Source organism: Acanthochromis polyacanthus, chromosome 14 (genome assembly GCF_021347895.1).
Source record: "Acanthochromis polyacanthus isolate Apoly-LR-REF ecotype Palm Island chromosome 14, KAUST_Apoly_ChrSc, whole genome shotgun sequence".
Taxonomy (NCBI): domain Eukaryota; kingdom Metazoa; phylum Chordata; class Actinopteri; family Pomacentridae; genus Acanthochromis; species Acanthochromis polyacanthus.
This window is the reverse complement of record NC_067126.1, coordinates 34,150,677-34,403,814: the sequence shown is the minus strand read 5'-3', so window position 1 is coordinate 34,403,814 and position 253,138 is coordinate 34,150,677. Positions and strand designations below refer to the sequence as shown.

At 40.2% G+C, this 253,138-nt stretch overlaps 13 protein-coding genes and 1 long non-coding RNA gene across 22 annotated transcripts; 5 read left to right on the top strand and 9 right to left on the bottom strand.

Annotated features, from left to right (window-relative positions):
• Positions 1-42,017: 42,017 nt before the first annotated feature.
• LOC110954691 (cholecystokinin receptor) lies at positions 42,018-76,322 on the bottom strand. The gene is made up of 5 exons (XM_051959419.1): positions 75,804-76,322; positions 61,315-61,566; positions 57,372-57,633; positions 54,337-54,464; positions 42,018-50,244 (listed from the first exon to the last, which is right to left on the bottom strand). The coding sequence occupies exons 1-5, from the start codon at positions 75,940-75,942 to the stop codon at positions 49,706-49,708; spliced, it is 1,320 nt and encodes a 439-aa protein (XP_051815379.1). The 5' UTR covers positions 75,943-76,322; the 3' UTR covers positions 42,018-49,705.
• Positions 76,323-86,382: 10,060 nt separating this feature from the next.
• On the top strand, positions 86,383-90,080 carry pdzk1 (PDZ domain containing 1). Its single transcript, XM_022199358.2, has 7 exons — positions 86,383-86,592; positions 86,712-86,925; positions 87,791-88,123; positions 88,202-88,398; positions 88,476-88,700; positions 89,017-89,340; positions 89,952-90,080. Exons 1-7 carry the CDS (start codon positions 86,386-86,388, stop codon positions 90,003-90,005), a joined length of 1,554 nt encoding a protein of 517 aa, XP_022055050.1. The 5' UTR covers positions 86,383-86,385; the 3' UTR covers positions 90,006-90,080.
• si:ch73-390b10.2 (Golgi pH regulator) lies at positions 89,715-96,395 on the bottom strand. Its single transcript, XM_051959424.1, is given in 16 exon segments — positions 89,715-91,205; positions 91,299-91,364; positions 91,511-91,599; positions 92,077-92,180; positions 92,272-92,299; positions 92,302-92,334; positions 92,337-92,361; positions 93,059-93,147; positions 93,260-93,369; positions 93,461-93,541; positions 93,670-93,812; positions 93,966-94,069; positions 94,166-94,272; positions 94,357-94,460; positions 94,604-94,663; positions 96,142-96,395. Coding segments are annotated over 16 exon segments (1,392 nt in total). The 5' UTR covers positions 96,184-96,395; the 3' UTR covers positions 89,715-90,998.
• A 692-nt stretch (positions 96,396-97,087) lies between these two features.
• On the top strand, positions 97,088-108,751 carry zgc:113337 (uncharacterized protein LOC503741 homolog). Of its 2 annotated transcripts, none has more exons than XM_022199390.2 (7): positions 97,088-97,293; positions 97,758-97,838; positions 97,938-98,258; positions 99,862-100,191; positions 103,498-103,782; positions 104,681-104,782; positions 107,334-108,751. In XM_022199390.2, exons 2-7 carry the CDS (start codon positions 97,766-97,768, stop codon positions 107,351-107,353), a joined length of 1,131 nt encoding a protein of 376 aa, XP_022055082.2. In that variant the 5' UTR covers positions 97,088-97,293; positions 97,758-97,765; the 3' UTR covers positions 107,354-108,751. The 2 variants fall into 2 exon arrangements, with proteins under 2 accessions (XP_022055082.2, XP_022055091.2); XM_022199399.2 differs by having other exon boundaries at positions 97,090-97,293; positions 107,318-108,751.
• Positions 108,752-111,968: 3,217 nt separating this feature from the next.
• si:ch211-214p13.8 (B- and T-lymphocyte attenuator) lies at positions 111,969-116,279 on the bottom strand. Its single transcript, XM_022199108.2, has 6 exons — positions 115,681-116,279; positions 113,754-114,095; positions 113,617-113,655; positions 113,402-113,530; positions 113,273-113,304; positions 111,969-112,726 (listed from the first exon to the last, which is right to left on the bottom strand). The coding sequence occupies exons 1-6, from the start codon at positions 115,742-115,744 to the stop codon at positions 112,415-112,417; spliced, it is 918 nt and encodes a 305-aa protein (XP_022054800.2). The 5' UTR covers positions 115,745-116,279; the 3' UTR covers positions 111,969-112,414.
• Positions 116,280-119,294: 3,015 nt separating this feature from the next.
• Positions 119,295-122,349, top strand: LOC127537269 (uncharacterized). The gene is made up of 4 exons (XR_007946875.1): positions 119,295-119,411; positions 120,169-120,188; positions 120,296-120,333; positions 120,622-122,349. It is a non-coding gene; the product is annotated as an uncharacterized LOC127537269 (long non-coding RNA).
• A 1,288-nt stretch (positions 122,350-123,637) lies between these two features.
• On the bottom strand, positions 123,638-127,794 carry si:ch211-214p13.9 (cell surface glycoprotein CD200 receptor 1). The gene is given in 8 exon segments (XM_022199411.2): positions 123,638-124,259; positions 124,365-124,407; positions 124,496-124,589; positions 124,724-124,840; positions 124,843-125,001; positions 125,355-125,660; positions 126,245-126,289; positions 127,355-127,794. Coding segments are annotated over 8 exon segments (903 nt in total). The 5' UTR covers positions 127,425-127,794; the 3' UTR covers positions 123,638-124,190.
• A 5,201-nt stretch (positions 127,795-132,995) lies between these two features.
• On the top strand, positions 132,996-137,001 carry cfap91 (cilia and flagella associated protein 91). Its single transcript, XM_051959451.1, is given in 18 exon segments — positions 132,996-133,020; positions 133,365-133,450; positions 133,452-133,524; positions 133,643-133,660; positions 133,663-133,819; positions 134,313-134,453; positions 134,561-134,727; positions 134,845-134,978; positions 135,058-135,162; positions 135,263-135,334; positions 135,452-135,598; positions 135,680-135,787; positions 135,789-135,846; positions 135,849-135,901; positions 136,016-136,164; positions 136,261-136,313; positions 136,316-136,351; positions 136,560-137,001. Coding segments are annotated over 18 exon segments (1,800 nt in total). The 3' UTR covers positions 136,778-137,001.
• Positions 137,002-137,929: 928 nt separating this feature from the next.
• Positions 137,930-146,674, top strand: nr1i2 (nuclear receptor subfamily 1, group I, member 2). 4 transcript variants are annotated; one of them, XR_002595944.2, is made up of 9 exons: positions 137,930-138,256; positions 140,838-141,028; positions 142,127-142,257; positions 143,521-143,690; positions 143,777-144,102; positions 144,197-144,342; positions 145,974-146,052; positions 146,264-146,369; positions 146,457-146,674. XR_002595944.2 is itself a non-coding variant. In XM_051959418.1 (9 exons), the coding sequence occupies exons 2-9, from the start codon at positions 140,844-140,846 to the stop codon at positions 146,611-146,613; spliced, it is 1,338 nt and encodes a 445-aa protein (XP_051815378.1). In that variant the 5' UTR covers positions 137,954-138,197; positions 140,838-140,843; the 3' UTR covers positions 146,614-146,674. The 4 variants fall into 4 exon arrangements, 3 of the variants coding, with proteins under 3 accessions (XP_051815378.1, XP_051815377.1, XP_022055130.2); XM_051959418.1 differs by having other exon boundaries at positions 137,954-138,197; positions 145,974-146,090; XM_051959417.1 differs by having other exon boundaries at positions 137,955-138,193; positions 145,974-146,090.
• A 5,157-nt stretch (positions 146,675-151,831) lies between these two features.
• Positions 151,832-194,049, bottom strand: gsk3ba (glycogen synthase kinase 3 beta, genome duplicate a). Of its 4 annotated transcripts, none has more exons than XM_051959422.1 (11): positions 193,155-194,049; positions 181,105-181,298; positions 171,823-171,906; positions 163,972-164,082; positions 162,184-162,314; positions 160,949-161,055; positions 160,650-160,747; positions 160,433-160,540; positions 156,383-156,569; positions 155,568-155,691; positions 151,832-155,045 (listed from the first exon to the last, which is right to left on the bottom strand). In XM_051959422.1, the coding sequence occupies exons 1-10, from the start codon at positions 193,240-193,242 to the stop codon at positions 155,588-155,590; spliced, it is 1,212 nt and encodes a 403-aa protein (XP_051815382.1). In that variant the 5' UTR covers positions 193,243-194,049; the 3' UTR covers positions 151,832-155,045; positions 155,568-155,587. The 4 variants fall into 4 exon arrangements, with proteins under 4 accessions (XP_051815382.1, XP_051815380.1, XP_051815383.1 ...); XM_051959420.1 differs by having other exon boundaries at positions 155,593-155,691; positions 193,155-194,048; XM_051959423.1 differs by having other exon boundaries at positions 160,445-160,540; positions 193,155-194,048.
• A 1,853-nt stretch (positions 194,050-195,902) lies between these two features.
• gpr156 (G protein-coupled receptor 156) lies at positions 195,903-216,364 on the bottom strand. Of its 2 annotated transcripts, none has more exons than XM_051959248.1 (10): positions 216,120-216,364; positions 208,956-209,108; positions 205,859-205,986; positions 205,634-205,769; positions 205,433-205,543; positions 202,332-202,457; positions 201,957-202,052; positions 201,133-201,369; positions 200,284-200,442; positions 195,903-198,923 (listed from the first exon to the last, which is right to left on the bottom strand). In XM_051959248.1, the coding sequence occupies exons 2-10, from the start codon at positions 209,094-209,096 to the stop codon at positions 197,598-197,600; spliced, it is 2,460 nt and encodes an 819-aa protein (XP_051815208.1). In that variant the 5' UTR covers positions 209,097-209,108; positions 216,120-216,364; the 3' UTR covers positions 195,903-197,597. The 2 variants fall into 2 exon arrangements, with proteins under 2 accessions (XP_051815208.1, XP_022055189.2); XM_022199497.2 differs by lacking the exon at positions 216,120-216,364 and adding an exon at positions 211,512-211,874.
• On the bottom strand, positions 206,132-208,514 carry LOC110954805 (E3 ubiquitin-protein ligase TRIM39-like). The gene is made up of 2 exons (XM_022199510.2): positions 208,344-208,514; positions 206,132-207,915 (listed from the first exon to the last, which is right to left on the bottom strand). Exon 2 carries the CDS (start codon positions 207,911-207,913, stop codon positions 206,234-206,236), a length of 1,680 nt encoding a protein of 559 aa, XP_022055202.2. The 5' UTR covers positions 207,914-207,915; positions 208,344-208,514; the 3' UTR covers positions 206,132-206,233.
• A 602-nt stretch (positions 216,365-216,966) lies between the features above and the next one.
• Positions 216,967-227,874, bottom strand: lrrc58b (leucine rich repeat containing 58b). Its single transcript, XM_022199523.2, has 4 exons — positions 227,152-227,874; positions 219,841-219,969; positions 219,413-219,690; positions 216,967-218,831 (listed from the first exon to the last, which is right to left on the bottom strand). The coding sequence occupies exons 1-4, from the start codon at positions 227,607-227,609 to the stop codon at positions 218,638-218,640; spliced, it is 1,059 nt and encodes a 352-aa protein (XP_022055215.2). The 5' UTR covers positions 227,610-227,874; the 3' UTR covers positions 216,967-218,637.
• Positions 227,875-228,861: 987 nt separating this feature from the next.
• Positions 228,862-252,902, bottom strand: fstl1b (follistatin-like 1b). Its single transcript, XM_022199536.2, has 11 exons — positions 252,717-252,902; positions 252,523-252,579; positions 237,383-237,484; positions 237,162-237,291; positions 235,502-235,534; positions 235,067-235,197; positions 233,335-233,453; positions 232,830-232,942; positions 231,578-231,688; positions 231,377-231,471; positions 228,862-230,340 (listed from the first exon to the last, which is right to left on the bottom strand). The coding sequence occupies exons 2-11, from the start codon at positions 252,577-252,579 to the stop codon at positions 230,299-230,301; spliced, it is 933 nt and encodes a 310-aa protein (XP_022055228.1). The 5' UTR covers positions 252,717-252,902; the 3' UTR covers positions 228,862-230,298.
• Between the last annotated feature and the right edge of the window lie 236 nt (positions 252,903-253,138).

Sequence of the window (253,138 nt, the reverse complement as noted above, 5' to 3'; positions counted from 1 at the left end):
GTTTTAGACGCTGCTCACGACAGTGTGAGTGGCAATATGGCAAATGTCAGTCATAGCGAGAGAAGTCATTCCTCGGTTACTGATGAGGTGTACCCTCTTTGTAGATCTCTTTAGGTTAAAGGAGGGGGAAATCACACCTGACATTAAAAGGGTAGCCCAAGGAGCTACCATGAGAAACCAATCCCTTGTGTGAAATGACATGTATGCATTTTGAAGCACTGGCACCAGAAATGCAATATACACTTTTCTATGACTCCAGACTACAGACATTTACATGCATTTGCATTTCTCATGCATAAAGCTACAGCAACATCACTCAGTAATGTGCAATGTCACCCTGATACTTTTAATCCTCAGTGGAACTGCTGTGTAGAAATAACAGGTAGTGTTTTGGTTGGGTGTCTGGACAGACAATGAGAGACGAGGTACATAAAAATGCAGTTGGAATAAAAACACTTCAAAAACATAATCCAAAGTGTTCAAAACTAGTAGACAGACACAACAATATTAAAAGAGTGAATATGTCTTTGTCTGGCTTTAATCTAGTTTTCACACTGCAGATTACAGGGCATGAATCACACACTGACTTTCAGGCAGAATTATTCACTCCCGCATGCATCCTTCTCTGTCTCTCTAAGTTGAATGCACTCAGATCACTCAGACCTCACATATGCCTGCTGTATTCACACCTCCACTTATCTTACGTCCTTTGGCATATGGCAGGACATAATGAGAGGAACTCATTTAGAGCTGTTTGTGCTTTCTCACCCGTGTTGTTCCATGTCTTTTCCTGTTGATTCTCAGTCCGATTCTTTTTCTTTGTTTGAATTATCTCTTTCTGTCTGACTCCAGGTATCTACAGAATCCATACAGTAGTATGTGAGTCGATCCAACCAGTTATTCACTTATCTAGTGATCAGTGGTAAAATCTTGATAGAGCGTAGTTTACTCCAATCGCAAAGCAATACATTGAGAACAATGAATAAGATCAAAAGTGTCAGTAGATTAGAAAATGGGTTCCTGCAAGATGATGTCTTTCCATCTATTAACTATACACTGCTTAATCCTCACTAGGATCATGGGAAGGCTGGAGTCTATCCCAGCTGACTTGAGGTAAAAGCAGGGGACGCCCTGGCTAGGCCGCCACTCTATCACATGGCCACATACAGAGAAAAAGAAGCATTCCCACATTCACACGTACGGGCAATTTAGAATTATCAGGTAACTTCAGCATGTTTTTGGACTGTGGGAGGAAGCCGGAGTACCTGAAGAAAACCAACGCTGCACAAGGAGAACATGCAAACTCCACACAGAAAGATCCCAGGTGGTTAACCACTGAACGGCTGTGCAGCCCTGCAAGATGATATGCAATCTCGAAATGCAGTTCACACTGTTAAATGAAAAGTATTTGATTGGAAGGAGCAGACAATATACCGGATCTTGTCGTTCAAGTAAATAACACCAGCTTTTTGTAAGAAAACCTGCTCAGTAGTTACATTAAACTACACAGAGCATGAATCATATTTACCTAGTCACTTGCTACGATACAATGTGGTTTTAAAACAGAAGTGCATTTGTCACAAGCTTATATACACCAAAGAGGATGTTTGCATGAATGGTTCTGATGTGTGTTTTCATGTCTGTGTGTACCTGCGTGTGTTGTGAACTGCACTGATGGTCAGACTGAACTTGGATAGAAAATTTACCAACAACAGCATCAGCCTGAAACCTTTTAAACCTCTCCTCCTTCCATTCAAAGCTTGTCCTACAGTAAACATATCATAACAGAATTTGGCAGAACCCGAAATAAATGAAAGCTGCGTCCCAATTCAGGGGCTGCATCCATCAAAGATTGCATCCGAAGACTGAATACATCACAGCGGAGCAACAATGGCTTTCCCATTTCAAAGGCTCCTTCAAATGCATCTTTTCCTGTGAAGGATCTTTAAGCTTCTTTTTCAACACAGGACCCAACTTGGCCCCAAACATATCCCAAGATTCACTGCATGCTGGAGATGGTCCAATTTTCAACAATATGGTGGACTCTGCAAGCTTGAACTTGGAGGTTGAAGATCACACGTTAAAATGTAAGTATTGGTTACATTTAAGTAGCTAACAGTACAAATGTTTAAAGTTCAAGGGACCTGTCGGTCAGTATCATCTGACAGGAGTCCCTTTTTAGCGTCTGTCTTCGTCGAGCCCTGCCCACCCAGGGACGCCATGTCGGTCAGTATAGCCTTCTTTAACCCTTGCCTCAGGTTAAATCAGGACCAGCTCTCCGTTTAAAGGGTTAGATTCTATCTGCCTATTAGTATTCCACCTAACAGGTTTCAGCAGAATAATTAAGCTGGTGTCGAGGAATACTCGCCTAGGTCCTAACTGTCTTCTTCCAAACGTCTTACCCCTCTTACTCCAATAAATACTCTCTTACTAAGCAGCCCACCTAAGTAGTAGAATTGATTTATTGAACACATTTGTTAACGACAGCTTTCCTCTTAAAACTGTGGCACTTGTTGATATTCCTAGGTTCGTTTTAGAGGTTTGGATAACTAACCCCAGGGGCAATGTTTAAATAACTAGTTGGATTAAAGTAACCTTTAAGAACCATTAGATTTAATGCACACAATCAACTTAACTTTTTACCACTATGCAGAATAGGTGAATCATAATCATTTCATTAGACTTCTCTTTAAATGCAATATAGCGTTTTATTAAGCAATTATTAGCAGGGGCACAGCATTAATTCATGATTAAACAATTTAATTATTTCTGATTATTTCAAACTAAACTAAACTAAGCTGAGCGTACCTGAGAATCTTCTCTAATTAGTAAATTTAGGAGAGAGAGCGGACAACCAGGCCTTAGCTGCCACGCCCGGTCTTGACCTGCATCTAGTTGAACTCCTCCGTGGACCAGCAGACTCGGTACGAAGTCTTCTTTGTGGGCAGAGGGTGTTCTTCATAGGCAGGGGGAGTGGAGAGGTCCCGATAGCCAATCGTTGGTCTGGCAGTTATCTTTAGTAGCAGCTGGAACACAAGTGCGGGCGTCTCAGCTGTCTTCTCAGTCGGATGGTGGTGGTGGAAAGCCCCCGTCTCATCAGGCTGTGGTGGGTCACTGGGTCCTCCAGCCCCTGGAGTGGAGCAGCCCTCTGCTGCTTCCTCCTGTGCCTCTCTGGATGTCGTGGGTGCTGTCTTCTCTTCATCTCTGTAGGGTAACTGTAGACCTCTCAGGACTCTCCTTTCAGCAGAGTGTGGTCTTCGCTTGTTGAACAAAGTCAGACAAAGACTTTGCCTCCAACGATGTTCTCAGCGAACTCTGGAGCCTAAGTCCCGCGTTGTCTTCACGTCTCTTGGGCAAAAGGGTCCGGTGAAGATTCTTCAGAACTCTGGCGATGCTCCCCGGCAGCTCCGGCGAGCAGCATCTCTCCCCTCCGGGGGAGAACTCCGAATTCAGTGTCTGTGTCTCTGGGTTTTATACCCTAGCTCGGCTTCAGCTCAGCACATACACATTTCTACACACAATTCTAACTAGTAGGTACGCCCAGGTAATTAATTCATAGGTTTAAGACACAACCTTCTTCCTATCACGCATACATCATTCTTTCCATCTTTTCTGTTAACACATCCACTTGTTACACACACTTCAGTTGTCATGACAATGTAGGCCTGAGCCCATCCTGTCATCCTGTGGAAACTCCAAGTTCCTCATTTCTGAGGAGACTTCTGCTTTTCCCATCCTGTCTGCATACAGCTCAGAACAGCACAGATTACTTCCATTCAAAACTCACTTAGTTACACTGAATCACTTCTTTAAATCATTTTTCTTAGCATGATCAAATAACTTATTTTAAATCATTCTCTTCTATAGCAATCATCATTTCCAGAATATATATCAGCCTATTAAAATCATTCTTGCATCAAGCATAAGCATAATCATGTGGTTAACTTATATAGTTTCTCATTTTAACTTTTCATTGGTTTGCTTAAAGCTTTTATTTAGGTGGTGGTTGCTCCTGGGATCTCAAATAACTAGGCCCCACTTGACAGACCATAAAAATGTAAAATTCAATTGTACCAGTCAGTGAGGTTACATGGCTGCCCACATCCTTTGAAAGTGACACCTTTAATTAAGCCTTCGTTTTTTAAATATTAAGTGTTTCAAGGGTTGCCTGATAGTTTATTGAAACAACAGACATTTTGCAGATTATTTAAACTTTATAATATGTAAATAAACAGACCAATGATAAGAAATGTAGACAGGTTCTAAACTTTGCTTAATTTTTACACAGCTGCATGTCACTTTCCAAGTTGTAACCAGAATTGCACCTTGCAGAATGAAACTTTTTAAATGCAAAATGTGTGTGCTGTAAAAGTAAATCAGAAGAAGCAAAACATTTATTCCATATGATCTTGGAGAGTAACTTTCACTGAAATAAATAAAACAATCTCTATTTTTCTAATAATGAATGCACTTGATGTATAGGCTTGGATGCTTGTGTCCAACCTAAATCCACGGCCACAATCCTTTTAATGAGAAGGTTAACCTGTGACGACTTCATCTCAGTGTGAAAATGTGTGTGTATCATGCTGTTTTTAACCATCACATGCATGCAAGCTGGTGTTTCTAGCAGACAGCTTTATAAAATAAACAGTGTAATCACTCTACCTATGTCAGAAGAGGTAAAGGACGGTTGCCATGATCACTTTTCAGAGTCGTCATATTCTGTCTCACATAAGCTTCTGATAGATTGTCAGATTTCTAAATGCTGTGCTCAAACTAGACTTCCTGTATCGCAGCTCATTGTCTCACCAGTGCCTGAAGCCACGCCACACCAACACATGTTTAATGCAGTATTGCTTTCAGTCCAAATATCTTGTAAGCAACTCATACGTGAGTGTAAATGATTTATAAAATGTCACGGGTCACCTCAATCATTCTAATGCGACAACATAATGCAACTGACCCTGACATCCAGGCAGCTACTTGAGACTTAAACACATTTTTATCGACAATTTCAAGTTGTTGATCTAGTGAGCAAAAAAATAATAATTATTAAGACAGAAACATATTATCAGTTTGAATTGTTCCAGCCTTTCTGTAATGTCCATGCTGGCAACTCTGAGTCATACAAGAACACTTATATAAAAATAATGGTTGAACATATTAAACCACTCAAGCCCTCAAACAGAGGAGGTAGACAGATATTGGCAAATTAATTGAGAAAGACAAAGGAAAAATATTTCTACAATGAAACCATATCAATTATAATAATAAAAAGATGAATAAGTCAAGAAATGACAGTAGCAATTGAAAGTCACAGTGAGCACTTGAATTCAGAAACAATCAGTGGATAATTTAAGTCCAATTTGAATTTTTTCAGATTCTCACCTAATAGGCTGTTTAGGAGAAAACAAACTTTTGTAGATTAAAGTGAGGAGATGCTTGAATGTTTAATGATGCACCTGAATCTGGCCAAATGAGAATTTCGGTTCTGCAATTTGTACATTTTGGATAAAGCAACAAGAAATAAATCACAATAATAAACAACAAGAAAACAACGCATTCCCGTTCCAACTTGGCAGCGCTCAGTCAACAAAGCTCAGCTGGTACATAATGTACTCATAATATCTAACAGAACACTGTGTGACACACAAGCAAACACACAGAAGTTTGCCTTCTGCTTGTTTCTGCATGCTGTTGAAGAGTTCATTATGCACCACTATGGCAAGTTCTGTATTGAAGGAAGGCATGCTGATATTTACAGGCAATTAGATGAATGGAACAATTTTCCATTCACAGTTCGCTTCCTGTGACAACCATTGCTGTGGTTAATAGCAAGCGTAATGAATCACTGCATCATACGAGGGGATATTCTTATTTTCTGTCTTTCTCAGCTTAGTGATTAGCTTTATTTTGTTCATTAGATACAGAAATCCACACGGTGCAAACAAAGCAAACCAACAGACTTGAGGTAGGAGGTAACAGTTATCAAAGTTCCTTTTTTTCTCTTTTCTATTGGTGTGCATCATCTACACTCCTCTGATGGTTCTGCCAGTCTGTCCAGTGTATAAACTCTGTTGTTTTCTTGTCTCTGCATTCCTTTCTTTCTTCCCTTTATCCTTTACTTCAATTGGCTGAGGCAGATGCCTGCCTTTCTGGACCTAGTTCTGCTGGCGATCTCCCCCGAAAAAAAATGGCGTTTTCGTCTCCACTGTGGCATATGCTTCCTCATAGAGAATCTTTTCCATATTTAGGTTTGTAGGTACGTAAATGTACTATTAAATTCACATCATGAATAACATTTTAACAACTAAACATGTAGGTAAGATTGCAATGTCGATCTTATTTTTCTACGGGAAATCACTTTGCCTCAGCAGCTGTTGTTTTAAGTGTGCTATCTTACTAACAGTGACTTGACTTGACATCAAGCAACAACCTGAGAGGTTGAAAAAGTCAGCCAGTGCTAAAGTGCCGTAAACTACACTTTCGTAAATGGCCACTAGAGGCAGGTGCCAAAGGTTAGTCAATCCCTATAGACACCCATGTTAAAATGCTCAGCTTTACAACATAAGTAATCATGTTTACTGTCTAATAGAATAACAGCTTTGGTCTCTATAGCTTGTTTCTCCATTCATGATAATTAGAGGTGAATATCTAAATACCTCTTGTGCTTAAATTGAATTAAAGCTTACGAATATACACAATTAAGGAGGTGGCCACTTTGAATGAGAGGTAGGTGCCATCAAAGGACAGTTCATGGCCAAAACCATTTGCTGGAATTAGCAAGAATTAATCAGGCACTGCCAAGATAGCCAGAAGCACAACAATGAGCTTCAAAACTGCTCTTTAGAAAGCTATGGGTGATGCCAACGCGGATTCATCCATCTTTATATACAATCAGTGGTGCATAATGTAGAAATAAGATCTTTTATTGGGAGAGCAAGCACATAGTCTTCTTTACATCTACAATGGCTAGAAAACCAGCAGGAACCTTCCATTGTAAATGAAAGACCGTGACTTTCTCTGTCATGTACGATCTGGCATCAGCTGGTCTTCAGGATGGAAATCTGTTTCATGTTTAGTTGATTGGATGGGATTATCAGAGGGAAACATATAGACCCAATAAAACTCAGTGGCATTATTAATAAAGCAAGATGCCATTTTTGGAGTGAATTGCCAGGAGATCCATTATACATCTTCCATGTATACAGATCTTATAAAAGAGCGTCCTTGTTAATTCACACAAGTGTAGTGAGGACACGCAGCAGAATTCTTGTGCCCATTGTGTTCTAGATGAGTCAGTGATGGGGTCTGAACGCTTCCTGCGGTACATTACCACAGCACAATCTGGAAGCCATTCCCATCATCTCATCGCCATGGTAGCACATGAAAGAGCTTGTCGGAAGCTCTAATGTGCACTAAGAGCTTCTTAGAATGTCACCTTGAATGCGGGTCACACAAACACTACAGCACTGTGAGCACAGCATTTGCATTCATGTGTCCTTTTTTGAATCTTTCTCAGATTTGACCACTACTTCCTGATGATGCAAAACAAGACAGACAAGAAGAGGTTCTAGACATGCTTGATCTTTTTGTTTCAGAGTTAGCATGGAAGTGAAAGAGCTGAAGAAGGTTCCTGTGGAAAGAAGACATTGGATGAGTTAGCCTTATAGTAAAGCTGGACTCAGTTTCAACCAACTGCTCCAAAACCACACTCTGTCAATAGTTCTTTAAATTACCAATTGCAAGTCTCTTCTCATACCCAAATGTTACCAACACAGACCTGAATATTTATGATGCATTTTGAAATTTCACTTGACAAGCATATTGGACAGTAGGAGGCATATGCCATCAAAGTTTTCTCCCCAATAAGACTGTGTGTCGCCTGAGAGTTTAAATCTTCAAAGCTTGACTCTGTCCAATTACTGAAGTGTTGTGGACCCCTTATTCCAATCTCCTACTCTGTTATTTTGGTTCACAAATGAATGTACAAACATACGGAAAAATCACAGAGTGAGACCACTGAAATCAAAATTTCCTTACTGTTCCTCACTACAGTGCTTGTGTTCACTTTTTAAATATCTTTTTTGTGGCGTTTCTTCATTTTATTGGACCAGAAAAGGGGAGAGAGAAGGCAGGATGTGCAACAGTGCAGGTCCCCTAGTCAAAATGAAAGCGTGGACATCACGGTTACTGTGTGTGGTGTGTGCTGCAACTACTTGGCTTCTGGGGCACTCCAGAGAGCAAGGCACAAACACTGATTTCCAGCTGCAGCTAAGCGGCTACAGGAAGTGAATGCGTTCACTGCATCAGTCACTGAAGAGGGATGAACAGAAGATTTAAAAGTCAGTGGGTAAACGGGTAAAAATATTGTTGTTTGTCTAGCTGTCGGCTTTGCAAGGGCTATTTTGAGCTGACTAATCCCACACACACACAGTATATTAACAGACACATCGCATGCTAATAGCAAGTCAGTGCCCTTACCAGACAACCAATCCTGTTCTCAAATGTCTCTCTCAGTGACACACGTGCATGCATGCATTAATAAAAGCACACACACACGCACACAAACAGACATGGGTCACACAGAGCATCAGTGATTAGACCCAAATGGAGCTGAACCCTGACTGACAGCATCTGTTTCTAATGCTATCTGCCGCAGACATCAGCCACTGGATGATGGCCTTACAGTGTCTGTAATAAAAAGACCAGGAGCAGTGACACTTGTGTGGCATTGTTTTGGTAGAGCAGGAAATGATGATTCCATATTTGTTTTGTTTTCGTTAATTTAAGATACAGAACTGGTAAAGTATGAATCTTGACAACCAACATGCTATTCTAAATGGCTATAAAGACATCTTTAGAGGTGTCTGTTTTCCAGCATCACTGACATTTTTCGTAGACCTGTTGACCTATTCCATCCATCCATTATCTATACACTGTTTAATCTTCACTAGCGTAGCGATGAGGCTGGAGTCTATCCCTGCTGACTTCGAGAAAATTCAGTGGACACCCTGGATAGGTCACCAGTCTATCACAGGGCCACACATAGAGACAAACACAAACACTCACATTTACATCTGTGGACAATGAAGAAGCATCAATTGTCCTCAAGATGTTTTTGGACTGTGGGATGAAGCCAGCGAACCTGGAGAAAAGCATACATGCACAGGGAGAACATGCAAACTCCAAACAGAAAGATCCGAGGCCCACACCGGGACATGACCTGTACAGCCTATGTTGACCTAGAACAAAGTGAAAATAATAATTAAAAAAATAGTAAGTAAAAATCAGTAAATTCTAAAATTAATTCAGTTTAGCTTCTTCAGTTTTAAGGTACTGTCATACTGGGACACTTAGATCAGATGGAGCCGTTGCTGTGAAAAGCTTTAAAGACAGAAGCTAAAAGCCTATTTTGATGAAATTACAAACTGAGAACTGTAATATTTTACAGAGAATACTACTCACATAGTGTTTACTTCTGCTTGTGGTCAACATGTGTGGAAGCAGAGATAAAGACTAACCACAGGTAACTGCTTTACTTAAACAAGGAAGAAAACTTAAAGGGACAAATGTTTTCATAAATGAACACTTAACCAGGAAAAATGCAGTAATTGCAAGACAAGCTCGATTACTCTGTAAACAAGGCAAAATACAAGGAACGTGGACATCAAACTGCAAAGTATTCATAAAGCTGAACGGGTCTCCAGAGCAGGCGAGAGTTTTTTGGATTAAGGAGGAGAATGAACTGGACACATACAAATGAGAGGAACAAATAACAGGTTGGAGACATCATTACAGACTCCCTAATAACCCATGAACACACACAATAACACTAGTACTGGAAAAATATATGAATTGGAAAATGATTTTATACAAAAAATATTGATGCCTGAAGAGACAAAATATTACACATTAGATCAATTTAATTCCACTATAGACAAAGTTTCGAGTCAAGCTTTGTCTATATTCCATCTAAACTGTCAAAGTCTAAACAATAAATTGGAAAATATTAAAGAGCTTCTTAGTAATCTGAAATTAACCTTTAAAGTAATAGCTTTAACAGAAACCTGGATAAAAACATCTGATGTTGAAAAAGTGCAGATTGAAGGCTACACTATGTTTTACAATAACAGAGAAGGGAAAAGGGGGGGTGGAGTTGCCTTGTATGTCGATAAAAACCTAAAGTGTAAAGTAGATGAACAGAAAACTATGCTGACAGAAATATTAGAAATGATTACAGTTGAGATAATGAATGAATCAGGAAAAAATAATTTGATTAGTTGTGTTTATAGACCACCTGGCTCTGGAGTTGATCTGTTTACAGATAAAATCATTGAAATGTTTCAAAATGTCAAAAAATCAGTTACTCTTTGCGGAGACTTTAATATAGACATAGGAAATGATATGGGAACAAATGACTTCAAAAATTACATGGAGATTGTAGGATTGTGTCCCAAAATAACAAAACCAACAAGAATCACTATTCATAGTGCAACCACAATTGATAATATATATACAAATTTACAAGGAGAAATAATAAGTGGTATCTTCATAACTGATTTGAGTGATCATCTCCCTGTATTTATAATTTATGAAAAAATATGTTTAAATAATGTGCAAAAATCTCTAACCATTGTAAGGGACAAATCAAAAAAAGCCATAGATGCCTTGAGGGATGATCTTAAAATGCAAAACTGGGAAGAAGTATATACAAATGACCTTAATAGCGCTTACAATACTTTTTTGTCGATATTTATGAACTTATATGACAAAAACTGTAAAACTACCAAAATTCATGCTCACTGCATAAAAAATGCACATATTAACCCATGGATGACAAATGGTATAAGAAATGCTTGCAAGAAAAAAAATTGTCTATATAGAATATTTTTCAAATTAAGAACTAAAGATGCTGAGGAAAGGTATAAAAAATATAAAAATAAACTTGTGTCAATTATAAAAAGGCAAAAACAAGACTACTATACTAACTTATTGGATGCAAATAAAAATGATACTAAAATCACGTGGGGTGTACTAAATACAGTTATGAAAAAAGGAAAGACCGATTTAAATATACCTAATTGTTTTATAAAAAATAATGTTGACATCTTGGGGGAGGAAGAAATTGTAAATGAATTTAATCGTTATTTTGTGTCCATTGGCCCTAGTTTATCAGAAAATATTTCTAATGTAGATTTTAACACTAGAAACATATCAGACAATTTAAATAGTATTTTTTTAGATAACATTTATCCAGGCGAAATTCTGACTATTGTTCACAATTTTACAAACAAAAAATCAACTGATTATACTGACATGAATATGGTATTAATGAAACAGATCATTGATGTCATCATAGAACCATTTACATATATCTGTAATTTATCATTTACTCAGGGGATATTTCCGGATCAAATGAAAATAGCCAAAGTTATACCACTTTTTAAAAAAGGAAACAAACATGAATTCTCAAATTATAGGCCCATCTCTTTGCTTCCACAGTTCTCTAAAATTTTAGAAAAACTCTTTGTAAAAAGGTTGAATAGATTCATTGAAAAATATAACATTTTAGGCAACTCTCAATATGGGTTTCGTCATGGTCATTCAACAGCTACCGCAATTATGGAACTGGCTGAAGAAGTTGCCACCGTCATGGATAAACAGCATTACCTTATTAGCATTTTTGTCGATCTTCAAAAAGCATTTGATACCCTGAACCATCAAATACTATTGCAAAAACTATATAAGTATGGTATCAGAGGTGTAGCTCACCAATGGGTTACGAGTTACCTAAAAGACAGAAGTCAGTATGTTCAAATCAAAAATGCAAAATCAGAACGCCATAAAATAATTTGCGGGGTTCCGCAAGGATCGGTCCTTGGACCAGTACTTTTCTTACTTTACATAGATGATATTGTTTCTGTTTCTAGTTTACTTAAGTGTATCTTGTTTGCAGATGATACAACTTTATTTTACTCTGGGAACGATTTGAGCAAAGTGTTACAAACAGTACAAAATGAATTTTTGAAAATTATCACATGGTTCAATGCTAACAAATTATCTCTAAATATAAGTAAGACTAAATTTATGATCTTTAGTTGTAAAAAAGTAGATACTGACATGGCATTGTTTATACAAGGATCTAAGATAGAAAGGACACATGAGATTATGTTTTTAGGTATTCTGATAGATGAAAAGTTGACTTGGAAATCCCACATAGAACATCTTAAAACAAAGGTATCACAAACTATTGCAGTGTTACAAAAGGTCAAAGGATGTATAAATAAGAGAGCTTTATTATTATTGTATAATTCACTAATTGTTCCATATTTGACCTACTGCATTGAAGTATGGGGAAACGCATGTAAAACCTATGTTGAATCAATTTTTCTACTACAGAAACGTGCCATTCGTGTCATAAATGGCAATGCATATAGAGACCACACAAATCCAATCTTTAAACAACTACAAACATTAAAATTTAGCGAATTGGTAGATTATAACATCCTTAGGACTATGTACAAAGCACACAAAAAATTACTACCGGTTAATTTGCAAAATCATTTTAAAAAACGTGTACGTACATATGACTTACGAGGAAAGGAAACTTTTGTTAAACCAGAGTTTAGGACAAAATTAAAAGAAAGATGTATTTCTGTGCAAGGAGTCAATTTATGGAACAAACTAGAAGATGAAATTAAATTATCCAAATCCCTTCACATTTTTAAGAAAAGAGTTAAAATGTTATTGTTAAAACGATATGATGCCGTTTTTTGATTTATTTAAATATATACATTTTTTCTTTTTGCTATTTTGTTGTTTTTCTTTTTTTCTCCTTTAAAACTATAAGTGAATAAGTTTTGATTTTGTTTGGTAATATGTATTTGTTTAAAATACATCAGTGTTAAAAATACTATTGTTATCGAAACTATTAAAACATAAATTGCCTATATCACACTTGTTTTGTAAAATGATAGAGTGATTAAGATTTATAAATAATTAATGAAACTGTTATTCCACACAAGAAAAGTTTGCAGCTGAACTTATGCATATTTATATGTGATTCTGCTGCTATCATTGTTATCATTATTATTATTATTTTTGTTTATTGTGTTTGAAAAACTGTCAGATGCTAACAATGAAGAAATGGACAATGAATGCATGGTTAACAGTAATTGTAATGAGGGGTAGGCGCTTATAAGCGATCTCGCTTCGGCCTACTCCTTTTGAGCATATTACCTCAATGTAAGAGAACAGTACTGTGCTAACGAAATGTTAATTGCTCAAATAAAAATGAAATGAAATGAAATGAAACTGCTGCAATTACCTATACAGCTTCCTCAAAAGTTCAGAAAAACTACTCTAAGAGCTTCAGTAGAGGTCAGCTGTTTCTTGAAAACGGATGCTTCCTCGGCTCTGAACTGATGAACTGATGAAGCCTCTTGGATGAGAGATGAAACGGTTTAACCATGATGTGGATGACTGAGAATCAAGACAGACGTCAGAGCAAATATTTTTGAGCAGATTAGCGATCTTTCTATGCAATGGAGCTGAGCTACTTCATCTCATAAATGAGCCTCCATCCTGAGATACACAACAGCTGATCTCAACTCATTTCCTTCTGTTAGCAGCGCTGTGACTCACTGCTTTTTGATTAAACTTACTGTGACAGTCTGTTAAGTTTAGCAGCATAGATAGTGAATTGTTTTCCTCCCAGAGCTGAAAACTCAGATGATGACCTACGAAAAAACTGATACATTAATGTATTGGATGGTGCATATGATTCACTAACAGTAGAGAGCTTGATCGCATGACTGGTGTTCATTAAAAGCAAGCCACAGCTCTCGTACTGTGTCGATTATGCACTGCGTCTGCCCGGCAACACACTTGAGGAACGGCTGCCTCAGAAATAATCAGCCTCTGCAGCCTCAGAGGAACTGATTCTAACAAGGAATCACACACTGTAAATAGCATACCACGCCAGGAGAGAAAATAACCATCATAATAGGAAAGGAAGCCATCAGTGTTTGAGCCAGTGGTTGCTGTGCCAGGAACATTTATGATGAAGTCTTTCATCTGTCGTTCCATTTTCTTTCAACATAAACCTTCTTCCCACTGAACCCTTGCACTTATACTCATGAATTAACGTATGCACCTTTTCAACTTGTAGATTTCACACAGTTCAGAACTGAATATTAGCCTAATCAGAGTGGTGGCATGACTGATCCTGATTAACTCATTAGCAGAGGTTGAACCTTCACCTTACATTAAATCTAGAACAATATGCAGTTTAGACGGAGCAAGGTAGGGAATATCACATATATGGCAATATGTGTAGGAGAACATGAAGCTGGAAATTTTCCGCAACATCTACTCTGGTGGTTTCATTTCTGCACATGATGGCTGTCCGAGGATATGGTGCAATCCACAAGGATCTATCATGTCTGAGCAATATCGCAAGCGTAAAATTTGATGATTTGATCGTGTTTGCAAGAGGTTAAGACTGTGCTAATAAGAATATTTTCTTGTTGGCATTATTATTCTAAAGAATAAAGTAAAAGAATAGTGAACCTGGTTTCTTTGTGCCAGAAGAACAAAATTCTTGCAGACATGGCAATGATTAGGTTGTTGTAATGATGCTGCACCGGAAAACTTTGTTGCAGCCAATATTATTAAACTACCTCCTCAACCACATCAAAAACTAACTTTTTTGTAACAATCACTTGAGTTCTTTGGTTTTCCCTTTCATTGCATTCAGCTTGGCATGTTAGAAATATAGTGTAAGATGTGAGCAATTTTTCTAAGATAAAACAATAAAACTTAATCTTGTAAGTTAATGAACCATCATTTGATCATGTAGTCCTTTTAAGTAAGACTGGACTAAGCCCTGAAATGAGTTTGATGTTTATTTAAGCCATTCAGAGTTGAAGATTGAAGACAAATGTGTTAATAATTGCTTTTCGATGACTTCATTTGAATCAGCTGGTTATGAAATTTTGATAGCTAAACCCCTGCACTCTATCAAGCGGCCAGTTTCAGACCATTAAGCGATTAGAAGTGATAGCGCACTGCTGCTTTTACGCATCCATTATCTGTTTGTTTATTCCATATACCTACAAGTACTAAATCAATCAACATGAGCTGCTTGAACAGTAAACAAAGAATGTTGAGGATTCCTGGTATGATGCAAACCCACGCTGCCATAGGCAGACATAATTTTAACAATCGTTTTCAAGTTTTCTTTGTTGGTTTGTTGATTAAATATCTTCTTCCCTCATGCTCATGTACGTGCACACATTTACAGGTAGCTACACACTATGAGCAAAAGTTTAAGGAGTTGGCCGGATTTTTCCTTTACTTGAGACACTAATGAAATGGGATTGGCTGAAACATAGTGCATCCAAAGTAAAAATGAATTAGTACAGTGACAAAGATGGTCTAAATGTTCTTCCACAGGAATTTTTTGAAGGTCGAAGGACAATTGACAGACCTTCAATTGTCCTTCGACCTTCAAAAAATTCCTGGATCCAGACGGTGATTCGGATCACCTCCAAAATCTAATCAATTCTTACTCTTGCTCTTCCGGACATCCTGTAAAAAATTTGGTGAAAATCCGTCCACAACTTTTTGAGTTATGCTGTTAACAGACAAACAGACAGACAGACAGACACACACACACACACACACACACACACACACACACACACACACACACACACACACAGACGGACAGACAGACAAACAAACTCCAGTGATTACATAACCTCCTGGCGGAGGTAAAAATTGACTACACAAAAATGGAAAGAAAATTGGAATCAATAAGTGCAAAGTTTTTCCAAGTAGATGTTATCCATCCATCCAGATGGTGGTGGTGTCATGGCGGCGGTGGCAGGCAGCAGTTTGGCAGGTGCTGCTGCATCCGTATCTGTATCTCTCTTAAAACAACATGAGAGATCGCCTGACTTTTTTATAAACGGAACTTCTGCATCTTGGAATATACGTCTTAAATACAGTAAAGCAAGGGCACCTTCGTTACATCTTTGGGCTACCTTGTATGTGCTGCTTCTACTACTGACTAAACTGTGGGGAAATTGGTCTGCCATGTGCAGATGCGAGCGCTCCTCGGCCTTCCAGAAACAGGCTTCGGTGTGCTTGGATGTAGTTGAACCAGAACCACTTGTATCATGGTGCCAGTACACGTTATACGCAAATGTTTTAAATGGCGGACGAGCGTGCATTGGCAGTGCGCTACTTCAGCGGCGTGGCCTAAGGCAAACATTGGTGCCAACAAGTTGGACTCGGAAATACTCTATCCTGCTTTGTTCGTTTTTACTTCTATGCGGAGATATCCACTTAAACCCTGGACCTGCGGACCACATGAATCGAGGGGACGCTTCAAAATCAGCTGTTCCCTCTCCTTTGGTGGAAATGTCGCGGCCCCATTTTTACGAGGCCTGTGTGGGAAGACGAGGTAATGCTACAAATTCTACTCCTAATAACATCTCCGGGACAATGTTAACGCCTTTAGCTCACGCAAAATTAGCAAACACTGCAACTATCATCGCTGCAAAAAAACAACAGCATATGAAACTGTTTGAGACTGTAAATCACGCGAGCGTGCTCTGGAACCCGAAAACTAAGCCAAAGGGTATTTTCGGAGGACATTTGAATATCCGTAGCGTTGTCTCAAAGACTGAGCAGATAGAGCATTTGTTGACTGATTCAAATCTCGATTATCTCTGCTTGACAGAAACTTGGTTAACCCCGTCTATTCCTTCATCAGTTGTGAATGTGCCGGGATATACTTTATACAGGCGTGATAGATTGAAGGGTAAAGGCGGTGGTGTGTTGATCTATGTAAAAAATCATATTCAAAGTCAGATACTGGATTTTAACGATTGTAATCTGGAATGTGTTGGTATCATTATTACTTTGTCCCCCCAAATGATTTTTTGTGTTATTGTAATATATCGACCCCCAAAAGCTACTAATGATTTCTTTGTTTCTCTTGGTAGACTGCTTAAACAGTGTGAGGGAAAGGAAGTTATTCTTTTGGGTGATTTTAACTTAAATTGGTCTGAGAGATCGTGCAGGTATAAACTTGAGGAAATAACAAAATCCTTTCAAATGACACAGATGTTAGATAAACCAACGCGAATAACAAAATCTTCACAAACTTTAATAGACCTAATATTTACAAATAAGCCTGAGAGAGTTACTAAAATTTATAATTTAATTACAGGTATGTCTGATCATAATTTAACCTTATTAGCTCGAAAATTGACAAAGGCAAGGTATAAAGAAGAAATTCAAATTAAAGGTAAAACATGTATCACTTTTATTTCAAAGAAAGATCTGAATCAAATTGAAAACGATCTAAAACAAATAAACTGGACAGACATCCTCAAGAATAAATCTTGTGAAGAGGGTTGTCATGATTTAATGTTAACTGTAAATAGTATTTTAACAAAATATACAAAAAATAGGCAAAGAAGGCAAAGTACAAAACAAAATTTGCCGTGGTTCACTAAAGCTATCTGGGAAATGATGAAAAAGCGAGATATGGCATTGAAAGCTTTCCTGAGGTCCGGATTAATAACTGATCGTCTTAATTTTACAAGTCAGAGAAATAAGGTTACAGTAGCACTTCGAAAAGCCAAGGCTGGGTTTTTCCTTGACATTATTAAAAATGCACAAGGAAATAGTAGAATAATATGGAAAACTATTAATAAATTGCTTGGAAAAGAAAAATCTGAAAGTGAGGGTATTCGTCTTAAAATAAATGGAAATATAGTTAATGATTCTTTGGCAATAGCAACAAATTTTAATGATTATTTTATAAATGGTGTCAAAACATTGGCCAAAGACTTTAAATTCGTTGATCCTATTTCTGTCATTAATGACAATTCCAATATGATCCTTTGCCCAATAAATACAGTTAAAGTTAAAAAAATAATTACAACATTGAATAGTAGTAAGGCAAAAGATATCTATGGTATAGATACAACTTTTTTAAAACATTATAGGGATATTTTTTCTGATCCATTAACAAAGATGATTAATCATTCGATCAGGGAGGGTATTTTTCCTGCAGTTTTAAAACCAGCCATTATTACCCCTATTTTTAAATCTGGAGACAAACAAGACATGAGTTGTTATCGTCCGATAAGTATTCTTCCTGCCGTATCAAAGGTGCTTGAGAAAATTGTTGCAGAGCAACTGACCAACCACCTGGACTCACAATTACTCTTAAATCCAATGCAATTTGGTTTTAGGCAAAGATATTCAACAGATTCAGCCTGTTGTTATTTTTGGAAACAGTCAGGGCATTCATAGATCGGGGAGGGGTGGTGGCAGCAGTCTTCCTTGATCTGCGTAAAGCCTTTGATACAGTTAATCATCAGATATTGCATAATAAGTTAAATAAATATCATTTTTCTAATCATACCCAAAAGTGGCTGCAATCTTACCTAAGTGACCGACATCAATGTGTGCGGGTGAATAACGCTAAATCTGAATTTAAATCTGCCTCTATGGGAGTGCCGCAGGGGTCTATTTTAGGACCCTTGCTTTTCAGCATTTATATAAATGACCTCCCTGCAGTGTGTCCTGATGTTGAGATAATAATGTATGCCGACGATACGGTGATTTTTACTTTCGGGAAAGATGAGTTTGAGGTTGTGGAAAAGTTAAATAAGGAGATGCAGAAAGTAGCCAAATGGCTACAGACATCCTGCCTCACTCTAAACTTAGATAAAACAGTCTCAATGTTTTTTTCAAATAAAAGAAAACTATTAAAAATATGTGAAATCGAAGTAAATGGGCAAAAACTTAAAAATGTAGATGAAACAAAATACTTGGGTTTAACAATAGATTCAAATCTTTGTTTTAAAACCCATATTAAAAAAATTGGTAATAAACTAAAATTTAATTTAATGAATTATAAACATATTAGAAATTCTTTAACAACAGAGGCCTCTTATACTTATCTCAATACGATGATTGTCCCGCATCTTTTATATTGTATGTCCAGCTGGTCTCAGGCTTGTGAAACATCAGTGAAACCACTTGAGTCTTTGTATAAGAGAGCCCTAAAAATTCATGATAGAAAGCCTTTTCGATATCATCACTGTAACATCCTTAATAAATACAATTTTTTTAGTTTTGATAATTTAATTAAATTCAATCAAATTTCCTTATTATTTAAAATAATTCATAATCTGACTGCCCCCCCACTGAGAAAGTTTATTACTCTGAGTGCAGAACAAATTTCTCGGTCTACACGGTCGACAGTCAGAGGAGAGTGTATTGTTCCAAGGTGCAGAACTACTTTTGGCCAACAGTCATTTTCTTACAGAGCTGTGAGCCTTTGGAACACTCTTCCCAGTGAAATCATGGCATGCACAGACTTTAGCGTGTTCAAGCGTTTAACTAGAACATGGTTATTGTCGCAGCAAGTTTGTACACATTGAGTGACTGGGGTAAACTGTAACTGTATGTGTTACTGTGTGACTGTTACAATGTACTGTTTTTTTCTTTTTTTTTTTCTTTTAATGGTAACAGCAACCTGCCCAGGGACTACAGGTGGAAATTAGCTCTTTGTGCTATAACCTGGCACATGCATATTTTCCTTATATGGATTAATGTTTATTGTGCATTGTCCCTGATTAAATAAATGAAATAAATAAAATAAAAATAAAATACATTCCTATTGTGTTGCCATGCTTGTCTGTAAACACAATCTGCAATTCATCCCATTTCAACGACAAAATAAAAGCTTTTTTTGTCATAGTACACTTGGTCACTGAGTCACCAACGGTTTTCTGGTTGCACCAAGGAAGGATCTTTGCCAAAATCATGTAGTTCAAGGTTCATCCGAAAACTGGAAATCTGACATCTTTCCCTTTAAAGTTCAGGCTCTGATTGTTCTGGAAATCATTTTTTGAAAGGTAAAACACTTATCAGACTTTGTTGCAGGTGAGGTGACAATGCTAACCACCAAATCATTTTGCAGTTCATAGTCAGTACAGATGTGGCTAAATGTGCCAATTCACAGACCGAAATGGCTCAAATCTACACACGCAAAACCTTGCCTAATCTGGTAATCTTTACTGAGTCAAAGCTGCTAAAGTGTGACAACCTAGCCTTCTGCTAGCTACCTGGCTACCCCATCAACAAATGAACAGTGACATCAAATACTGTATTAGCAACAAATCCGCTACATTTATGTCAAACTGTGTTTCTGTAATTAAAACTGGGACACTTTTATCACACATAAGTTGTTAAATAACAATAAGTCCTCCTTTGTCTGAGCCAACTTTGATCTAATGACACAGAGGCCTATTAGTCCTTTAGATTTCCCTAAGAACACATCTTACAAAATTGTTCTTGCAAAAGTGAACTATGTTTACCACAGAGTTGATAACGTGGAGGACCAAGCCATGCCCAGTGTGGTACACTAGCTACTAGCATGTGTTGTGAACGTTTAACTGGAACCACCAGTGGCAGATTAAGGCAAGGGCAAATAAATAAAATGACATCACACAGACAGACAGATACCATAAATGTAGTTATTCTGCTTCACCTGAGCCTCCGACGTCAAGTGCAATAGTACTGATGTATTGGTGTTTTTCTTAATGCAAACAAAATCTAATATAGAGAAAGCAAAAGATCTCCTCAATTCAGCGGCATAAATAAAGTTTGGTTTAGCCTTGCTTTGGTATTTGTAATTCTTTCCATACATCACTTTGGCAGACCGCAATGGTTGGCATTTCTTCTAATCTTCTCCAATATTGTATTGTTACTAGTATTGCCTGACAGCAGTTACACTGGCAATCAGTAGAGTGATAGATGATTCCACCAGATATGGTGCCATCCAGGTTAGTCTGCCAATGGACTTTATAGATATGAAAAAAAATGCTTTTGTCAATGAGTCTAAATTTAGGCATGCCTTCGATGTGCTTCGTTTCACTGGTTCAACCTTTGTGGATGATTTATTGGTCATTTTCTTGAATGGTCTTTCAATCATGCATTTGTATTTTTAAATTTATGCGTTTGTGTTTTTATATTTCTAATTGTTTAATGTTGCCAGTGGAGACTTTTTTGTGCTGTTAGTCTTTAAAAACTATTAATAATATTAAATTATTAACCCACTATGTGGGTTCAAAACATGCCAGACATTGTATTCATGTATAACTCTGGTAAACAAGCCAAGGATTTTTTTGATTACATGCTGCCTTGTTTCATTTTATTGTACAGGAAACCTGCTCTACACAGGTGCTGTGTAAAATCTTCTAAATGTCAGGCTCCAATTGACAAGAATCCATAGTGTGTGAAGAAAGATGAAATATAGTTGAAGGAACACTACTGAAAGCCAGATTCTGTGTTCACTGAATGCATAAAATGTCAGTTGTGTGCCAACATACAACAGACATCAAAGTGCACCTGCCCGAGCAGCTCATCACTCATCATATAACCCTAATGATAAGAAATTGCTAATGCAATGAACAGTGTTAAATTTAAATTTAAATTAATTCTATAGAGTCTGGTGATAATCCACGACTAATTTCTTAATTGTTTATGACGCCAACTGAAGCATGAAACACACCCACAGGAGTTTACACTTAATTTGCATGACTAGACCTTTTATCAAGACTGTGTGGGGAGATTATTCTGGATGTTCTTCACCCTCTTGTTATGCTACATTACTACTTGTAGTTTTATTGTTCTGATGAGTTTAGTTTGGTGCCATTTGACAATTCCTAGCATAGTTCTGCCCAGTGTGACTCAGATCACTTACATATTTAAATTGCCTAAAATACCAAATTTCCTTTTATCTCCATTTGTTTGTCTGCCACAAGCACTGACTACCAATTAAATCTACTTACCATTTTCTTGTGGTACACTTCTATGATATTGTCCTTCCAAGTACAATAGAAGGATTAATCATTTAAGCAAGTGCTCAAAACTGCCTCCAGTTCATGGACAAGAGTCAAAACCTTCCAGTGGCCATCATACGACTGGAGGTAATTAAGGATTTCAGGTAACATTACTACAGAGTAACAAAGGTTTGAGAGAAGGTCAGGGTGAATGAATGTGTCAACTAAACATCAGATTATAGCATGAGAAACTGCTTGTCATTTCAAGTTCCAAATTAACAGTTAAGACGTAGGCTAGCACTTTCCGGTGACCGCAATCATACTTAAATCTTAACCAACCAGTAACTCCCATTCCTCAATCCCAAATTTCATCTTGTCACCCTAACAAAGTTGGTTTTATGGTTAAATTCACTCAAATGTAAGCCATTGTGAATATCAAAAAGTGTATTTCTAGCTCAGTAGTGGTAAAATGTACTAATTCGTCCACATACTTTTACAAGTTTGAGATGAATCAAGCTTATGCCGATACATGATGTCTCCATAAAAGAGACACATGCACTCTGAGGTCTGACACAAGAAAAGCTTCCCCCTTTCTACATTTACGTTTTACCAAACAAAAAGCCACCTATGTAAATGAAAGCATATACAACTTTATCTAACCACTGGCATCAGCTCCTGAATCAATCTTATGGTGTCCATCCAGTGCAAAGCAGCAACCTCACCAAGTCAAGGGACCCGGATAGTTCCCTTTAACCATCTAATATGTGCTTGTCTATCACTGCACTCCTCTTAGATGTGTGAGTTAGTTCTCGTTTGTACACCATCTGCAAAGACCCAATAAACTGACATATCTGATTTGTTTAAAAGATATGCAGCAGCATTCTATCTTTAAAAGCAAATTATGTTCTTTTTGTAGCTCTTTTTTAATGCAGGTAGCTCCAGTTAATTATAGACAAGGAGGGAAAAGGTGAGTGAAACATTTTAGTAGACAAACATGTGACAGCCAAGATTGCAGTTCATCCTGATTTAGACAGGAGATTGACGTAATTAGAAGAGATGTTTGTTTGGTGGTGTAAAAATATCAACTGATGTTATGAAATATTTCTAAGCGGCTTGCTGAGTAAAAATAGTGACAAGTGGGTTTGCTTGGACCCCTACTGTGCTCAAAGTGCTGTGCTGTCCATCCCAGAACTTCTGAATATCACTGCTGGCAAAACAGTTTGGCTCCATCCTCATTTTTTTTTTAAATTCACAGCCAGAGCTGCAAACATTCAGTTCATTACTACAATGCTGGGTTTGTTTGATTTATAAATCAGTTGCATCACAGGCTACCTGCTGGCTAGAATTATGACAGTGCTGTTCAAAAAGCACCTTTGTTGAAAAACTATTAAATGCCTAATTTATGGCTTTTTGCAATTTACAAGAATTTTTTAACATAAGAATGAAAGAAAGCTGAAAACAAAGAAAACATTTAAGTAGCACATTTTTGCTGCATATCTGTACTAACAAGAACAAATGACATCCACAACCATCAGGAATACAAGTACCATGGTCAAGTCAACCTTGCAGCAGCTGTGCAGATACATTTGTATCTCTCCAGATTCTGAGAATTTCTCTATGATTTTTTAAACTAACTACCATAATCAACTCTCTCATTTTCTCTTTCTGCTTTGTTCTGTTACGCATTCCTCTATGTAAAAGCACTTTCCATCCTCTGTTTTCCTGTTTCAGATTCGCTCCATCTCTCTCAGTCAGTTTGTGGACTTCCACTTTATATGGGTTTGAACATTCACTTGCACACTCAGTGCGTGATATGTACGAGTATAATGCAGAGGGCATGGTGGGTAAAGCCTCCTGGACATGTTCCTGTTTCTTCTACTTGCTGTATTGAGTCACCAGTTAAGCTTCGCCAGATCCGTGTGTCAACAGAGGATTTCAGTCAGTTAAGCTGCTGTGGGTGGACGCCTACCCGTCTAGGCTGAGCATTGTCCACGGCACACGCTTTTCCACTCAGAAGTGGTAATTGTATCAGTTATCCAGTCCTGATCTAAATCTTCCAAGTTACAATCAGTGCTTTCCATCAGAAAGGCCAACGAGGGGCCTCAAGGTCAGGTTGTGTTTATGTGTTGAGAAGCAAATAGAAAGCAGAGACTGTGTTACCCTTCACATCTCCATGGTCGGTTTCTAGAAACATCTCCAAAACTCAGGTCGGCGATAACTTCCATTTTCCATTTATCTTAAAGTCTCGGTCATCCTCAAATCATAAAAAAACCCAAAGCAGAATACAAATCATTCATATTCTTCTTAAAATCAGCTGCATTGACTGTGGGTGATTAGTGCATGATTTTGGATTTTAAAATAACTTTTAAACTAGTGTGTCGAGTGCAGCAAAAATGACATGTCATGTGCATCATTTCTCTTAATTGTTTTTTTCTTTTCTCATGCTGAGCAGTTGAAAGAAGCTCAAGAGGAATTATTTTTGCTCTGAGGCGCCCCCTCACTGACATCCAGATTAAACTGAATGTGTATGCACTGTTGGATCAGTTTTAGTCTGATCTCTGAATGACACTGGCCCAGATGAACGGCTGCATTTGGATCCATCACCGTCCATGATGAATCTTGGCCTGCTGCCTGTCAAAGTAACAAGGACGGATGCCTGAATATTGGGTATGGGGGGAACTATGAGGACAGATGAGGTGAAGGACATAAGACAGAAGGAGGCAGCTGGAGGTATCAGTGGGTTCCTTTTTATAATTGTACTGTAAGAGGATTGTCAGTGATGAACCGGAAAACACAACTGTATTTGGAAGTTAGTCATTAGAATTAGCCAGGATGTCCTTCAATTAAAAAAAAAAAGGCTCCATAGGTCTCCACATTTCACTTTGAAATCAGCCTCTAACCATTACAACAGGTGTAAGGGAGGATGTGAGATTTCTTATAAACATAAGATTTAAATGCTTAACTGCATGTTTCTTATTGTAATCAGGACAATACAGCATACTTCAAAGCAAAACTACAGGCCATTGCATCATGTATTCCAGAGCAGTCACTCACAACAGCCACAGACTTTTTCTCACAGACAGAAATTTGGGTATGGAACTGTTACAGTCCAACCTCTAGGGTCAGCTGGATGTAACAAAATAACCATGTATTATTTGTTCAGGTAAAGGAATTTATTGCTCAGCGGCAAATTAACACAAAAGAACATTGACAATACAAAGAAAGAAAGAGCTGGTGGATGCTGCTAAATCAAAGACCCAAATAAGACCGTACAAAAGCTAACAGGGTTCACAAACTATCTAAACCAACCAACACACTTTAGCTAAAACCAAAACACAGTAGCAACACCCAACACAAGAAACAGAAACTAATAAAGAAATGAATAGTGCACAGAATTAACTAAACAAAACTGGGGCCTCTACACACAGATATTTAGCACACAATACACAGAGATTCAAACAGCAAAGCTTCTCACGGACTACTAACAAGAGTCACAATCTCCACTAAGACTTGAGGCTCCACACCATATAAGCAGCCACCAACAGAAGCTCTAAATGTCCATAGTCAATGATTATGAAGCCAACACACCACACACAAACAATGCACACAGAGGCACCAGGGCAAACTTGTCACAAATACCAACTGTCCCAACTGGGAGTCTTGGTTGCAGCTATATACTCATGTGCAGTGATTGCTGGGATGTTGCGGAGGGAGGAGTTGTGGTGGCGGACCAATCCGAGGTGTGGAGGACCAGGGCTGGGAGGAGGTCTGGAGCTCCAGGCTAATCACTCCTCATGATTGCCAGGTGGGATCTGGAGCTCAGTCTTTGGCCAGGTGTAGTCAATCCACTCCACAAGCCATCTAGGCACAAAGGCCGTACAGAAGTCCATTTCCCAACAAACAAGCCACCACAGGCCGTAACAATGCCAAAATTTATGGCAATTCATCCATCCATCCATCCATTCTCTATACACCGCTTTATCCTCATTAGGGTCGCGGGGGGTGCTGGAGCCTATCCCAGCTGACTCGGGCGAAGGCAGGGGACACCCTGGACAGGTCGCCAGTCTGTCGCAGGGCTATGGCAATTCATCTAACACATATTTTACAGACATACAAAAAATCTGTGGCAAATGGAATCAGCCAGCATAATTATCTTTGCAATTTAAATCTGAACCTGTTTTTATGAAAGTTGTTTCTTACATTTTTCAGTCTAATGTATTTCTGGATTCAGTTACAATGTCCTTCATCAGAATTTCCATAACTTCCGATTTTCAGAGTAGAATAAAACTCCAGATATAGCTAATATGAATGAGAGAAAAATTCATTTCTCTTCTTTGCTTCCACCAATCAATATCCATCCATGGCCACACAACTTTCTCCCTTTATTTTTTTATAATAAATGCTGTGTCTATTCGCATTTTAGACATGTTGGGGAAAGAACATTTCATTTATTTAGTCATTGCAGCTTTTGAATGTAAGATGCAACTGTTTATTTGAAGGCCAGTTTTTACACAATTAACCAGTAACAAAACAACAAATAAAGGAAAAACTACAAGGGAAAGAAACCGAACAGAAACAAATAGGCTAGAAACAAAAAGGTACAAAGGGAAACACAAACATTAAGAAACATCCTTTTCTCTTACTGTTGCCATCATCTTCACTACTTATGCTCTGTTGCTGGCTTCCCCCTCAGTGCCTCTCATAAGGCACTGAGGGGGAAGCCAGCAATTTGTACTGATAGATTTGATTACCTGAGTCGTCAGGCCTCTGGTGCGACTGTAACAACAGCCTCCGGTCATCCACACTTCTAAGCACAAGAGGATGGGCCAGAGGAGATGAAGAGCCACAAGGTTAATTAAAGGTTGATGAGATCTTTCATGCCTGACGCAGGAAGCACATTAATATATAATAAAACAAGACACCTTGGCTCAGTCATCATACCAGTGACATTCATGGCTCATCTTTGATGTAACTACAGTCTGAGTTAATTTATCAGGCCACTGCTGGTTCATAAATCAGTACAAACTGTGTATTTTGGACTGGCATACACTATCGTATATGAAGCTGTAAAGGTTTTATGACAAATCAGAGCTGCAGTCAGCTTTCTTTCAGCAGGAAATAGACAAATCTAAGTGTGTTAGACAGTGTTCTCTGCATTTGGACGCATCTGTTCAAGAGCGCTTGCTTGTGTATTACCTGAGTTTGTTTTCCCGGAAAACATTGGACTTATTTCAACGTTAACTACTCATTTCGCCCTTGTGTCACTGTTTGATTAACATGTTGGAATTCATGTCTTTCACTGCAATTTATAAACATTCTACAGGGCGGCCAGGGGATATCTTGAAGACAGGTTGCTCATTCCTCCCTCTTCCTCAGCTTCCCTGATGTCCTTTCTTATGCACATCAGTCATCACTAAGGTATGAGGTGCAGGTGACATCTATAATTACCTCTAACTATTTCTGATGAGACAGATTCCATGTTAATACTATCATGTTACATTATGCCTGTAATCTTACACAATCCTGCAGCCATTGTTGTTGTGTGTTTGCCCATCTGTGCGCCTCTCTGGACAATAATACATTCAACGTCTATTCATCTAGCTGGTATTTGCTTCATATAATTGAATAATCTAGATTTCAAAGTACAATTTGTCATCTTTCATCTTTTAACTTTGAAGTCGGGCTTCATGAATATGGAAGTAGACGCCATCTTAAGTGGTCAAACGCAGACAGAGGAAATAAAACAGTCAATTCAGTTGCTTTTACCTCAGTTGTGCATCTACTGTTGAGCATCATTTCACTTGCCAGAATATGTTTACTTTCCATGGGAGTTCATGTATAAATGTTTGTGCAATATGAATCCTGTAGCACAAACACTATAATCTGGAAAAGTCATCTAAGTAGCTAACTATACTGCAACTCTCAAGTTAAGTTAAACCATCATCCTTATTTTGGTTTGATCTGTCTGACATGGGAAGTTTATGGACTAGTTTACAGCACTAGTTCATTTAAAATATCAATAATAAGTTTAAAACCACAAACCATGAATTTATTGGTAGAATCTGTAACATTTTTTGGCCTTCGCAACAAGCAACAAGTCTATAATGGTGTAAAATAGACCTTCAAAGCCTTAATCTACACTAGCCAAGAGAGATTAAAGCATAGGCAATTGTTCAAAAACACCTTTACAATGTTGCAGTGAGCAAATTTCCATGGGCGTAATTTATTGAAATAAATCATTAGCATACAAATGAGAAACACTCAGTCTTATAGGAAAGTCACATTCAGTCACATTCAGTCTTATCGGAAAGTCTGTCCCACATACTCCACCCAACAGATGGAAAAAGGTGGGGGTCAGTCTCGGGGTTTTGTCCAACTGTTCCACTTCAAAGACACTCCAAGGCCTCCAGAGAATTAACTGTGTGGGCCTTCAGCAGACAAGATAAGGTTTTCTGTACACTGTAAGGCCTCAGGGTCAAACTCAGCTCCTTAGCACAAACAAGAATCGATAAGAGACAAACCTTCACAAGAGAGAACACATAGTTAGTACAATTATACCAAAGAATAGCATGCCAGCAGCAATAAAACCAGAAAAAACATCGAATTTTTATCTCAAATGGCGTCAGCCATTCACAGTCAATACACTGATCATTAAAAGGGCTGCTGTAGCTCATGTGGTGGACTGGGTTGTTCACTGACTGCAAGGTTGGCAGTTCTGCATGTCAAAGTGCCCTTGAGCAAGACAATGAAATCAAAGTTATTCCCAATGGCAGGCAAGCACTTTGTGTCACAGCTCGTGTCGCCATTGGTGAATGAATGGATGAATGGGAAAGATTGTAGAGCACTTTGAGTGCCAATGTAGAAAAGTGCTTAATAAGTGCAGGCCCTTTACCATTCACGATGTTCTAGCTGTCCATTCTATATGAGGGATAAAAAGAAATGGCTCTGTAAATGGGAAGCACAGTGAATAGTGCCAATCAACCATAAATATTCCATATCTATTTTTTCACTAGCAACTGGTGCACTTCTGTCCAATCTACTCTTCCACAATTGATGTAACACTGATCATTTTTAAAATATCAGAGTGCAACTATTCTAATATTCAAATGTTGCTAATTTTGTTGATAACTCATATTGTAGTGTTAGAGGTGAGCCTGACCATCGTTATGTTAGGACCAAGTGACTTCAAAATGACTGAAGATTATTGTCCTAATTATCAGCTTCTCCATCATTTCACATAGTCAGTGGTGACACCCTTGACTCGAATGCACTTTCCCCTTTCCCCGTGGAGATATCTTGTTAGCATGATGAAATGACCTAAAGGTCACCTGTTTGTCTAGTTGGCAGATTAGTGCAAACTCTCCTCTCCTTGAAGCTTCTTACAACCCGCTCCCCCCCTAAGACAGATGCCAGCACTAAATTGAAGCAATGAGAGCTCATGCCATATGCTTCAGAGCTAGAGTCACACTGTTTTGTTTGAGGCAATTTCACAATTCCATCCGCAATACTGGCATTCAAACATGTAAATTGCTTCATAAATTCAAGTCACTCTCCAGGCATTGATTAAACCCCTGAAAACTCATCTTGGTTGATCAAAACTGCATTTTTTCCCATCAAAATAATCCCTTCCTGCTTTACAGAGGCTTAGATCTAACTCTTCGATGCTGCCTTCCATGGAATATACAGATCTATAAAGTCCTTACATGTTTCACTCCTCATTGCCTTTGGTTGGGTGCAGCACGAACACACCAGCTCACCTCGGACTTTGTTGAAACACTGCACAACATCTCTACATTACAAAAAGTCAAGTTGTAATATTGGAGTAATTCAGCAGTAGAATTACAATCAGTGTCAATGAGACACAGGCTCTGCAGTCCATCAAATCTGCAATTGTATTTTCTTAAGGCAACAAATGCCCCTATTTGAGTTTGATATTTATATTCTGGTGAGCATGTCTCTTCCAAATGAGTTGTTTGGCTGAGTTATCTTTAGGAGCTTGAAATCTAAAAGCTTATTTCATGAATCTTAAAAAGCTAAAGTCTGGATTTCAGTCACTTTGCATTTGTCTCAACAATGTTCGTTTTGCAGGAGAAGTTGTGAAATTCTCCGTTGTAATTTTGCAAATGAACTGAAGCCATTTGAGGACATCTATCTTCGAGACAGGAAATGCAACGGCTCCTTAATGGATTTTAAAGTAGAGGTTTGGAAAATAAGAGAGCTTGGTCTTCTCTGCGGCACGCTTTTAGCCATGTGGTAATAGTATCTACAGTGAGCTCCATCAGGTCTGCGGAATTGCTGTACTCTACATTAAAACTCACTCTTGGCTCAATCTCCATGGCTCTCAAGGCTCTGTCAATTTTTCCATCTCGTCTTTTAATGTGGCAGCTAGGTAAGAGGAGATGGGAGAGTCGCTGACCATTCACGCCTACATGCTCCTTCTTCCTTTTTACAGCGCTGTTCTTCCCTCACTGTGTGCATTAACCCTTTAGTCAAACATTTTAATCTAAAAAAAAAAAAAAGCAAAATCAATTAAAAATGTCAGTCATTTTCAGTTTAAATTGTACAGCTATTTAATTAAATGATCATACCTGCAGTCTCATTTGGTTAATTGTTATTTTTCTACTATACAATGGTCCATTTATTACACTAGCTCAGCTTGAAAATCTCACCTTTCCTGACAGAACTTTTCGAAAATGTTTTTGGTCTTCCTCACATCTGCAGTGTCTTATTGTTACAAGGCATAATTGCGATTTCCTGAATGAGCCACTAAAGCTGCAGAGCTGTGGATCAGCTCTAATTTAAGCAGCAGTCTGTCAGGTGCAGCAACTGGAACTAGTTATGAATAATAATTTTCAAACAGGGCCAAATTTAGAGACTCAAGCCACAGGATACTTTGAACCAATGCCTGCTCAGTATCAGGGTGGGAAACATAAAGAACGCATTAGCTGTGACTGCTGTTGTGTGTGCAGTGTGTGAAAAGCCTCTTTGATTGCCTTTGATTTACTATAATTTTGCATCCGTTGCCCTCTTGATTCATGGTGGTGTGAAGTGGTGCTGATATTTTTATAAATTCTTGTGACACGTGTTCAAAGACAACTGACAGCGCTAGCAAGTTAAAATGACATGCTGAATTCCTGTGGGAAATAGAAGCAGCTGACAATCAACACGCTTAAGGGACAGCACTAATAAATTAGAAGGAGGTTGTAATTTCAAACTCTTCATTTAGTTTAATTTGTAACTTTTCAAAAATGTTCCTGAATGTACACATGTGGACAAAATTGTTGGTACCCCTCAGTTAAAGAAGGAAAAACCCACAATTCTCACTGAAATCACTTGAAACTCACAAAAGTAACAATAAATAAAAATTTATTGAAAATTAAATAATCAAAATCAGCCATCACTTTTGAATTGTTGATTAACATAATTATTTAAAAAAACAAACTAATGAAATAGGGCTGGACAAAAATGATGGTACCCATAACTTAATATTTTGTTGCACAACCTTTTGAGGCAATCACTGCAATTAAACGATTTCTGTATTTGTCAATGAGCGTTCTGCAGCTGTCAACAGGTATTTTGGCCCACTCCTCATGAGCAAACAGCTCCAGTTGTCTCAGGTTTGATGGGTGTCTTCTCCAAATGGCATGTTTCAGCTCCTTCCACATATGTTCAATGGGATTCAGATCTGGGCTCATAGAAGGCCACTTTAGAATAGTCCAACGCTTTTCTCTCAGCCATTCTTGGGTGTTTTTGGCTGTGTGTTTTGGATCGTTGTCCTGTTGGAAGACCCATGACCTGCGACTGAGACCAAGCTTTCTGACACTAGGCAGCACATTTCTCTCCAGAATGCCTTGATAGTCTTCAGATTTCATCGTACCTTGCACACTTTCAAGACACCCTGTGCCAGATGCAGCAAAGCAGCCCCAAAACATTACTGAGCCTCCTCCATGTTTCACCGTAGGGACAGTGTTCTTTTCTTCGTATGCTTGGTTTTTGAGTCTATGAACATAGAGTTGATGTGCCTTACCAAAAAGCTCCAGTTTGGTCTCATCTGTCCAAAGGACATTCTCCCAGAAGCTTTGTGGCTTGTCAACATGCATTTTTGCAAATTCCAGTCTCGCTTTTTTATGAGTTTTTTTCAGCAGTGGTGTCCTCCTTGGTCGTCTCCCATGAAGTCCACTTTGGCTCAAACAACGACGAATGGTGCGATCTGACACTGATGTACCTTGGCCTTGGAGTTCACCTTTAATTCCTTTGGAGGTTGCTCTGGGCTCTTTGGATACAATTCCAACGATCCGTCTCTTCAATTTGTCATCAATTTTCCTCTTGCGGCCACGCCCAGGGAGGTTGGCTACTGTCCCGTGGGTCTTGAACTTCTGAATAATATGAGCCACTGTTGTCACAGGAACTTCAAGCTGTTTAGAGATGGTCTTATAGCCTTTACCTTTAAGATGTTTGTCTATAATGTTTTTTCGGATGTCCTGGGACAATTCTCTCCTTCGCTTTCTGTTGTCCATGTTCAGTGTGGTACACACCTTTTCACCAAACAGCAGGGTGACTACTTGTCTCCCTTTAAATAGGCAGACTGACTGATTATGAGTTTGGAAACACCTGTGATGTCAATTAAATGACACACCTGAGTTAATCATGTCACTCTGGTCAAATAGTTTTCAATCTTTTATAGAGGTACCATCATTTTTGTCCAGGCCTGTTTCATTAGTTTGTTTTTTTAAATAATTACGTTAATCAACAATTCAAAAGTGATGGCTGTTTTTGATTATTTAATTTTCAATAAATTTTTATTTATTGTTACTTTTGTGAGTTTCAAGTGATTTCAGTGAGAATTGTGGGTTTTTCCTTCTTTAACTGAGGGGTACCAACAATTTTGTCCACGTGTGTAATTAAATACATTGCAAGTCTAACTGCTGCATAGGACCTTATGGAGTTGTGCGGATAAACTGTACTCTGTGTTGTGAAAATCACACCCATTGCTGCCTGTACAGGTAATCATCTCAGTAAGCACGCTCCAATAGCTCAAAAAAAGCCCTCAAATGTATGTTTCTACTTAAATCCTGCTGTACATAAAGACACAACTCCAGAAAAGATTTTCAGGAGGTGTTCAAGTTCACATTCATTATTCTGAAATAGCAGCTGTGAAATGCAGAGGAAGTCTCCAGAAGTGGCTGACTATGCCAACCCTGTAGTTTCACAGCACTTAGTCTGTCTCAGAAGCCAATCTCAATCTAAAAACACAATATGCATGGAAGTGGAGACCCGTTTTTTTTTTTAATGAATTGAATATAATGTAGATTGTCCAAAGCACAATCACTTAGAAAGAATGGCAGACATAATACACTTGAGCTATTATTCATCGAAGCTGCCGAACCCCTTTTCAGTGTCTGGTAAGACACTTGCATCCCACCACTGTGACATAAACAAAAGATGTTATTTCCTTTTTTATCACAGAGTTAGTTGCTAAGTTACTGAAATCATCGAATGAAATGTTCCATTGAAAAGTAAACCTGCTGAGAGAAAGACTCCCCAAAATGCTTTGTGTTTCTCTATCTTTTATGTTTTTTTGCCGGGGGTTGGGGGGTTTGTTGTCCTTACATCTGTAAACCGCAGGCTGCTTTGTTAAAGTGATGTGAGTCATGTGTCACGTTGCTGGTCTGTCTTTCTATTCGCCTGTCTGTTGGAACGTTACTCCATCCATGAGTCCGTCAGCATGACAATATCTGCCTGCATTTTCGTAGCTCTCTGACAGATCCTATGGCAGCTCCTCAAACGAGACTGAAATGTTTAACCAACAACATGCTTAACCTGCTGTCTGCACTGCCAAATTTGGTTTCTCGGATAAACAAACCTTGTAAAATAACGAAAGGATGAGCATGACGTGAGAAATGTCCATCATCAATCCTCTAACAATAACACCGATCTAGTATTGCTGCTTTTTATTAAATAAAATCTGATTGTTGTTAGTTGCCCCACATTTTGTGCTGCTGCTGTAAAAAAGCATCCTGTTTTGTTTTTTTGTTTGTTTTTTTCTGAAATGTTAACCATCTCCAACAAAACAAATGCAGCAAGATCAAGCACACTGCCTCAAACATCATCAACGTCTTCACTCTGTCTTTCAGATATGAGGGACATTTTACACTGTTACCATTCCTTTGCTGGTACAAAACTTTAAGATGGAAAAGAGTTTGCTTTGACAGAAATGTTGTCCCATCTGCCATTGCAGCCAGGACAAAAATTTCATAGCACTGATTTTTTGTGTACATGTACATGGGTTGTGGTGTGAGAATTAATGTCATGAAGTGTTTTATGTATGGTTGTGTTGTACCTTGTATAGGGAAACCTATAAACTCAAATCTCTGTCTGTGACAGTGAAGACTATCTATCAACAAGGTTTGAAGAGTCAGAGAACTTTCTGAACTCTGAATTAGTCATCAGACAATTCCTAATGAAAATGTTTGACCCGTTTTACAATCTAATGAGTCAATTAAAGGTCCAATATGGTGAAAACCTATTTTTATTGTGTTTTGTGCTTGCTGTCAATGTAGAGATGTAAAGAAAAAGCTGGTAAGATATGAAAATGTTTACCTCTGTCATACCTTAAGCCTCTTCACGACGAGATGAGCTGTAAACATCCAACAAAGTAAACAGTAGTTCTGTCGCTCAAAGTTGACATGATCCTGCCACCATCATGGTGAGCAATTTAAAACAAACAGATGCCTCATAGTCCACTAAGGTTTATTGACATTCTGGAGCTGCCTGTGAAGTATCTGACATACGAGCAAAACACAGCAAATGTTATGCCGTTGGTTGCAAGAGTGAACATAAGAGTCTTTATGCACTCCCAGCATCTGATTAACTGAAGATATAGTGGATTACTTTTAGTATTGATGGCAATGTTAGAGTTCAGAGCTCTGTGGAAACTGCAATGCTGAAGGATAATCAGAAATGGTGGATACTTTAGGAGTGATTTGAAACCAAGTAATAAGGAGTGAGTGGGTTATTGTTATTGGGTTATTTTCGTATTGCCTGTTGTATTCCAATAAAACCCAGACTCAGCCACTCTTTACATCAGTCTGTTTCTCTCATATATGCTGCATTTTAATTCAGCTGAATGACCAAAAAAGCTGTTCTCACCGTACACGAGTTAAAAATGCAGGCTGTTCTCTGATTTTATAATTCCATTAAAAACGATCCCCTCGGGTAAAGTTGGTAGCAATATAAGGTTCTGGTTTCACATACTCATTTCAGCAAGTGTCAGCTTACAAGGGGTGAAGTGTGTTGCTCCGCACAATCATTTACAGACACAGAGAGAGTCTTCTTCCTGAAGAAAGCAGCAGGTGAGCTACATTTAAAGCTAGTGACACTGCAGCAGGAGTTTAGAATAGAACTAAAACTTAGAGTGATTTATTCTATGCAGTATTTTGAGGTGAAAAATTGAAACACAACTTTATTACTTTGGGGCACAATATATTCCCTTTAAGACCTCTACAAACAGAAGTAGAAGGGTTTCCCAGGCTTTGACGATCAACTGTGCATACTTGCCATTTTTGTTTATCGTATAATTAACATTTTGTTTACCATTGGGCAGTCAGGCAGATCCTAGATAAGTGGCACAAAATAGCTGATTCATTTTTGCACCTCACCCAACACTGCGGTTACTGTCCCCAGGAGACCCGAGTTCCAGCAACTGATCAAAACATTCTGAAAGGTTGCTAACTAATTTTTAAAGCTAAAATGTCACTTCACAGCGAGAGTAACACTGCACGCAGTATTTCCTTCCACTTGTTTGTTTCATTCAATGCAGTTTTACTGGAGCTGTTCGGATGAGATGCAGATTGCAAAGGCTGAGCTGTTTTACCCACAAACACAAGGGAGGAAGAATATTAAAACAGTAGCCATAAATACATTATGTTGAAAACATGATCAGAGCGTAAAAGTTAAAGGGGTTTTTGACAGATTTAATGCATTTGAAATATTGGTAGAATAATAGTAATGTAGAACTGTGTAGAACAGACCAAAATTTCTGCTTCCAGTGAGCTCTGTTTAAAACATTGACTCCCTGGAGGAACAACATCACACATCTTAATTATGTATCACTGCCATCCCCATGTGTATCATATGCGTTATATGTATGTTTCTGCTCAAAGGGTTAACATTATGTATTTCCCTTTAATGCCTCCTGCTTGGAGGGAGTTCACACCCTGCTTTTCACTACTTCACTGACAAACACACTGTGCTATTTTTGTATGAGACTGCACTGTGGTGTGGCAACAAAAACCTTTCAAGCTCAACTGCCTTGCTTGCTTTTCCCAGAATCCTTAACAACTGCCCTGTAACTGTGCTTCAGCAGTGGTTAAATGAATGAGGAGAAATGCATTTTTTAAGTGGAGCGCTGTTTACCCATGTGTGGTCTTAGAACTCGAATGCTGAGTTTGTCTCACAAGTGTCAGATTATGCATTTCACGGTCTTCAGACACAAGACTGCAGGTGCCAGGAACCAAATTCAAAAAGCAAGAATGATAACGAACATTTTCCTGCATGATACAGACAGTCTAAGTGTTCAGAAAAACCTACAAAAGAAAATAAAAATCATCTGTGGACCCATCCACAGGAGAAAACTATGGAATATCTGTCCTTCAGCCTATCTTTGACTCGGCCATATTGGATGCTAAAGAGCTTCGTATTCCCACTGGTCAATGTCAGAGAACATGTTGTAAAAACTGTCACAAAGTGGAATAAAAAGGTAAAACAAAAACTGTGGCATGTTTCTGGCAACTCCGGCTTCCTCCCACACTCCAAAAATATGCTGAGGTTAATTGATTATTCTAACTTGCCCGTAGGTGTGAATGTGAGTGTGATTGTTTGTCTCTATGTAGCCCTGTGACAGACTGGCGACTTGTCCATGGTGTCCCCTGTCTTCGCCCTAAGTCAGCTGGGATAGACTCCAGCACCCCCACGACCCAAATGATGATTAAGCGGTATAGATGCTGGATGGATGGATGTTTTTGGCATTTGAAAAAAGATCATTGTCATTCCCGTTGCTTGTTTTCAGTCTTGAGGAACTGCCCCCCCCCCCCCCCCCCCCCCTTTTTTTTCCAGATATCATGTATTTAAATGCTGCTTGAATGTGCATGGACCAGTGCTATGCTGAAACAATAAATGAGTTAGGACTCATTTACTTAACTTCACAGTTGCAACAAAGAAAGCTTAGAGCTCACTGTTCTGTAAAGCATCATTGTATGTTGTTGCGTGATGATCCCCGTTGGAACTAAAGGGCAGAGACGTGCACATTGTTGCTTTGAATTCTGTTGGTCAAATAAAAACTACTGTAGCATTATGACATTTGGCCTCATCTGGGAAAACATGCTGGATGACCAAACATTTGCTCCCTTTTCTGTGCATAGCAGCATTTTATTTACAAAGCATCAACATTAGCATTCACCAGGTCATAGAATATTTGGCTGCACTTCACTTAGCCTTCACCTATTCCAGAGAAATCCCACGTCACAGACCCGCATTATGGATCTCTTCGTATTGCTTCTACCTTGGTAAAAGCTGACTCTCATGGGAGCTCATTTGGGCATGAAACATGGAGCAATTTAGTGCCAGCCGAAGTCAGATCATTGCTTTCTTTTGATATTTAATTTGGGTGCATTGTTGCTTCAACAGGTCAAGCATAAGACACCGATTATCCAATGACGTGACACAGCAATTCAGGAGTGACATGTGCTTCTCTTTTGTGGTTAATGTGCCTACAGAATTCCCTCAAAGTGATATTTTTGATTCTAACGTTTTTTGCTGATGGATGTAACTGGGATGGGTGAACACAGTGTAATACAGGCACATTTTCAACAGGGTGCTGATGTGTATGTGTGCATGCATATGTTCGTCTTTTTATATACTATATTTGAGACTATGTCATAAGGGACGCTTGTTATTTTGCAATTGGATGTGGAAGCTTTATCACTGGTGGAAAAACACATTACCTCTTTAATGTCGGCACATTGGATGTTAGTCTCTCGAAATACATTTAATATTTGTTTGTTTATTTAGTGCAATGAGATCCAATGCACAAACAACGAAACAAATGACTAAACACCTTGGCAAAATAGGTGAACGGAAGCATGAACAGAATACAATAGGATGAAAAGCACAAAACAAACAAAAAAGAAACAGTGGAACAATAGTGAGGTTGGCAAAATAAAGAATACTGTATCATACTACAGGATCAGAAGGAAAGGTAATTGCAGCCAATCTGGTAACCCAATCAATAAGAGTGGATAGGTGAGAGATTTAGAAACATATGGTCACTCAGTATAAGTGAAAAAATAAAATATTATGAAACATAACACACTGCCCGTCCAAAAAAAAGTCGCACACTCTAATATTCTGTTGGATTGCCTTTAGCTTTGAGTATGACACACATTCACTGTGGCATTATTTCAATAAGCTTCTGCAATGTCACAGCATTTATTTCTGTCCAGAGTTGGATTAATTTCCTGTCAAGATCTTGTACTGACGATCAGAGAGTCAGACCTCAGCGCAAAGTCTTCTCTAGCACATCATGCTCCTTGCACAACTCATTCACAATGTGAGCCCTATGAATCCTGACATTGTCATCTTGGAACATGCTCATGCCATCAGGGAAGAGTAACTCCATTGATGTAAAGACCTGAGTCCTTCAGTGTATTCAGGTAGTCAGCTGACCTCATTCTTTGGGAACATGATGTTGCCTAACCTGACCAACCCCAGATCATAACCCTAACCCCCATAGGCTTGAAGGCACTATCCATGATGAGTGCATCACTTCATCCACCTCTCCTCTTACCCTGATGCACCCATCACTTTGGAACAGGGTAAATCTGGACTCATCAGACCACATGACCTTCTTCCACTGCTCCAGAGTCCAATCTGTATGCTCCATAGCAGATTGAAGCCTTTTATTCTGATTAGCCTCACTGATCAGTGGTTTTCTTAGGGCTACACAGCTGTTCAGTCCCAATCCCTGGAGTTCCCTTCGCATTGTGCGTGGAAATACTCTTACTTTGACTGTTAAACATAGATGTGAGTTCTACTGTTGATTTCTTATGATATGATTTCACCAAATGTTTAAGTGATCTCCAATAATGATCATCCAAGAGTTTGTTCTGACCAGATTTCTTCCTCCTTCCAGGTTTTAATAATGTATTGGACAGTTCTTTACCTGATTTTAGAAGTTTCAGAAATTTTCTTAATTGTTTTCTTTGATTGATGCAGGCCAATACTGTGACCCTTCAGAGACAGATTAACATCCTTTCCACGACCACAGGCTATGTCTTCCAACATGGCATGAGAAGCTCCTCTCTGCATCAGCTGGAGTTAAATAAGTTGTTGCAGCTGAAACATATTCATCACTGCAGTAATTATCCAATGGAAGGTTTTTAATTATTTGTTTACTTAAATCAAGTGACTATTTTTATTTAGGCAGGGTATAATATTCTCCCACAAAACAAGCATCCAGGAAATTCAAGGGGGCTCATTCCAGCATGATGGCCCCAGGCAGCTACACAGACCTATAAGTCCAGTAGTCCCAGTGATGCATAACATTCCCCATGAGACCCCCACCATTCCCACCAGCACCAGGCTCAGGTGCACTCCCCAGGACAGATACAAAGTGATGTTTATTCATACAGCCCCCCAGCCTAAATTTCCTTCTCTCTTTAAATTTTTACTTTTACTAGACGGTGTTGCTTCTACTTTCAAGTTGCTCCCAGGGCCTGGAGAAGTCACCAACCTTTTCACAGTCAACATCTGATGACATCCTATACATGGCCCCCAGGCTCTTTTGGATGGAGCCTGTGCATTTTTGGTTTATTTTTAAAAAAATATTTAGCCTATAATTGTACATCTACTGTATGCTCAGTGGCCACTAGGCATACTTTCACTCTCACCCAGCAATGGAGACACCAAAGCTAGATGGAGGAAGGCATGTGGGCCCGCCCAGGAGGACCCAGAATTGCTCAAAATAAACAACAAGCCTGGGATGGTGTGCAATCACACCTAACTATATGGTATTGTACAGGAGGACAATATTGTGTAAAAACATTTGCAACTGCAATATGGCTCAGAGCCACATGGGATGAACTTGTAAGGAGATAGTGCTGATTGTTCTATTGATGCACACATGTGTATCCATAAATCCCATTTTTTGAGTTTTGTGCTGGGTGAAGGGCATCCTGTGTAATTTTTTTCTACTGAATCAGCCGTATTTTGCTGTTGAGGACAAAATGGATTACACCTTTGGATTTTTATGATTTTGCCCATCAAGCACTTCATAGTTTGGTCCCCAGATTATGTCTGTGTATTATATTTCATTATCAACATGTCCTCGGGCAGGACAAAGGCTGAGAAGGTGTCAGCTGTTCCTGTGTCGAGGTGACAGATTAAAGGGGACTAAGCTTCTGACAAAGGGTCTGACAAATTCTGATGTACAGTGCAACATCACTGTCAGCTGTCAAATAATGTTAGAAGTTATTTTATTTTCTTTTTAAAAAAAATCTTCATCATTAATTTGAATCATTTGTATGGCTGGCATTAGCCTATGTGATATAAAAACCAGATCAAAATGGTCATATTTTACTAACCTTACCTTGTCCTTCTAGTTTTCATTTTATTTTATTTTTCTATTATTATGTGCACTATAAATGCGCAGTGGCAGAGACATTGGTCTCCCGCTGCAATTGAAAATAGAGGTGTGCTGAGGCAGTGCTGTCTTTGACCTTCAATACTTGAACTGCACTAAGGTGGTGATTGAAGGGTGCACAGCAGGAGGTAATGGCAATTGTTGAAAATTGCTTCCTGAAATTCACTGGCATTATGTCCCCTTTTTTGTCTCTTGAAATGGGGACACACTGATTGTGCTTTGTACACAAGGCAAACTGTGTCTCATCAGGAAACACAGGAAGGATGAAATTCCTCAAATGCATTTCTGGGATAAATGGATAAACACTGCTCCTTCATGAAGTAGCCATGCAATGCTTGTCAGAGCTACAGTATTGATAATTACTCCCTTAATCAATAGCCATCCATTAAGCAAAGCCTTACCATTAAGTTATCTTCATTTTTCAGGTAGCCGCTCTTCATGCATTCAGTCATCTATTATAATTGCCCTCAAACTCATACGACCACACAGGTCGTATGTACGTGCCCCTGAATACGACCCATGAGAGCGTATTTAGGTTAGCGCCCCTACGGGGGACAGGAAGGCATTACGGGATTTAATTCTCGAAACGGCTTTTCCCTCACTTTCGCAAGATGGGTTTAGGGTTATGGTTATGGTTATGGTTATGGTTATGGTTATGGTTATGGTTATGGTTAGGGTTAGTGTTAGGTCAAAGTTTGTTCATGGTGACATTTCAGCTGAGACACCTGAGTGTCAATATTTACTCAACCGCTAGAGGTCGCTTAACTTCAAAACGTAACACTCGGTCGTAATAAGGGCGTGTACAAACGACCTATGTGGTCGTTTTTTGAAGGAGGACAGTCTCTACAGTATAATTGACATGTTGTCAAGATTGGACATAACTTGCAGGGCGTTGTGTTTTCAAGGTCAAGATAACAGTTCTTAATCAGTCAGTCTCTCCTTCATTCAAATACATGACATTTTTTTATTACTACATGTGACAGAATACTCTTGCCACATTTTCTGTAAGTTCTATTATACATTACGGACAAGAGGTAGTTTTAAAGTATAGATTCATTAAGGTCTCCTGTGTGCTTTGTGTTTTGAGAGGTTTGATAGGCAAAGCCACCACTAAGTTTCCTTTCGAGTCCATTAAGATCACTCTTAGCAGAGCTACCAAGTAAGCAAGAGAATAAGTCCACGGTAACGCCTGTGCACTTTGTCATCTCAAGTTTCTGCATGGCTTCATACTTAAAACGTAAAGAAAAACACTGCACAGAGGAGCCAAAAATTACTCAGATGAGGCCTGACTGCATGAATTTGTAACTGCTCTGTCCCTGCAAAATGCTCATTAAAGTAGTTTCAGATTCATGGAGAGCATCAAAACAGCAGAAATAAAGTCACATATAATTGCAGTGCAGTGTCAGATTCATACAAAGACTACACACAAAGACGTGGTGTTCTTTTACATAGAGGCTTTATTAGAATTAAATAACATAGCACAAAAAAAATCTAAAGCAACTCACTACCATCTGGAGAACCACCTAGCTGTACATGTAACACTGTGTGTATCTGAGAAACAGAAAGGCATGGAAAAGGACAGGAAACCAGGAAGTGTGAATCTGCCAGACATGAGTTTTCAGTAAGCCACAGCAGCTACAGTAAACACTTTCCATACTTAGAATATACAAATGCTAACCAGATGATCCTCTTGCTGAGAGATAGCATCTGCCACGTCTGCCAAGTTAAAAACAATGAACTGTGGCTTTCATGACAATCATAATAGCAATGAATCTGTGCTGTCATACGGGGAGGTAGACCTGTTGAACCTCCTCCATGTACAGCACGAACCAGAACGGAAAACTACACATTCCAAAACACAAGCGAACACCTAAGGCTTTACAATGTCATAGCAGTACCAACGTACTTGTCAAGACAGCATCAGCCGAGAAAATCACATCAAATATATTTTCTGAGACTGTTTTCTAAAAGTTGCCACTGATTAAGAAAAGACATTACGCACAATAAACTCTGTTCCATTATCATGTATTTGCCCACAGACAGAATATGTCAAGTCAACGCTGAGTTCATCAGTATGAAGGGTGCTTGCCATTACCCATATTATTTTCCATGGATGGAGAAACAACATCTTCAGCTCTCATTTTGCCTCAGATGATAGTGACTCATGTATACACACAGGAGATGCATGAAGGACTCGCACACATGCACACACACAGATGCGCAGCTACTGTACACTCAGAACACACTTAAGGCAATGGTGGCCTGGCAACTGTGACTGTTCGAGTAAATCTAAATGTGCCTTCGTATGCTTCTCTAACCCTTCGCCACATAGACGCCTGCAGCCTGAACAAGCTGCTTAGAAACATGGCACGCTACTATATATATCACCAAAACACAAGGTCAGTGCTTTCCTTTTACAAAGCATCACTAAGGAAACGTACAAGATAATATTTAGTTTCATATTGTTTACATCTGTTTTCAGTACATTCCAGAGTAGTATTTTTATATTAAGTATGCTACAGATGAGCAGGTAATGGGCAGAGGTTTGAAGCGAATATGCTTTTACATTTGCACGTTGCTAACGGAGGCGTTTGTGCCTTCACATATTGTTGCTGACATTCTCAGCAAGACGGGTGCACTAATCCAAAATGTGCCTCAGAGGCAGTAAACATCGACACTAATGAAACAATACCCACATACTTAACTCACAGACAGCACAGCCTTTAATCCTCATCATTATGTTCCACAATATGATTTCTACACTCCACATGGATCACACTGATATGATGGCTGAAATAGCTGCTACATTATTAATACTTTACAACCCTGACGACTATATTAAAACACAAGTCATGCTTGCTACGCATGTGTAAACAACTGTCAATTCCGTTCATCTTCCAAAGAAAAGATGCTTGTGACAGCCTTTAAAAAAAAAAAGCTAGCACTGTGTTAACGGAATGGTGACAGAAATGAGTTTCTAGTTTTATAAGCAAATGTGTGCAAGTAAATAAAGCATCTTAAAGGGTTAAGATTACTGGATTACTGGTTTAGCAAAGGGGTTCCAGACCTCCTGGGGTCCCAAAGCCCCAAATTCACAGCGCTGCTTTGGTAATTTAATTAATTACAGATTTGTTTGGGAATTTGCAATCAAGCACAATCAACAAATGAAGGGTCTTCATTATTAGCTAATGTGACCCTCTTGTTTTAGTGCTTCAGTTATAGTTTACACTGCGGTCATACAACATCATCTTGACAAATTATATTTACAACAGAAAATATGTCAATAAAACTTAATGCTAATGACCCCCACATGGAAAGCTGCACAAATGTTGTTTTTCAATCTAACTGTGAAATGTTCACAGGCAACATATTTGACTTGTTTGATGCCAAAATATTGGATTTTGGCAATAAAATATCTGCTAGTAGTGACTACAGCATTATTCAGCTTTTGCTGGGTTGTGTTGAGACACTTGGTTAAGGCTGCTGTCTGGTTTAATAGAGGGACACAGCATGTTTTTAACATTGCAAATCCACAGTATTTCCCCAAACTTAATCAAACGCCTTTGTTTTTTTAAATGTAAAGTTAACCATACACAGCAGGCTGGATGCAAACCCCGTACCCTGATGTCACAGTCTGGCCATCCGATTGTAGCACGTCTTATGCCTTTATCCACCCCAACCACATTCCTGCACATCTTGCACAGTACATACAGTGCATGTTGCACTTTATCCACCCAAAAAAACACAACGGTGCTGGACATATTAATATAATACAGTACATAGGAAGCATGTGGCACATTAATATTTGTTGCACCACATGGCAACTTGCGCAGGATTGAAGCAAACTTGAAGAACACATAATACAGTACGATCAGTTGAGTGTAAGTACGTTTCCAAAAGCAGTTTCTTTGCCTAATTGATTACTTCAGCTATGTAAAAAGGAAAAATTAAGATTACAATAAGGTGTCATATATGTCAATAATTAAAAACTACTTTAATTATCTAAAATTTCCTCCTTAAATGGAAAACCATAAAATTAGTTCAGTTATAAATCTGGGCTGCATCTTACTATCTTCTATCAAATGCTGTCATTTTAACAAGGTCATAACAAACACAATATTCAAACACTAATACTGCAGATGTATAGGAGTCCCCCCCCCTTAAGAGACCTTCATTAGGAGCCGGGATGAGGGAGGATGTTTAGGTAATAGGACTTTCACATAAGAGGCTGAGGCTCTCATCCAGCACTCTTTTCTAACTTGGTTTTGTTTTATTTTATGACTTAAGTCACATTTCACTTGCTGTTTGGCGTTAAAGTTTAGGCACCTAAATGTCTTGTGTCAGCTTATGACAAGTTGTGGTTTATATTCAACATTGCCACATTGACAACACCAGCAGGACCATTTGGCCATTGGCTCCTGGCATCTATTTCTGACATTCACAGATTTCTCCGGTTTCTCAGGTCCCTCAGCCTACCGGGTGCATTAAAAAATGACACTAAAAGGATTCACTGCATTGTAATGTGGGTCCTGACAAAGCATCGGCATGCAACAGTACGGAGTGAGACCAGGCTCCATTTTGCACAGAAGATCCACACAAGCAGTTTTAGTTGCCATTCAGACAACCTAGCTTTTTTTTTTTTACACATCTCATCTTGAATTTGTCATGAATACACCAGGCTGTACTGCCCAGTCAGGCAAATTTGCTCATCAAATATCAGCTTTGCTCGCATTAAACACTTGCAAACTGTCAACCCCTGTGCCCCAGAGATTCCCTCTACAACACCTGTGGACACTGTCCTTATCGTCCTCCAGCAGCATTCCCCCTGAGCACAGCTGCACCATTTGTCACCTGCACTTATGTCAAAGAATTTAAACTAACAAATGGATAGGCTCATTGGGGTTCTCTGCAATTGGAGCAAAATAGAGAGTTTCAGCACGGAATCCGATATCATTGAGATATGAGCACACATAATGTTTATGGCAAGAGATGCCACTGTCAAACGGTAATAAGAAGCATGAAAGGAGGGAGCTGACAGTGGTAGAAGAGAAATCAATCAAAACAACCAGTAACATGTTTGCGTGATCTTTAAGAAGAGGATGAGGTTGCTAAGCCGGCAGCAGGGGCATAGTAATCATAGAGTGAGTGGGGGTTTGTCACTTGATAAAGGCCACCTCATTGTCTTGACTGAACATGATTGATTACCCAAATCAATGTGAGTGTGTGACAGTGATCAGTCAACAAATGTTCTGATTGTTACAGAGTTTCTTTTACCTCTATTACAGGGTTTTTTTGGTAACACACCAAGGTATACATTTGAACAACAGACATTTACATCAACATATTTCTACTCTTATCGGAGCCTAAAGTGTCTTGTTTATCTCACTTTATCTCTGCAAGATTGACAAACTGAGCATAAGTAGGCAGTGTTTATAAAATGTCTATAAAAATAGACATTTTCTGACTTACTCCATGTGTTACTTATCTATGCAGATAGCTAATTTGTCAGTTCAACAGAATATTTCACGTCTTTGGCATTACAATACGATGGAGATAAATGGAATTAATCTATGCTGAAAAAAAGTGAATTTATCTGAAAAATTCAACATCAGCAGATAATCAGCAGGCTAATTAGCAGGCTACTATGTCATCAATTATACTGTCTCGATAAGTACGTAACAAACTGTTTCGTGCGGAAAACAATGCTGAGGCTTTCTTTTGCCATTTTAACTGCACAAAATCACATTCCATTTTCTATTATCTAAAAGACATGGCCTGTAAGACCCAAACTATCAGTATTGCTTGTAAATTATCTTGGAAATGCATGTTACCAACTAGTACTGGTGACAAAATGTACAAACGGAGTCTCACACATTAGTGGTATTAATGTTTCTGCCACTCCTGTTCATTCTGCACCAAGTCTAATTGCAAATTCTCTCACCACAACAAGCTTGTGCCTGTTTCTGGGGTATTTTGGCTTCATTCTTCTGCAGAAAACTGAAGTGCCGCATAATGTAGGTGTCCCTCTGTCCCTCAGTGTTCCTCGTCAAGTACAATTGCATTAAATCCGATCACGAGTGGGAGCTGGACCATGCAACCCTAACCTTAAAGCAGAAGTAATCAATTTACTGACCTCATAGGGGCCGTTATATAAGATTAAAATCCAATATATTGACATATTATCCCCTTTGAAATCTGGTACAGCTAAGAAATGAGCAAACAGCGGCCAATATATACTTTAGTAGAATAGTTTAATGTTAACATCAATTTAGAAACTTACTGATTTTAATGATGAACCCACTTGTCATTTTCTTTTCAAATTATTTCAGACTACACCAAATATCTGGGAGTCAGTTTCTCTAATGATAAATTCACAGTAACCTGTCATGCGTCTATATACCTTGACATGCATTAATATGGTAATGAAATGTGCTCACTAGATGCCATCACAGCTATTTTTATACTGAGACTTAAATTTTCATGTGCCAGTATTAATTTAGTGATGAGGAGTGGGTGGGAACTAATAATTGGCATTTGTCTGTAATTAGTGCATAATAACCAGCTTAAGCTGAAGTACTCTGTCAGGTGTGTGTTTGCGGCTGGTGGGTCGGAGGAGTAAGACATAACGGCCGCCCCGACACCGCAGTGAAATCAGCCTCTTTCAGCTCACCAGAAAAAAAATTGCTTTCCAAGTGTCACTCATAAACCACGACACAGACGGCTGCACTACAGTATTCCCCATATGTGGGCAATGCTACTACCAGATGCATGAAAACCTCCCGTCTGCTGTTTACTGCAGTAAAACATGATCCACTGAGAGAAATGTCTGCTTTTACAATGTTTAACCATGAGACTTTGAGATCAAATAAGCATTTTAATTTAATCTTTGTTTTGATATTTTAGATCGAGACCATTACCACTGAGTTAATCAGTTCAAATAATAGCTATGAAAGAATGTCTGCCTGCTAAGTTTCAAGACAATGTAGCCTAAGTCTGCACAGTGACACAAAGGGAAAGTCAATAATGCGCTGGCTGTCACTTTGCCCTTCGTGTGACGCCAGGGCTGTCTCAGAGTATTAGATTTATTGGGACTGCAGATAGTAATTGATTTGCACGTAAATAGAAGACTTTACTGACTAATCTAGGCTGTTTCCTGTGATGCAGATCGAGATTCCAGCTGAAAAAATTCTCTGCCTTGCTTTGGGATGCTCTCCCACAGTAAGGCATCGCTCTGATTTCATTTTAAACACAAAGGGTACAGTGCACACAAGAAACTACAAAAGCTGCAGGCCTATGAAACCAAACAATCACGCAAGCAGGCCATACATCTATTAGTCGTGGGGCTGACAGCATTGCGCTTTGGAGCACTTAGTGAAATATGCTCACCGGTTGAGCCTGGCAGGGCTGAGCTTGTAACACAATTAGTGGGAGGTGAGTAGGGGAGCTAAAGTCAGACACGCAAGACAGACCTGACAAAGAGAGACCTCAGAAACCTGCCCTCTGCTCTGTTGCCTGCAGGTGAGTTCAACAGGGACAGAGAGTCGCTGCACTTATCAGCCACACAAAAAAAATGTACTCTTCAAATTTTACTCTGCAATAGAAGCAATATCTGATTCTCTTGGCCTTCAGAGATATAGTGGGTTGGCTGTGTTTTGTGCAGCTCAAAGCTACAATATAATATTCTGACACTAAAACACAAGATTTTATCACAGCAGTAGCATTCCAAAATTTGGTTCAAGGGCAGTCTGCATTAAAACAGGTAAACTGTGCCTACACATATGCACTTAAAGAGTGTAAGGATTGTTATGTGACATGATATTTTAAATATGCTTACATATATACATATATATATATATATATATATATATATATACACACACACACACACACACACACACACACTACCAGGCAAAAGTTTGGAAACACCTTCTTGTTCAAGGGTTTTTATTTAATTATTTTCTACATTGTAGATTAAAACTAAAGACATCAAAAGCATGAAAGAATACAGATGAATTATGTTTTTTAAAAAAGTGTAATTCTTCAGTATAAATCTACAATGTAGAAAATAATACAAATAAATAAGAAGCATTGAATGAGAAGGCATGTCCAATATTTTGACTGGGAGTCAATATATTGTTCTTTAAATATTCGTGTTTCTTTGTCAAAATAAACTTTACTCTGTTTTGTTTCTGGAGCAGTGTGCAGCACTTTCTGTTGGAGTTTTTCTAATATGGTAACAAGGTTGTAAGAATGCAGAGACTGTTAAGTAAATCAGATTCCTATCAAGATGTTCTCCAGGAAGTGCAAACTGAACAACTTCTGTCTTACATTTGCTTCTGTGTTTCGATGCAAGGATGCAAGACTACCAAACTAAGCTAAAAACACGAATGTGACGAGCATTACAGTTTACAATCACAACACAAGGCATCACTACTATGTGTCTTTGTGAGCCAAGTACATTAAAAACCCACTCATTTGCCATTTACCAGTAGAAATTTTCAATTATATTTCCAAACCCTTCCGGTTACAATTTGCCCATGGTTGTTTTGCAAATGATGTATGAAGCCAAATCTAAATTAGACAAAAACAACATAGCATCCAGAAGCAGGCACTTAGTCCAGAAGGCAATTGCATTACCAATTATTAACACAGATAAACATTAACAACTAATGGCAAACTAAAAAACACGGTTTAGAAATGACATTGCAAATGGTTCTTGCTGTTTTGATGGCTACATAATGACTAGTAAGTTATTAAGACTATCTCCCCCAGATATCATGCAGCCCAACGCTGCTAATAACCTCTGCACACGCACATCACCAGAAACATACAAGCAAACAATTTGCTTCGATCTCCTGTGATAGAGAGAACTGTGTACTCTTTTTTTGTGCTTTTTCAAAAAAAAAAAAAAAGCTATGGAAGTATTTACACTGTAAGACTGGGTGTCGACAACTAATCTCCACATAATGTTGAAGATGAAGCTTCTATACTGCTACTTTGTATGGCCTGTTTTTCCACAACACATCATTGTCCCTATGAGCATAGCATTGGCCTAAAAACAAAGGATATGGGGTGTTGTGTTGCCGTAGTAACTGTCTTTCCTGGATTGTGTCTGCATCCATCTCCCTCAGCAGGTTCCCATGGTGCTGACAGTAGTGTAACTGAACTTGGACATGGACGCCCCAGTTGCCATAACATCCTCCTCATTGTCCCGTAGCCCATGACGATGGCGGCGGTGGCAAGGCGCGGCGCAGCACGAGAAAGTGGCGAGCAGGGCTTTGCGAAATCGTGTGTTCATGAAGCAGTAAATAATTGGGTTGACGCAGGCGGAGGTGTAGCACAACAAATGGATAAAAGCGATGGGTGCCCCCGAGAGGGCGTGTGTGGCAGAGATGTCAAAAGCCCGCCAGGTGTTGGCACAGTAAAGTGGCATCCAGCAGAGGAAGAACAGCACAACAATGACCACCAGCATGCGAATGACTCGCTTCTTGGCCTCCAGCTTGGCCTCAGACGTGTTGCTGCGTGGCCTTTCCGCCTTGATCGCCCTGCCTGATGTAGCCATGGCGGACATCTCCATCGAGTGCGGCCGCTGGACCACGTTAACGTAACAACCGTCTCCATCATCCCTGCCACTGGAAACAGAGGAGGTCAGGCCATTCTTCACATCTGCATGGGAGAAACCGGTCAGAGACAAAGTACTCAGTATTCAGCTACTGCATTAAAACTTGATCTCCTAATATGTGAGGGGTATTTCAATTTTGTGATATTTTATACCTTTTCTGTTCTTTGGAGGCAGATTAACAGGCAGAATGTTTTCCAAAATACAGACAAAGACACAAAAGACAAAGCACTGCTACAAAGTCTAGTTTTGAATATTAATTACTTATTATTGACTCAAACCAAAGATAACTCCCATTATGAAAAACAAAACAGAAAACCACCGAATAAACATAATGACTTTTTAATTGACCTCCATCTGTCTCATTTTCTGCATGAATGGTATGTAGTACCTGTCAAACAAGGGCAAGAAGAAAACTTTTAATGGTTGCACACTGATTATCAATGAAAATGCATTCAGAAGTAATACATTTCTCACTTCTAAGTCACATGGACACAAGACTTTTCCCCATGTGACATTATATTCACTGTTTTAAGAAAACTAATTAAAATGAAGCATCTATGGAAGAAAACATAACGACAAATTAATTATAGTTTGTTGTGTGTACTAAACATACTAATAATGTCCACTAAAATCCCTTATCTCAATGCAATATCCACATTTAAACTTTGGTATGGTTGTGTTTGAACACTCACAGCTGTTGGTTGGGAAAGATGGTAGCCTTGGTTTAATACAGAAACGATTGCAGTTACTTGAAAAACAACATGTTTATCATTACTTTATAAAAAACACAATCTTTCCATTACCTTAGCCAAAGTGCTTTTGTTGCCTAAGGTAGGACTTTAGATGCAAACTCTGTTTATGCACCTGATTAGTTATCAGCCCATCAAATGGCCATTATCAGCTGTTGTCACTCTCACAGATATGGTTACTAGGCGCCATCCTCCACCTGCCTGTATGCTCAGTAGGCTGTTATCCCCTCATTATATAATGTTGAGATAAATGATTCAGTGGTGGCATAAGTCAAGAACCAAATATTCACCCAGAACATCGGGGTTTGAGTCCAGTGTGAGACCATTTTAGACAGTTTTTTCTTTTCCTTTTACTATCGTTTGTGACAATACTTTAGACCAAAAACCACATCATTTATTTTGGGAAAAGATTATAGTATAGGACTGGCTTTTGTGAAACAAAGCTGCCTCTTCATGCCTAAAGGACTATCGTGTAGTAAATTTCTCCTTTGTGAGATCAATAAAGTCTATCTTACCTTATCTTATCTTAGTGGGCCATCAGTATGTGCTTTGCTGTGATAGTGGACAGGAGGACAGCAGCAAAGATTTTACATTCACCGATTCACACAACCACAAGAGGTCACCTATGTATTCTGGGTGGCCATCTGTGATCAGAATGGATGATAAATCCAAGGGCTTCAGAAGAAAGCAACTGGACTCATTTTTATATTTTTTTTAATTTTTTTTTTTTTTTTAAAATCTCACATCCTAGCTGCTTCTTTAGTTCTCCTGGACAGTCTTTAAGAACCAAAAATGAGACGTTCACTTGTGTTCTTTTGAAGCTCTTAGCATTATCATGATCTGAATGACCAAAAGTCTGAACAGAAAAAGGAAAATGCACCTTCTGGTTTATTGGTAGGTGCAATTTGCTCAAACTAAACCATAATAATAAGAGTGACAGCCATTTATTGGGCTGATAACATTCACCTTGGGTGGGCTTGAGTCATATGTTTTGAATCTAACATGTCATTTCATTCATTTAAAAAACTCTTTCCAGCCAACGATAAAGTTGAACCTACAATTAGGAAAACAATATAGCCGCAGGAATATAACCTATAAGAGGAGAGGCTCTCTTACTGAGTTTCTTTCCCAGTACATCCCTGGTGGCAGTTTGCCTACATCTACTTTTAGGACAAGAATCTAACAAAAGATTGGACATACTAAGTGGCAGTATGTGAGTGGTAGATAATTTTCAAATCAATTCCCATCTCGTGGAGTACTTTTCGTATATTTGCCCAATATTTCTACCGCTGGATTAAAAATAAATTGACCAGAAGAATCATATTTTCTCCCATAGCCATCTGAGTGAATTCTAAGGATCTGCGATGGCACATGCTCCCATTCACTGGGTTCATTCTGAGTGAATCATAGTTTTTTAAAGAGCAACTGCTATCTCTAAAGGACCAAAGTGGATTCTCGATGGCCCATGGTAATCATCCATCAGGGATATTGCAATTTATTGATAGAAAATGAACAATGTTGCTTTCCTTCCCCGGAACAAAGGGCAATGAAAACAGTAACAAGAGCCCCAAGGCAACCAAACACAAACTGGAGCTGATTGTGTACAGAGAGCATTCAAAAACTGCTAAACCACTCCTGGAATATTACATCAAACACTTTTTTTTTCCACAAACTTATTTCATGATCTGTTTCTTCATGATCACCCTTCCACATTTTTCCTTTCTTTGTCTCTAACAAACTCTTTATTTAATTATTTATTCATTTATTTTGACAGCCTCTTTCTCTCTGAGACCAAACAGATGGTAATGTCCAGGCCTGCAGCTGCTGGCCAATTCCATCCTCTAATGGAGCACAAGCAAGCACACTCCATGCGACTATCATCCCAAACACACTCTCAAATGCCCACAAAAGGTTATGTTTCACTTAACCTGCACACATTACAGTGATTGTACCACTAATGAAATTGTTGTGATTAAAGTGCAGCTTCTCATCATTCACATAAACCATGCAAAAACAAACTGTGAATGGTAACATTAGAGCTCAGTTGGTAAGTGTGGTTTCATTTAATAAGAGGCACGATTTGACTCAGCGGCAAAATGACACTGCAAGTAAAACGATTAAAGTGAGCCAGAGCATACTGCTCGATCACACACATTTATATATAACAGGCCAATATACAAGGTGTAGTTATTACATAATGGGGGCAATGATGGGTTGACTTACGTAAGCTGACTCTCGGTATTTAAAAGCCACACCTCATACAATTTTATTCAACTGGTCAGAAAATGTCAATGCTTTAAAAAGGCACAGGTCAGTCTGCCTTTTCTACAGACACTAAAGTCTTTTGAGGTAAGTAGGAAGCTTTTGAATCTGAGTTTTGCTGCTAGGGCCTTGATTTTCAGGAGCACTAAATACTACACTTCAGAGTAAATTTCATCCCGTTTGGTGCTTTCAGCCGTCTAAAAAGTGTCGAGCGACCAATGACGTAAACTGAGATACTCCCCATAGAGCCCTGTCTCCAAAAAATAGTGTTTCTACACAATTGCATTCCACTTTGCTTTTGGAGGGAAACATGTTATATCTTTGCCCTTTATTTTGTTGCTTTCTCACCTTGGTAAACCAGCAAATAGAGGAAAAGCTGTTGGGAAAGGGATGTATTTTTACCCAAACCATGATATTTTCTCAAATTTAATCATGTAATACTGGCACCTACATCTAACCAAACAACAAGTGAATTCTAAATCTCTTATTTAAAAATAATCACCTCACACAGGACATACAGCCCAGTCTGCTGGGTGGAAGTCCTGATGCTGAGTTTTCCTTCACCTCCAACCTCCTAACACTGATTTTCAGACTGCATGTGTTTCCTACTATGTCATCGTGTTACTTTTTTTCCATGTGTAAATGCAGTTTAGTTGTATTGGAAGGTATTTTTTGTGAAACACGGTTAGACATGACATTTTATGCATTTATAGCCACAGGTCCTTAAACCACCATCCTCAATGACTCACTTACCTTTGTTGCCAGCATTGATTGTTTCTAATGAAAGTGCAACATTTTACATTCACATTTATAATGAATTGTTTTTTATTTTGTCTAGAGAATTATTTCTAAATTGTACTTCTTCTTGTTGGTTTGGTATTGTCAGTTTTAAGGGAAAAAAGTTTTAAAAGCATGACTGTAACGTAATAGTAATCATCACGGTGATGGTGTTCAATTTTTGTGGTTTTCACTTTATTGGCTGTAGCTTTTAGTCACTGCAGTATTTTCTGTATTTTGTATTGTTTTTTATCGTCTGGGACTGGAGTTGCACTGTGGGACATTTATTAAATCTTTACCTTTTACTATATTCCCAGTGTTTTCCATACATACTGTACAATGCCTCACCGGTGGAGTCCTTTTTGTGGCCCATCTCAAATTGGATGCCTCGATAAAGTTCTCTGGAGATCAGTCCATAGGCCACAATCATCACCACTCCTGGAATCGCAAACAGTACAAGCAGAAGCAGAATGTACCTAAAGGAGGAAGATGAGACGTGAACATGCTAGCATTAGTGCATAAAGAGGTGCATTCAAGGACCTGCATTTTCATATCTCTATGTGTAAAGCATTAGAAGCTCTTGAGTCAGAGCAGAGCACTGTACTTTGAGAAAAGAAAAGAAAAACCATGTCATTGAAGAGAACTTACTACGAAAGGCACTCTGTCTAAAAAAAAAAAAATCCCATTCAGCCTATGAAAACAAAAAGAATAGAATTCAAAAAATGGTTGAGTTTGTTGGAAAACAAGTAGAGTATCTTCAGATGGCCAGCTGTAAATTATTCAAGTTATATTATTTTTTAAAAAGAGAAGAATAAAAAATGATGCTTCGTTATGTGAGTTAAGTGTAATTAGAGATCCTGGGGTTAGTAGTATCACAATCAAGTCAGACAGACACAGCGTGCTAAAACACACACACATAAACCATAAATCCTCATTTCTGCACACATGGTTGCCTAACATAACCCCAAAGCCTGTTCCATCTTAAATCTAAAACAAAAGCGCATGAAAACACCGTCTGTTCTTTCATCTGCCCTAATGTTTCCATAAAAACACTACATAGACACCAAGTGTGAGCCGCTGAAAACAGGCTCCAGGTCCAAACATGGAAGTAAATTAGATGTTTCAGCGTGGCGTTCCTTGTTGAAAATACACAGACACACACACACCTTCAGACACAGTTCATCTGAAGTTTATTTGATACAAAACGGCACATTATCCAGACGACCAGCGACAGGAGAGTTTAAAAAAACGCATGACCTGACAGCAAATTTTATGATAAATTGCATTTTATGTGCCGTTGTGAGCCGCACTACACTGAAAAGGTAACTAATGATGTTCAGTAAATTAAAGAAGCACAGTTTTTTAATAGCTCAATTTAAAGTTACAACATTAATTACCCGGCTTATGGAGAACAGACCAACTTTTAAGGAATAGGCTTGAACTGAACAGATTTATTAGTCACAGTATAGGATTTTTATCAGCACAGGATTGGCTGATAAGTATCACACCAAGAGGAAAGAGATGTAGCCGAGCACTGTTTATGTTTATTAGCATATCATTGGTTTGGATGCGCTTACTAATCTCCTTTTGTTCAGTTATTGATTTTGTACATTTCAATCTCTTAATGAGATGTATTAGGCAGCAAATGGGTTTATAGGACTTTTGCAAGGAGGCATGTTGTAGCGCGTTGTGTGATGACTATTCATCGTTATCCAAAAACACTCCTCCACTTTTCAAAATTAATATTTAATTCCATGAAGTGAATCCAATTTCTAACTGAACCAAGAAAAGCTCTGTGTCATGACTGACATGACATTGGCATTGTGCAAAATGTCATGGATGTTTGGAGCTAAACATAAAGGTTCCCTGATTACACGTCAGTCTGTCAACAGCTAAATTAACCTTCATTGTATACAGTCCTCACTGTCTTCCCAGGGTATCAGTGGCATCTAAGATAGATTTTATTTCATGTAGCCCCAACCTCTATACCCCAAAACCCACCAGCAGCTTTAAAAGGCATGTTTTATGAAGTAATTGACAAGATTACAGCGTCGTTTAGAGCCAGGAACTGTTGGATTATCAACATTCCAGTGGTCCTTGAACTACTTATCTGTGATGTACCTTTCCGTTGGAAAACTTTAAATCTAAACTCATGAAGTAGCATCAAAAGTCACATTGGAAAAAAGCAAACGTCTCATTTACAAAACTGCTAAAAAAAACAACACTTTGATGCTCTCAGCAAAACCACGAAGAATAATGACTCAGCTGTGACCAGCCGTCACATGAGTAAAATTCAGGCAATTTGTGACTGAACTATGTTGAACTGCAGGCTGTATTTGTGCAGAGAAAACAGAAGACAAGCCTGGAAATAAATTAAAAATGTAGGCATTAAAGAAAAGATAGTCTTTAGAGTCGTCATTTTGTTGTCCAGTATTGGCAACACCTGTCATCACTTGGAAAAATATTATACATGTTGATTCCTGTTTTTATATACACAAAATATACAGTACATTGCAGTCAAAAATGAGCACACAGTTAGCTAAAATGGGAACAAAAAACAACAAAATTGCTTTGAGTTCAGGAAGGTAATATCGTACAGAACATATGGATACTTAAGACTTATCACCACCTGCTGCATGCTTGAAAATGTTGGAATCTTAGATAAAAAGCCAATAAAATGTGTCTTTGAGTTCTTTTCAGGCTTTACTTTCTCAACTCCTTTGTATGAAAGTTTCTTTTTCTAACAACATGATGCCTTTTATGTTAGAATGAGAACAGCTGTGATACAATAGGCAGAGACTACACTTTCTAAAGAAGAAATTGCACAATTACTGTAGTAGGATGTATTAGAAAAGAGAAAATAAAAAGAATAAAATAAATATGGGAAAAGGCAGATAATTACTAACATGCATTCATGTCTCTACTTAAGAATACACACACACACTTCTATTTACATACTTCCATTTTTGCATGCATACACATATATTAAGAATGAGGATTACGGGGACACAATATAGAAACATAGATCATATAAAAAAGGGGTTGATGGTGTTAGCTGTTATCAAGCATTGGTTAAATGCAGCGTCACTAACATTAAACTAAGATTTCTGGCATTGTGCTTCTTGTATGTCACAGATCCAGGGAAATTAAGGCAAATTCAATGTGCTGTCATCCTTTAAGTACCATTTGCAGCAAAGAGGCTTTTCCTTTTTCCTTTTATTTTGTAATTAGAAAACCAAATTGTTACAATTTTTCCTCATTGTAGCAACAAACCAAGCAGATTTCTTTTCATCATGGTCGCAGTTAAACACTGTAATCCTGCACAATATACTTAAATTGCGTTAAAGTTTACTAGACTACCCGACAGACACTGAAACACTCACCAGGTCTGTTCTGCAGTAGCGATGGGCCACTTGTGTCGACACTGGTGGCCTGTGCTGTTGTCTGGACGCTGAAACGACTCCAGGTGACTGATGATGGGATAGGGGATCATGATGATGAAGGCCAGCACCCAGGTAGCAGCGATCACCCGATAGGCATGGGAACGGGTCTGCCACACCCGTGACTTCAAAGGGTTACAGATGGCACTGTAGCGCTCAATTGCTATGGCAACCAGGCTAAACGTGGAGATGCTCACCGATATGCCTGTAGGAAAACAAAACCGATTATTTGAAAAGCAAGTAAACACGCATTGCATTGTCTGTCCTCAGATATCTTTTACTTTCATGAATGGAAAGTTATTACCGCTCGGTGTTGAGAATAGAGTTGGTTGATGTTCAAGTAATATCTGTAATCATAACAAACCACAGTGTTCTGTGGAGATGGGATTGCAAATGAATATAGTGTGAGGTGGGGACGGTTATCTGAATCTTGTGGTAGAGGAAGTCATATTGTCCTGGGCCTCTGATGTGATCTGCCATCTCCTTACTGACGGGGCAAGACGGGAAATTACTCTTTACCTCTCTTATCCATGGCCTCAGCCAGAATACAGATCATGTGTGCTGTTTCTACCTGAGGGAGAAGCTTTAGAGTGGACCAGAATGAAGCAAATCACAAGCAGCCAACAGCCTCTCCCTGGGGTTTGTCCACATTTCCACGGCGCATCCAGGTGATGGGTTTTCTTCATTCTCAGGTGCTGCACTTTACTTGATCTATCTTCAATTCTCAGTGGTTTCAGCTCAGCCTTCTTCGTTTTATTATTTGCATATATTTGTTTATCGCTGAGAATAGAGGAGGATGAAAACATTTCATCAGCTCTGCTTCTTCCAGGAATCTGACTTGATTTTAAATAATGATTCTATTTTTCCCTAACTTCATCAGTTCACTCTTACCTCTCTCTATATGTTAGTGAGTTGTAAATCAGAGGTGGAAAGTAATAAAGTTCATTAAACCATCACTTAATTTAAGTAATGCACAACTGTACAGACTGAAATAGGAAGTGAAACTTAATGTGGCTCCATCAGTCTAGTTCTGTGAATGTTATTGCCTTAATCACTAATGACACAGTCACAAAATATATCTTATGATATTAACATTTAAAACTTACCATTCTGTATAAGGGATACTTATACTCTTGTGGGTTAAAGGTAAAAATTAATGGAGGACCTTTGTGGGATTTTTACGTTATAGCACCAGATTTTTATTAAAAGAACGAGTTTGAATTTTACAAAATGTGTGTCTTCACTTTTTGCCAAATGTCTGCGTGTCATATATGATGCTATGCGAAGATAATCTAAGCAAATGCTAACTGTTGCTTGATCATCTAGCTGGTGTCAAGAATGGCAAAAAGCATAATTATTTAATGTCAAACTATTCCTTTAATTAAAATGCCTATATAATGACTTCTCTTTAATTTTGGGAAGTAAAAGAAAACAACAACAAAAAAAAACATTTTAAACTGGCCCTGCGTGAAATTGCTACAAAACAAACACAAACTAGAAGTCTACTAACAGCAAACGCTTTGGTTGACAGATGCAGTAGATGAGTCACTTCTTGATATTGATACACGGAGCAACAAGGCGGAGAATTTATTACACAGTCATGAATATCCCCTTGATGTGGTGAACCAGGAAAATTACCACCTAGTCGCTTCACAAAAATACTAAAAGCTCTAACACACAAAGCTCCCACAATTGGGGAAAGATAATGAAAATGCTCTCTGGATGTAAAGCCATTCAATAGTAATCTGTCCCGTTTGTAATGTGATGGATAGGAGGTCAGAGGATTTGTTAAACTGTTAACTAAGTAAAATGAAGCAATGCAGGAGATGCATCTGTACAGTGGAAATAATGGACGGTAAAGTACCATGGTGTAGTTTTCTTTGGATGCAAGTCAATCGATTCTCAAGGCAATATGGGATTAGCCTGATAATCAGCCTGAGATGTAATTGGTTCTCTCTCTTCCATTCAGAATAGCAGGTTGATGCTACATCAGTCTACAAGGTGATAAAAGAGTGCTTTTGTTTTTGAAAATGTTTAAAAATAATACGTCCTAACATGGTAGTTTCCGAATTAAACCCTTCATAGTGACTCACCTAAATTTTAAAAAACAAAAGTAACATCGAGGTGAGGACATTTTATGTATACTAGCAGTTGGCAAATGTCTTCTTTTATGCAAGTTTTGCTTCAATGGGTGCTGAAGGAAACAGAAATGCTGCTTAAAACTCTTTTCTGGAGAAAATGGTCTATCAAGCTACGATATCAATATTTGATAAGTAGCGCTAGTGGTTGTTTTAATTACCGATTAATCATTTCTAACACCAAATGGCAAAAGATGTGAAATATGGCCTTGTCAGTTTCTCAGAGCTCAAGTTGCAAAACAAAAGTCTTTCCATTTTACATAAATGTCATATTAAGGCTCTTAGCAGTAGGCTATATGCTAAATTACCAGTTAGTTGCCTGGCACCTTGCATAGCCTTGCGGTAAAAAATATAACATACAGGGTAGATGTCAGTGTAAATGATAGTATTTCATGAAAGAAGTATTATGCATTTCGATAGAGGATGAGTCACTGCTATATTTATGATAAAATGAGATTTCAATTTCTTTCATAAGCTTCCAAAGGTCTCTGTCAGTCATTTATGTAAAAGATCTGCATCACATTCCCTATAGTTTCAAGGTGCACAAGTGGGGTTTGATCATTTTTCGTCTTCACCGCGAGCTTGAACTTTAGCATTATTCTCTGAAAACTGGATGTCTTCTCATTCAGTATCTTGGCTAAAATTCCCATCAGTAGGTGTCCTTCTAACCTCCATCAAAAGGCAACTGACCTCCCGCCTGCGAGTGCTGACCTCGAAGCATTGAGGGATGGCTGAGCTGCTTAAAATTTAGTTTGATCAGATAAAAATGACATTATACAGCAAAGTTGGCTGAAAGAACTTCTGCTATGAAGTGAAGGTTGCTGGAAAAAGATTATTACTCACAATGTAAAGAAGATACAGTTATAGATGCACTCTATCTAAAGAAGGTTTAACAGCACATTACGACAGGTACGTAGAGCTCAGTATTAAGCTAGATATACACCACCATTCAAAAGTCTGGGTTCACCCAGGCAATTTCATGTTTTCCATGAAAACTCAAACTTATGAGCTAACAGAACTGCGCGAGGGTTTTCTAATCATCAATGAGCTTTTCAACACCATGAGCTAACACAATGTAGCATTAGAACACAGGAGTGATGGTTGCTGGAAATGTTCCTCTGTACCCCTATGGAGATATTCCATTAAAAATCAGCTGTTTTCAGCTAGAATAGTCATTTACCACATTAACAATGTCTAGACTGTATTTCTGATTAATTTAATCTTATCTTCATTGGGGGGAAACCACTTTTTTACAATGCAGATTAATACTGAAGACATCAAAACTAGAAAATAATGCATACGGAATTATATTGTACACAAAAAAAGTGTTTATCTTCAGTATTAATCAACAATATGGAAAATAATACAAATAAATAAAAAGCATTGGATGAGAAGGTGTGTCCAAACTTTTACTGGAAGTGGATATAGAATTATTGAAACTGTGGATATTTATTTTAACCCTTTAACACGTTAGTCGAATATATGGATATTACTGCTATCTTTAATTGATATTAATCCCCTCTTGCCAGTGTGTTGACCAGCAAATACAAACTGTTGACGGCAAATTCAACATTCTTAAATACTTAAAATGTAAAAAAGAAGTGTCCATGTAGATCATTTCTGACCCATATTTACCAATGAATACATAGAAAACCCCTAAATCTTTATTCTAGCCACTATATTTAACCACCAGATTGTATATTTTCTTGTCTTCTCATCACTTTAATCACCACACCATCTTCTCTCACCCATGAGGTAGGACACTATCTTGCACATGGCAGCTCCAAAGATGAAGTCCTTGAGGATGCTTGGGATGAGGGTGAAGGGCATGCAGAAGATGGCCATCATCAGGTCGCTGACGGCCAGCGACAGCAGGAAGGTGTTGGTCACGGTGCGCATCCGCTTGTTGACCGTAAGCACCACGATGATCAGCAGGTTCCCGAAAACGCTCAGGAAGAAGATGAGCGAGTAGAGCAGGATCCGCAGCGTGTGGTCTTCATCTGGTACAGAAAACAAAGGCAGGAATGGAGGGGATATTAGAGAGTGAATGACTTTGAACATATTAATGAGTTTGACATGTTGTTCAGTATGATATTGCTGTTGTTACTGATCCCAGTAGTGGTGTTTGTAGCTTCATGACTCCCCAAAGCTGCATTATTCTGTGCCTGTGTGTTTAGTACCCAAGTTATGCATGTCCTTGCATTGATGAAAAGACTTAAAAAGAAACATTTGTTTATATGCCGCAGCAAAAGCAGGAAAATCAATGCCATGTTGTTGCTCCTGAAAATGACACAAAGCACTTTATTATTCTGATTACCTTAGATTAGCATAAACAGTGATGTTCTGTTGATAAAATGTCAGTTACATCAGCTGCTTATGAAAGACAACATGTCACAGCCGCAATAAAGACGCCAGCAGAGGTGACTCCATGACAGAGTAATTAGAGCCCTGAAAATGCACTGGTGATCAACGACCTTTTGATGGCTGCAGATAAAGGCATGCACTTGTAGTTCTGACCTTATCACAGCTTTTGGCATGATTGATCACATCTTGTTAGACTGACTGAGACATTTTGTGGGGATATAGGCTACGTCTTTCCATCATATTTGTATCTGTTAAACATGAGGTTTATTTGTGTCTTTGCTGACAAATATGTGTCCTCACTTTTGAGCTTTAAGTATGGCGTACCCCAGGGGTCAATTTTGGGACCAATTTTTAGTACTTTAAACATGCTTCTCCTTGGGTATATTATTCAAATACAGGCTGTCTTTTATAGTTTTGCAAATTATGCATATAAACACATATGTGTTATATCCTCTAACCGTGAGGTCTCTTAATGCGTACCTTAGTGATGAACAAAACTGAGAAATGTCTTTATCATCTTATTAAGATCATAAAGAGCATAAATTGAAAACTAAAGTGGACAGTGTTTCAGTCAGGATCCCAAGGCTCTGGAGCAATCTGTCTGAGAAAACCACTAGGCCAATCACCTCTTTAATTCCCTTCTTAAAGCATTATTTTTTAATTGTAAAGCTTTTTCTGATGTTACTTGAGTTGTAACTTTCATTCAACTGTTTATACACTCAAATTTCTTTTGGTTTGTTTGGTGGTTTTGTTTTTTGTTTTGTTTATTAAAGCATCTGTCGTCTTTTGAAATCTAATTATTTTATGGTCTGTCTTTTATTTTGCTGCTCTTAAGAAGCACTTTGGGGGATCAATTTTGAAAAGTGCTCCATATATGAAGATTGTTATTATTATCTTTATTATATCCATGGCTTGATTGCAGGCCAGCCTTTGTCATATGTATTCCAGTGTAACATTCCACCATTTCTTCAGTGTCTGTACTGTACAAATCAAGTAAAGGCAAAAACCAAAAATTGTCTTTTAAAAAATGACGTGTTCCAGTATGAGGTACTGTGAAGTTGTTCTTTATCTATTAAAAACCTTCATAAAATCAGAAAATAAGCAAAAGACTTGTTGATATTTTAAATTTTATGCTCATGTTTGTGCATCTATCCTTGTGAGAGCCTTAACTGAGATAATGCACTCCCTTGTCACTTAGCCTAAGCTTAAACCCTGCACCTCTGCCAAATTTCAATTTTTAACCTAGCCCTAATGCACACATAATCCTAACCTCAACCCTAAAGACAAGTTTTAGTCCTCAGACAACCCTTTGTTTCAGAAAGTGGTTGGCCACAAGTGTCTTCGCTTTCCAAAAATGTTCTTTCTTCCCAGCTTTACGTCTTCAATTGCTCCCCACAAACATAGACATACAAGTATTGGTGCCTCTTCTCGTGTAACTTTCAGTGGATTGTAGATATAACATTACTAAGATAATACTAATGGATTTACAGACACAGACAGATTCCTAACGTGGATTTGTTAAAATCTTCCACTAATTCACCACTGTCTACAACAGCTGCAGACAAACGGCCAACAAATCTCTTCCCTTTTAGCTGGTGAACATCTGGATAGAATACACAGAAATAAAAATGAAATAAAATGCTCTAAAAGCCTGGAGACTTGACAAATAAAATGCCTCCATTATTGTACAGCACACAGAAACACAACAGTAAAACCACTTACAGACAGGTGAAGTCATTAACATTCATTCATGTTCATTTCAGCCCAATGTTCTGCTGGGAATCCTCACATACTCACCTAAACATGGCTGTGTACGATTGCCGAAAGAACACGACAAAGAACCCAAAGTGTTGACCTAGCCTCCCTAAATCCTAATCTGACTGAGTATTTATGAGATGTGCCAGGACAAGCCCAAACCACAGAGGCCCCAACCCACAACACACAGGACCCTAAGGGTGCTTTCACACCTGTTAGTCCGTTAGAGTGGTTCGTTTGGACCCAAAAGTTTTTACAATGTTGCTATTTTCAACTGGTTCAGTTCGCATTCACACCAGTGTTTTCGCAGTTGAACCAACTACGATGAATGTTATATCTCCCCCCAGTCATTTGGCGGCGCTGTTCACAAAATAAGGAGTTTTAGATGACGTAGGTGAACGCTGATTGGCGCAGCATGTGAAGAGGGAAAAATCCCGGAAGAAAACAACAGGCTGTGTTTATTCCATGGATCGAGGTTTATTCGTAAACAATGAACTATGCTCTCCTGTTCGTTCTTGTTGCCATATATTCGTATCATTGCTTTATGCAGCAAGCACAAATACTGCTGTTGTTCCAGCATGAAGCTTGCATTCGGTACGAGAACATTACACAGTCGTTTTTGGCACGGAGAAGATGCATTGCAAGACGTTATCATTATCCCAAAATTCCCTGTGCAGGTTGCTACGGAAGCTCCTGTAGACCAAAAAGTCTGCTGCGCCATCAAGCTGGTCCAAATGGAGACAGGTTTGTGTTCTCACCAGGAGCGAACCGAACTGGAGTTCACATAGAAGCGGACCGAGACAACCTCCCGAAGGTGGTCTCTGTCCGGTTCTTTAGTCCAAACCAAAAAAATCTGGTCTGCTTTCACACCAGCCCAAACGAACCGTACTTGCAGGTGTTGCGGACTCCAGTCCGCTTTAAGCGGACCAAAAGGCGTAGGTATGAAAGCACCCTAACAATCCACTGCCAATGTTTCAGCAGAAGAGGCCTTGTGTCTATGCTCCCAAAGGGTCAGATTTGTTTTGGCAGCATGAGGTTGACCAACACACTCAACAAGAAAGTTTGTTATCCATATGCGGGGTTTTTTTTTTGGGTCACCAGCTATGAATTTAATATTAGATAACAAAGAAACAAGAGTTAATAAGATCACAGGACAGTGTTATTCATTGCAGTATCTCCCAACAATTATATTTTTCAGAATTTGTGGAAGTCAGTTTAATTAAATGATGTATTGAGACTGTGGAGGCTCAGAACACATTTAATTTAGCAATAATAAAGTTATTATCAGTTTCTCATAACTTTTAGCTGCTACAAAGGCAGCTGGTTACAGATAATTACTATTCAGTCCTTCAGTGCCATGTGTACCAGTCCCTCTGCTGTTTATGACATGTTGGTGCCAGTATTTTACATTCTTCAAGTTCCTAAATAAAAATACTATACAGCGAAAACCACTGCAACCTAAAGCATGCCTGTGCTCTCAGCCATTAGCGGCTTCACTGGATCATATCCTGTAAAGTCCATGTTATCTGCTTTCTCTCTTATCTACACCTCAGCCCCCTGCTTAGACACAACACTCTTTTAACAGGCTACCTACTGTGTCTGTATCCTGGGGATTAGAGTATCCAAGTGTGCCACATCTGCAGGACACAAGTCACATCACACACACGAGGCCGAACTTCACTGACACGGTAAAGGCACGAGCAAGCAAACACACCGAAGCTGGAAACCCTTAAAGACATACCACCAATGTTTCCTTAAGGAGAATTATATTAAATAAGATCTACAAATACACAGCAAAAAGATCTGTTCTCTTTAAATCATTGATCACAATTTTTACCTTCTCTCTAGTTATTCTTGTCACTCACTAGGGCTATTTCCACAATGGGTTTTCATTGTCAGACGTTACAATTTTCCATCTCAGGAGTCTTTTGCAGTTTGCCCTCCTTCCTTCATTTCTCCATGCATTTCCTCTCCTCCCGCTCTCAATTACAAGCAGAAAGCTTTTTTTTTTTAAAAAGAAAAAACAATAAGTCAGAGGAGTCAGTCGTCAAGAGCTTCAAGGTTATGAGGCTCATTTCCGTTTTTCTGTGTGCGACTTGAGAAATCAAGAATAACTTGTGTTTGAGCTTTGTCTATCTGAATGCTGTAAAGAATCACTGAGGAAAGCTTGCTAGCTGTTCAATATGCTTTACGGATCACACATCACTGAATCTCAAAATCCATTGATCCATTTTGATCTGCTTATCTGGGGTCGACTCATGGTGGCAGCAGGCTAAGCAGGCTTTTCCCTCTCTATAGTGATGCTTTCCGGTTTCTTCTAAGGGATTCCAAAATCAAAGGAGGTATGCGATCTCTCCAGTGAGTTCGCCAAAGGAAGGCACCCAGGAGGCATCCTAATCAGACACTAAAATGGATTCAGCTGATTTCTTTTGGTCCTGCGGAACAGAGATTCTACTCTGAGCTCCTCTGGATGCCTAAGCCCGGCCACCCTATGAAGAAACCTCTATTTCTGTTGCTTCTATGTATGATCCCCACCACCCAGAAGTCATAGATGAGAACTGCAACATAGGTTAATTAGTTAATTGAGAGCTTTGCCTTCCAGCTCAGCTCCCTTTACCCCAATGACAGTCCAGTACAACGCCACCAATCCATGTGTCCATGTAAGATCCCAAGACGTGTAAACTCCTTTGCTTGGGGCAACAACTCAACCCTAACCAAGAGGAAGCCATCCACCGATTTAAAGTAGAGAGCCATGGCCTCAAACCTGGAGGTGCTGACTCTCATCCTAACTGCTTCATACTGCAAACTTTCCCAATGAAGCTGAAGCTCTGATGAAACCAACAGAAGTCCTCCAGGTAATAAGGTTTGGGAGTCTCAGAGTTTCCTCTTTGCTTTAACTCTCAACATCTTACATGTAATTAAAAATTCAGACCAGTACAGCTTTATTTCCCCCTACTTGTGTCCATAGGCGTCAGTTTAGGGGGGGACAAAAAGTGGGGACGTGTCCCCACCACTTTTTGTCAGGGGTCATTTTGTCTCCAACACATTCAAATTCTTCACATGTAAGCCGTTGTAAACCCAGTTATTTTCAGAAGTATAGAAAATTCCGACGCTCCTGAACGCACCATCCACACTCGGCCGAGAGTTGCACAGACCTGCAGCACACCTTCGTGAGGTTAAAAAAAACGCACAGATGCTAAATTTGCGCCCGTGCCAAGTGGAAGCTCTGACCAGATGCGTGCAGGGGCAAAATTTCGGCCCGGGAGAATTAGTTCTATAGCCGTCCACAGACCCCTCTACCTGCATATATCAATAGCTCAACAGGTTGAGCCTCTGTCTTTGGTGTGGTGGTTGTGAGTTCGAGACCAGCTTGTGGCATTTTGCCGCCGTTCTTCGACATTTTCTCAAAGTGCTGTGGTCTCCATCCCCCCCCCACTTTTAAAAACAAACTGACGCCCTTGCTTGTGTCACAACTACTTAAAGTAATCCTGAACTTAACTCATGTTGAGTTACCAGAATCCACCTGGAACATAAATACTTGTATTCTGGGGCACATAATCCAGCCTTCTATTATCTGCCTGCTTATCAGAATGTGACATTCAGATACATCTGTAAAATCTACTACACAGACGCTGACAGAAAGTTAAAGAGGTACAGTAAAGACATTGTTTGACATTACGAAGTTGATATGGACATATACTACATGTAGTTTACAGACAAAAGTTGATATGCCACCAGATTGACTGATTGCTATTGTGTTCTCTGAGGCACTTTGAAATGTTTTTGTATCACTCGCGGGTTTTAATGGATTTAAGCACAGCACGGTCAGTAAAAGTCAGCAAGTCAGTTAGTCTTTTGCTGTCTCGCGCTCATCTCTCTCTCTCTCTCTCTAAATCACAGACACGTACACATCCAGCGACATGTGGCTTCACCATCTGTCTCACAAACTCTTATGCAAATAAAAAGCAGTAAGCTCTTGCATGGTGGGTGTTCTGCTGACAGAACATCAGGGGTTTTTCCACCAGACCAGGCGTGCAAATGGCAGAGGCTAAAATTGTTTAATTTTGTGTATACGTGCGCATGTGGGTGCAAAGGCATCTGCATAATGAAAATGCGCAGACATATGATTGGCAAAAGAGAGAAAGCAACACTCTCCTTTATTACCGCCTCTCTCTCTCTCCCCCTAATGAAATATGTTACACTGGCTTCTGCCTAATCGAAGCCAATTAGCTTTTCTGCGCGCTCACTGATAACTCCCTCAGCACATTTGGCAGTTCTTCAGGCCAGAATTTCCAATAGTTGTTCCTCTGCTCATCTGTCTAGCATAGAGGCACTTGTATTATTCACCTTTCTCAACAATGCTCCGACTGCACTCATTGCCCAACGTGCAGCACAGACTAATAACTCTGTTATACAAAGAGAGCACTCTAATACGGTGGTTTTCTGCTCCACAGGTTCTCTGGACTGAGTCATTCCTTTGAATGAAACAGCAGAGAGATCATTGTGACCAACGCTGATGTATCACATCTTACTCTATAAACTTTAAGCCAGTTTCACCACCTGTAGGTTTATTCTCTTACTTTGTGCATTATAAGAGCTAATCATAAGTGTTGTGTCTTTTTTCTAGACGATCAGGATCTTCCATCATTGCAAATGCTAATATTTACACATTTTTATATTCATTTTTATATTAAAAATAAATAAATAAAAGTTTTGTATGTTTTAACATGCATCTCATCATAAACGTCCGACAGTAGACTTGATTTTTCATAATTGTGTTATGTAGATTGTCCAGATTCTTGCAATATCAGAATCATCAGGGTGGGGGAATTTAAGAGTTAGAAATTAAAAAAAAAAAAAAAGTTCTTTGTACCAAATGGAAATAAGTGTCATTCTATTAATCACTGAAGTGGCCAAATGCAGTAGTCTCCTTGCAGAGGGAGGAAACCAGGCTAATGTTCGCCTCTGACAAAACAATTTGGCCGAAAATTTTGAGTCACTGCAATGAAAAGAAAATCCATTATATGCTGATTTTTCTTACAAAATCAAATGGAATGTCAGTCTCATGTTGGAGACAGTGCAGACCTTAGCTGCAATTTAAAAACTTTTATCATTATTCTTGGATGCACAGAGAAACAGGTAGTATCATTGGAAAAGGTCCGTCCTACTGTTTGTGAAGTCATCTTCGGCCTACGCTATTAAATGATTGTGACTTAACAACTCATCCAGCTGAGAAGCAGGAGAATAAATTAGTAAATTTAAAAAAACACTCATTTGCAGGAGTTTAAACTGTCTTCATAACTGTATCACTTCAGTATCTGCAAAAACAAGCAAAATTTCAAAGCTTTAGTTCTGCTTTTTCTTGCCATATAACGTTAACATATCAGTGCATAGATGTGTTACCTATGAATGATTGCACTGCATAGATATTACCATATGTAGATATAAGTATAAATATGCAGTGACTCCTTCATGACTAATTCAAACCAGAGTTATGGGTGTGAAGATGGACGCAGACCTGAATGCAGGTTTCAGCCGAATTATGATGAAATTCAATGTAAATTTGAAATTTGTTCTCAGTTTATCTTTTAGCAGAATGCAGCTGAGACAGGCGCGTCTTTGTTTCAGCACTACCATGTCTTCATCAGAGACCTCTGACAGTCTGTTTGCACAATCACAGGCTGTGAATTAAGCAGTATGCTTCAGACCCCCTCTTTCGCACTCTGAAAAGCAACTAGCACTGTTGGAAAGGTCAACTCATGTGGTTTTGTTAGATATGTGCTACTCCTCGCTGCAATAAACATTTCAAAGGCAAATCAGCAAAGAAGGAGGGATGTGAATATGGACACTAGTGCACCCGTCAGGCACCCCTGCATCCTGCACACGGGTCCTTTAATGCATATAGGGTGTTCCATTAGCAAAAATGGAATATAGTACTTATAACTGCACTTTCATTGGCATATAATCCACAACTATAAATCTTTGTGTTTTCCTTAGCTTAACAAATACGTCTAATATATCTGCATAGAGGCTGCACAGTGTCTTGGTGGTTAGCACTTTCGCCTTGCAGCAAGAAGATCCCTGGTTCACGTCCCGGCCTTCGTGGGATCTTTCTGCATAAAGTTTGCATGTTCTCCCTGTGCATGCGTGGCTTTTCTGTGGTTTCTCCGGCTTCCTCCCACAGTCCAAAAACATGCTGAGGTTAACTGGTCATTCTAAACTGTCTGTGGGTATGAATGTGAGTGTGATTGTCTGTATATGCAGCCCTGCGATAGACTGGCGACCTGTCCAGGGTGTCCAATGCCTTGGCCTCTAGTCAGCTGGGATAGGCGAGCCTAATAAGGATTAAGCGGTGTATAGATAATGGATGGATAGATAGATGTCTACATAGGGTGCAGGTCTTCTTCCAAATGTTTTGCCAGTTGCCACTATATCATACACACTGATCCTTCAAATTGACATTGTGAGCTTAAAGTAAACAGTTGCTTATTGACACATCCAACAGTTCCAGATCAACATTATCAATCATTTTAAGTTTTGTTTGTGGGCAACTAGATAAAAACTTTTACTTCTTTTGAACATTTTTTTTTTTTTCTCCACCAACTCCAGAAGGAAATGTCGGTGCTGTTTGTTTACCGGCTTGTCACTAACTCCGTCTGTCTGCTGTTTGGGGTCGAGCAAACAGTGTAACGTGGGTTTTAGAGTTTTTTCATTAAACAGCTGCCTGCTGCTGAGCCACGAGTGTTGAACCAAAACGGCAAAGTTTCAGACTGGACAACTAAACAATGAGTGGAAAGAGCTACAGATTCCAGAAATAGGTTGTTTTATAACTAAAAGCATCTCAGTCACTTCACATGTTGCTATTATAACAATATTGCTAATTGTAGAGGCAAATGTGTGAATTTTACAAAAGCAACTAGTGGCTGCTTTAACAAAACATGGATGAACAGGTAACGAATAGAAATTTCAAATCAGACAAGGTTTACAGCTGCTATGATTAAAATTTTTATATGACAAATGGATGGAATAATTTCATGCAATGTGAAAGAGGTTGTATGTGAGAAAGGACCTACAGAGAATCACCACTTTTCCTCTCACCTCGAAGGTTCAGTTTCCTCATTTGCATCTCTTCTAGAGCCATCAGGAAACAGCTTTTAGTTTAAAACCTCTAATAAACCCTCTGTACACTTCCTGCCCAGCACCAAATGGCAGACAGGCAGAAGTTAAAGAGCAACACTTAACAAAATGATACGTAAAAATCAGCGTAATTACTGAGAAACAAGTGAGGACCAAATTACAAATTACCTGATAGCAAGCAGCTCTGAAGTAATACTAACAGATGGAGAGATATATTTATGAATCATGAGGTGGTGATTAGCCCATAAATATCAGTGAAACGTAATAACGACCACTACATTTGATTAATTTATCACCATCTCTGTCAGACTATCAGGAGACAAATCTTTTATCCGGGTGGGCCACTAGACAAGATGTTCAAACTGGCAGATTTATTAATATTACACTGACGAGATACGAGAAACTATGAAAAAAAAAAAGACTGCTGTGTAGTTAGAACATGTGCTTTTGTATGATAGGATAAAATAAGTCAGAGAAAGACATGAGGTATAAATGCAGTTTCTTTATAATATGACTTCTCATAAGCTGCTGTGGGATTCTTTTGAAAATATTCAAATTATTAACTCACTCTGAAGTAGCTAAACCTCACTGGATATGTTCTAAATCCCTGTATAGATAGCATGGGAATATTTTATGATATGATGAATGACTATAGGGGGCTTGAACTCTGGATTTTTCAAAAACTCACTTGTTGATGACATTCCTAAGCAATATGCTGCATGTTTCAGCAAAGTAAACCAGCAGGTTGGAAAGTCTTTTCTGGTCATTTCCCCTCTACATCTTCTTCAGTTTATTGTGGCCAAAATCTGTGCATCCCTGAAGTCATATCATCACTTATTTTGTGTGCCCTCAGGATTTGTTGTAAACTATTCTTTTAAACTATGATGAGGTTTATCATATCAGTTGCTGAGCAGCTGGCACAGGGGCAGATAATTCTTAATCACCCCTGACTTTTTGGTCTCATATCCTCACTGCTGCTCTGCAAGTGAGTTGTGGAATGAAACCGCAGTTGTTCTGCTGCAGGACACTGAAACCACTACTGTCCATTTGGCAAACATGTGTTTGTACTCAGCTCCAGCTATTGTTTGGAGCACTGTTTTCAGTAGAAAGAGCCAAATGACAGAAGGGAAGCCCTGAAGCACAGCCACAGTCTGACCACTGACTCGGGCACACAGTCCGATCTCTGTGCACAGACACTGCAGAGCATGTTAGCAGGTTGCAGGATAAAATGACATTGCTGCAACTTCTGCAGGGTTTGCAATTCTGTGACATAGGCTTACATGTACTGTTTTCACTACCATGCAGTTTATATCTTATTATCGTTTATTACCTACACATATCTAAGTATTGTAGGGCGTTTGGTTAAATCACAAAATGTTTTGCTATGGACCTTTTTGTGTATGCAGAACAAACACACAAATGCAAATTGCAATAAAACTTTTCCATCTCCTGCATCACATTGAAATTTGACACATAATTAGTCCGCCAAGGAGGTGTATATGACAATCGGCATTACAACAAAAACGGATGAACGGATTTGGATGAAGCTATCAGAGAAGGTCAGAAATGACACAAGGACCACCTCAATTAGATTTTGGCAGTGATGCGGCTTATACTCTGGATCCGCGGATTTGTTAAAGATTTCTGTATCATTGCTAGATAGCAGAACAGAGTCACTGTAACTACGACAATGAGTGAACGCTACATCAGCTGCCTGCTGACGATCAAGATTGCGATCCTACTACAAATCCACTGTTACGGACTTATCCGTCGCAAATGATACAAGGAACAATTGATTAAATTGAGGGGATGTTTTCGAGTCCCATCAATTCCCGCCACTCACAACATATTTAGGTCACGCGATTCGGTATCCGTACATAACGTACACATGCATAACAAACAGCTGTGCTCAGTGCAAGGTCATTTTGTTTGTGGGTACATCTAAATTAAATGGCCACATTCTATGGTGCCGTGATTTCTGCCACAAATTTTTCAAGATTTCAGCCGTCAGAAATGATACAACGTCTGAGCAGCCTTGGCGGAGTACTGCGCTCTGAGTGCTCTTGTTATTATTATGTTTGAAGCAATTTTAGTGCTGGTGAAAGACTGGCAAACAGATTCCACATTAACAATGACATTGTAAGTGAAAGGATAACTCCGGTGACAGAGTCTGCTATTAAATATGACATCAATTTGTGAATGATAAGGGTGCATATTCACAAATGAATATTTAAGATTTCATCTGTCTCATTCAGTGGCTACACAAAACTTTCTAATGATTATGAATGAACCCGACACCCCCCACCGCCCTCTAATACATATGCATTGTGTTCCATCCCAGTTGGTGCCTCCTGTGTTTCTCCACCTATCCGAGCAAAGCCGGCTCTGCTCCTGTAAGACCTAGGTATTGGTAAATGTCACAGCTAGTGGCTAATCCAGCACGGTAAATGTCATCTAAGCTCTGCCACTAAGCCAACAGCACCCCACAACAGTTGATAGAGGCAACGAACGGAACCGCTCTCTGTTGGCTGACAGACTACAACAAGCAATCCGCGCCAGAATACAAAACATGTTTGTCGCTTGGCCCACAGTGCAGGCATGTATTAAACACCTCAACTCCCAACCGGCAGCGTGAGATGAGATGGAGAAATACGCACGATTACAAAAAGGGCTGAGAGGAGTGATGAGAGAGTAATGGGAAATGAAAAGAAGAAATCTCTCTTTTTATTTCTCTATTAGGTGCATTTTGTTAGGAATAAACTGCTTTTTGAAAACAGATTGAAAAAGCTGCTGTGCTCCTGGCAGTGATTGATAAGCCCTGTTATGCTGTTTGTCATCACCGTTCCCTCCAAAGTAGTGACCCCCAGCTGTTGTATGAAGCATTACACCAGAATCAACCAGCAGATGAGATATGAAGCTTTTTATTCACTCTTAATGTTTCTAGTACAGTAACCAAAGCATGACAAGTTCTCTTTAAAACCACCAAAGTTGACAGCAGGGGTGTTAAACTGTGTGACCTGTAGGTTTTCGTTCAAAATCGGAAACAACGCCTGGACTGCAATTAGTGTGAAAACATTTCCTAAGGTGTGGTTGAGCAAGTTGTTTCCTCTCAGAGCTGGGGAAGGTTTTCCTGAACGTTCAGATGCATTTGCTCCCAGTATCCATGGGGAAATTCTCACCAAACAGTGACTGACATATTTACACAGGTATCAGTATCACACTGGGTGCATTTTAAAGCAGTCTACTGCGGTGACTTTGTGTTGCACTTCCATTAAAATTTACATAAAATGACCCAGTGAATGCTACATTCTCTTTTTTCACACACTGTATTGCAGTTTCCACTTTGGCACATGTCTATTTTATCCTCACTTGGCTCCTGTGGTGCTTGCATTCTCTTTTGCTTGCTATTCTTGTTACACCAGGGCAGAATTCTTGTACGCAAAAGGCTTTTTGGCAAACATGAGTCAGAGTTCCTCTCTTCATTAGAAAGAAACGTCATTCAGAGAGAAAGAAGTCATTTGAAAAATCCCTGCAGACTGTACGTGGTAAGTCTGTGGCGCATGCTTTGATGTTCCTGGTTGGCAGAAAAAAAATGAGTGTAGCCCAGTGGGAATTTGTTTGTGACACAACTCAATCTGCCCCATAATCACAGAGACACTGTGATGGACAGAGAGAGGATATGAGGGAACGTGGCGGAGAAGTAATCAATTTTGTGAGTGACGAAGTGAGTAATGATGGTGACAGCGGCTGTACAGAGTCAGATGTCACCGTTTGTGCTCTTTAGATTATGATCTCAAATGGGTGTGAAGACAGGTTAGAGGATTTGGTAAGAACATAGAAGGGAAATGAAAGCCTGATTGGGAATAATTCACACAAAATAACTTGCTGTTCACCCAATTTGAGGCATCGCGGTCTTGTCAGATGTGTTCTCAGTGGGTTTGTAGTTTGCAGTGTGCTGATTTAGCTCAGTATAATCATTATACTTATGCCTAGTTGCTCCATATAACGTCCTACTGACAGGTGTAGAATAAGCCAGGTAATGATGGGAGTAACTGAGGGGAGGGAGCTCAGGATTTATGACAGTGTGTGCAGCAAACTCTTAAAGGTGTTCAATCCCTGCAGTCTTTTACGCACATTAAGCACACGCACCTCATCAACACATGGAAACACTGGCATGAAGTCGGGTAGCAAGTGCTGATTGATAATGTAGCAGGTGGGACTGAGAGGAAATTGCAAAAGCGATGACGCACTTTAATGCCTTATTTACAAGCTCAAGTCAAGTGAAGTTATTAATAATCACTCGAAATCATAAATTACCCTCAAGGGGTTATACAATCTGTATGTGGGAACGTGTTCCATCTGCAAATTTGGATAAAGTGCTTTGAAAATGCTTTGGAAATATGGAAACAGCAGGATGGAGCAGCATTTTTTAATGAATAATTCCTCTGTGTGGCCAGAATTAGTGTGACTCTGTCTCTCTGTGTTCTGATCCGTATTTCACTGTAACTCAGTAGATTTCACATTGAAATAAATCGAAATCCAGAAAAATATTTTAAAAAAGGCTCAGCATATGGTAACAGCTCCATGACATAGGATAGTAAAGCTTCTTATTCCCTCACACAGATCAGGAACCAAATTTAGCTGTTTAACTGTCAGTTTGTCCACAAAATAGTAACTTATTCACATTTATCCCTAAATGCACCTTGAATGTTAAGTTGCAAGCAACAAGTTACACAAATTGATCTCTTATCTGTGGCTATTTCAGAAAAGTGAAAACCAAAAATAACCAGTTTTTCTTCCACTGAACTAAGAATTCCGACATCAGCAACACTTTCAGCCCAAAATATTTGAATAAACCAACGTTACGCTTAATGTGGGCTTTTATTTTTGCACCTATCAAACTCCACGACGCTTCACTGAAAACAGAAATACAGAAATAAAATGTGATTTTGGTTATAAAGTGATTTGTGTGTTCGCTCACCTCTCCGCGGAATGACGACTATGGACTCGTTGCCGCAGGCGACGCTTGAAGTCTCCAAGCTCCCGTTACCGGCTCCATCAGCCTGCGCTCCGACGCACTCAGGGTTCAGAGATGTCTCATTTTGCGCACAGAAATCCATGATTTTTTTTTTTTAACGTAATGTCTGTAATTTGAGCTAATGTGATCCAATGTAGCAAAAAGTTCAAATCAACTTTCTGTCAATTTCTGCCTGAGCCTCTGAAGTAGTGAAATAACTGGACTCTGCATTCACTGTCCATCACACTTGCTGAATGAGGTTGTCGCTTCCCGACTTACAAAACGAGAAAAATAAAAACGCAGTTTACTTTTTTTGTTTGTTTCCCAATTTTAAGTTACTCTAAGTGTTTCACACTTGGCATCATGCGTTAATCAAAGTTTGGTGCGCGCCAGGAGAGAGACAAGGTGCGCTGCGCACTGCTGCGCTTTTCCGAAATAAACCGCATGAAGAGCGCGACTGAGCGCAGAGAGCGGAGGACTAATGTCATATGGGGTGTGTGGTTTCTGTGTGAGAGAGAGAGATAGAGATGGGTGGACTGTTTGTGGTCTTCACCTGTCATACTAATGCGTAAACCATTAATAAAATATAAATATGTTAATACCACACGTATCTTTACGCACAGATTTGCTTCTTCAATTACAATTTCTCACAAGGCAGCTTCATTATTTTTTTTTATCTCGATTTAAAAAATAAGAAGAAGCTAGATAAACACTAAAATGAAAAAAAAAAGATTATTAGTCTTTCAGCATCATAATGAACACTGGCGATTTATTGGTTTTCTGAGAGACAGCCACCACTATCTGCCACATTTTATCACATCTAAGTCCCAGCAATCCTGTCATATCTACAAAAGTGACGAGTCTAGCACGCTTATATATCTCCTCTATTCTACACAACGGGATTTAATATAAAAACTGAGGGGTGGCTTAAAAGACTGAGAGAACACAAGGAAACAAATAGAATCCACAGTGTCCAGGCATTATGATTATGTTGCTGTCATCAGTTCTGTTTGTTTGTAACACTGGTTTGGAGCCTGACTGTGCGGCTTGCCAATTTAATTACAGGCAGGAACGTTTCCAGCTTATTTAAGCACTGAAGATCTGATGCCCCCTAAGTGTGACTAAAAGCCACTGTGGCGGTTTTACAGGCGCACCGCCGCCCTCGTGTGGTGAGTCCACATCCTCAGTACGATGTTACAGAGCTGTGGTGGTGAATCAGAGTCTGGTCTGTACATTTTACAGCATAAACATACAGTGTTAATCACAGCTGGCTTGATAAGGTCCTCCTCCTTTTTTTTTTTTTTTTTAATCTTTCTTGTCTTCATTAAAACCATCATTATTTTCTATCCCCTCTTCCTCTTTAAGAAACTAATTAGATCTCGTGATATTAAAAATGTTTTGCAATGGTTCTTATTCTAAATTTTTCTTGCCATGCTGTCTGCCCCTGTGGCTGTGGTTGTGATTTTATCATTTGATTATTCACTTAACTGCTCATTCAGACAAAAAAAAAAAAAAAAATGCGGATGAGTCAGAGCATCAGTTTTCCAACAGCAGTCCAGCTGGTTGCTTTTAGCCAGTTCAACTGAAGTCTAAATAACCTTAAATGAACTCAACCTTAAGTGGATGTTAAAGAAATCTTGTAACAGTGATTTGCTTTTGGGAAGGAGCAAACACAAATGTCCTACTGTTAGGCTCAGAAAATACTCACATGGGTCATTTTGGAAGGAAATTACCTCTTTCGACCTTCGGGGGACTCTTGAAGTGAAGTATTCTAAAGAGCCTGGTGCTTGTGGTCCACAACCATCAAGATACTTAATCCACTCAGCACTGGTAGTACAACTAATGACTCAGTAAAGCCTGGCTTTCATCCTATGCTGTTACAAATAAATGTAAAATTGCTGTAATCTCTCTAGATTCTTGTATAATCAAAATGAATGCAGCAGTGATAAATGTCATTGTGCTTTGTGTTGCAGGGGTATGCATTAAAACTATCCTAACTGATATACTCTATGTTGAATGACACTGTTTTTGTAGATCTGCTATCAAGGCAGAAGAGTTTAAATTATTCTGATTATAAAAAGTTCCTACATCAAGTCTTTACATATCAGGATAGTTTAAACCAGACTATCCATCTCCGTCATTATGCTGCACTGAGCTGGGGATGAGCTAACAGGCCTGTGTGGTGCCTCAGGTCTGGACAGGTAACATGCTTGTTTTTCCTCTAAGGCAATAGAGAGACCGTCTCCTCTGTGTCACCTGTACATTTGGGAGGTTAAAATGTCACTGCTCTCTGAGGGGTGTTATCGCTGCAGAGAGCCTGAAGCATCTGGCTTCCCTCTGAACACTCAAATGACTGACAGAGGAGGCAAAAAAAAGAGGGGGGGACCATTATTTCAAGCAGCCCATCTCTAATTTTTCTCCAGGTCTAATTAGCTGGCTCGGCAGGTCTTGTGCAGAGCCACTTAGCCCAGATAAACAAGCCATGTGAGGATGCCAATCAAGATGAAGAGAGCGACTGGTGCTCCCCGTTGAGTGTAGTAATCGCAAACTGGCATGACGTGTTGATTACTGATGCTCCACCGCTGATGAAGACAGGTTGGAGATAATCGCTTCAGGGGTGGCACTTTACAGCTCACGTCTGCATCCTCTGCTGCGACAACATGCGCATACTTTGCTGCCGTTTCTGTAAACACCACTGAGACTCTGTCCCAGATCAAATAAACAACTGTAGCGGCAGCGGATTCATCAATACGGGCAGTCAGCATCACGGAAAGACATTAATGTCTTCTTTTTCCCTGTTCTGGCAAACACAAGGTGATGGCTGAAGGTAATGGATAGGGAATGCATCAGTGCTAAGCCGAGCTGAAGAGGATTTCTGTCTCCTTCCACTCATCTCTCCTCTGGCTGTGGTTCCGGGACCCCTGGGATCGATTGTTCAAACATGGCTCCGGGCCATAGTGAGTGTGTGGATGCAGGGTTGGAGATGTGTGTGTGTTTTAATGGGAAAGCACCAACCCATCAGCAGCGATAAGTGCCTGGTCTGGGGGTACATACACCTGTACGGTCTCTGAGTGTTTGGGCCAGTGTGGTACATTTACTGAAGAGTATGCTGTCAAAGTAGAGAGTCAGACACAAATTCTGTCCCTTTGGTGTGTATGTGACACTACTAGTTACTTTACAGATGAAGATTTTACATTAAGATGTTCCGATAAAATTCAGTTCAAAGCAAAATCTGGTGTTCTGTTCATTGAACAGAACACCAGGTAATCAATATGCTCGGGTCAATATATAATTTATGGACTTTTGAAGTCTATGGGATATATCTTGCATACATTTTTATTAAAAGCAAAAAAAACCTCAGATTTTTTTATGTTCATTGTGATCAATGACTGGATATCACTAAAATGTCAACTAAATAATCGTCCCAATTTAATAACAACCACCTAATTATCTAAACAATAATAGTGAGTTTAATGAAAAATTGTTTTGTGTTCTTTTTATTAGGTTGAGATCATCATGACTGATATTTCTTTTTTGCCAATATATCAGATTTTATATGGAAAATAAATTGGATCTGTGTCCGAGAAATAAATTTCAACTAAGTTATCCATTACATGATGTCTCCACATGATGTCATTTCCTCCTGAAGAAAAGACTGGCAAGACTCCAAGGCTTTCTGAGTTATTTAATATAAAGTAGTGTGTGAGTCAAGTGTGGATTCATGACATGTCAACAGGTTTACTACAATATCTTTAGAAATAACTTTTAATTTCAATTTAAACATCCATCCATTCTCTATACACCACTTTATCCTCACTAGGGTTGCAGGGGGTGCTGGAGTCTATCCCAGCTGACTCGGGCGAAGGCAGGGGACACCCTGGACAGGTCACCAGTCTGTCGCAGGGCTACATATACAGACAAACAATCACACTCACATTCACACCTACGGACAATTTAGAGTAATCAATTAACCTCAGCATATTTTTGGACTGTGGGAGGAAGCCGGAGTACCCGGAGAAAACCCACGCATGCACAGGGAGAACATGCAAACTCCATGCAGAAAGATCCCAGGCCCAGACTGGGATTTGAACTGAGATCTTCTTGCTGCAAGGCGAAAGTGCTAACCACTAGGCCACTGTGCAGCCCTCAATTTAAACAATTATATATATAATAATTAGAAGAATCTTTCTCTAAAAATGCCATGTGGTGTTTGGTTATAGGCAGCCATGTTGATTTTAGTCCTGAAAACAGCAAAACGTGTCAACTATGATACCGGTCAAGTATGCTACAAAAAGCCCCACAATAACATATTGACCCATACATTTATCTCAAGGTAAGTGCTGTACACTAATATTTAATGAGATGGATTTTATATCATTTGTGTCACCAATTCTACATCTACAGCAAAAGCTGGGGTTGATGTGATACACTTTTCTGCAAAATGTTGAAGGGCGGTAATGGATGCCTATACATCTTTCCACCAACAGTTATGCATATCTGTCGATATACATTAGTGTTGGTGGCGGTAATGTGCTGTAAAAGGTAGCTGTGTGCCAAAAAAAGGGGAAAAAAATAGCGGGGGCAACTAATGCGAGTTCAAAGCATCGACTAAAAGGATTTGCAAGTGGAGATGGTTGTCAGCTCTCACAGATGATTCAGGGAAGTTGTGAAATGTAAATGGCTAACCATGCATTTAACATACAGGTTCCTTTAAGGACAGTTTGAAGGTGCAACATGGTGAGGTATTTAAATCTGTGTAGAAGCAGCAAAGCCACTTTGGAAAGAAAATCTCAACTATTTGTATTATTATAGTCAGTAAAAGTGTCAGAAAAAATGTGTGAGCATGAAAATATTGAGGCATTGTTCTGTAAACATAATTTTAATGCAGCTTTGCATAGATAGGGCCAAGTCTGGCTGCTTTTTGAGTATTTTTTTTTATCAATATAACTGCATCATATTTATGATTTTATTATATGTTTTTTTAACCAATTTTTTTTACTGTAAATAAGCAGAAAAATATAAAGATAGTAGAATTCTTACATTTTATGACACACAAATATAAAATATTATTTATATAACAGTGGAAATACTGAAGTAAAGTATTTTAAATACACTTTCAAACTGTAAGGATGCAGGTCCCTTAATGTATATGTGCTTTGTTACTAGTCAAACCCTTTTACTACACTGTACATTTCACTGCAAGAGATTTTAATGTTAAATTTCAGTAAATACTAGTAGTACAGAAAAATACTGCCAACCACAATTGCTATTGTTTTACTGTATTTTTACAGCATTAAAATTGCAATTTACCTAAACAATAAAATTCTCTATCGTCTAGAAAGAATTCTACAGCAGAAAATTCTGTTTACGGTTCAATATGGAAACAAAACTTTTCAATAACATATTGCATTCATATCGTGTTGTTGCTGTAAGGGTGAGAAAGAAAAGATAAAATCAGAACTGAAATCAAAGTTCAATTATTAAACCGAGACATTCAGCAGTAAATTCTCCCTCTAGACATAAGCACAGTAATGTATTAACTTTACAGTTTGAAGATTTATTTTTGTTTTCCTTGGGGGTTTTCACCTTTGTCCCATCCTGGGGACACAATGAGCCTGTTATAACCAGTCGACTCTCCCATAGTTACAGACCACAGTAACCATAAACTAATCTACACCCAAGATGAACATGAACTCCGTGAACCTTTTAAATCGAGCTATCAAAAAAAAAAGTATCACCAATTTTGTTGACTTTAGCAGAGAGCTAGACTGTTATTACATTGCACTGTACTGATGGACAATGTATTTTGGAGGAAACTTAAGAAGGCAGCCAGGTAAAACTTTAACCTGCTGGGGACATTAATGTGCAAACTGTGAAGGTGGCTTTGTAGAAAATGAGTTCACTCACCGAACTGTGGTTGTTTTATATCAGCAGGTTTTGACCAAAAGTAACGCTGACACAAGCGAGTTTTTGAATAAAGCATGGACGACTTGGTTACCTTGTGCCAAAGAAATTATTCAGCTCCATGTTTAGGAGAAATTATTTCAGGCAGAGTCGAGTAAAAATCCAAATTTGCATTTTGTTTTTACTGATTTTGTTGCTGAGTTATGTTTTTGCACATATTGTAAAGTGGGGGAGAAAAAGATGTAATGAGTTAACGGAACATAAAGTTAACGGAACATAAAGTATATCAGCACTTGGTCCTGATGATATACCTGTGGAGGTATGGAAGTGTCTCAGAGAGGTAGCAGTAGAGTTTCTGACTGGGTTGTTCAACAGGATCTTCGATAGTGAGAAGATGCCCGAGGAATGGAGGAGAAGTGTGCTGGTTCCCATCTTTAAGAACAAGGGAGATGTGCAGAGGTGTGGTAACTACAGAGGAATAAAGCTGATGAGCCACACGATGAAGCTATGGGAAAGAGTAGTTGAAGCTAGACTAAGGGCAGAGGTGAACATCTGTGAGCAGCAGTATGGTTTCATGCCAGGAAAGTGTACAACAGATGCGATATTTGCTTTGAGGATGTTAATAGAGAAGTACAGAGAAGGTCAGAAGGAGCTGCATTGTGTCTTTGTAGATCTGGAGAAAGCTTATGACAGGGTGCCCAGAGAGGAACTGTGGTTTTGTATGAGGAAGTCTGGAGTGGCAGAGAAGTATGTTAGAGTGGTGCAGGACATGTATGAGGACTGTAAGACAGTGGTGAGGTGTGCTGTAGGAGTAACAGAGGAGTTCAAGGTGGAGGTGGGACTACATCAGGGATCAGCTCTGAGCCCCTTCTTGTTTGCTGTGGTGATGGACAGGATGACAGACGAGGTTAGACAGGAGTCTCCATGGACTATGATGTTTGCAGATGATTTGTGATCTGTAGTGAGAGCAGGGAACAGGTGGAGGAGAAGGTAGAGGCGTGGAGGTTTGCCCTGGAAAGGAGAGGAATGAAGGTTAGCCGCAGCAAGACGGAGTATCTGTGTGTGAATGAGAGGGACCCAAGTGGAAGAGTGAGGTTACAGGGAGAAGAGATCAAGAAGGTGGAGGATTTTAAGTACTTAGGGTCAACAGTCCAGAGCAATGGAGAGTGTGGAAAAGAGGTGAAGAAGCGTGTACAGGCAGGCTGGAACGGCTGGAGAAAAGTGTCAGGTGTGATGTGTGATAGAAGAGTTTCAGCTAAAATGAAAGGAAAGGTTTACAAAACTGCGGTGAGACCAGCCATGTTGTTTGGTCTGGAGACAGTGTCCCTGAGGAAAAGACAGGAGGCAGAGCTGGAGGTAGCAGAACTGAAGATGCTGAGGTTTTCTTTGGGAGTGACCAGGATGGATAGGATCAGGAATGAGTCCATCAGAGGGACAGCACATGTTAGAGGCTTTGGAGATAAAGTCAGAGAGGCCAGACTGAGATGGTTCAGACATGTCCAGAGGAGAGAGAGTGAATATATTGGTAGAAGGATGCTGAGTTTCCCACTGCCAGGCAGGAGGCCTAGAGGAAGACCAAAGAGGAGGTTTACGGATGTGGTTAAAGAGGACATGAAGGCAGTTGGCGTGAGAGAAGAGGATGCAGAAGACAGGGTTAGATGGAGGCAATTGATTCGCTGTGGCGACCCTGAAGGGAAAAGCAGAAAGGAAAAATAGAAGAAGAAGAAAGCATATCAGCACAATTCGGCACTGTAATGACCCTAAAAATTAAACATCACCTCAGTCATTTAAGTAAGATTATTAACATTAAGAATTTCTCCCAGGTAGCTTTTAATTATAGAGCTTTTGCATTAGACTGAACTAGACTGCATAGGTGTCAAAACACATGACATAAAACTCCAGAATGTACTGTATGAATGGGAAAAAATAGGAATGTGATTGTTTTTTCTTGTTTTTAGTCTTTCAGTATATACCGTATTTGATTATTTTTTGTAATTCTACGCTGTGATGACTTTTTATATGTGGTTCATATCATGTACTCCATGTTAAGAAAGCATGTTTGTTTACATGCCAAGAACTGGTTAAATCCATGTGTTCTCCATAAATCAAGGCAAATCAGGTTTGTCTATTATGATTTATGTAAATAAATGTGAACAGAACAAGTTCCCCTTGCAAAAAAAACAAAAACAAAAGATGGAATCTTACAAACTGTGTTGGGAAATAAGATAATTATGTGATCAGATAAATAGATATGCAGCGTCACCAAGTTCTTGGTCAGAGGAGTAGCTGGGGTTCTCTCTGTATAACACTGTAAGATCCTGATCCTAACATGTAAAGTGCACTGAGATGTATTATATTGTGAGAAAACACAGGTGTACTGAATTCAGTTGATTTAAAAGTGTATTTTTACTTCTTTCAGTGAAATTGCACTGTTAGTTCTTTGTCATAAAGGAAAAGCCCATTGGAGCTTCTGTTGTTTCATGTGCTATATAAATATAATATGACTTGACAATTAAATTACGCAATTCAAAAAAGTCAGCCTTCAGCACCTGTGAGCCTACAATATGACTGTATTTTTATAGAGTCTAATTGGTTAAAAAATACTAAAGGAAAATTCATTTTACCATTAAACTTCATGGGAAAAATATGCATGGCTTTCCATTACGCATAGACACTGCTTGTAATTACATAACACCCATGCATATTTACGTAATATTGGATGTGATAGGTAGACTGTTATGACTTTTATTGGCAGCTACATCACGTACCTTCGACCACTAAATAGATGACTGCTTACCTGCTGAGGACAGACTGCACAGGGACACGAGACACTGTTAAATAACTCAGCCTTTAGGCTCACCTTTGGCTGGTGAAAGTCCTTTCAGAGGGAAGGAGAAGGGGAGGGCCGAAGGAAGATGCAAGGACACAATACAATCGGTGACAGGTGAATCCCCTCTTTGGACTGGGACACTGAGTAGAGAGGAGCAGGTGAGTTTATTTTCAAAACACTTCTATACTGTATGTATTTTTCTTCTTGTACGTGTGATCATGAACCGTAGAAATTACCACACAGAGCAAGACATGTACGATTAAAGGTCAGTTTGAGATTGCTTGACTTATCCAACATCACATACAGGAATGGTTCCAAACGCTGGGTTCAGGACCTCCACAAGAAGTTTCAAAATAAATGAGTTGATTTTGTTTTGCAAACTATTGGATTTAAAAGAATAGAAAGCAAGAAAGAAAACTAAATCCTCCTTTTTTCGCATTAATAAGGGGTTTCAAGGTACATCATTTTGTTTAAGGGGTCAAACAATGCAAATATTAATTAAAGTACATATCAAAATTCACTTGCAATAAAAAGTTCATGTTATCTTACATGTTTTCTGATTTGGATACTGGAACTATTAGTATTTTCTGTGAAGTGCCACATTGTTGTGACATTTTTACATACAGTGGTGGAAAAAAGTTTTTGGACATCCTTAAAATTTTACACAATCTCAAATATTATCATAAAATATATTACAATTTTTTATGTGTTTCAAAAGGTGTGACAGCATTAGACAGACAAACAAATACAATGTTTTTTTGTTTATTGTTTACAGGAAAAAACAACAAAACTAAATTTTACCAAAATGACCCAATATTCAAAATTTCTTATTTTTATGGAACCAATTAATTTTAAGTTTTTAATGGCGTCTTTATGATTTGTTTAGTATTATGGTTTTGCAGTTGCCCAGTGCTGTCATGTAAAATCCAATTAATAGTAAATAATGTATTCCAAGATATGAAGGTATTCACAAAAAACGATCATGAGTTTGAATATTGTGTTTTATGTCACCATTAAGTACATACATTTCGCTTTTGGGACAGGCTGATACAGAATTTACGATACTTTACTACTATTCTTTAAGTTATTTACAATTCTTTGGGTTCAGACTTGCTAAAGGGGAAGTTAACTGGAGAAACAATGATTTAAGGTTTCGAGCTTTATTAAAAATAAAAAAGAAACAATCGACGCTCACATTGCCTGAAGGTGCAGAGCTTTTGGAGAACATTATAAAAAAACAACAACTGCACACTGAAATCAAACCACAAATTATTTTCACTGTTAAAATCTATGTTAATGTTTATCAGAGCGCACACCCCTTTCTTTTATGATCTTTCTGCCAGTACTATCAGAGAATTACAGTAACATTTCTTACTTTGCATTCAAAGTCCAAGCCGTATTTTATGGTGGATAATCTTCGCAGTCAGGTGTGCAGGCTGTTAACCAATAAATGGTGCAGCAGAGCTGACACAGAAGATTAGCTCTTTATCTGATGCTATCAGCACCTCTACGGCTTCTTTAGATCTGGGATTATCTGCTATTCTAATTATGTTTAAAGGGTGACAGTAGTGATAATAGAAAGGGAGAAAGAGGCGAGATTTTAAAGGTCTGAGATAAATTCAATGAGTGCTTCTACTTCTTTACTGCCGCAATTTATGAAGAAAAACTCTCATGCGTGTTTTTTTTCTAAGAATCTCTAACAAAGCTATCTTGGAAATATTTAAAGATGTTATGTCTTGCAGTTTATCACAGTTCAAGACATAATTTGTGATTATTGTGTGTGTTGTTCACCTTCTCCTTCTTATTACAGACATGTCCGGGTACAAGCCGAGGGTGATTTCTCTATCCAAGAGGCCTGGTCAGACTTTTGGCTTCTATCTGAGGGTGGAGCATGGTGAGGAGGGTCACCTGATCCGCTGCCTGGAAATGGGAGGTCCAGCAGAATTGGCCGGCATGAAGGATGGTGACCGCGTCCTCCGGGTCAATGGAGCATTCGTAGATGCAGTGCCCCACTCGGCGGTGAGTAGGATGTAGAATCACTGCAGCGCATTAATCAAATCAATACCAGACCGGAGACCGAAGGCGTACTCCTGCGACAAGCATCTTTTTTCAGACCCTTCTTTGTTTCCCCGGGGCAGGTGGTGGAAATGGTGAGAGACAGCGGATCGTCCGTCACATTCCACATTCTGGACGAAGCATCTTACAAGCAGGGTAAAGAGAAGGGAGTGAGCTTTTCCGACCCTCAGACCACAGCAGTTGCCAACGGAGTGGCCAAACAGGATCTCAAAGCCAAACTCTGCTATATGATCAAGCCCAGCTCGAGCTATGGGTTTTCTGTTCGATCAGACAAAGGTGAGCTGAAGATACAGGGCCAGGGAATAACAATCTGAGACAATTGTTAAAATAAACAGAAAGAACCAGAAATTTAAATTATAGATGCTGGAAATTGCTGCTTTAGACATACTGGACTTGAGTCTTGCTTGTCCCCAGAAAAACCTTTCAACCCTATTCTTTTCTGTTCTTTTTGCAACCCGAAGACCCCATTATTGGTATTTTTGACCTCTTACCTTGTGAAAAAGAGCTGCAGGATATCTAGAGTAGAATCTATTATTAAACAATAAACAAGCATCCCAACGTATCTGCTGACCTCTCGTGATTCTTATCATGCTGCAGTAATATGCCGATGTACTCTACAATCACATCAGTGTGCAACAGAGCACAGTTCTGACAACACCCATGAATATTGCCAGGTGTGGTTGGAGGTGAACCAGGCTGAAAATTTCAATCAGTAACTAATGAAACCACATACTCGATATATTGACCTGTTAAGATTTTGTCATTGTAGAAAGAAAACTGCAACAGCAATCCATCAAGCCTGCAGAAGTAAAGTATTTTGTGTTCTGTGTGTCTGCACACATTTTCTGAAAGGCTGGAGGTCAAAGAAAGTGTCAAATCCAAAGAGAATCCAGTCAAAGATATTCTTTTTTTCTTTGTCAAGCATATACCTTGGAATTATTAAAGTTCTGTCTTATCTTAACTTGATAACCTCACAACCAAAACTTAATTTCCATACAGCGTATCTTGCTTACTACTCATCTGTGAATAACTTGTTTATTACAATTTCAATGTTTCTGTGATGCTGTGTCAAAAATATGCTAAAATGTGTGGTTTTATTTACTCATATTTTTTTCATATCTTCTACAACATCCTGTCTTAGCTCAGGAAGGCTTTTTCATGACAGAGGTGATCCCAGGAAGTGTGGCCTACAAAGCAGGGATCAGAGCCAAAGACCGTCTGGTGGAGATCAACGGGGAGAACATAGAAAACTGTACACACGAACAAGTCGTGGAAAAGATCAGGCTGGCAGGCAGCAGCATCATGTTTCTCCTGGTCAATGAGGAAACCGACATCTTCTACCAGAAGAAGCGTGAGAAGATAGGAACGTGGTTGGCCACAACCAAGTACCTTCCTCTGCAGCCGCGCATCATCAACATAACCAAAGGATCTGATGGATACGGCTTCCTGCTTAAAGAGGAGCCCCGAAAAACAGGCAAGGCCATATTCAATACATTGATATTGTATTTCCTATACTGCAGAGCTGTCATAATGTGCTTCTGACTCCATGCAGAACACTTCATCAAGGACATAGAGCGAGGCAGCCCGGCAGATATTGCAGGTCTAAAGGAAATGGACAGACTGGTGGCTTTGGAAGGCAAGGAGGTGGAAGGCTACAGCCACGAAATGGTCGTCGACAGGTTCAGGAAGAGTGGCAACAAATGCTGCCTCGTGGTGGTGGACAAAGATACAGACCAAATGTACAAACTGGTGAGCCAGAGTGCTACAGTCTGTCCTCAATATATCCTACAGATGACTTGGATAATAGCATGTTGTGTCTCTTGTAGGGCACAGTGTCTCCCATGCTTTTCTGGGAGGACATGAAGGACTCCCACTTACCGCCCAGTTACACAGAGGCCATCACTTTACCCACCACTTCCCAACAGTCCACACCAGTTCAAGAAAGGGAAGAGGATCTCAAGCCTAAACTGTGCAAACTGGAAAGGACCTCAGGTACCTATGGCTTTCACCTAAACGCCATCAAGGGGGTGCTTGGTCAGCACATCAAGGAGGTAAGACTAAAGAACGCACATTATTTCATTATTGGGGCGGCATAGCTCAGTGGGTGGAGTGGCTGTCTCGCAACCAGAGGGTTGTGGTTTGATCCCCTGGCCCGTTGAGCTCATGTCGAGGTGTCCCTGAGCAAGACACCGAACCCTTATTTGCTCCTGGTGGGTTGTGGTTAGCGCCTAGCATGGCAGCTCCCCCCATCAGTGTGTGAATGTGACGTATCATGTAAAGCGTTTTGGATAAAAGCGCTATATAAATACAACCATTTACCATTTATTACGATTTCAAACACAAGCGTTAAAACACTGCTTTTTTCAGGTGGTGGAGGGAGGAGCAGCAGACAGAGCAGGTCTGGAGAATTACGACGTAGTGGTGGAGGTAAACGGGGTGAACGTGGAGCAGAGGAGGTATGAAGAGGTGGTAGACATGATCCACAGAAGCGGCAACTCTCTGGAGATGCTTGTGGCTAAAAAGAGCGTCTACGACAAGCTCAAAGCTAAAGGAGTGACCATCACACGCCTGCTGCTCGGGGAAACATCCTACATTCAAGTCCACACGACAGAGTCTCCAAAGACCAGCCAGAGGGCCAGACAGGAGGAGGACGCAAGATCTGATACTTCATCTGAACATGAAAGACAGAGGGTGAGTGGTGCTTTTTAAATTTTTTTACATTTCTAGCAACATGGTTCTAAAGATAGCAATGTCAGGGAGTCAATTAACCACTGATGTAATTTCTTTTGTATGAACTGCTAATTTTGTACAGACATTCATGGTTCCCAGAGCATGACTCCTGGCAGCACAATGAGGCTCATATAGTTTTGAGTAAAGGCCCTGCTAGGGTTGCCACAATACTTTGTTTAGACATTCATGGTCCCCTTATGAACGACCATTCTGCCTTAATGTGAAATCTAGTGACATCATACGATCAGAATTTGAATTTGTCCAGTACCTGCAAAACAAATAACGTTCCCACCAGCCTCAGCTGTACTTTGTGGCTGATGTTAGCATCACCAAGACTGTGGCAAGCGTGATATTTATTTTACCCGAAAATCAAAATTAGCATTTAGCCCAAAGGACTGCTACACATTGCTGCAGACTTTTGGCCTTCTTTACATGTGGTCATGTATTCGCTACATCCTGATTAAAGTCAAACATAACAACACTTATCCTGCCTTTTCCTAATTTATCATTCACCTAAAAGCAGGAAGAAAATGTCAGCTGATTAAACATTATTAATTTTTCCTCTCTTCTAGGCCACATCTGTGACTTCAAATTCATCTGAAGAGAGCATAGATGAGAGATTCTGAGCAGCCATCTGAAGAATCCCTTTCCTGATTTCGACTAATCAGACGTTGATGTTTTTTCTTTAACAATCTGCTCTATGGGCTTCATACATCCAGTTGATATCACAAGTGAAAAAGAGATGAAGAAACCGACAGGACGAGGACTGTAAAGACTTTTGAAATCTACTGCCAAAATCAGATTCACAACAGAATAGCTGCTTCCATTGTATGAAAGGGCTTAGAACAAAGACGCGTTCCCAAATACCAAGATTGTTCAGGAACCTGTGATCATAGATCCTTTGATCTACTTGTGGGCAATACAATGATGAGTATTATCTTTGAAACACCTGAGATTGCTGATGTTATTAAAATGAAAAACACTTCACTGCCAGTAAAAGCACTGTGGCTTTTCAAGTATTTTTCTCAGTGCACAAACTGCTGCTTTTATTTAATGTTCTACAAAAAATTTAATTTTGCTGTTAAAATTTCTAAAATGAAAGTAAATGGATGAGAGTTCTCATGAACACAAATAAATGCACATGTACCATCTGAATAACTTTATGGTTATCTGTTTTTGTTCCCGATGAAAGAACTGAACGTTTTGCTGAAAATTACAGTCACTAAAAAATGCAGCTCATGGGTGGTATCTCATGGTTAGCTCCAGTGTGTTCAGAATGACGAGACTTTTTGACAAAAAGAATTAAACTTTAAGACCAAAGCAAACATAGTATCTGCATTTACAGAAAAAAAAAAACTGAATTCTGGAAATACTTTAATTGTAAAGTTGTTTCCTCGTGTACTCCAACAGTTCCCCACCACTCGCACCCAAAATTCAGCCATTCCTGATTCAGGAACAGGCAGTCCAAATAATTATATCCAATATATATATACATATATATATATATATATATATATATATTTAAAAAAATGTGATTTCCGGATATGTCTAAATCCCAGATTGAAAGTCACCCCATGCGTGAGGAGTCATATCCGAGAGAGGAGCTGCACAGTAAGGGATCAGAGAGCCATGTGTTTTTCTGGTGCCTGCTTGTGAGCGAGATAAAGGAAGAGGATGCTAGACAGGGCGCTGACCAGGAAGATGACATCGAACCAGCGGTGATAGAAGTTGAACTGCAGCTCTCCCAGAACCTCTGTCACGATGGAGCGATACTCCAGGGGCATGCTCATTCGCATCAGCAGCACAGATGACACAAAATACATCCCCTATCGGATTGGGACACACAGACAGACATTTCAGATTCAAATGTAGCTTGTAAGCTTCGGCTGTTTGGTAAAGCAAGAGTCAAACACACTCACCATGATCTGAGCGAGGACTAGCACGATGACATTGGAAGACTTGCTGCTTGATATTGCATAGAAGAACTAAAAATGAAGAAGCAGATAACACCGAGATTCAAAAAACTGCACAATTTGGTGGGGCAAAAAACATCAGTTACAAGCAAGAAACCACACACATTTATTGGCTTCAAGATGAGCTGCTTAAGCAACACATCATGTGACAGTTTTACCTTGGTGAGGGTAATGAGTAAGCCACGTATAGATGTAACGATTATTATTCCCACCAGGATGAAAGAAATGTGTTGGGACCAAATTTTACCTGAAATAATGAGAAAGACAACAGAAGAATAAGATTCATTATTTGCTCAACGCAATGCCGTGCTCTCTGAGGGCGACCTGGAACAGCTCAATCAAACAATTATCGACGTGGAAAAAGATTAGAAGGGAGTATGACCAGGTTTTCTGCAGAGACAGCAGAGGAGAGGTGATAATGAGTGAGCAATCTTTACAAAAGGTCACCGTGTGTGACACGACTTTATTACTGCAGGTGTGTGTACATGTAATATTCATAATGCTGTGAGGACATGTTTACAAAGACACATGACAGGGAAAGGCAACGCTTTTGGGGAAGAAAGTAATCCATAACGTAAATCATTAAATGTGTGTAGAAAAAATTCAGGGTTAGGGTTAAGCAAGTCATGGTTATAGCTGGAGATAGAGTAAATGTACAGGAAATGAATGTAAATCAATATAATATCCTCTAAAGAGATGGAAACAACAGAGTGTGTGTATGAGCGTCTCACATCAAACTGGATGCCCAAGTAGTTCACTGTAATTTCAATACCCCTCGTCACTGGATCTGTCTTTCCAACTCGATCAAACACTATGTTTATAGTTGCCCTATGAATGAAAGAAGAAAGTTTTTCCCATAGGTAACCAACAGTATCTACTTATGAGAGTGAGAGAAACACAATATGTGAATGTTCTCACCATGAAGATTTTCCAGACACAATAGATGGAAAAAAGTAGCCAAGGAAGTTGAAGTATTTCCCTGGAATGTCTTTGAATACTCAATTCGCTCCTGAAGATAAGAAACAGTGGTGTTAAAGAATCAGCAAATCCTTTATCAGATATACACCGAATGGGCGCAAGTGTGTATAGATAAATGTGTTTTGTTGAACAGACACAAGTCACAGTCCTCCCAGTTTTAATGGAAACCATTAAAGTCAAGCAAAAGTTTATAAGGAGACCATTGACTTCATGTCATTTATGACTAGACTCCTGCATAAATCATAAAGGAAACCCAGAGCACACAATATTATTAACATGGTGATTTAGAGCGCTAATAAGCCTTCTTCAAATTACACACAGGAAATTACAGAAATATTTTATATAGATATTGATATTATGTATGATAGAGATTACTTTTATTAAATGGTAGACATCTGGCAAGCTCTTATGACAAACATTTTTCTGAGGCATTGCTGAACCAAACAGAGGCTAAAAGACAACTGAAAAATGCACCTGGACTCTTAGAGACCAGACAACACAACTCTAATGTGATGATTACACCTTTGCTGGAGACAATACAGTACTTACAACTCATGTAATACACTGCATACTAAACTAGAGCCATTTTTCACATTTTTCAACCTCAACTGGCAGCAATTTTGATACATGCAAACAGCCACATTTTTTTTACAGTTGAAAAGTTTGTCCGTAATGAGCCAGAACCTTGTGGATTTGTGTACGTGATTGTTTGTATACATATGCGTTACCTTAGTGGCTTGTAGGTCCACAGTCTCAAGAAAGAGTTGTCGACTCAACTCCTCTAAAGCATCAACCTCTTGCTGGATCAGAGAAAGATCTGGAGGGGCCAAGTCAAGGCTGATATCTACTACAAATACTACAGACAGGTACGGCAGCGGTATTTGGTAGCAGCTTTATTCAGTCATACTCGACGTAAGCTTTGAGGATACTTTCACTTCCTGTCTGTGTGGAGGTGACACTCTTGATCATGCCCCAGAATCCTGTCTGTTTGTTCTGGTCTTCCCCACGTTGGTACATCTGCCTCCGTGTCATGGCAATTCTTCACAGACAGTTTAAACCATTTTTTATAAATGTAAGTGTACTTTGTCTCAGTAGATTAAGGGAGGGAAAAATGCTTGTTTTTTTCTCACCTTTTCTTTTTGCTGACAATCATGTCCATAGTTTGGAGAAGTCTTCTCTCCAGAGCAAGGATGTCACTGTCTGTTACATTCCTGCACAACAACAAATTCAAAAAGCATCAAAGCGATGGTATCATTTGCTGGAGTACTGCCTTTGCACAAGCATACTCAGATTAACACTGTGTACGATGTAACTGCTGCAGAAAATACTTACTGCTTACCTGAGGAAATATGACATGTATGTGTAAGGACAGTTGACAGCACCAAACCCAGACAGCAGAGCCATTAGAGTGACTCCGATCACACCAACACGACTGATTAGCTGCTCAATGGACAGAATCCCTAAACAACAGACAGGAATTGACTGAAAACGGCAACATCACATTAACTTCTGCCTTTCAACACGCTTTGCAGAAAAATTACATTATTAAACAAACAGACATAATTTAGCAATGCACAATGTCCCAAATATGTGGCATAAAGGTGCCTCGTGCCAAGGGAAAACAACTACGCACACTCACATGTTTGGACTCAAGATGGGAAATGGGTCTCCCAGCTTCCAGAAGAAATACATGAAGGTAAACCAAACCATACAGGCAAAAAGAAGCCTTTGTCTATGCACTGCACAGACACACAGCAAACAGTTTAACGTTACATGTGTGAAAGAACATCTCATTTACAATATTTGTGTTCAACAGTCAAAGTGGGTGCACTTACAAAGGCGTATGTTGCTGACAACAAAGTAACCGATATAGAAAGGCACCACAAAGATTAAAACCAGCAGAATCACATACAGGTTCAGCTTCCAGTGGAAATACCTGGAACTGTGGCAGAGACCAAAGGGTTAACAGCTTTTTATGTGCTGTAGCCAATAAAAACACAGTTTGATCTCGCAGAAACGCACTAACCTGCTGCTTAAGGCACCCAGAATCTCAAAGATGATGAGCTCGAACATGGTACAAGAAAAAGCAAAGGTGACAGAGAAAACCACCTGGACAACATACTGTCGCACCTGTCAACAAACAAAACAGAATACAGGTCAAGATTTTTACCTCAACTAATGATGATGAAGCGAATGTGCATCAACTTGTTTGCCTCGTTAGAACCATAATTATGTTGGAGAAAATAGTCAACATACTGGCAGTAACACTGTACCTCATAATCTTTGAACAGCTGCCGCATGAAGAATAACCAGCCAAATCCAAAGAACAGCACCTGTGGTAGATTTAATAGGAATTATTTGGAAGAAGGAGGAAAGACGAAGGGTACAATGTGATTATTTTCCCAGTTAATCACAGAATATTGCAAAAACTCCTTTCCATTTCTTTAGTATCACCAAACAAGCTTGAGCAAAGTGGGAAACCAAATTTTTTCAGTTTCAAAACTCAGTTATCTTTGGCAACTCACAGCACCGCATACGTTCATCCCACCCTCAAAACTAACAACCTACTAAATATAAGTCTCAGTATTAACTCACTCACTCATAACAAAATAATATCTGTCTCTGAACAACAGTATTTTTCAAGCAACATTAGAATATGTACCAGCATTGTGTCTACCATTGTCACCATCTAAATTTATTAACACATTATGAAACAAGAATGGCACAGTTTGCATTGATTCATTCCAAATACATAAAATTCAATTTTTTCAGTTGCATAGCCACGTAAGGCAACAGGTCTTCCTCCTCAGAAGTGTGTCCACTCAAGCAATTCATTAGGAATTACTTTGACTATTCTTTTTTATTATCATGTGGAGCAAATTACTCATTAAAAAAAAAAAAAAAAAAACTTTGGAGAAGTATTTGCAAAGATGACTGTTACTGTTCAGTGTTTCTACTCATTTGTACTGAAATACAAAAAAAAAAAAACATGAAGTTTGTCATTTTGTGTCAGACAGAAGTATCTATATCCACAGTGCAATTGTACCCTTGCTTCTGATTAATGGCTGTAATCATCTTATAAACAGTAACACTTTTACTGTTTTTGACACTTTTCAGATGTTGTGCCAAAAACTACTAGCATGCTTCAACTTAAAACTGCATTGCCTAATTTATGTAGTTCTGCAGCTGCTTTCTGGATCTGGATCAGTCAGAAGCAACAAATGCAAATCATTTTATGTACGTGTGAAAACAAAAGAGTGTCTTTGTGAAACTGTAACATTTCTTAGAGTATTTTTTTCTAAGTTTTAGTCTGTGTGTGTTTGGTATGTTTAATATCTTTGTATATATTTGGGAACTACACTGTATAGAACTTACAGATGGGCTGCATGTGTAAAATAAATAAATAATTTCATGTGCAGTCATCTTACTGATTAAATTTTTCAGATGTAATCCGCAGGAATGAGGTCATGTTAATGCATTCATGACATTTTAGTCCCAACATAGCAGCTGCATTTTTATGGTAAGTGGGGAACCTTAATTATAACAGTTGAACTTCAGCTTAAAATATATTTCAGCCTGTTAAACTGGATTGGTTGTAAACCAGCGTACAGAGCTTTGAAACATATAGCAGAGACACAAGGAGAATTGTTCCCACGGACGGTAATAGACAAAATACATTAAAATGTATGCACCAGAACCCTGCAGTTCAAGATACCCACAGTATTTAATATACGCTAGCTTACAACAGGCATTAGACATTCTTATTCAGTGCCAGAAAGACATTTGGTCGACTTTTCCAACTCATTCTTACCTGTGAGGTGAACATGATGACTGAGTCCACCAGAAACGACATGATGATGTCCGTAAAACACGCTCTCAGTCCGTCGAAAACTCACTGCAGTCGGGTCGAGGACTGTTTCAGGTCACACTGACATGATTTCCCTAAATGCAAATTATTTTTTATGTCGCTAACCTGCTCATTTTAGGAATATTTCTCGTTCAGCTGTCATATTACAACGGTAGCGCACTACGTCACCAACATGAGTCCGGCGAATATACTTCCGTCGCAAAACTGTGACGTACTAAAAACAATAATTCAAAAAAATAGTAAAAGCTTTAGCTAATAAGTTATTATTATGACTAATAATTACTTTTACTGCTAATACTACATGTGGATACATGATTTAAGGACGTAATTTTTTTAAAAGCTCAACGTAATTGACATATTTACGCATAATAATAAAATCTCATTAGAAATAATAAAATAATGGCTTGACTACAATGCTTATCTTAATTTATTAGAGCTGAAAGAGGTTGTACTTAACATGTTAAAACCGCATTAAACTATCATCCGCTTCACGCACTAACGCAATATTTTTAATGTGTTTTGTTGTTCTGTGCTTCTCAGTGGCTTGAAGTTGGAAAAAAAGATAAAATTGTAGCATTGTAACATGCAAGAACAACAGCAAAAAAATCCATAAAATTATGAGTTCTAAAAATAAATAAAGATAAAGATGCGTTGTTGTTGTTGTTGTTGTTGTTGTTGTTGTGTCATTCATATGTAAATTGTATTATACAGAAGCTCTTCAAGTCTTCAGGCGGACTGCTCTGGGTTATGGTGAGGGCATATAAGATTGCTGCGAAAGAAACATCATGCAGATAAATCTCCTTCTGCCTCGTACAAGCAATACACATAATCTGGCACCAGAGAGCAGTGCAACCCCAAATCATGATCCGTGTATGGCCCTCTATCCTCAGGGCTTCATCCCCGTGCGCTGCAGCAGCCGGCTGCTGTTCACTGGGCTGGTGGTGCGCTCAGTAGAAAACATTTGGATGCGTAAAAATAGTTTCTCGCTTGTTCTGGAGAGATGTTACCAAAACCTGCTGGCTCATAAGGATGCCCGAGATGTTGCAGAGGTAGAACATCTTCAGCTGTTGGATTTTTTGTATTAAAACACAAGAGGTAAGTGTCTCCATGCTTTTAGTGTACCGTTTCTATGATAAAGGGAATAGAAAATATGCGAGAGATTGAGTTCTGCTTTGCTCGCTTTTTTAACTACAGATGATCAAATATAATAAAAAATAGTGAAACTTTTATGTAAGCGCTGCATATATTTGCTGTGTAATGTTATTTCTATGCATGTTGTTGTTTTATAATTGAATTCATCCTTCAATTGGTTTTAGTCAGTGAAGTGGCAGAGAAAAATAACCTTGAGGCTCACTGAGCTTACTGATCTGGAAGTCTGTGCACAGAGTGTTGGAAGCCTTAAGGGGAAAACTTCGTTTGTAGAAGTGAAGTAAAATGAGTTTAGACTGTATCACTCTTTGTATAAACTGTTATACTCACTGCAGGAGAGTTTCTGTTAGGTGGAATATGATAATTCATGAAATCTCAGCTCCACTTTTCATTCTCTTCCTCCTGAGCAGTGAAGAAGATGATGATCCAGGCCTCATGTTGGATCTATCTGAAGGTGTGTTTAGTCCTATGGATGGTGGGACAACTACAGGGTGAGTATGCCAAATGGAGCTAATCAGAAAAGGAAGAAACTCTTAGGCTTATTATTTCCTACATAAAGTATGAGATGAACATATTGGTGAATGTTTCAGGCAGAGTAACAGCACCAGAGCGACTGGAAGCTCCGGTGGAGAAGCCCTTCACTCTGACCTGCAGTGTTTCGAGGGAGCGAGGCGAATCCTTGAGGCAGGTGCGTTGGCTGGACGTCCAGAACCAAACCCTGCTGAGCTACCAGCCCGGGAACAGGGACAGCGTGAGCGGACAGCAGCACGTGGAGCTCACCTCCTCCCCAAGGGACACGTCGGCCATCACCATCCGCAGGGTGGGCTTCCGGGATGAAGGGTGCTACACGTGCATCTTTGACCTGCTTCCTACTGGTTCAAAGCAGGGACTGACGTGTCTCACTGTGACCTGTAAGTAAGGCCTTTATTTTTATGTTGATCTTAATGTATGAAAATTCAGTTGATAAAGAGAAAACCCCCAAAATGTTAGAGTTCAGATAAAGACTATGCATGTTTAACCAGAGATTCTACAGGTCACTAACAATATACTTTATCATAGATATCCCAATAGATAATAATCTGAGTGGAGAATAGAAGGGGATACACGCGTTTTGGAGTAAAAACAAATGACTATAGTGAAAGTAGTTTATTATTTAAATGTGAATAAATTATCTTTACCTAAGTGAATTAAAATTGCAACTCCTGTATGTAACTACTGAATAAGTCTGAGGTTATTGTTGCTGTACTTTATTTCAGAAATATTTCAAAAGATGAAGATTTACTGTTTTTTAAAAGACACTAAATGTTCAAAAGACTAATCTGTGGGAAGAGGGGTGAAAATTTTGAGAATTTAATGTACTTTGAATGATTTATGGTATCTTGGAGATGCCCTTTTAGCATTTCGAGCAGTGAGAAGTCTAGATTTCATCCCCTATATCTTTCTCATCAGATTTCCTGTCATTCTTGTACTGCCTGTTACTCCAAATAAACTTAATATAAGGCATTTGCTTTGTAGCCTCATAATTAGAGGGATAAGAAAGAACATATGAATTTAGATCTAAGAGTTTATCCGACGCCTTTCTTTAAACGCATTTTAGAGATTTGAAAATGATTAAAAGTGGAACAAACTTGGGTTCTCTGACTATCAGTGGTACATATGATCAAGAGTAAATATTGACTGGTCAAAGCCATGTGCTGAAAGGAAATGAGCCTATGAGTTACGCAGTGAGGAAGCTTAGAAAAGCAGCTGCAACATCCACAGTAAGCAGAATAAACGAGACAAAACATATAGACTTAGGTATATTCAACTCTAGTGAGGAAGATTCTCTATTTTGACATAAAAAAAAGTCATGAACTGGGTGGGAGAAGCCTCCACTTGAAGCCTGGCTGAGTAATGATCTTGGTGACACAGTGAAGGGAGACAGATCTCAACCTCTGAGAGAAAATGAGGATCTCGGGTATCCAGATGTGGAGGCCTGAATCAAAGGCATGTCCTCTGTTTGATAAAGTATTACTATCATTCACATCTGTTTTGTATTTCACTATAGATTTGTCAGAGTACGTAATTATTCAATGTAAAATATCTCTCACTATAAGTTAGGGCTAACATGGATTTAATATTGATGATGTCACTTGAGAATCAGAAAAGATCTGAGTTCAGTTAACGTCGCTTCTTTCCCTGCTGATGTTTTAATGAATTAACTGATTTTGGATACCTGCCTGTTGCAAAATATGTGGATAGAGTTGTCTTTAACCACTGCTAACCTCTGAACACAGGTCTATGAGCCTGCTGAGGCTCAGCCAGTCATGTTAATAAAGAGCTGTGGAGCAGTGGGAAAAGGAGGGATCATTCTGTTAACCAGAAACAGCTGCAGCAGATTCCAGTGACTGGTTTCTCTTTGGGTGCCTCATATTTCTGAACATTCACGTTGTCCTGTTTGCACATCGTTTTCCTTATCCCTTCCCCTAATCCATGATTCTTTCACTGGACGGTGGCCTCCCTTTCCCCCCACAGCTCAAGTCACTGTTGACAGCAACAAAACAGCAGTGAGTGGCAAGAGAACCTCCCTCTCCTGCTCCTACGGTTTGCCTGAAAAGGTGCAGCAGATTGTATGGAAGCACACTTCTCCTCAAGGAGAGTCCACAGAGGTGGCCTCCTTTGCAAAGCGGAGCGACCCCATGATCGAGCCACCGTACCAGGGAAGAGTCTGGCTCAGTGCCTCCCTGTCCGACAGTCAGCTCACCATCCAGCCTGTCGCCATCCAGGACGAGGGCTGCTACACCTGCCTGTATGACACATTACCTGAAGGGCCGAAGAGCTCCGTGATCTGCCTCTCCACCTATGGTAAGCATCTGTTTTCATCAGTCAGCTAACAGTGTGGCCCATATAGAATAGTTAGTTATCCACGTAAATATGCAAGAAATACGAAACACGGCAACATTAACCCTCTTGCAAAACAAACAAACAAAAAAACAACGAAGCAAGCAAAACAAAACAATAAAAAAAAACAAAAAAGGGCAAACAACCCCATAAGTTGGTGGATGTTAAAGTCAGCCATAAACCATAAGTGGATACTGTAACAACTGGTCTGTACCAGCACAAAATAAGTACCACTCCGAGCCAACAAAGAGGTTTCAGTCTGGGATGGAGGGGAAAGTTGTCTTCCTCATGAATTGAAGGAATGAGCCCCGAATCTTAGGAAATTTTTCAGTAGACCCACTCAGTGAATTTCATTTTTTTAAATCCAAGAAAGTACAGGACAGTGAATGTGAGAGGGAGTCACGGGTGACTTCTACTTTGTCACTGTATGTTGTCTGGTCAGAATATTGATGAAAGCCAATGTTGCTCGCACGAGGTGAAAAGTCAAGGGGACAATAACCCTGACTGTCTGACTGTTCATGTCAAATTTCAAGGCACTCCATCACATTGGCATGGTTTACTTTGGAGCAGCAGATTCACGATTACATCCCTAAGGCCACAAGTCTTTCACTGCTTTGTTTTACAATAGTGCCACTTCTGTGTTAACTTCAGTAGTAGAACTTAAAAAAGTTTTTCAGGTGCACTTTTTTTTGACTGGCCATAGTAGTTACTATGCCTTACGATAGATTATCAGTGAACTATCAATGCATCTTAAATCAAAATCACATTCAGTTAGTGCATTCCAAATGTTGCAGTCCAGGATATATGTTATGCAGCACATCTTAAACTGTCCTGTCAACAGCATTTCATGGCATCCTCCTTGTGTGACGGTCACACTTCAGATGTTGTCTAACATGGTAACGCTCCATCAAGTGTTTTAAATCAATTACACAGAGGATAATGAATCTTTAGCTCAATTTTAAAGAGTGGTATTTCAATTCAATCGTAATATCCGTCAGAAAAATCACAATTAGATATTTTCCTCTAGTTGTTCAGCCCTACAGTGGATGTAAGAGCTGAGAAGACAGGAGGAAAACAAATGAGCCAGACTTTGATGAAAGTGCTGGAGGACTTAGCCTGGACTTTGAGGGCAGGAAAGACAGGTACCCCTGGGATTTAGACAGGAATGTTGATATTTTCTTCTTGATTGTGGCCGCTGAATGTTTCTATGATACAGCCGTGAGGCCAGGCTGTCGGCTGATATGTTAACACACAGAACAAATGTGTTCATGTGAAGAATGGACCATTCGAAAGAATGATGGAGGCAGGGCGTGAGGTCCTGATGCATGACTGTGTCAGTGTTTGCAGCACACAGTGATTCCCTCTGTGCTTTGTCTCTCTCTCTCTTTGTGCTTGTTCGCTTTTCCACTTTTCTGCCGTTCCCTTTCTCTCACAGTTATCTCAAGAAACAGATGTGCTTTTGTTTGAAATTGAACTGTACAGTACAGTAGGTGTTCCTAGCGCTGAGGCACGATTAGCATTAAATTTTTTTCTTCCTGCTCATTGCTGCCAGCAGGCTTCTACACCAAAGCCACTTTAGACATGACATGATTCCACCCTCCTTTGCGCCCACTTTCAAACACACTGTCCATGAATAAAAGTGACGAAAACACTCGGAAGTGGATTTTTCTTGTCATTAATAGGTGACAGCATGACCCCAGATTCTTTGAAATAGTCTCACGACAATTAGAAATTATGATTTTTGAACTAAGGCCTTTGAGTATTTATGCAAATGTATAAATTGTTTTGTAAGCAACGAAAGAAGCCTGTAGAAAAAGACTTTGACTTTGAAAAAGGCTGAAAACTTGCACTTCTTTGTTAAATTATGAGCATTTAAAAAACATCTAACCTATGTAGAAATTGTTCTGTAATATAGTTCTGCAAACATTAGAGTCATCATACCACAGCTGAGAAGGTCAGTGGGTTCACAAGGAACAGCACAGCATGAAGTCACTGAATTAAAGGTTATTTTACACTCTCAGCCAATTTGTCATGCAAACTGTGTGGGGTGGAAGAATCATTCTAATTCTTTACTTACATATGAGTAGCAGCAACAGCAGACGGATAAAAACACTTAATTCTAAGTTTCAAAAATAGAAAGTACTCCCCATAAAGAAGATAAAGTATAAAATATTGAAACACTTTGTGGTGCATTTGTATTAATTTAGTTATTACCATTTCAAATTTGATATAGTTGGTCAAAGTGGAGCTAAAGTTAACTTCCTTTATATGCAGTTGTGTAGTTTTATCAGTACACAAGCTTGAGTTTTTGTCTTGGATTGCATTTTTTCCAGAAATATATTTAATTTTAACCTATGTAAAGCAATACATATGTAAATAAAATTACTTTTTGAGTTGCTAGAAAATGAAAATTGTTATATTGCATGCTAGAATAACAATAAAATTAAATATATCTACACTTGAGCATGTTTGATTTCATATTATCAACATTATGGTAGTACTGAGTTGGTGGATACATGGTATGACAAGATCAGGGAAAAACTGTGGAATTAACTTTTAAATAAAAACCACAAGTTTTCCAAATTTCATGGCAGCTTCACACTCCTTCGGGTATCTTTACGGTTTGGATTATTGTCAGAATTTTTTCCTGTTGTCCTTTGAACCACCCCGAAATCTTAACACAATCCAGAACGATGATGGGTGAGGTTCACCACTCAGAAGTCTGAGAAGATGCTGAAACTATGAGGGCCAAATATCTGTGGCTAAATGCGTCCCTGCCAACAAAAGCGTTCTCGCTTCCAGTGTAGCACATTCCTCGCTGAGCCCGCAGTACAGGGAATTGGAAACAGCCAGACATTTACTTATGGATCTTAAGAGTGCAGGAATTCACATGTCTTAGCTGATCCAAAAGCTTTAAGGTTTTATCTCAGGTATCATCTCAGCAAAGACACTTACAAGATACACAGCCACAAACTAAAGTAAAATATGAATTTTGGCCAATTTGTGGATTGAAATAATTAGTTTCATATGCACGCCCTACTGCAGCATGCTTTCAATATTTCACTTAGTTTTACAGTTTTTTGTTACACTGTGTCATAATATTTTCAGAGATTTTAGATCGAAGCAGAAAAGGTAGCAGTGCAATTCAGTAAATCTGTCATCTGTGCCACATACATCGGACAGTATGAGCTTGTTGGTGTGTAAATGTCCGCCAGTGTGCTGCATTGTGATGCTACTTCTACCTTGCTGTCTCTGTTTATTTTCTCCCAGTGCTGCCTAAACCTCAGGTGAGCTACAAGACCACCACTGCAGGTGTGATCGAGGCCAACTGCACCTCCGTGTCGAGGCCTCCGGCAGAGATTGTGTGGAACGTGGAGAGAGATAACCGCACCATGGGCCCCCCTGTGACCACACAGCTCCCCCAGGGAGACGGGACCACTCTGGTCATCAGCACGCTGACCGTCCAATCAGGGCTGCTCAAAGATGTGTCTGTCAAATGCTTGGTGCACCACAAAGGGCTTGAGTCACCGATAGCTGTATCAATGAACACTAAAAGTGAGTTGGCGTCAGAGAATCTCTGCATTCCTGTAGTTCTCCATCAGAAAATCTTTAATAAGTGACTCCAGGTCACTTATAGTAACTATTACATACCAGTCTTAAAAGAAGCGTACAAGAATTTCACATGTCATTATACCCAATAGATGAAATTCTGATGTGTATCTGTTGTGTAGTAGTGACACATTCTGGCCACTGTAGCAACAATGTACTGTTCTCAGGGCTTAGTCTCACATAGCCAGTGATGATAAAGCACTGTGCAGAAAAGTCTAGCTGCACCTTCTCATCACTCTGACAACAGAAAGGGTAAAGATATCTGGGTTGTTTGTGTTGTCTGAGGTGATGCTAAGCCTATGATACCAAAAATGGTCAAAGGGAAATGTTTTAGAGGAGCATTTGAATGTAGACTCAAACATTGACACTGAAAAAAAATAGCAAGGCTGCCTTCTTACATGATCTGGGCTCAGAGGTTTTTGTTGTTGTTTCTCATAATGAAGAGGATTTTGAAAACAGTCATGGGCAGTCATGGTACTGCAGAGGGCTTGACAAAGATTGGTAAAGCACAGAAACAGCAAGTTTGGCTCTGTCCAATTCACTGATGCACCAACCAGGACCAGATTTGTCTGAGAAGATCTGTTGATTAGCAAGCTTCAATAAAGGGGCTGCCAGATGGTTTTTGGATTCTGTTCTTTGGACAGAGCCAGGGTAACTTACCTCTCTTTCTAGTCCTTGTGCTAAATTAAGCTAACAGGCATGTAATATATATTTATAGCTTCAAATTAAGGCTTTATGTGGTTGCGTTCAAATTAATGAAACCACATAAACACCAGCACCTAATTACACATTTATGGCAGGTCATAAAACTCCTAATGAGGTCTAATCTGTTTTTTCTTTCTAGTTGGGACAGCGCTCACCATCCTGATCTCAGTCACCACTGTAGCAGCTCTGCTGGTTATGTCGCTGTGCTTCTGTCTTTGGAAGTGCTTTTTGCGCAAAGAAGGTAAGTGTGTCAAAAACTGTAGGCAAACTTCAGAGCATGATACTCTGGTATATATGATGTCTTTGCCTGCTCTTGGATGTTTAACTCCAACTGTTTATGTCAAGGATGTTTTTATAAAAAACGTGGGGTGAATTAGTCACCTCAAATAGACTAGACAATCTACAGGAACAGAAAAGAAAGCTAGAAAATACTGGAAATTGTTTTCACGTGAATTTTGCATATAACAAATTAAATCAAATACAGCATTATTTGGGATTTTGTAGCATGTTTAATATCTATGTGTGTAATAATGTAAGTTTCTTGGTGATGATGTTCTGCAGGCTGTTTTATAAAAGTTTTTACAGATTACCACTCGCTCTGCCTTCATCCTCTTAAACTCCAGGAATCATTAAAAGACAACAGACTTTATAATTTAGGGCTCTCTCCCTGTTGTGGATTCTGGTAACCTGCCCAGATGCTCCTGAAGCTATAATGGAAAAGTAGCCCATTTGGATGCAGTGCAACACTGTCATAACTATAAAACACTGGTGTTTAATCCCTGAGATTTATTTTCTTTCAATAAATCAAAGTATGCGCAACACTCAGTGCTGCTGATTCGGTCAAAGGGCTGTCTAGAAACTGCAATATATATAAAAATAATTACTGCAGAAATTGAAAAGCCCTTGCAGTGAGCTCTACTTAGATTTTCAAGCATTTGTCACAATTTATCCATATAAATATTGAGATCTGGACTCTCCACTGATCGCATGATGTCCTGATCATGCTATCCATACATGACAGCATAACAGCTGTGTCAACTTCAGCTTCTTTTTTTGTGCTACCTGCACTCTATCTGCACTTTACCGACACATGTAATCACTATTTTCCATCAGTGCATGAAGGAAGTCAAGTATAGTAGTGCTGAGGAAAGATCTGCATATCAGTCAAAGCAGAGCTTAAAAGGCCTCTACAGACAAGACAATTAAAAAGGATCTGGAGCCTGAAGATCTGCTGCACACAGCTGGATTTACACACTGAACACAATGGAACAATTGATGTTAGGCAAGGAACTCATCCATCTTGGTTTTTGTAATCAATTCATTATGTTTTCGGGGAATGTTTTTTTAATTTGGTAAATATGGACCCAACTGAAATACTAGCACACAAGAGAGGTTTTAAAGAATAATGTATTGTTACAGTCTTAATTGGTGATAAGGATGTCTTGGTGATCCAAGAAGAGAGTTCAGTGTCTAGTTAATGAAATAGAGGACTCGGTGAAGGTCTGTCGGTTGGTTTAAGGAGGTACTGGGCATAATAAGAGAATGAGGCTGGAATGACCGTGTAGAGACTCAAGAGCTGAGTATGGCGGTCTGGTGGATGTCCAGCTGTGTGACCAAAGTGAGGGCTGGCGAAACTGGCAGGACGAGACTTGAACCTGAGACACAAAAGGGTCCCTTGAAGCACAACAGAAACTCTAGAACTTGAGTAGACGTTGGCCAAGGCTCAGAACGGTGGGGCTGCAGCTGTGGAGAACTGAGCTCAAGTTTATGAAGCAAAAAGCTGATTGGGGAATGGAGCTCAGGTTTGTCCAGTGATTGCTGCCAGAAAAAGAAGAGCCGATCCAACAAAGGAAATATACTGAACAAGAATATTAATGCATATTTTATTAAATTCTCTTTAGCTTAGGTGAATCAGCGTTTGTTAGTCCAAGATATTGGCGTCTCTACAACAGAATGGACATCATGAAACAACAAAGTACACACTATACTGGAAAAAATAAAGGGCAGATGGTGAATGGGGCCATTGACAAGTCAGAAACTTATTCATGATTTGGTTGATGCTGGATGGTAGAATGTGGTCCCAGTTTTTTTCTGAAGGTCTTGGCAAAGTTAGCAGATTCTTTGAGGGACAGGATCATGTTGTTAGACACGTCCATCCAGAGCGTCCCACAGATGTTTGACAGGTGACATGTTTGGAGAGTAAGCAAGCCACAGTAGTAGGAATGCACCTGTATCATTTGCTAGAAGAGCAGTGCTTATTCTACAACAAGAGGAGCTGCTGTATTGTGTTGAAGTTTCAAGTGATGGCAACAAATAAACCGGTTACTGTGAGGATTTCATCTTGACGTCACTGGGCACTGAGATTGCCATCAACGAAATCCACTCGTGTTCTTTGTCTGTTGCATATCAGGAAGCAGCATTCATCAATGATCAGGAGTGTCCACCATCTTACTAATGTAGAACAAATGTGGCTGGTTTACCCACTTGAGCCGATTACAGCAGCACTCTGCGGTTAGATCAAGGTCTCAGTAAGCACCACAAAATTGCGAACCAACTTCCTTGAGGTGATAATTCACAGCTTGAGCAGGTTTCCACTGGTTTTGTGCACGAACGACTTCATCAGCAGTCTCGTAGGCGGTTGCATATGGCTTTGCAAATGGACAAATCATATGTGATATTCCTGGAATTGGAATAGAAGAATAGAATAGAAGTCCATGTGATTTGTTCTAAATTTTCTGTAGCATTTGTTGCATTTCTGTCATACATTTCTTTTCAGCTGATTAATCTTTCAGATGAAGAAGCCAGACGCTGAGAGGAAAAGGCCACGCTTCTCCAGAGCCTGCCTTGCAGAATGACTTCCCTGTTGCACCTTCATCATCATTTTCTTCGTACAAAGGGAAGATGCTCCGACACACCCTCTGTAGGATGTCCAGTACAATCCTGTTCATGAGCACCAACTGGACAAACGACATTCAACTCTGCTCTGCTGCCTCTGCGTCTGACTTTTGTATAATCTCCAGGCTGTCCTCACATGGTGTCTATGAAGGACTCTTGAGCGGATCGTTTTGTTTCTCTCCGACTCTGTAATTGATGATGACACATTCCACGAGCAACTGCAAATTTAATACAGTGATTTTGCACCGTATTGCGTGTCCTCAAGATACTCTCCTGTCTTTGCCTCTTTTACTTGCTCCTTAAGGGAAAAGTGTTGTAAAATTCTCCATTTTTTTTATTCAGCAAATGCACCGGTTACATGAACATGGGCTCTGTGGTTTAGTTCAGCCAATTTAAGACATTATTCTTCTGTAAATACTCACTTGCCCACCAAATGTGTATTTACCCACAGCTGAAATAAGACCCTCATAACTCTTTTACTCTTGTACAATGCCCAACTATTTTAAGAAATTCCTTTTTTAACATTAATATATATTTGCACCAGGACTTAATTGGTTAATTTCCCAACCAAACCACTGTGGTAGAGTTGAACTAACACATACCGCCACTGAAGGCCACCGGCACTTTGGTGCATTGTGAAAGCTGGGTGGTTTTACATAAACTGAAGGCTGCATACTTCTATCTTATTTGTGTAATATTTTTTTCTACATGTTCAAAATCTGCGTCGTGTGTTCGAGTGTCTGTTCCAGGTTCAGTTCACGGTCAGCTGGCTTGAATCAATTGCCTGAGGAAGCAACACCGAAACCTTTTCGGTGCCCCTGAAAGGAATGCGTGTCTCATTGCCACAGCCACTCTGCTCCTCCGCACATCCAGCTCTCTTTTCTGTTGCACTGGATCAAAGTGGCACTTACTTAATATTATGCAATGATGCTGAGGTAATATGTTCGCATGTGTACAGGTGCATTTAAAAAAGTCTGCTTCGTGCTGAAATAATAATGCATATCCAAGCATATGATTTGCATCTCTCAGTTATTTGCTTTGACAAGATCGGCATGAAAGTTCCCAAAGTTTAGGCAGCATTCTTCTGTCTGTGAAGTTGCAGTATATGAATATGACACTGATCATGTGCACACACCGTAAAGTAAAATACTTCTGAAAATGGTTTCAGAAGATTTTTTTCCATAAACAAATGTGTTGTAGCATCCAGCCGAGCATCCAAGAAAAAAAAAAAGATGCATTATGGCCAACTATGTATGTGAAGCTGTTGTAATAAATGCAGCAAACAGAACAATTAAAAATGTTTTAAAAAGTTAAACATCTCTGTGTCTTCATCTGCTTTTCAGCTCAGCTTTGTACGTCCTACATTGGATTCAGGAGAACATGAAATTCCTGCTCCAACATGGCTGCCAGATGCTCATTTTTTAGGCCCCTTTTAAAAAAAATAAAAAATCACAAGACAGCCAGGCTACGGTGGATCTTGCAGAGTGAAAAGTCACACACATGTTGTGCACACGGCTTCACACAGAGAGCCGACTGCACATGCGAATTCTTCTTTGATGTATGATGTATTCACAAGCTCTGGGATAACAGAAGATATGTGTTTGTGCATTTACTTCTGCACTTGGAAAAATATGTAGACTGTATATATATCTGAACTAGAAACAACATCAGATGTGTAGCTAAAACAGGGCATTAATTAGGCATTAAAACTTCTATGGTAAAATACTACAATGAAAATATTACTTAAAAAGTCTTTGTTCTAGATTTCTAATTGATTCATGCTCCCTACTCATCTTGCAGACAGCTGTATTTTTAGAATATAAAAACCACATGCTCTGAGCATTCCTGCTTACTCTCTCAGATGGTTTTCATGTTCAGATCACACATGTCTCAGATGTGTTTTGAAGTCTGTTTGCATGCGCATGCTTACTAGATGATCCCACATTCAGAAATGTGTGTTCTCCAAAGTCCGAGGCTGGAGCGTTTTTCATTTCCATGAAAGGAATGTTACTGTATGTTTTGGAGTTCTGTGAGTTTGTGTGTGTAAGGAGTGTGAGTGGACAGGTTGTACTACATGTTGAGATGGGGTGACTGTATTTTTTTTCTTCATTTAAATACTGCATGCCCTTATGGGAAAACAAATAATGAGTAGTAATAATAAGTTTAAGCAGATTAGATGTTTACTTGAGACCCAGAGAACAGCCACTTTTGTCCTCCCAAGTATCACCCTCAAACCTTGCCTCCTCACTTATGTGCTGCTCTGGGTCAATATTTCGTCTACATGCAAAAGTACAATACAAAAAAATGATGTTAAATGAGAATTTCCACTAAGCATTTAAAAATATCTCTTCACTTTCTCAAATTTGAATGTTATGACTGTTTCATAGTGCTCTGTACTATTAGACTAGATCTTTTCAACTGTTTTGAAGCAGAACCAAATTCATTCAGGGCTCGTGTGCACCTTGTCGGAGTTTTTACGCTGCAGTGCTGCTCACTGGTCCACACACTCTCTTAGTGACCTCAGACTCGATCTAATCAGGCCTGTCTCAAGCGCTGCCTTCGCACAAGCCTCCACGCTCTCGATCTCGTTGCCGTCTGAATCAGGGCTTTGTCCAACCGAGAAAAAAATACAATTACCAGTGGGTGTGTGTGTGTGTGTGTGTGTGTGTGTGTGTGTGTGTGTGTGTGTGTGTGTGTGTGTCAGAAAGGGAGGATGTGTGAGAGAGCGAGTACAGGCACAGAACTTGTGTGTGGGCTGCGACTACCAGACATGATGCTGTGATGAAAAATTTCCACCCAGAGACAGTAAAGTAGTTCCTCTACTCATTTCACAGGATTCACACACAGCATGTCGTCTACATTTTAAACTCTTCACCTTCCTCTCCTAGGTTTGCATTCTAGTGAGCAGAACACATAAGCTTTTTGGACATTTTCAACATGCCATTTTTGAAGAGAAAGGCGGATTAGAGCTTCATATGTTTTACATTTGAAGGAACATCCGTAGGAATTTCCCTGGACGTCACCAGAAGAAAAATGAATAATCAACATGCTTGTCTATGTAACAAAGTGTATGTGTGGCGAGATGATGCTTGTGGTCGAATAAGGTGAGAAGAACAATGTCCACGCAGCAATGCCAGAAATTCAGACTCTCTTTGAATTAGAGTTATTCAGACTGATAACAAAACGCAGGTGGTCAGAAAGAAGGGCACAGTTATATCTGCTGAATGTATCTGACCTGTGACCTTCTTAGTATCACAATCCCAGTCTAAAAAAAAGCCACCAACCTGGGAAAAAACTGCTTCTTGGTATTTCAGTGTTATTAGTTGCCAAACAAAAGTAGCCTTTTACTTATGTCATCAGTGAATGCACAGCTTTTTAAATCAAATTATTGTCCTTTGAACATCTAAAGTTGATTACATTATTGTCAGGTAAATAATTTGTACATTTATGCACACTGTAAATATTTGATTACTTAATACTTAAAATTCCTCAGATTAGCTACATTTGCTGTTCATGTAACCTAACATTTGATTCAGATTTGTCTTGTAACACTTACTGTCTATTGACTTGTAAGAGTTTTAAAAAAAAATCCTTTATCCTTCTTTAAAAATTCTGTAATTTTAAGCATTTACTGCAATACATCGTGCAGAACTCCTTGTTTGTTAAAAACCTACTTGGCAATAAAACTGATTGCAATTACAGAAGACAGAAATGTATGGCTTTGTTTTTTTGAGCAGAAAAATGAGGCAAAAGAAAACAGCATTAGCCAGTAAATCACAACTGTAACCAGGATTGAGAACAAGTAAATAAATCTGAATGTATCGCAAGAGAATGAAATGTATAAGGAGCAAAAAACTAATATTTCTGCAGCAAAAATTTCAGTGTACCATTTCTTTATCTCAAACTTTTCTGTAAAACCTGCCGCTTCTTTTAACGGTAAAATGATGTCATCTTGCATTGCCTCATAAAATCATTCTGAGAAATGAGAGTCTGTCTTCAGTCATTACAAGGGGTTGCAAGTGGATACCGGTTTGTTTGAAAAGGCCAAAATCCCAAACAATTACAAACCACTACCTTAAAGTCTACCAACATATCATTCTTTTAAATTATATCTTAAATTGGTTTAGTCAAATCCTTTTTCTCTGCTTGTGGTTTGTTGTACTTTCAAATAGCCAACAAATACCACCCTTGCTTGATTGCTATGGAACTACAGAGTGTGTGACAAGCTAAGAGAAATGAGGCGTCTCCTATACCACACAGTTTGGCAGCTTGAGAAATGTTTTCGTCTCTAACTTCCTGCGCATTTAAGCAAAACCACATTGGTGTGGTCAACAAGCCAGGTGCTGAGGATCATACACGTAAAGACTCAATTTTGTATATAGCACAGAAAATGTGTGAACTAAAAAAAACGCATGAATATGTTTAGAATGCATAAAGTGTATGCATGGACATTTCTTTTAAGTATCCAAATAATGAGCTCAAAGGGAATGCAAAAATGTATAATAAATCTAATAAATCAAGAATCCTCCAAGGATTATAAAATATGCTTTTATTCACAACACAAGATATCTGCTCAAAGTTCCATTTTCATATACCAAAGATGGAAGGAAAATGTACAACATGTGTTCACGTAAATCTGTACATGACACATCTACTTAACCATTTTTTTTAAAGAGCTACCGAAGTCAAAAAAGCCATCCTAGTCATGCAAATGCACACTAAAAGAAACAGAAAGGAATTGGAAAAGGACTGTAATTCACCGATCTGAGTGTGAGAGAATAACTACATTCCTGCTTCTGGTCTATAGTGCTAACTTATGTCACACTGTGTATCTACATGACCACAAGCCTCCTCCGTTCGCCTCGGTCTGCAGCGTGGTTGATGTCTAATCGTCTCCTTGTTCCACGACACCGACACATACTTGTCAACTTTTTTTCCATCATTTCATCTGTGAGAGTCTGTGACAGTTCAAAAACCTTCAGGGAACTTTGACAACAGCATATTGCGGGTTTTTATCTTCCTTTGGCGCTGCATTCTGTTTTCTGTCAGCCATCCCAGGCTGCCTATGATTGATAACAGCGTACACTGGATCAGGTGGCAGCTGGCTTTTATCTGCTGTGTTTGAAACAGTGGTCTGATCTGCAGTGGGTGACAGGTCAGGTGGTGATTTTAGTATTTCTGGAGTAGCTGAAGAGTAGATGTCATTCACAGTAAAGACACAGCTGTGTAGGACAGGAGAGGAAGAATGGGTCCATTTGGGGAGGCTTGGTATCATATGAGTGGGCATCTCCTGTGACACAAAACACCAGAATGAAGATGAATAAGCCAATAAAATACATCAAAGTGTTAAAGTAAACACAAACAGTTCAGTTAGCTCTGTCCAAAACAACCTAAATCTGTCTGCTGGCCTCTTTACAGGTCACTAGTCGCACAAAAAACTGAGTTAAAAACAACATCATTATGGTTTCACAGTTTGTTTTTTCACGATTTTTACATTTGTCATGCTTTAAATCTTCATAGCTAAATTAGACTAACCAGATGCCACCTGTGGCTTTTGTATGCCACAGTCATGATCTAGATCTTTTCCACAGTTGACAGTTTGGTTTGTCACAGCCAGAAAAAGCAGGTATAAATTCTTATATTACAAATTATTGGAGAGTCTTCATCACTGCCATGGCGTAAGAGGAAAAAAATTGACCTATGATAAACAAAACTGTTTGTTTTCTGCTATGGCAAACAAAAATGCCTCGTGCAAAAGAAGTCTATTAATCTTATCTTACAGGAAGAATTTTATTTCCCACTTTGTGCCCAAACTATTCTGTTAAACTCATTTTACCTCTCCTTTTGTGTGGCTGATGGTCAGTATTCCTGTAAAGAACACAAACACCATATTGTTTTAAGTGGTAAAAATCGATGAATATTGTGACAGTAATCCAAAAATGATGAAATATATTATTGTTCTTACGCCTCCAGCCGTAAAATCTCAGCATCGTTATCACTGGCAGAGTGACAATCAGGAGAAGTATGCTCACAGTGATGCAGAAATACGGCAGCCAGGAATAATCATCCTCACCATCAGCGCTCGGTAACTTGGCTATAGAAGAAGAAAAACCAGATCAGCGGTCCTAAACTGCATTCATTAAAATGTGCATGTAATATCTGACAAATACAGGTTCCTACCTCCTTCAAATTTCGACATTTCAACCCCCTGGTATTTGTCTTTGGGGAATCACAAATAGAAGGTGAAATTAACACGTGAAATCAGATGTATTCGTTTCATATTTTGATAGTGAGGGAGAACAAAAAATACTACATACCTGAAACAGAGATGTTGATGAAATGACTGAATATTCCAAGTTTGTCTCCATTTAATTTACATCTGTAGAGGCCGTCATCATAAATGGAAATCTGCTTGAAACTCAAATAAGATTCTAGCTCATCGTTAGCTTGATTGTGATTCTGACTTAGTTCTACGTTCTCTGTTTCATTAAGCTGTTCACAGCGGTTTGACTGGACGTCTTTACACCAGGTGATATTTATTGTTCGTCCACAGTGTTTGACAGGACATCTGACTGTCAGACTTTGTTGTGGGGCGGCTTTCCATGTCGTGTGTCTCCGGACCAAGGCCATAACTTCACATGACGCAGCCAAGTCTGAAACTGAACAAATACAGATCTAATTGATAATGTCTTGTATAATTCATTTCAGATTTCCTTTGTTTAGATCAGAAACTGCTTATCAATTCAGGGGCAGGTAAATGATAGTAGAAAGCTGCTTCTGAATGATACAGCAAAATCACACTTACGGTAAGGTTGACTATTTGCTTATAAATGGTGCTATGTTTTTTAATAAAACTGTCAATTTTCCTGTGGTCGGTATCACAAATCACAAATCCCCCTCTGTGGCTACACTTTCCACTCATTTTAATGGGGAAAACGTATCCGAAAACTCTTAAACTGGGAAAACCTGAACAAACAGGAAGACCAGCTGAGGAAGAACAACTCTTCCAGGATGGACAGACAGGTTGTGTGAACCTGAAATGTTTCACTTGGGTGTGCACAGCCCTCAATGGCATAATGTAGGAAACAGCTTGAAATAAACATGATAGGTTAATTAGACATGAGGGCAGGTGATGGTCACAGTCACAAAGAAGAAAAAAAATTGCATGAAGCTTAAGTATTGACGCCATGGTTGGTTGGTGTCATTTTTGAGCGGATTTGCAGACAAAAAAAAAAAAAAAGCCAACATAGCAGATTCAGAGGACTTTGACATCTAAGTATTACTCAGTATGACATTATTATGTGCACTTTCTGATTTTCACAATATCTTTTCTGGCCAAATATGAGGAAAGAAAGAGTGAATAAACAGCGGAGAGATAGAGAATTAAACTACTTTGTAATTAGAAATAATTACAGGCAACATATTAGGGACCTACAGTTTCTACAGCCTATATATCATTAAAGTGAAGTGACCACTTTATTTAATTTCTTTTAAATTTTAGTGTACTGAGACAACTTTTCTCACATTTTCTCCGTTTTGTACTCGTCATGGTGTACTGACATGAAAAGTAACACCCATCACCTGGCTGTAATTTTTCAAGTATGCCATTTAAAAAGAAGTAGAACAGGGAACAAATTATTTATGTCATTCAGCGAACTTATGAATAGCTCACCATACCGTTCTTTCTATGTATATTTATATATATTATGTTGTCAAATTAACCTCAATAAAGTTTGTTTGCAAGTTAACGTATGCATATGTGGCCTATAAATTGTGTTTGATTTGATCACATGACAGGGCAGAATAGCTCATCTTGGCGCAAACACTGGAACTCAAAACTGCATTAATATGCCCCAATATTTTAACATCATATAAAAAAAACATGTGTAACAGATAAATGTTTGATCGAGTTAAAATCATGCTTCCATATTGTGTTTGCCAGCAAAGACGGCATGGGAAAACACTGTCTTTTCATACCATTAATAATTGAATTGTAAGATCAATTCTCTTTTTCACCATTTTTCTGTCAATTATTAAACAAGTAGCAAATAGGTAATTTCACAACTTTCTGTCTTCTCCCCTTGCACTTATATAATTATTCACTGACTCTTATTATATTTAATAAATTCACTGTAATCTCAATCATCACCATTTTCTTTCAGCCAACAAAGCACTCTAGTATCTTAAAATGTTCCCTAATCGTTCTCATATCATCAGGAAAAGGACATTAAGGTTTAACTTTACCTCTTCCATGACTGCAGACAAATGCAAAGCAGCAAAACATCATGAGATAGCTCAGTCCGTCCATTAGGCTTTACGTGTTCGTCACCTGAAACTATTCAAATAAACTCCTGTAGCTACTGCAGGGGCTCATTTCACTTGTCACAAGTTCACCACTTCCTGACCACCCACATGTTTTCTACGACCATCCAGCACACGCTTCTGTTTTAATATGTTACGAAATACCAAAGTTTCCAGTGCAAGTCTAAGTGTGTTTTACCTTTGCAACATAATACAAACTTACAGAAGAAGTATTTATAGAGACCATCTTCATCGCACAAACTGAGACATACATATTGACATTTTTTGTGGGTGAACTGGGCCTCGCTTTGATTACTTGGTAACTTATCTGAACAAACAAATCTCCCACACTGCCTCCAGAAACTCATGAGGAAGTTCTCACAACTTCTAAATCATACTGTGGCTTTGGGTGAATTTCACTCTAAAGGGTGGTGAAAAGGAGATTAAACCAATTTTAGGCCAAACAGCAACTAAAACAAAGTGTTCTCCACCAAAGTATTGGCAACATGCCTGCTTGTGAACAGCTTATATTTCTGTGCTGTGTGCACTTCAGGCCACAAGAATGTTCTCGTTAGCTTTGTGAAATTGTGAAAAATATATATATATATATTTGCTTTTTTTCTTATTTGTGTAACAACTGCAAACTAACAAGCTGCTACTGTGGCTTGGAAAAAAATATTAAAAACATGCCTATTATAAAAAGAAACTAAATATAGTGTATAAGAGTAAATTCTTTTGATCCCAAATGTGAAAGTAGTTTGACATCTTATGCATTCTTGCTAGAACTGATTGTGACAGTATTGTTTTTTTTAGTTGTTTCCTCCCATGCAACCAGCAGATGGTGTAAAATGACACTCACCTTTTGTATTTCTATTGCATGTCATATTTTTCTTCAGCGTGCTAATCGCTCTCAGATTTTTTTCCAACAGCACCCTCTGGTGTGGGAAAGTAGTACAACGTGCTGTACACAGGCTCATGGTTGCATCATTACACCAGAAATACAAACGCTGTTTTGTTGGCCTTTTAGAAATTATGTGTTACAGTATCAAAATGATAAGAGTTTAACTTTCAACTGAAAGGAAGTTGCTCATAATTCACCCCGACATGCTGTTGTTGAGGCTCTGTACAGGACAAAGATTTCACATCATGAGGATAAGTCAGAACTTCTGTACGTGTGCTTCCACCAACCACCGCAGAGTCCACTGGGTAAATTCAAAGATAACCCTAATAATACACACCACTTTACAAATCCTTCTTCCTATCGAAAATCTCACAGCTTTTCTGTCATCACCCGGTTGACCATCTCTTGATTTTAGTACTATCTGAACTAAAATGGATTCATTCCTTATACAAGAATTAAAGTTACCTTTTCAACATGTACAATTCAATCAAATTAGATTGGTTCTGCCAACAATAACTTATTTTCCATGCATCCATCCATCCATTCTCTATACACCGCTTTAACCTCACTAGGGTCACAAGGGGTGCTGGAGTCTATCCCAGCTGACTCAGGCGAAGGCAGGGGACACCCTGGACAGGTCGCCAGTCTATCACAGTGCTACATATACAGACACACAATCACACTCACACCTCAGCATATTTTTGGACTGTGGGAGGAAGCCGGAGTGCGCGGCATGCACAGGGAGAACATGCAAACTTCATGCAGAAAGATCCCAGGCCCAGACCGGGATTTGAACCGGGGACCTTCTTGCTGCAAGGCGAAAGTGCTAACCACTACAGCACTGTATTTTCCATGCAGCATGATTCAAAACTTTTCAGTGCGTGTTGCAATGATCTAATTTATCCCTCCATGTCTATTGTGCCCACTCGCTCCAGAATCGCTATGACTGGTGAGCATGCCACATTGTAAACTTCACAGTATTTCAAAGACTGTGACCAAGACTGTCAAATAAGCATCAGAAGAAGCAGCAGCCTGCTCTGAAAATTGGATTATATTCAAGTCAAATCTGGAGGGATGAAACCTCCCCCGAAGACCTCATGATGTTGTCCTTAAGATGCCAAATATTTAAATCATAATGTTTTGTTGCTAATAGATTAAGTAAAAGACACAGAGGTCTAATCTAAATGCTCCTTTGCTTTTCACAAAATGAACTTTTCCTCTCAACACTGAAAAACGTGCACATTTTCTTCTTGATGGGATATACAGTGACCACTACTAGAGATTATCATCCCTCGAAAATTTGTGCTCTTATGAAAATGTGGTCAAAATAACAATGCGGGATCTTAAACACATTGAAAGAACACTGTCTGGAATTCAATCTATTTCAGTTTAAAGACAAACTCGCTACATCAAACTTCATAAATACTCTAAACCCAAATTAACTGAGACATACAGCCTCTGGAGTTTGCTGCTCTTTGACATCTTGACTAAAATCCACAATAATGAGAGTCAAAATGTTAGTGTAGGACAAAAACATTGGAACACTCAGAACATTTTCAATGATCTGTGCATCTCTAGGATCAATATTATTTTCTCTATTTGTGACTTTGGCACTGGGAGACTTGTTACAGACGTTTAAAGCTGACAGATGTCATCCACACAAAAAGAAATGAATTAAGCAACTGTTTTTCTACATACTTGTCAAACACAGTCCAACACAGAGACCGAGGGTAATCCAGGAAGGACGCCCTCTAGTATCATGTAGCATTGGCTACTATATATGAATGCAAGATTTCATGCAAAATGTACAATGCAATGTTCTTTTAGATCTATCCAGTCACCAACATTAAATATGTAACAAATAAAATGATCAAGCATCTCACTTCAGTAAATCACTATAATTCTGGGATGCTCTTTCGCTGCATTTTGCATATTATTGCATCCTGACATCTATAAAGGTCAATTTTTGTCTTGTCAAAGACATGACTTTGAACAGCAAACTGGACTTTCCACTGTACAGGGACTTCCTCATACTGCTTGTCAAGAAAAATTTGCACAATCATGCAAATGAGGGTAATCAGCAACAAGGACAAACACAGGGTCAGCTCACCTACATCTTCCTGACCCTTGTTTTATCGAGTGCTACAAACAGTTATAGTGTTGATACAGTAGCAGATATTACTGAGCAAAAATATGCTGAGGTTAACTGGTTACTCTAAATTGTCCGTAGGTGTGAATGCAAGTGTGATTGTTTGTCTGTATATGTAGCCCTGTGACAGACTGGTGTCCCCTGCCTTCGCCCGAGTCAGCTGGGATAGGCTCCAGCACCCCCTATGACCCTAGTGAGGCTAAAGCGCTGTATAGAGGATGGATGGATGATCACAATGAACATAAAAAACGTTACATTTTTTACTTCTAATAAAAATGTGTGCAAGATATATCCCATGGACTGCAAAAGAGCCTCAATTATAAATTGACCCAGGTGGTCTGCCTTATCGCTGAACTGTAGTGAAGGTTTTCCTGTGCGCATTTGTGGTGTGCATGCACAGGAAATCAAAATAGCACACAAGTAGGCCCTTGTTAGTGTGCGCTCTCTCTCTCTCTCTCTCTCTCTCTCTCTCTCTCTCTAAACCTCATTGCTGTGGCCTGTGCGCATTCTGATACAGCGGCAGAGGGATCAGTGACATCAGTGTCTGCTCCAGTGCCAGGCTTCAGGGTTGTTCTCCAGCAACCAGCCGCTCTGTGGGATCATCATGGGAAGCTGCACTTCAGGGTAAGTACCCAGACACGCACAGTTGAAAGACTTTCATACACTGCAAAGTAGTCTTACCTCATGTGGTTTTTACAATCTAAAACTTTATACCTGCTGCAAATACATAACTTTTATTATTTGAGAAAGATCAAACTGAATTAAAATAACTATTTTAAAACCAGTCCTTAAAAATAACATTTATAAGAAGTCTAAATGCACTTGTCTAACTGAAATGATGTTGCTCTTTTTGCCACTGTGGCAATCAGCTTCTGCATTTGGTAGAGCAAAGGAAACAGCAGTCAGTGGATATAAATAGATTTGGTGTTTGCAACTGCCTTTATCAGCATACATTCAAATACAGATAATTACTTTTGCTGTGAGTTACAATGTGTGTTTATAAAAGCATGATCTCACACCTAGATGCATGCAAAGTTCTACGCTGTGTGCCGTTAGCCACTGACAGACATTTGGTTATAGACAGTTGCAGGTCCGCGTGAAGGGTTTCCTGTTGCAGCACCAGCTCTCATCTGTTAAGCTGTCAAGGAAATACTGTTGTGGTCGTAAACCTCCACCTCTGAAAAGCTGTTCCAGACATCACTTTAAGATATTTAATGATGTAAAAGACACAAGAAGCTGAGAAAGTGGGAGTTACATCAACATTTTCAGTCTTTTAAACATATTAATTCCACAGTATTGGGTTTTATTGTTCTGTATGTGATGCTATACTATTTGGATGTCCTTACTGGGGTCTCATCATTTCATTGTGCTTTGTTGTCAGGCTAAAGAAGAAAAGTAAAGGTAAAACTCCCTTTTTTCTTTGAAGATTAAAATCTATAATTATATTACAATTTATTATATTCAATACATATAGTATATAAAAACTATACGCAAAATTGTTCTTTCAGAGGATTTGCCACCAGGTAATGGAAGCAGAGATAATAAGGTAGGCATCCCTGCATCAATGCCTGCCTGTTACCGTTTCCTATTAATCTTCACAGTTATCACATCAAGTGTCTCATGGGACATTCTGTGCTTTTCTGATAACCCAGTCAGAGGTTAGATTTGCATACTGGATCAGCATTATTGTGAGGTCTCCATGGTAAAACAAACTGTTTACTGAAGCACATCCAAAAGTGAGCTGGGTGCTGAAGCACTGCATGGAAATATTCAAACAAATTATGTGAAGCACGTTTTCAGGAAAGATGACTTACCATCTCTTATCTCTTGACAGCCTAACGAGGATGTAACATACGCCTCCATTAACCACAACACCTCCAAAGGATCGAGAAGAGCCAGAATTAACACTGCCGATGATTGTGACTATGCCATAGTTAACGTCCCAGCAGCGCCTCAACCCGACCCTGACTCCGAGTGCTCATCCAAAGAGGAATGTGCAGATGATTACGTTCTGATGGGGTGAAAAGAAACAAGAGGAAAAGTTTATTTGGACTATTGCAAGATGCAGGACTAGTAAATCATATCGCAAGCAGAAAAAGATGCCTAATAGTCTCATGGAAGAACTTGTTTGCAGTTGAACTGTCAAATTAACAGCTGAATCGAGATCTAATCTTGGCCATCACAGCTGAAAGAACATTCACAACCGACTGCAGCTGGTTGCGGAAGTGTCTAGAGATGTTTCTTTCCACTTTTGAGGTAACTTAATCCAGAACACAACTGTGGTGTTCCTACTTCAAGAAACGAACTTGCATTTGATGTCTTCGCATAAGGAGAAGATGAACCTTTTTATTCAAATGTGCCATTATTCCTGAGACATCATAAAATTAGCAAAATATCTGGAAGAAGGCAGTCTAAGGAAGCTGAGCCTGGTGTTCGGACTGGAATAAAAAGGTTTAATCAGTTCTGAACCTCTCCAAGAGCAGCAACATCTTCAAAACCGCATATTCATCGGCTTCTGAGACGCTACAGCTACTATCAACTGAAAGAATGAAAACTCAGTGTGACTTTAAATTCAACATTTTTTGGACTGGTAATTACCCCATATCACCAAAATATGGAGCACAAAGTTTAAGAATTTATACAGTTTGTGCTTTTTTCATCCCTGGATTCATGAAAAAAATGTGACATTTGCACAAAAGTAACATTGAAAATAGTACTTTCAATGCAGCTGATGTTTACACAATGCAGCGTCCCCAAAAATGCAAAAACAGTAGCTTCTGACAAAGTGCTGTTAGTTGCACATTGACCTGAATGTCTGAGAGCCTTAAAGCCACTAAGTGTAGAACTTTTAAATTATTTGAAGGTATCTGCTTTTTCTTCTGAAAAAAAAAATCACCAACATTGATTATTAAGCTCATTTCTTTTTGCTTTCAAAAGGTGTATGTGCTACAAAAGTGGTAAAACGACGAGAAGAAACCCATAAACAGACAGTATGATAAAAAGGAAGCACAGCGACTATATAACTGTTGGCTAATGTCAGTACGTTTCTATGCTTTCCTATTGCAGATGAAGGTTTTGATCTTTATCTAACAGCTTGTTGTCGTTGTTGAAAGAGAGCCAAAGCTTTAAGTTTCACAACCGACCCTCATGCTTGAACTACCAACCTTTTATTACCAATGCCAGTAAACCCAAACCTGAAAGACTGCACAGCTACTTTCACAATAAATGTCAAAATGTCAATAGAATTTCTGCCACTGTTAAATTTATGATATGAATTTACACAACATGTACCTTAAATTGGATTTCAGAGTTCATTTAGCAGCACAGAATTCCTAAGAACTACTGGGCACTTCCTGACTATGCTAGAAACATATGTTCAAGGATAAGGGATTTATGTTTTGTTGGTTTTTGTGTGTATACATTGATGTATCTGACAGAATTATTTATAGGTTTGACTGGATGTATAAGAAAGGGTAGAATAGTGTCATTTACTGTAAGTTGACTTTGTTTCATTGCAGTTTAACTGATGTTTTTTAATTCATTAAAAGTTTACAGCACATTGTTTTTGCTCATTATTCCAATCTCAACCTAATCTCTTAAAATGTTTAAAAGAAGCCATAAAAGTAATGTCCTTGTCACGTTGTCTGCTGCTGTTTTACAGTGGAAAGCTTGTTAATGCGTTCTCTGTATTAAAGAGAATCCAAATGAGTCACGTTGATGTAGACAGAAATACATTTGTGAGGCTAAAACTGTTTCCCCTTTCTGTATATAGAAATGAAAACTACTGAGATGATGCTCAGGCAGATTAGAGTTGCTGCAGCTTCTAATTCAACAGCAGAATTCATACAGAAAGAATTGGTTGACACTTGTAAGTATCAAGGTCTCCTCTCAGGTATCTACTATTCATGATTAACTATTGAAATGAACACCACAGTAGTAAAAACTGAAAGCCTTAGTAAGCAGGTACAGTACACGGTTTTCATCATGTTTCCATTATAAGTAACAAGGTCAAAACAAGGGCACAAACAGTAAAGTTTAGCAGTGGTTAATATGAGGTGTCAACTGCAGTCTTAATCAAATCAAGTGTATATCCTCCAATATTTTTGTTGCAAAATATTGCTCTGAGTAAGATACTTATTTGAATTGTCCAACTCAGACTGCAGCAAACAGTTCAGACACATTTTGCACACAAAGAGGACCGTGGCTTTTATCTTCTATCATTTACATTGGGTATATACAAGAAAAGGACTTCCTCATAACAAACAAAAACAGTAAAACTGTTTAAATGTCACCAGCTTTGTGTTACAGGATAGACGAGAAAGATGGCAGACCTTACAGCATTCCTTCATTCAAGTACACATTAACACTAAAACAATTCATGTAAATATCTAACAGCCTGGCATTCATTACCAGAGTGAGAGACTATGTTGGCATCCACCAGTAGAGGGCAGGATTTCATTTCTCAGAAATGCTTTTACCATCACTGTAAGATTTTGTTCCATACCCCACTCCTTTTTTTGCTTGTTTTTAGAATGGTCCATTGCTGACAATAATCAAACAGGTGTCAAAAATGGGGATTTTCAACAAAATGTTAGTTGTATTTTTGCTGGAAATCAATGAAGATGTAAAAGTCAACTCAACACAATCTTTTGAAATATCAACCACAATGAAAAGCAGTTGAGTGCCATTTAGACTTTGTGTTTCATTCTTGTAACTACTGACACACCAAACGAATAGTGTTTGGGTTCTCTCTATGAGATAGTGTTGAATTGAATCCATGTTTAGTCATTTTTATTTACTCTCATCAGTATTTTTCTTACTTCTTTAGAATCAAGCTAAAGAGATCAAAGTGTTTGAATGGATTTTAATACACAAAATAGCATAATTACAAGTTAAAACATTTTCAATATATCACCAATTCTTTTCCACATTATCTGTTCTCCATTTGGTGTTTGTACCTTCCTGAAAGATGAGTATCTCTTTACAGCACATCTATAAATAAGTGCAACCATACATATTTACAGCCACTGTATTTCATCAGCAACATCAAAAGTCTGTAGTTCAGTGCATGCTGCATCCCGCTCAATATGCGATCCTTTCCATTTCAGCAGCTTGCATTTGTAGTAATAATTATTAATGTTCTCCATGACGCCCACAGATGGAGCAGTGGGCTGCATGTGCATGGCTTCAGGTACATCCCCTGTTCCATCAGTCAAAGGTTTTTTAGGACAGATTCATATCGAGAGGCTTCCCTCTCCTATCGAAAGTTTTTGATCTCGCGCTTCTCATTCTTTACTATTTCTTCAGTTCTCGGTTTCACAGCCTTCAGCTTTCTCACCAAGACCCAAGTGCATTTAGGCATTCGATGCATATGCAGGACTATTACGCGAATCAACCTGCAAATCAGTTGTAGATAGAGTTCACACGTTGGATGTAGCTAGCATAGGGCTCCACCTCCTCCACATCCTCTAACTGAAAAAAGAAAAAGAAAAAAAAAACAGTCAAGTGTCATGAACAAAACTTAAAGTGCAGTAAAACACACAGAACAATAAAATACAAACAGGAAAAATGGCCCACCCGTGGAGTTTTTGATGGTGATCTGTGCGATTGTCTGCATGGCCTGGCAAAAGTGACACAAACTCAATGATTCCGCAAAAACAAGAACAGCTTACAAAGTGGTGACTGTTTTATTAAATCAAATGTCTTACCTTAACAGTAGTTTCTTCTGTGCAAAAAATACTAATCCCACCAAAAATAGAGTGACTACCACGACAATGAGTATGCCCACCCATGGAATATAAGCTGCAATGAGAGATTAAAGGTTTAAATACAACAGAAAACAAAACATCTAATTAACACTGAACAAGTCTAAAAACTTCAACCTTCTGCTTCTGTAATAGTTTTATCTTACGCTATCCAGCCTGCAGAAATCTGACCTTTTTTGGAGTTCAGTTTCAGAATCTCTGCCTTTTCCCATAATGGGTGACTGATAATACAGCTCAGGTGTTGTGTGTCCATGCCTTCAGGGAGCTCGAGATGACTTTCTAATGTAAAAATCCATCGGAGTCATCCCGCTTCTCCACAGGAAATAAGTTTCCTGTGTGACTCCAGCTGATGTTGGCAGCAGGATTTCCTCTTTCAGCTTTGCACACTGCCACCGTCTTGTTGTCTTTATGCTCTAACCAGAAGGATGTTTGAGGAGGAACTGACCGTTCTGGGAAGACAAAACAGGAGAAATAGAGTAAGGCCTCCCAAACACATCACAAGAAATGCATTTGAACATACACCTACAGAATTACAACCTAACCAGACAGATTAAGTCATTTTTACTTCCACACCTAGGTTGTACTTTTCCTTCGTCATAGTTTTCAAGCAACAGAAAACTACTTTTGCCCCATTCATGAGCTCAAAGCAGAAAAATATGAGTTAGCTATCTAAAATTGTAAATATCTGCATCTGTATATGTAACTAGAGGTAACCAAAATGAGTTGCTTCATCAGTTTTTGTAAGCAGGACTTGAGTGTAACACGTCTTCTAAAAACACATTCATCAAAAATAATATCTTACCTATGATAGCTACATGGATCTCATAATTTTCATTTCCTCCTTTGAAAGCCGACTCACATGTGTAGAGCCCTACATCGTTAGGTGAGAAGTTTTGGATGTGCAGGTATGACTGAGCGCTGGATGTGTTTCGAAGAGACTTGCCACCATTGCAGGAGTTTTCGCTTCGACCGTCATCATTTAAGGCAATTTTACATTTTTGGAGTTTCAAGTCTAGATTCCAGATAACATAAAATGTCTCATTCCATGGCTTACTGCTGCATGTAAGGTTACCATTGCTCCCAAGACTGAACGATGCATTTCTTCGCACTGGAAGAAAAAGAGAGCATAGTATTGTTATCTTTGGTTTGCTAAATGGCCTGCGTTTGTTCTGGATTAAAACAATATGGGCAGTACCCAGTAAAATAAACACCAAAAAATAGAACACCGATTTAAATTATCATGAAAAAGAAAAAAAATACATTGCACATAACACAGAATTATCTTTAGGAATAAAACTGAAATATGTGACAGGATAAAACGCATTATAAACTAAATCAGATTTCATCCATGAGAAAACTTTGAAAAATGGTTCTGATTACATTTTAAGCTGTTAGATGTAAAGCTAAATTTTTACTCAGACTAACAAAGTCCAAAAGTATATTTTGTCTTTTCTACAGAAAGACAAAAGCTATAATAAATAAAACCTGATGACATACTTCTTAATCAAAATAACTTGATTCAAAGCATATTTTGATTCAACTAAAAAAGCTAAAAGCTGACTAATCGATACGAAGGCTTCATGCATATTGTCATGTTTCACTCTATGCCTTTACTCGCATTACTTAACAAGTACTTAATATTTTACTCATAATGCAAATTAGCTGGAAAGAAACATGGGAAAAAGAGTTTACCATAAACTTTAGGAGAAGACAGGGTGGAGTTCACAAAACGGCTTTCTGAGGAACAGAGGTGGGTGGATGTAAAGAAAATGTTAGTAAAATACTGTGATTTTCTTCATGCAGTAAGTAGCAATGAATGTTTCATTCTAAAGCATTCAATCAGCAGAGCAGCAATCAGGTGGCGTGTCTGTTAGTAGTTGTTTAGTTAAGGTGTAAAGTGATGTTATTAAAGCCAGTCTGACAGAACTAATCTGCAGCAGGGCTACATAAGAAATATACATGAGAAAAACTGCACCTTTGAGTTTTGTGAAACAAACACACCGTAAGCATTAGCTAAAGCTGTGACATTTCATTGTAAAACTTCACCAACCAAACGTCCCTATACAGTTAGAAGTTATTTGGAATTTAGGATTCACTCTATCATGTTTACGTAGGGGTTTTCTGGGGTCTGACATCTGTTTACTTTTGATATGTGAAGGCGAAACACTGTGAGCGGAGTGAGGTTGTAAAACCACAGCTCTCGAGCAGAGACCCCACATTGGAAAAAAGCTGCATCATACTGCTACCCTGACCTGAAATCATGATTTCCACAACAGGAACAAGTGGCAGCGTGCTACTTGTTCATTCTGAAAACATGAAACAACCTTCATATGCATCTGTAAAGCGACAACTTTTTCCCCTGTCAGCCCTGGCACTGGCCCACCTTCATGTTTGTTCTTTCCACAGACTGTCACACTGAGTCACATCACAACTGTTTCACATAAATCTCAGGTTGGCCAACCACTTACGCATACAGTTTACATCTTATCTAAGCACCATCGATTGCACAGTAATCAACTTTATTATTGTGGCTTCCCTTATTTGATAATACAACACACAATATTTCGTTTAAAGTTCAAATTTACAATACACATTTGTAAAGTCGAATAATGACGCCATTAAATTCTTGCAAATACAGTTTTGCTCGGATATTACTTATGAAGATATTCCTTACAAGATCAATATCTTTCTGGAGGTTTTTGACTTTATGGAACAACTCGTTTTTGTTAAAAACTGTTTCAAATCAAGGCGTGACAAAATATAAAACCATAACAAGCAAGCAAAATGTTAAAATGTTCAAACCTTTATCCAGGCTCCACGCTGCTTCAGCCAAGAAGATAAATACGACATTAATCCACATCACGTCCCTCATCTCTGCTTGTCTTCAGGTTCCTCTGTTAACAAGCTACCTTTCGTACCATAAAACATCAAGTCTAGTGCTTAACTGAACCCTTAAACCAGTTCTGAACGCTGACTAAAGTAACATCAAACCAACATGCATGTTTCCTGTGCTACCATTCACCTGACTTGTACGATTTTACTTTCAATATTTGTCTATGAAGTGTGAGTGCAGCAGCTCCTCCGCTCCATCCAGACAAACAGAAAATCATTGACAGCGTCTCGTGATAAAGAAATATATAAGACATGTGACACACAAATCCCTCCCTTCTTTCTCTTCCCCTTAGTCCAAGCTGCTTTCCACTGAAACATCTGCCTTTTCCTCCCGCACAGACAGGATGATGTCTCATAAGTCAAAGCATCGGTTTCCTTTCTTGCCAGTCACATGATCATCCTGTTTCAAAGTGGCATTTAAGACCACATGAAGCCAGACAACATCATAAAGCACGTACACACTGTGCAGCTGTGGAAGTTACGATATACATTTAACATTTAGTGTTAAATTAAAAACATTTATTCACCGTTTTACAAATTTCATAAAATTCAACATTGATTATCCGACAGTTTCTCTCTGTATAAATGCCTAACAATCAGGAATACATTCACCTTAATGAAATCGAGTGCAATGCTAAAGGCCTCAGTAACACTCACTCCCTTTGTGAGATCATAATGTTCAGTTTTCACTGCAACTCAGATAAGTTCTAGTTCTAGCGTTTAGTCTGTCCTCTTTGAAGCGTGACAGAACTTGAGAATATAAATGGAAATGTCCATACTTCGCTAAAACAGTTCAGCAAAGAAAAAAACATTATCCCTCATAATTGTAAGATTTATTTCAGCTTTGTTGTATTTGACTACATGAATTTTTGCAACATTTTGCTCAGCATTCGTTTTACCTGTGCAGAAAGATTTCAGAGAGGATATTGTTTTGCTGAGTAGGTGTAATGTGGTGTCCTATCTGCTCGTGTAAGAACATCGTGCTAATGAACGCTCACACAATGCACAGCTGCTAACTGCACTGTTACTGTGGGTGCAGACATTGTTACCAACTCCATCCCCGCTTTGCAGATCAGAGATAAACCGTCAACAGCACATCTGTTGTGTCATTTCGGGTCAGTGTGGCTAAGATCTGCGAGCTGAATGCGGAGTTTGTGGTTTATCAGCACATCTCGCAATGAGGCGTGATATTAACTGCCCCATTTTAAAATCAGAAAGGGCGGATGAACAATAAAAACCCAGCTTTTGTTTTTCTCGTTTGAACTTTCAGTCTGATTGTGAATGTCGCAAAAAAAGAAGGGGAAAAAAACATGACCAGAAACACACAATGCATACACATAAACTGCAAAAATGGTCATTAAAATAGTCTGGTTGAACAATCACATAAATGAGCTCCCATCTAAACAAACTTGACGTATTTGTATCCCCTCATAAAATCCTTAAGAGCGGACGGTTTGAGAATTCTTAAAAACATTCGTGAGGAAGTAACATCTGCAAGACACTAGGTTAGAAGCAGGCACAAGTGGCTCTTCTCTTTCTGAATTCTAATATTAGACAGTGTTTATTTTACATATAGGTAGCAGAAGTTCAGCTGACAGTGAGCTGGCATACTTGGGGAGGGAACTAGCTTTTCCACAGACATTGCAAAACCTGCAAGCCATCAAGTAATGCTGCTGCAGTCAGCTGTCTTATCCAAATATCGAAATCCAAAAGAGGGAAGAAAAAAAATAAAAAAGCTGATTAAGGACTTTAAGGAGGAGAAGCATAAGTCTGAGTCGCATTGTGTGCATGTGTGCGTACGTGTGCTTGTATGCAGTGTTTCCCTTTGATAACACCGACTTCCTGTTGATGTCAAAATCAACCTTTTTTAGCGCCTCAAAAATATGCTCTGAAGGGCAGAAAGCAAGAAAAAAAAAACACTTAAATATACACAAACTGAAATGACAAACACACTCCAGACCATGGTTCCACTTTTTGCTCTTTGTTCCTCAAGTTCTTGTCATTTAAATTTGAGTGAGTTTAGATCAGTTTAGACAGAACTGAGTGGAGTTACAGCCTCTTTGACACATGTGGCCCAAAGTTGAGGCTTTCAAACGTTAACACATAATTATTAGATTTGACATTTTGTTGTGGAGCACATTGGACAGTTAAGTAAATTCAACCTCTTTAACCTGAAATATATTTTCAGTTATGCTCAGGATTATTGTCCCCCTGGATTTTGGTCCATCTGGTTGAATTTGAGCACATAGACAGAACATGTATAACTCAGGTTTTATCATTCGGCTTTGAAATCATCAACAAATGGGGCAATATATAATTGAGGGACATTTGAAGTCCATGGGATATATCTTGCATACATTTCGTAAAGTTTAAAAAAACAATAATGTTTTTTTATGTTAATTACGATCATCTCTTTACAAGTTCCATAATTATTTATTATGGAAATGATCACTTATTAATAAAAAAAATGACTGGATATCACAAAAACGTCAACTAAATAACCGTACGAATTCAATAACAACCACCTTCCAATTAGCTAAACAATAATAAAATGAGCTTATTTAAAAATTAAGTATATAGGTAAACAGTACATAGGCTATGCTGTGGGCTATCAGTCCTGAATATTGTGGTTGTAACTACACCGGTCCATGAAATGAACTTTTACATAACCCTCTTTTAAGCAGACACATAGAAAACAAACAAATTAAGGACATACAATCGACGTTTCAAATATATAACGTCCAGTTCGTTATAAGGTTTTTCAATAAAGTGTCTGCAATTAGACGGACCCAAACGATAAGTCCCTCATGTGTCTCCGTTGATAGACAGGTTCACATGTGTTAGCGAGCGACAGACAATGCATCAAACCATCCGTAGAAAGGCATTTCGACAAATATTACAATCAAGTATGACACAAATTAAAGTGACAAATTACCGTGTGCACCTCTCGGACAGTGTAGAATTGTTCTTTTGGGACTGTAGGTTTTCCTCTGTAGCAATATGGACGCTTTTTCCTCAGCGTGAGTGACCCACAATACCGCAGGTGTGCCCCTTAAATAACCTGCGGTCACGTGACAATTTACATCAAATAAACATCATAATAAAGAACATCCGATTTTTAACCAAACATACATTTTAGAGTGGTATATTTTCAAAATTATTTTCTATAACATCTTGTTTATTGCACTTGTAATAACTTCAATGGCCGTATGAATTCAAACATTAATGAAATTATGAGATATTATATATATATATATATATATATATATATATATATAATATATATATATATATATATATATATATATATATGTGTGTGTGTGTGTGTGTGTGTGTGTGGTGTGTGTGTGTGTGTGTGTGTGTGTGTGTGTGTATGTATATATATATATATATATATATATATATATATATATAATATATATATATATATATATATATATATATATATATGTATATAAAAATAACCAGGACTGTAACAGTGGTCTTGTCGTATGGTAATATTTTTAACAATAATATAACATAGCATAATATATATAATATAATATAATATTTGACAGTACCACAGCCTACATCTTAAGAGCTGTAGGGTACATAATATCCAGCACAGTTTATTCAACTATACCTAAAATGTAGTTGTATAAACTATACTCTAATTATACAGGTACCTTATACAAAAGCTACATATGGTAGTTTTGACATGAGAAATGTACAGCATAGTCTGTGATGAAAAAGAAAGTTCAGAGAAGCATCTCGTAGGTTTTGATTAATGTGATTGTTCTTGTAGAATGCCGTTTTGATAATGAAGAAATGGAAAATAAATATAAACTAATAAACATACTGCATTTTATTTTTTAATATTATAAATGGATATACTGCAATTATATAATAATTATTATTATTATTATTATTAACAGTAGTAGTAGTAGTATTGTTATTATTATTATTATTATATTACAACGACATTGTTGTTATTATTATTATTAGCAATAATAATAATAGTAATAATAATAATGACAACGTAGGCTCCAGCACCCCCCTCGACCCTAGTGAGGATAAAGCGGTGTATAGAGAATGGATGGATGGATAATGACAATGAGAAGAAGAAGAAGAAGAAGAAGAAGGATTTTTGATAAACAAATAAACAAATGCGACATATGAAGGGAAAACCTCTGATATAAATACAACAGTACTTTGAAATGTAATTGTTTAAATAAAAATCTACTTATTTAATTATTACGTCTACTGACGTCTGCATTAATTGAACAGACGCCGGAGATGACTCCTCCCACTTCCGTCTGGTTACGGTCTCCATGGACACAACAGTAAATACCCAGAGTCCGTTGCTGTCTCTGTCGTTGGTTAGAGGAGAAAAAAGGTTTTGTTTTGTTTGTTTTTTTACATTTCATTAGGAAAATGAACACATCTGTCACCCGCACAGTGACTAAGAAAAATGACGCTGGTAAAGTTGTCAGACGGGAGCGTGTTTATGACCACCTGTACGGTGAGTAAATGTAGAAAACCAAAGCGAAATGATGGTTGAAAACTTGCTAGCTGACTCAGCGTTAACTGAACTGTTGATCACAGATCCGGTTTACACCTTATCTTCGGAGGCAGACCACGCCAGGGCCAACATCAAAGCCTTCACGTGGAAGAACCAAATAGTGAGTTATACCCACATATGCACTATTGAAAAACATTGCTTCTGTTGGTAATCAGGTAGCAAGGTGATGTAACTTTATAATTTAAGAGTATTTTCTCAAATGTTAACCATTTTAGCAACTCTTAAATAAAAAATGCATACTGTGTTTGGTTAAATTGTATACTATGGTTTTATTTTGTTTAAGTTTTAATGCAGGTGTTGTTTAAGCACGATAAGGTGAATCTTCACAGTGTGTCTACAAAAGCACCAAACATTTAGTTACAGGTGTCTGGAACTGAATGATATAGTATTTTACTTTATGATCAAAACAACTTGTCAAAGTCTAGAAATTATTCAAAATTGACACATTTATAGTTTTACTAATTTTAAAATTTGCAGTTAATAGCTTCTCTGCAATTTTTACACTTTCCAAAAGTCATCCCGTTGGCCGGTTGGCCCCCGGGTCGTATGTTTGGACACCTCTGCTCCAGGCACAAGTCTCCCTGTAGCCAACCTCTGACCTATGACTTTGAATGTTTCCAGGTTGCTGTTAAATTATGAACAAAACAAATATATTTCTCTCTGCCTTACACAGAGGAAAGTGCCTGAGTTTGCATCTATGTTCGGTGACCAGCCACACTACACTCTTAAACTGGATCCTGTACAACCAGTACCAGCCTTTGTTGATATTCAATGGCGAGGCCGCACAGAACAGCGAAAAGAGGCGCTGCTGCAGCTGGCTGGGTAACACAACACGCACAATTTTATAGACAGCAACAGATACTGAACTGAAATAATTCAAGGTTTAATCTTTTACTCATTGAAAACATAAATTATATTCTTTAGCATGTTTAACAGTTTGCGTGAATGATTCATATCTTTTTCTAACAGGCTTAATCCAAATGCTGAGGCATGGCTGAGAAGGAAGGAGTGCCATGTGACCGGAGCTGATTACTGGAAATACTTTAAACGGTTTGATTTGGCAGGATACAAACCGACACTGTGATTCTGGTGGGAATATAGTTTAAAAGTCATCTTTCCTGACATAGATAAAAGCCGTGCTGTACAGATTTCTATAAATTCTGATGTAATCTCTCACATGATTTATTCTGTTCCCACTTTAGGCCCTCTGATTCCTTTGCACAACAGCTTGGCCCAGGATGTAGTTTTTGCATTGCCAACGTAAGTTCAACAGGTTCTTCGAGTTGTTGGTTTTGCTGTGACCTTTTTGGTGGTAGCCACATTCTCTCTTTGTGTCACCCTCAGAGAAGACTTGGTAAGGTGGAAAGAAAGCCACGCAACGTCCTACTCACATCACTGTGGGTGTCCAGACAGACTACAGGGAAAACGAAACACAGACAGATCCATTACAGCCCGGAGTATTGTGGTGCAACCCGGGGCGACTCCCTCTGAACTCTCCAGCTGGCAGCCTTGTCTTGGGGTAAAGATCTTTATCTGTTCTCACTATATTATATTGTTAGAGCCTTCAATCTTCAGCCCTTCCTGCTGTGCAGCTGAAAGATCTACGTTGCACCTTATGTGTGTTATGTCTTCCACAGGCCGTGGTCTCCCTGCAGGCTAGCAGAAGTGGAAATGATCGAGCGGGCGCGTGCCAAACGAGTTTGGGAGGCCAGACTTCCTCCGCTGAGTGACCTGAGCCAGCTCGACAAGAGGAGACGCATGATGGAGGCAATGGAGGCTAAAGAGTGGGCTTTCAGAGAAGGAGAAATCCAGAAGTGGGTAGTGCTGCTATTCAACACATTTTATCATAAATGAAAAAAGGCAGAAACAGTGACTTAAACTACTACTCATGGAAAATTATGCTGGCACAATATTTGGCTTAACTTGAGCAACCTGTTAACCTGTTCATCTAGAGCAAGTCATGTTTAAATAGTAGGGGTTGAATTGTCATTGTCTCAATTCCCATTTGCCACTCTCATCAGATAAATTTATGACAAACTAAATTTCAGTTTTGTGTCAATAGTTTTGTTTCTGCTGCCCCAAGTAGCCGAAAATAGTAAATAACAGAATGCATTCACTTGATTTTAAATTGAGTGAGTGCCTACAGGCATATACTTTATTTGTATAATGTATGCGTAAACTTTGGTATTAGCCCAGACTTGTTGGTTTTGTCCTATTAAGTAATAATGGAAAACCACACTTTGATGCTTCTTCAGTTTTCATCATTCAAAAAAGGTCCTTTTGGAACTTTATGTGGATCATGTCCAGGTTGCAAGAGGCTCGTCTTGCTGTGCTGAAAGACCTGCTGAAGCAGAGAGACGAGGCTCAGAAAGATGTCACAAATGAGAGACTGAAACAGATATATTATAAGCTCCAAAAAGCCAAGGAGACCAAGATGGACAAAACCCAAAATGACTACGCCCGATGTAAGACAACCACTACCCTTGTTTTACCAATACATTTTGATCTGAAGTGTAATATTCTCGTCTTTGTTTCACTCACTTGTCTCTCCTTTTTCATTATTTTAACTGTAGCACTGAGAAATTGGAAGCTAAGCGGAGAAATGTTGAGGGGAAGCTGGAGCGGCGTAGCTTTGATTCTCGGATTTTCGCCCCTCAGACACGTACAAACAAGAACACCAGCAACAATCAGTTAAAAAGCCCCTACTTAGACACATATGAAGGTTAGCATCCAAACCCTTTTGAACAGGTAGAACTAAGCAGCTAATTTCCAAATAGAATCTCAGAGACAGCGGTTTCCTTCTGTTGTTAAGGTCATTTTTTAACTCTGTCAATTATAGGCTTGCTGGAGCTAGAGGCAGGACTCAATGCCTCAGTCTGCAAGTCAGCAGTGAGAAGACCCAAATCCAAAATCATCAAACCTGTGATCAAGCCACCTGTGAACAAAGCCATGGAATTGGTGGAGAAATACAGGGTAAAGTAGAAAAAGTATGTTCAATAATCATGTAAGTTAAGTTTCAAATACAGACGGACAATCAATTCTGGCTCAACAGGCCCTGAGAGAGGAGGTGGACAAGCAAAAGACCTTGCGTTTTCTTGTCGAAAAAGGAGAAACCTGTTCCTCGTCCTGTCACCCCACAGTGGAAAATCCACCAGAGGTCAGCTGGTTCTTAACTGTAACTGATTTGTACCTTGTTAATCTTACATATGTTACACCGTAGGTCCTTTCTGTTAACTAATTTGCATATCTGTCTTTAGGGGGATGAGGAGATCGAGCTTGCAGTAATCCATTTGCAGAAAATACTGAGAGGAAGAAGTATCCAATATGAGGTCTGGACATCCTGGGATTTTTTTTTTTTATTTCCCTGAAGTACTAATGAAAAGTTTGCATGTGCTTCCTATCTTTAGCACTTTGTTATTCACTTCTGTCTGTGTTTCGTATGACAGATGTTTAAGGGTAAGGAGAACCATCTAGATCTCATCCAGAAGCTGCGGTCTGTCTGCGCCCTGCAGGAGGATGGGCAGGAGCAACACAAAGCAGATAAAGCCCTCATAATGAACCTAAAGAAACAGAAAGACAACGAAAGTGACGAGGTAGAACATACAGGCATGGACTCACATCTACAATGTTACGAACTTCAAGCAATCTTATTACACCTCTCTCTTTCTTGCCAGATTTCTCGAGTGGAGGCATCTCAGGCCAGAGTGGTAGGTGCAGAACTGGGACAGCTGTTTGACACCTTGTCCAAGGAGCTGATCCGTCTCCAGGAGGAGCGCAGGATTTCATGCCTTTACCCTGCTGGCTGAGAGAGAAAGACGTATACGGGAAGCTGAGGAGAGTGGAGGAGACAGGCAGAGGAGCGTAGACGCAGAGAAGAAGATGAGATCTTCAAACAAGTATGTAGAAATGTCGTTTTTCTGTTGTAAGAGGGCAAAGTAAATGACTATAACAATACTACATGTGTGCAGGCGAGAAGATCATGTTTTTTAATGCTCAACACTGTGTCCCAGGTGGTGCAGGTACACCAGGAAAGTGTGGATTTGTATTTGGAGGATGTAATCTTGGGGACTTTGGATCAGGTGGCCGACCAGCAGGCCAGAGAAGAGATCCAAAGGAGGGCAAAGGAAGTCAATGACATCGCTTATGCCATGGAAGAAAGGTAACGGACACCTTCAGTATGTCTGCTGACTCTTTGTATGCAGAAATTCCAACCCCAGAGTGATAATGGAGAAATATCATTTGTGTGTGTGCACAGCCGGAACAATCTTCAGTCAGAGGAGATTGTGTCGGAGCTGGTGTACAGCTTCCTTATCCAGAGGTCCAGAAGACCACCGTCAGGCAAAGAGGTTTGAAGGGATTTGTTGTTCTACTGTATGCTCACGTTGTTATCATAGAGTAGATTTTCATGACCAGAAATGAAAGAGTTGATAATATTTGTAGCAACAAGTAAGTCTGTGAAGAGGACTGCATGACAAAAACATACGCCAAGTAAGTGACAAAATAAAGACCTTGCTTGTCTAATCTTGTGATTTTTCTTTGTGCTGCTCTGCCCAGTGCACCAGAAGCAGCACAGACACTTGCAGGCAGCTCAGAGCATCATTCATGGGACTGCAAAACCTTCTGGGATCCTTCCTAGTATTCCGGGAGCCTCACAGTTGACCTGTCCTGGCATTAAAGCCTCCAGTCGAATAGTTGAGGAGATAATCAGCCAAGTGGAGCAGGGAAAGGGAGCAGAGCAGGACCACACTCAACCTGAGGAAGGACAGTCCTAAAATATTAAAAATGTACTGCTGTGTGATTTAATGTTCTGTCTTATTTTTAAAGTTTTTCATTATCTGACTGATTTTTACACTGAATTGAATTGAACTGAGCTGTTTATATCTTGTCATGGTACACCACACACATCAAAAGCACAAACCCTGGATGTCACAGGTTTGGTTGCGCCTGACCCTCTATAAAGATGAATCATCTGGAAGCACTGATTCTAATTTAAGAATTGTGTATGTGTCATGTAGGGGGTGTGCTCGCCTTTTCTATATGACTGGACCATTTGTTGTTTATTTAAAGTTGAAAAATAACAACAACATAGCATTTTTATTTCACCTTTATTAATGTGCACTGTCTCAAGAGGATCAAATATTTGCTTATGTATGCAGTAAAAGAAACACAAAGCAAGTTTCTGTTGGCATGAAGGCCACAGGGATCACCGGTGACACTGTGGCGCACGTGTATTTAAATGACCAAAACTCCTCAACCACTGATGCGAGAGAGAAAATTGAAACGGTTCCTGAAAGAGGAGAAGATACACTTTACGGGTATTACGGTGTCTCAAAGGACGTCCATCACAAAATCCCACAGTAGTGGTGCCGCTCCCATTTTACAAATATTTTAAAATTAAAATTTTTGTAAATACCTGTTATAGTTCATATTTTACATTTTCATTGTCTAATATTTTGTTCATGTTCAACTCCAGTTCCTAATTTAGAAAAATCCTGAAAAATTCAAGTCAATTTTTTTCCCCACTTTAAACTATTGTTACATTGTCTAAACACATAGTTTGTGTCAGACATTGCCAGATATTGAAAGCTTAGGTTGTTCTGAAAAAATGGTTAAAGCAATCATTCATAGTATGATTTTGACTCTTTTACAGCCCAAATAAAAACATCCAGGGTACCTGTATGAGCCTTAGGTGTTAAAGGGTTAAGGGAGAAAGAGGTTTACTTTACCACTAGAGGGCAGAAAAGCTCCTAAATCATTTGTCAAATATGCATGAAAAAGGAAAGTCTTTGCGGCTGTGATTGTCATAATGTCAGACAGATGAAGCCCTTAAACCTTTATTACACTCACTTTGCACACACAGACAGCTGCAGACACCACTGATGTCCAGCTGCTGTGTTGTCTTTATCACTGTCCTGCTTCAACTCTCACTCAGTGACCTCAGACACAGAAGGTAAAAGAGTCTGATCGACGTGGACGCTGCTACACCTCCAACTCCGCCCACCTGAGAGCCGCAGCCAGGAGTATTGGACAGTAACCAACCCTGGCGCAAAAACCCCAAGAAACACGCCCAGCAGGAAAAGTTCAGACGAGACAGTTCCCACCTGTTGCTATTCTATTAAATCTATAAATCTCCTGGATTGATTGCCGTGTGGAGAAGCTGAGGAGTGATCAGCTGTTGGATTCATCAAGTGAGTGAGTTGAATGATCTCACATTTCTGTTTGATCACAAGTCGACCTTTAACCATGCGAACGTGAGATAGGAAACGTTTTCTTTAGTGTTGACACCCTTTCTTTTTAATTTAACAGTATGCGAGTTGTGTCCTGAACTCACAGCACAGTTTCAAAGAAAAGAAAAGAGTTGTCAGATAATATTCTGATTTACTGATTTACTGTTTGTACACTGTTTGGACTGTGAAAGTAAAAATTAATGGACGGCCCATGGTGGCTGTGTATGGTTTAGACACACATCACATAAAATATACATTCATATTATGCAGGCTGTCTTTATTGGCTTGAAGATTAAAACTATACCGTGATAAATGACTAATCAAAGTGTTAGCTTTTCAAGATTCCATATGTTGGCACATGACTGGACTTCTCACTAGAAATGACAGTGTGCCAGCATGAGGCAACTTCACAATCCTGCTTCAGTAGAAATGATGAGAATCCATATAATGATGTATAAAACTGCACTTCCAGACGTTACATTTTGAGGGAACCATCTCACATTTGATAATGTATTAAGTGGTTTCCTGAGACCATTTAGTTTCATTGAATAGATTAAAAAAAAAGCATCTGATACTCAAATGACTTGATCCTGATCCTAAGAACTTCAGGAGACTGCAACAAGGCCTTGCCATTTCTAACTGACAGGGAAGCACAAAAGTACGCTGTCACCCCAAAATCAGATGGCTGGCGGCTCGGACACTTCCTGTTGATAAATAGTTCTCTTTTCAAGTGTGTGTGTGTGTGTGCGAGTGTGTGTCTGTGTTTGAAAAGAGAACAAGGAGCCAGAGGAAGGACACTAGCACTTGGTTGTACGTCGACCAAATCATTGTCACTATGTAAACTCTCCCTCAACTCTGGTGCGGATTTTTTTTCTTTTCCCCCAACAAATTTATTTTGAGATGTGGACAGTTGTGAAACTGTCTCTGGAAGATATCAAGACTGTGTGCTAAGTACCTGATAAGCCGTCGTGTTGAGCTGCTTCTCTGTTAAAACATGGCTGTTCCAGTTTAACATAGAAGACGTCTTTCACTCCTTTCTGTACACATCTATTTTTTTCTGTCCAAAATAGGGACATTGCTGCACTCAAAGGAATGTCCTTTCTCTTTAGGTGCAGGTGGACTGCTGAGACTTAAGGAGAACTTCCTGTTTTTTCCATGCACTTGTAGAACTGTTGTTTAGTCTCCCCTTAATATATCGGACTGTGCAGTCCCAATGCATTGTCCTGCATATACAACATTGTTCAGCTCTTGAGTGGGTGCTGTATTCTTAGGGTGAAGCAGTTTTTGTTGGGTCTGAAGTGCACAGGGATGTTGTGTTTCAGAAAAAAATCCTAAGTTTGTCAGAAACAATAGCGACATACAGGAAGGCAATGTTGCTCCAACTGTTTTTTTTTTCTTCACCTTTGCCTAATGAAGCCCAGTTGGGATAGTCACAGGTTTCAAGTGCTTTCTTGATACGGGTTTGCTCCTGTTCTTTACTCTTAGTGGGCATCGTCTCAGTCTGGTCATGTCAGGTTCAGATAACCCCCAGATTATGTTGAAGTGGGTCCTGGTAGCTAATCAGTAGGTACTGCTTTATGCGTGTTAGTTTCCACTGAAATTCATTGTTGACACTTCCATCCTCCTTAATGTGCACAACAGAGTCAGGAAGGAGGCCATTTATGGAGCAGCCATCTTCAAACAGAGGCAGGGATCTAAGACAGACACTAACAGGTACTTATATTATTAGGTTCCACCACCATTTACACCTTGACTCATCCCTGATTTGGCAGTTTCAGAAACAATCACACCATGGGACATATGAGTCTTGGACCATTACTGGGTCATTAGTCATGGAATTTACGGGTGACCTATACCTGGGACTCCCGTTCTGTTGGTTAGAACTGAAGAAAGCTATGAGAGGTGAAACTTCATGAATCAAAAAGAGAGGTTCAGTTTCGTTCTTCTGAAGCTCTTATGATTACTGGTTGACTGAGAATCAGACTTCACACCGAGCCTTTAGTCAAAGTTGTGTCACTACACTTTTATTCAAAAATGTAACAGAAAAACTGATTCAGCAACAATATGGTTTTTTATATATTTGAATACAATAATAAGCACAGGGCTGCAGATCATTTGTCTTTTCTGCAAATCCATCCATTCTTTATACACCACGTTATCCTCACTAGGGTCGGGGGGGGGGGGGGGGGGGGGGGCTGGAGTCTATCTCAGCTGACTCGGGTGAAGGTAGGGGACACCCTGGACAGGTCGCCAGTCTGTCGCAGGGCTACATATACAAACAATCACTCTCACATTCACACCTACGGGTAATTTAGAGTGAATCAATTAACCTCAGCATGTTTTTGGACTGTGGGAGGAAGCCAGAGTGCCCGGAGAAAACCCACGCATGCACAGGGAGAACATGCAAACTCCATACAGAAAGATCCCAGGCCCAGCCTGTGATTTGAACCGGGGATCTTCTTGCTGCAAGGCAAAAGTGCTAACCACTTATTCCACTGTGCAGCCCACAACCCCACTTCCTTGCACTCAATTCAAAAGTAGTGCTTCACTTGAAATGAACAAATATGAATGCAGTGATTGCCACATTTATTTACTCAACCCTCAGGGGAGAATGAGCAAGACGACGGGGGATGATGTGCAGCTCATCTGTGAAATGTTCACAATGCAAAATGAAGAGGATGAGGAGGGCAAGGTGACGGAAGATGAAAAGCCCAGAGCCTGCAGTGTGTGTGGAGATCGGGCGAAGGGTTACCACTTCAATGCTTTGACGTGTGAAGGCTGCAAGGGCTTCTTCAGGTGACGTTTCTCTCTGTGTTTGTCTGTCATTTCTATGCTGCAATTTCTTCATCACTGATTCTCCGTTGTGCGTTTCTACTTCCTTGTTTGGACATTAATTAAACCAGTCAATGAGCTTTTTACTTTTCTTTCATATTGCTATGCAAGCTTGAAACCAATATCCTAAAACACTATTTATTTCAGTTGCCTAAGAATTGCTGTTGCAAAACACAGCTGTCACATTCATGCAATTTTAATAGCAGAACAGCTCTTTATTTTTTAAAATAATAGAGATTTTATAATCTCAAACATTCAGTGAAATGGTTCATTCTATTTAGCAGAAATCAATTCAGCACACCTCTGTTTATTCAGCAGCTGGCCACCCACACAGTCAAATTCATACACAGTGGTTGAGAGTGGAAAGGAAGTAAAAGTTTCAGTGGAAGAAGCTAATAACAGTCAAAGGTTATAGATGTATGGGTAATGTGCAATCTGATTTGATTAGAATTTGCATACAAAAACAGTTCAGCGGCACACATACACACACTGTACACATACTGTACATGAATAAAACAACACTAAAACCCAGGTGAAGTCTTCAACACTTGACTGAATATGAAGGTAATTTCTTTTTGCTTTTAAAAGATGTCAGGGCCAGAGTTGTTCTGTTCAGTAAGTGCATCAATGCATAATGATTTCTGACTAGACTTTGAAGGCACCTTGTGACCTGAAAAATCTGCTTGGATTTAACACTGAGAGCATGTCTGAAATGTACTGCAGAGTCAGGCCACTGAGACCACTGTACACCAGGAGGATCATTTTAAATCTTATTCTCAAAGCTACAGGGGGGGGGACCAGTGCTGGGTTTTTGTTATAATTTCAAAATAATCATTACTCGTTTTTTAATTGTTGCCACCAGATTTCTCTTTGACCCTGCTATTCAAATGCTCTGTAGTGACCTGTGGGGTCCAATAGCTTTACATGAGTGAATATGTTTAATTTTACCATCTTTTCAGTGCCATCATATACTTGGCACACATGGCACCAAGTAATACTGTAATAAAATGCATTTTTTTGTGATTTGTAACTTCAAATTTGTGTTTTTTGATAAATATACAGACGTGCCACACAGAGATCATCCAAGCTCCGCTGTCCATTGTTCGGTAAATGTGTTATAACGAAAAACACCCGCCGGTCATGTCAAGCCTGCCGCTTCCGGAAATGCCAAGCCATTGGCATGCGTACAGAGAGTAAGTTACATCCAGATACAACAAGTTATGCCTTGTTGTTTAAAAAAAAAACAACAACAGCTTTGATACTGTATTTTTTAAAATCTTAGTGACAGTAAGATGTGTGGGATACCAAGAGTTTATCATTCTGATGTTAGAGTGCTGATCATGTATTATTAAATGTGCATAGATGGGGCATCAGTATTTGCAAATTATTATGTACCACTTATGTAAGTGTGCATCAAATACTATTAGGCATAGTGTGAAAACTTATGTCTTTGGATGGACACCATACAGACATTTAAGGTCATCTGAAATATTTTTGCTTTGAGACTATTGGAGCACAACTAGATGATGCATAACTGCAGAAGTTTAAAGAGCACATATGCTTCTTGGGGTTTTTTCCCTTTCCTTTTGTTTGTTTTATAGCTTTTTTGAGCATGGTAAAGATCTGCCAACTTGCGAAGTCCCAAGTCAACACCAAAGGGAGCTTTTCTCTCCTAATGAAAACACTTCTTACCTGCCTGAAACACTTCATTGGAAGTCCAGGCTTCTCTTCTATTGCTGATCTATGTTACCATGTAACATACACTACACACTTTCATTCATGTGCTAACAGAATTGCACAAGGGTTTTCTAATCATCAGTTCGCCTTGCAACACTGCTGGCTAACACAATGTAGCATTCGAACACAGGAGGGATGCTTTCTGGAAATGTTCCTCTGCACCCCGATAGAGATATTCCATTAAAAATCAGCTGTTTCCAGCTAGAGCAGTCATTTAGTACATTAACAATGTCTAGACTGTATTTCTGATTGATTTAATGTTATCTTCATTGAAAAAAATGCTTTTCTTTCAAAAATAAGGGCATTTCTAAATGACCCCAAACTTTTGAACTGTAGTGTTTATTCATAGCACCTTCCCAGCAACTAGTTTAGGAGCAGCTTCCTCACAGTTACGTTTCCAATATTTCCTCACCACTTCATCTAGGACTACATCTCTGCACCTATGCTCATAGATCTGAGGCTTTGCTAAGTGTTACCTTGCATTCATTTGGCCAGTAGATAAATGAGAGTATGCATTGCAGGAGGGTGTCTCCTTGAAGCACTGTACACTATGAGAAAAGCATTTTTTTTCTTTAGCAATACAGCATGTAAACATATTCTATTAGACCCCAAAAATCAAATAATAAATCTGTAAATGTGCATAATATGGGGCTCTTGAATGTTTCTGTCATTTCTGTGGTGACATCTTTTTAAAGATGGGGTTTTTTGTATCCATTTAGTGGTCATGTCTGAGAAAGAGGTACTGGAGAGGAGAATACGAATCAAGAAGAAAAAGATGCATAATGTATCAATACAGCTTTCATCTCAGCAAGAAAAAGTCATCCAGGAGCTCCTCTCCAGCCACCGCAGCACATTTGACTCGGGATTTTCCCGCTCCAGTGTCTGCAGGGTGCGTGACTGGCTTCATGCAGGTTAAAGTGTCCATCAATTCCACATCTGTAAGCATGTCGTCAGACTGACGATTTATTTTTTCAGCCTATGGACAGAAACATCTTCTCTGGGAGTGAGTACCAGCAGTCTGCCAGTGAGCCCTTTCACCTACTGACCAGCTGCCCTACAAAAACCTGCACTACACCCAGTACATCTGCAGCTGACCCCACAGCATCGTCATCTGCCTCCTCCCTCTCATCCTCCTCATCCCTCTCCTCCAGCCAGTGTGGTCATTTAGAAAAACAAGAGAACCACAAGGAAGATGAGGTCAAAAACTCCTGTGTTTTCACTGCTCTTCCACATGTGGCCGACGTCACAACATACATGATCCAGGACATCATTAATTTTTCCAAAAGTCTGAAGGACTTCCGGTAAATATGTGCATCAATGCATGTTTGAGTAGGGGTTTTTTTGTGCTTTTTTGGCAGAATTGCGCGTTTGTCATGTCAAGCTGCTCTCTTCCAGGTCTCTACCTATAGGGGACCAAATATCTCTGCTGAAGGGAGCCGTGTTTGAAATAATGCAGATCCGCCTTAACATGGTGTTCAACTCAGGAACGAGCAACTGGGAATGTGGCCCTTTTTTGTACTGCTTAGATGATGCCGTACGAGGTAAGACAATTTCTAACAAAAATAGTCGTAGTATAGTGTAGTATAGCTGGCCCAGTTTAATACCAGTATGAAAAAGTACAGATGAATACATACACATTGTGAAAACACTTTTGTATTTAACATTTCCTTGTGATCACACAAGTTAGCCCTGTTTTGCTTTCCAGTAACTTCTAAGGGAACAATCTAATTACAGTGCCTATTCAGATCTATACACAGAGGTATATCCTGTCTGTGAGGAATCCAGGTTTACCAGGTCGGCCCTGTGAAAGTAGTCAAAACAAAAGCATGACAAAAAGTAATGAGTGCACGTTTGCTGCACGTTAAAGGTGCACAAAAAGTTGCGCAGTACGAATGTGAACAGAAATGTCATGCTCTGCACACGTTTATAAATATTGCAGTCAGACGTGTAGTAAATGCATGTGCACCGTTTCCACTTCTATCACATGTTTTCAGCAGTGGAATGTGACTTTAGTGTTGTCAAACTGGTTTAAAGACTGAGCTAAGTGGAGTTTACATTCATTCACTGTCTTCCTGCCTCTGTTTGCTGGCAGACAGTCTATAAATTCATCACTAAATGGTGTCTCTTTAGGTACACGCTATAAAAAAAAAAATTCTTTCAGATGCTACTGTATCTTTGTGTCATTATCATTGTCATTTATTTTAAAAAAAATGAGACCAAACCAGGAAATTATATGCAATACAATAATCACAAGTAAGGATAAAGGTGGATTTGTGCCAATGCCTTTTTTCTTTTTGGTCGTTGCTCCAAGAATGAAAACATGTCGGTCACATCACTAAGCCTCGTGTGTTGGAAAATTTTTTGGGAAGTTTAGGCGAATCAATACCACAATTTGGGGGTCTGTGGGGGGGGGGGGGGGGGGGGGGGGGGAATTATTATACTGCTACTATAATTTTCAATATTTTAGAGCAGATCTAATTGACATTTATATTCTCTATTTGGAGAATAACAAAAAATCATTACTACTGTAGAAGCAAAATAGCAGAAATCACTTGTACGTGGTTATAGGCTGAGCCACCTACAGCAGATAACTGACTTCAAAAACCTATAGAGTCATGTGATACTAAGACTGAAAAATAATTTATTCACTAAAGATGGACAAAATGGATAGTATATTTGTCTGAATAAGGAATGCAGTGTGATCTGTAGCCTGGTATTTAGCTGTTGCCAATCATGAAAACATTAAATGTAAATTATGTAAAGCTGCACAAAGACCTGCTCTCCATAATAAATAATGTATCATGTGTGGTATGGTTTTGTGGATGTCATGGTGCCTTGCAGAGATTTTGCTGTTCTGGGATGTTGGTTTTTGACATAAAGACTTCCCAAGTGTCAAACAAACTTTGAACAGCTCCCTCTGGAGTCGCCAAAGTCTTATAAACTTCCTCAAGTGAACTCACGTCAGTGTCGGTTGGGGACGACGGCAAAGGAAATCTGGGTGTGTGGAGTTAGAAAGAAGACAATTTACCACATCTTTGTAAAAGACTTTTCATCTCTGTCTGAGGTTACATTAGCTGCTGCCAATGACCCTCCTCCATCTCTGACTGACTCTTAACTGTTTTCCTCCTTCCATCTCTGTCCTGTCGCTGACCTGCTTTTCTGTGCTCTGCAGCGGGTTTCCAGCCACTCCTGCTGGAGCCTCTGTTCAAATTACACCACACGCTGCGCCAAATGGACCTGCAGGAGGAAGAGTACGTTCTTATGCAAGCCATGTCCCTGTTTTCTCCAGGTAGCAGCAGGTTTTATCAGTTCATCCCAGTTCTTGCTAATCAATCATTTATCAGCCCTGTAAATATTTAAACCCCCTACAAACCGTGTGTATTTATTTTCAGCCACACATATAAGCGTATTTTCAGACATTCTCATGCTCAGATTCAAAAGGATTTGTTTTTAATCTGCCAGATCGTCCAGGTGTACAGCAACACAGCGTGATCGATAAGGTTCATGAAAACTTGGCGCTGACGTTAAAAGCCTACATCGACTGCAAGAGGACAGGCCCTAAAAAGCAGTGAGCGACATTCCAAATGGCAACTTCCATTTCATTCAGTGTGACATTTTTCACATATTTTTTCTACATTTGTTGTTGTTATTTCAGCTTGCTGTACCCCAAAGTGATCGCCTGCTTGACAGAGATGAGGACGATGACTGAGGAGTACAGCAAACAAATACTACAGATCCAGGACAGCCAGCCCGACACTATTTCTCCTCTCATAATGGAGGTGGTCAGTAAAGACACCTGCGATGGCTTCTGATATCGACACTCTGAGAACACTGCTGCTGGGTCACCACATTAAAAGTTTTTTTTACACCTGACCATCTTATACTTGTCAAATTTATTTCTGTTCATACGTATGTTATTGAGTAAAACATGTCAAATCTGGGATCATAGGTAACATCAGGTTTTGAGTTAAAAATTCTTAAAGAGGGATGGGGTCATGTCGATTTTTGCGCCGTTTTCTTCACTGTGGAGCAATGGTTGAAGTTCCATAACTTGAAAAATAATGTCGCTAGTAACTTGAAATTTTGTAGGCTCATTGATATGTACAGAGGGTCTTCAAGAATACAACCTGGAAAAATGCATGCTCAAATATTGGCCATACATGCAAAAAACTTGAATTTAATAAAACATTTTTCTCATTAAGTATTCCTTTAAAGCTATAAAGCTTCTATTGGTGCCAATCACAGGGGGGGAAAAATCAGCCTAAGAGTGAGCAATAAATGTTTTATGTTTGGTGGAATATCGGAATAGAATAAAAAGTATTGACCAAATTTAGACAATCATAGAACTGGATTAGATTGTTCTATCAAAGCTATTGAAGTCCACATGTACATACACTATATTGTCAAAGATGCTGGGATGTCTGCCTTTACACTTCAGTGTGAACTTCAGTGACATCCATTTGTAATCTGTAGGGTTTAATGTGGAGTTGTCCCACCCTTGCAGCTATAACACATTTGTGATGAAGCACATTTGTGAGGTCAGACAGTGATGCTGGACCTGAAAGCCTGACTCTACGTCTCCGCTCTGATTCATCCCAAAGGTGTTCTATCGGGTTGAGGTCGGGACTCTGTGCAGGCCAGGCAAGTTCCTCCGTTCCAAACTTATTCATCCATGTCTTTATTGGCCTTGCGTTTTGCACTGGTGTGCGGTTATGTTGGAACAGGACGGGGCCGTCCCCAAACTGTTCCCACAAAGTTGGAAGCATGAAGTTGTCCAAAATGTCTTGGTATGCTGAAACATTAAAAGTTCCTTTCACTGGAACTAAGAGGCTAACCCCAACCCCTGAAAACAACCCCACACCATAATCCCCCTCCACCGATCTTTACACTGTTGCACAATGCAGTCAGATACACACGTGGACAAAATTGTTGGTACCCCTCAGTTAAAGAAGGAAAAACCCACAATTCTCACTGAAATCACTTGAAACTCACAAAAGTAACAATAAATAAAAATTTATTGAAAATTAAATAATCAAAAACAGCCATTACTTTTGAATTGTTGATTAACATAATTATTTAAAAAAACAAACTAATGAAACAGGCCTGGACAAAAATGATGGTACCTCTATAAAAGATTGAAAACTATTTGACCAGAGTGACATGATTAACTCAGGTGTGTCATTTAATTGACATCACAGGTGTTTCCAAACTCATAATCAGTCAGTCTGCCTATTTAAAGGGAGACAAGTAGTCACCCTGCTGTTTGGTGAAAAGGTGTGTACCACACTGAACATGGACAACAGAAAGCGAAGGAGAGAACTGTCCCAGGACATCCGAAAAAAAATGATAGACAAACATCTTAAAGGTAAAGGCTATAAGACCATCTCTAAACAGCTTGAAGTTCCTGTGACAACAGTGGCTCATATTATTCAGAAGTTCAAGACCCACGGGACAGTAGCCAACCTCCCTGGACGTGGCCGCAAGAGGAAAATTGATGAGAAATTGAAGAGACGGATCGTTGGAATTGTATCCAAAGAGCCCAGAGCAACCTCCAAAGAAATTAAAGGTGAACTCCAAGGCCAAGGTACATCAGTGTCAGATCGCACCATTCGTCGTTGTTTGAGCCAAAGTGGACTTCATGGGAGACGACCAAGGAGGACACCACTGCTGAAAAAAACTCATAAAAAAGCGAGACTGGAATTTGCAAAAATGCATGTTGACAAGCCACAAAGCTTCTGGGAGAATGTCCTTTGGACAGATGAGACCAAACTGGAGCTTTTTGGTAAGGCACATCAACTCTATGTTCATAGACTCAAAAACCAAGCATACGAAGAAAAGAACACTGTCCCTACGGTGAAACATGGAGGAGGCTCAGTAATGTTTTGGGGCTGCTTTGCTGCATCTGGCACAGGGTGTCTTGAAAGTGTGCAAGGTACGATGAAATCTGAAGACTATCAAGGCATTCTGGAGAGAAATGTGCTGCCTAGTGTCAGAAAGCTTGGTCTCAGTCGCAGGTCATGGGTCTTCCAACAGGACAACGATCCAAAACACACAGCCAAAAGCACCCAAGAATGGCTGAGAGAAAAGCGTTGGACTATTCTAAAGTGGCCTTCTATGAGCCCAGATCTGAATCCCATTGAACATATGTGGAAGGAGCTGAAACATGCCATTTGGAGAAGACACCCATCAAACCTGAGACAACTGGAGCTGTTTGCTCATGAGGAGTGGGCCAAAATACCTGTTGACAGCTGCAGAACGCTCATTGACAAATACAGAAATCGTTTAATTGCAGTGATTGCCTCAAAAGGTTGTGCAACAAAATATTAAGTTATGGGTACCATCATTTTTGTCCAGCCCTATTTCATTAGTTTGTTTTTTTAAATAATTATGTTAATCAACAATTCAAAAGTGATGGCTGATTTTGATTATTTAATTTTCAATAAATTTTTATTTATTGTTACTTTTGTGAGTTTCAAGTGATTTCAGTGAGAATTGTGGGTTTTTCCTTCTTTAACTGAGGGGTACCAACAATTTTGTCCACGTGTGTAAGTACCATTCTCCTGGCAACTGCCAAACCCAGACTGATTCAATGGATTGCCAGACAGGAAACTTTAATTCATCACTCCAGAGAGCATGTCTCAACTGCTCTAAAATGCTTTACACCACAGCATCTGAGGCTTTACATTGCCCTTGGTGATGAGGCTTGGATGCAGCTGCTTCCATGAAGCTCTCTGCACACTGTTCTTGAGCTAATCTGAAGGCCTCATGAAGTTTGGAGGACTGTAGCTATTGATTTGATTTCTGTGCACTTCAGCATCCCCTGACCCCTCTCTGTGATTTTACGTGGCCTACGACTCTGTAGCTGAGTTGCTGTTGTTCCCAGTTGCTCCTACTTTGTTATAATACTACTAACAGTAGAATGTTTAGGATCAAGGAAATTTCACAAATAGTACCGCACTTGAATTCACTGAGCTGCTGAGAGCAGCCCATTTTTTCACAAATGTTTGTAGAAGCAGTCTGCATGCCGAGATGCTTGATTTTATACACCTGTAACCAGGGAAGTGATTGGAACACCTGAATTCAATTATTTGGAGGAGTCTATCAATGAGTCTGCAAAATTTCAGGACTCTAGTGTAATGGAAATTTTATTATTTGAAGCCTTATTATTCAAAACTGCTTTGATATTTTAAGATACATGAATTTGTTGACTGCCTGACATATATAAATAAGGAAGTAAGATTCCTAAGCCTCTCGCTACATGACAAGTACAGCTGAACCTTTGATACTGTTGAACTCTCTGTGACCTAGCCAAGATGCTCTGTCTGTGTTTGTTCCTCAAGACACCCCAAATGGTAAATGTCACCCTCCACTGAACCCATCTCTTGGTATCACTTAACGCTTACCCTTCCCCAATTTATGCTTACACTTCTGGTTTTCTGACGGTTGATAAACCACAAGAAGTTTCCCACCTAAGGGGGGTGAATAGGGTGACTGTCTGTACATTCTGAGATTTGCAATGTTTTAGGAAAAAACAACATCTGTGACCTTCAGATAGGGAACTCTCCATAGGTGTGTATGTGACGCTGAAGGTATAAGAATGGTTGTTTCCCCTCTTGAAGGCGCAATTGCCATTGCTCTGGGTTGAATGCCATCTGTGTTCATGATGCTTTAAATAAAAAAGACAAAGACACTTCGAGACTCATCAGATTTTATTTTTACATCGATCGATCAAGGCTGAACTTAGAATAGATAGAGATTTTTTTCCACAACACTAGTTACAATATTTCCCAAGTTATGGCACCTGATCCACAGATTAAAGCAACGAAAACGATACAAAAATCAACACGACCCCTCTGCTCCTTAAAAATGTTTTTACTTAAAAGCTAATGTTACCTATGATCCCAGATTTTACACACACAACTCAATCAATGCTCACCACAAAATCTGTCAAATTAAAGATGGTCAGGCATGTGGCATTCCGGGACTTGAGGCAAAAGAACCCAGTTGTTTAATAATGAAGACACAAAACTGAATGTTCCCTTTTTGTAATGGTCTTACGCATAAAGTGCACAACATTCAGAACACATGAAAATTGCTCATCTCAATGAGTCAAATCCTGCTGGAATAGTAATCCATCATTTGTTCTTTGCACACTACCTGCAAATCACAGAAGCCACAAGTAGGATAGCAATAAGTTTAACAACATTTGTTAGTAGTTTTGCTTACAGTATATACATTTATCTGTAAAACACACACAAGAAAATCTCTACCTGTAAATAAAACTGGCATGAAGGTGTTCTTGAGACTGAACTGTATGATGTCCATCTTACCTTCATGATTTATTCGCTGCTTAATCCTCATTAGGGTCACAGGGGGCTGGAGTCTATCTCAAGGGACACACCCTGGACAGATCACCAGCCTATCACAGGATGGCACACAGAGACAACCAAGCACGCTCACATTCACACCTGCTGACAATTTAGAAACATCCATTAACCTCAGCATGTTTTTGGGCTGTGGGAGGAAGCCGCAGCACCCGGACGCACAGGGAGAACATGCAAACTCCATGCAGAAAGATCCAAGGCCCAGGCCACTAAATGGGAATCTTCAAGCTGCAAAGCGACGGTGCTAATCACTGAGTGTGCAGAGCTGTGTGATGACGTGTCTTAGGTAATTAACAGCATAATAAGACAAACACTGCCCCACTGTGGTCACAACTGCACACAGGATAACAGTAAATCCAGGCCTGATTGTTGTCAGAGCAAACATGTGAGCTAATATCTATTAAACCTTTTAGATGTTATCTAAATGCTAATATATGGGTCAAAATAGTCTGTAAAAAGAGGCTTAAAGTAACTTTTATTAAAGTTTAAGAAGCTGACGAGGTGCAGTGATGTCTAAGGGACGAATGTGACCAATGGAACAAAAACGTGAAGTAATTTGCTGCTGCTGCTGCACTAATTTTCTTGAAATGTAAACATGAGTCCAACATGAGACAACTGACACTAAAAGAATGACCAAACAGACACGTTTCTTGATCATTTCAAGGCTATCCTACTCTTTATTTAATGCAAATTACAGTACCAGGGAACTATTCCTCGGAGCACGCAGAGGGAATATTTACAGAGGCGCACATTTAGCATACCTTCACAGAACAAAAGAAAAAAAAGAGAACAAAAAAAAAAAAAAACGAACAAACAAATGAAACAAAAATTTCAGTCACAAACAGAGGCATTCAAGTAGTAGTAGTACTGTTATACAGGATGTTTTTGTTGGATTTTCTTTGATTTTTCTTTTCTTTAACCCCAGTTAAACCCAGTTAGCATGTTCAATTCGTACATATGCTAGTATAATGTGTGATACTAGTATATATACTCGCTTTTTTCTCTTTTTTTTTGGTAACCATTGTGGTGTCTTTATTGAACTGGAGTCAGGGGTCGGGGTGAAGTGGTCAGACCTTCTGGTGGAGGGTAGCAACACGTCTATGAATGCAAAATTACAGCAAGCAGGAGATGGGAGTAAAAGGCTACATGACTCGACCCCTTAGGTGCTACTGAATCCACCCCCGAATATGCAAACCAGGAGGAGAGACAAGCAAGAGGACAGAGAAACAACAAAATATCCAGAGAGCGAGAAGAAAGAGAGTTATTGCCTCTGAGGATGACTCATCACAACTACATCATGGTTTGGCTTTGGTAACAGAACCAACACTGTGAGTAATACAGAAACTGTACTGTACTGTATATATACAGTATATGAGGCCTTTTTATTTTATTTTTTTCTTCTTTGTAAAACCCCCTGCTGCCGTCCACAACACCCCACCCACCCACTTCATACCCCGGAGTCCGTGCGAGGAGCCACGGTATACGTGTGTGTGTCCGAGATAAAACATCTATTAAAATAAACACTCGTCTACTGTATCTTCAGTTAAGGAAAAATATCCTTACAATTAACGTCTGTATATTACATTAAGTGTGCAATGAAAAGGGGGGAGAAGGATGTGCAAGTGGAAGAAGGGACTGAAGTGGAAGAGTGTGTGTGTGTGTGTGTGTGTTGCAGGATAGCAGGACATTCAACAGCACCAAAGGGAGAGTCACAATATCGGGTGAGGAGTAGGCGGGAGGGAGGTGATGGTGGCGGGGCCGGGTGAGGGTGGAAACAAGGCGAAGGTGTATGAAAGCAAAGGCACTCCAAACTATAGTTACACTATACATGACTAGTTCTTGTTACAATAATACAGCTGTCATCTACTGTACTGTACAGGTAAGATTGAACATATGGCTGGATAAAACTGATCATCATCTACAATACCCATAAACACATCAGTTTTGCCCTGATTCTGCTTTTTTTTTTTTTTTTTAAATCTTTTTCTTTTCTTTCCCCACCCTTTGTCATCTTTGTTTTTGCTCATAAACAGTACATGGGTCTGCATATATACATACCTTGAACACAACATGGAAAAAAAAAAAAATCAACATAAAAACATAAAAAACAACATACAAGTCATACAAGTCATAATTTTGGTGAGGAGCATTTATACTGTATATACAAATTCAGTTTTTTTTTCTTTTCTTTTTCTTGTTTTCTTTAAATGTAGTGAGTATTCTCCGTAAATAAGACGATTTCGACGGACTGTACCGGGTGGGGTCTATGTGCTGTAGGGGGGGAGGAGAGACGACGCTAAGAGGCTAACACTTCAGTCAGTGGTCACAACACATGAGGCAGTCAGCGGTGCGCCACAGACCACCGGCGGGACTTCTCGAAAGCGTCGAGGAAAGAAAAAAGCGTGAAAACGAATCATTTTGAATTCTTCACAGAGACAGAAAGAGAGAGAGAGAGAGAGAGAGAGGGAGGTTTCAGAGGGGAGAGCAGAGTTTGTCTAGACGCTGCTACAGACAGAGTCGGTACAAAGACGGGGAATAGAGCGATGCCCTAAATCCATCTACAGCCTTGATACAGACAACACAGGAGAACGGGGAAGTGGCTGCTGGAATCTAACCACACTCCAGCGAATAAAACGAACAGAAAAAAACCTCAACAAAACAAAAAAATAAAACACCACCTCATCTAAATCTATTGTCTTTAGGCAGCAGCAAATATTGCCGCTGCTCTGCCAGATATGAGCTCACCATAAATGATTTCTGAACCATTGTAGTTAATATACATATATCTATATATACTTTTTATACATAAGGAAAAGTAATATATAAACTGTGTATGTATGCGTGTTTGTTTTTGTATTGTATGTATATATTATACAAGCACACAGGACCAGATACATGTCACATCCATTCCACATGGCAACCAAACATCTGCCCAGGAGTTAAAAAAAAAAAAGAAAGAAAATTATAATAAAAGTTGAATAAAACAACTCGCTAACCATTTAAAAACAACCCCAGGCAAAGGAACAAAAAGAAACTGTCCGAACATTAACTGCTTCTTTCCACGTACATCAGGATCATCATGCATCCATGTGTGTGGGGATGTGTGCGTGTCTGTTCGTGAGTGTGTATGTGTGTATACGCGTGCGTGAGCCTCATGCCTTGTCTGCGGAAGTGGAGGTGGGAGGGCGTGGCGGCCCCCAGGTGATCCTACCATACTCAGGCCATGCACTACAGAAGGAACCAAAGGGGAGAGGAGGGAGGAGGGGGGGACACATGGGGAGGAGGAAGGATGAGGATGCAGAAAAATGGAACGATGTCGGGGCTGGGGAGGGGGGAGGACAGATAAGGAGGGAGGCCAAGGTGAACAGCTTAGGACTTTTCTACAGATTGTCCTCTTACAAACATTAGCAGGCTAGCATTGTGTATACATGTACAGTGTACTTTTATCAAGAGTACAGTCGACAACACCTCTGGCCCTGCGCTTCGCTTTCCCCGTTAAAAGGGCACGGAGAGATGTCTTTGACGGAGGATGGAGAAGAGTTCAAACAGCTGTATGAGGAGGCCAGTTGAGGAGGAGGAGGGGAGAAAAGGGTAGGCTTGGTTTTGTGGTCGTGGCGTGGGGTCGTTGGTTAGCTGTTGAACCCGGACTGCTTCAGCATCGCTCCGCTGCTGTCGGGGACGAGAGCAGGGCGGAGCAGAGCTGAGCAGAGCTCACCCCCTGGCCAGGGCAATGGAGAGGCTGTGGGCTGGGGCTGAGACCGGGGCAGGGCGGGCGGTCTGTCTGTGGGCTCAGGAGGTGGAGTTGGAGGCGGAGGCGGCGGCGGTGGTGGTGCTGGGACCTCGCTCTGTGCTGCTGCCATCTATGAACGGCAAGAGGAGACGGTCATTTAGTGAAACAGTTAGAGATACATAGATGTAGAATTAGAAGAAGGCAGACAGAGACGCAGTGAGAGCAAAAACCAAAAGTCACTGTGTTTGTGAGTAAATCACCTTCACAGCACCTCAAACTGGACTGAAAAACATTGTGAATTAAAGGGCCGAAATAATGCTTTCTCCCTTTTTTAAACTAGTGCTATGAGTCACACTTATGAGGCCCTTAGCTCCCAAATGGAGGTGTTTAGTGACCAACGCTTACAGTGATTGCAGCAGAAATGTGCAAAACTGACACCGAGTAACAACTTAAAATGCAGCGCTTAGTGCTTCTCACTGTGACATTAACACACTGCAACTTTTAAAAACCACCTCAATTTAAAGCTACATAAAAAATAATCTGGCCTTTAGGGAATGAAATGTGTTTTTTTTTTCATGTTTGCAGTAACACAAGCCACAAGCAGCACTTCAAAGTGACAAATATAGAACGAGCAGCCACAGAAAACAAGGACCTGATGGAGGAAGCGTGCCTCTAACCTGTGGTGGCAGAGGCGTTGGTTGGGGTGGAGGCGGCAGCCTGGCTGCGGGCGTGAGCAGGGATGAGTATGGAGGCCAAAGAGGGATTACTAGATAGCTCTGAAAGACAAAGAACATAATATGTTATGTCATGTTGTTCCAGAGCTACCTGCAACTCCTGGATAACAGACATGGACGTCTGACATGAATACATTTGAAAGAGATGATAGAGGCTCAGCATATAATTGAGGGACTTTTGAAGTCCATGGGATATATCTTGCATACGTTTATATTAAAGGTAAAAAGCGAATGTTTTTATGTTCATTGTGATTAGGTCTTTACAAATTCCATAGTTATTTATTATGGAAACAATCTAGATACTATATAAATGTTACTGAAGAACACATGAGCTAAAATCACATAATTTTAGAGCATTTTTATGTTACATCTGTTTTTAGATATAATATTAGTTTCTTTATCTGTTAGAAAAGTAACACAGGTGTGTAATTAACATTATATTTTTAGAGGTGTGACCCTTCAGACTAAAATATAATGACACAAAATAAAAGTGATGCTTTTCTGAATGATTGCAGCCTGCTGTGCATCGAACGTAAGTCAGGACAAGTCCATGTAAATAAAATAAAAATGAATATATTTCACATCATTAGCACTCAGACTGCACATCCCCAGGCCTTTAGATTTTATTTTTTAAAAATTGTTATAAATTATCTTTGCAGTTGAAAATGACACTCTAAGGTTTGCATTTTCCTTTGAGTGCATGTTAATGTTTCTGTTTGTCGTGTGCGCATACCCTGGGTGGTGAAGTTGAAGAGCGAGGGCTTCTCTCTCCCGTTGGGCAGCTTGACGTTGGGGTCGCGCAGCTCGTCGAAGAAGGAGTGTGCGCAGGCCTCTAGAGGGGTGAGGCGGGCCGTCGGTGTGTACTCCAGCAGGCGGGAGCACAAGGCGATGGCCTCTGGCGGCGTGCGTGGCCGAAACACCTGAATACCAATCAGAGACAGAGTCAAGAGGGATCTTGTTTAGTCTCTTCCACTGCGCTGTCAAACAAAAGGAGATATTTCTGTTTCATTAACACACACACAAACAAACAAACAAACAAAGAGCACATGTTGTATAAAGGGTTAGCGGATGATGGATGAAAGCTAATGCAGTCGTTTCAATGTATTTTTTATGAAAGGTTACAAATGAATCAATGAATGCATTTGATTGCAGTTGTAAACTAAATGCAGTGGCAGAGAGGAACCACAGCACGGCGCCTCTGAGGTGAACAGGAGGACCTGCTGCTGCCTGCTGATTGGAGGGCTCTGTTTTCCAATGAAAGAGCTAAGTGTGAGGCTGCTGAGGGGAGAATGTCCGTTTACGTTTTACCGCCTGTTTTGTGGCAGATAGAACTGACAACAAGCATTCAGATGAGAGCACAAAGCGGAGAAATAACGTGGCAGGATGACATTTCAGGCTGACATCTGAAGCTGATAACAGCGCAGTGATTGAGCGAGCGGCATTTCTGGTCAGTCAGGACGTTGTGGTTCCAAACACTGTGCTGGAACTGAGAAGTGTCTTTTCAAAGTGTTCCTGATCCCATTTCTGCTTTCAGCTTTACTCGGAAATATTAAAGCATTCCATCCAACTTGTTAGTTTTAATAATTAAACATGTTTGACTCCAAACTGTGATGAATAAACAGAGAACCACCTTTTCGGCCCGATGAATTTGCATTTTTTGTGGTTTTTGGTTTGGACAACAATAGACAGACTGTCAGTTTGACAGGTGCTACCTTTGAATTCCTGAGGATCTCCAAGAAGCCATGTGACAAGACTACAAAGCAGCCATACTGCATGACTAAACAGGCCTCATACAACCTGGTGTCAAGCTAAAAATGACTTCACATGCAATAAAAAAGAACAGTAAAGGGTAGGGGTGGGAATCATAGGGTACCTCACGATAGGATACAGCGATACTACGATTATTGATATATTGAAAGACAGTCACATAAAGATGCATCCCGATATCCAACTGAAAAATGCAAAATATCTGTAAAAAGGTTAAGGTTATTTATTTACTGCAACTTGGTGTCACTTTCACTGGATTTGACACAAATTTGGATGAACCGCTTAACAAAAAATATCTAGTCTTGCCGTAGGCCTCTTTTCCAAACACACTGACTGCAACTTACGAGTCATGTTCACATGTGCCATCACATTTCTTTATATCGTAATTTCCAGACTATAAGCCGCTACTTTTTCCCCCACACACTTTGAACTCTGTGGCTCATAGAACGACGCCGCTAATTTAGAGATTTTTACGGGCTAACGAGCTTCATGTCTCCAACACATTTAGCCTCGTCACATCAGACCAAAGAAACTGTTCGAATTAAATCAAACACGCACACACTAAATTCTTCAAATCAGTCATTTTGCGCTTCATGCACACACCCTCATCATGGAAAACACACGAAGAAATGCATATGATGCAGCTTTTAAGTTAAAGGCAATCGATCTGGCTGTCGAAGAACGAAACAGAGCCGCTGCATGTTAGCTTGGCATCAATGAATCGACGGTGGGACGTTGGAGACGGCAGCGTGAAGAACTGACTCCGTGTTTCTGCTGTGTTACAGGCACTGTTCAGAAAAAAGCATTTATTTAATTAAAAGTAAATAAAAAACATCTGTGTAAATATCTCATGTTACCACGTGGACACCTGTGGCTTATAGATATTAAGTGTGACCTATATATGTGCAATTTTTTTCTTTCTAAATTCAGTGGGCGTGGCTTATATTCAGGTGTGCTCAATAGTGCGAACATTACAGTAAAAGGCAAATTTTTAGAAAAGGTGGTTTAGTGCATAACCAACTAGTGTATGCAAGCCTAAACACATTTTATGTTTGTTTTTGTGTATCTCTGGACAGATTTTATGGCCTGTCACCTGTATTATGAACCTGGAACATTTCACATTTCACCAACTTCTTTTACGTAAACCGAAGAACATCTCAGTGTCATTTTAAATAAATCAACCTGGGAACATTTTAGCGCTTTGCAGCCGCTAGTATAGCGTTTTTCAAAACCCTTCATTTTCGACGGGCAGAGGTCCTCGCAAATTAACCCAGCGATGCACGCTGTAACGCTGGCGGCCCTCAGGGACGAGACATGAAGCTTTGAAACGTTAGCCGCAGTGGCCACTTTGTCAGCAAGGAGTTCAGGATGGTGGTGTTGCAGGTGGGTTTGCATGCTCATGGTCTTGCCTATGTACTTTACTTTTACGAGGCAGTTCTTGCATATGGCATAGTCTTTGTTGAGCTTGCTTGTTCGCGCAGTGTTGCGAAAGCCGAAATGGGTCCACGTTTTGCACTAAAATGTGGATTGGGTGTCTCTTATGGTAGCGTTGCTGTTCACAATTATACCTGTACAAACTCCTCTTTGGTCAATTCTTTTCCTCTTAAGTCTCCCTCAATGTGATTAACGGCACCGTGTGGAGTCATTAATTCTACAATTTCATTTATCAGACGTTTTTATCCAAAAAGACGTACATCTGAGAGTGGATACAACGCAAGCAAGGATCTAGTCAGGAGAACACAACCTGGATACGTGCAATACAACAAGTTCAAGAGTCACCATTGGACCGTGGTGACTACAGGCAGTAGACATAATAGGATTTGTTTTTATTTTTGTTTTTTGCGGCCCAATGTTCTATGCAGAACAGGCGGACCTAAGTGCTAAGTAAGTGCAAGTGCAAAGGTGTTCAGTTAAGAGCTGTTTTTTTAGTCTTTTCTTAAAGACAGCGAGAGACTCTGTAAATCGAATAGTTTGGTAACTCATTCCACCATCGGGGAACTACAGAAGAGAAGACTCCAGCTATCGACAAGCCCCGTTGTAGTGGTTGGATCAACTGCTTTTTGTTGGCCAAGCGTCTGTATGACAGAGGTCAGGTAGGAGGGAGCTGTTTTCATTGCCTGTTTTGAATGCAAGTGTTAGAGTTTCGAATTTTATGCAGGCAACAACTGGAAGACAGTTAAGCGATCTGAACAGTGGGGTGACATGAGCTGTTTATGGCTCGTTGGAAACTAGACATGCTGCTGCGCTCTGGATCATCTGCAGAGGTTTGACCGTGCATGTGGGGAGGCCTGCCAGTAAGGAGTTACAGTAGTCGATCCGTGACACGGACGGACCAGGAGTTGTGCTGCATGTTCAGACAGGGATCGACACAACCGAGCAACAGAGGCACACAAGCCTTGAAGGTTAGTTGGTCATCGATCATGACACCCAAGTTTCTGGCACACTTTGTGGGTTTGAGTTGGGTTGATTCAAGCTGGATGTTGATTTCTTGTTGAACAGACAGACTAGCTGAAATGACAAGGAGCTCAGTCTTGGAGAGAGTAAGTTGAAGGTGGCGTTTTTTCATCCGTGCCGAGATATCTGCAAGGCATGATGAGATCCAGGCAGAGACTGTGTGGTCGTCTAGGGGGAACGACAGGAGTAGTGATGCTGTGGATATTGCAGCTGGTAGGGTTTTGAGTGCTTGTTATATTAATTAAAGTATCAATATTTGGTGCCAGCGTATCAATACTTATATCGCACGGGGAAGGATGATGACATATCTCTGCATAGATATTTTGTCCCACCCAGAAGAAGCAACAGATTTGGATTTTCTAACCTGGAAACTCAGTATTTTTCTCTACAGAGTCTAAAAGCTCAGATTAAGTGTGGTGTGTGGAGCTGTCTGGTTCCTACGTTGCTCTGTTAGATGGAGATGATGAGGCTGGATGGCTGTGGAGAAGCAAGCAGGCACAAAACAACAATGGCAAAATGCTGTAGCGGTGAATCTTAAAGAGTAGTAAAAGGGCTCCTGTACCTGTTGACTCACCTTAGTCCAAGGATGTGCCTTAATCTGGGGAAATTTGAACTCGGTGTAGTTGGGGTTCATCTCACGGATCTGCTCTCGGGTCGGGGTGCCGAGAACCTGGAAAGTCAAAATCATGAAGTTCAGCGACATTATGAGCTTGAATTCACTCATGAAAAAGAAATAAATCTGGTAAAACTGTGGCCTACACAATGTGGGTCACATTTACCTTGATAATTTCAACCAACTGATCCACTCCACTGTCACCAGGGAAGATTGGTTGTCCTAGCAACAGCTCTGCCAGTACGCAGCCGGCTGACCACACATCTAGAGGAAAAGTCAGGTCACCAAAAGAAAAAGAAGTCCCATTTAGACACAGAGGAGCAGGAACGACCACAGACATGACCAGCAAGTGACACAGAAAATCTCAGCCCAAATACATGTTTATCTATAGATTATAACATCATATATGTGCTGAAATAACGCTTATTAAGTAGCTTAAGGGTTGAACAGCTGGAGTCAGCCTACCTATGCTGGAAGTGTAGTCAGTGGCACCAAAGATGAGCTCAGGGGCTCGATAGTAGCGAGAGCAGATGTAGGACACATTAGGCTCTCCACGGACCAGCTGCTTAGCACTGCACATAAAATCAAAGCATATAATCATCATTGACACAATCTCCACACTCCAACAGAATGGAAATATCAACCCAAAGTTACACTCTGTGATCAGGATTTAAGAGCAGACTGAAATATTAAAGTACTGCCTACTTATCCTAAAGTATAGCATGTGACATCCATCCATCCATTCTCTATACACCGTTTTATCCCCACTAGGGTCGCGGAGGGTGCTGGAGCCTACATTGTCATTATTATTATTACTATTATTATTATTATTGCTAATAATAATAATAATAATAACTAGAGTCTATCCCAGCTGACTCGGGTGAAGGCAGGGGACACCCTGGACAGGTCGCCAGTCTGTCACAGGGCTACATATACAGACAAACAGTCACTCTCACATTCACACCTACAGACAATTTAGAGTAATCAATTAACCTCAGCATATTTTTGGACTGTGGGAGGAAGCCGGAGTACCCGGAGAAAACCCACGCATGCACAGGGAGAACATGCAAACTCCATGCAGAAAGATCCCAGGCCCAAGCCGGGATTTGAACCGGGGATCTTCTTGCTGCAAGGCGAAAGTGCTAACCACTAGGCCACTGTGCAGCCCTTGCATGTAACAGTACCAGATTTATTGCTACATTGCAGAGAAACTTCACACTGCTGCTACATTCAGCTTCAAAAATTAACTCAATTCAGTTCTCTCTAAGTTTAACCCATACATGTTTTATAGGTCTGCAGCAACATTAACACTTTATAAAGTCTGTATGTATCAGCTGAAGTACAAAAGGCTTTAAATGAGTCGTGTGACATTTGGAGAAACGGGCTTATTCACCATAGTGAGAGCTGATACTCAAAAGATTGATACCAGTTACTATCTGTGAAGCCACATGAAGCTAGAACAGTGGATACAGCTAGTCTTGTTTGTTTAATTAATCAAAAATTAAGCATAATATGTAACATATGGCTGCTAAGCTAACTGGCTGCTGGGGCCTGCTGCTAGTTTTCTGCTCAGACACGACAGCGGTTTGAATCTGAACATCAAAATCTGGGAAATGAAGCAAATAAGCATATTTTGCTGAATGTCAAAGCATTCCTCTAGATCCCAGAAGACAGCAGAACACTATAAAACTGTATCTCACCTGCCAAAGTCGCAGAGCTTGAGCACGGCTGTCTCTGGGTCCAGCAGCAGATTCTGGGGTTTGATGTCCCGATGGCAGATACCAAACGAATGGATGTAGGCCAGGCTCCTGAACAGCTGGTACATGTACAACTACGCATGGAAACACACACACACAAAGGTTAGAGCCGTTACAGAAAGCTCAGTTTTCATCTCAGAGTTAAGTCTAGAAACAACCACTTAAGAATCTATTTCAGTCCGGTCAAGTGCATGACGTTTTATCAGCAGATGTTCAGACGACAGTGAGCCTTGTAAAGATAAAATAAAACATGTCTCTGTAGCTGCACAGCCCTGTTCTCTCATCAGATCCTATCAGAACACAGTGAATTTTGTGGATGCTACATAGGTTCTGGGTGGTTTATGTTCATTTATGTGTTTTTTTAAACTTCAAGACTTCAAAATAATCCTTAATTTATTCTCTAAAACTTGCAGTCTTGATCTCTGACGTCATATTTGTGCTCTTCTAACCCCTAATTTCCTGCTCATGAATATTCATGCTTAGGTAACAGTGAGTGTTTCTTCTGTCTTGTGAGACTAATAAAGTGTGGGTGTTTTATTATCACTTCACTGATAGGTTCAGACTGAAGGTGTGCAATGAGCTTTTTGCCAAATTATTCTCACATTTGTGTCACACATCTGTCAGAGCCAGAAAAATGCTTTAGAAGTCTTATCTGGGCACACAGCAACAAACAAGCACAACAGGAACACTTTATAATAATAATAACTGAAAAAGTGTAATGCAGGCAGAGATGCATGATATACAGTTCTGTTTCTGCATGCTGTATTGTGCTCTATGATTTTCTTATGCACAAATTATTCTTTTTAACAAAGAAGCAAAAGTTAATGAAATTCAATTAGGGAAAAAAACCAGGAAAGAAAAAGCACATCTAGAAAATTTCCCTTGGGTCAAGGAGAAACTTTTGGTCATAAAATCATATTTATTGTTGCCTATATCTAGTCTGTAGAAAAAGGACATTTGGCCTTGTTAGCAAGCTGATAACAGATCTTAGAGGGACGTTTGTGGATTTTAGAATGTAGGATGAAGCATAATATGAAAAGCGTGGTTCATTTATGGACAATTTGGGGTCGAGATGAAAAAAAAAGAATGATCATACGCTACAAAAATACACCAGAGGCTTGTGTCCTGCACAGAGTTTAGGGGGATAAATTCACTGAAACTGTCCCAAGTACAATTTTTAATGCATTCACAGAAAGAAGACTATTTTTTTTAGTACCTGCAATTATTTATTTAGTTATTGTTGCAATTTTAATGTTTAATGTCTTGGCCAGGCTTCCCTTGAAAAAGAGGTGACTGTGTCTCAACGGGAACGACCTGGTTAAATAAAAGCTACATTTAAAAAGAAAACAAAAAATAAATATTTTGTACTATGGATATGAAATGTATTGATGGGTTTAAAATTTAATTTTGTAGAAAACAAACAAAGAAAATGCTGTCAGTGACAAAACACCATCATGGCACTCTACTGGGATATAAGACACTGTATAGGAGTTTGGTTAAATATGGTCTATTCCCAGTCTTAATTAAAGCTAGATAATTAAATGAAGGGCAGTATTTCTTGCCGTGACTATTCCGGACACACACACACACACACACACACACACACACACACACACACACACACACACACACACACACACACACACACACACACACACACACACACACACACACACACACACACACACACACACACACACACACACACACACACACACACACGTTACATACCTTGACATAGACCATGGGCAGAGTCTGTTTGGCTCGGCTGTAGTGTCTGGCCACTCTGTAGACCGTCTCAGGAACGTAGTCCAGAACCAAATTCAAATACACTTCATCTTTCTGTTGGAGAGAGACAAGAAGAAAAAAAAGCTCAAACATGAGAACACACAAACACATCAGAACTGTCATATAAAGTGAGACAAAAAAATCCAACAAAACTGACAGAATGAAATCTCATTCATGCCCTCTACTTCACGTCAGCTGCCTGTTGATGTCAAATTACTACTTTCTGTCTGCAGCTTCTCAGCTGTGATGCATCTTTTCCAGATAAAAGAAGCTGTCTCCGAGTTGATGGTTTTTTTTCCAGCCTAACTGGGGATCCATTGTGTCTCCCCCGAGGGAAGGAAGCAAACAACCATGCGTCACAACGGTCTGCGCTCAAACAGTGGCCGCAGACAGTGATATCATTTCCTGGCTTCCTGGTTGGACGAGGCCGGTGTCGGAGGGCGGGGTGGTTCACGTTCTACTCTGGAGCGCTCTGACCCCGAAAGGATGCCGTATGTGAGGGTTCTCCACCCAATTATTCTAGGACTTCCTTTTTCCTTTGATTCTGGCCAGAGCTGGCCGACATGAAGCCATCACGGCTCCTTTGTGAGACCATCGTCTAATAAATCACCGCTGAGAATCTCAGACCGAAACGCAACAGTTAAGACATATTTTTAGATACAAAGCACCTTATAGAGTCACAAAGGAGATTAGTCACAAACTCATTCATGCATTCACAGCTAGTCCGCTCGTCCCTGATGCCGTGTTAGGAGGAACAGAGCTCACTGCACAGAACACTTTGCCCTGGTTAAGTGTTGGGATGAATAAATCAGCTATCAGTGAAAGACTGAATCTGTGATTAGTGGAGTCTGACAAAAGTGTCTTATATGCATATTAAAGACAAATCTGGCATAATTTTATATTTTACTTAGATTTCATCCCCAAAAAAGCTCTAAATGAACAGTTCGCACTAGCTCTCTATTCTGTGACATTCAGCAGGAAGCAAAAGAATTCCTACTGCAGACATTTCACCACAGAAATCTGGCTTCTGGGAAAAAATTCTTAGGAACTTTCTAAGAAAACCACACAACATCTGTTGATTTCACTTCCATAAGTCAAACTGGAATAAACGGTGTATTTGCAGGGGACTATTTTCATCAGGGATGAATGCACATTTAGTGCGTATTTATGGCATCAGAATGGTGATGTGGGACCTGCCCAAAATAAACTACACCGGCCATGTTTGTGGTAATGAGAGAACATGTCACCCAGTGCAACAATGTGGCTCACTCATGTGTTTTAAATAGTTGTTGGAAAGCAACTGAAGCATACGGAGGAGAGGGATAAGCTATATCAGGCTCTGGATACACGGGGAATGCTTGATAGTGAGATCAATTCATTGTTGGGTTTACTTGCAGAAAATAAAATGCAGAAAACTGCCAGTTTTCTCTCGATTTATTTATGAGTGTTGCACTGAACTGATGACGCTTCTTTCGCTTGCTGCCAAACTGATACTTTATAAAAGCTCATCTGCAGTCGTGGCATTTCAGGTGAACTCGCATGAGTATATGTTTTATTTAGAACTTCTAATCCTGTGACAAACTGTACTTCTGAACACATCAAACATATCTCCAATCACAACCTTAAGGGTTAACTATGACCCGCTGGAAAATCTGGTCCAGTCATTCATCCCATTGTCATACTTGTAACCACAAGTGTTAATGTATGAAAAATATATCTCCCCTAACGCGTTTATGGTCTCTCCATTGTTGAGATTACAGCACTTCCTGCTACATCTAACTGTGTCACTGATTAGAACAGCTGATCAGCGTCCAACCACCAAACACAGCTGTGAGACATGAAGCCTCAGGTACTAAAGCAAGCCTTCAAAATTACACTAAATCAATTTTTCCTTGCTTTCCCCCTCTCCCCCTCCTATCTGGTGTGGAACTGACTTTCCGTATCCTTTTGACTCCTCTCCCCCATCTGTTAGCAGCGTTGCCAGTCTGCTCGACATGCAGCTTAAGCACTGGCTCCCTGCAGGTCTGCAAAGCACAATCAGTGAGCCGGGCCCTGTGAAAAAGCTCCCAGACAGACTGCACGGTACACTTCTGTCAGCTCAATGTCCCGCTTTGCGGTGACTGCTCTCTCCCGCTCAGATAATTACACATATACGGGGGGAATGAGACAAATCTGGCGCCTTAAAGACCGGGAGGCAGATGATGATGCTGGTGACGATGAGCAGCGTTTCCCAAACAGCACGTTGGCACAGATACCTTCATTTTGCACTCTAATCTGTCACTGGCATCACTTTCACTCCTTAGCACTCTTTCTGTGTGTCTCTCTCTCCTCCTCAGCCATGAGTGTGTGCAGTAATTTCCCTCTCTCCAGCAAAACTCCCATTGATAACATTTGTGACGGCTGGAGAGGCTGTTCCGCCTCCTGCTAGCGCCACCAAAGCTATATTTAGCCTAGCAACAGCGATGACTCACTTCCTGCCTCACTACAAAGCCACTTCCTTGGCTTGTTCCCAGAAGGTTAGCGAGGCGAGGATCTGATTGGCTCCTTGTTCACTCCCCGCTAAATAATTCAGCCTCTAATTTGGTGAGAAAAACATACGCACCTGAAACAACTGGCTCCATGAACACAAACGCCACATAAACGGTGCGTAGAAGACTCGAGGGGAATGTGTGGCGTACGTTACACACAGGATGCAAGTCAGTTTCCACAAGTGAGGCTTCCATTAACATGTGTTTGTGCCTCTTGGTCTTGCACAGTCACACCTGACACATTACGCAAGTCGACACTTACAAAGCACCTCGCTCCAGTCCCGTATGATTCAAGAAATTTACACAACACTCGGCGTTAATGAGTCTGCACTGGAGAGGCTGGAGGGACACACGGTGAATGAATCCTTATTTTGACACGCACTAATGAGGACACTTGCAACATGGCACTGTGCATCTAAGAGTAAGTCTGCAAATATGTGCAGGGGACACAGCCAGATCACTGTGTTTTTGCAAGATAATGCGGCAGCTCAGCCAACCCACTGGACCTGAGTCATTACCCAGAAGCAACGCTGCTCAACCGCATTCTGTGTATTAGCATCCGAGAGTGTGTTTGGAATACATTTCTTGCATGTAGGGTTCAACGATTAAGGTTGCCTGACGGCTCCGGCAAGCGCAGAGTTACACTGGGATGTTAACGTCCGGATTAAACCGCAAGGAGGCCCAGCAGCAGAAGTGACGGGCGGGCCCATGTGACCCCTTATTTAGCTATTTTTTCTACGTTTTATATTCATATCCAGTCATCTTCAAATGCTCCTCATATTAAGTGCAACAACAGATTACTCAAAGACAACACATTTATTTAGAAATATGCAGCGTAAGAACAACAAAATCTAAAATACTTAAAAATTTAAGGCTGTATAAGAGAACCTTTACAGCCTGCATTTAAGAGAAAAAAATCTTGTAAAAGACGGTGACAATTTAGCAGCAAGGACGGCAGAAGAAATGTATTAAGAAATGGTTTAGTACTGTAACTGCAAAACTGTAAAAATCAAAATAAAAAATTTAAAAAGTAAAAAAAGTAAAAATTCTTTTTTCAGTGATTTTACTCAATATTATGTGTATGTTACTATAATTATTATCATTGTATATGTTATGACAGTTTTTATTACTATGTATGTGCAAAATATGTAAAATAACAGTATTTTTTTTTTTTTTCCAATTTTCAATCTTTATGTTTTCAATATCTGTAAAACAATATTTTTTGTAGACTTAAATACAGCAAAAAAAGAGAGATCTATTTTATGGTAATTGGGCAAAGGATGGGGATGCGACTTACATTTATTTTTCAATTTTTCTTATTTATTATTTGCCCAAAAATTTAACAATATTTCAACAATTTTACCAGTGATTAGCTGTAATCTAACAAAAGTGGGAATATCTGTAAAACAACCTTAAACAACCTTTAACTGTAAAATAAAAAAATTAAAAAACTTTTTTTACAGTGTGTTCAAATTGCTTTTTAAAATCACACCCTTGTGCACGATGATGCCAGATTTGTTTGGTTCTGTGCAAACAAGCACAGCCAGCGTTAAGGAGAAGCTGTCTTACTGGCAATATAGCAGGATTTTTGCATAAAAGAGGCAAAAATGAGACAGAAATTGTGAGACAGGACCTCAGCAGAAGTATTTTTTGCCATAATGACTGACTGAGCTTGCTGTTGAAAGGCTTTTAAAAGTGCCAATAACTGAAGAAGATGCTCAGTAGGAATCATCAGCACAGAAAACAAGCAGACGTTTTCTATCTCTGCTCCGGCGAAATTACCAAATAGGCAAAGTGGGCATCAAAATCCCCTGATTTGCTGAGCGTCATCTAGTTGCATTATGCTCTGTAACACTACTAAAGATGATAGCTGCATTTTAGAGCATCCTTATGTAAAGATGTAGTTTGCATGTTCACATTGCATATTCCCATATTAAAGAAAACTACCACATATTCACTGACACACAGGTGACTTGGTATCAGGCTGTGTAACTCCATAGAAAGACTGGTTTTAGGGGATTATGGGAAGGCAACCAAGTTTGCTATTGATTTGTCCTGCTGGCTTATGAATTCTGTAACTCATTTGTATTTCTGTAAATGCACCTAAATTTGGGAAGGAACTGAGAGCAGTAGCTTTAACCTACTGCTAAAAATGTTTTCACAATGCATGACGGTATATCAGTGAATCAAACCAGGCTAGTGGAAGCGACTGTGTGCAATTTTCCCATAATAGATGTGCTTTCGAGAGGCAGCATCTTACCTGCACTCGCATTACGACTTCATATTTTGAAGAGATAAAAGTCAAGCGACTATTTGCTTGCCTGCCTACGCTGTTTGGACCGGTGGCCTTCTGTTTAAACACACTATTATACAAGTGGTTAAAGGGTAAAAGCAAAAGCACACTGTGTGCATCAGGCACGCCACATGCCAGCCGTTACATAAGACTACCTGTGCACATGCTGACAAACGGAGTAGCAACAGTCCTCCTGTGTCTCACATCTGCAGCCAGCAGGAACCCTCATTTCAGGACGCAAACGACACCTACAAACACCTGGCCCGACCTCATTTCATCCCTTTTTCAGTGCCTTATTTAGTTCTTTCTCCATTTATTTTACACATTTACCATCTATCCACCAACCTGTTGAAAGTCTCCATCTGCCCACTAACCTCTGACATTACCTTTTGCCTACTTCACTCTCCCTCCTCTCAGTCTAGGCTCCAGCGGTAGTAAATCCCCATACCAGCAGCAACATGGTGCCAGTCTCCATAATTAGCCGAGCGATACAGTAAGAGGGGAGGTGGGGGGGAGGAGAAATGGATACATGAAAGGTGGGGGGGGGGGGGGGGGGGGGGGGGGAGTTAAAAGGGTGCAAAGATGAAAAGGACACGATCAGACCTTGCGTTCTATCTAAAAATTACCGCGAAAAGTCAAGTCTGGAAGTGTAATTTTCTGCGTCACACCTGTCAGTGTGTCAGTATACCAAGAATTAGCCGCGATTCCCAGAGGTCAACGGGCACATGGCATGAGGCGAGGGGTGGGCAAGGAGGCGGAACTTCCCGTTAGGACGGGAGGGCTCTAGTAAATCTATAATTAGCTGACACCCTCTAGTCGGGCAAACAGATGCCCCTTGACCATCTTTCAGTGCGCTCTACTCCCACCCATCCTCACTACCGGCCCTCCCCTATAATCCTCAACAGCTCTCTTGGCCTCGGTAGGTGTGCAGCAGAGGAGCATTCCAAACTGCAGCGTCATGGGTCTAGTCCCGACAGCATGTGTGCCAAGTCCATGTGGGTCTATATTTGACATGCAGGCCTCTGCCTGTTTGTCAGCTAGCTCAATGACATATTCCAGCCTTGTAGTCTCCAGGGGACCTCCAACGGTCGACAGAGACGGACAGCGAGGCAGAGAAGGGACTTCCCTGTCACATCGGCCTCTATGTACTATTATATTTATTAAGAGCAACAAGGCCGGGAGGCAGACATATGATGAGAGACGACGCTTCTGACAGGCACAGACGGTTCAAAAGGCAACAAGGAAAGCATGAAAAGAAACTCAAAGAGGAAAAGCTAATTCCCAGGGACAACAAAAGATTGACTGTGACTGGGAGAAAGCAAAATGATTTTACTACTCTGATCGAAGCCATGTGCTCAGTCATTTTAAAACACAGAGAGTCCAGTGGACCTTAAAGTGCTCTTGAAGACGTAAAGTAAAAGAAGGGTTCTTCAAGCAGTCATAAACAGAGCAGGGAAAGAATACGCCAAGTTTACAGAACACAGTTATTCCACAAGTCAAAAGCAATGCCAGAAAGAGTTAGTGCTGTGATCAGATTCCATTGGGATTTTCTCCGATATCCTTTACAAGTGTGGCCCTATTATGCGAAAAAATTAACGAGGGATCCATAAATTCAGATTTTAGATTACAAAAGAAGCATGATTTAGTGCATCACACCCACTGTTCTACATGCTTTGTTGTCATTTCAGGGTGGGACGAACAGAAAATTTTGCACAGCCATTTTAAAGAGACGACTATTAGGAAATGCTGCAGATATTTGCAGACATTATTTAATGATTTCATTTTAGCATGGTGACGTCTAAGTGTCTTACTTCTAACCTGCCTTCTTCACTTTTATCCTTCACTGTCCAGACCGACTCTGCAGTGTCGTAATGCTGCATGAACCAGGCCATTTATTTCCTTCTTTTAAGCACATACATGCCATTTGGATCGCAGCTACACTGGAAATTAGGCCTTTTTAGACCCTTCATGACTACAGTTACTTAATCACCACTGTCGGCATGTACTTGTGGCTATGTGCTGCTAACATGACTTCTTCTACAGATAAAACACTTCAGCTGCATCGCACCAATAGAAGCTCTAGAAATATTTCTACATTATAAATCATCCATGTGGTTAAGATCTGAGGCTACGTCGTTGCATACCGCACCAGTTGTAATAAAACTGTTGTCTGTTACACCAATAAAAGACGCTCCAAAAGTCAGATTTTATTCACGTTGAAATCAAGACCTTTTCCTTGTTATGTCTTGGGCTCACTGATGAAAGTTTCAAAGCATATACAGTGGTCCCTTGTCTATCACGGGGGTTACAATCCAGACCCCCCCATGATAGATGAAAATCCGCGAAGTTGCAACCATATTTATTATATATATTGTATGAATGACGAATCGATGAATTATCTGAACACGATACGTCATCCAAAGCGGAAGCAATGCAACAGAAATGACCGTCTGAGCGTATACATATAGCATATGCATGATACAGCATGGATGTCTGTACTTCTGCTTTTGACGACGTATCGAGCTCAGATGATTCATCGATTCGTCGTTAGTGGCAGCCCTATTATTAGTGTTTGTGTTTTTGTGGTTTCGTCAGCGTAGTTAGTTTGGATAAGCGTTTTGTTGCCAGGACCATGAGTGTGAAGTGCGTTTGATGACATCCTGACACATTTATATGATGCTACTTTGTGTTTTTGTGTCAAAATAAAAGCATCTGCCAGTTGCAGAGTGTATAAAAAGCAGATCTCCTTTCTCCAGTTCTTCAACGCAGTTCGCCACAATAACGAATACACAAAAATATCTATATAGTGCAAAATCCTGCGATATGGCGAAGAATCCACGATACCAAACACAATTTACAAATCCGCGATACAGTCAGACGGCGAAAAGTGACCTGCGATTTGGCGAGGGACCACTGTACTAAAACATGAACCCCTCAGATCAGCAGATGAAGAACAAGAAGCAGCCAACTGACCTTGTCTCCGCTGGAGTAGAAGAAGTAACGCAGGCGGACTATGTTGCAGTGGTCCAACTTCCTCATGATTTGCAGCTCGCGGTTCTGTAAAAAACAAAACATAAGAAGCACATTACATCAAGAATTCATATATATTTCTGCAACTGAGTCTGTGGTCTTCAAGTTAACTTCAAGCATTGGACCAACAGCACATTGAGCAACACCTTATTTTGAGCATTAAGTGTTGCTAAGTAGTAGCTACAGCGCCTAAAAAACACTACATTATTGTGTCTTATGACAGAAAACACACACTTAGTCATGCGGTTGAACAATAATGTCACTGACAGCGACGTCACTGTCACAAGTCAATGTGCCAGTTTGTCAAGATTTGAGCAAAACGGATGTGCTAGCAGCAAAAGAATGCTATTAAACAGAAAAATAATGGACATTCATTCCTTCGTGGAAGTAACAATCCGGCAGGCTAAAAGATGACACAATCAAGCACTGTGTGGCATGTTTTCCATCCACACTAAGAGCAACAAAACCTAATAAAAAAAGACAGCAACTGGAAAGCAGAAAACAGAAAAGGATGCGATAACAGAAGAGTCAAAGTAAAGATTATCTCGTGTCCTCTAGTGTGAAGAGCTGCAGGCCTTTTCAGGGCCACTAGAACAAAATGTAAGCACTGAACCCTGGTAGAGGCACTCCATCTATATACATATAGTGTGTCCATGCAGAAAATGGCTGTGCATATGGACTTTCTCAACGGTGGGCAGGAATTCAAGCATTGCATAAAGCTTTAACAGCTCCATTATAGTTCATATTCTCTCCCATTTCCCTTCTTTCCCTCCTCCTCTTTATCACAGTGCTTTGTGATGACTTGATCTAAAGTGCTTGTGTAACATTCGGAGAGCGTGGACCCCAGTGTGGAGAAATAAACGGGTGGTTTTTCAGAACAGAGACGGAACATAGCAGAGAACAGAGAAGAAAGCTTAATGCAGGGATAAAGTAAAAACCAGTCTGTGGCAGAGCAGTCCAGTCATTACATAATAATCTGACTTTTGTTTCAGAAGTCATGTGCAATTTGAATGGTGCAAAGCAAGTGCAGTGACATGCATATTAATCAGAAATGTATTACAGCTTTTCATCTTTACTGTGGGATTGACATGAAACGAACCTCATATATGTATAAAGGGACTCTTATTGTGAAAATCCAGATGTATATTGCCACTGACAACGTAATTCATCAGTAGATGTGCTTGTTGACTTATTCACTTGTAAACACACCAAAAACTGAGCTAATTAGCTGACCAAAAACTGCAGATTTCTGGGGGGAAAAGGTTGTGGAGACACTTCCGAGATGTGCAATTAATGGGTGTGGTCATGTGTAGAGACAGACTTCAGGTTTGGAGTAGAAAATGTTTTATTAATAAATGACTGATTCCATAATAAATAATTATGGTATTTGTAAAGACACGATCATAATGAACATAAAAACATTTTTTTATTATTTTTAATAAAAATATATGCAAGATATATCCCGTGGACTTCAAAAGTCCCTCAGTTATATATTGACCCAGATGATTATTTGTGGAATGAGGAAAAAATAAAGAAAACTCTTATTTTGTAATATTTTCAAGGTGTACAGTAATGATACTTAATTTAAGAAGGAGCCTGTTTCATGAGCTGCTGTAACTAATGGAAAGAACCTAATGCAACACAGGATGAATGACAAATTGACACTCAAATCGGGATGATAATTTCTGGATTTCGGATGTTAAATACAGCTGATTCAGGGTATGACTCAAGAAGTGGAAAATACCCATGAAAGTCGCAGTTCTAAACTTTTCCTCATATAGAACTAAGAGGTTTAGTATCTGCATTATATGACTGGTTATGTAGAGCAGCAGCTAGAAATGACTAGTTAGCTGACAGACCATTACTTTGACTGATTGTTTAAGTCTAGCCAATAAAAACTGCAAAAAATCTTCTCTTGTTCTTGTTCAGCAATCTTCACTTGTTCCGCTGACATCTTAACACATCACCTTGGGCTGTAGGCTTGTGATGGGTATTATTTGTCACGACTACATGAAACACTTCTTAGATAAAATGATCAGATTAACCGATAATGGAATTAATTGTGGGTTTTTTTGCAAACCTGAAACAATGTTTGTTCATCACACATCATAAAATAATTAAAAATGTCCATCACAATCTCTCTGAGCCCAAGTGGGATTTCAAACAGAGCTATTCAAGCAAAGCTATTCAATTAACTGTCATAGGAGAGAAAGAAAAACAGCAAATATTCACATTTGACAAGGTGGAACCAGTGAATGTTTGGTATTTTGATGGAAAAGAGAATAGAAGATCTTTATTTGTCATTGTACCCATTTCAAAGTGCAAAACAGCATCAAGTCAGAGGTATATAATAAACAAATAACTAAATAAACGAAAGAAAATGCTTCTCAACTAACTAGAACATGATTATTTAACACTGAAGAGGATACTCGAAAAATAAATACACAATATATCACACATACAAGACATCTGATTGCACATTTCAAGCTTTGGCAGTCTGCTTTGCTGGTTGATTATCAAAATTTCAGCTCTATACTGTAGCAACGTGGCTGATTGACAGGCTGACAAGGCAACCGGCCGACTGACTGAATGAGTTCGACTAAACGGGGGAAAAAAACGTCCGTGATGCTCGTTGAACGATCTAATGAGATTCCCTGCTATGTGGGTCAGGACCAGGCTGGCTGGTGGAGTGAAAATCGCTGCCATCCTTCACTTTTTCAGGATTTAAAACCCCGTCATTCATTTTTTAACAGAACAGAGAGCTGCTGTCCGTCCACCACTCGACCTCGGCAGCAGCATCTTGTAGCTCAACAGTCTGGTATAGACAACCCCTTCTCCCCTCCCTCTTTACCCTCTCCTTTCAAGCTAATTCACTTCCAGGCAGATGCAAATGCTTCCCACAGTCCTCCCCGCTGCTTTTTCACCCTTAGCACAACCCCCACATCATGAAGTGACATCATTGTGCGTGGGTCACAGACCAGCCATCGAACCATCGTGCACTGCAGGCAACGCCCTCGTCTTCTTGCACCGGAGTGTTTGAGGGCGTGTGTGTGTTGTAATGTGTGGGAGAGATTGTACCATATGGCGGGGGAGCAGACAGGCTGTTGAGTAAAGCCCTGCCCAGCTCCAGTTCTACTGCAGTCATTCCTGCTGACCTGTCATCCTCCAGTGTGTCAGCCGCCCAGCCAGCAGAGACAGGAGGAGACAGACCGGGTGGAAATGAAGACAGAGAGAGAGAGAGAAATGCTTTGATTGCAGGCTGCTGGAAGTGCTACACCTGAGCACTTCATGCTGCTGATGTGAACGGCCAAATGAAGCCACATGGAGTCTGGCGAAAGATTAAATGTGCAGAGGAATAGCGTAAAACCTGCACCAACACATGGCCGGTTTTATAGCTTTTTGTGCTTAAGCTTACGGATGACTGTAAACAATAAAGTAGTTTTACATTTTAAGGAGATTACTGTCATAACTACCCACAAATCCACCAGTTTCTTGATTTTGTTGCAAGATTTTAGTCATTTAGTTGTGACAAATGAAGATCATCTCACCGAAATTAATGCTTTTTTCAACATGATTTTAAAAAGTAAACACTTATCCTCTTTGAATGACATTTTTCAGACATTTTTATAAGAAGATGAATTGGTCACTGAGGAAAAAGTAAGTATATCCCTAAGCCACGCTCAAAATCACATACTTTTTATTACTTTCAGTGCAGCCGGCTTATGAAGTACACTCTGTCTCATGTAGTATACATACAGCCTTGACATACTTTATGATAATCTTGCATCTTAAGCTTTTGTCTGGAACCTGTAGTGCAAAATAAACTGTTATCTGTCAGCTTGTTTATATTCATACGAATGTGAGGGATTGTGGCCAGAAAAGTCTGCTGGCTCGCATTACAGCAAAATCTAACCAGACATAGTACTGGATCATACACATTTTTATCCTGCCATACTACAGGGTTATTCAGAAAGAACGAACCGATTTCGTTACATAATATTTTAATAGGTAAAAGCAACAAAAAATTCCAGCCAAGTCGCAAGTGTTCTACTCACAATCACCTTTTATTTCCTGTCTTACAAGTGTTCAACGTGTCCACCACTTGCAGCACGGGCAACATCAATGCGATAAGACGATTCCTCCCTGACGCATATCACCATCCACTGAGTTGATCGCTGTTGTTATTCGATGGCCTTAAACATCAAATAAAAGTGGATTGTGAGTAGAATACTTGTGACTTGGCTGGAGCTTTCTGTTGCTTTTCCTTATTAAAATATTGTGTAATGAAATCGGTTCATTCTTTTTAGTGTGGTTGTATTTATTATACCTTCAAATCTGTACAATTAAAACCAGGGGTGTCAGATTAGTTCCAGATTAGGTGCCACTGATTTCAGCTTCATTTGGGAGTAAAAGATGGAACCTGACTGATTTAAACCCCTGACATCCAGTGTCTGATGTTCTCTTTGCTGTTGCCACGTGTGGTGCCATCATGCCGAGATCTAAAGAGCTCTGTAAGGTCTTCACAAAAACAAAAAACTGGTGTGGATGACTCCAAGCCTGGTAATGGATTTTAAAAAAACCATCTCCAATTTATTTGACATAAATCATTCCGCTGTGAATAAAATCATCTACAAGTGGTGCCATTTTGGACCGACTGCCAACTCGTCCAGGACTGGCAGCTCCAGCAAATTCAGCCCAGCAGCAGGCAGTTTGATGCAAAAACAAGCGTGCAGAAATCCTAACATTTCATCACAGGATCTGCAGGTAACTGTTGCAGCCGTTGGCATCAAAGTGCTGCATCCACAATCAGAAGGAGATTGCACAAATTCAACCGGCACTGGAGGCGTGCCAGGAAAAAGCCTTCAGCGTCCAAAAAGAACATTAGAGCAACAGCACGGTTTGCTGGTGTACATATAGGCGAAGAGCGGGCCTTTTTAGATGAATGAGAGAACATGTTCAGGCTAAAGGCGGATTTTCCAGAGAACAACCTCATGCTATCTGTGAAGCATGGTGGTGGAGGTATTATGGTTTGAGATTTCTGCCCTGCCTGAGGGACTGAGCAGCTTGCAGAGATTGATCCAGCTCTGAATTCTGCATCAGATCAGAGAGTACTTGAAGATAATGTGAGGCCATCTGTCTGAAAGTTGAACCGGAAGTGGACCTTTCAACAACATAATGATCCTCACATATGCATTGTGCATGAGTGAGTGAGTGCTGGTTCTAATGCCAGCATCCATTTTCCAATCGGCTGATATGTGATCCCTCAGATGGGAAGGGAGGAGGATCCATCCCATAATGCACCACAAGCAGCCCACCAAGACTGTCTCGCACATTCACCAGCTCCACCCTAACTCAGAGCCTGTTCACATGATCGCCCTATGTGACTCGTGAGAGAAAATAAAGTGCGTGTTGGACTGGCACGGTTTAGTCGAGCCAGGCTCTCTTCAAAGATGAGTGTCAAATCAGACAGAAAAAAAACAGAAGTGTGGAGAAAATGGTTTTTTGAAGAGGAGGGATGAGAAGAAAATAGAACGCAGGTGTTTGGGGTTTGTATTTGTGTGCGACGGGGCAACGCACACTTGATGGCGCGTGCTTGACAGTCATGTGAAGAGTCTTAGCGCTCATTTCCTTCGTTTTTCCAAACAAGCTGCTTACAAAGAGGACAGGCTGAGCAAGTAGGAGCAAGTGAGAAAAAAAAGAAAGAGAGAGACAGATGAGAGCAGAGTCTGCTCCGAGGAGGAAACTGAACAATAAAACAGCGTGACGTTCAGCTGACCACTGAGCTGCTTAAAGATGCAACCTGCTAGCGTTTCTGGCTAACCACAGGCTAACATGAAGAACAGGATGTGACTTCATCATGGCTGGAGTCACAGCGAGTGTGTGCGTCCTGAACAAGCAGTGTGAGTTTGGTGGCAGATGGTCGACCCCCACACCATTAAGTGACTTAATTTATCTTGTCTGGTTTCAGATAGACTAACACATGCTGAAAAACTGTGTCGAACCTCAGAGAGGTTAAACTCCGGGCACTGAGCTGCTCAAGTATTTCGCTGAACCAGTTGGGTGAAAACGCTACAGGAAAACAGATCTGACTAAACTTCAGCGACTCGCAGAAAAAAGGAGCGGCAGGTTGGAAGTCTGGCAGATGATAGTGAAGCTGCTTTTACTCCTCGACTCCTCTCAACGTTGAGAGAAATCGACTTAAAGCAGAACATAACTCAAAAAAGAACATAAAGTCACGAGCAAGAAGGAAATAGCTTGAGCTTCTGTGTGGGGATGTGAGATATTGGCTTTTCTGCCAATGACCAATATGCGAATAACTCTCAATTTCCAGTTCTGATATCAACCGATACCGATATATGTGGGTTATTTAACAAATTTTAGGTAACATCACATATCTCTAGTCATGGAATTAACACATCATGCCTAATTTTATTGTGGTGTCCCAGTGGATGCATTCTCAAATGCAACGAGGCTTTATCGGGCCAAGAATATTGGTGGGCCGATATTATCAGACATCCCCAGTTCTGTGTTTAACTCTGGGTAACCCTGACCAACTTATTTTATGTTCTTTTTTAGAGTTCGAGGATGTAACACGGCACAAATGCACGCTGATCTTCCTGCAAAGCTTGCCTCTTAGCAGTCATTTTATTCTTTAATATTGCATTTTTCGACACACTTTGCTCATTGACTGAAGACAAAGGAACTTTACTGTTTGCAAATACGTTGCATGAGACAAGTGCAGAGGGACAAGCCTTTCCAAAAGCTACAAAAAGATTCGTGCACGCTGTCTCACCTGCAAAAAATGAATTTATTCATGAGGTTTCGGTGCTAAACCTTCATCAGGGAAGTGGTTTTGTGCAAATAAAACCCATCTTAAATAGACAGGAGCTGTACCTTTGCAAAAGTCAACAAACCCCACATACTACAGGAAGGCATGGATTGCAAACCATCATTCTACCAAATGACATCTTTAAAAAGCATACAGAAAAAAAGAATCACACAAGTAGGTCAAGCATGCTTACATAGAAAGAGTAAAGCTCGAGGATATGAATGCTTAAAACCCCCTAAGGCCCACAGGCACATTCTCCAAAAAAAAACTTGCCCTACAGGTTGCTTATGTAGGTGAACCTGCGATTGCAATGAAAAAATAAAATAAAGCCTTATACTGCATTGAGTAAAATATGCGTAAACACACAGAACCAGAAGGTCAGGGGGGTTTGATCTTCTTCCCTCGTGGATCCCTGAAAACTTCAAGTGTCTCAGCAGAAGACTAAATCCGGCTCTGCTCCAAGACCTCACTTGAGGTAGATTCTTTCCCAATGCTGCCGTCCTCCATTAGAAATGCAAGATGTTTAAATGAACTGAAAGCCTGTTTAGAACACGGTCATGTGCAGGTTTTTCAGCAGTCATGTGGGAAACACTATAATACCGCATTGTGCTGCATCATCCTCACCGTGCACACTGGCTGTTCTGTGAAGCCTGAGCATATGTGATACAGAGACACAAAGGGGTTCACGTTGGGAATAACATTTGCAAACGTCTTTGTTCCGTCTATTTTTCCCCCTGCTCTAACAGCCTGATCCTTGAAGGCGACGTTTCCTCTACAGAACTGACAGCCACACTGTTACACTACGGTGTAAACAGTTCTAGTCAGTAATCACACGGTGGAAATGCGCTCCCTCCAATCAGCACAAAAGCTTTTCATGATTGCTTAGAAAGTTGCATCCAGAAGCGCCGAGTGATTGCTATGTTTAGATAGGACTAGCACATGTTAAACTTGAAATTAAAAAGAAAAAAAATTAAAAGAAAAACCAGCATCCACTCAGTTGTAAATGCTGGTGTATTAGATGAGATTCAAACTTAAGATCATTTTGAAATATGTAGTATGTGAATTAAACTCCACAGTGTTACTCATAATTTGTCTCCATTTATATAGATGACAATAGGGCACTGTCATTAATATAATTAATATATAACCTATATTATAAAGCCATGATTTATTGCAGGGCTACTGAATTAACCTGTATTGGTTTAAGTTTAGTTTATTTAATAAATGTAGTAGCCAAAATGGATGAATAAAGTCTATCTTATCTTATCTTAAATATCAGGCAGAATTTTGACAAAACTCTCAATTTAATAACATGTTGAGCCCTTATCCTGTTTTGTGTGTGTTCATGTGACTAAAACGGCATGTACCTCTAGCCTCATTTTTAAAGCTCATAAAACTGAATGAGAATCTAAACAGCTGTTCTTTAGGCTTCTGAAAGTGACCAGCAGTGACAGTGAGTGTGTAAACATCCCGGTTGTAATCATTTTGTGTTTCTGGAGGTAAATCATCAGTTTTAGAAACTTGGGTAAGTCCTTAATTAGGAACGTGTCAGCTACTCCAAAAGAAAAGAAGATACTGTTGAATGTATGTCTCTTACCCAAGGTCTGAAAGATTTTTCTGGTGATGAAAGCACTAAATATGCTTGGTGCATTGAAATCTCCAGACTGTCTGTAATAAACAGGAAGCAGGTTTCCCAACACATACAGGTCAGGTCAGTTGACACATCAAAATGACATCATTATAATGCAGCAAACTTTAACCTGGATGCTAATATTTGTAATGTACAGACCAGATTCCTGCATGTCCAAGTAACTATTATATCTAAAGTATGATCAGCAGCCTCATGACCAGGCTACTGAAGTCCACACATGTAAACTCGAGCTGAGACAATGTTGCCCCCAGTGAAGGAACAACAAGCCATCAGTCAAATCTATTCAAAGCTCAGGAGGGAGATTCCAGCACAGCCTTACTTGGAAAGAAACCTGACATTTCCAAGGTGGCAACTGGGCTAAACTTGACAGATGCCTGGGTATTAATGGGTTCAAGTTTGTTTGTGCGACAAAAGACCCTCCCACCACTACCACACACACACACTTCCTGCAACACACATTAAAGCAGGAATGTGCTGAATGCAAAACACTCCGAAGTTTCTCCTTTTGTTTTCTCTCGCTTTGCAGCTTCTCTGATCTCCCTGTTCGTGTGAAAGATCGCTCCATTCACGTCTCGTTCACAGTTACTCAGTCACATCCATTAAGGAGGGAGGAGACGTTTATGTGCACCGTCATCATTCACACGCACACTGCTTTTCTCTGTCCTTTTGTTTCTTGCATTTTGTTGCCCAGACAGAGAAGGGAGTCAGCTGATATTGTGTTTGTATGTGCAGTTTTTTTCTTTACCTTAAACCTTTTGTCTTGCAGGACTTTCTTGATGGCCACCAGCTCTCCGGAGTCGCACAGTTTGGCTTGGTAGACGACGCCGAAAGACCCGTTGCCGATGACCTTAGTGTCCGTGTAGCTCACCTCCTGTGGCCGGTCGGGGCCTTGGCCGGGGGTGGCCACGACTGTCGTTACCTTGCTGCCATCTTTATCTCCTTCAGAGAGACGCAAAGAGATAAAAGACAAGCTCAGAAGAAAATAGGCACAAAATCAGGACTTTCTGTCAAGCAGTAGCGTGTGCAGTCATCGAGAACGAGCATGTAGGGCTGCAGTCAGCTGCTTGCTCGATATGTTCCCAATTTGGTTGGACGGTTCGCAGTGCTGCTTTCATTGGGAAACATACCTAAGCATAAGCGGTACATCAATCGCCTTCCAGGATTAATCCACTATTTTTGGAGGAACAGACACTCCTGTATTTTCCCCAACTTTGAACTTGCTGATCCCAGTATAGATTGCGAACTAATTCAGCATTTATGTTCACTGAACCTTTACTCGAATCCAAACTAAGTGGCATCCTGTCAAAGAGGCACCGTGTGTAGTTACCATCACTTCACTGAAAAACAACTGATTTAATGTGTTGCAAATACTAGCTTTTTATGTTTATGCATCGTTTATTTTGGCACTGTAGCTGATTTAGCTAATCTATTCATAACATGCAGATGTTTTTCCTCCTTGTGACCAATCAATTAGTTGAAAAGTGGGTAAAAATTTGAGGTGACAAAGGTTTTTTTTGTTTGTTTTTTTGGTTGACAACACCTTTACCAAGGTAATTTAAAGAAATGCCACAACTGACAGTGATTTTCTTGGTCTGTAATCGTGTTTTCTAATAAGCAATCAGTCGATAAAATGTCAAATAATAGTAGAAATGGCCAGTCCATTCTTCAAAGTGTGAAAAAAAATAAGATTTTTTGCTTGCTGTACATTCCAAAAGCCAACAGTGTACCATAGAAAACAAAGTTTGGACTCCAAACTCTAGACCAGGATATTCTTCATCCTTTTATGTGGCCTCTGGTGGTTGCTTGGTTTGTAGATGTGAATCATAGGAGCAGACACACTGTGAGAATTTGGTTCTGAACAGTCTGACAATGTCACTTTTTTGTTCTGGAGGCTGTTTTGGACACCGAACTTCCAACAGACACGTCTCATAATGTGATTTATTTCTACTATTTCTGACTTGTGACCGAAGACTTCCCCAAGTTTCTCAACTTTTGTTTTATACAACCCAAAAATCCCACATGTAAATGCCTCACACTGCCTCTCCCTTACTCCTCTCTGTAGTAGTATCAAGGGCTAAAGTCCACACCAGCTGGCTGTCGAAACAATGACCGGGCAGGAGTGTGCGTCACAAGTTACAACTACAGCTTCTGCATCTCCACTCTTTGAATGCCTCTGGAGGTAACCCCAACACCTCCGCACAACCAACAACACCTGAATCCTCTCCAAATCAGCTTCTCATGAGCATATCCTTTCACACAAACACCAGCAGAGGAGCCTAAACAAATGCAAGAACACTGAACATAGCTTTACCTCTAATTTTAAGTGAGTTTTGGAGATCGTCAGCAGCAGCAGCTCATGGTGTGAGCAAAATCATGTTGATGGATGGATTAGAGCTGCCTGGCTGTTCCAGATCCTGGTGTTATTTAGCAGCGAGCTCATGCAGCGTGCAGTGTTAGCAGGACACCTCCACATGGAGGACGCTGGCAGGCCACGGTGTCCTGTCCACGACGGGTGGATGTGGCCGTGTCATGCCGGCTTCTGGCAAAACACTAGCTTCTAAGTCGTCTGCGTGAGTGTTTTCGTTAAACAATCTGCTTATGTTGATTAACGCTGCAGGGTTTGATTTATTTTAAAGCCGTAATTTTGACTCGGATTGTAACAGATAGAGTGGACGTTCCCTGGTCTTTTCCATCTCATACTCACTGGCTGGCTGGGCTTATTTTCCAGCAGGATTATTGATTTTCATGCCTGCACGTGCACATGCTCGCTCAAGCGAAACGCTCAGGGTTCAACCAGGACAGAAAATAATAATTTATGCAAGTGTGTGTTGCACTATTCGTGTGTTTTCCACCGTTTATTTTGAAGAGTCCAGGTACTGAAGATCACAATCAAAGAGCAGGGAAAGGATGTGGGAAAACAGGTGAAAAGGCCTGAGGAAGCAGAAAGACCTTCTCTCTCCAGGACAGAGTCTAGAAAGAGAAACCGAAGAAGGATTCTGTAACGACTGAAATAGACTTTCCAAGAGCGTCTGCGTGTGTGTGAGAGAGAGAGAAAGGAATAAAACTCTGCCTACATATTCCAGCAGGGCCATTTCTATGACGCCTCTGCACTTCCTCAAACCGTGAGAAAAGTCTGCACATTCTCTCACGCACACAGACGAACGCATAGAGCTCACAGTGAGATCCAACACTGGTGTAAAACGGCAAGAAATAAGAATGTATTTGAAATTGCTTTTTTCTTTTGCATTGTCACTGGTTGATTGTAAGCCTATACGAAGCGCAACCTTTCACACACTAATCTGGAAAAGCCTCAAATCCTTTTCATTATCTGTCAATCTTCACACAGACTTCTCTTCATTTTATAATAGTAGGAAACTGTCATGGGAAATAAACAGCAAATGAAGGATTACCTTCTTTAGAAGCCAGAGACGCCTTTTTATTCTAATAAATAATCCTCAGGATGGAACCATTAGAAAATTAAATGTTAAAATCATCCCCTGGAACATGGAAAGCGTCCCCTAAATCATAATGAAACAAACATGAAATTCACAGCAGTTACTGAGAAATCACTGAAAGCACAAACACCTTGCACCGTGAGCTTGCGAGTGTTGCCATGGTTACTGTCAATCAGCCTGCCGCTGGAATACAACCGGTGTAAGAAATCACAGAGCGTTGCTTCATGTGCATATGCCGTGTTGCTCAGATGCAAAGTGGCACAAGAGAGATGGCTGTTGCAACTTTTAGCCAGAGGCATCAATATTCAATTCAGGTCACCAGACTAGTTCAGGTCGCAACTGAATATGGCTAACGCGTGCACACAGTGGGGCAAAGCAGCGCTAATGTCGAGCAGCTAGAGGATAAAAGCAGGGCTGGGGATCATTTTAAAGGCATTATGGAGGATGTGTTTTTTTGTTTAATTTGTCTGATTCACATAAAATGAATATACTGACCTTCAGTGGACTTGTATGTATGGTCTCTAAAAGAATTAAAAAAAAAAAAAAAAGACTGTGGACATGGCAGGACCTGAAAAACATCAGCCAATCAAAGTGCTCGGACCGAGGCGTTTGTTTTGCTCCCTTTCCTGTCAATCAAAAATCTTCCGGCTCAGGCCTAGTTACGTAGATTACGTACGCCTTGGACTTACGCGTTTTCTGTATGTGTTGCTTTGGTATAGCTTCGTAGTTAGCTGGCGACTTGTTTTGCTCATCTCTTTTTACATAATGGCAGCTAAAGATCCAGGGGGACCCAGCCGTAAAAGACAACTTCACGAGTGCTACGCAAGTTTCTGGATGGGGGCGTTTCTTCGTAAATGTTAAGAGGGGGGAGGTTAGAGTGGGGTGAGGGAGAGGTTGTATGTGGGCATGCGCATGCTAGGTTCAAAGTCGTAGGAAATTAAATCTCCTCTAATGCCTTTAAGTTTGATACAGACACCGCAATGTCTTTCTATAAAGGCTGTCACTCAACGACGCATGCAAAAAGTCTTAAATTCATCTGTGTTTGTGTAAATATGAATGGCTTAAAGCAGAGGTGTCAAATTCATTTTAGTTCAGAATAACAAGTGGGCCGAACCAACAAAATCACAGCATAATAACCTATAAATAACCACAACTCCAAATCCTTTCAGGGTATCTGCAGGTTTCAGCAAGTCAAATTTAAGACTTTTTAAGACCTTTTTAATGCCGTCTTGAATTAAATTTAAGACTGAAATTTTTTTTTAAAATCCTATAAATACAAGCGATGGTTAGGGATCCCGCTGTACTAGAACCTCAATGAAACATCACACGAAAAAGATCGCCAATCCCCTCATTTGAGGTGTAGGATTGATGTTTCACCACAGTGTTCAAGATCCATAACACCTCGGATTTGAGTGTTGCTGTCCCACCAAAGATAACCGTCAGGTCAGTGCTGCTAGCACCGGCGGTAGCAGCACCGGTAGCAGCGGCGGTTGTTGTTGTTAGCTGGGGCGCTGGACCCACACAAAAATGAGAGATGCCCGGCGTTTGTTTTTGACTCTCTGTCGCCATTTTATGCTTAGCGCCCTGCATGTGCGATTCGACCGCTTTAATTCCCATGGTGCCGAGTTTGAAATCCTTCTTGCAAAGAATGCACCTGGCCTCCTCGAGATTGGCAACGGGTTTCAACCAGCTTTGAAACCGACTGTCCTCCAGCCAACACTGCTTAAACTTGCACTTACCCATCCTGACTGACCGGTGACGCGAAGAAGAAAGGAAAAAAGGAGTCTGCGCGCGACTGAAATTAAACTTCCGGCGCAACTTTTACGTTATTCAAAGTCCCCCTGAGTAAAAAAACAGACCCGACAATTTAAGACCACTGACTACTGTATTTAAGGAATTTCTAATGAATTTAAGACATTCTAATGCCTTAATTTTAGATACACGAATTTAAGACTTTTTAATACTTTTTAAGGATCCGCGGGTACCCTGCCTTTGTTTTAGTGCAACATGGTACGTTTTGAAAATGTTCATGTTTAAGGAATTTTCTTTTTACCAAAACATTATGAACAACATGGAAAATAAGTTCAATTTCAATATTATTATGCCTCAGTTTATCATTTACACATTACAACTACCAGATTACAGAGTATCTAAAAATTAATAAAACATTTAGTCACAGGTATCTGGAAATGAATGATACAGTATGACAAAAGTCAGACAAAAAAAGAAAAAATGCAACAAAAATGGACAAAATAACACAAAAATGAGATGCAAAATGACACTAAACAACAAAAAACAAGACAAAAGGCACAAAACAAAACAAAGAACAGCCAAAAAATGGGACAAAAAATGGACAAATGGCACAAGCGAGACAAAAAAAGACACAAAATGATGAAAACAAGACAAAAAAATGACACGACAAAAACGAGAGAAAAATGAAAAAGCGAGAAACAAAATGACAAAAAATATAGACAAACAACACAAGCAAAACAAAAAGGAAACACAAAATGACAAAAATATGAGACAACAAAACAAGTCAGACAAAACAAACAACAAAAAGACAAAATATCACAAAAATGAGACACAAAATGACAAATGAACCATAAGCAATATAGTATATTTTGGGAACAAAACAACTTATCATAGTCTACAAATTATTTTAAATTTATAAAAAAAAATTTGAATTTGCAGTTGATGTCTTTTCTGTAATTTTTACACTTTACTAAGTCGTCCAATCCGGCCCGTGGGCCCCATGTTTGACACCCCTGCCTTAAAGTATATTCTGCACTTTCTGCCATGAATTTCTGCTCACACAAATAAAAAATAAGGTGCTACAGATTCTATGAAGTTTATTACATGCTCGCAAAAGTACAAGTTTGTGAAATGATGTCGAAAAGCTTAAAACACTGAAGATAAATCATCATTCCTCTGTGATGGAGTGTGAACTGTTTGGTGATTCAGATTCTGGGTGTACTTCAGTGACACACACAGCGTGGGAACTTTTAAGTGCCGAGTCTCACAGTTTTCTGCCTTTCTGCCAAGTCTTGGTGTGACCTGGCAAATTTTTATTCACACCTTCATTCAGGATTTTTTTTCTGCCACAATTACAACTTTTCTCCAGGCGCTGACACACTCAGAGCTCAGAATCTTACTCAAACTGTGTTTTGCTGTTCACTCATTCTGGCATGTACGATCCCACAGTTCAAGCTACATACCTAAATAATGCAACATTATTGAAAACTGTGCTGAGATACAGTGTTGCCTTGACATAGATGGTCATCATCTCAGTCGAATGCTTCACTTTTCACTTGCAAGATTCTGGATCATTAACTTTCTGGGTGCATTTTTCACATTTGTATGGCACAGAAGACAAAATAACGACATTAGGTTGTATAAAGTCAATGAGCGTCCCATTTAGAAGCACTATAAGGGTAATAATTTACCATGGTAATCATGTAGTGGTAATAAAATTCATCAGATATTTACTGCAGGGTGAAGGAAGGTTTTCACACCATTCATGTGGCATCACTACAAGTGAACGTCACACAATGAGAACCTGCCAAATTAATTGCCTGCCACGTGTTCACTGCTCTCAGAAATATGGCATACAATCACTTCCATATATAATATTACATGTACTCGGTATCAATCGAAATTAGACTCTTTTTTTCCCCCTCTCTTTATGTAGGGCCAATACCGGTGCAAATTATTGGTAATCAGGGCGATATTTGGAAAGGATACACATTAGATGTGATATTTTAAATGGGAAATGGTCTGTATTTATATAGCGCTTTACTATACCTGCAAGGTACCCAAAGTGCTTTACATGATACATCACATTCAGCCATTCACACACACATTCATACACTGATGGCAGAAGCTGCCATGCAAGGCGCTAACCACGACCCACTAGGAACAATTAGGGGTTAGGTGTCTTGCTCAGGGACACCTCGACATGAGCACGACGGGCCGAGGATCGAACCGGCAACCCTCCGGTTGCAAGATGGGCACTCTATCCACTGAGCCATGCTGCCCCATATTTTATTGGCCCACTGATATTAACTGCATGGCATTGGCATAAAAATGCAATATCGGTCAATATCATTATCGGGTGTTTTTTTTTACCTATCATGAAAACTGATATCTGAATGTCTGGATTTTGTCGGCATTTATCGGTGCACAAATTTTCCAACAGCATTGTGAAACCTGTACCACATATATCGGTATTAGTTGATATCAGAATCAGAATTTGAGAGTTGGCCAATATCGGCATATCGGTTATTGACAAAAAAGTCAATATCGGGCATCCCTAATAACTAATTTTCTTCATTAATAAGAATGACTATAACTGAATATGTAAAACACATACAGGACTGATTAAATTAGGATGCTTTTCTCTGTTTATGTGGGATCCACCAAGATTGATCAGTTTGTCTTCTGCAGTCTTTTCTATTCTCTTCGTCTTTCATATGTTCTATCACCTTTATTGTCCAATAAGGTCCACATTTTAAAGCATGATTAATGACTGTTTTCCAGACTCTGTTTCAGGGTGTAATTTGTGGCTGTCCTCTAACTTAGCCGCTAACTGTTAGCATAGCCTTAGCCACTGTGAGAGCAGCTACTGGTTTGTGACAACGGCTCGTGTTTCTTGTTCAGTTATTGTTCACATGGCTGCATCAGACCTGAAGTAGCACATTTAGTTTATCAATAATCGGTTCATAGAAATACCATTAATATAAATAGATAAAGCATAAAACCATGCCAATCACAAAAATGACAAATATCTGTCAAAATATATCCACCATACTGATCGTCATTCTATCCCCAACATGTACTATAATGTGAATTCAGACCAGAGGATGACATTATAAATAGGGATGTCCAATATTCGCTTTTTTGCTAATAACCGATATACCAATATAGTCCAACTCTCAACTTCCTATTCTGATATGAACCGATACCGATATATGCGGGTTATTGAACTAATTTTAGCTAACATCACATATCTGCTGTGGTGGAATTCACACATCATGACTAATTTTATTGTGATGCCTCATTGGATGCATTCTAGAATGCAACAGAGCTTCCAAATGTAAACATTGTCTTTGAAAAATAAGAAAACTACTTCAACTTAAGTCATGGAAAAAATGCCATATCTATGTTATTTTTTTAATCATCTAATAATTTCTCCCTCCCTCAATAAGTCCAATGAATGCCAGCAAAATCCAGGCAATATTTTACCGGTTTTCATGACAGGCAAAAAATAAATAAAAATCGATAACGATATTGACCAATATTACATTTTTATGCCAATATCACTGGGCTGATATTATCAGACACTTCCTTAATTATAAACAATTCAATCACTTCAGAATGTCATAACCACGTTCACCTGGCTTATGACAGCGGACACATCTACGGTAGATAAAGGATAGAGAAACAATTGAAATGGTTGCTGCTATCAGATCTAGATGACATTAGTTAAAATTGTATTTAGACATATTTTTGTAACCTTCATTCATTCGGGGTAGTTTCACTGACATGCATCCTCTCTTTTGACAGGAACACCCTGATGACATTCGCACCAGGATGCTGACTAGTCCAACCACAGCCGACCTGCTGGTCACTGAACAGCTTCCTGCCAGTCTGAGGAATCTCACTCGGCCACCACTGCCCACATGCCTGGTCTGTGCCACCAGCAGAAGCATGTACACACTGTGTCGGTGCACACCGTCACGCAAAGTGCAAAGTGTCTGGCCCCTGTCGTAAAGCTGATGAGATAATTGCTGGAATATCCAGTCGTAGGAATGCCACCACTGATACAGAGCAAAAAGCAGCATCGAGACGGGAGAGTTTCTATGACCAGACACGATGTGGGCACAGAGATTTTGGAGATGAGATTGGCGTGCAGCCTGTAGAGCCTCAGCTCCACAGTCCTGCCACCACGCCGACTACACCCAGCAGACTGAGCGGAGATTGATCATCTTCCTCTTACGCTTCCCCTCAAAACTCAGCCCTCTGTTGAAAATCCTGAGCGATTCTGGTGGCTCTTGTCTTGTCTGCGAGCCCCGCTGTTTCATTTGGAATCAAAGAGTATAATTAGTTCATTTTGTTCCCATCATCGCTTTCTGAAATGTGAGAGAGGGACAGAAAGAGGCAGAGAGATCTGCAGCTTTGAAATGCTAAACAAGCCGCTCATTGTTCTTGGCCAGCTGCCTCACCCCCCAAAAAACAAAACCTAAGAGTGCTCATGTGGGTGTGTGAATATAAGTATGTATGTATGTGTGTGTGTGAGTGTGTGTGTGTTTCCGTCTGCATGTGTGGGAGGGGTCGGAGTGTTCTCTCCAGGATCATACAGCTGCTTAGGATCATCAGCCAAGTTATTTGCACACAAATGAGCATAAGTGTGTGTGTGTGTGTGTGTGTGTGTGTGTGTGTGTGTGTGTGTGTGTGTGTGTGTGTGTGTGTGTGTGTGTGTGTACGTGCTATGTGATGGTGGAGGTCGGGGTGATGGTAGATGACATACTGGAGGGAGAAATAAACAAGTCAAGGTGGATTCCAACAAAGTACCATGGTGCTACATAAAAGTCAATCATGACTGCATATTTTGTACCTATGAAAGAAAAATCTGATTGATTTAAATTTAAAAAAAAATAAAAAGAAAATACCAGAAGTAGAACTAAAGTTTCTGAAGCCACTTGTTTCAGAGAAATCCACTATTTTCACAAAAGTAACCATTTCTCTACATTACAGTAGAGCTGAACATGGTATGATTCTGATCAGCTTAAAGAATTTATCCGGGCAAAAAGGCCCAAAATTAGCTGGTTCCTTCACCCAAGATGTGAAAATTATACTTTTTAACAGCAGTGAACTCAATAAGTTTGCAATTAATAGTCAGACAAAACAACCACACTGAAGACACTCATCATCTCAGCTTTAAGGAATCTGTCATGGGGCATTTTTCACCATTTGTTTTTTTACAATTTGAAGATCTAAATGATAACTAAATATTACCAAATAAACTGTTGAGCAGCATCCTTAAGCCTCATAATCTTGCCTAATTAGTCGCAAAGTGCCTGCTCAGAGGACGATTGGATTCTTTTGTTTTTTTTGCTGAAATATAATAGACATCTTCCTAAAATTGAACCACACCAAACCAAACCTTGGCCTAGGCAGGGGTAGAACCACATGATCTGGTCAGCTGAGGATGTAGGCGATTTTACCAGAGGTGGGCAGCATCATGAGGAGAGGATTTAGGCAAAAAAAAAAATCTTTGACAAAAACTGACATCAGCCATTATTTTAGGAAGGTGACGATATTATATTATCTTGACCTTACTGTGCCCCGAGATGGCTTACACTGGGTATTAGATAAATAATACTTAATTGCTACTTAGCGATATTATTTGGTGATTTTATGCTGCTTTTAGACTGAACTTTGATCCATTGATTGCCATCAGATTGCCAAGCAGAAGAAGAATGAAAATCACTGTCAGTTCACTCAGAATTTCAAAAACTGTACATTTAACTGGAATCCAACCTTTGAAACCAGACGACAACAACATTTATACTGGAGTACAACACGTTGCTGTCAACTTTTCAACCACAATCCATTATTATGATGGCAAAACGGAGCCGAACAAACCCACAACTGACAGCTGGTGTTCCCGTTTTCTTGAGTGTCACCAGCTACTTTCCTTGTTGTACATCATCCCAATGCCTCCTGTATAAAATCCAACTTGAGAGATCATCGCGTGAACTGCTTCATGCATTGACATCTCACCAGGAGGGACATCTGAGCAATCAACGGCTGCACTTTCCTCTACGGGGCTGGACGCCACCTGTTTGTAGAAATCCAATTATTTAACGCTCATTAAATTGGGCGACTCCAGGTTCAGCCTTTTAAGACTGGTAATTATGGAGTGACGAACCAGATGAGCCTCTAGGAGTAAAAGGGGAAAAAAATCAGGCTGAAAAAGCATGGCAAAAGAATAATAACTTCTACAACGTTAAACCCAGCAAGGTCAGACTCGCATTTTCTGCTAATTCAGTGGCTTATGTCTGAAAAACAATCAGGCCAAACACGTGGTCCTCAAGTTCTTACACATAGCTGACCTACTGACAAAACATTTCTATACACTGAGAAGCATTTCCCCTGCCCTTTTCCATTTCGATCACACTGACAGGGACGCTCCAGAACCTCCATACTAGTATCTGGGGCAAGGCGAGTATTAGGTTTGGGGCTGGAGTGCATCTCATTGCTTCTGTGTGTGTCATCATCCACTAAGTGGTTTCCAGTGCCAAGGCCCAGAAGAGAGCTTCAGCCTCGGGCCTCACCCCAACACCACACATCATGATCACATCACAGCCCTGGAGCACCACCGCTATTCCTCGACATGCACGTCTGTTCACCTCACACACACCCAAATGTGTGCAAGATAAGACAAAGGTGCTGTAAGTGTTCAAATTTCATTCATTTGTCTGATAAATTAGAATTGAGGTCACTGGAATGCAGACTTCTGGACAGGTGGAGCAGTTCCTGATGTGAGTAAGCTCCTATCTGCAGCCTCTGGCACACACACACATTAATTAGATGGGATTCTGACACAGCAGCAGAGGTGATACAAAGCAGAAATTGGATGAACTACATGTGTCCAGCGTTGACAGCCTCCCTGGTAGGCCCTGACAGTCGCATGGCTCCATCTCTGCAGCCGGTCTATAACCAGCCTCGGGCTCGGTGCCACTGAGGCTTCACAGAACAGGATACTGTGTGTCACACTTCCTCCGGGCGTCGCGACGTCTAATTTCGACATAGAAACAGGAGCAGCAGAAACCAGCCCTTTCCAGGATCGCGTCAGTCAACCACGGGCGCACCTTCCTGCTTTGACAGTTGCGTAATAAACCGGCCCTATCGCTTTAACTCCATTACGCATACGTGTAGTAACGCCGCTATGAGATCTACTGTAATCTACCTTCAAGTGGAACAATAATCACAAAAACAAAGAAAGGAGAGGGACTGAGTGTTTTTGTGTGTGTGACCTGGGCCGGTGCCAGCTCTACCTCGCTGTTGGCCCGGCCCTGCCCGGCGCGGCCTGCTCACCCTGGTCAGGCTGACCGGACCCGGGGCGGCGCGTCAGAGCGCGGCGGTGTGCGCTCACGGCACCGTCTGTGACACAGATACATGACAGGGCTAGGCTACCGGGGAAGCTAACAGCGGTGCTAGCTTGACACATTTCCAGCCCGGTCAGCGAGGAGGCATTTATCAAGCCTCTAGTAGCCCCACGCTGGGCCTTGGTGCATGCAGAAAAAGGTGCTCTAGAATTACATGGGGGTGTACTTACTGCTGACTTTCATGCTGCCGAAAGCGGAGGGCTGCGGCACTGGTTTGCAGCTCTCCGCGAAGGATGTGGTCCTGGGCCGACCCGACATGATCCGATTCCTTTTCAGATTCTCTCGACTCGGAGACAGTGACTCGCTAAACGGCAGGACAGGACGACTCGCCGAACCTTCTCATCCAAAAGGGATGACAGTAAATGAATGTGAGCGGAATTCACAGGGAGGACAGGCAGAAAGAGCTCCCTTTATTCCACGATCCTTCACTCTGCTTGGTATCGCCTAATAAACTACCCTTTTCTTTATTAGCAGACGGCCGATCAGAGCATCATTTCTTCCGTGTATTCCAGGTTTTCTTTCTTTCAGCGGGCCTCTGAAGACACGTCTCCGACTAAAATAGTCATGAATCTGGCCTCTCCCTGTGGCCCCCTCGGTTTAAAAGCAAAAAAAGCGATTTCTTTTCAGCACGCGGAATCAGTTTGACAAAGAGTTCAGATACGGATCCGGCGCGGATCACTGCTAAATGCGGCGTTTTCTGGATGAATCGGGACACATGCAGCTCCTCTTCATATCCCGATGTTGAGGCTCAATGATCCGACTGCCATGGCGGCTCCCTCGCTATACCCTAGCCTACAGACCGTCCAACGGAAAATCTGCCAGTTGCCACAGTCTTGAACAACCAATTCTCTGGCCCAACGCAAAATCCGGCCACGCTGCTGTCAAATTACGGCGTCTTCAAGGAGCCCCGGAGGCAGCGAGCTCCTCACAAAATGATGGTCTTTAGGTACAGATTGCGACGATACTGAATTTCTTTTTCTTTTTTTATTCCTTCCCCATAGGTTTCGGGCTCGCAGTCTTTGTCGCTGCGCATGTGAGCTGCGCCGTTTGCGTAAAACCTTCGAAGGACCGCTGCGTCTTCATCCAAACCGGTTCACGCTGCTGACGCAAGCCGCGGCTCAGAATTGGAGAACTGTGAACGCGCAAACGGTGAATCTGGGGTGGCCGAATGAGCCAATCAGAGAGGGTATCCTTCAGAAATGGGCGTTAACAAGGGGGTTACGACGGGCCAATCAGAGCGCCGCTCCGGAGCACCACATGGCATAATTTGCTCGGTGCCGCCTTCCCCCGACTTCAAAGGCTTTTCCCCACGCCGCGACAGGGACACGGAGCGGATCCGCGCCCAGGATTGATGGGTTTCTCCGCCAATGGAGCTCCAGCGGCAGACTGTCAGTTCAAATGGACCCAGCTGTCACAGAGCACCGGTGGTCATGCAGCACTGTTGCTATGTTGGTTACAAACGCCAATCCTCCACCTCACTCCAACACTTTTCACTGAACGCATCCCTCTGAGACATCCATCTAATTATGCTGCTTCTTATTTCTGACCATGTGTACCTCTGCATGGCTGAGCTGTCACTGCAGCTCTTCATCCAGGTTCATTTGTCATCCTTATCTTTCCATTTTAACTGGTTTATAAATGGTCTTGCTCAGTTTGTAAAGAACGTGAAGCTGCACCGTGTTTATGAAGAATCCAAATAGTAAAGTTTTGTTCAGCCCCAAGCTACCTGAATTATGTATAAATACATATTGCATATATCATTGGCTACTGAAGGCTATGTAGTAGCATTGCTGAAAGTTATGTTTTACATTACATTCTCTATTACCAATCCCATTCTAATTTAACATATTTGATTTATTTGTTCAATTTATTCTGAGTTTGTAGCACAGATTGCAGAGAATATTTCATTGTGCAATGCTGGATAAAGCTAAACCTTAAAAATTCCTTTGGCTAAGGATTTCTATCTCTAATTTGTGCTTTTTATCTTATTTATTTTTATATACATTCTATTTTTCAATTCACACTGCACTTTAAGCTGCACTGTGTATAAAAAATGCAACAAATAAAGTTCTATTGTGAAAATTCAGTCCCACACTACCTCAATTCTTTGAATTATATACCGCACGTATAATTTGCTACTACAGGCATGTGGTATTGGTATTATGGCTCAGAGTTCAGTTTTGTTTTCACACTACCTGCTCTATTTATGACAAATTCTGTTCTAATTTAACACACTTGACTTATTCGTATATTTTATTTTTAGTTTATAACACAGATTGCAGAGCGCATTGCTGAATAAAGCTGAATCTTAAACCTCGAACCTCTGAAAAATTCCTTTTCTTCACTTTTCCTCTCAAGCATTATTTGGTAAAAGGCATTTTAACATTTAAATTTTTGGCTGTTACTGAAATGTAAATCCTCTTTTTCAATTTGCAAAGCAGTTTCTGAAATAAAAAATTAAAATAAAATCACAAATTTCTGTTAACGGTAGGCTATAAAGATTGCTATTACATCATATTCCTTATTCGTAAACAATATTTAATTCTGATTTAATATCTTTGCCTTATTTGTATATTTTATGCGTGTAGCACTGGTAGTTTTCTTTTTTAATATTTGGTAAAAAATATTTTGTGAATGTTTAAATGGCAAACCTTTGATTCCAATCAGTGAAATGGCTTTTCAAGTCTAGAAAGGAATATTATTTACAGGTTTTAACTAATCTATAAGGCGTAAACCATTAATATAGCAATCAGTTACAAATTCTAAACCCTCAGCAAAGGGTGATTTATTACCGAGTTGTACATTTTATGCCTCTCTGGTGACCTAAACTCATTTGTGAATGTCACTGCTGTGCAACTCATTTTATAATGTGCATCAGCTTATTTACGGAAACAAATGTACAAAATAAACACAGGTGATTGATTGCCAGCAGTTTTTTATTCCTCGGTTATGCCAGTGTTGCTCATCTGAAACCAAATGCAGGTCAGTTATCTTAGCTTGGCAGGAAAGTCTTCCCTCCTTCACAGTGATAGGTGGGCTGCTGGTCTGTCTTTTGTGCGGTTTATTTATACTTTGCAATGCTCCATATCAAAGGGAATTTCTCCCAGGCTGCCCTTCAATGGTCCATATGCAGAATAGAGAGCAGCAGCATCTCAAAAGCAGGCAGCCGAGCAGAAGTAATGCAAGACGCTGTTTTTCCCTTCAGAGCAACACCTCCCCCGGCAAACACACATTTTCCCCATTTGCGGAAGGAAAAAATACAGATAGTGGAAGGGAGTGAGAGTGAACGGCAAGTTAGGAAAGAGAAATCTGAAATAAGATGGAAGAGAGTTTCTGTCTGTGATGCAGGAATATTATGGGAACTAGTGAATCTGTCTTCATGAGCCATTTTCCTGATGATTAGAGTCTCATGATATGGAGGCCGGAGCTCTTCTTATATGGGAAAATATTGCTTTTAACACTAGAAGTCAAATGAAGGCCAGCGAAGAAACAAGGGATGCAACTATGTCAGATGCTCTAGCACAGTTTCTTTTTGGTAATATGTTTGCTTAATGACACATTTGTGTGGCACAATTAAAAACTAAACTGATGAAGGTCCTGTAGCTTTCTCACAATATTGAAGAGCAGTCGTATGATGTCCAAATTAATGCCAATATAGTATACAGCCTTAAATATATAAGTTTGAGGGACCCTGTGTGAAGTGCTTTGGGGAAACGTGATAGTGGGATTTAAACAGGGTCCCATTTTTGCTTCGTGGCCCCCGAGCACTAATGCAGGCTCCTATCCAACCACCGTTTTCCCCACTTTCTGTTCGGCTGTTCATGCTGAGGAGGCACATTTACCGTAAAACGGGAAAAGATGCAGAACGAGCAGTGTGGAGTTTCTTTCACTGCCCTGAGTAAGGATTTAGAAGCCAAAGGTCAGCAAGTCTCTCTCACATCTACTCACATCAGGTAAACACTCCAGCCGACTGCCATCTTTGCATATTAAATACTCTTAAACAAGACAGGACATGATACTGAAAACACAAGCAAACAGAGAAAAGTAACTAGACAGAGCCAGTGAATTAAGACAGCTCAAATTCTGCAACAGAATGGCATTACATCAGTTTTAAGTATACGTATGATAATGTAAAACAGTAAAAAAAAATGAACCATAAAGTACACTAAAACATCAGCAAATAAATATCAAAATAAATACAGCTAATAAGGTACATAATATTCTGTGAAACTCTTTGATTTTGCATCATTGTGCTTTTACTTGCTACTTCTTTTTAATTTAGTTGCTTCTGTCATCCCATTTTTTAAAAATTAAATTCCTCGAAAAAGCACTTTTCGGAATGTCAAGGATTTTCATCTGTCAGTAGAAATGTACAAATAATGCCATACAAAATATTTAAAAAATAAACAGCAATGTGTGCCTTTGAAATACAAAACTAGTCTCATGAGTAAAATAATGACCGTCCAGTAATGCAAGATTGGAGAAGACTGAACATCTTTTCATACAGTATGTATCAATTATCAAATTATCTCTCATCATAGAAGCACAACATTTGTGAGGACATAAATTCAAGTGGTGGAAATGGATAGATATGTAAAGTGCAGTAAATGTGTTCATACAAAGGTGGGTTTGAGGTCTTCTTTGAACACTACAGGCCGCGGGGAGCAGTAGAGGTTCGTATAGTCGTCGTACTCGCTGTCGGATGAGTCTGAGGAGCTGTCCGAGCTCAGGAGCGAGCCTCGCTGCAGGCAAGAGTCACAGTAAGGACGGTGGTAGTAGCAATAATCTGTCGAGCTGCTCGAGTCCGAGTCCCAGTACCCACAGGAGTCTCTGATATGTTTATGACGCTGCTCCTTTTCACCACCCACTTCCACTTCATGTTGCTCTGCACATCTGTGAGACCTTAAAACACATCTTTGACATTTTCTTCTAACTCCATGCCCTTCTGCATCCTCCTCCTCCTCCTCTTCCATATCAAGGTTGCTGCTGTAAACCTGCAGAAGGGTGTCATCCACAGTGATGCCTTCAGGGAGCTTTCCCGGGTTGTTTTGGTGCTTACAAGTGTCTCCTGTCTTCCCACATGTAGGAATCTCTGATCCTGTGTAGAAGCAGGGAGGGGACAAGCCTCTTCTGGGGGAGTGAAAGGGCGGCCGACGTTTCCTCATGGTGTAGGGGGAGATGCTGGGGTAGCGGAAGAGAACAGGTGGATGAGGGGAGGAAGGCGTTCGTAAGGAGAGAGGGGAGAGTGCAGATGTTTTAGCCAGTGGTGTTCTGGAAGCTTGACCCGGAGATCGAAGTGTTGTCTCCATGACTGCATCCACGCTGAGCTCCTGGAGGATCTCCTGCAACTGTTCGCTGCTAATAAAACCAGTTGGTCTTGCGTTTGGTCCCAGCCGAACTGTTAGGCCACTCTGAGTGTCAGCCTCAGAGGGGTTTAGGCCTCTACGGGACTGTAGAGAAGTGACAAACTGCACCGTCTCCTCGGCTGTCCCGAGTAAACCAGGAAATGGGAGGGACTGCTTAAGATCCTCCCCTGTTCTAGATTCAGCTGTGTCTCTGCCTGAAGCACCAGGAACGGTGACATCTCTCTGAGTTTCACTCAAGAAAACTTCAATGGGAAGAGGGGAGGAAACAGAAATAGGGGCTGCAGAGTTTGGAGCAGAGGGAGGCTCAAAGGACGGTGAAACCACAGATAATGAAACAGGAGCAGCGGGGGGGTAAGGAGAGAGGTGAGGGGGTGAGAGTCTGGATTTAGAGTCTCTCTGAGAAGAGGGGCCTTCAGACTGAAGCTCAGTGGTCTGAGTGCAGGAGGAGTTGAGGTTGGTGGCCGAGGAGTCCATGTCCGGGTCCTCAGAGGGCTGGCTGGCTGACATGAGTCGAAGGAGTTTATCCTTGGCGTTGTTCACCTGCTCCTGAAGACTGTCAATCACAGCATTCTTCTGAAAGATTGTGTTGAGAAAGACAAGCGTAAACATTTTGGGTCATACAGAAAAAATGCTGTTTGGAATATCTGCTTCTGAGGAAAGTTTGCACATTGACTTCTTGCATTTAGAATCAATACAAACAGAGCAGTGACAGAAACTTGTTAACATATCGTTAAACAGCTGCTGTCATTTAGATGTGAAACTAAATCTGTCCTGTTTCCTCTAAATCTCTCCTATATGCACAATATTGCTTACTAATTTAAAAAAAAAGTTCTTCTATTAACCCTCTGAACCACAAATATGCATTTTATCTTTTTTTTATAAAAATCACCAAAATTACAACATTTATCAAAAGCAGAAACTGCAAAAATGAAAAGAATCTTTAGATTGGTAACATTCTGACAGTCCTTAAACTAATGACATGCCATTCAAGCAAAAATGTAACCAAAAATAAGCTTATAATTATGACATTTCAGCAAAATTACTAGATTCTGCATTAGTAATGCAAAAAATTGCTAAAATTAAACCATCTCATCTAACCAGAACATGTTAGATAAAAACACAACAGTAAAACTGCTCTGCTCGCTCATTTAAAATTTGCAATTTGAGTTACCTTGAACTTTTAATATGGGATATATCATTGAAAATGTAAATAATTCTGACCTTTAATTGCAATCTTTCACCAAAATTACTTCATTCTATGCACGCTACGTAAAAAAAAGGCCAAATATAAACAGTTTCTTCCACTCAGATTATGTAAAAAAATAAATTAAAATGCTGAGCTCTTTGACACAACATTGGAGTAATTCTTTAGATTCTCTTCTTTAACCTTGAATTAATCATGTGTGCCATGCCATAAACAATGAAACCAACAAAATCAAGACACTTCATGAAACTACTTTACCCTACATGTGCTGTGTAAAAAAAAAAAAAAAGCCAAAATTAAATACTGAGCAGATTCTCTAAAAAAAACAACAACAACAAAAAAATCTGCACTTTTCTGAACAACTGTGAAGCTTTTAGTGACTCAGCTGTGAGCAGCAGTCATGTGCCTGTTTGTCACTCCTTCTCCATCGTGCTGCTCTCTTCAGCTTCCTTCATTCACCTCCATCACCTCCCTGGAGCCCCACAATGAACTAATGTTACCTGTTGCTAATTTGAGTTCTACTCTGGGTTCGGTCGAAAAATACGATGAATCCAAAAATATACCTTAAAATAGTACAACTTTTATCAACCAGCTGAAAAACTATGCAGTGTAAACGCCACTATGATTGATATTAAGGAAAATGGAGTGACAATAAATCAAATTTCAGTTTAAATTGTTTTCATGTTTTTCTTACTGAATGGATTTTGTGAAAAGAAAGCAATACAGCACCTCATTCAGGAGTTTTTTCATGGAGCTGTTTTCCCCCAGCAGGTAGTAGATCTCATCCTGGCTGTACACAGAAGCCTGGCTCTTACTGGGGCTGCTGAAATATTTGGCCATCTGACTTGGGTTGTTCTGATCCTCTTCGAACTGCCGCCACTGGGTCAGCTGCATGGCAACAAGTGTGATATTTTAGAGAGGAGAAAAAATGTAGTAGGCTACACTAATTTCCAGCAACAAGGAGAAAATGTCATCATTTGTCCTGGGATTGTGACCAGGTGTGTTTGAGCGTGATGCTCATTGTTCAAGTATTTCCTTCCTTTCCACCGGAGATGCATTCCTTTATTGTAACGTAGACTCTCTGCCAGACTCTTAGAGAGTCATAAACCTGTTTGCAGCAGCCTACGTAGGTTTGACTCATAAACACCTTCTGTGTGAGTCATGCTCCATTGACAGACATGGAAAACCGACACACATATGGAAACTTCAAGTGCAATTATCTCAGTCACTCATAGAACCTACTAGCCTTATCCAAACAAAAAGAGGTAAGTCATCCATGTTCCTGTCATTCATCTGTCATACATCTGTCTATCTGCAGTCTCTGCCTGGCCGATAGATTCTCTGTATTTACAGCCAGTTTCTAGACATTGCATCGTATCACTGCATGACAGTTCTAACTATATGATGAAGCTACCAAATTGGGGAGATGTTAGAGGTGTTTTTCCAATCAAAAAGAAAGGATCCAAAGTAAGAAACTTTGGTGCAGAAATGTGGGTATGATGCATTTTTTTCTGAGATGCCATTTTCACAGCACTGTCATGCATCTTGAATGTGCATCTTGTGGTGTTTGCTTCTAACCTGAGGCACAAACAGCATGCAGTTAGTGGCCAGTGTGCAGATGAAGATGGCTCCGGCCACGGTGCTGTAGACCAGGTTGGGCCAGGCCTGCAGGAAGACGGACACGGGGATGGCCACAGCAGAGGATAAGGTGACCAGAGAGACGGCGGTTATGATGGTGGGAGACTGGTTGACCGGTGGATGGCTGACGTTGCTGGTCAGTCCAGCCAGATAAGTCCCGTAGAGGAGGAGACAGCCCTAAGAGAAAGATATGGAGATGGAGTCAAGAGAAAGACATTTTAAAGAAACATGGTTAAATATAACTTTTTGTTAATGCTGAGTTCTTGTCGTTTGTAGTGTCTGCACAAGGAATTATCTATAACTTGTGACTATCAACAAAAGGCTAATAGTTATCATTCCTTACAAAATAAAAGCTGTGGTTGTAGACAGTAAATAAATACACAAGTTAGAACAAGCAGTTTAAACAGTCGACTTAGCGGAAACTGTTGCATGTCCAAGCTGAAAACTAAACTTAAGACCTAGATTTCCAGTATTAAGTGGCTTAATGGCTTCTGAAATGACAGAAGAGGATGCTAACTCAACAATTTGAACTACTTGTTACAACATGCACAAATTATGCAGCACCAGGAAAGTCCTCTGTCACGGCATACTAATTCCTTTTTTAAAAATTTTTTTACAATGAAATTAAGCAATTTTGCATGTAAAAAAAATACATAAAATCCAATATAAACTCATACATGTTGTCATAATTACAATCAAAAATCTCAAAATAGTCCCTTACTTTATTATTGCATTAGAGTAGTGACTGAACAGAGGCTACTTACCTTCTGGACCACAATAATGATGACCCACAGATTAGAGTATACAGAAGAACAAGAGTCCAGCTGAGACAAAGAGTAAGAAATGTCTCTCTCCACCACCTATCAAGAGAAACAAACACTATCAGTGAGTTGTCACTTGATTTATTTGGCTCTGTCACCAACAACAACTCAACAGTGACATTTTAGTAGGAGGATGAGTTTGTAATGTTGCAGTCACAATCCTCCAAATCCCGATGATTCAGTTCAGATGAGCTAATCAGTCATAAATGAAGTTCCCCATGTCACAGCTCTCACACTGTTCTGTACTCCGGCAAAACTACATCCCAGCTTGTTTTCTAACTTTTTTTTTTCCCCCACAAAATCATCAGTAAATCCTACCTTGACAACAGCTCCAACAGATCTTGAACACCTGATGGGGTCTGCCAGGTTCCAGGCTGTGAGGACCAGCATGTCCACCAGGATCAGCAGAGCCACCATGCCCATGAGCTGGATGTCACGGATGATCTGTGACAGAAAGCAAAGTCACCAAAGAAGGTTAAAAACACTTCATATGTACAGGATATTGATTCCTGTGCAGAAACACTAGTTAGACACCAGATAGGGAGTAATAAAAAGGACAGAAAAGCTCACTGAGTGTTCATACCAAGGTTCATACCATCTAAATCATAAAGGTGTCAGCGGATTTTCTTCATTTAAATGACAGCAGCTATTGTTAAATATCCATAATTTCAGTCACACAGTGGTAAAAAGAAAGAAACAGGTGTGACAAAAGCAATCTTGGTGGATTTAGGTGATGGTAGAAAAGTTTAAGACGTTTAGATAATGCATGCTGAATTCCATCCATCCATCCTCTATACACCGCTTTATCCTCACTAGGGTCACAGGGGGTGCTGGAGCCTATCCCAGCTGACATGGGCGAAGGCAGGGGACACCCTGGACAGGTCGCCAGTCTGTCACAGGGCTACATATACAGACAAACAATCACACTCTCATTCATACCTATGGGCAATTTAGAGAAACCAATTAACCTCAGCATATTCTTGGACTGTGGGAGGAAGCCGGAGTGCCCGGAGAAAACCCACGCATGCACAGGGAGAACATGCAAACTCCATGCAGAAAGATCCCAGGTTCAGGCTGGGATTTGAACCGGGGATATTCTTGCTGCAAGGCGAAAGTGCTAACCACTTATTCCACTGTGCAGCCTGAATAACAGGAAGCTGGAAATGACAAAAACTATAAAAGATCTACACAACTTGGCCAGAAAATGTCAGTCATGCCTGATGTTTTTCTGTCTTCATTCAAAGCTTTCTCAACATTACTTCTTTTAATCCACTTTAACCCGTATCTGAATTGCAATGTGGAAAACCAGTTGCAAACTAAAACTGATAAAACAAATTATAGTATAAAATAAATGCAGGTAACTTGTTGAACTATTATAAAATGTATCAACTTGCATTAATTCTATTATAATATATTAAGTGTAGGGTAGAAAATTACAAGCTTCAGGCAACAAAAGTCAGTTTAGCTGCAATAACTGCAACAAAAGTGACAAGTTATTTCCATTTCATTCTCGCTGCAAGAACAAGGTTGTAAAAAAAAAAAAATTCTGTGAAAGCTTTCTCAGCTGTAGCCTGGGTTGTGCGTACTGTAACACTGCTCCACATGGTGAGGAATTCCCTCAACAAGTAAGAAACCAGACTGTAAGACTTGACAAAGATGCGAGAGGATACAAGAGCATCAGTGAAAGCTGACACACAGTTGTAGCAGCGGATAGGAGGTTTAGGAAACTCAAAAAAACAGAAGGCGCAGCAGGTGTCTTCAAAAAATTACAACCACACACAAATTTGCCATTTAGGCAATCGTGCATTGAGAAACAGACAGATGAGTGCATCTGATTTGGCACCAGTAATGTTTGCAGAAGCCGGTGTTTCGGTGATGCACAGACAGGATCACTGAAACAGAGCAGAGCACGCTGCACAGAGTCAGCTTCTACAGATGGTGCCCAAGAAGAAAAGCGTTGCTCACAAAAACTGCAAGTCTAAACTTTGCCAGGGAACATTAAAGGAGGCTTGATAAATATTGAAAGCTGATTCTTTGATGCTGACTGTGAAACCTGGAGGTGTGAATGTGCAGATATGGGGCGGATGAGTGCAGACGGTGTAGGAGGGATGACATTATAGATGGCATGCCGCATACAAGCTGTACACCCAAACAGTGAGTGAAAAGATGACTCAATGTTTGAAAAAAATGAGATGACAATGATCGCAGACACATTGCAATGACCACACAAGAGTTTTTACAGAAGAAAAAAGTGAAAATCAAGACAACTGGTCAGGACAAGTACTGAACCGGACTTGAACACCTGATTGCAAAGTTGAAAGTAGAGCAACAAATGACTGCAGCAAAAAGTAGCAGAAATCAGTCATCTGTGAGGATTGTGTATTCATATTTCAAAATAAAAGACTAGCATCTCATCAACGAGGGATGGATTAATGCTTGTTGCGCTTATCTAACCTGTTTGTCTTAATTACAAATATAATCAAATGTCTGGCAATTCAAGTTGGAGATAATGCAAATAATGACTCATTTGGGTCAATATACAATTGGGGGGCTTTTGACATCCAGGGGATATATCTTGCAAACATTTTTATTAAAAGTAAAAAAAAGAATGTTTTTTTATGTTCATTATGATCACATCTTTACAAATTCCTAGGACTGGCCCGAATAGTGGTTTCTGGCCTCCGAATATTTGGGCCCTATTAAAGATGAATATCCGAATATTCGTTCCGCCCCGTAACGTCCGACGGAGGGGGGGATTGGGGGGGGGGGGGGGGGGCACGGTAGTGGTGGCGGCGGCGACTTGTGACACAGACGGCCCAAAAATTCGGATCCTTTTTCATTTTTAGAAAGTTCTGGCCAACATTTCCTGATGACAGATTGAACCCAGTGTAACCGACCTTCGTTGCCTTCGTTTTGTCTTCAGCAGAGGTCTTTGGCATCTTGTCTTGTGTTTATGCAATGAAGTGAAGCACGACGTCAGAGTCGGCAGCCACCCGGCCATTCAGGTGGTGTTTAGAAACGGGAATGGAGGAGCCGAAATGAGCCGAAGAACACGGCAGGATGAGCCGAAGTGGGCCGAAGGCGCAGGGAAGAGACGAGCTCCGAATATTTTCGTCTGGGGGGAGGAGGGAGCGATCACATAGACATATGTGTATATGTTATATACATATATGTTTATGTGATCACATGTTGAGATGAGCTGATAAGTGCTGTTGTGGGCCGAAGGCAGACGGAAGACAGTAATGCGGCATATTCTTTCCACCCGGTAATGTCCGACGGGGTGGGGGTGGGGGTGGGGGGGCGAATATTCGGATACCAAATTAATATCCGGACAGTGCCATAGCGAACAAATATCCGGATATTCGGGTCCAGCCCTACAAATTCCATAATTATTTACTGTGGAAACAATCACTGCTTACCACTCTCTTGTCAGGCACTCGCTGGGTGAACACTCTGTACAGTCTCCATGTCTTCCCCAGAATTGGGCCAAAGACCAGAGTACTGCCGACACAAAGCATCCACATCCGAGCCTGTAGGGAGGACACCCCGTGATTACCTAACAATCTATAACAACCAACACTATAATGAAGTACTGAGTGACGATTTGGATGGATGCTTACTTGTAGCACAGCTATAGAGGCTCCAGATTGTGAGTGAGCTCGTTCATCAATAGCAAATAGGAAGCCGCTGCTGTAGGTGAGGACGCTTCCAAAGAGAGTCAGGACATTCAGGTTGGGGCTGGACATCTTCACTATCCTGATCATATGACACACATGACAGTAAACCAGTTAACCTCCGGAAATCTTTGGGTTTATACACTGTATATGCTTCACTTTGTACTCTACCTGTTGTTTTTGAAGCGCAGGGTGAAGAGGAGGAAGCAGAATGCCAGCAGGATGCCACAGGAGAGCAGCGTCCACACCACAGCACTCAGCACTGGAGAGAGGGGTCGCCTTGGGGGCTCCACTGCCATCTGTATGCACACACATGCATGCAAACTGCTCAAAATCACAACTAAGATACTTCAGAAGCAGCTTGTATACATGCACAGTCCAAAACTGCTGTTTTTTTTTTGAATGACAGATGTAAAAGCAACCAAAAGAAGCACATGATTCATGTCAGCAGGCAAAATTTTATTCAGGCAAACAGAGCATCAAGTATCACACTGCAGGTTTGTAAGTTTATATTCAAAATGCTAAAAAAGAAATAGCTGCAAGGATTCAAGCAGCAGAAAGAGATCCATTTTCAATATCGACAGGCGAGATGATAAGAGGGGCCGAGTTGACCCCGTTGTGATTGCGTCGGGGGTTAAAGTAGGGGAAAAGTCTTTCACTGAAAGAGCATCCAGTAAACGTGTAGATATGGGAATGAGAGTCCACGTTGTAAAAAGAAACCTGCCCCCACCCCAGATCCACGTACACCCCGACCCTCTCGGGCTTCTCGACCAGCGGCACGCAAACAGGAGGGCTGTTGAGCGCCCAGTAGCTCCCGTCTTTCCTCATCCCCAGAGTCCAGTAGCCGTTTTCTGGGTTTAGTATACTCCCTCCTTTTCTGTTGACAGATTCAAGTCCAACTCCGATATCCCACTCAGTTTTCCCTTTCACTTGGACCTCATAGTAGAACCTGCCAGAGGAGAAACCCTCCTTTCCCAAAACGCTAACACCGGGGTAAAATCTCTCTGGGTTGTCAGGGAGATTGAGGGCTACATCACTGTGATAAACCTGTTTCTTGTTCTCAGAAAGCACCAGCTTGGGATGAGCTGTGTCAGGATCCAACGTCACTTCCACGGCACACCGCTGAGCCCGTTGAAATTCAGTCTCACAAAGCCTTTTCACCTCAGCCTTTACTGTCTCCTCCAACTGACAGGAGACTCTCCTGACCGCCCTCCTCAGTGTGCCCACGTATTCAGCGCTTTCCATGCGGGTGTCAGACCAATCTTTGGTGGCTGGAATTGTGGAGAAATCCGGAAAGCGCTGGAGGACGTAAAGATCGTCTTCGGTGTGGGAGAACTGGCTCATTTCGGTGCTCCTGTGCCTCAGCTCATCGATCTCCTGCTCCAGCTCCATGATAATCCCTCTTGCCCTGCTCTCCACTTGCTTCTGCTTTGCACTGATCACCTGAAGCACCTCCTCTTGGCCCCTCTGGACAAACTGGAGCAGTTTGTTGAAGATTTGCCGACTCTCTTCGATCTCTCTTTCTGTGTTTCTTCTGCTGAGTTGAACAGTTTGGTTGATTTCGCCGATTTTCGTCTGTCTGCAGTGGATCATTGTTTCCACTTCTTCATTCATGTTTCTTATTTGAGCTCTCCTGTCTCTGCTCTCGTCCTCTATACGAACAGTGCGATGAGCCTTGTGGTCTTTCTTAATGCACAGCTGGCACACATACGTCTGATCCGTGGTACAGAACAGGTCCAGCAGTTTCTCGTGCTTCCTACACACTCTGTCTTGCATGTTCATCATGGGGCTAATCAAGCGGTGTTTCTTAAAGGTGCCAAGGACAAGATGGGGCTCCAGGTGAGTCTCGCAGAATGAGGCCAAACATTCCAGACAGGACTTGAGAGCCTTGACCCTTTTTCCAACACACACATCACATGAAACCTCTCCTTCGTGGCCTGTTGATCCATCCACGGTTTTGATTTCATTTTCGTATCTCCTCTCTGCCAACTCCTTGAACTGAGATGCCACCTCCGATATGAATGTGTTTACTTTGAGGTCAGGCCTCATGAACAGCTTGTGCTTACACATGGGGCACTGGGCCAGATTAGCGTTCTGCCAGTATCTTTGTATGCAGTCCCTGCAGAAGTTGTGGCCACAAGGAGTAGTGACTGGCTGGTTGAACAAATCCAGACAGATGGGGCAAAGAAGTTGCTCCTTAGACAGCACACTGCCAGCAGTCGCCATATCTGGGAACACATCCAGAAAGAAAAAACAGGTGGCATTTTATGGAACATGTTGGCTCAGCTCCTTGTATTTTTGTCCTTCCACTACACTGTTAGGCTTAGAAACACTTGTGCCGGGTGAGCCGTCTACATCCCCAAATAGTCACAAATGCACGGTGTTAGGTTTCATCAAAGGGTATTTCATTCTAGCTAAACACTTCTCACGTCATCTGAGTTCAGCAGATAATGAAGCGGGTTTGCAGGGATATTAAAATAAATTAAAACAGTACATTAAAACTTTATCTTGTCCCATGAAACATTAGCACAACAAAGCAAACAGTGCGGCTCACTCTTCCTTTCTCCCTTGGGTGAAGATGCTATTTGCTCTTTGAGACTGATTTATGCATAAATTAACATCATAAAGCATGAAAGAAATCAAAGAGATAGCTCACCTCGGTTCTGTGCGGTGTGGCAGAGAGAGAAAGGCTTGTTTGTGTTCCTTGACACAGTGTATAGTTTCTGTTTGGAAAGTCACATTAGACTTTCTCGTGCCCGCCTCATGCTGCTGATCTGCTCTGCTCTTAAAGGCACCGGCGACTGAGACGGTACTAAACATAGCTTCAGTTGTCCATCCCCATTCCCTTTCTGGAGCTTTACTATTTAAATGGCTTCTCCAGTGGAATAGTACCACATTTGTAGTATGTTCTCATTTGATGCATCTTTTTACTGATTAAATACAGAAATTCCCAAAATCCTACACTGCAAACCCAAACAGACAAGCAGACAAAAGACACTTTTAAACGTAATTCACAAACGTTCATTACACTGTTTGAGTCTTGTGTCATTCATCACTCTTTAACTAAATGTGATCAGTTTATCAGCAGCTAAAATAATAGACGACAGCACATATTTGATCATAGCATTAAAACAGCATGTAGACACTTTAACCTTTCACCTATATTCTGTTAACCAGGTGTGACCCCTGATGTAGCATGTGTGCTACATTTTAAACTCTATCGTTATGAGTTTGTACATTAACGTGGACAAAAAGAGCAAGAGATTACCGTGCTGAGGCCACATAGTCTCTGCAGAATGTCAAGGCCGTCTTGCCTGTTGACTCCTGACTGGATGAAGCAAAGCGGGGAATCACACTGGGAGCTGCAGTTCAGCTCAGGCTCCATGATCGGCCCCAGTCTGTCCACCATCACACACACATCCTGTGGAAGAATCGGCAGTAATGCATGAGAATACAACACATTGCTCTGAGCAAAATGACCTACAGCAAATCAGAAAGAAAATTCATAAAATCTCTTATACTCTGTTTAGTCATAGCATGTATTGTTTAGTCAGAGAAAGCACCAGAGAGCAATGTGATGGGTATTATGTGAAGTCCTAGTTCTGGTTCCACTGTTGTAAAGCACTAAATAGCTGTAAGACTTGGCGCCACCACAGTGTGGTGCTCTGACAGAAACCTCAGAGAAGAGGAGTGACAGGGACATGGAAGTAATTCTGCATTTCACAAAGAGTGAACCAACAAGGGAAAGCATTAAATCTGAAGCACTAAAAGGCCTGTTGGACACTCAGACGTGTATAAAAATTTAAAAAAGAATAAAATAAAGGTAAAGCGTTAAGCATTTCCAGCCATAATACCATAAATGTAACAACCAAAACACCTGTGTAATAGGAAGCCTCACTAGCACGATGCCATGAAGGCGTTACAGCAAACACAGGATCACACTCTGCTGCAACAAACATCTATCTGCACAAATCAAGAGACAAAGTCAAAGGAGAGAAAATCTTTCAACTCCAATACATCAAACCCATCATTTACAGTTTCGCTAAGGGCCCACATAATCTGTAATCAGCGCAGTTACTTAGCGCTGAGATTGAAGAGGTAAACTTTATCACCAAACAGTAGTTTGTCACTCTTGCCACAGGCATTTTTATGAGGCTACGTTGCACTGACATGTTGCAGCGCTAATTATGCGGCATGGTATCACCTGATACTCTGAAACTAGACAGAGTCTGACGATCGTAGTCGCTGCAGTGACTCAGCTGCATGCTGCTGAAACAATGTACGACCACTTGTATTAATACAAATTGGCAGACAGGTGTGTGTTTATGAGCGTGTAATTAGGCAGGTCTCGACACTGTCTGTAGGATGACTAAGATGATCTGAGAGGCTCTGAGACAGTTTATCTATGGAATCCTTCGAAAACCTGTGGGAATTCTTTAAATTGACTGAGACATGAGAAGAAGAAAACACACAATACAGAACGATGTCAATTATTATATGAAGTTCACAGTGACCCATTTCCAAAAAATCCTGGTGTTAATAGAACAATGAGGCCCTCTAGGCAACATATCTGGGAAATGTCTGGAGTTCCTGTTCATGGCCTTTCGTCACTTTCCAAGTTTAGATCACACAGTTGCACAGTTCAGCTTCTTCCCGCAGGAAAAGCCGGCAAAGAGAGGCATTTCCGCCTTTTTTTTTTTTTTAAATCCAGCCTTCGTAGGTTTCTGCTTGGAAGCAAACCCACCACCCTGCAGAGGTCAACAAAGGTTGGCCAACATCCAGCTGTGGGGGTCACTGTGTAATCAGCGAGAGCAGGGCTCGACTTCAAGCCAAGTTAGATTTTATGGACATGTTTTGACAGTTCAGAATAGTCATGAGGAGTGCCTTTTGAAGTCCTGAAGGCTAAACCGCAAGTAATACCTGAGCTACCTGTGGCCTTGGATGTCGTATTTAAATGTGGGATGGGCCTCATCTCTCTGCAACTTCGCTTTCACTTGTTCACTTACTTCTAGGCTTCATTTTAAGCCTCATTTTCATGGTTTTAGTACATATATTTTTTTTACCTATCAGGCATAGTTACCCCATTTCTGGCAGACCACTTAAGGACAGACTGGATGGACGGCCTGTGACTTCAAAATTATTAAAAAATGGAGTAAAGCCATTCATTGTCCTGTCAATCACTCCGTTTATCTTTTTAAGATTAGAGCCTTGTAACAGCCAGATGTAAAGCCTGGATCAGGGGGCAATATTGAAACATTCCTTCTGGGTCAGTAATCCGTTTATAAGTTTATTCTTTAAGCTGAGTTAGAATGCAATTACTGGCACTGAAATCCCGCCTCAGGCCTGGCGCATGCCATTTCTGGGCACATGGTGCATTTTGCAGCCTGGGTCTACGAAACAGGCTGCATTTGTCAAAATTTGATCAAAATATTTGGTTTGAACTTTGGAGCTTGCAGCAGTGTTGTGTGGAAGCCACTTCAGGAAGCATCTTGTGTGGTTAGAGCTACATAAAAGTGTCAGTAAAAAGGAGAAAATACACATTTTTGGAAATATTATAGAAGTAAAACAAAGGTGTTATGAGTAGACTTAATAATGTTGGCATTTAATTGTATTTTATGAGACATCTACAGCCTACAAATGATGATCCCAACCGTAGCACATTTATCAGAGGTGAATTTGGGTAAAAGAGATGCTCAATCATTGAGGCGTCCCTACAGCTACAATGTAAAACACTCAGTTTGTCAATCAAAATTAGGAAGAAGAAGGAGAAGGAGGAAAAAGAAAAAGAAAAGTAGCTCATATAATGAAGCTTAAAAGTGCAAACCTCGGTCTTCAAAGCGCACGGAGGATCCCATCGCCCCGTCCGGCTTCAGACTCCATCGCGCACCGAGACTCAAAAACGTTGCGATAAAAATTGAAACTAAATCAAAAGATAATTCGTTGTCTAACATCGCGACATAGTTCCCATGGCTGCAAAACCTGGAATGAATCCCACTACTTGATCTCGCCGTCAAAGTGTCACTCCGGGAAGATCCTGTCACTCAAGAAAAGTCCACAAAACTGCAGGAGTCCTCCTTTGCGCATGAAGGGAGGGAGGTGTGCGAGAGTGTCATAGGAGAGAATAGGAGGTGTTTGCGCGCTCTTTCCCTCCCTCTTTCTCTGTCTTTTTAAGCTTTCCAACTCCAAATGAGCCACAGAGGGGTTTCAGAGTGTGATGTGGCCACTGTGGTTGTGACAGGGGCTCTCAGGAGGGCTGGGTGGCAAATTACGGCACAGGGCGTCGCACTCCATGTCCAAATAAAACGCACTGAAAACAGCGTTTGTTTTGCTGGAAAAAGAAACACACATCATCTCTGTTTTGTCATGTATGGGAGATGGTAGATAGATTGCTCTGCAGGCTGATAAATTACATCAAAAGACAACAAAAAAGTTTCCGCTGTGAGCGCAGCGAGTCAGCAGGAATATTTCTGCATTTGTTCCGCCAGCTATAAGATTCATAAAGGTGTTATTAAGACGTCACAGAGATTTACAGTGGGAGCCTACACTCAGGGTCATTCCTGATGAGGGAGTGCCACCACTACCGACAGCTGTAACAGACACTCGGGGAGATTATTTCTGATGAAAAGAATATGCGGTTTTTCATTCATCCACTCATCAAACCCCCCTTTCAGTTTTACGCACACACGATTTTCTTTATCCTGGGTTTAGCACGAGTTCTTTCCAGGTAGTTTTCCACAAGCAAACATTTTCTATTCATCTTTAGCCCTGATTTTACATGAGATCATGTGCAGCCTATTTTTTTTAATGCTCAATCAAGGATATTTAAAAGTACAAAAACAATAAAAGACCGATATTGAACAGTAATAATATATAGATAGATAAAGTTATATATGATAAAATTTATTATTTCAAAGATAAACAATGCGTATGAGCATTATAAACTGATAAAAACACATTTATTCTACATTTTTGTTGTAAAGCTTCTCTAATCCCACATAATAGCTCTCATTTAACAAACAAATCAATGTGAAATTACAGAAAGAATCAATTTTTTAGTTGTCACTAATTTTAGACACATCTTCACTTTTAAACCTGTGAAATAAACTGGAGAAATGTTGTAAAGTGACCATTTTCTTTACAGTGCACTTCGTGTTTGTGCATTGCTGGAGATTGCTTCAGTTATGAAGAACTTTGTGCTGCAAAAGATTCTCCCTGGACTTAAACACAAACTGGCACACACAGAAACCCCTTAAACAAAATGTAAACTTAACATCAGAACAGGAAGGCCTGGAATGAAGTCAATCAAAAGCTTCATTTTCAATTTCAGATTAACTGTTTTGTCTTTGGCTGGAAATAAGGAGCCGACTGAAACACAGAACACATACCGACCTGCACAGGCTCACATGATTAACAAAAAAATACTAATGGGTGGACTGACTGTATTTTGCACAATACTGAGTTTCTAAATGCTCATCTAACGCCTGATACTATTTGTGTGCTGATGACTAACAACACTGACATTAAAATCTGACAGCATGGATATATAAATTTTAGTAAATTTACTATGGTCTGAAGAACTGACTCAGTGGACCGTCTTCATTTCGAAGCTTTAAAGGAAAAGCCAAATCAAACAGAAACGGATAAATTAAATCAAACATCTGTTTACGTCTAAATGTAAAAGGAAATGGATGCATGCCATAAGGTCAAGCTTCAAGACCAAACTTGTGTCTATGTTGGATCCATACTACAGCTTTCTTTCAACACCTTCCAAGACACTCCTTTTGGAAGGTGCTGAAAGATGTTTTAATGTAGACCTGGTGCTGCCACGCTCTGATAAAGGGAGAACAGCTGATCATGAAGTTACAACACAACCACAATACAGCATTAAGTAACTCAGAACGGACTGTTTGATGTTCATTAGTGGCCAGGGCTCTGGGTCATTTGCAAATGGAAAGTCTGACTGTTACAATCATGTTATAAGGTCAAAAGACCCCACAATATTTAAAGTGGCAAATTCCTGCAGGATTTTCAACAAAAGCCCATAGACTCACCATTTTTACATGTGAGTTAAGATCAAATGACATCAGGTCAGTGCCCTATTGAAGGACTGAAACGCAGCTCTGTTACAGCCAAAGCGTGGCAATCACTCTCATGTTTCCCTAAAGATCAGGTTCAAATAGACCGCAGCAGCAGCAGGTTGGCTGCACTGACACTCAGATTACCAGGAGCCTGAATATTTCATCTCAGGACACGAGGCTGTTACCCAAAAAGCAGGAGTCAAGGAGGACAAGTTGGCTGGGGGTTGAACTGGATGAAACAGGACACACGTTGTTCTGCTGATGTTACCAGGGATCAATCGTAACATTCAGATGTTATAATTACCAAATGCAGGTGTCAGTAACGGTCTCTATCTTCCATGTTGTGGACATGCAGAGGCTGGAAGTCCACCAAACTAAACAAAAAACAAGCAATGCTTTCAAAACGCCTGACATGCCATTTCCTGTTGAACCACTCCTGACAGGCCGCACCACCGTTTCCTGACATGGAAGCATCTGCAACGGTGATTCAACATCTGACCAAAGAGCCAGTGAGTCCCACCGTTCTGTAATGTTGGAGACCGAGTGTGTGGGTGGAGATGTATTGTTCTCCGTGTGAAGCATCATAAACCCCTTCCAGCGCTGTGCTGTCCTTGCCAGAGCCTGGACGCTCCCCTGTGACATGCCCAGGTTTGCCCACTAACATACCCGCAGACAAATCCCTCTCTGGAACGCTGCAGCTTCTCCTGCAGTGTTGCTATGGACCTGGATTAGCAGCATTGGATCAAAGCTCTTTAGCAGGTTCCAGTCGTTGTGTTTCTAATGCAGGCAGTGATTAATATGGTAAATGTAGGGGGTAAAGCATTAACCTACTCAGTCTGTTTGCAAAAATGATTTTATAGTCTTACTGGTACAAAGCAGCAGAACAACTGATGATGTAACCACTGCTAGATCATGTGAATGATTAATGAATAGACAGTTCTGAAGGTTTATGCATAAATAAGCTCATACGCAGCCTATCATTAATTTGGATTTGAATTTGGAAGACAATTCCACCCTTAATCCAACCCTTTATTCCATTATTTTTACTCTGTTTTGGTCTCCTCCGACTTCAAAGGGAACAATCTTCAGCTGCTAAATGCACCGTGTTGTTTATTAGTTGGTTTCCAATTTAGTCTGTTGGCCTTTTTATAGCAGGATTTGAGATCTTGAAACAAATTCTACTCAAACAAAGTTAAACTATGACTGATTGTTGAAGATAATTCATGTTCCAACACTGATTCAGCTTCCAGTCATTCAAAGTCCACTCACAAGCATCAAACATTAGATGCCACCAAAAAAATCTCAACTTAAGGGCTACTCACTCTCCTTTTTCAGAGCATTCCACAGTACTTTGTTCCAATAAAGACAGAAATAAAGGCCCTCTTTCAGCTGAGTCTTTGCTGCATCACCTCTATGTCATCTTCAGCTCCAACAATATAGCAAAGAGATGCAATTACCCGTCTTGGAAAAGCTGCCGAAAATTATAGTTGAAAGCTCAAAGAAAACTAGAAAATTGATTTTATTTCTGGTTCAGTTTAAGCAGGTCATCTCCCTCTCTCATTCAGCACTTTCCATGTCTGCTTCTCTACTATACACAACCAATGCAAGGCAAAAATGTCCAGAAATACCCTTTAAATACGATGCAATGAGGGTACAATCAAATGTTTACTGTCCGATGTGGTCAAACTTGTTCATGAAAGTTTCTTCTAATGTTCTGCACAGCTGGGGGACAATTTTATTACGACCTCAGTGACTACAAAGAGATGAAGGAGGAAATGATGTGGGGTCAAGACTGACTGTGACAGCATGAATAGCAGAGGAAAAGAAAAGAAGAACTTACTAACCACAGCAATTAAACACAGTTAGTCATCAGCGGTTGATCTTTCGCCCACCTCTCCTCTCCTCAACCCTACATCCACTACTTCCTCCCTCCAACCAGACTTTCTGCTCGTGGGATTAGCAGTGTAACTTTAAAGACAAGGCTTGATTGTTATCGGGGTGTCTGCAGTGTGCGGCTGTCGTATGTGAAGGCTCAGCTCGGTGTGAATGTGGAACTAGTCATGTGTGAGGTCTGGCACGCATGTTGCAGCACACTAGCTATACTGTGAGCCGATATGGGCTGGTACGCCTCCGACTGAGGGCCATAAGAGGATTAGAGTATCAAACACCCCTCAGCATCGAAGCACTTTGCTCTTTGATGTGCCGATCACCTGCAATACTGTATGTACTGTTAGCGTCAAAGTTAGCAGAAGTGTGCCTCATGAAATTCAGTTTAAATGGTAGCAATTTTCAAAAACAAGATCAACCACTGTATAGGAGAATTATGACCACACACACACACACACAACAGTTACCTGGCTCAGTTGTATGTGACTAAAGCAGGGGTGACATCTTCCCACTTCAGGAGTGCAGGGTCCATGTTGAAGAGCAGAAGCTGCTTTGACTCCTGGGTGTTGGTGACAGCTCCTCCCCTCATCTGCCAATCACAACTCGCTGCACTTCATCCCGGCTTCCATCTCAGGTTGCATCTGTGACGACACCCCCTTGTTTGACACACCATGTATACCAAGAGTGTGTATACGAGTGCATGCAACTCCACACAGTGTGCTGGAGTGTTTCCTTGGTGCCTGCTGTTGGCAAAAGGCTCCCGTGTGCAAGAGTTGAGAGCAAAAAAATGAGGGAGAAAAGACACAGTAGAAAAACACAGGAACCCAGCTGTGACTTGGTCAAAGACCATTCAAAACAAACAAAATATGCCAAACTCTTGCCAGCCGGGTTGAAAGAAACAGCGAGGTGGAAAGAAAATGAAAAAGACGCCGAGATCGGACCAGAAACTGTGCAAGGAGACGAGAGAAAAGGAAACAGACTAGTTAGTGGCTCTTGGCGGGTAATGTTAAAGGATTAGCAGCAGAATGTATTCGCTCTGGCTCCTCTTACTTCAGGGTTACAGAAAACATCTCTCAGCATTCAGATTCAAGAATTAACTCACCTTCATATGCAAATGAAACCTGGACAGATTCAAGCTACAAAGTGGATTGGCTCATGTGAAAACGCACAAACACATCAAACTAGCTTCCCTTCAAACAACTTGCATATAAACATTAAAATAACATGAATGCTACTTCAAATGCAAAAAAAAAGTGTCTAATGTCACACGCTCACGTGTGTTTAAACTGAATCACAAAAAGTCACAACACAAACTAAAGATATTACAATAAGTCTTTATTATTGTATTTTAAACTATACATTCTACATACATTATCTGAATGGGGCAAAAGTACATATAATTAATATATCTCAATATATTTCTGCTTAAGTGCAATCTATTCTGCAGGTCACTTATAAATGTAGAGAATTTAACATTTGAAAAAAGATTTGTAAAAAAGCAGTTTATTATAAAAGGTTACTTTGTCTCTTTACTGTGGTTACGCTGATGAGTACAAAAAACTGTTAAAAAGGACTTTGTAATTCATAACGTTAAATTTGTCACATTTCTGGGTGCATGTCACAGATTTCCCCTCATACTCATACATGTTTTAATGTGTTAGAAGTCACCATTAGTAAGGCACTTATCAGTCGCTGTATAGGTGCTACTGTAACATAAATGTTCTTCTGTTTTCTACAGATTAAGGTCTAGTGTGAAGCCAGCGAGGATTTCTCCTCCTCACTAATGGACACAAATTGTCTGGGATGCTATAAAATCTCCCAGCTTTCCACAGAAGCAGAAAGAAGAAGCAGAGATGTAACCAGGAGCGTTGTCTCCTGTTTGAAATGATTCAGCTTCTACCTCAAAAAAAATAATCAACTCAGAGCAAAAACCTGTCTGCCTGTGGGCTTCATTCACATGCATTTGTATGTTTATGCACAGAGAAAACTCACAGCTCTGAACACAGACATGAAGGCTGCCACTGTGCTGTGTGAATAGCTATTGTTTCTGTGCTAACACAGTGAGTGGTTTTCCCTGGTCCGCCCCACATCCACTTCCTGTGAGTGAGCCTGGACAAGCATTCTTCCACATACACAGCCCTTATTCTGAGTTCATTTCAAACAACCAAGCCGTCACGGCAACATTTTTGTTCAAGGGTGGTGTGCCATGAACACTGCTGACAAAAACACTGATAAAAAATTGCCACCTTGCTCTCTGAATGTTGTGTGGGAAACACTAATTACCATCCAGTGTAAATAGGGCTGTCTACCACGTCATAATCAATTCAGCGTTTACTGTAGTTGAAAAGCTTCTCTTGGCACACTTTAAAGAAATCCCACAGGCTTTTTCTAAGCTAGGATAACTGCTTCGATGCTTTCTTGGAAATGTAAATGTAAATTGGCTAAGTGTTTCCAACAGCTGGAGAAAAAACTAAATCTCCATCTCCAAAACTGAAAATGCAGAATAATGTGGGAGTTACTAAAAAGCATAACGTGTCCTATGGAAGATAAAGTATGCTGGCCTGAAAGGAAAAGAGAATCCTGTTGCTCCTTCGGTTTCACAGTCCAAACAGGAGTTGTACTGCCCTCCTGTGCTCGATCAGGAGACCAGCATGTTTAAGAAGACAACACTGGCAGATGGGGCTTTTTGTGGCGACATGAGAGATATGAGCCATCCTTTAGTCGAGTTACCTGGGATGACGTTTGGTGAGACTAACCAGAGAATTCTTCATAAAATGGATTTAGCATCTTTTCAAGGCTACCGTAGGTTGTCTCACATTCTGTGCGTTTATGTGGCTGAATGTAAAAAAAAGTGTGTGTTTGGCTGTGTGAGAATGGACATCTGGTGAAGTCTGGAGCAAGTTCCACTCTGCAGAATTATGGAACACAGTGACAGACTGACTAGACGGTGCTCAGCCGCTGGCTCAGAGGTTCCTCCGTGTCGGATTATCCCAGGAGCACCCTCTGAAGGCGGTCCGCCGGCACGCTGCTCTCGTCCTCGGACTCTGCGTCGCTCTGGGGGTTGGAGCTGCAGGGAGAGGTGCACTCGGGGGAGCACAGGTAGTGCATGAGCGGCAGCCGGTACTTTCCACAGAAGTCCACAAATTTGATCTGGCGCACGCATGAATCAAAGTACACACCTGGAGGAAGTCCAGAGCAACAGGAAAAGCAAAGCCAAGTTAAAGTGACAGGTCAGTGATTAGTACTGTTGTGTACGCATTACAATAACAAATACAGTGGTGGAAAAATGTTTTCAGAGACCCCATATACTTGCATTAATAATCACTCTTAGGTCTTCAAGTGCAATTTTTTGTAGTACAATCACAGCCATAATACTAAAAAAATCTAAAAACAAAAAATTTTTTTAAAAACTTAAAACTGATAAGTTCCAGAAAAATAAGACATTTTGAGTATTGGGTCATTTTGGTAGAATTTAGTTTTGTTAGATTTTCTTGTAAACAATAAACTAAAAAATATCATTTTGTATTTTTTCGTGTCTGTCTAATGCAGCCACACCTTTCAAAACACAAAAAATATTTTTCCACAAATATTTCATGACAATATTTGAGATTGTGTAAAATCCAACTGGTCATAGGGCAGGTTACAAGTGCAAAAGGCTGAGCTGCATATCGAAAGAAAAAAAGCAGACTAGTCCTTACATTTTAGATCTAGAAACAACCCAATATGAACGTGCAAATTCACTAAGAGGTAAAAGTCTTACCAGCACACTTGGGGTTGGGACACTTGCTGGCCAGGTCCAGGTAGCGCAGCAGGTTCGAGGGCAGGTCGCAAGGGTAGTAAGGAATATTCCGGCTCTTGATGGTACGTCCCGCCAGCTCTAGAAGCGACGGGGGGTCGTAAGTCATCTCCTTGACGAAGCGCACCACCAGCGGGTTGCCTCTGAGACTGAGCTCCTGCAGGTGCACCAGGCAAAGGATCTCTCTCGGCAGGTAGGTGAGCAAGTTGTTGTGGAGACTTAAAGATCGCAGCGAATGGAGCCTAGAATGAGACACAGAGGCACTTTGAAATGCTTTCAACTACAAATCAGGACTACAGGAACGGGGAGCTAGCGGATCTGTGCAGCTCCGTCTGTGACGTTTTCTTTGAGGACAGCGTTCCTTGGAGGTTGTGACAGAACGATGATGTTACCTGGTGAGCTGCGGTGGGACGCTTTGGATGCGGTTGTCACACAGGACCAGGTAGCTGAGGTAGGGCAGGTTAGCGATTTCAGGAGGGATGGCTGAGATGAGGTTTCCGCCCAGATACAACAACTCCAAACTGACAAAAAATACAAGAGAGAAGAAAAAGACTTTTTAAAAAAATCAAATTGCGTTTTGAGAAGTGCATAGCGTAACAGTGATGTTCACATGCTGTTGCAATTTATCACAATTTTTTTATTCTGTTCTTTGTGCTGCAGATGGTCAGTTTTGTTCACAAATTCATTCTTTCCCGTCTTTATAGAGCCTCCTACTGTTTTGCCAGTGTGTGGGCAATCTTTCTATTACCTGCCTCTCTACCTTGAACATGCAGACCAGAGGCAACATGTTTGTTTTGTTGGATGTTGTTCAATGTAGATACATTTATTTTACTACCGCAGATGCTGAGTTGATCCTAGTGAACTTGAGTTTGAAGAAAGCTTTTGATTTTGTATATCTGATATCTTGGGTCTTTAATAATCTCTAATGAATGAGGAAAAGGTTCCAGTCCACACTCTGTCTGTAGTGTACAGCATGTAATAATTAATCATTAATGATTATTATTTTAATATGTGTGGCAGTGATTTACAGTCATATGTTTAGAAGTTCAGTGCAAACAGTTGAAATCTCACTTTGATGTGCTGCAGAGTCAGCGTTGATCACAGCGCTAGGCTAAAGATGCAATTAAAGTGCATTATTTTAACCAACAAAGCTAAGTGACTGCATTACACTTACAAAACGTGCCACAAGGTGGAGCAAAAGATGCATCATATCCTGTTCAGGAGTTCAAGCAGATGCATCAGTCTAAATTTTTCTCAGTGTGTGCTTACAAAATATCAAAAAGACAAATGACAGATAGAACAAATGGGTCTTTTTCGTGCTGTGCATGCATCTATGCATCTCCTACACACAGTAAAGTGCACAAATACATACTTTTCATTTTGAGATAAATTAGGTCATTTAGGTGCTGATCTGAAAAACACTACAATCAGTTTCAGCAGACAGCAAAATTGATTGTACATGTTTGTGTTATCAAGACAACAAATAGCCCTGGTGGGTTAATGGAGGTATGGAGTACACAGGGGGGTAATTGGGAGTCAAAGAGAGAGACAGGGAGAGGGCCATGGATGGCTGGTCAGCGAAAGTAAGCTGTCAGGCCATCTGCCCGCTGGAACTGATGACACAGCGACTGCGAGACAGGAAACCATTATACTGTCCTTGGTGGCTGAGCACAGAGCAAGCCCTATCTGTGAGGGGAACTGAGACATTCAGGGTCTGCTCACAGCCCACGCCGACACAGTGACACAAATCAGCCAAACTGGTTGGTTATAGGGTTGTATCAAGGACAGGATAAATCACTCAAAGTTTTCACAGCTAAGCACAACTGTAGCCTTTTTTGTGAAACTCCATCCAAGAAACATTGGGGAAGTTTTCTCCTGTACAAACACCAAGACCTATCACAGAGATCTTACAGTTTTACAGATTTGACCCATTCTTAGATTTTAAGTCAGTAAAAAGAATGCTGAGAAAAGTTCAAACTGATATACAAACAGACCTCTTTCACAATAGATCTTTAAGGTAAATGAAAATCAGCCTCATCCATTGTATTTTTTTCCACCTGTGCTTTTCCCAACTGTGATCGGATGAAATATAATTTGTTTTTTAGAGCACTGAAGAGTGAAATGACAATCTCCTGTGTATAATCACAGCATGACAATTAATTGAATACTCCTATAGGTCATTAGAAAAATTCCTGACACAATCTACATCACAAAGAGGCCTATGGACCCTTTGAAAGAGCTACAGGTTGAAGTAGCTGGCAACTGTTGCCACGGGGCTTCAGGAGATGCCGATTAAATGTGGAGGCACAAAAACGAAGCAAATGCTAAAGAAAACGAGCACCTTGGCTGGTAATCATGGAGCCTCTGAAAGCAGAAGATATCCTTACATCTGCTGAGTTCAAAGTTGGCCTTTGCAGCTTATTATACTAAATACCACACATAATCTGAAGGTGAGCTTGAAAAAGCAGAGGATCGGATGAACGCTAACAAACATTAAGAACAAGATGCACAGGAATATTTTAAAAGAACATTGCTAATGATCTGAGGGATGTTTCATTACGCAACCTCATAAGTTAGGCCATGCTCACTGTAGACTGAATGAAAGACAATCAGATATTTTCAAAATTTTGGCCCCACTTTAATTGCCATTTAAGTAAAATCTAAAGACACTAAAAAAAAAAAAAACGTATGTAGAGTCAGCAGTATTAAGAATGGGTGATTTCTCCAAAAGATCCTGTGATGTATGATATTTTGGGTTAAAATCAGTCAACAATCTAAATTACAACTCAAGACTAAAGGCTCAATTCATCCTGTTTTCACCATGATTTTATTCCAAAACATCTGACTGAAAGTGCTCATTTGTATCTGCTCCACTTTGACGCTTCTTTTAAAGTGTTTGTCCACCTCTGTCACACTTTTGCTTACTTCATGTGGAACAGAAAACTGTGAGCAAGACTGTAGTTAAATTACTTATTTGATGATACAATTCGAACAAATCCTTTGAAAAGAACATTATATCTCAAACTAACATCTTTTGTGATACAAGATCACTAGATTACGAACCTTTAATATCTATTATTTTAAAAATAGGAATCCGGTTTTAGGAAAATCTGTTTAATGACATTACTGCACCCATATGGCTCAACAATGATGACTTTGTCAATCTGTTATGTGACAGCATTCAGTCATTTACATCTGAGTCACTTTCATTTAAAGTTCACTATGGCTTCCTTCAGAGCCACAACAGTGATGAGAGTGTCACGGCACATGCAGCACATTTGTCATGTGTGAGAATGGACAGTACATCAAGTGGCACATAATGCTTTAAGATTGTCTATGCATGCGTTCACATTTGTGCGGTGTTGAAAATTATACGCAAACATTACTAGGTTCAATCTAGTAAGATTTTAATTGCAACTTAGAAAACTAACAGGGTTCTCATTCAGAGATGAAGCCAATCGATTCAGATGCTGGCAAATGAACGGGAAAGATTTTAATTATGCAGGTCATTTAAGTTTAGAAAGCCAGACTTTTCACAGTAAAACCCACCATTCCTTTTTTGCTTCAGAAACAACCCTCAAAAGCAGCACTGTCCGAGACCAGACCTCAATCTATTTAAGAAACTGTGGCTGAGTTTGGCAGCTAAAGCGAAGGAGAGGAGGAGATTTTAGTTCCAAAATACTAAGGCCTGGTTCCATGCAATTCTAAGTTAAGTGGCTTTTTCTACCGTCTGCCTCTTGCACCACTGTGCATGTGTTTTGATAAAACGGGTTCGATCTTTGCCCTGACAATGGGTCACTGTGACTTTCTAATGTCAAACTCAGTGCATGCCAAGATTAATAACAGTCTCATAGGTGGCACCCTTTTTCTGCTTTCTACAGTCTTAACAGATAGCAGAAAGGTCAGTGCCCTTTGTGTTTTGTCGCGAGTCACATTCTCCCTATTTTGTATTTTCTTCACAGGAAATTTCCTGTATGACAACATAAAATTATGTAGCCACGTCTCTCACTATTTAATATATAATAATGAATATGCCTCAAATATACTCCATGACACTGCAGCTTTCTGAAACTACAAACAAGTGTTACTTGGAATATCTCAAAAACCACAACGGGATGTTTACAGGAACACTGCAAGTAGAAAATTACCCTGCCCACACTGTGACTCATCAGGTGCACACAGTGAACTGACTGGAAGAGGCAGATGTTAAGAGCTGGTTAACTTGTAAATATTTTTAAATGCACAAAGACACAGAAAACAAAGAAAATCTGGCCGCATTAAAACCCCTTTTAGAAGTGCTACCAGTTACCTCAACGGGACTGAAAACAGAAAAATTGCTAGGAGAATAAATACGTGGCTTAACTAGGTTAAGTGGGTTTATAGTACTTCATACGTCACGACAGCAATAAAAAAGTGACTCATGCCAGATCCTGCATGCAGATAATGATTGCTAAAGGTAAAATCTGGCAAACTGTGAAAGAACACATGGCACTTCATGAATAGAAATTAAGGACAAATGTTTGGCTGGATTCTTGATGTGATAACAACAAATAAGTAGACCACATCCCAAAAGTACCTTTTGCCCAGATAAACACAGCTCAAAACCTGAATATGCAATATATAATTATTATATTCAATAACTAGTATTTCCCCCTTTCACTTCGATCACGGCTTTCAGGCTTTCAGGCATAGCATGTACGAGGTTCTTGAGTGTGGATGCTTCAATCTTCCCTTAGTCATGCTAAGTCCTGTAGTTGAGCTGTGTCATGGAGGTCGGTGGTGGACTGGTAAAAAATAGGCTATTTAGGATTCTCCAACAGTCCTCAATTGGGTTGAGGTCGGGTGAGTTTGGTGATCATTCGTCCTTATGCAGACAGCCAGGTAGATGCTCAGAACACCATTGCTGAGTCATGCAGTGTAAGAAGGGGCACCATCTTGCATAAATACCAATTCCAAATGTTTGTTAATCATTTTCCATTCAGTCACAGGCCCCGATTTTGCCCTCCTCGCCAAAAGTGGAAGCATTACCTTTACTAGAATGTTGTTGGTATAATATTGTCCATTAACAGTGATACCTTGAGGCACAATGTGCAGCTCTAAGAGACTTGAAGCAGACAACTCCCCAAACCATACTATAGGCACTGAATTTCCCTTGCTCAGAAGATGGTACTTTTTCCATAATCTTCTGTATAGATACAGCCATTTTGGCTGTTGGGTGTTAAATAAGTAGAGAGTTCATTCATCAGAGAAAATCCAGTTCTCCCAGTCTTTTGGAATCAGAGTGATGTACTTCTTTGTAAAAGCCAGTCTCTTCTGTTGCAGTTTGGTAAGTCGTTGGGTACGTTGCTTCTTGTAAGCTTTCAGCCCCAATGTTCCTGTTAAATAACGATGCACAGAGCTCCTACAAATGTCTTCTCCAAGATTTCTTGAGCTCTGATTGAGTCTCCGGCATGACGGGTGTCTTTTACCCTTGGCCTTCCTCATCAAATCCTTGGCTCTTGCAGTTAGGCCAGATGGACGTCCTGAATGAGGCAAGTCTTTGAAGGATCCTCCTTTGTTGTTCCTTTGCCACCACTTCTGCACCCAGCGGATACTTTTGCCAAGGACTTCAGCTACCTGCTGACTAGTTTTGCCTGCATTTTGAAGATCAACGGCCTGTGCACAAATCTCACACTCTGAAAGAGTAGCTTTTCCACCCTTTCTCTTGGCCACACTTTCAAATTTTGCTTTGAGTGGTTGGAGTGTAATGCATTTTGGTCAAACAAGAAACTGATATACTGGGACCTGATAGTTTGACCAGACAAACAACGAAACAGCACCTGATTGATCAGGTGTCACCTATCAATCAAACATGTTGTCCAGTGGGGACAGCAAACTTTTGGGACAAAGTGTATGTGCTCAGAACATGCATGATGCCATCAATTTTATTACTAGTCCAATGCTGTAGATTATGCATTCAGAGCCTCCGTGATCAGACCATTAGGAACCACAGCATTAAAATCAAATTTATCAGCACCCCATTATCACTATGCCACAAGGTGAAAAAAAACAATGTGGGTTTCTTGTAATTCTTTAAAACAATGACAACTGCCTTGTGATGTGAGCGAAGGATGCAATAAGAGCGTCCCTTCAAAGCAGAGACGGAGGAATTGCTTTGGGAAAACATTTGGGCCCAAGGAGGTGAGCACAGCCATTAAAATGACTAAAAGAACAACTAGCAGGACTGTCTTACTGTGAAACTCAAATCCTCTGCAAAATTTGAAATCTCAAGTGTGGGAGGTTGTTGATCTCCTAGTGATTTTTTAATGCATGGACTGAAATACAGGGGAGAACGACTCGTGAAATGAACAGCCAATGGCAAACTTACACCCAGAATCTACATTCAGTCAGTGAGACTAATGTATTCATTTTTTTTTTTTATTGCTTAGCTATGTATTTGCAACATTGTTTGCTCAAAAAAAGTCGTTTGTAAAAGATGCCGGTCAGAATTTTATTAGGTGTAGTAGATTGTTTTCAGAGTAACAAACAGTTCAAAAAAACAATATATTTTCAATTTACCATCACTCAAGACAAAGAACATCATCAAATCCTCACAATTTAGAGTTAATTGTTAACCATTTATCAATCCGTTGATTGCTTATCTACCTATGCACTTTAGTGTCATATGTGATGACGAGAACAATCCAATTATTTCAGCAATTTAGACCTCCAGAAAAGTATTATAATTAAAATTGTTCCTCAAGTTTATGTATCAGGTACTTTATGTCTTTTTGGTGCCTAAGTAGACCTTTCAAGAAAACAACCCTCCACCCAATCCCCTCATACATCCAAAACACCAGAAATCTACAGATCACAATAAAATCCCACTCACTGACCTAAAATGGGAGAGAGGTATCTTTTTGGTGCTTGAATGGCTTTATATTACTTCAAAGTACGCATTTATGTTCTTTATAACATATAAGGAAAAAACAATTTCTGTCACCAAACCGAGTAACATGTATTATGTTCTGGGTCAATTTGAACCCAGGAAAAATGAACACAATGTCAAAAAGTTTAGGGCCCAAAAGTTATTTCAAGATGATAAAACTGCCTGACATAGTGACCTCAATATCATGCAAAACAACCAACACTAAATTCTGTAAAAATGTTGATATTTCTTAGATGTTTTATACAGCTAAAAGTCAAATATTGAGGAAAAAAAATGCTGTCAATCATTTATATTGAATGGGGTCAAATTGACACCAAAGAAAATAGGACGGTTAAGACTATTGTTGTTGTCAGCTCACTAATGGAATTACTCACCTGGATATATTCAGCTCTAATTTGGTCTCGTTACTGATTAGCTGGTATTTTTGGTTAAAAATTCCAGGAAACAGTAAATCACTGCTAAAGGCTAGCAAACAACTGGTTGTAACCATAGCAACAACATCTGGGAACCACAGTTAGCAAATTGGTTAAATCGACTGAAAACGACACAAAAAATAAGTCTAACGTCTATAGTACATTCCAGAGTGTCTTAATATTAAAAGTTGACTTTAAAGACTAAGTTCAACTGTTTTATAATTTCATTATGCAATATGATCGATTAGGCCAACAAGCTAGCTACTAAGAAAATAGGCTACGTGTGTTTACGTTGCTGGACAGACGCCCATGAATCCAGCCTTGTTAGTTGTCGGTGCTAAGCTTGCTGGTGTGTTACCCACCTGGTTAGGTCTTCTATCTCTGCGGGTATACTTTTCAGTCTGTTTCCGCCGAGTGAAAGCGACTGCAGGCACTGCAGTTTCGTGCACTGAAGCGGGATCTCCTCGAATCGGTTCCCACTAAAGTTCAACACCTCCAGCTGCAGAGAGCCGAACTCTTTGGGCAGCGAGAATTCGTCTAGGCGGTTGTTCTTCGCTACCAGCGTTTTCAGCTTGGTTAGCCTCGTAATGCCCTCGCAGATGGCCGTCAGTCCGTTGTTGCTGATGTCCAAAAACTCGAGGTTGCAGAAAACGCTTACCGACAACGGGAGCGAAACTAGTCGGTTGTAGTTCAGGTACAGCTGCCTGGTGTCCCTCTTCCTCTCTTCGCTCATGCTGTCAAGGCTCAAAGTGGTCAAACTCAAACGTGAAAAGTCGAGCACACCATCTCCTACCGCCGCTGCCCCTTCGTGAATCTCCATTTTGGCGATTTTAGCTTGAATTTCTTTAACTCTGTGTGAAGTCCGTACAGAACTTTTGCTGTAGGTTTAAAGTCCCCCGTAAAGCGCAAGCTAGCTCCAGGACTCACTATCTGTTGTTAGCATGAACAACGGAGAAGTTTCTATACACTTTCCAGCACCATTTAGTAGCATCTCTAGCTAAATCTAGGTCACTAATTTTGCTCTGTCGACATGCTTCTGTAGCTACATTTATCTACTCTGCACGCTTCAACAATGCAGGCGTTCTTTGAGGGCGAATTTTGCAGCCATGTTTACAGATTGGCTGATTCTGGGGTAAGCCCCGCCCACTCAATCTCTGATTGGATGCTCCCTCAATCTGTCACATTACCAAAGTATTAACTGAGGGGAGGTGGAACCACTGAGTGCAGGTTTATGGCAGTTTATTTACATTTTACAGCTATACATTACAACTTTCCTTTATATAACTGCATGATTAGGTTGTTAAGTATTCCTGAGAACTGTAGCCGATCCATCCTTTCAGCTGCAACCCCTCTTGAGCCATTATGCAACACCCTGCTTCTGTTACATTATGCAATAGTCTGGTGACTTGATGTGCACAGAATTGCAAATACGAGGAGGATAGTTGTTTTTCCCACTGAAGTCAGATTTCTACATATTATTGTCAAGGTTGTAGTCAGGCAAAATGCAGAAGTGAATACTTTTCCTGCTCAGTTTTGAGGAACTGGTTCTGCTGTAATAAGTTGTTATTGTGTAGCTTAAGATTTTAGGAGCAAAACTCAACATGTTTGTGTGTACTAAATTGACTTGTGCCAGCTGAAAGACACTATAATGTTACGCCCAAAATGCATATTGCCAAGAGAATCTATATATTTTTTAATATTCAGAAGCAAAGACAGCAAAACTGAATGAAACGTCTTTCAAAGTCGGACCTGACAACAACCAGCAGCCACTAACTTCCTGAACTGAATGGCTTAAGGTCACTATGTGGGCAATGCAATTCAGGAATGTACTCAATGCTCTCTCTGAATACCGCCTGAGAAATAATGGGTACATTTTTAACTTTAATTCTAAACTGCACTGGCAGCTCCTTGCACTTTGTCTTTGTTAGAAAATGTAATAGCTTCATCTAATGGCTTCTACTTAAAGCAATTATTTTCCTCCAAGAGAAACCTTTTTCTTCTCCTTCACTCCTTTCAGTATTTTTTCCTAGTAAAATTTTGCAGATAAAAGCACACACAAAGTGACAAGGCTGTGTTGTGGTGAATGGGCTTTATTGGCATACATACATACTCCTTACAGTCTCCGCATTCTTAGTGGAATATAAAGATTTAGCCAGGACTTAGCAATGCAACTTTCACACAGACATTTATCGGGGATAGAGTCACAAAGCACTAGTTCACTGCTAAACGTCAGCAAAGCGCACTCGTTCTTGCGATGCCATGTGACATGGTAGCCTACATGCAGGCAAAGGTAGAGACCTGGACTGTTTGCAGGTCTAAGGCACTGATTTTTTGACTGTCAAATATCCCAATTTCAATACAAGATTCGAACAAATGAACACATTTAACAAACCAAACTACACTCAGCATCATATTTTAACAGCACACACACACACACACACACACGCACACACACACATTTTACTTGCACCCAGTTATTGATGCATCTACGCTACCTTAGCTGACAGTGAGGCTAGTCCTTCTGTTAGAGTGATTTTGAAAGCACAGGTATAGTGTTGTTGCTGGGTCCACGGTAATGTTTTACCTGGAGAATTTTTATACATCATTCAAATACTTCATCAAGACTTTGGTTTCAGGTTTCTCCGTGCTATATTCAGATCAAGTCTCAGCTAGTGTCGTGTAGTTGTGCTGCTTCACACCGGAAGCTGGACCACTGTGTCATTGTCAGAGATATGTTGAATCAAAAAGCACCAAAGAGACTTGCCTAAATACAACACGGGAACAAGGTGAGTTCCAACTCAAGCCAATAACATATTGTACATAGAAGCTAACTTTCTATTTTTTGCAGCAAACGTATTACTTTTAGCAGTAAGATGCAACTAAATTTCAGCCTTGTGGTAAACTAGAGCCTACAAAAAGCTAAGGAGAAAGAAAGTGAAGTGCAATGGTCAAGTAATGGCCTACTGTGGCAGTTCTAAAGGGCAACATAATCAAAAGCACTAGTAGCTTTACCCTCTTATCCCAGCTTTTTCAAACAACCTGCTGACCAAAGATGTGGAGAAACACACTGCACCAGATGTCAGATAGTCAGGTTTCCCTCTGCTCTGTCAGCTCCCTCTTTTCAACAGTCTCCTAACCTCACTACCTTCTCAAACAGTGACTTCCACAGCCCAAAACAGTGACAACTTGACAGTATTTTTTTCATAATAACTGTAAAAAATATAAGGATTGTAGTAAAAATAGCCCCAGGGCTAGTGTAGGGGCGCAGTAATACAATCAAACATGACAGTACTGAACGCAGGGGAATCCGATTATACTCTTGGATTGCCCCTGAATCTAACAAACATCAACACAAACACATAAACACTGTAAAAAAAAAAAAAAAGTATAATAATTAACATAGCAGAGAAACATGAAAAAGTCAGTTTAGTAACACGTAGCCGCAAGGCAAATCAAGTAATGGAAGAAGGGGTTGATGGCGTGCATCCTCTCCTTCACTGCATCCTGACTTAGACCTCCTTTGTGCTGGCCTTCATCTTCTCAACTGTTTCCTGTATTTGAAACAATGAAAAGCAAAGAAGAAAACTTGAGATACAGCTTAATATATAACATTCTGAATAAATAATGCCTTGAGTACATGTGTCTAAGCATCTACAGGCTTCAGATTTTACACATGAATGCTTTTTCCATTAACATTGTAGTTTGAAGGTGTATTGCATCTAAGGGGAACTTTTACCCGCAGCGCTACATTTGTTTAGAGTGGCATTATAAGCTGCACCTCCGGGACACAAAGTACATGACCTTGCTGATTCAGCCGTGGCCTCAAGCCAGATCCTTAGAGCTATCTTGTCATTCACACACATAAGCACACACACCACATTAAAACTCTTCTTTATGTAAAGCATTGCTACTGATCTCTGTCTATTTTTAGGTAACTCAGTCTTTGAATTACACATTATTAAGCAATGAGTAACTGAGGCGTCCACAGCTTTGGAAAATTCTATAAGAACATGAAAACTGGTGCCGATGATCCTTTCTTATCTGAAATCTGCCCTCTGTGTCATCACCACAACATGGTTTTATTGATCTCACTTGCAAAACTTTTGATTTTTTATTTCACATCTTTAGATTTATTGCTTTACTTTTTTATGCCAGGAGTGATAAAGCGGCTGATACTGAGGCTCACCGGGCTGTGTTAGGGAGGTACACAGCCACATAAAAATTTACACCTACCAATTCCCCTGTGAATTGTATTGTGCTGCCTGAGCGGTTTGATTCAAATACTTTTTGTCCAGAAACACATTGCAAGCAATCAAGGTTATATCCTGAAGGAATCTAAAAGCAGACACCGAACCTATGGCGCACGTTTGGGATGTTGCATGGACTTTAAAACTGAGTCGCGGACAGTGATGGATCTTTGAAATACACTTTAATAACCATCAGAGCAGCAACATGGTGTGAAAAGTTAAATTCTGGGAAAGACTTTCAGGATGGGGAGACAAAGGGGAAGGGCTTCTGATTTTGATTTATGTCGTCATTAATATGACTGATATACTTTAGGTAGATTTTCAGATTAGAAATCCAGACCTGGTGCTTGTTGAGCTCAGCCACACGGAGGTTCCACTCCTCCTCAGTCATCTCTGCTCCAGCATCTGCTGACTCATCTGCAGTCGCCTGTTTGTCTGGACAGATAAAAAATGGTCAAGGGGCATTTGTTTTGAAGAATAACTCACTGAAATGTTTCGTAGAATAGACAAAATAAAGATGGCTTTCAGCACTTAAACCTACCAGTGCAGGTCATGGCAGTGCATACCCAGTTACCGCATGCACAAACGCAGCGGTTACACTCAACTTGGGTCTCTGCTCCATCCTCGTATGTTTCATCCTCCAAGGCACATTCTGAAGGAAAAGACACATGACAAGTTATCCATTCAAGACCACAGATAATAGGCCATAGCAGCACGATAAGGGGGAACAGCACGACACTGATACCAATTTCCATGACATAGACTTGTCAGCATTTCAAAATACCACATTATGCCACACAGCTTAATTGAACTATGACATGCCTTTAGCTGGTTTTAGCTTAGTCATGCATCGTCTGAAAATCTGCCAACACCCACGATAAGCAGAACTTTAGGAGAAAAATAGAACAAGACATTTTTCAAAATGTCTGAAGATGTGCATCATTCTGTTAAAATCTCCTGACTTGAAAATCTTGATTTCCGTGACCAAAGGAATGCTGTATGTGTTTAAAACCAGAGTTTTAAACACATACAGATGTAACAGTCAGATTGCCAAATGTGTTTGTGTGTGTGTGTGTGTGTGTGTGTGTGTGTGTGTTTGTGTGTGTGTGTGTGTGTGTGTGTGTGTGTGTGTGTGTGTGTGTGTGTGTGTGTGTGTGTGTGTGTGTGTTTGTGTGTGTGTGTGTGTGTGTGTGTGTGTGTGTGTGTGTGTGTGTGTGTGTGTGTGTGTGTGTGTGTGTGTGTGGTCAGGTGCTGGCTATACTTGTATAACTGTAGGAAAACCGAAAACAATGTAACTTGTGGGGACCAAATAAACATTGTTTTCTTGGCCATGTTGTTGTTACTGAAAAAAGTAAAAGTGCAAAAACGTTTCTTTAGGGTTAGACATTGTTTTGGTCTGGGTAAAGGTTAGGGTTAGGGGTTAGATATGAATGGGAGTCAATGGTAAGGCCCCACAATGATAGAAAAACATAGTATGTGCGTGTTTGTGTGTGTGTAGTTGGATCTGGTGAAGCTCCAGGGTTCGGTACTTCATAAGTGCTGGGCCACAGAGCAATGCCTCCGCTTACTGTGAACTTTATCCCAGATACATCGGCACCAGATGACTGAGCAGACTGAAGCGAATACCATGAAACCGTCTCAAATTCCTCAGAAAAGAGCAGCAGCTCAGCCTCATTTCCACAGTTTGGGCTGCACTACTGACGTTTTATCATTGCATATATATAGTATATCTAACAGTGCGTAACTTTATGTTCCACTATGTCAAAGCATAGGAAGTATTGCTTTAAGCTCACTCTTCTCTGGTGGATTGAAGCCAGGCTTCAAGCAGTTCAGGAATTCATCAAAGCTCAGCTTCCAGTCGGCATTCTCATCAGAGAGCTCAATGAGGGCATCAACACACAGGCTCCTGGGAAGCACAAACACACATGCAAATGCAGAACAAATATTAGCTGCCATATACAGTGACGACAGGAAACTACAGAAACAATAAGCGCGCTGTGGAAATGATAATTAGATTAGAGGTTATTATTCCACAGAGTACAGGTGTTTACGCCAGCATAGGCTCCCACAGGAGGCCTTCAGTAATGTTTGCTCTGGCCCAGATAGCGTTTAATGGCTTATCCAACGTGCCTTAAAATAGCACAAACAGATACGAGTCTGTATGTACAGGCATTACCACAGAAGAAAATGTTTGACAGCAAGTGAAAAAAAAATTGCAAACAGTAGGAAACTGCTGCTCTTTCACCCCGTTCTCTTGTGCACACTCATGAAAGTGCGAAAAGCCACAAACACACGGACCTGAGCAGCTTGTTGCTCTCCTGGTCTGCGTAGGACTGCAACTCCACAACCGAATCATTGTGCTGGATGAATTTGAGCAGCTCAGAGGAGTCCAGCTGAGAATCACCATTGTCGTACGACTGCAAAACCACGGAAAAACACAACAAAGTCACAGTTAATGTCTTTGTATTGTTGAGCAGGACTCAACAACAACATGGTTGAAAATTCACAATGAAGTATCAGATTCAAACTGGATGAAAATAATACTCTGAAAACAATTATTGGAGGTTCTGATAGACAAGTCAGTCCAGGCCTCTGTTAAACTTGCATAAACATGAAGAGCACATCGCCTGCTGTGACAAACCATCCTATAATGCTGGCGTCATGATGAAGCTCCTATTTTAGTTTCAGTTTTATTATTATCATGAAACACAAGATTGTATAGTGAAGTGACCAATGTAATGCTCATCTTAAATTAGAACTAATTATTTAAAGAATAAAGACTCAAATAATAAAATTAAAACTATTTTCTAGTGAAAGAAGTCTGGTGATACAACAGTGGATGCTTCTGTATGAACTACCAGACAACAACAACATCAGATACTGGATCTAATCATCTGCTGCAGAACCTTCCTGTTTTGACACGTGCACACTCCATACTATATAACTGGTGTTATTTCCAGTTAAAATGTTTTTTATTGCTCCACTGTAAAAGTTAACAAGAACTTGGCACGGAAGTTTAGTTTCCAAGTTTTCTTAAGAAGTTATTATTGAGCTTGCTAATGACCATAAAAGCATCTCTGAGATATTAAACTGTAACTGATACCACTTTAGCTCTACTAATACAAACAGGTGTGTGTCTCTTTGCTTCATTTTTTCAAAAATCAATACCAGCTCTTTGGTTTTATTGAGCAGTGGGTTGTTTTTTTGTGTACAAGACTTTACAGTTGTTGCTTTAATCCTGACATACATTCTATTCATTGTGTGTAATTTGGCTGATAATGGTGGTGTCATCCAAAGACTTCACAATAGAGTTCTCTCATTGTCTGGGAACGCAGTAATTTCTGCACAGCATGAGCACCAGGGAGCTGAGCACATCCTTGTAGTCTGTTTCTTTTTAGCATAACGTGAAAATTCTGTTCAAATAGTTGCTTTTGGCATTTATATTGTGCATCCACTGAATTAATACCAGGAGTTGTGCTTTGTTTGTATGTCTTGGCTCTGCAGGACAACTTAACAAAGGCTTTACAAACAGTGTGGCAGTAGTAGTGCTTGACCCTTCAGATAGTTTACCCATTGCATGACCTATTTTTGTTGTTTGTGCACGACAAATGAACTGAAAACATTCATGAGACACTATATAAAGATAGGAGTAATAAAAATAGCCATAACATTTTTTATTCCGGGGAAGACCGGACAAATAAATACTGTTGCTTCAGCAAACTGTTCAGTGAACCATCTGCTTAAATGTCATTCATGTCAGACCATGAAGAGGCAGGGGTCCTCCTCTGCAGAACAGAGATCCTCATTAAACTGAATTACAACCATCAGCTGGCACGCTTGAAAGCTCTGTCACATGAATGATTAGACACAGTCCCGGGCTGCTTTTAAGGATCAGGACGGTTGGAAAAGGCCAGCACAGACAAATAAACTGGGGTATTCACTAGAAAGAATGGTGTTGGTGTCGTGGTGTGCACAAATACAGACAAGGGTACATTCTGTCTTTCTGCACCAGAGAAAAATAAAAGCCCACCTTGAAGTATCTGAGCAGGATGTCAGAGAAGTTGGACCCCTTGACAAACCAGCCATCTGGGACAACCTCAGTTTGCAGCCACTGGATCACGCGACTCCTGAGTTCATTGCGGTCAGCGGCGTAGCACACAACTGCAGGGGTGGGAAAATTTCCAAAGGTCAACAGCGTTAATAAATAAGCTAAATGATAAAATTTATCGTGAAAGAGTTGACAGACCTCTGTCCTTGTGTGCATACATCAGTATTTCAAGGTTTGTTATGGCCTTTCTGTTAGACTATAAACTACGGTTTGTGCACATGCTGAATAGCAAAATGTACATACTAAACCCATCTCATCTATGAACTATTATGTAGATCTTTATTACTTCACAAAAATTGAAAACACTGTTAGTTAATTCTCTAAACATAAAGAAAGAGAGCAAACATGCAAACTCACCTGGACTGGCAGCGGCCTGCTCTGCTTTCTTCTCTAAAGATGATTAAAAAAGAAAGAAAGAAAATTGCATTTGAGACAAAATCAATTGCACTGCCTTGATTCCGCTTATTGGAGATGAGCTGGCTGTCACTGAGCAATTGACCAAAGGTCTAAAAAGAGGACAGTGTGACGTAACGGTTTTTCTCTGAGTGCCTTTTCTGTTACTGATCAATGTTCAGGCCAACAGGGACACAAAGTGTATGACATTGTCAAGCGTGACAAGTGAAAGTTCACTCGAGATAATAGAAGTATTCAGAAGATGAGTCGAGGCCAGGGGTGTGGATGGAACGGCAGAGCAATGTGTGTGTGTGTGTGTGGGGTCATATATGGCTGTCTATCAACCCAGTCACCTCTGATTATCAGCTCCGAGAATATGTGCTATTTCAGAGATCACATACTAATCAGTTCAATTAACTATGAGCAGAATTGTCAGCACTTGCACCATTTGTCAGGTAAGTCGAATGGCATTACTCACAGTGTGGCAGACAGGCTTTCTGGCCTTTCTACCTCACACACACTATAAATCAGTGAGTCATTAGTCATTACTCTGATGGAAAATGATTGTGTCGTGGTTTAAAGTCAACGGTGAGTCATATTAGAACAATAAGAGGTTGCTGTTGACAATAATAATAAAGTTGGAATATTTAAGTATGATAAGTAGAAAAAGTGATGCACCGACAGGACTGTAAATGGCATCAATGCCATTCTTATACATGCAGGTTTTTAGTCAACAACATCACAAAAATTCATTGTTTGCACTACCTATTTAACCTAACTTTTAGTTAACAATGATGTAAGGTGTTCCAGCAGTCTTTGGCTTCATGATACTTTAGATAAAAATCATTCCACTGAGGTCTTTGCAGTAAAGTATTTTGAATTTGGAAAAAAGGGGAACTGGTATTGACTTGGTGCTTGGTACTGGCAGATAACTTGGGTTGAGGAACTTCTATCGAAAGACTTCAATCGCTATGTTTACTCTCAGGGTTTTTCTTGGCTCAGAATGCACCTTTGGGGGGTGACTATGCACAACAGTAAGCATTCTTAGTCCATGTACAGTAGAAGAAATGAGTTTATGTCACTTTTTTTGACAGAAATCTATGTACTGCCTTGTTTTTGTGACTATTTAATTAAAAATATCTATTGACAAAATGGTTGAAAAATTGAGATGTTTGTGTCACTATTAGTGCACTAGTGATTTTCCTCTGGTGCTGGCTTAAACCTCTTTGGGGAGGCACCAGGAAATATGCTTCTATTCAGGAAAAATCCTGCTTCTTAGCTATACATATATCACCAAATAAAATGCTGTGTTTCTTTTGTGTTTTCCAAAAGCAGAACAACTAACAGTAAAGTGTTTCAAATGATGTTTATAGTACCATTGTTCAGATTTGGCAGGTCGTCTAGACAATCAAAGCAATTTACAGACTATCAGAGCACTTTACAGCCCTTGATAAGAACATCTCTTTGATATGAAGACGATAACATGATTATGGTCTTAACCTCACTCATGTGTGGATAATTTACAAGGAGTGTAAACGTGACATTGACAAAGCCAGGTGTTACTTAGTTCAAGTGGAACGTCATGTGACAGTGGTGTTATCATCTAGTGTTTTGGCGCTTGTACCCTGGCAGTGTCCGTCGTGGGCCACTTGGATCTTCAAGCCGGTCAGACAAGCATCTCTGTGGAGCTCACAGTGATTCCTGTAGGTCTTGCCATTGCTGCCACACACTGACCTCTTGTGGGGTTTACAGCTCTGAGCAGAGAGAAGAAGAAGAGTGAGAATTGGAGTGAAGTGAGCTCGAGGAAATCTTCTTTTGCTGCAGGACCACAGACCCGACACTCACCTCTATGCACAGACAGCTGGGCTCCCCCTTCTCGTTGACAGCACACTCTCTGCCGGCCCCACAGAACACGTTGGCGCACACTTTGCTTTTGCTCTGCAGCTCCTGAAAGAAATGAAAACACATCATTGGCGCTTTAGAAATAGTTTGTACTGCTTTCACACACAGGGCGGCGCTGTTGCTCTTCTAACTGGACTACTTAAGAGCACTGAAAACATGTTGAGCACAAAATTTAAGACACAAATGTGCCTGTAGGACTCAAATTTTACTGTCACATTAAACGGTGTGTAATCAAGTTTGATTAGAATGCTTCCTCTTCATTCAATTCACAGAACACCCAAAATGACAGATGATGATCCACCATGAAATCCTGTTTCTGTATTTGTTTGTCTGTTAATTAGCAAGATATTTCAAATTACTGCCCAGATTTTTTTGAATTAAAATAAGGAAAAAATTAACATAACTACTTGCGGTTCTTCAACATATTGTTTCATTGGAGCCACCTGCACGTATTAGTTCTGAGTCATCCCACAAAGTTTGATAGCATTTCCCCTCCAGGAGATGCTCTATCCCCAAATGATGAATTAAAAGCCACAGTATGTCTGGCCTTCATTTACACTCCTGGTTGCTGCTTTGTTCTTTAACAATTAATTTGCATTTCAGTGTCTGTACTTTTATTGAGGTCTCCGTAGACGCATTCATAGCCATCCTATCAGTGATGGCCACACTTGGATCAAGAAGTCGGAGCAAATTAAACAAGTCAGCGATGCAGATTAAAACAGTATCTGTGCAGAGGGAACAAAGAACGAAGACAGGGCGAGAACCAGCGAGCCGGAGTGTAGCCGACCTGTCAGCTCCAGAACACTCTTTTCTTGCGCTAGTTTTTCTCACTCGGCTTAAACTCTTTTGCGTCGCATCTCTTGCTGACACTTTATCTTTTGTTTGTACATTTTAGCAAACTGCCAACAGATTCCAAAAATGAGTTCATCGGAGCCACAAACCCACCAGTCAGAAGACGCCAAGCGGAGCCTGCAGAGCTGTTTATGACCCTCATTACCTCCTCCTCTCCCCCCTTGCCTGTGCGCCTCTCCACATGTGTGTATTTGTGTGTGTACTCCAGTTTGCATTTGTATACAGGGTGTTCCCACATCTGGAGTCTGAGCTGTGTTTTCCTTTGGGCCCATTCCCATGCTATGTGAAATCTTTTCTCCTCCCTGTTTCTCCAGACTCCCCCTCCCTCCTCCCTAAGCCGCCGTTTCCTCTGAGACAGAAAGTTGGCCTTGTGTATGTGTGACTGCACGTGAGCTGGCTTCCAAAGTTTCTGTGTGTGTGTGTTTGTGTGAGCACGGTCTGGTATGTAGGTTAAAATGGAGGTGGATTGTTGTCACTGAACCTTCATGAGCTCTAATGATAAAATATAACAGGATGGAGCTTGAGGGTTGAGGGGAGGAGGGGGAGCAGTCACATGCAAGCATCGCAGCGGAGCAAACTTTAACTCAAAACTGGTGAGAGGAGAGGGATTGTAGGGATTTACTTCATTTCTATGCACGGTTCAGACACACACATACACACTTGCGCTCCTAAGTTGAGGTCATGGAAAATCTTCAAAGCGATCCTTGTGGCCTTGAGCATGTTGGACAATTCAGTTTGTTTGACACAGATGGGCTAGAGGCCTGTTGAAACCTGTGGAAACCTCCAACAAGAACATGAATAATGGATGAGCGCCTTAGATGAAACTGGTAAAAAAATGTAGGAGCTCCGTCTGTCCATCTCCCTCCCAGCAAAACCGGCAGAGGATCCCTGACATTTAGCTAATGAATACAGAGGCAAGAGGTCCTCTTCTTCTTTTTTTTGTTTTTTGCAGTCGATTCAAGTGGATTGTTGCCATAGTGAGCGCATGTACAGGCTCCTGTTGTGGCAAGATCAAAGAAGTGTCAATCACGCGAGGCGAATGGTACCGGTATTGCAATGAGATCACAAAAGAGCATGTTGTTCAGATGTCACCACCGACACAGACATAAAACACAAAACTGTAGAAAACAAAGGACAAAATGGCCGCATGTCACCTTCACCAAACAACAGGAGATTTCCTTATGTGGTCATAAATCATGCCTGCATGTGGCCTGGAGCCTTCAGTGTTGATATGAGCAGAAGCGGGCAGACATTCTCCATTATTACCGAGCATGTTCCCATGCACAATAGTATCCCAGCTACGAGCCTCAATCTGCGGAATAATTTGGTATTTACACCGAACCTTGAGAATTATAGTCCTACAAATGTTTCCAACAATATCCAGCTTTGACTTTCATCTTTCTCCGTCGCATCCCTTCCATTCATTCCTAGAACAAGAGCAATAAGAAACACCAGTAGAGAAATGTTCAAGGTATGCCAACTACCATATAGTATATCCTCAATAATACAAACTCTGAAATGGATGTTTTATCAGAAGATTAATATCAAATCGAGGTCTGTAAGCTTGGAGAGTGTAAACTTAGCTTAGCACAAAGAAAAAGCTTTAAATATAACTCTGAGGTTAACAGATAAATATGAAAAAAAAATTCAAGGTTTTCTCAAGCATTTACATTCATTTATGTGCTATATACTGTTTCTGGGCCAAGTCGTTTCTTTTTTGCTGGTTGCTTGGCAGCTGAGTGCCAAGACAAGACTTATATGATGTGACAACATAAAATGTGCTACTTAGTAAGCTTTAAAGGTGTTGGCTGATAGATTTTTTTCTGTTCTGACAGAGCAACAGTAGCTGTTTCATCCTGTTTGAGTCTTGCTATGCGATGTTAAGCTGAAATGTGTTTTGGCTGCAGCTTCATATTTAAAGTCTGTCTCTACAGTCAATGATTAGACATCTAAAAATCATGTCTGTGAATTAAAGTTACATATTAAGAAGTTATTTGCATAAAAATAATCCCCGCTTGCCTTAAAATGCTTTTGATGTTGCTCATACTTCCTGGAGAATGTACAGATCTATGAAGGCCTCCCACCTTGCTGCAACTCGAGCACACCAGCTCACCTATGACTCTGCTCAAACACTGTGAAACTATTCTTTACACCACCAAATGGCAACTTATATTATATTATATCATATTCACAATGTAAACTACACTTCATTTTCATCTTTAATCTACAGATTTGAGAGTGGTATCAATGTTCAACTATCTTCACATATCCCCAATTTTCAGGCTCCTCCTTTGAGATACCCACTTCAGACCACCACTGCATTTTTAGTTTGCACATGATAAAGATCATCAATGGACAGCGAGAGAGGTGCGGATCAGCATCTCCAAGTCTGACACCATGGTTCTCTGCCAGAAACTGGTGGACTGCTCCGTCCGGGTTGGGGGAGAGTTGCTTCCCCAAGCGAAGGAGTTCAAGTATCTCAGGATCTTGTTCACGAGCGACGGGAGGATGGAGCAAGAGATGGACAGGGGGATTGGTGTGGCGTCAGCAGTAATGCTGGCGTTGTACCGAACCATCGTGGTAAAGGGTCCATATATGTTCCAACCCTCAGCTATGGCCGTGAGATCTGGGCAGTAACCGAAAGAACAAGATCACGGATACAAGTGGCCGAAATGAGCTTTCTTCACAAGGTGGCTGGGTTTGGCCTTAGAGACAGGGTGAGAAGCTCCCGAGAGCTGCTGCTCCTTCGTGTCCAAAGGACTCAGTTGATTTGGTTTGGACACCTGATTCGGATACCTCCGGAGAAACTTTCTTAGGAGGATTTCCAAACACGTCCAACTGGGAGGAGACCCCAGGGTAGATCTAGAACCCACTGGAGGGATTATGTATCTCATCTAGCCTGGGAATGTCTTGGGATCTTCCAGGAAGATCTGGGAAGTGTCACCGGGGGAGGGACTTCTGGAATGACCTGCTTCGTCTGCTGCCTCCACGACCCAACCCCGGATAAACGGAAGAAGATGGATGGATGGACGGATGGATGGATGGATGGATGGATGGATGGATGGATGGATGGATGGATGGATGGATGATAAAGATCACAAACCATTAGTAGAACTCATGTAAACACACTCGTTAACCAAATCACCAGCAGAGCTGACATTAGAAAAAATGCACAAGCTCAGCACAAACAACACACCCACTGTGGGTGTCCTAGTTAAATGATATGAATTTTTCACTGACAACAAATGATGTCTTCTCTCCCATTTAAAACCAATCACAGAAGCCAGTGCTCTGCTAAATGACTAGTGAATGATAACAGAATAAACACAGTCCTCGGTAGAAAAGTCTGCCTCAAGCATATTACTGATTGCATACATAGACACACACATTTCACAGCTTATGTCCCTCAACTCTTTAATTTTTTCCATTTCAGTCTTTCTGTCAAGAGGATGAAATTATATAAAGGTTTTAAGAAGATTAAAAGTTATGTGATTTTTGTCTAAACCCTCAGCGCACGATTTCCATCTTTCTATTTCTGCATCTCTAATTTCTGCTCTTCCCTCTGTCTTGCCATTTTATTCCCAGTGCCGTGGCCTTTTACAGCTGCGAGAGATGTGCCGGTGAACCAAGACGAGGCCTTGCAGCGCTTCAGACGTCAGAGGAGGAAAATAAGCAGGCAGTGAGGGGAAGAATAATAACCGGAATTTATGAAGACAGACTAAGTATTAGGAAACAAGGAGATGGTGAAGATGTTGGAGGGAAGGCGGGGTTGTGCGCACTCGTCAATTTCTCTCCTGCCACATGTTGAATGGCTGCATGCTGAGGCAGGCTTGAGTTAAAGGGCAATGTATTCTTGCTTCAGTGCGGAAAAGCCTCTTCCGTTTTCAGCTGCTGATGAGGAAACAGGCGGTAAGCAGCAGCAGGGCAGATATCTGCACAGACTAACACATAAACATCATTCGAACATCTGCCTGCTCGACCTTCTCATCTCCGTGTCCTTTCACACATATTCACACTCAAAACAGTATGTGCATTTTTGACTTTTGTGCACATTGCGTGCTCGTGAGTACAACTTGGAGATGCTCCATTGATTCCAACGAGCCAGTCAATGCTTCTCTCCCGTGGATGTCACTTTACTGCCACTGTGAATCCATTCTCACAATGCACTCTGCCCCTCATTAGCATAGAAAACATTGATTTACAGATTGCAAACACGCTGCAGGGGGATATGCTTACACCAGCAAACAGCATAATGGAAGTTGCTTAAAAAATAAGTGCATTAAATGGTGAATGTTGCTTTTCCGTTAATAAAAAAAAATAAGTAAATAAAAAAAGATCAGTTTAAACAGATCAGTCCATTTGGCACGCCGAGCCTTAGTTAATGCAATCCGATACAACAAGCCCGCAGTCCGATCCTTCTCACGTCGAGCTTTTTCTTCCTCTCTGCCGCTTTGGAGAGGTGTTGATTCAGCGCTATGTTCAATGTGGAGGCTGTGTTTTCTGGTTCTGCATTATAAAAAGGTGAAGAGTGGTTCAGCTTCAGTTGCATCAACACCTCTATGACACACAGAGTTGCAACAATAACTGAATGCAAAAAGCTTCAACAGGACAGGATTCATTGCAGGGGTGTTGCACTGGATTTATGGCATGTATCTAGATGTGTCTAGTAAGCATGCACCTCGCTGTAAAGATGGGATATTAGACCGCTTGAAACACTTAAATATTGAATAAAAATAGAAAACTCCTTCACACTGCCACACTTAAAGCTGTAGAATTATTTAATTTACATACAGTGTCAGAGAGCAGGCATCCTTTTAAAATTATTTCATGTTTTCTAATATTCTTCCACATTACTTACAGTGCAGTTACATCTACATTACTAATTTCTGACCTTTCAACGGCAGAAAGCTGCGACAAATTTGAATAAAACCATGACAACCATGTTGTGTGTTAATTTTATGAAAATGGAAAAACACTGGCAAACTACTGACTGCTGAACTGAGAGTAAAGTAGAGGATTTAGATGTGATGTTTTGACAACTTATCTTCACAAAGGAATCGTATTTGGGAACTCATTAGAGACTTGGAATGATGATTCTGACAAAAGCATGAAGCAGTCAAGTCAAGACAGGCATTAAAGCTCCCAGCTGTGGCCTGAAGGCACCAATCTGTCTCCATTTGCAGATTTTGAAGGTGTTTTTTATAATAATCTAAACTTATTGTTTAAACCTGGGTGCTAATACTGAACATCGTATTGAATGCAGTTGTTTTAACAGCTGTGGGGACACTACATGCAAATGAATGGATTAAAGGAGTAGTTTGGCATTTTGAGATTATTTGTAATGATATTTTTTAGCTTTCTTACAGAGAGTTGAGGAAGAACATGAGTCAAACTCTCCAAACTTTGCTTAGCATAAGGACTGGATGTGTAAAGGTATACACAAAGGAAAAGAACCAAAACCAAAGAATTAAAGAACAAGTTGAAGCTTAAAGTTGGATTGTTTGTCAGTAAGTACATGCACTTTAATTTAACTAGCGTATTTCCTGAAATGCTTGTCGAGTGTCCATATATGTCTAAACAAATGCTGATTTACAGATGTGTGAAACATCTTGTTGTTGTTCAAAGCAGAACCGACACAGACAGAGACACTCCGAGTGACAGATGGACAAACAAATGTGGAAACTTCACCCTCACAACCTCGAAATGCAGCCCAGCGTTTTACAGCTCCAGGATGTGGAAGCGAGGGAAACAGAGAAGAGACAGAATCAGGAGAATGAGAAGGTAAGGGAGGGGATGCATTCCTGAGCTGTGTTGTGCCTCAGCCGGGGTCCGACACAGTTCATCTTGAAGCCAAAATCTCCTCAGTATCTGGGTCACAGAGGTGCCCCAGCTCTACCCCTCTCAAACATTTCCTCGCTTTATTCCTCGTGGTCTGTCTCTCCAGCTCTAAACTGTCCAACACGCTCCAGCGTCATGAGACTCATGGACTCATGCCAGGAGCAGAAAAGGACAGGGAAGGGCTCAAACTGAGCAGCTTGTTTCCTCCAGTCCATAAAGACCTCCTTCTTGCTTCTCCTTAACCAGGCCTTACCAGAAAAGAAGTGGAGCGTAGCCAAAGAAGAATGAGAACCACTCGTACTCGGCACACACTGTAAGCTTACGATGATCCAGCTTCCTCCTTTAAGGAATTCAGACCAGCTTGTGGCTAAATCCACCACACGGGGGAAAACATCACAGACTATCACCGGCTCTAGTTTTGAGTCGTTATAGAAATCTGTAGTGTTTGTCCTCAATAATTCAAATCCCACAATTCTCAAACTCTCCCTTTCGAATCTATTCGCCTGTATCTTCATTCATATCAAATCAGTTTCAGCCTCTTCTCTTGAGATCAGACATACAGCAGAAACCAGCCCACAAAAATGACACAATCTACCGACTCGAATCCTTTGAGATCAAACGCCCAGATAGAATTTCATGGATTATATGACAACTGATTGACAGTCGAAAGCAAAAAAGAAAAGACGAGTCCTGTCCTTGGAATAATGAGGCCAAAGGAAGACTAATTTGAGTCTTTTGTAAAGATATGAGCGCATTCTCAGAGCTCCACGGGTGGTCCTAAACGCTCTCCCAAGAGGCCAGGTCTGAGATTAAACCTGCAGAAACAAAAGGGACTCTGGGTAACGGCCAGTTTACACTGATCTGCCTTGTTATTCTTCTCCCTGTTTCTTATTCAGTGTGAAAGGAATGCACCAACGGACGGGATGATGTCACCCCAGTCTGCAGCTTCTTATTTTACACCCACGAGACCCGTTGTTCAAGAGCAGAAATGCAGCAGCTACACCCTGAAAGAAACGAGGAGAAGAAGCCAAAAGCGGACGATAACAGAAAGACGAAGTACAATGAGGAAGGAAGAGAAACAGAGGGAGGAAGGAAAACATGGAGAAAGTAAGAGTGAGGGAAAGAAAAGAAAAGCAGGAAATTAAGTCACGGTCCAGACTGAGCCACATCTGCTAGCAGTTAAAGCTGCTGTGAACCAGCCCCCGCTTGCTCTCCAATGTTCACCCTGTTGTGACACTACCAGGACAACGGTGTCCCCTGTCTTAACCACCTGTTTTTGTCTCACACTCTATTCATTCAAACCCTCCACTCTTTGTTTCTCTCTTGTCACCCTATAAAATGAGATCTTGTCATCTGTTTCAGCTTCCTCCCTCTTTCTTGACCAGATAACCTTCTTATTTCCCCCTAATCCTTTCCTAACTTTCCCTCTCTCCCCACTTTGTCACCTTTCTCTCCTCTCTGACCCACACCCTGCTCTGTTCTGGGCATTTTTCCACCACCAGGGGAGGGGAAGTGAGGGCGAGAAGGAGGGAGGCTCCGACTCATGCCGGGGGAATGAGTAGATTCCCTGCCCTCCTCTCTGCTCCCTCTCGGAGGCCAGTATTGGGGCTAATAGCTGGAACGTGTTAGTAGAAGAGCAAAGGCCCATTTACAGGCTGTAGGATTGTGTTTGTTGTGTGCAGCCATTGGAAATCTGTTGCCCTACAGACATGCATAAGACCAAACCTTTGTTGTCTGTATGTGCTGTGACGATATTATACCCACATAATTTTATCTGGGACCCATGCCAGGTCTAATGAGCTCGAAGTAGGCATGTTTGTACTTTACTTGTCCTTGCTGTTCGTAGAAGGCTTTGACAAAATGTCAGGATTTCATGGGAGCTGAAAGGATGGATTGGCTGATCAAATTAATCAGCAACTGTGTCAATAATTGCAGGACTTTCTGTATCATAGTTGACATTTTTGCTGTTTTCAGGCCTAAAATCAACATGGTCGCCTATAACCAAACACCACATAGTATTTTTACAGAAAGATTCTTCTAAAATATTATATATAGAATCAAGTAAAATTGAAATTGAAAGTTATTCATAAAGATGTTGTAGTAAACCTGTTGACATGTCATAAATCCATACTTGACTCACACACTACTTTATATTAAATAACTAAGAAAGTCCTTTCTTCAGTCTTTCTTCAGTCTTTTCTTCAGGAGGAAATGACATCATGTGGAGCAGGTCATGTGATCTGGAATTAACACACTTCACTTGAGAGGTGTTTTTGGAATGGGATTTCCATCTAAAATGTGACATATTGCCAAAAAAAAAGAAATATCTATCATGATTATATCAACTAAATAATAAAAAGAACACAATCAAAACTCTTTTTGAATAAGCTCATTTTCTTATTATTTTGCTAATTAGAAGGTGGTTGTTATCAAATTCAGATGGTTATTCAGTTGACATTTTAGTGATATCCAGTCATTTTTTTATGAATAAGTGATTGCTTCCATAATAAATAATTACGGAATTTGTAAAAACATGATCATAATAAACATAAAAAACATTAGTTTTTTTTTTTTTTACTTTTAACAAAAATGTATGCAAGACATATCCTATGGACTTCAAAAGTTTCTCAATTATATATTGACCCAACTACTCTGATAATTAATGAATTGCATCAGTTCATTAACACATAAAAACACCAGGTATTCACTAGTGCCAGCTTCTTCTACTTGTTGCTTTACTAACCTGAATATATTTGGGTTTGGGGCTGTTGATCAGATAAACTGCATTAACTTACAGATCTTGCAAATCCAATTCTTCATCATCCTGTCAAATTTTTTCTTTGATTTTGTGCTGGGTATTCAAAGCCATCCCTCTGCTTCACATCTTTTCCTCATGCATACTAAAGCAACAATAAAACGTCCAATACAATAACCCCAAGCTCTAAGACTGACATCTCCATTCCCTGGACGAAGACTGTCATGTGCAGTTGAAGCTTCAAAAAGCTGCTACTTGGGCCTCTGAGCTTAGATTTTGTGCTACTGCTCAGTGTTTGACATGTTTTTCTGAGCACAAGGCTCACCTCTGCTGAACTCTTTCACACCAGACCTGACAACTGCAACACCCAGATGCAGGTGTGGGTCACATATCGGCTGATGCTTTATGTGATGGGAGTGCAGTACCTCTTTTTTAATAATGTGAAAATAATCTGATTCTGGTCATTTAAGCGGAGAAAGAAAATCAGGCTGTAGCTGAGGATTATTCTCTCTATCATTGGATGTGAAGATTGGTTTCTCAGTGAACTGTTTGTTTTATAAAAAGCCAGAAAACAGTAAATGAAAAATGTCCATCACTGTCTCCAAAATACACCCTTACAATAATTATATTCGGTTTAGTATTACAGGGGCAGCAAAAAGCAGCAGATCCTCACAATACAGGGAATGGAACAGGGAGATGTTTGGCATTTTAAAAGCAAAACAGTTTCAGTCAACTTTGGTGGGTCGATAATAAAAACCACAAACAATGCAGGCTGTGGTAAATTGTAGATGATTGTTTTTTTCTAATTTCTTCTGAAATGTAGCAAACAGCTCTGATTCATTGCACTGCAAGAAAACTAAATTTGTTCCATGTGGCAGCTACATCAGTTCACACAAGCCACTTTAAACCTGTGGTAGTTTTATGGACTTTCTGGTTAATGATGGAAGAGAACAATAGCTGCCAGTTAATCGCTCATCCTACAGTCAGCCCTTTTCACAGAGCAAACGGCATTGCAGATGTAGGACCTGATATCAGAGCGCATCTTCACAGGTCACTGAGCACAGGGCAATCTCTGGTGGAAGTAAATCAAGTTTATGGCTTCAAGTTTCAAGCCTTGAAACATTTTTTTTCACATTGTCAAACATGTCCATGATATTTTTCATATGCTGGGAGACGCGTAATAAGCACAAAAAAAGCAGTAATTCTACAGCTGGGTGTTTCCACCTTGACACTGCATCATACAGATTCAGACATTTAGGGTTTCACTTGCAAAGTGTGACTTTCTGTGTCATTAGTCTTCTTTCTAATTGATTTCAGTGAGCTGGTGTGCTCCAGCTGCAGCGAGCAGGAAGTTAAATGGGAAGAGAGGCAGAAGCTTCAAAGATCTGCACGATAACAGGAAGCAAGTTGCCTCTAAGAAATTTAAAGGCAGGCAGGGATTATTTGTTTGTTTATAGAGGTTAAATTAGTGACCAGACAGAGACTTCATCATGTCCCAGTAGTGATGCTTTCATTGCATTTGACTGCAAGTTTATAGGAAGAATTAAGATGGAAGCTGTCGTCATCCATAACTCCAGGGGGTCTTATTGAATGCACTGATTTTAAGCCTTTCTGCTAAAACACATGTTTAACTTTTAGTGCGAATGAGTAAGATAGGTATGTCACATATTCATTATCTCTGTCTTACAAAGTCTTTGAGTAAGACTTTAGTGCCCGCTCTTTCTCATTTGTGTGTGTGTTAATTTATGTGCGCAGTGCCTTTAGTGCAGAGCGCCGATAATGATAAGACACCAGTACAGCTGGTAAGCTAAATGAGGACTCCTTTCAAGCCAAGCCAAGAGTGAAGAGAACACACTGCAGGGACATGAAACACAGCACACCCTCTCTTTTTTTTCTTCTTCTTTTCCTCTCTACCCCCTCACTACACAGCCAAGTCTTACCTCACTCCCAATCTCCCCTGTTATAATTGCATGACTGTGGCTCCATCTCCTCTCTGTTTTACATCACACTAGCTCACCGCCCTGCGCAGGATCCATGACTGGATGTTGAGCTACAGTAATTAGAGCAGGCTGATAGAGACAGAGGACACAGCGTCCCCTCATGCTCATGTTCCCTCCACCTGGGCAGATATTTTTAGCCCACCTTGAATGAGAAAGAACAAGCATCAACATGGCAACATGGCGGGGTGCCTGAGAGGCCGTGGCTTAATCAGAGCATGCTACAAATCCAGGGCCACGATAAGGAAAGCCAGCTACTCCTTCTTCTGTTTCTTCTTTATCCAGTCAACTGTTGGACTAGAAGGCAGGAGTCTGGCTGTGTTGTTTTGATTACTTCCTCTTGACGTCTGCGTTTTCTCAAAATCCAGTGCGCCCATAACTAAATTAACCGCTGTGTCATTCCACCCTGTCATCATGGATGATGCAGGATAATACAATAACACTGCATGCCATAAAAAAAAAAAGGGAAATATAAACAGTCCTCTCTTCCCCTCGCTCTCGGTTTGTATGCGGGTGTGTGCGCACATGTCCCCCGAGGCCACAAACTCTTATGACTTTCACTACGCCTGCATCCGACCTCCTTTGCATATCAAGCTCCTGGTGTGTTTGAGTAAAACATCAACATTTTACTCACAAGATGCATATCTCATTTCCAGCCTGCAGACACACACACACACACACACACACACACACACACACACACACACACACACACACACACACACACACACACACACACACTTTTCCCTGAGTCTCAACCCCGGCCACCCTGCCACACTACATTTCTGAGCAGCTTATCTTCAAACACAGCAATTTCTCACCTCAGGAAGCACACAAACACTCTCCTTCATAATAAATCAGAAGTTAGTGTCCAGATTTTAATAGCCTACACTCGTGCCAGCCAATAAAAGCAGCAGGCCGCGCATTCCATCATCCAAACATGACCCAAATATAAACTCTAGAAGTTCATCAGATTCACTTCTGACCTCTTTAAGACCGGCACGCTGGTATGCCAGCTCAGGCCCTTCCCACGGTCAGTCAACAGGCCATATATTATCAAGGTAATTACCTTTGGAGAATAGATGCCTTTCCTCTCCATTTACTTCGTGGCTACACTCAACAGAGCCTGTTGTGTGCTCTGTCTCCACCACGCCATACCTCACAGAGCATGGTCATGGATTCAATAAAGATGCACACACTGGCACATTTAGCAGCCAGCAGGCAAATTTAGGAACAGCAGTGGAAGGTCAGCGGGGAAGGAACGCATGCCAGGCTATGAGCGATGCTGCTGCATTTGAGACACTAACGGCCATCTGCATTAAGCTATAAAGATAGACCAAGCAGCAGACAATCGGTTTATCTGGTGTTCCACATTTGGCACAGCTGAAAAATCCACACTCTAATTAGGCTACAGTTATTCCCCTGTTTAATTCTTCATCCTGTAATTGTTGTGCAGGACAACGGAAGGAGTCAGCACAAAGCCAGGTGTGCAACAGCTGTGTCTTTGGGGGTAAAGGCCATCAAGAGCCACCTGGTATGTGTGTGTTACTATTTTTTCAAGGAATGTATCCGGACATAAATAACTTCTTTGATGAAGGCTTTTATGAGAAGGTTGATATCACACTCATGTGTGGATGGTATTTATGAAGCTGCAGTGAACAGCTGGTTAGCTTAGCTTAGCACTAACGCTAAAAGTGGGAAACAGCGGATTAGGTGCTATTCCATTTCTTGGCTCGGACCAGTTACCAGGCAACCAGCAGAGACTCCAAGAAATTGCTAATGTTGCTATCATTTTTGAGCTTTAGAGGTGCTGGTAGTTGGACATTGATCACAGTTGAACAGATGGAAAAAAATATTTGTGCCACTTTGCAGTCTTCATGCTAAGCTAAGCCAACTGGCTGCTAGCCTGACTTTAAAATCCCCTTCACTACGACAAATGAGTATGAGTAACAACACTGAAAATTTCAAGTCTTGTCAAAGGTTTGGATCATGTTACAAAGTCGCCCAATTACTGGTGCATACTGTTTTCAGCACCACCCAAGATAGTCATGACTGATTGAAAGAAATACAAACACACAAGAGCGTTTCTCCCCCTTTAGCGCATTTATAATGAGGTGCAGTCAGACCATTCTACACAGCGCTGTGTAGCATTAGAGAATCGTCTGACAATCCTGTAACGACCTGCTCATATTTACCATACATACCATTCTAAGAACACAGCTGATCTTGTCACCTAGCTCTTGGAAACAAAGTTGGGGTCGCCAAAAAATTGGTAAAGCTGATTTTTTTAGATATGATATTTAGCATTTTATTGATTATTGGTTCACATTTTTGCAAACCAATTCCCCATACAATAAGCACAACGTTGCTGTAGGTGCAACAAGTCCGAGAATTGAGGAATAAATGAACCATCTACTTCAGAAAACACATACATTTTAATGGAGTTTTGTATTGGAATTTGTGCTGTACTACATTTTGAACCAAAGATTTTCATTTTCTCTGCAAATGCATACCGATTCCAAATGTCCGTTATCATTCCCCTTGATTACAAATAATCTGTATCGATGTTGACCCTTAAGAAAAATGTCAGTCAACCCCCACACCAAAGCAAATTTGGCAAAATGTCTAAAGCTTGTTCCAGAAGTCCACATATACATGACTTTACATCTGCCACATTGTTCAAGTGCTGAAACTTGTGTGTTGTTTGAGTCGTCCATCTCCGTGTGCCATCAGGCCAGCTAATCTAACAGCACATTACCTCTGTGTTTACTCAAGAGGCTGGACTACTTAGCGCTGCAGTGTGAGACCCACAAGGTGAGCACCCTGACAACCCTTGAATACACTCATCACTTCAGACAAACACACATGCTCTCCCAATGACCACCCAAACATCGTGTTTGTGTGCCGTTGTAGCAGCTGCCAGTTGGCAGAGCGTTTTTCACCACAACATCCTACAATATTGATGAGGTCGGCCATCAACCCGCCCCCCCCAAAAAGCGCAGAGGTTGCGAGATATACACAAACACTCGCCCACCCTTCTTTCCTTTTCACAGCTGTCTGTCACTCCTGTGTCACTCTTGTCCTCTTATGGCAGCTTTTGCCATGCTGTTAACTTCACAACTCCTCAAAAAAATCACTGAGATGAAGAGGAGGGCTCATGTGTGGTCCAGTAAGATGGAAAATGTGAAGGCAGGAGAAAAACTGACTTTTCCAGTGCCTCATATGTGCACTGATTTGAATGAGAAGAGAATGTTCCAGTGGCAATTTAGGCAAACTGTCAAGTTTTCTCTGCAATGAAGCTCATAATTGCGCACAGTGCCAACAATAATGGCACATTTGGTTCTCCTTAAGCAGATAAATATAGCCTAACAACATACAGACTCAATACTGTCTCGAGAACCTGGTATATTTTACACCACTACACCATGCTGTCTCGGATAATAGACTGATTCTGACCTTTTCCAGATGTGTTATGCCGTCTAGCTTCGTGAACAAAGCTGCTGTGTGACTCCAAATGGACAGCTCGGTGCGTAACGGTGATGAAAGTGTTTTCGTGCATGCGTAAAACAACATTTGGTGCCAAATCTAAACCTAACAAAGACAATATTTTCAAAGTTACGAGTGAAAATAACCAAACTTACCTCCGCATTAGAGAGAGCCACAGCCAGCAGAAGGAGCACAGCGACACTTCGCAACATCTGGGCATGAAAAAAAAGAGAAAGTACGGATCAGAGGGGAAAGAAAGAGCAAATGAGCGAGCGAACATCGGTTTTCACGCCAATTTCTCGAGTGAGGAAAACTTGTGGAAAAGCCTGGCTTCGGTCTGCTACGTTACCTTTGTGGAAAAAGCGGAAATCTGCTCGGGAGAAGAGGTCTGGATGTTCGTCGGGACGCGGCCGAGCAGAAGGTCCGTGATTTGAAGAAATTTGAGGAGCGCTGAGGAATTCCTGCCAGTCCGTCAGTCTCTCCTCCTCCTCTGCTCGAGCTGCGGCCAATGAAAACGTCTGGAGTCCTCCGAGGACGTTTACAGAAGAGTAGAGGAGGGGGAGGAACCAAGAAGGTGTGTAGGCTGGATTGTGTGTGAATAAATACATTTTCTTTTTTGCACTGAAGGTACTGCTGGGTTGGATATTCTCTGGCTTTGCGCGCGCAGATCCGTTACTATTCTAATCCAGTTTGACTTTACAGAAATAATTCCAACCTTCCTGTAGTGATCCATTAGATAATGTAAATTCCAAGTGACATCAGTTCTTAAAT

Excerpts from the sequence above, each read along its gene's own strand:
- LOC110954691 (XM_051959419.1), bottom strand. The coding sequence starts at position 75,942 with ATGGATTTCTGTGCGCAAAATGAGACATCTCTGAACCCTGAGTGCGTC. Across the intron at positions 54,465-57,371 it reads GCTACTGCAGAACAGACCTG|GTACATTCTGCTTCTGCTTG; the intron begins GTGAGTGTTTCA and ends TTCCTCCTTTAG. Across the intron at positions 50,245-54,336 it reads CCACAAAAAGGACTCCACCG|ATGTGAAGAATGGCCTGACC; the intron begins GTGAGGCATTGT and ends TCTCCCATGCAG.
- pdzk1 (XM_022199358.2), top strand. The coding sequence starts at position 86,386 with ATGTCCGGGTACAAGCCGAGGGTGATTTCTCTATCCAAGAGGCCTGGT. Across the intron at positions 86,593-86,711 it reads ATGCAGTGCCCCACTCGGCG|GTGGTGGAAATGGTGAGAGA; the intron begins GTGAGTAGGATG and ends TCCCCGGGGCAG. Across the intron at positions 89,341-89,951 it reads CTGAACATGAAAGACAGAGG|GCCACATCTGTGACTTCAAA; the intron begins GTGAGTGGTGCT and ends CCTCTCTTCTAG.
- zgc:113337 (XM_022199390.2), top strand. The coding sequence starts at position 97,766 with ATGATGATCCAGGCCTCATGTTGGATCTATCTGAAGGTGTGTTTAGTC. Across the intron at positions 97,839-97,937 it reads GATGGTGGGACAACTACAGG|GCAGAGTAACAGCACCAGAG; the intron begins GTGAGTATGCCA and ends TGAATGTTTCAG. Across the intron at positions 103,783-104,680 it reads TGTATCAATGAACACTAAAA|TTGGGACAGCGCTCACCATC; the intron begins GTGAGTTGGCGT and ends TTTTCTTTCTAG.
- si:ch211-214p13.8 (XM_022199108.2), bottom strand. The coding sequence starts at position 115,744 with ATGGACGGACTGAGCTATCTCATGATGTTTTGCTGCTTTGCATTTGTC. Across the intron at positions 113,656-113,753 it reads CATCAACATCTCTGTTTCAG|ACAAATACCAGGGGGTTGAA; the intron begins GTATGTAGTATT and ends GATTCCCCAAAG. Across the intron at positions 113,305-113,401 it reads GAGATTTTACGGCTGGAGGC|GAATACTGACCATCAGCCAC; the intron begins GTAAGAACAATA and ends TGTTCTTTACAG.
- nr1i2 (XM_051959418.1), top strand. The coding sequence starts at position 140,844 with ATGAGCAAGACGACGGGGGATGATGTGCAGCTCATCTGTGAAATGTTC. Across the intron at positions 142,258-143,520 it reads CATTGGCATGCGTACAGAGA|TGGTCATGTCTGAGAAAGAG; the intron begins GTAAGTTACATC and ends GTATCCATTTAG. Across the intron at positions 146,091-146,263 it reads CATGTCCCTGTTTTCTCCAG|ATCGTCCAGGTGTACAGCAA; the intron begins GTAGCAGCAGGT and ends TTAATCTGCCAG.
- gsk3ba (XM_051959420.1), bottom strand. The coding sequence starts at position 193,242 with ATGTCGGGTCGGCCCAGGACCACATCCTTCGCGGAGAGCTGCAAACCA. Across the intron at positions 162,315-163,971 it reads TGCCCATGGTCTATGTCAAG|TTGTACATGTACCAGCTGTT; the intron begins GTATGTAACGTG and ends TTCCATGCGTAG. Across the intron at positions 160,748-160,948 it reads TGACTACACTTCCAGCATAG|ATGTGTGGTCAGCCGGCTGC; the intron begins GTAGGCTGACTC and ends CTTTTCCTCTAG.
- LOC110954805 (XM_022199510.2), bottom strand. The coding sequence starts at position 207,913 with ATGGCGACTGCTGGCAGTGTGCTGTCTAAGGAGCAACTTCTTTGCCCC.
- gpr156 (XM_051959248.1), bottom strand. The coding sequence starts at position 209,096 with ATGGTGGACAGACTGGGGCCGATCATGGAGCCTGAGCTGAACTGCAGC. Across the intron at positions 202,458-205,432 it reads GAGTGCCTGACAAGAGAGTG|ATCATCCGTGACATCCAGCT; the intron begins GTAAGCAGTGAT and ends TTTCTGTCACAG. Across the intron at positions 201,370-201,956 it reads TCATTATTGTGGTCCAGAAG|GGCTGTCTCCTCCTCTACGG; the intron begins GTAAGTAGCCTC and ends TCTTTCTCTTAG.
- lrrc58b (XM_022199523.2), bottom strand. The coding sequence starts at position 227,609 with ATGGAGATTCACGAAGGGGCAGCGGCGGTAGGAGATGGTGTGCTCGAC. Across the intron at positions 219,691-219,840 it reads GTCCCACCGCAGCTCACCAG|GCTCCATTCGCTGCGATCTT; the intron begins GTAACATCATCG and ends GTCTCATTCTAG. Across the intron at positions 218,832-219,412 it reads TCCCAACCCCAAGTGTGCTG|GTGTGTACTTTGATTCATGC; the intron begins GTAAGACTTTTA and ends GACTTCCTCCAG.
- fstl1b (XM_022199536.2), bottom strand. The coding sequence starts at position 252,579 with ATGTTGCGAAGTGTCGCTGTGCTCCTTCTGCTGGCTGTGGCTCTCTCT. Across the intron at positions 233,454-235,066 it reads TCCTGCTCAGATACTTCAAG|TCGTACGACAATGGTGATTC; the intron begins GTGGGCTTTTAT and ends GTGGTTTTGCAG. Across the intron at positions 232,943-233,334 it reads GAGAGCAACAAGCTGCTCAG|GAGCCTGTGTGTTGATGCCC; the intron begins GTCCGTGTGTTT and ends TGTGCTTCCCAG.